The sequence below is a fragment of the Calliopsis andreniformis genome, chromosome 3 (genome assembly GCF_051401765.1).
Source record: "Calliopsis andreniformis isolate RMS-2024a chromosome 3, iyCalAndr_principal, whole genome shotgun sequence".
NCBI lineage: Eukaryota > Metazoa > Arthropoda > Insecta > Hymenoptera > Andrenidae > Calliopsis > Calliopsis andreniformis.
Window position 1 is genome coordinate 15,076,243 of NC_135064.1, and position 260,639 is coordinate 15,336,881.

The following is a 260,639-nucleotide window of genomic DNA, read 5'->3' on the forward strand; positions in this document are numbered from 1 at the left end:
ACCCCACCCCAGACGTCCGTGTCCGTCGGATCGTATTTTGCGCCGAGATTTAGCGTTTACCCTCGTCGTTTTTTAGCGCGTGGCACATAGACCGACGCGCAATGCACACGTACGCGGTGAACGAACAAAAGCGCTTTTTAAAACAAATTTATTGCCGTGCACTGGGGGTCGCCGCGAACACGACGGTTACTGGCCGCCATACCCCGCGCTGTGCTCACCCTGATGCTACCCTCGTCGACCCACGGACCCCCCTCTTGTCGCCCGCGTCCCCTATTTCGCGACGTTACCCCAGAGGCGCAGTCTGGACATTTACGAGTATGTCCCGGTGCATTTTTAAACCCGTTTCGCCTGTGCAACGGAAACATTGGCCCCGTCGCTGTCAACGAACGAGTATAATCCAGACGGGAGTACATAGCATAATCGAGGGGGCAAATTTTTTGGCTGGCGCGAAGAGCGAAAAACTGAGTGCCGCGAGGTGAAATGCGAATTCTAGCTATTCGTTGGGCTGACAAAAAATTTCAACGATAGGAGGGTGCTTGAACTCTGTGGCGTCCTGTTAAGTAACAGCTATAGGGGTTAAAGTTAGGGCTGGAAAGATAAGCATTGTAGCGGTGGAGACATAGGCTATATACTTATGGAGATATAAGCTTTGTCTCTTTGGAAACCTTCGATGCAGAAGCTTCAAGGATAATAGTGTACTGCTGTGTTATAATATAGATAAATCGTGAGATGAAGAATAGATGCACGGATTAGGGCAAAGTAGATGTGTATCTTTTCTGTATGATTAATTGACGAGTAGTTAAGTAAAGATAGAATGCAGTGCTTCTTAGAAGGTTGATCGAAATTCCAATAGAGGAGATGGATTAATCGTTGCTCAAGTTATGCGCATAGATACGCTACTGGCTATCATTAATCCCTCCCCTCGATCTACTTTAGATGCTATATGTTACCTCTACTTCTCATAATTCTGAATTCAATTATCCTCATGACAGCATTAGTTTCAAGCGTGATAAATTATCATGTTAGCGTGATTACAATACCTGTCCGGTGATTCTTTCGTCGCTGATAATGTACTCGCCTCGAAAGGATGAACGAAGCTTAGGACCCAACCACTTCTGTCTTCAATCAACGCAAGATTAACTGCAGCACCTGAAAGCGATACCGAGAATAGTTACTGTTCCATTTTGCGATTCAATTACGTTCAGTACAGTTTCGAGTTCAGATTTACTCGTGCTTCTATTCATTTGTACTTAACTAATATTAGCTTTTGGTTGTACGTTACAATTGTAGATTGAGAAACAAAGTGTTCCTTCGGCTGAAGCAAGTGACCGTACCTGTGACAACATTTAATTTAGCTTTCCTGTTGGGATCAAGAGAAATCAGACTCTAGAATCAACTACTGAGGAATGGTACAATTTAGTTCCAAAGTACTAATTGAGAGAGGCAATTAAGCCTCTATTTCGAAGCATTTAGGGTTCAAGCACTTCCTAAAAGCAATCAGGCCTAGTGTGTATAATCGTTAACGCATTGCCGACGGCTGTTACTTATCGTCTATCAAAGTAAGCATTGCGAACTTAGTCGCGAATGCATCTTACAGATGTCAAAGCATGCACTCTCTCTTAACGTACACTGATAGTTTTTTCTCTTCCTCCTACCAACGTACAACGAAATGCTAATAGAAGAAGCTCACAAAACATTGACCCTACTTAGCTTTCTTTCTCATTTATAAATAACTCTGTATCTCATTAATTCTCATAAAAAATACGACAAATACGTAAGTATACCTATTAACCATCATTAATAGCTTTGACATTCATAATAGACATTCAGTATTAGATTCATATGTATATATACAGTGTGTTTGATAACATGTGGGACCCACTTCGGGAGTTGATTAGATGCTAAAAAATAAGGAAAAAAGATCATATAAATACATGTCTCATCTGTCTTCGTTTACAAGAAATAATGAATATCCTGTTCTCGTAAAATTCTCCACACAGTGCAGTGTGTCGCATTTTCTGTTCTTGCCATTCTTTGAGTACTGTCTTCATTATCCCTTTCAACATGATGGAAGACCCGCTCGTCAAATCTAGTATCTCCCTTAATCGATCTACCAGTGCTTGAACTTCCTTTCTGGAAGCAGCCAGTTTCTCCTAGACATTCGTGTATTCTTTAAAATGTTTTCTTACTTGGTATACGTGGATTAGGAAAATATTCCGAGTATAAACGTCTTGTTTCACTTGCATCCCACATAAACTGCTTACGAACTATACCAAATTGTTTCCTTATTTTTTACGTAGAATCACCCCCTGGCCGGTTGTACTAGTATTTTCCACCCACCCTGTATTTCCAAAAATTTTTCCCCGCGAAATTGATTCATAAGAACCACCATTCGCATACTGCAGCTAGATCGTTTACAGCAGTCATTTTCGTTCGTTACACGGCCATTTAGTAAACGTTTTCAGGCCGTTTCCCCGGCACGAAGCAGCCACGTTCCCAAGCTTGCAGCGACGCGACGTCGCGAGCAGCAGCAGTGAAAAATGCACTCGTGCTCGTCATCGTGCACGAACGCTCGTTACCCGTACATCTAGCCTCGTCTGGGAGAAGCCGCAAGCACAAATTGCGGAAGCGGTAGACACGCTTGCAGGCTTCAGGCGGACGCTCCGTGCGAGCTCACCTTCCGGTCGACTGGACTCTCGTTTGTACCAGCCAGCAACAGTGCGCGAATAAAGGACACGTATATATACGATGGCCCGTCTTTGTGTACACGCCGGAATACGTGGATTCTAACTGTCGCTCTGGGCACGAAGGAAAAGGGGTATTAGACGTGGCTCGGCCTCACCCTTCTGTCGTCGTCTATCCCCCCCTCGCCCCGATTGTCCGCGCAAGCAACGGGCACGAGAATTAGAGCGTGAACATATCGTCTGTCTTGAGACTCCGGGACGCTGATGAGCGGACGCGGACGTGGAATAAAGCATAAGCGGACGAAGCCAGGGAACCGCCTGAAAACTGGCGGAAAACGAGCAGCACCAGGAAACCGTCGCGATTCCAACAACAGCCGCAGCAACAACGACGACCAAACGGGACTTGATTAAAGTAACTTCGACCGTCGCAGTTCCATCGATCGCGAAGTTTGCCGCTTTGATTATGAGCCTCTGTGTTTGTATTCGCGGGAGCCAGACGCGTGTCCCGATGGACAAACGAGATGATCCGAAAGTAGACGAAACGAACCGTGATACACGTCGGGGTAGCCGAGTTCCGCTGCTTTTCCGTGACTTTAAATTTCGCCCGCGTCCGCCGCAACCACCGAGATAATACCTCCTCGCCAGCGTGAAAATCCAGGGAGAACGGACGAGGGAATTAGAGCGCGAGCGTGCTGCGAAGCTTCCGGGGCGAAAAATTGGAGAGCGACCCGAAGAAGGTGGATAGATAACGGAGGAAGGGAGTCGTCTGCGAGATGGAATTAATGACGCAATTTTTGTAAGATGTGCCATCAAAGGAGTCTGGTGATCGTTGCGTCGGGAGATTCCAGCGAGCTGCTGCACCTAGAGCATTTCTCGAGCACCGATGAACGAGCGACCACGCGGCGATTAATCTGACCGTAGAGGATGGGACGTTAACGTTTCTGCGTGATGACATACTGCCACGGAACGAAAACAAGGGAAAAAAGGGGGACGTGAAAGACGAGTGTTCTGAATATAAGGTTTGCATTTCGACGTGGGAACGTCTCTGCAAGAGTGTTCTAAATTTCTGGGAAGCAGCTCGTCGATGAAAAAGAAGGGAACAAAGCGACGTTATGCATGCATATTGTTGAGAAATATTTCTGATCCTCCAGTTCGCTCCTCTTTTACTCTCGATACCATAGATGCAGAGAACTGGAGTGAAAACGCTCCGCTTGGTTGTATGGCCCAGTGCCTCGCGAAAGGGAACTGAGGAGTAGGACGGAGACTAAGGAGTAGGTGTGGTGGCGGAGTAATCTAGGTAGTCCGAAGCGAACTCGGATCGGTGGAAAACGAAGAAACCCCTGGAGAATTCTGAAATTGGTCGTTGCAAAAATATCCTTCGTAGAGGATATTTCACGTAGGATTTCAGAACGACCAGTTCGATTATGAAGTAGTATCGATATTGTTCCACGATGGAAGAAGCGGTCGACTCTGCGGTATTATGGATCTTGTTTCGTAGAATTTTCTAAGAAAGTAGCTTGTTTAAAAAGTAAATAGACTGGCAATACAGAAGAGCTTTAGGTTTTATGTGAAGGAATACTCAACTGACGTGATTTCTCTTTTTATACATTGTTTTATGTGTGTCATAAGTAAACGCTAAAATATTCCATTAGGATTTCCTGAAGACCCTGATTTGTTTTCAAAAGGTATAATAAGTAACAGCAAAAAAATTAATTTTAATAGGATTATACTCCACCTATTACAGAAGAAAGACTAATAAGTTAATAGAAAGTTCATAGAATATAAGAAAGACTATAAAAATAAAGTAAATGTAAAATTATCTACAATGTAATCTTCATGTCTTAGCATATCTGGTACTGAATCCTTACGGTACAATAAACTCTATTTATACAAGTGAGAAAATCCATAGCCACAATGTACCTATGCAAATGTGAGTGCGAAATAAGGGTGAGAAAATCTGTTCTTTTTATAAAAGAAAATCGAAGTTGGGAAACGACAGTGCCTCTATTTTCCCGATAGAATTTCAGTCCACGAGTGTTCATTTAACGATACATTTCTATTACGAAATCCGAAGGTGAGCAGGAACTTCGTTTATGCGCTACAGATAGCTGCTCTTCTGTTATAGCGACATATCCGAACGCGAAGAAATTGGAACGAACAGCTGCTCCATATTGTTCGGTGCAAAGTATCGACGAAGTGCAGAACAAAAGGACGAAAAGCGGAATGACGAAAGAACGTGGCTTGCTTGTACAGAGTAGGACAGAAAAGAGAGCATAGAGGAATGTAAGGCGAAGTCTGTACGAAAAGGAAAGAATTTTCGTCGGTACGTGCCACGCACGCATCCATCCATCATCAGCTGACAACTTGCCTAGTCTAACCTGCCACTTCTCCATCTTCTCGCGTTTAAATTATCTCTACATGCTTTTCGACCACAGACCTCATTTTCTCTTTCATTATTTCATGATTTTTATTTCACGTCATATTTGCCGGATAGATTGAAATTCATTCATAGAATCTGTGCTACAGAAAAAGAGAGAACTAAAACTTTCAGACATTTTTTTGGATTCAGAAGAGGCACTGGATTTTAGTGAGCATAATTTTCTGCCCTAATAGGCTTGATTAGGAAACATGGCGGTGCAGTAGGCTACCGTTAGTAATTAAATTACGTTAATTAGCGGAATTTCATTGCTTCGAAGTAATAGAAGGATAGAACGCACCCCACTACGATACTTTTATGCCTGAAAGCAGGAAGGGACATAGCTCGTAAATATGGCTTACGGGCTCAAAATGTAAAATAATGAGACGTCTCTGTTAATATTTATAAGCGCGCATATGCTTGCCGAGGCCATTTTCCGGATAAATGGATATAAATGTAAGAGGGGACCTGGACGTTTCAAGGTTGCCTTCTTAAACATCGGATGTTACAAAGTAGGGAGAATACGGTGACTCATGCAATTATAAATCACGTTTAATAAGAACGGGAAAGACAAACAACTAAATAACTAAACTGTTCAACTTTTTAATCACCTTTCATGGATGATGTAATATCCATGATGCAATAATAATCTCGCTGATACGTATATTTACTTTACTCGTTGCTAGTATTTCAGTCAGAGAGAGAATAAAACACATATAACAGACGTTCCTTTGCGAAATAAAAGGAAGTAATAAGCGTATTTTGTAATAAGCAAAGAACGTAGAACCCGTCCTTTTTTACACGGTCGTACAAATGGTAGAACCTTTTACTCTTATTGGGCGTGTTTCAAACAGATTGCTCTCGTCTCGAACGGAATTAAACGATGAAACGAGAAGATGCTGCTTGCAAACCACGCTGTACCCAATACAATCTCATCCGTTTGATTCGTGGTTATTAAAAATGTAATTTCACCTTATAATTAAACGCCATTCTCAGGGATTCCCGCTACGCGAATTTTCGATTTACTTTATCAGGCCATTTCCTTGGAAGTATATCAGCAACTCTGTGGCGTTTAATTCATTTTCTACTTCCCCCGTATATCGTCGGCCCCTGTGAAGTGGGCGCAGATTATTCCGGTTGTTTCAATTAAAAGGGACCCTCTTTTACATACGAAACACTTGCGTTCCTACTTAATTGCATTCTTTCCGCGGCCGTACATCTATCATTCCAGCCACGCTTTCGCCGTGGATCGCGAAAAAAACCCCGGAACCTTGAATAGCGCAGGCTTCAAGCGTGAAAAAGAGAGCAATTGGCGAGATTGTTTGTATATACGCCAGCGATCGGCGTTCTCTGCAGTGCAAGTTCGCCCCGGACAAATAGGGTAGAATGATGGATATGATAAGCTGTCCAGATAGCGGACGAGGGTTGTTTTCAATACATCAGCCCTGGTTAACCTTCCGGGATCCACTCGAGAGGACTCTATGAAAAAGGTATAGGCGAAAGAAATGAAGATGCGCAACGAGAAAATCGTATCCCTGACTCAATGGCGAGATTCGAATCAGAGGTTTAATTAGAACCGAAACTGAACCATTGAACATATGAGGATTATCTATATACTCTATAAGCTATTAATAGCTGTAAGTAGAAAATTATAGGAAGAAGTAATGTGAGAAAGTTAACAAAAGAAGCTGATGAAAGTAAAATTTCAATGCTATATGTCTGATGTGTGATGAGGTATTACTACTGTATATAGGTTTCACCAGTGATACAGTTGTACTACTCCAGAACGTCTGACTTGTTACGCAGGTTACTACTTACTGTCGTCTGACTACCTGAAAGATCATTCAACTTAACTTTTTACGTTCAAAACCAGATAAAATAATAAAGAGACGATCTGAGATAAATATTTTGTTCATAATAAGAGGACTTGTGTATCACTGGTGTCATCTAGTCTAGCTCTCTGTTATACAATGAAATCTAGAAACGATGTAACTTCACGAAAGAGAGACCAAGTAAAATTCGTCATGCGACTATCCACTTTTACATCGAAAAATAAAAAGACATTTTATCTTGCAGCGATCTACGTAAAACGTGATTACTTCCCAGATTGGGTCACTTAGAGAGGATCTCACTGGTAATTTACCAGACGAGCAACTTGATTAATCAAGGCCTGTTGATTAGAGGCCTTACGGAAAACTCAAGTCCGCAATTACACGTTCACGTTCACGTTCCTCGCCTTTCTGTTTGATTAACGTTGTACTTTCTTCCTTCGTTTCCCCTTTATTCTTTTATTCCCACGGTAACCTCCTCCTATCCCTGCACACAATCGCGCACAGGACACACGCACGGCGAGAATTGAATTTGTGACCGCGAGAGCGCGACGAGGTTTCCTAGCTAGGGGACTCGCGATATTCGCGCCAATTCACTGAAAGTACACGGAAAAGGAACGTGATCGAAATTCGATAACTCGCAGCTCCCTTCGTACCGCGGCCTCTCTGCTCCACTTTGCTCTCTCGGCTCTCGCCTCTCTTAAAGAACCCTCGCGAAAGTGGAACGATCAGCGTTTACAGCACAAACGATCTTTAATTAAACACTTTAAAGAATTATCTTTAGCTACTGTGCAATACTCAGTTATCTTCTTCAGCGTTCGCTTACTTCTTAATGCAATCAACTTAATTCGGAGGAAGATAACAAACACACAGACAGATCGTTGCGCCACTGGTTTCGCAAAGTATTTAAAACGCTCGCGAAGTTGGAATCTTGGAACTAAAAGAGTGAGGCGAGCGACAAGTGCAGAAATTTACTGGAATTCGTAGCAGAGATAGTTTAATATAAAAGTTTGACTAACCCAATTGAGTTCAGTAACGGAGTTGGAAGATTTCTAAGGTTCACCTTCTTTTAGTAGTTTACGCTTCGCATTAAGCCGTCAATTATAATTTTCTCTCTAAAAGATTATTTAGAATCTATAGATAGAGGTAAATACTGATAAATTTTTTAGCTTTGATCCTGAAGCATCGCTTCTATCAAACTGTTTGTTTGATAGAATGAGTGTTTCAAATATGAATGTTTCAGAGGACCCTAAAATTTCATTATCGATTACGATGCTAACCTCGCCACTGCGTGAATTAAAATTCCAAACGCAACGAGATTCATACATCTAGAACGTTCGCGTTGTGGCACCATGCATTTTTCTCGGTCCGTAAGAAGAGTTCTCGCACGAATAGAACACGTATGTAAATTCTGTCAGATGTACGCATACTCGTCGCGAACCGCAACGAACAACCAAAGACAATGCATCGCATCAGCCGTCTAGGAGAATTTCCACTATTCTCTCGACTTTATTCCCATCTCTTTCTCATTGCCTTTTCCTTTACAGTTCGCACTCTACGCCGTTGCACCTCTGAAGGATCCGTTGTCGGAAGACAGATACGTCAAGAGGAAAGTCAGAATCTTATTTCCCGAGATACTCCTTTTCCAAGCCTTTTCTTCCCGCTCTCGCCTCTCGCCTCACTTCTGCCCTCCTCTACCACCGGACGTAGCTTTCCTATTTCACCTCACTGGCGATGGAATAGCGTATCAAAACTATGAGACGGCGGAGGTGGAAAGAGGGTTGTAGCGTGACAGTCTTTGCGGTGCAGGATCACGTGGGACGAGGATACCAGACGTCTCATGAGAATCCCGTTTTCGAAATACGAGAAAGAATCGTTTCTCATCCTTTAAGAGCGGACGAAAAGGAAAGGTAACAGAAAGTACCTCCATTTAAGGTCCATTACGATTAAACTGAGCGGAATTGATACAGAGAAGACCAGGGATGCTCGATAAAATTTGTTGGGTGTTTTTGTATTCGATGACTCAAAAAGTGTGCTTCACACACTGAAGTACACACACAATTTTGCTTAGAATATAGCTACCGACAGTTTGTATTGTAGTTAATGCATGGAATAGTGAAGTGTAAAGGATTGTCAATTTTATAATAGTAGCGTTTAAAAAATCCTTAAAAAACGATTTCATTCTCGCGGAGGATTTAATTAAGCGAAATATCCGGGTTTTCATAGCAAGGTAAGTGTATTAAGGAAAATTATGTCCCTCGGTTGTGGCGCGTAAAACTGTTTTAAGTAAGCCGGCTCGTATTAAAAAATACCGTCTATTTCTTTCGGCTCGCTCGCAGAAGACGTCGTAAACGTAATTTAATTTTCTCGTAGAACTCTAGCACCGGCGTAAAATCGAAATTGTGTACGTAGTTTCGAGCTACCATTCGTTATTTTTATTTCATAATTAAAAACCATAATTTCGAGACCGCGAGCGCGACACTTACCATTTACTGTATTCAATGTCTTGAAATTTTAATAGCACGTACGAATCTCGTTACGCATCATTAGTTTTAAAAAATAGTAGTAGTATACAAGAAAAATAATAAAATTTTAATGAAATTTACTTTCTTCGGATACACCTCATTACGACCAAAAACATCTACGCAATAGGTAGATAGCAGTTACCGTTTTAGATGTTTAAGAATCATAATTGAAAGCATGCTAAGTTTATGAATTATAAATATTGATAAAATGATTAGAAAAGTCGCAAAATAAATAACAGCGACTTCTTTGTGCTACTTAACTTTGCCACGTTTCCATAAAAAGACATCTTCCTCGCGATTAAAGCATCCTAATGAAACTTTTTACGCAGTTTCATCGTTTACTTAACATTTTAATGGGTTATACTAAGGCCCCGTGTTATAAACCTTTTAATGGAACGTTGTTTCTACAGCTAAATTATTTAAACCCAACGACCAACAGTATCATTTCTGTCTGATAAAAACATTATTAATTTTACACAAGACTTTCTCAAGATCTCTATATTTTCCATTTTAAATATCCCTTGATCGTTAATTGGCAATTAATAAAGCCATTATTTACAGTAGCTCGTTAAACAATGAGTTTATTTTATTTGCCCTATATACTCTAATTAACGATAATTAATTTCCAATCGACACTGAAATGTAGTTATCATACCCGTCAGTTCCATTCACCTGTAAATTCACTTGAATTCTGTCTCGTAATTGCAATACTTCTCACATCATAATTAACTTATAATTCGAGAATCAAATACAATAAAACGTGTAACTTAGGTCGTTTTGCCTTACAACCACAGAATTAAGCCTTCCTTAAATGAAAGGATTACCGCTACACTTCACATTTAATCAGTAAAATCGTATCGCTTGAAATTAATTTTCTGAAAATCCCTAAATACTGATCTGAACAGTTTCACAACCATTTTCCTCTCTAGCAATAAGTAGCAATTTTATCACCGTGAATCGTCGAAATATAACCGGACTCTATAATTTATCGTTCGTTTACCGTGCAGTTTCGAAGTTCGTCGACTCGTCAGGAGCCACCGAACGGTCTCCGCAAACTGAACGACGCTCGATCATTGAATAAATCATTGAGGCTAATTAATAGACCGAATTTACGGTACGACGGATCCCACCGCCAACACGTGACACATTTCACGAAGTCCCTCCCACAGGCAAGATGCTGCACGTATCTGATCACGCATTAATCCAGGGCAAGCCGCGAGATCGGCAGCAATTCGGCAACTTAATTAAACCAATTAATATTACGAGCAGACGGAACGAGGCCCAATCACTATTAGGCAAACGTTCCCGATATCTCAGAACCAACGTGGCCGCAAATTTGCTGAGTTATCGTGACCCGATTGCATCAAGTGCTACTTGCACTTATGCACTAACCTACATTCAGGTGTGTATACATTAGGGAACAACGGAACAGGTCATGCGATTTCATTTAGGACATTTATTTTATAGAGTATAACAGGACTATGCACGAAATCAATGTTCACAGAAACAGAGCTGTTTACTTATTTCACATATTATAAGCTACAGAATTTAAAAATTAAATACATTAAAAAATTTAATTCAATTACACACTTTTAAATTTAAACATTTTTAAATCTGTGACTTTAAAAGTTTGAAAAATTAGTTATGGTTCGTGCCACGGAAATCAGACAGAAGCGATAGCCACAGATATCTATAAACCACATTGAAAATCATAAGAATTATCGAATATCACTGTAATTTCATTCTCTCCACTCTAAATTCTTCGTATTATCTGATAAGCTGCGTTTCTAAATTTTTCTTCTGCCAACACCATAGTTTCAAAATGAACACGTTGAGGGTGGTACAGTCGCGTTTCAGCCAGCTCCAACAACCGAGCCACAATTATCGAGAAGCATTCCGTCGAAGCACTATCGACCCGCAAAGTGTCGGTACCGGTCACAGGATTTTTCTCTGGAATGGATCAAACGAGCGAGCAGCAACGAATCCGAAGCGGATTTAATTGCTCGGAGTTCGTGTCGTTCGACAATTGCCACTGCACGGACGAGATAACATCCTCTCGTTTTAATTATTCCCTGGAAACGTTTCGTTCGAGTAACAGCATGCACTCGTGAAACCGCTAATAAATTGATAATAACGCGGTCCATGGCGAAGCGTTTACAGTCAAGGTTATATATCTTAGTATCGTTTTTCGACGACTTTCCTTTCCCTCACCTCGAACGGGATTAGAGATGGAACAAGTGTTGCATCCGAAACAGTCCTAGATCGTTATGACCATCATATCGAACCGTGTATACTTTAATAGATTTTGGCAGCCGAGTTATCGGTTTGGCGAAGTACGACTAAGCGATTGATTAACTTCCCCTGACTCGGGCGGAACATTTAGCAGAGCAATTCATTTCCCCGCCGCCAATTATCGAGTCTTCCGAAGCATAATTCGACACGAGTTCTTGTGTGAACCACGAGCAAGCAAAGCCCTTCCCTAATTCATCGAAAACTAGAACTTGCCTATGGGTGAGGTCTATTGTAATCCTATAGAAGCTTAAGTCAACGAACAGTAGCTTCAGACACGTTATGAACAGACGAATGTAATCTAGCGTTGGTCACGAAAATTCAATGTTTTCTACATACAGTGTCTATATACGTTTAATTCTGAGGATATTAGTTAATATTAAAAATCAAATATTATTCTGTGCAAGCAACACCAATGTATGAATATGATTTCTCATGAAATATTACTATTTCACACCTCTTCGAGAAATGCTGAATGTCCACCGTCGGATATTGATGAAAATGAAGCCACACTAAATTGCAGGCGTCAAGCTAAACAGAAATAAATGAACATCATACGTTGAATATATGACATTTGGAAAGGATGAAAATTCAATTCGGTTGATTACGATCGCGTATCGACAGTCAGTTATTTAAAACTTGAATGCAGAGCGATAAAACGAACTCTGAAAAAGAAAACTGATTGATTCAAGAATGTTTTGCAATTTCGTCTGTTTGGCATGCTCAAGTCGGCAATTCGGCAACCGCCGATTAATAAATATCCGCTTGTAATTAATTGGATTGCAATCAGTCAGGACGTACGTGCGTTATTAAATTTTCACCGAGGCGCACGTCGTGCACCGTCGTGGAATCGTTCTGCCGCAATTTCGTTGGGCGTTTGTACGCTTAATAATTCACCAGCCTTGACGTCGTATTAATGTATTTCTTTCATGCTGCTGTACAAGCTATAATTGCACGAGCAGCGTAACAGGCAGTAGTACAAACACAAAGAGTACAATGCGCGGGAGAAAATGTTGCGAGCAACGTTTCAGCTAAGTTTCTGTTCGAAATTTACTCTATTAAGTCTGCAAAATGGCTCAGGAATAGTCAAACTACTGGCGAATCTGAGTCAACTATTTACCACATTAATATTGTATTTTACGTTAACATAGAATTTTATCTGTGATAGTATACATAAATTAAGATTAAATCAATGGACATAAATGGAACATTCATGAAGCATAAATGAAAAATTCAAATAGGGTACTAAAGAAATGCAGAAATTATTAAAATTAAAGACCGTTAGAAACTGAAATGTTCGAATAATTAAAAATGTGAAAATTTAAACTAGGTCCTGTACTAATTCGAAAAACTTCACTTTGTCCTTTCTGAAACCGTAGTAATATCACTGTTTTTCATATTAATGTCTACCCTTTGTCCTCCATTTCTATTTTCATCAATTCTCTGCTTCTTGCAACATAAAAATTTGACCTTAATAATAGTACAATGATTTGATTAAGTGTACACCTAAAACCTCCCTCCGTGGTGCTTTAAAAAGAGAGTGAAACGTAGAAACTTCATGACGGAAAGCTTCTTAATCAGTGCCACCCTTTGGTAACTCTATTAGCGAATAACTTAGCCGAATGACCCATCCATGGCGAAATTGCTTCACAAGGCCGCGGTAATCACAGCCCCAGCTGATGACTGCGGTCGGGCACATAAAATATATTTTACCCCCTTTACAACAGGGGAGAAAAGATGGAGAACCCGAAGCACAGGGAAGGGAGAGGAAGGGTCCGTGACCCCACCCTTCTAATTTGATGTTGCGTGTTATTAAAGGGTCATTAAAACTCCGTGCATCTACTAATTACCCGCACGCAGTCTCTACGCGGTACGGTTTAATCAATATTCGGCTTTGTTGCGTCCAAGCGAAGGAGAGCGTGAATGATATTCGTTTCCCGGGGCCTTCTAGCGTGGTCGCGCTGTAAATGAGAATTTCTCGTTCACCGTTGCACAACCAGGCGAAACAAATGGAGAAAATGTGGCGAACGAGCGCGGACAGGAGAAAAAAGGCGAAACTCAGTGAGGACGGTGAAAAAGGACCACACGTGAATTTTTGCAATTCCAATGTCGTCGACGTCGCTTGGAATGACGAGCACGGTAACACGACGTTTTCAACGTGCTCTCTATTCTTCTCGCGTGTCTGTGTTCTAATCGACCAGTCTTAAACTGCCCTGGACTGGTTAAACGACGTGAAGAATGTCTCGAATATCACTTTCATGGTTTATTAAATGAATTACTTGCACCAGTTAATGAGTACTTATATCTATGATGGTTTTTATAAATGGAATTTAGTTCTGATTATGAATGAAATTTAACTTTCACGTACATTATATGATTCACAATATTTGAAGTATTTGCTAAGTGTGCAAAACTGGAGGTTAATTAAATATCTGGTATCGATATTAAAAAAAATTTTTTATTACGTATTTGAAGCTCTTCCGATGTAAAAAGTAACGATCAAAATTTCAATTAAAGAGTGGCGAAGGTAACAATAGCGATTTGCCGATAAGATAAATTGAGGTTCTCGAATAGTTACAAACTTTAAATAGGTTCAAGCGAGGGGGAAAGGGAAAACGTGTAAAATGGAAGTGGAATAAGTTTAGAAACCAATAAAGGAGCTAATAGTAGAGGGTCGATAAAAATCGCAGTAAATTAACTTCTGCTTGAAACTTTTCCATCGACCAATGGACAAAAGATATTAAAACCAACCATCTTGCTGAAGGAATTTTTCAATCTAGTATTGTTTCTCGATAAACCTCAAATTCTCTTCATTCAGAATATATTTCATCAGCAGACTTCATTGAAGTCAAAAAGATGAAAAAATTCAGTTCAATTAACACGTTGCGAGTAATTTAGTCCATACAACGTATGCTCGCCGATTTCCAGATGAGACAAAGATATAGGTATTAATAAGCACTTACACGACTCAGTAAATAAATTAACACAGAAGATACGCGAAAGATGAAGTTGCTTCATTCTCGTAATTTCCATATATCTTTCACCGATAAACGTCGATCCATCAACAGAACGAGTCACGAGCCTTTGACGAATGAAACCGAAGCTTCCTTTATGTGGGCCAATGAAAGGGACGGTTAGTATTTGGAGGAAAGTCGATAAGTTCGATAAGTCTCACGGCATCGGACGTGCTTTACGAAACCTTAGCACGCAATCATAAGCTCTTGCTTTTTCCTCCCTGAGCCTCTGTCCTGCCCTCGTCTGGGCGCGCTCGAGAGCCAAACTTTTATGAGGTTCGATCGGGCAAGCCCAATCGGCGCGCCGTTTGATTTAGCACCGTTCCATTTATGCAGGTAGCAGAGCACCGCGGCTCCGATCGATGTGTCTCGACGTCGGCCGTGGACAACAAGCTTAATTTGAATTTTAAGATCTAAATAAACATAGTCTGGAGCTATAGGGACATTCGTTATACAAAACTTTTTGGAGCATCCTTCTGGCTTGGATTTAGCTACTTTACCAAATATGTATAGGAAGTGTCTTCAATGTATGTACATGAAAAAATATATACGTATATATTCTACGAATAGTTAACTTTAACTGAGTAACTATAATTTATGTAGTTACAGATAATTGCTAAAAAACGAATCTTTTTCCAGAATGTATCAGTCAATCAGTGTAACATCAGTAATGCATTCGCAGTATAGTGAAAGTACTCAACGTTGAATAGACATCTAGGGAACAACTCACTGATTAGTCAGACAAAGTATCCAGAAAATTAATGAGAATTATTAGGTTGTCTACTTAACTAATATTCGCAAGTCTAGTACAGAGGACACATTCCTACACAAGATGCAATGAATTACAGGAATACGTAAACCGTAATATTCCATTTCTATAGTTCTTGCGAAGTACAATGAGAAACAGGCGAGTAAAAATTCTGCTACGCGTAATAATGCCATTAGTCAGAGAGAAAAGTGATTGCAGATACATCTTCTCAGCTTGCGTAACGGAAAGGAAACATTTAAAGGAGCGCAATCCTCTGATTAACGTCTACCATTTCGTAGGGAAATGTCGTCATGAAGGCGAACGATAAAGTTTCCCGAAAACACCGAGATGTAATTTCGACGGGAATCTCGTGATTTCTCATTATTCAGTATAACGATGCGCATTAAATGTGGCAGATAAACTCGTAAAACAGCATTTTCGAGAACGTTTCAATATCTTTGGCGCCGTAAAATGCCCTTTCGAGCCTATAACTGTCTATCGAAAGCATTTATGTTAATACTATGATCTTCCCAGTTGTGACGTGAACCAATTCGATCATCAGGAGCTTCATTCGCGCCAAACCTTCATCGTGCACGAAAGGTCCAAATTGTTCGCGTGTTTGCACGAAACGCAACTGAACCGGGGCAAATCGATTTCAATTCTTTCGCGTCGGCTCATATATTGCGTTTCACGATGACTGACGAAATTACGTTGGTTCAGGTTAGGATTAAATTTGGTAAACTTCTGGAACGTAACAGCGGCGTGAAAATGGGTAGAGGAAATATAAACCAGAGATAAATGATGTTGTTTGGTCCGTGATTACCTATAGCTAAAGACAATATTAAATTCAAGTAAACAAAAAACTGATATACAAACATTTTTGTAACTGTTTCAGGATTTATAAAATGCTATTATTTCCGTTAGCAATGAATAAACGTCATACAGTGGATAAGTAAAATATCAAATTCTGTGGTGAACGAACATGAAATATGGCGATTTGAAACGTAGCCTCAGAGAATTGGTTTTTTAATATCCAGTATACTGGTTAGCTCGATGGCCCGATGTGATTAAATTACATTCAGCAAATCAATAATGTGGCATGTATTATGCATTATGTCTTGATGTTATATATATTGGTTGATTTCATTTTGTTTGGTTGACCCAAATAAAATGTGTAATAGCATATTTCGTTCAGGAATTACCGTTCATGATCAGAAATTTTGGTAGATAAAAGTACATAGTCGAAATAACAAAATCAATAACAGCTCTCCTGAACGCACCAGACTGAGAATACGCAAACATTCGAAACACTGAAAAATTCACGAGTTGGTCATGAGCACGTCGCGGTGTTGTTTAGACGCTTTGTTGCTCACGCATTGTTTGCGACGAGCAATCGCAAGTTTAACCACGAAAACGCTCTGTACACAGTCGAACAGTTGAAAATAGCACACACGATGAGCACGCCTAAAATATCCATCCATAAAGCCCGCCAACAATTCTCGTGATTACATTTACCCGATCATCGCTTTCAGGGAAATCACGTATAAACTATTGCATCGCGCCGCTCCCCACGCGGTTTAAATTATTTCGCCATGTTGCGATTCAACGTGGCGCAACGTTTTCCCCTCTGTCTCGACTATTTTTCCCTCGAGTCTGGAACAGATTTCAGGATGGGAGCTGATGATTGTACTGGTTAATCCACCAGTAATGGGAATGGCGGGAGAATCGACTGGTAACTGGCATACTGTCAATATGCATTGTGTGAACATGAACTCACTGAGAACAGATTTTACATCCAACAAATAAATAGAAGCTAGTGTAAAAACAACGGGAAAAACAAATGCATACATATAAAAAATTAGCCAGGCACAAATATTTGCAGAATAGCTACGAAACACTCTATATTTTTTTCCATTAACGTTTACCCGTCGATCACACAGAAGAACTATTTGTGCTCCACTCCCCCGTCCTCCATCTTCGAAAATCTATCAACGGAGATAGCGGTACTCGAGTACGTCCAATTTGAAGCATCGATCCTCTTTCCCGCCGAACAGCAGACAGCGAGGCAGACGCGATAAGCCCATTTCTCGGTGGACGAACGGAAATAGGAAAATGGGGAGAGTAACAAAAAGGAGTGAGGATGAAACAGCGCGAAGCGGGAAGAGAAGGCTCATCATTAAATTCAAATATTCGCCGGCGTGCAGAGTAGGCCGACTGGCGGAAGCTTGGATGCAGCTGCTCGTCGAGAATTAACTTCGTCCTCTGAAGTGTTATCGAGCGTCGCGTGCACCACGCCATCTCGAAAAGCGAAGCTTCCCGAGGTTTTTATCTGTAGTAGTAGAAAGTTGCGGCGATGATGATGGCGGTAGCGGCGGGGTTGGTGGCGTTGGTGGAGTTGGTGGTGGTAGTGGCGGTGGTGGTGGTGACTGGGATGGTGGTGGAAGCTGATATCGGCGGTGAATGCTGGTGCTGGCGGCGTTGGAATTTTCCTTGCTTCCATCACCGTGGGAAAAAGCAAAGAGCAAAAGCAAACAGGGACAGTCTACCGCCCCCCCCCCCCCCCCCCCCCCCCTCGTCGTAGCCTATCTGTCCCCTCACGTTCCCCTAGAACGCTCAGTTCGCCTCTCCTTCCTGTTTTCCCGCCCCTGGCGCATCGGAATCTGTGCCAATGGATGCTGCCGGGTCTCGCTGGTCTTATTCTCCCAGAACGGGCGGAAAATGTGAAAAATTCCTATTAAGGGATTCCAATAGGGTTCCGCGGGCGCCGGGCACATAAAACATAATATTATTTCCGGAAACCGGCGGCGCGAGAATTCAATTTAACCACATGCCGCACAATATAATGCTTCTCCTTCATCCATCGGCGCACACCTACCTTTTTCGTACAGTCCTCGGCGTACGCCTACCCTTGAAATCTCTAGCGCCCACCGTATGGCAATCAGACTCGCCTCGGGACGATAGAGTCACGATGGAACGAGCTGGTCCAGGAGAAATCGTTTCGCTTTTAATCCAGGAAGGATTCAATCGCTCCGAACGCGAACGCTACTAGAGCAGAGGGCCGTTTAATGCCAACCGAGCCTCTCGATTGCTCTTCCACTCCCTTTCCCTCCTCAACGCTGTAATTGCCCAACCCCCCATTCTCTTTCCTGCACTCTAGAATTTCCTGGTGTTAGCTGTCCGTCGAGCTTCAGCCAGAAAGCCTGTTCACTGTGGGTTCGCTGCACTGCGGGACTCTGATATCCGGCGCAGCCGTTCTCACCGTTGCATACGTGTACCGTTACCTTTAACGAACATGACGTTCACTCAGAGCTGCTGCTGGATTTGACGTTTAGCGACCAAACGGCTACCATCTGTGGTCCCTGTGGTATTCCAGCGCACAGATACCTCTCGATGCTGCAGTTTCACCAGTGAATCCTGTTACCGTTGCTTTACGATGAATTAATATCGTCAGAGAAATTCGGACCCAGTATAAATGCCATTTTCGCAATATATCGCTGTTTCTTGGCATGGCTCCAGCAATCTTCAAATTAAAGGAGATATTATTATGCCAGGTCCACACTGCAGAGTACTGTTTATGAACAAATCCATACTGTTTACGAACAAAAACAGCAGCGTGTCCAGATTGAAATTCGTCAACAGCTTTTTAATAGTTGTAGGTTGTGAGCTTGGAAACATACCCTTTGATATGCCACAGTGTTCGCTGTTCGCTGAGGAGCTCGCTATTTACTGTTCGCGAACAATATGAAAATTAAATTTCCTAGAAATTGTCTGTTCGCATTCTGTTCTTGGTGTTTCCAGACAAATCGAGTAGGGTGATAAAAAGTTTGCGAACAGTGTTCTAGTATAAACCCAGCTTTACAAAATGCATGTGAACGGAAAGGTGTGTCCCCACCAGCGAACAGTTCACAAGCACTGTTGGTAAACTTTTCATCACTGTTACTCGACTTTGCGATGATTGCATTGCAACTTATTTGGGATTTGCTGACGTAATTCCAAGGAACAATGAGACGATGGAATCCCGTATAACTTTAACAACGTATGGTTGTCGGTATCGTAACGCTTCGTAAATTTTGACGCTGGACCATAGTTTGAAACAGCTTAACTGCGCGAAGGCCGCATTATGTATTATTTACGTATTTCCAGAGTGGAGGCCGATGAAGTAACTGCAAGTTCGAGAGCTGGTCCAGCGCACCACTGGGAATCGAAGCCATTAACCTTGCTCCGAGGCGACCCTGTGGCTTACGCATCACTAAATAATTCTAGGGCATAACTAAGAACCTCGTGGATCGGCGTCGGGGTTATCGAGACGAGGATCTTCGAGGCGTCCTGCAAGGGAGTCCTTTTGACGATATTGTCGCACCCTCGCCGCTAATCTTTCATTTTACCGTCCCATTTGCTCGGGCAATTCATACCGTGCGAAAAGGACGAATTCGACGAAAGTTCTAAGGGAACGACGGAAGAGGTTTCCTAAAAGTGCCTCATAATTTTCTCTGGTACCTTTTACTTATATTTTATGTAGAGTGTTAATACTGCCAACTTTTATTTATCTCTTCGAATTTAATATTGTAACTAAACTTTTTGAAATTTTATAACTACCGAGAATAGCACATCAATTAATATTACTGTGAAACATGATTATATTTCTAACATTAATATCTATAGGTACGTTTAGTCATATGCAAGCTATTATTATATTTTATAAAATCATTTTTCGTCCCACAAATAATTTTTGAAAATTATCTTCAAACATACCTACCATTAAACAAATTTGTACTCGTCTCTGCCAACATGTTAAATTCGAAAGGACATGCATTTTATATTCTTACTATCTCTATTACTCTAGTTTCAAGCACATGTTTATGTTGGATAAGACGAGCGCAAACAAACAAATATTTAATTTTTCACTTATCCCTGCTTCAGGCCATTAAAAACCCCTTCACTTGCATTCTTCCCTCTTATCGGATAAATCTTGAGCTCGTGCAGAAGCGTAAGATTGTCTGCAGCCAGTATGCAGGCCAAGTGCCAAGGCGACCGTGATTCGGGACGGGGAGCACAAAGAAAAACAAAACTACCCCCGAGGTAAATGTATACAGGCGGACGGGGTAACGATGTATCAGGACGGAAGACGTATTCGAGTCTATTATTTTCAGCGGAGTACTCATTCCTTTCTCCTTTCTCTTTGCACTGGGCTTCCTGGTTTTTGTCCTCTGGAATCAGCGCACTTCCTTCTGATTTGATTTCCTCAGTTTGCAGCTTCTCATCATTCTCGCGATGCTTATTCGTTCTTGCTTATTGCCTTTGTTACTTCTCCCCGTAAGTTGTAGTTTAGGATAACTCGTTTTCTCTTGACATAACAAACAAGTTAAATAGCATCACTGATTTCCAGGACTCTGTCTCTTTGTAAAAGGAAGCTCTTCAGGTCGATGCTTTTCATTACTCTTTATTATATGTACGTGCAGTGAACGATTCGTGAGTAATTTAAGGGTAAACAGAGCAAATTATTATGTCTTACGATATCCGTATTTGGTTTGGTTTATGAGCACATAGTTCACAGAAACTATGAAGACAGTTGTGAATTGGCAATTTTCATGTAATACGGCGTACTTGTCTAAATTCCTACCCTTCGTATTAACAAGCTACAATAAGCAGCAAAGTTTAATACGCTAAGAAAACTTGGGGAACTGCTTGATATAAGATTCCTAGGTCAAGTGGCCGATAAATGGTGCGAACGTGGCAAAAGTTATAATGAAGTTTTTAAATTTTGTTACACGCGTATTAACTTTTCGGATCGAGTGAGCCACCGCGCGAACGTTAACTAAATCGATATACTGTGTCCCCTTCGTGAGGAAGGGGGCTATCTTAAGCTGCAAAGTTCACTTCAATTACTGTACTATAGGCTAAAATGTAATCCACTACGGGACAGAAGAATACTTCTCCATAGAAAGTTGAGAAGTGAAGGGGTAGATAAAAACGAAAAATTATAGACATTAAAATACCTCAGAATTATCTTTCTGGGCGTAGTAAGTAATTTAAACTAAGTAACGACGTGGAAAAAGAGACGATGTCTTTTAATTTTTCACGAGCGCCATTAAACGTTTCTACCCATTGAATGTCCGACACTTGGAGCGAACAGAAAAACGTTAGTAACGTGAAATATTTCTGTGAACTCTTTACGCTAACTTCTCGCGAATTCCCCATGAATACTTGTATGAATATCTTAAATCTGCATTTTCACGTAGAGTATGTTTTAAATCTTCTTTAGTGCGATGTATTCAGACACACCTTTCATAGGGAACAAAATAGTCCTTTTGTACTCTTACCGGTAGTCATTTCGCTCTTCACTTTCAAGTGAATATCCTTTATACAGCGTTTCAACATATAGCATCGGTATGAGGGGCCAGTGATATCCAACAAACGTATGAACAGAATTGCTGTCAACGTTTACGGGTAGTTTTATTGCACACCCAACACTGTCCTTTGAGCTTCCTGCCGAAAGTGAATCTCCAAAATGCATTCGTTTGGTTTTATATAAATAGAAACATAAAGTTAGACAATTTTTTATTCTAATTTAAATAAAAACAATTTTCATATACGCTTTATGTAAATCGCGTTCTATAACCTTATTTAGCTTATAGGAATTATACGGTATAGGACTATTGACCAGCAATTTCATTGCCTCGTTCGCAGCTAGGGGAATTAATCCCTCCACTGATACTGAGGACGGAGTATGGAGTCCAATTCTCACGTGCGCTCGATTGTGAATATCGATAGTAGTTTAAACCTATTACCTGATTTATGCAAATGTCTAGCTAATTCGTTGTGCTCAAACACGGGGTCAAAGGTAATCCCTAATAATTGGTTGAAACAAATGGAAATAATTACTGCCTGTACTGCCCAATAGCTGATAATTAAATGTAAAACATTGAGATCGACTGGAATGAAGAATCTATAATTTATTTAAATAACTAGGAAATGTACCTATGTACTGTATTAAATATTTTCACATATAAAAATATTAAATGGATCTTTAATAAAGAATCCGTTATATAAAAACATATGTAAGATCACGTCAGTTTTATCGTTTATATCAAGATTAATAGTCACAGGCAAACACGCTCGTACGTATCCAGCACGTACAGTAGCCATTTCGATAAAAGTAGTCGAAGGGAAACCGCGAGGACATGGGACATTAGCAACAATGACCAAAGGATACGTTGGTCGGAAGATCGTTCAGTGACCACGTCCTCTTACCCTTCGGCCAGATTTGGCGAGGAAAGTAGATCCATAAGATTGTCCGAAGCAGCTTTTACTTGGTCAGAAGGGAATATCGAGTTCCGATAAAAGGAAATCGTGCTTTAAGAATCATTCGCCTCAATGTAAACGATTCGAACTTTTTCCTGCGGTAGCCCATGAACGCGGTACCACCCAAGTTTTTCTGAAATTCTGTTTCCAATTTCTCCGAACAATGTAATTGTATAATTTGTCATACTACAAGTTGATTATATTACAAGGAACACTATTATTAAGCCACTATATCTGAAATTCTCTTCGAGAATAAATCCAATCCTTTTCGATGCGATGTTTCACTTGAAGGTTCAATAAAAATTTAAATGCAATAACTAATGGGATTCGTGAATGTAACGATTTCAACAAGTGAAATAAGTCAGGATTTGGGCCGCGCGTGGAGTACGCTGGCCACCCACTGCTTTTGGACTCCGTCTCCACCCTTTCGTGTTTTACAATTACGGTAGTTTTATGAGTTCCAGCCGCACCCGTTCCCAGTAGACTTCTGCCAACTTGTGATTGCGCAAGTTTCTGGTTTATGAGCGCGGACCGCCGGGCTTATCTCTCAGCGATTCTCCTTTTGCAGTGATTGCACCTGTATGCACAGTTATTATTTACGCAAATCCGAATTCGCGTTAAAAAGTTATAATAGTTCTCTATTTTCTCTCGAGCACTTATTTAATTAAGCATAATTAACAAATCCTGACCCAAGTTATAAAACTTCAGAATTCACCACGATTTACAACATTCTTCTGTAGGTAATTTTTCTACTTAACTTAAGGCAAGATTAAGGTAAATATCCCAATACTTAAACGTTTAAGACGTCAAGGGTCACCCAGTATTAAATGACTTAAAATTGTATGTCGAGATACTTTAATTCTGAAGCCCCAGAAATTGAGAATACTATTTTATAACACTAGTTTTTATTTTTAATTAGGTTATCTAATACATTAGAATTGAAGCCTAAAAATGAATAAAATTAACAGTAATATTTAAGTAATGGGACATTTACCTTAGGTTACTTTTTCAAACACGTGTCTCGTAACCTCTTTTATTCCCTTCTTCGCCCGTAAATCTTCAGCTAAGCAACCACCGATGAAGATACTTCACAAGTCCAGCAAAGTAAAAGTTATATTTCGGTTTATTATCCGTGAACCTTTGATTGCGTATATTCACAATAGGCGTTCCTCCTGCGGAACGATCGTTAGCAACCGATTTCCCCACGCGGCGTAAAGAAATTGCGTCCCGCGTATTTCACGCGCCCTACCGGAAGTCGCTGGTGAACGTGACAAGCAGCTTTGTGCTGCCTACCACCGAATCTTTCGGTGCCTGGCGACAAATTACTCCGGGCGTCGATCGCGCGTTCTTTGTTCCACGATGATCCCAACGTCGGCCAGCACTAACGAAGCGGTAGCATAATGAGGTGTGACACGAGAAGGTGGTAGGCAGTCGCTCGAGAGAAGGAGAAAGGGACGGTGGAGGGCTGCTTCAGACACCCCAGCTACGCAGCAGACGTCTGATGGGGTTCGACGGTAGTGAGCTCGCGGATTTCCATTCTGCCGCACCCCCGGCATGGCGAGGCCACAACAAGGCAAAACATACCGGGCGACGTGTACTCACATGCTCACCTACACCCGCCGCCACGTAAACAAGATTGTGCATTCGTATACACGCCAGCAGCGATGGGTCTTCGATGCACAGCACGCAAGCCGCGGATCAAATTAGTCTCTCGAACGTCTGCTGCTGCTTTCGCTCAAATAGCTATACAGGGTGTTTCCAAACATGTGGGACACTTTTGGAGGATAGATTCTACGTATCTAGACAGTGAAAACAGTTCATATGAATATATGTCCAGAAATGCTTAGTTGTTCAGTATTGAGAAAGTTAAGTATTAAGAAATTTTGTCTAATATAAAGACAAAGCCAAAACAAAAGCTTCGGGGCTTAGAATTATTTAAGAAGATCAAATATATTAGAAAAGTTACTTTTCGATATCCTGAAAAGTTTATATAATTTTTAATTTATTTAATTATTTTTAATTAAACTATTTAGAATTGTATGCCTAATCAGGCACAGTTCAAATTTGTTTGACTTTGAAAGCAGCATCGAATACGAAGATTTTAGTTTCTACTGGATGTCTGATCACAGGCGTGGGTTATTCTACTTATAGCGCGTCTGGCTATGGTCAAGGATCGCCTTATTCATCTTAACAATGAGTAAATCCCATCTAGTATGTATGACATGTTTGCAGTCAGACAAAGATATTTCATTCGTAGTTGGATAATGTAATATACGAATTCTCGGACGTGTGAATATGGAGATGTTGCTTCATAATAAAGCAGCATTACAGTCTTTGTTGTGAAAAGCCTAGGTACTATGAAACCTTCCTCTTAAAAAAATGAATAGCACGAATTTATCTTCACGCACACCGTTGTAATTAAAACATGCAAATCATGTTCCTTCTGGAATTAAAATTTAAATGCAGAAAGTAATTTCTTCATTAAATTTTCTGTTTAAACTATGCGTTACATACTTTCCCTGTAATTTGTACTTCTACTTCTTAAGTTTCTCAAAAGTTGCACTGACAGAAATACGTCGATATTTAAACTACTTGAAAAGTGCCACTTGCATTCGCTGACATAGAAGGCTGCTATAATTTCACGATTTCGTAAACTTTAAGCATTTTCGAAGCATTTGCGGAAAGGCTTTGACTGACGATTTACTTCAAGCTACAATCTCCGCGTGGCTTTGTGATTCGAATACGGTAACCAATTCTAAACAGCTTGTTCGCACATAGTAACGACAAACCAGAAGCTTGACGACGCCCACATGCCCGCACACTGCACAGGAAACACGTGGGGAAACCCCACGCGGCCGAAACTACTTCACACGGCACGGCTTTACCACACTCTGCATCGATACCTTTCGATAACATCAACCTTCCGCCACCCTCGGCGTTAGTCGCCGGTGCCACTTGTCTCCGACCCCTTTTGTCGCAAATCCTTTATCCCTCTGTCACGGCCCTGCTGATAAGAATGGCTGATACGTGATCGATGGCGACCGTTTGGAAGAACGTTTAATTAAACGGAAGAAAATCTAGATCGAGACTAAATGTAAATTGCTCGGAACCAATTTTACCCCGTCTTTCAATGACGACTGTTCGAAAAATAAACGAATAGTGTAAGATTGGAAAAGAAATTACAGTGAACTTGCTATAAGATAAGATATTAATAGATATTAATCTATTAAATAAATTACCTTGTGTTATCTACACTCTATATTAAGAATCTTTAATGCAGTATAACAATTACAAAATTTTATATTTTATACTGCTGCATAAGAGAAAGTAATCGTTTTGATTAAATAAAGAAATCGAAGATCGACAATTTTATTTTTAAGGTAGAACTTCAAATGTCCTAATTTTTCGTGATACTCAGTAGTTTCGCAAAGGTGTAGAATAATGCAGAGACGAAATGCTCTTCATTAGTCACGGTTCAACGACTCATCTTACGATCTCTCGCGACAGAATGAATTCCGAATGTACAGGTAAGGAATCCAAAGAAACGACGCAAGTCGTTGTGCCAAAGCGATTCGCGGGAACGTCGAAACGGTAGACAAGTTTTACGAGGAGTAGGCGAGCGTCGCCGATCGGATTGAGAGTTAAACAAGGAACTCGCCCTTCCATGCCATCGAACGCGGAAAGCGAAGAAGCTGCGAACATTTTCTCGTCAGACGAAATTACCGTCGCTTCTCGGAGTTCTTCGATTTGCGTTATCCCAGACGTAGCTGCAGGCACCTGAGACAAGGGTGCGTCTCAAGAAAATGCAGAGGTGGCTTTTCAGTCTGCCGTCTTCTAATGTAACCTACACAACGACGCGCTGTAAACCGATTCGATGTTTGCGTCAATCGCGTTGCTCGCGCGAACCCCCAGGACGAACAAACGCGAGAAACGTGTTCCTCGAACGCTCGTGTTGTTCGCGTTCGCAGAACGCAATTTCCTTACTGTTCCTTGGAGAAATATTCGTCACTTTTGCTTACGTGAAAAACAAAATGCAACCACTTCGACGAGGTTTGAAAATTAATTTCGACAGTGGACTGCGAAAGTTAAGTATTCCTTAATAATAAATCATGTTTAAGTTTCTCCATAAATAATGAAATGCTTAGGTATATCCACCAAGGTATCAATTATAGCAGAATCTCAATTACTTGAGTATCGTTTTAAGAAGATTGTTCAGTGAAGTATAATTTTTAATTAAAAATTATCCTGAATGGCTACTTTATCATATTATTTATTAAAATAGTAAGATAGGTAAATTTCATAGCATTTTGTAATAAAAGAAGAGGTAAAAGCTGTTTGAACATTAGATAGGAGGCAAACTTGTCCTACCAAGCGAACGTTTGTTTCAAACTGTCTAGCAAATCAGGATTCAACGTTTCCAGTGACAAATGTTTTTCAAAACGATCTGGCAAGAGAACGTATGTCAAAGTTCAAGGACGCGGAATGGAAGTGTCTGCCAACTCCATTTAGGAATCGGAAAAGCCTGACAACAGTGACAACTTATATTTAAAGCTTGTCTGGCTTTTCTAGGTCCTGAAATATACTTTTTAGTCGGGCACAGTATAAATGCTAAAAGAGTCCAAATTAGTCGATCATTCAAATTTTTCTTTTTGCTATAGTTGGTTAAATTTCACTGAAAAAAAATGATATCGTGTTCATACTATTACTTTTCAATCTCTTTTGCGAGATAAACGAATACATGGTAAAAAAAGGCCGAGCAGACGCGATTAATAAAAGTGGAAAGCTATTGCGACTGGACGGGTATACGCGAAATCCAATCCTTCCGGTTTACCACGTTTCCACGTGGTGCAAAACAAGGACTTTGAATTGTAGGTTTCACGAGGGCAGCTGAGCGTGACAAGAGCGGGAGTTTGCATTTGTCCCAAAAACGTGGACGCTCGTAGAGCGAATTGTCTATCGTTCGCTAGTAAAATTGACGACATTACATCTCCTAAAATCAAACCAGCGAAGCTTTTCACGAGCAGCCAAAAGTAATTAAAAGCTTCGATAGGAGAAATCAATGACAAGCACGAAATTTAGAAGAATGACCATTTCACGAATGCCTCTTGGTCAGTCTATTATGATGGTCAACTGTCCCTGTGTAGGCATCGTAACAAATATTTTTAATTTAACTCTTAAATCGATTGTGAGGAAACAAGTCAATTCGTATTCCAGAAAAACGCTGCCTAAATGGACTTTTTAGTTTTTCTTTTTAATTCTTTTCTAGAACTTAACCAGGACAGACTAATTAGCTACTAACGAAAAGATACAAAGTAATTTTTTAGCCATGCTTTTGAAACCAAGAACTTGGAACTGTGCGCTCGAACACGTTAATTTCTCCTCTCGTCTCGCAATTACACGCTGAAAATTAGAAATATTCGCGTTCCGTCGGCGGCATTTGCGTTTATAATTTACTTATGTATCGTGTAACACCCGAAAGCAGGAACCCCTAAGGCTTTACTTTTGTTTCCGCGCGCGACCGTGTGTTAATTAAAAACTTCCGACCATCTGAACTTCCCCCTCCTCATTTTCGGCATCTCTTCGTTGTTACTTTACGAAACACCGAGGTGACATTTATAAATCGCTGATTTTCATTCATCGACTGATATAGAGGCGACAGGGGTAGTGATTTCGCTCCGCTCTCCGAGTGGCGAGCCTAGTAATCAGACACTTTAATTAACGCACCTTTTCCCACTGGCATGGTGTTTTATCCCTCTGAAATGCCAATAGCTTTTGATTTCGAGTTGACTGGCTACACTACCAATAACGTCTGGCTGCTACTAAATCGATCACACATATTAACATCTATTGAGTGTTATTTCCTCACACGTCGAAAGCACATCTATTCTGTTATAGCACTAACGAACATTGCTACACTATTTCGACTAATCAAGCACCACCTATAAACTTTCAATGATCTATTAAAATCGTGCGTATGTTTCACTAAATTAATAAGTAATTTTCAGCGCAATGAGCTTTGAGCATTATATTGACGTACGTATTCTAAATCCAGTGACAGGATATGTTTGAGTGAGTAATTTTAGAAAATAGTAATTCCTTACAACTCAGAGGGAGAAATATTCCGCTTAATTTAATTTAAATGAATTACATTTCATTTTGCTTATTAACCTAAGTACGTTTTTCGATAACCATTTTATTGTATAACAGCTATCTCGTAATAATTATTTCAGTGTGCGAGTACACATGGAATCTGAAATGAGAGAAATGCTCGAACTACATTGCAGGCCAACAGGTGCTACATGTCAGAGCTAGGAGAGCTAATTTTTAAAGCTGTTCGCGCAATAAATTTCGCATTACGAGTCTCGTTATGATGGTTGACGATGTCGAGCCGTTACGAGCAGCTTTCGAGACAACACGTTGCGTTGGAGACATTCTACAGGTAGATAGACTTTTTTACGCGACACATGTCGGCTATAACCCGGAGAACGATGACATTACGATAACACAGGTTCTCAAACAGTACTTCAATATATGTTTCCAACGAATGATCGATCATTGTCGACGATTATCTATCTTCTCTCTTTGTAGTAAATAGTGTAAGACGGTATACTAAAATAATCGGAAAATTTAAACACGTATTTAACATTTTCAATTCGAATTTAAAAGTTACGAATATTTCAATGACCAATAGTCTTAAAAAATAAAACGACTTGTTTTAATGAATTTTTTCAAACATTGCTTACAGATAAGTACATTGTCATTTTAGGAAAAAAATTTATTTAAATTTGTCAGGTAGTTTATAGTATGATCCTAGGATATTTCAAATAGAAACGAATTACAGTGTCTAGCTTTTCGTTTTCATCCTTGTGTCCATTACACGGCTGCCAATGAAGGCAGCTGACACTGGCCCGGAGAGTATTATCTAGCGCCGCGTTATTACCTAACTTCAAATTAGTACATAATTAGTAGTTATGGGCCGGTGATATTAAACTGCAATCTACTTGGCGAAGTAAATTCGTTGCTGCTGGCCGCGAGCTATTTAAACGTGATCACATAATTACGGGTACACAACGGTTGAAATTGAGTCGTTAAACAACACGCTTGCCTCAATCGCCATCCATAGACGGAAATTATAAAATTAAGAACGCTTCAACGACTACTTTAACCATTACTACAAAGAGGTTTACCTCATTTATACTAATCCTCGATTGAATACAATGAAGACCAGTAAGCTGATATACTTTTCACAGTAATTAATCCATGAATTCACTTTAAAATAATTATTTAAGTAAACTTCATTCAACATATACATTTTTATTTAATCGTAAAGCGTAGTTAATCTCTGAACTTTCTAATCTCTCCTAAGTGATTCGTGCACTTGAAAGAAATCGGTTTCCTTCATTGAAATTCGTACTAAAATCGGAGCAACCAGCCGGCTCTTCGAATTTCTCGCCTTAAATACCTGTCTGGTCAAACACATTAAGGCAACCGTTCCGAGAACACTATTCAAACTATGGTATTTGAACACGCCCGCCAATAATGAAAGCATTCAGCGCGATTGCTGTATCAAAAGTCGGTCATCAGGGCCAATGTACCGCGGAGTAGGCAAATACGAATATCCATTCAACAGCAGCGGCCAGCTCAATCGTAACCAAGACTCGGTAGACTAGCAGGAATCGATACTCCTTGTTCACGTGGGCCAGCTATGCTGAGTTACGATGTCTGATCCCGAAGGTCGTTTCACCCTTAACCTTTCTCTTCCACTTTCCACCCTCCTATCCTCTTCCTCTATCTCTGTCTCCCTTTCTCGCTCTTCCCTCGGCAATTCCTTCGCTGCTATTCCTAGGAATGATAGCCGCAGAGGATCCGGGTCGCGCGTAAATTTCCGGAATCTTAGCTGATTTATTGCCGTTTGAAATATAGGTTGCTGGTGGAAAAGATGCTAGTTTGTTAGACGTCGAGGTCGTGACACAGTTTACTTTTAACTTCCAGCATCGTTGTTGCGAGCCTGTCTGTTTTCAAACGTTGAACAGATCCATCTTCCGGTACGTTTCGTAGAAAGTTTCATCGTGAGGGATTTGCATCTGTGTTTGGCTTGAAATATTAGGAGGATAAACAAGTTATCCTTGTCGGGCTTTAATTGAACTATTTTATGAGTTGTACAAACACTGCTTGCGTAAATTCACTGTTTTTATTTTCATTAATGCATTTTCTTGAAAAATTGTTTTCGGTATCGGATACTGAAAAGCATGTTTCATCAGTCTGCTTTGAATCCTAATTTAGTATGATTCTAGATATCTTTCTTCTGTACTCCATATTTCAAAACTGTAAAAATATAGTTATATTCGAAACTTCTGACGTTCGTTATTACACATCTGGGACACAATTTTCTTTTTTATCGGCATCAATAGTGTTGCACTGTTATATACAATCAGAGTTGATTGTTCGAATAATACTTGTACATATATACATCGATATCAAAAGAGCAGCTGGTTCTACACAAGATGTGCTTGTGTTTTTGCAAGGGGTTGGACCTTGTGCCCCAGAGGGATGCTGTAGCTGTAAAGGGAAGTCTAGGAGGCGTAGACCTAGCTAAGGATTTGTTACGCAAACATCATCGTGACGGAACGATAATAAATCGTACCGTGTTGACTTTCGCCACCATGAACGAATCCTATTCCGTGAAACCCCTGCTTCTGTTTTCACGCTGCCAGGAAACAGATTTCCGGATTCCAGATAAAGCTTTCCAACAATGCTCGACCCACATTTTCGGATTACTTTTTCTCTCGCGTTTCAATATTTGTGTTTTTTCAACAAGGATTTTTTACCCTCGCCTTTTTCGGCATTCTAGTTTTAAAATTCGTTCACGCGTTTCCTGCCACGATAATAAAAACTTCGATATCATTTTCGTACAAGGAGGAACCTGGATTTTTAATCAAAATATTTCAGAATGTCACTAACGTAAGCAAAATTAAAATTAGCGCAAGGTAAAAGAATTCCTTCCATTATATCACTTTCTCCCTGGCATTACTCTGCTCCTATCCAGTTAATTAAAATGAATAAGAAAAGCTTACAACAATGCCAAAGGACTTAAGGAACAGACCGATTCCACTTCTAGGTACGTCCTTCTCAATCATTTCACAATCCAATTACGTTGCCACAAATTAGTAGGTAATTGAATTCTGTTCCGAAACAGCCTCTACAGGGAACTAGAAAACTAGCTTATTATGCGAACATCGATCTTTCACTTTCTGACTCTGACAGATTTCTAGTCAAAACGGGATGATTAAATGCCAAGAACGTGTCACGAGGGACGACGTTTCATCCGGCGAATTCGACTTTCGACAGTGACACTAATCGAGCCCGAGGAGCGAAAAGTTTGTCGTCAACGAGATACGGAACCGGTCGGTCTTACGTAAAAACGGAAATTTTCGAGGGCGCGGCTATGGACGCAGTCCACGCACGTATTCCATCAAGAGCTCAAGCCGGAAGTGAAGGCGTGGGGGATTCAAGGTGGGACTCTGGAACGCTCCACTTTACAATCGGATGTGCCACTAGACTGAGATGAATGTATTCTCACTTGAATAAACCCCTATTCCGGTCATCGAAGGGGGGACCTATGTCACTGTACTTGTCCTTATCGTGCTAGATCGACCCCCCTCAATAACGTTAAGGATTTGCCTGCGTAACCAGACCTGCAAGTATTGATTCAACCTGCTTAAGAAGGGATTTCGACGAACACTGGGAAACTGCATCTATTTTTGGTAAGATAAACCTATTTTCGTAATACCAAAGGGTGTCTACAATATGCGAGGGAGTACGTTTGTGAAAATGTGATCTGAATTTTAGTGCGTTGAATTTTTGAGTAATTCCTGGAAGTTTCGTTGGTAAATATAACAGTAAAATTGATATTTTTTAGACTTTAATATATTACGCTATATTTCATTATGATGTGATTCCAAAGTTTTTTTAGTTTGTTTAACTGAAGGATAGGTATAATATAGATACAAATAATTTTATATTATAGCCAGATTGATACAATATTTAAATTTGAAAAATTCTAATAAATATTAATTTGTTTATCAGATCGGAAAAATATAAATTTGCTCCATTCTAGAAATTTTCCAATTATTTTTTTAGTGCCATTTCAAATAACGCTGCTATCGTATTGTAAAATATTAATTTAAAGAAGGAATTACGTCGTATTAAACTCTTATTAATATGTATAAATAATATTCTATATTTATCATTACTCGATCTAAATATTGAGGAGAGTTGCCAAATTTGAACCATTAAACTATTTGTTATTCTAGGTTAGTAAGGCCAACCTAGAATAAGATAAGACCACCTACGTAAGTGGTGCAAAGGCTAATTTGTTACGATATATGCAAACAATCAAAATAACAATTAAAGTGCATGTTCATTATGCATATAGTGTATGAATATTAATTCAAGATAGCAATGAAAAATGTTAATACAATTAAAATCGCGTTAATGTCACACTGCAAATTGCTCTTCGCTTTAACTAGTAGCACAAAAAAGTTTGCAGAAGAAGCTTCCTGACAAGTGGAATACGACACAATAGGTGTCTTGTAATCACCTTTCTGTATCGACAGGAACAAGTAAAGCATTGACTCGACCTACTCTCGACCTAAAGGGAGGCTTGGCAGCTCCCAATCGACCTGTGACTTTGATTGATCACCGGCAACAACACCGACATACGTATTCAAGCAATTAAATCCCTATAATTCTCTCCACCTATCAACAACGTTGCTTCTACTCGACCGTAGCGTGAGTTAGAAACAATACACATAATGAAACATTCATTTGAAAAATTCGTGAAAGCAGTCGCGTCGACAGCCTGACGAAAGTATATCTGCGTCAGAGATAAAACAACCGAAGGTGTGATCAGCTCGGTTGCAATCCCATTGTAAAACCGTCCGTGGTGATACACAATCCTGGACAAGGCGTGATTTATTTAGTTATCATCGCGTACGTTATCATGCATTCGTCAGGCGGTAAAAAATACAGGTGAACGTCTCACTCCAGCACTCCTCCGAGTATTAATTAAACTATGCGGACACGTTGACGCGTAATTAATTTTCGTATATAAATTGCCCCGTGTCCGTTCACGGATGGAGCGCCACATCAATTCATCCTGGATCGTGCACGTACTATCGACTCTAAAGAAATGTAAAGTAATGCATACAAGATAACGTCGCGGCGAGCCGGTTAACATTTCGTTATTCTATGCACGCCATGTCGCGTTAAGCATAGTATTTTGCACGAGTTGGCGTGTTTCCTTACCGATAGCGTATATAACATCTCGACTTATTAGATCCCCCGCGATCGATAGCGGTTACAATTCAAACCCGTGAATACAAAGCACCTTGCTCGCGGTTGATTACCATTAAACGGTGTCTCGTTAGCCCTCGATCGATACTGTACGGGGGAAAAAAAATATTCAATCACGTCCGTTCGCGATAAACCGCGAGCAGTTCCATTGATAACCATCGGGACGCGATCATAATCCTGGAAACCCGTTGTCGAACTGCAGTTATCGTTTCCCGTGATCGAAAGAGATGACTCCCGATATATTCCATTCGCCGGGCCGACAATGTCACATTCTTCTCTGCGGCACAAGAGAAACTGCCGTTGCAGCGGCCGACCATTTTCCTTATTCATCTGGCAACAGAACATTTCTCATGTACCGCAGCCTGCAACTACACGACCCCGACGATCGGGAAGTCAATAGAGAACAATGCAGTCTCGTTTTTCTCGGGATTTCGCAGCGTGATGCACTCTTTCTTATCGTTACTGCCCCTCCCTGCGATAGAAACGTTTTTCCCCTTGGATTACCTACGGAAGAACGGTGCAGTAGCACGTGACAGACGACACGAGTGTATTAATCATTAGATTCCATTCCACGACACTGTTGTGTAATATTGTTCCCTCTCTCCCCTGAATCGCTGTATAACCGAGTTTCGTAGATATAACACTTCACAAGTATCGTATATCATATTCAATGGTTGAACTTGTTTCAACAGGGACACGGTTACAGGAAAAGTGTGTCACGGTTTTTTCAGGATCAATTTTATGGGTTAAAGAAATGGAAGAAGAATTATATACTAGGAGGGTTTAAAGATGGATGATGTTTTCATAGTAGAGTATCCACTCCACAGTTGGAAATATATTGAGGAAAAATTATTGTAGATATAAAGATATTACTTCGATATCTAAAAATAGTTTGAAACTTTTGATAATATAAAAATAATAAAAATCGGTTCTCTAGAAAATACAGTTGGGAAAATTACACATGTCTAAATAGATAAAAAATACAGATTTAATAAAATTTTAAGAATATCTTCTCTTACATTCTTTTTAAATTCCCATTAATCATATTTAATACTTATCTCTTTAAAGTTTATGTATACAACAGTCCTAGAATTAAAAGCTGAAAGTATTTTATTTCGTGAAAGATCTTTTTTCCTATCGCTAACCGCACCATGAATTCGAACAATAATTCTGACACAATCCGAATATCTTTCCTACCTCGCCAAAGAACGCTTCCGTAGTCACTGCAATCGAGCCAAGAAGAAACGTACACAGTTCACGACATCCCTCCCTATCAGAAAGCAAGACAGCTCTAAGGGCGACAGTTCCATCGCAAACCTCATTACAAGAAGAAACATAAGAAAGAGGGATTTATTCCCGGATAGGTTGACTAGCATCATTCGCGCGTTCATCTGCTTAGGATTGAGATGTTTGTCTTGCATCTGACGCTGCGTCTTACTTGCCGAAGATAGGAAGCCGCTAGGAGCACTCGAGCGGAGGTTTGCCAGGTCTGAGCTGCATGTGACGTCTAACGCAACGCCAATAACTCACCTAGTGCACACCGACCTCCGAAGAGGGAACTTGCTCCTTCTATCACGGAGTTGGCCCCCTCCCTCTCTGGCGCTCCCGTTTTCCCACCCCTCCGTGCCTCCCACGCCAGCAACTCCCCACCCGTCAGCTCGAGGCTCCTTCGGTATAACCCTAGGCACCGTCAAGTTTGCGAAGGGATGAACGAGAAATTACAGGCAGGTTTGGTTAAATTCCTTCTTCGACCATCTCTTCCACCCTTTCGTTTCCTCCCGTTTCTCTCCGTCGTGCTCTCTGTATCCGTCTTATTGCGCCCCGTTTCTCTTTCATCTCTCGCCCCTAAGATACTCAGAGTTCATTCCCAACGGGATCGGTAATTACTGCCGAACGAGTCCTGACTCCGATCATTAATTTACCTCCAATTTCGGAGGTGATACTTCACCGTCGCATCCACGGTCTAGAGAAACGGTATCCCTCGATAAGCGGATCGGGATGAAAAAAAATATGAGTGACCGGGGCCAGCCTGGGTCAAGATTACCCCTTATCGGTTCACGGAAGGAGCGTCTCGTACGTAATGCTGTCCGACTGTCGCGTTGGTTTCCTCGATTTTCAAAGGAAATGGAATATGCGATGATGGGACCGGTTGCAGTGCACATGAGAATATCGATGAGACACCGCTTTCGATATTTTCGTATAGGAAAGCGGAATAACGAGATCAGTGGCTTTAATTTAAAGTCAGTAGATCGACCTCATTTCCTGCGAATCGCGCGCGCATTATCCTTCGGAGGACTAATAGTAAAATCCTTTCTTTAACGCGCAAAGGGTACCATGGTAAAAGCATTTACGCGAAACGGGAATTTTAGATAAAGGATTTAGGTCAATGGTGAAATAGCTATGATTTTTATAAAAGTTATACAATAACCTTTCCTTTGAAAATTCAGCGAGTTAACAAGAGCACATGTATTTTTATATGGATCTCATGAAGACATGTGTATATTCGTTATTTCTCTGAACTTTTATACACTGAAATATGTAGCGATATGTTCTAAGTAAGCTTCGTAAACAGAAATCACCCACTTGCTAATTCATTCCTTATTTTACCACAGAATATGAAATAATAATAGTAGCGTCCAAAAATGTAGGAAAAGAAGCTTTTCCTTCGTTCTCTTGCACGACAAATCATCTTAAGTGAGGACTCTTAAAAATGGAGGGCACACGATCGAGACAAAAAGACCTCCCACCTTTTGACCATCCTCTCTGAGGTGTACTGTTTAAGCAGGTCAAAGGAGTCTTCTTCATTTTCCTTCCTGAACTCCTTTTTCTTGTGCTTGAGCTGCACGCCCGTCGATCTCCCAAGTAATGACCAGTTCCACCCGTGTACTCTCGTAGACGAGCAAAGTTTCTTTCTTCGTCCTGAATTCCCGAGCGAAAAATACAAAGAGAAAATATCCTAGCGCGCCTCGCGGCCTGGCTCTATCCTACCCGTGCCGTTGCCTCCCTGCGAAATAACTCGTCGAAGAAAAAGGAAACATCGTGAAACTTGGACGACTAATGCACCGGAAAATATACATTTAACGGTGAGTAAGAACCAACTGCGACGCGTTCAGCGTCTTTTCGTGCTGCACAATAATCCTGGAGCTGAGAATTTTTGCATTTCTCAAATCGATGAAAGAACATTATTCCTCGTCATTAGTGAGAAATATGTAATTATAAATTACTATAATCTTGCAATATTTGTCATTAACATTAAAATTTAGCAGAAGATTAAACAGCAAAAAAGGAGATGAAGATACTGAACTGAGAAATTATGTAAAAAATAAAAGAAGTTACAAACTTCGTTATATCTCGTAAATTAATAGTAATTGTTATTAACAATTCCCGCAGCGGAAATTGTTCCTAAAATAATTACTTTTCTAAAACAAAGCAGCAATTTGTTAAATATTGTCTCCTTTGAGAATATGATTCCCCCATTTTTTGTCCTGACGGTCAGGTATAAATTGTCGGCGCAACTCACAATTTCGTCAGTCGCTCCTCAGCGTTCGATCAGGTCGGATCATTCTTACGATCTCCTGGTCGTTGTCTGGGGGTAGTGTCACCTCCCCTGACCAGCTATTCCACTGATCATCCCCATCCTTGGTCAGTCTTACCTTTGGTCACCCCCACCCTTGGTCAGTCTTACCACTGGTCACCCCCACCCTTGGTCAGTTTTACCACTGATCATCCCCACCCTTGACCAACCTTCACACTGGTCGCCACTACCCTTGATCAGCCTTTCCACTGATCATCTTCACCCTTGATCAGTCTTTCCACTGGTCACCCTCACCCTTGACTAGTCTCCCCACTGGTTACCCCTATCCCTACTAAGGCCTCCCACTATATCACCTCCATCCCTAACCAGCCTTAAGTTCTATTCCTGTTCAAGCTTCGGAGTAATAATTTTAACCTATTCGTTCGGTATTCTAATCACCTATTCATCTCAAGAGAGTCGCGTTAAAATGAAAAGTGGTAGTAGGTGCTCTACGAGTATATCGTGCTGTTCACTTTATACGTTCAAGTGAAAGAGATTTCCATGAAATTCTGAGCAAATTGTGGGTAAGCATTCCGTAATGCTGGTATATAAAGTACGAAGAGAATTGGTTTAAGAGTGTTAAAAGTACTGTAGAGGTAGCAAGTAGTATAGGCATACCATATCGACGACACGCGCTGAATATGTATTATGTAGATATGAAACTGTAATTTTCAATTGTTTCAATGCAGAAGTAGATTATTGTCGTTACCAAAAAAGTGATTAATGTGATAATATTAAAGGTAATAACATTTGAATGTTCTCAATCAACATTGAAGTTAAATATGAATTTTTGGAAGAGTTTAGTACAATGCTCCTCAAATTTTGTTTATAATCAAAGCTAACTGTTAAAATATATTTTGAATAAATCAAATTTGCATTAACGAAATTTGTGACATGCTTACACGATTGTATCGTTAACAAATTGTAACAATCGGTGATAATTACCTGTCAGTCTGTTAATGTAAATGCTCCGTCTGTAAATCCACGTTATAGAGATTACGCATCACGGGAATCGTACGCGCGATATTTTTCGTTGGTTTTTACGTATATGCAGCAGATGCTCGCTTCTCGATGCCGTGATTATTCATGTGCAAACATTGAAGCCCGTTCGCCGAAGTAGAAAGCGCTTTATTTCATCCGGCTGGTCGTCGCTTGTATCGAGTTAATCTCATTGCGACTGAAAATCACCAGACGATACAAAGTGGAAAGAGAGGAACTAATATGTGTTTACATGTACGAGGGTACAAATGAGGATAAAAACAATAAACTTCAGAAGATAAAGTTTTCATTAATACATAATCACATTTCTCTTTTCGACTGATTACTTCCATTTGACGCTAGAAGTGACAAATACGGATATGAATACAACTGAAAAGGACGATTCAAAATTGGCTTTCATAGAAAACTTGTACCATTCCGAAAAATGTGAATAAAATAAAAATAATATTTCCTTAATTTAAAAAAATGAGTGTTTAAAAATTTCCTAAATCCATATCAAGTAATCGAAAGACGTTGCAAGTATTCTACGAACAGCATGTAATGAAAATGGAAAAGGAAGTACATAATCGAGCAAAGTATAAAACAGTAATGTAAATCCGTAATTCTGTCGCAAAATAAACGCTACGAGCTCCATTACGGAAATATAAAAGTTAGTAGCGGGGATACGAACGAAGGACGACCAACGAAGAGAGTAGAAAAATGGTAAAGGAGGCGAGAGCTTAATTCTCTTCGGTTCTTGCCCTAAAGCGGCGACCTACTTTCTTCACAGGAGGCATCAAAGATTTTTAAACGAGCTTCACACATTTTCTCGCGCGAGGACGAAGCACAAATTGTTAACTCGTTGTAAAGTGGAGCACTTTCATTTCCTTTTTCTCCCTGTCCCCCTGTCTTTTACTCGATCTACGTACGGCGTTACGTTAATCTACGTTATCTGTATACTATATCTCCTTTCATTAAAAGGAAAAAAGCTGAAACAGCGTATTACTGTAGAATCTCACGAACGAGCAAGTACTTTTTTTCAACGGAATCTAAGTTGAATCATGATAGTACCTGTAAATGTTTCGTAAAGAGAAGAGTCATTTCACACATTCTGTGTACTTGATCGTTTATTAATGATTGCATTAAAATTGAAAGAGATTTCTGTTAGTAAAAGTAAAGATCCTGGAAGTTCATTTACAAGATTAAATATTTAAACGAGTTTCGAAATATATATTCTTCAAAGGTCAATCAATCATACTATGCTCACAGAACATAAAGCTATCTGTGTGTGACTTGCAAGTTGATTTTAAAAGATCATCATCGCAATTAAAAAGGAAACGTTGTCTTATCGCAGACAGCAGAAGATATAGAACGTTTGGTCTGGGTTAACCGGAGATATTAAGAGCGTAGGGTGATAGAAGAAAATCCAGCTTTGTGTTAGAGGCGAGGATCGAGGTCATTTTATCTGACCACGCCTTTCCACTTCCTGAATTGTTTCCTCGTTAGGTTACAACCCTCTAATCGTTATATCTTCATCTCTTTTCTCCTTGAATCATACTTAAGGCCAGATCAATTCGCTAAATTAGATACGGTTTCATACTGATGTATTAGTATGCAACCAATAGCTAGCTTTCAATACATGTATACTACAACTAAATGTAGGTATAGTATAGGTACTTAACAATTCATGTATATGTAAAATATAAACCATCATAAAAAGTGGAAACCCCAATTTCCTTTCAACCTCAAATTATGCACTAAGCCTACACTTGCTTCTCCCTAGTCTCAAGCTGTACTTCAGCTCCCCTTTGCCATCACATATATTCCTTCTGCATCAAAAGGTATAAAACATAAATCGAACAGAAATGTAAGTCTTACTGCCTTATTTCTATTAATGATTAAAGGAAATACGTTGGACATAATTTTCTATTCGTAAGAAGTTCTCGATATCCATCGACCTGTCACAAGCATCGGAAATGTGGTTTAGCCGCAGAAAGCTGTATTATTTTTCATGAGAAAACTCTACGAAGAGTCCAACTAACGTCAGACAGAATATTGAGACATCGTTGAACAGGTTTAATCATACGCGCCAGCAGACAAAGGATTTCACTCAGGGCCCTTTGATCATGAACATTGAGCCCTTAAATCATCGTGGAGATACATGGATAGGGAGGAGTCGCTGTAAGTCTTCCTACGTCCTGTCCCATCTCTGTAGTAACACGAATCGTCGATAAAACTGAATTAGTAACAGCGAGGGAAAAATGGATGTATTTAATTTAATCAATCGTTCCTTATAACGAACGTAATAAATCAGAGAAATAACATGCTCTGTAACTGAAACGATTGGAAATGTTGATTTTCTATAATCGATGCGTTGGTATAAAAACCTTTTTAAGTGAATCGAAGGATCGTGTAAAATAAGAAATCAAGTAAATATTTAACCGCTCAATATCGAAGGAAATAATTGAACTTTAATAAATTTTAAAATTGTACCAACTGGAACTTCATGATCACTAAACATTAATTAAAGGTAAATTCACAGTATAAAATAAGATACCATGAAATGATATAATGAAACTGACATCATAGGAATTAGAGATAAGTACACACCAGATTAAAACCTGAATCTCTTAAATCTGTATTATTCGACAGTAGAATAGGATTCTCATTCAGGAGCGCGAATTTATGATCGGACTGAGAATCGATAGTCGCCATTGATCAGGCAGAGCCATTACAGAGTTTTATATCCCATAACAAAATCTATCACGAGTTAGACGAGGAATGAGCCTCGAAGGGAGTTAAACCGTTTAGGGGACTGCACGCAGGGAAGACTGATAAAAAAATAAAAAGGCCAGTCTGCGCAAGGGCGTACTTTCCGATCGAATCGACACTGATCGTCTTGAATTACCGTTTTAATCTCGAGTTATAGCGATCCATGGAAGCCATTCGCCTATATATCCGAAAGGATCTCGAGGTACCCCGGAAGAAGGTGGAAGTGGCGATCGTTGTATTAAGGGCTACATTTGCCCCCCAGCTATTGAGAAGAATCGTAGAACATAACAATAGAGTCGAGTGAAAGATTAATCCGTGAAGGCTTTGAGATAAAACTTCTCGAACATCGAAGTAGAAAAGTTCCCTCGTAACCGACGTATAAGTAACATAGTTTTTGTTTTATGAACGTGTCAGTTATACATACTCACATGGTAATCGAACATTGGTTATCAACAAATCGATGAGACTAAAGGCGAATTTAAACTTATCAGTTTGGATGATCATCATGAATGATTCATCCACAGTGAAAAGTGTAAGGGTTGTTTTCATCAGTATTTCATCCAAAGTGAGCAATGAAAGTGAACAGTGAAAGAAGTAGAGACTCGCTCTACTTTTGATGTAACAAATGGATGATCATCCATAGTGAACCTGCAGTGATAAACGTAATATTTTGCGATATTCTTTTATAAGGGATACAGTTATTCAATTCTGACACTCAATATTCCACTCATCAATATGTCGAAAACTAATCAAGTGAATTCAACCACTGCACTGGTGTATGTACGCCAGCTTTCATCTTTCATTTTCACTCTGGATGAATTATCAACGATGACCACCCAAAGTGAAAAGTCTAAATTTACCTTAAGTAAACATCAGCTGAGATAGAAAAGTATCACTCTTACAAACAGACAGACACACTCCCTTATATCTTGCATACAAATACAAGCAGTCCAAAAATGTCATCCAAACTTGTACATATTATGCACCTATGAGGTAGAACAAGGGGCACGCTATTTCTTGAAAATAAAACGAGCTAGATTATCGTGTCGGTATCTCAAGAACCGTGTCAAGGCGGAAGAAGCCGAAGCATCTGACATTAATGTGTGATACAGCGGTCCATTGAAAAGATTCAGTGCTATTTCAGAACAGAACGAAAATCAAAGGGAAAAGAAAGGGGAGACTATCGCGATTAGAAGTACCGAAGTCAAAATCGATACGAATCGGACTTGCAGGCCCGAAGAAGCTGCAGCGGCGGGATTCGCTAAAACCGAGCGAAACGAGAGGGGAAGCAGCAGGAGCGGGATACGCGGGATATTCCCTTGAGTTAGACACAGCGAAATACGATAACATCTTAACTGCTTTTGCTCCACGCACTAGCTCGTCCAGCCCTACCGCTGGGCCGGTCAATCTCCAAAAGAAATTGTTGCCCCACAATGAAATTGTCTCTTGACCCCTTTCAACCTATTTACGCAAGGAAAACTACTAACGAACTGAAATTTATTACTGATAGAATTAAGGGTGGATCTGTGTGGCTTTCGTGATAAACTGTGAATGAAATTGTTAACCAAGCTTAGATGACAGTACTGTGGCTAAAATAGTCCATTCTAGAAAGTTTTTTATTGATGATAATATGACTTGTCACATAACAATTAATGCTTGGTAAATTATGGTACTGTTACTATTATTAAAAAATATCACGTTAAACTAGATTTATTGTTAGTTTCTTTGGAACTTGGTAGGGAGGAAAATTTGAACACAGAGTATAGATTCGCTATGACATTTGAATTTCCCATTTATTTTGGCCCATGCTTATGGGGCTGCTACAGGTGGAGGGTGAAGAGCAATCCATGAATTCTCTTCCAGCTGTATGACGAAATTTCCATTAAATAATTTGCAATACCGTATTGCTAACATAGTGTACTTTTACAAAAACAGAAAAAATTTAAATCCTATATGCACTGAAAATAAAAAAAAAGAACTAAATACCTACTTAAAAGTGAGTATGAAGAGGTACAAATTTTTCTAACAATTCTCTGCTGTCTCATGAACATTGTATTACGCTACAACGAGTAAGTCTAACGAAAACTGCAGGGACACCGTCTCTAAATAATTTAGCAGCGCTCGTGTTGCGAGGTTTCAATTACCATGACTGTCGATTCAGCGAAGGTGCAACACGTACTCGACCGACTTAAAAGGACGATCCAGACCGAACCCATTCTTTCTCGGCAACGTTTCCCCGACAGTATTTCTACAGTAGAAGGAAGAAGCAAGGAAACGAGTAGAGCGATAGCAACGAACGTGTATCAGGACCGTCACGTAGAGCTCTGTCACGGAAGCTCGTCATCCAAAGGGGCCAGAGACGCAAAGAGAGAAAAGAAATGTGGATGGCAAAAAAGAAGGAATTTAGCACGAAACATCTACCTCGGTATCAGGCTGTGTGTATCCTCCTTCTCAGTGATGCAGGATTGTCAAACGCAGGGGAAAGGGTTGGCACGTTTTTCGTGAGAGACAGTCCACGTGCGCCGCGACTTCCGGTAACAGCGCCGGGAAATAGAAGAGACTCGCTCGGATATCCGGTTGAACGAGAAACCGGGTAGCATCTCACAGATCACGAGATACACGAATTGGCTCGCTTTTATCTGGACGCGAAAGGAACGAAGCTACAAGAGTGAAAAATGGGAAGGAAATCTACTTGGAAAGGAAGGCTACGTTGCAACACATAATCAGTTTTATTTGATAACGCTGGTGCGTAGGAAATTAACGAATATTTTTTATTTGACTGTAGAGGAAACGTCTGAGAATGAAAGTGAAGGATGTGTTTCAGTTCTGATGATGAATTAGTACCGCGCGTTATTTCTTCCTTTCAGGATAGACTTCAGGAAGGCAGAAGATGAAATAAAAAAGTCTCTCATAATTATTGCACTGGAAACTATTTGAAATGAAGAGTAATTAGTATTTTTTAAGTAACAATGTCCATTTAAGTCTTATATTCTGAAAATTTAAGTTCGAAGGAAATTCTATTATTTCCTGGCGTGCTTTCCTTGAGTATTTTACTTTGCGCGTTCGTTTCTTTTTATGTTGTGTATTGTTTCTAACACAGGAAAAAGGTGAAATAACGCAACAGCTTTCCCAGCGAAACAAGATTTATTATATAATAGATTGAGATTTACGAATCTCAAGAAAGCGAGTTAATGCAGGTAATCCGTATTCCTCGAATAACCCTTCTTCACCTCTCCCAAAGAAAATAAAGGAATCAACCGTACGGATGGAAAAGAAATGGCACTAAATCACTCGTATCTATCTAACGTGGAGAAAAGGGATTTCGCCAGAGACAAAAAAATGTTCATAAAAAACTACCCTCCGTTATCTACCCAGAATTGGCATTCTCGAAGACAAACTTTGCTGCTCATTTTCGCATCTAGTACAAAGATTTTTCTTCGTTACATTTTTTCACGGCAAGAAGAATCTAGATATTATTACGACGTTTATTAAATTACAATATCGACCCCTTGTCAGATACACGCGAAATTCAGAAAATTCACAGTTAGTCTTTAATTAAATTTTAAATGAAAATGGAATTTTATCCTTTTATTTAAAACAAGACCATTCATTATATCTAGGCAAGAAAATGTTAACAAAGTATGCAGCGTTTAACAACAATACTAAAGAAAACAAAAATGCTTGAAGCAACCCCCTGCGCTGCCCTTGGCGAACTTCAATCATTTATTAATCTAAGGGTTCCTCGGAACGTTTCCAGGCAAGATTCATGGCGCGAGAAGGTAAACTCTCAAAGGAAATACCGTGAAGAAGTGCGAAGCTACTCGGGTAAAACTGTCGGGTGGAAAAGTATCAATGCAGTCACGTAACGCGTTGCAGCGGAAGCCCGCGCTTCCGCCGGATACGAAATGGCAGTGAAGGGGGAAAAATGGCAAGAAAGGGGAAAGAAGTAGCGTCGACGACGCATTCCGTACGCAACGCTCCTCTGTCGCTGTAGTCGTTCCTTCTGAAAGTTTCATGAGGTTCACGCCGATCGGGGGACGCTTTTTATTCGCACGGAACACTTTGCATTTTTACGACAGGAGCAAGGTTATGTGTAGGGTCCTTCGCCGAGACCTTTGAGGTCTCCATACGTGTTACGAGGAGCTCAACGCGAACATCTTCCGTGTCAATATTCCCTGATGGTATGCCCAGTGGACATATTCTGGAAACGAAGCCCGAAGTGCGTCGAGGCAATAAACGAAATTAAATGAAAATTCGGATGACACTGTAGGAGAAAGAAAGAAGGGATCGCTAATATCTACTTGACAATCTCACTAGAATTCCATTACGAAAATTAATAGAACATGTGACTGTTTAGGTGGAACTATGTTCAGATAATAGACGTTCGATAATAACCGCTTAACTTTTCTTTCATGTTTCTTATTACACATAACTTTGATTCTCAATAAGAATTTGTAGAAGAAATTTTGCTACATTTAAACGTTGTATAAAACCATATTTCAGGAACATTCCGGGAAAGAAACCACAATTTCGCCCGGTCTGCTCTTTCACCAGACGCAAGTTAAATTTCAATTTTCCGTGGAACTTGGGAAAGCCAAGTTTGAAGATAACTAACTTTCCTCGCAGTTTTTCTATTACCAATATCTATATTATGAAGGGAGGTAGTTGAATACTTAATAAAACCTCGAAATCCTCTTCGCAGCTCTTCTTTAATCTTTAATCTATTCGCCGACGGTACAGCGAGCCGCGGTTTTCCCTGTATTCCTGGAATTCTTCCAATCTCACCGGAATATTTTGCTCCTTTTCACCGCTTCTAACTAACTTTATTCCACGGCCTTAGCTCCTCATCGACCTTGAGTACCCGGAATCCCATTCTTATCCGGGAAATTCGTATTCCATAAGAAGCAGTTGGCTTTCTTCCTCCCTCTTCGAACTCGTTCGTGCTACCCGCTCGCTTCGCAATCTCCAACGGGGGGGGGGGAGGTGAAAGGGGGAGGAAGGGCGAAGGGAACGACGAAACTTGCGATAAGTCGATCCGTCAGGTGCGACTCGAAAAGAAAGCTTTCAATGGAAACGTCTTTGGCTAAGAACACAGATTCCCCGTACCTCCCGGGGATCGACGAACTTTTCGCAACGCGAAGATCGAGGCATCCCTCTCCGAGCAACTTCGCGGAACTCGTTTCCCTTCCAACAGTCACGCGCAAACACGAAGAATCCGAGGACACCCGGAGAGTTCTCGGTCTACGCCGCGGACAGAGACAGTCCTTCGAATGTAGACGATCCTTGACAAGGATTTCGCATTTTGGCGGCCACCTCGTCAGGAAACTCTCGATGTTTGCGATACATAAATTATGCAGACCCTATCGCGAGAATTGGAGATCTCTCTTGACGAAGTTCGTTGATGGAGTTCGAGGGAGACGATATTACTGCTCGTTGAATCCCTTGGAAGACAATTTTTCGGAGGATATTGGCAAAAAGACGGAGTCGGGGATTTAAGGTCAAAGAATATTTGTGCAAGATGACAGCGAATTTCTGATACGCGAAAAGCAACTTTTTGAGTAAACATAAGTCTAGGGAATGAGTTTTTTTATGAGAAGACTCGTTGTATGAAAAACTTCGTTTCTTAGGTTAGATAGTGAGACAGAAAAGCTACTATTATGTCTACAGAATATTTATTTAACTTTTAAAATAATAAGACCAAAAATGACAAATAATATGGTCCACGCCCTTTTTGGGCTACACTCCATTACATTATGAGTATAACTACATTAATATTTCTCGATTTGTAATTAGAATATGACAAAGCATATTTTAAATTCACGGTCGCAATAATATTCTTATAAAAGATTTGCTATACTGTTCCAAACTATCTATTCGTACCTGATACTTTGAATTCACCCTCATCCTTTCTGCAGCTGTAGAAGCAATTCTTCGCGTTACAAAGGAACGTTTCTAGCCAGAGGGAAGAGAGCAATCAAATAAGTCCGTGAATTTCAGGTGCGAATATGCAGGGGGAAAGCAGTCACGACGAGAGTCGAAAAGATGATGGTGCAAGAAGAAATGGAAGAGGGAGAATCTACATCGATTCTATGAAGAAGGTGCATCAATATATCTTGAACTCCAAGGTGTTTTCCTTCTGGTATAAACGGCTTCTTCTATGTGAATCGCGTATAACTTCGGAAAGCCCCGTAAAATTCTGAAAAATTTATCACTCGCTACCTTCGTAACGCACGACGCGTCTCTGCCGCAATACCTTTTGCCCCGACCAAAACTCTTTGAGAAACGAAACGAACGTTGCATATTTAAGGGCTCGATCATCTCTCTGGTCTACGTGAATTCTGACACAACGATGAAAAAACTGTGCACGTCAATTTTTAAATAGGCTAAGTAACTTCTCTGGAGACCGTCGAAACTGACGGTGAAAGAAAGCACAACGGAACACTGAATAATATAAACATCCTGTTGCCTTCAAAAGCATTACTTAACAATAACATAAAAATATATGCTTATACGTTGAAGAATCTGTTGGCATATGAATGCCTTCAAAATGTGGTAGATTAAAATCTAACGAGTTCAAAAATTAATAATCCTCAAATTCATTTTTGGTATAAAACTTACTATACCAGGAAGAATTAAAATATTTCAAAACAAAATCTATGTATGTGTCTTCAAAACTAGTTTAAAGCCAAGAAAACATTCTTTCGCAAAAATTGTCTTAAAAAAATAACGTGCATAAAAATTGCTGTAAATTCTGAAACTTCTCAATAAAAAGCATAGGAATGAAGAAAAAATCATTCCTTTAATATCCTAATAACCATTACAGAGAGCAATTGTATTCCTCTAATTAAAAGAGTCGCAACATTGACGTTCATTCAAGACCTCCACTTGTATCTTGAATTCCCCAGTGATCATTGTTTACCAACGATTTGCATCGTTGACGACTATTTGCTTCTAATTACCGGTATGCCATGCACGAAATATCCATTGAAACCGCCAGGCTATCTCGTGCAACGATTCACTTGGAATCGGCTATAGAGCACAACAGTCCTCCCATTCGAATACCATGCACGCACGAGGGATGATACCATGGCTACGTCGAAAACAATAAAGATGCCATGCTCCACGAAGGGTGTACAGGAGGAAGAGTAGGTGTGGGTAGGGGATGCCTGCCGGCATTCGTAATTCCGATGACGCGATAATGCTGACCACCCTGCCAGCCGAAACAATTTATAAGTCCCTATCTAGACGGGTCACTTTAAATTATGAAGCTCTTTATTACGGCGGCACGACGGAAGACGCTAAACGCGTTGAGTCGTTGTTGCGAAACCTATCCTCTCTCACCCCCAACGCCGCTTTTCACCTTGCTTACGTAAGCGAATTTCAGGTATCGCATAAGCGGGAACCTGGAAATTAATTACACAACAGACGCTAATATTGTACATACTCGTTGGTAGTCGAAATTAAATTATCGAATATCGAGTGAATACTGATTTGAGTCATTTATGAAAAGCGTGTTCAAATTTTTCAGGGTGAACATTCACTTATTAATATTATAATATTGGTCATTTTTATTCGCAGAATCTTTTTGCACGAGGAAAGAATTTGTTTGAAAAATAAATTTACGAGATCTAGTACTTGATATAATGTTAAAATTAGGTAAAACAGCGGATTATGTAATAAAAGAATAGAGAAAATATGAATGTGAAAAGTATTTAAAAATTCAATGTAATAATGATGGGTGATATTTCAAACGATTTTACAATGCTATATTATAGACATATCATTGCATAAAACCGATGTGATTTATTTTAATTTCCATTAATCGGATTATCATTTATTTCTAGCTACTTCCAAATTTTTATGAAATTTTATTTCATTTAGAAATTACTCAATGCTAACCGAATGTAAACTAATTTTTCAGTGTATATTGCATGTCCTAGAAGCTGTGACGGAATTAATTATCATTTACACGGCAACGAAATAGTATCTTGTTAATTTAAATAATAAACTGTTATTACCAGCACTGTTTTCACCCACACGTGGAGCGATTGGAAACATTTACGTGCGTAATAATTTTGTTGCGTACATAATATAATATGCACATTCCAGTATAAATTTGTACGAATATCAACAGATATATTAACAATATAACTACTCACGGTATCAATTGAAATTATGGTACCTATATTACAGTCGACCATTACAAATGTTAATCAATTTATCCATAAATGTACGTTTAAATAAATTAAATTTATTCAAACCTCTCATAAAGAAAATTAAAATCTTTAAAAATCCTCAAGAAATAAACTTTAACTATTTTAAAAAATTCTGAATTTAAATCTTATAGAAATTATTAATAAAGTTAATGATATTTTCTCATTTTTTAAAACCATTACTTTCCTATCGTAAATGATTTTATTTCATCGAACAAGAAGAAATTAAACAGGTTCATGCAAATTCAAAAATTTTTGCGATCTCACACACCAGAAACGACCTTGCCAATTAAGTGGATCAATTATACGTGTCTACAGCTTGTGCAATCATCAACGAAGAGTCGTTACTCCGTTAAAGCCTAATAATTACCCGCCAATATATTCGCGAGACGGGCGACACGAAGGAACGCCTATAATTCACGATTCATTAATGAAAATTGAATTTCGCGTAACGATGCCGACAAAAACGGTTCGTTCTCGCCCCCGAGCAACACTCTGCAACGTTCATGGATTCGTCCATTATCCGAATTTCAATTAGTCGGCCTCCCCTCGTGTGCGGAGGCACGATAATGACACTACCTGCATGACCCGAAGCTATGAAAAATAACATGGCTATGCGTGTTGTCGAAAAACGAACGCTTTACGCAGCTTGAGGTTCGTGAATATTCGGCGGGAAAAAATATTTCGCGAAATTGCACCCGTTTAATTAATTGAAAATATAATTGCGGCCAAAGAGAAAGAGGCGTCGGGAGGCACAGGAAACGAACCGTTGTCTGCGGTTCGCTTTCATGTGGTATCGAAAATCCATTGTGTTCGAGCGTGATACAGAACGCGCAAACAGTTCGTTTGAATCTCTCGTGTCGGCATAACCAAGAGAGCTTTGGATAATGTCCTTGCTGAATGTTATTGACAAACGTAGGATTTCTGAACGAGTAATTTTCTTTACAAAATGTATCAAATATTGTACAATTTTTACCTTATTTTATGTGAATATCAATTATCTATATTAAATTCAACTTTAGTCAAATTGAATCATGAGGTACTACATAAAATACAAAATTTCATGAAATTAAGAATTATTCTACTGCTAATCGATTAAAATTATTTGCTTTATCACATCAAAGTATATTTTATGTTACTAGCTTTCTTGTGTATTTTACATTTATCTCTCTCAATGAAATTTATATATACACTCGATCAGGTTAGTCATCGGAAATTCTATAATTTATAACATACTTGCTAATTATGATTCAAGTCAAAAATCACTTGCCAATGTGTTAAACAATTGTACAACATTTATACAAGTTGCAAAGTTATATCTTTACTTGAAGAATACAAATATAATTAATCTGAACTAAAACAATAAAATCATTCCAGTTACGAAGCATCGCTTGCAACAGATAAACGCTAGAACAATATTTCACTTACCTTTAACAGGATAAACAGCGTTATGGTTATGGTACAATGATCCGTGTAATCCTTTCTCGTTCTCCTAATCTCCGAAATTTTCCTGACAGTTTCGTATTATTCGCAAAGTTTCATCAATTCACACACAGTTTCGTATATTGCATCCGAGTCAATCAGTTCCACCAGTTAAATCAACAAATCACCGCTGTAATATTTAACGAATTTCACAACGAATTACATCATACGCCATTACTGCTTTATAAACGATTACTTATCTACTTCTGAATCTCTATGGTATATATTGTCAATCCTTATACTATAAGTTCTCTACATTAATCCTGATTTTGAATTCATACCTGATAGCACACGTTTGAACAGTATCAGAATCACGTTTCGCAATAATAGAATATTCCATTTATCCACGCATTTCAGAGAAATTTCAACACTTTTAATCACATTTTCGCGGGAGAACGCTATTTAAGCGTCTCGTGCTGAGTGATTCACCAGCGCCGACACGGTCGGTGTTCGATTTTAGAAGTTAGTTGTAACATTCGCGCCAAAATATGAATTGCTTAATTCGTCTAAACGGGAACCTGTATTAACACGCACAACACCACACATAAAACGAATGACAACGAGAGATCGGTACGAAGACGATGGAATCGAGACTGGGTAACGTTGATTCCAGTCACCGAATTTTCCGAACGAATCACGAGAGATGCAAAACATCCGCACGCTTCCCGACGACTGGTAGAGCGGCCGAGCGTCTACTGCTATTTGGCCGCGGCAGTGCGCATGCGACATAAACAAACCGTAAAGGACGCTTCGGCTGCAAAGTGGGAAGTATGTGTGTTCAGTGCACATCCAATAACGACATAATCGCAGAAGGTGATAAATATGTGCGTACGATCAAAGCGCATGTTGTGTTAATCGATGAAACGAGCACTGAAAGTGACATTTGACTCCCGTTCGGTGTAAAAACTAGATCATCGGAAAATCACGATGGTACTGACGGAAAAATGGATGGGGCGTTAAATTGTTTCAAAGATTTCAAAGTTTGCCTTCACTCTGGACACGTTCATCTTCTTGTGTAAAGGTATGGAATCTTTTATAGACTTATATTGACATTAACCCTTTCGTTATTGTTGGCGAATATTGATGTTTCTTAATTTGGCTTCGTGCGGTATATGTATTAAAATGTACTATAGCAAAAGGGTTAACCTTAACGATATATACTCTGTGTATAAGTATTTGAGGACTTTTATGTTATTAAAATATGTAAAATACACCAAGGTATATTCTGTAATATAGTTTTGATTATAAATTTCATGATTATAAATTTCATGATTATAAATTTGTATGAGATTTAAAAATACCGATGAGAATAGCATTTAATATTACATAGTATAAATAAGAAAGTGTAAGTATTTCGTACATTTCCAATAATGTGAGTGCCCAAATACTAATGCACAGTAGTGGATTAGTAATATTTTTGTGACAGTGTTTCACCATATTTTCTATTGCTCCTCTCGTATTGTAAGAATCATTTCAAGTATATTAAAGGCCAAAGTGTCTATGTGATATAAGTTTTCTCATATAAAGGTGGTCAGTGAATATTCTTTATTGGGTCAAGGCAAGTATAACTCCGAAATGTTTTACGAAATTTTTACTGAATTTGTACGATGTTACAAAACGTTCATTTTTATAATTAGCAATATGTGAATGTACAGTAAAGTACAGCTTTTAAAACATAACAAAATTTTCGAAACTCTCTCTGTCATATTGCCATATTTACAGTCGAATGAGTTTTAAACCGAGAATAGCCACATTCTTTTCTGTTCAGATATTTTCCTAACGTTTTACCGTCAATTTACTTTCTCGATCTTGTCTTCGTCGTTTCTTTCTATTTCTACCCTACCATTTTCCTTCAATTTTTCAACTTAAATGTCTTCCCTTAAATCCCGCTTGGCATTTTCATTTCTCCTTTCATCAAAGTACGTTTCAAGCCAGCAAGTGTCAAAGCCTTTGTCAAGAAAGGCTATATCTTGGAACGACATAAATCCGAAATAATTTAGCTAGCAAGCGTCTGGTATCGCACGACTGTTTAACAGTCTCGTAAAAGATGGGCGGCGTGAATAATAATACGTAGTTCGTTCTGAGATTGACCATTAAGTTTTACATCATTACGTGACACGTAAGGATTCGCCGTCTATTTTTAATGTAAACGAATAAAATGTTACGCTTGTAGACTTTTTCATGTTTCACTGAATCACGGTTATAGCACGAGAAAGATTGCGCGAAAAATGTGATGAAAGATTCAGTTGCATTTGCCCAGCTTTTCATTACGCTTACAGGTTCATGTTTCCCCAATCGATCGGAAATATAATACTGAACAAATTTTTTATTTGAAAAATTCCGAATATTATAGCAAAAGAATTGAAAATTTCTCTGAAGGGAAGTCGCCTTTTAACAATGTATCGTACTTGCTAGATCGAATAATACATGAAAGGGTAGCTGAGTATCTCCGATGTATAAACGAACAAAACTTCTGCTCGCCCACTCGATAGCAATCTTCCATAGAATTTCATTTATATTTCAAGCGCGAACTAAACAATTCATTCCTTGGAGTTTCAAAGGGGAAACGAAAGAAAGGATCGCGAACAATGTTGAATATTCTGTAAAATCTCCACAACATTCTCTAGCGCGTTCTCGTTTCATAACTCGCGTATTTCGGAATCTCTATGAGATTACTAGAATATTTTGAGCAGAAGAAAGTTTTTTTGAGGTGAGTGGGTTGTGTATGATAAAAGGAGGTGGCGTTAAAAAAATAAATCGTTTTCGGGGATAGGCAATTTTTCTATGGCACACTGCGATATGTTTCGTTGGCACGCTGATCTATTTGCCGTTATCTGACTTTATTTATTAGGCACTATTATAATTCGTACGATTGCTTATCGTTCGGTTCGTTACCGTACTGGAAAACATAATTCAGTCAGCTATCTCGTTCGTTCTCGCGTCCAGCAACGCTTTCCCTCTGCCACCGTTTTGCGTTAAATGGAATTCAGTCTGTATACCATGCCCTGGGCTAACCTGCCTGCTACGATGAGCTTTATCGTGCCAACATAGCTGTAATAGGGGCATAGCGTGATAGATGAATCATCGCAGTTGTTACCTCGTTGTTCTTAGCTCGCACGCACTCGCACGACCATCGATCTCTCCTGTTTCTCGAAAATGCCAATCACTGTGCAATGTGTCGGCGAAAGGTCTGATAGGGATATGAAAATATGTACCCAGTAAATTAAACTTTTATTATGTAGTAGTAAGGGAATAAATTTTGAATATTGCACCTAACAATATATATTTAGTCATAATCGATTAAAAAATAATATCGCTGTTAATGTATAAATATTGTTAGTGTTTGAATAAAATGTTAGATTTCCCATGTTCAACGCTTCGATTTATAGTAACTTCTAAATATTTTTGTGAGACTGAGGAAAGTAATAATTTTTTATAGAGCTAACATACTTTTTAAGATTAGAAATCTTATGTATAGATAATTTAATAGCATTTTCATAATCTCTATAGATTTTAGTCACGTTTCATTTTGAATAAGTAGATATTAATTAGCACGAATTCTAGTTAATTTCTAATTTCATATTTCATTGTATCGACATGGAGATGACGAGCATTTTAATCGAATCCGCTAAATGAACGTCCATAGGTCTGCAAACAAACGTATGATCATCCAATTTATATATTCCATCTCGGATTTACGTAATTAAATATCGATTCGTTAGCCGATGATTGGTCTCTTAACAAATACGTACCATGAAATTGCTATTTCTCTGCAACAAAATGAAATAGATGTCGGAATACTTCTGATACCGAGAAAAGAGAAAAGTATCCTCGTACAAAAAGTAAACACGAGACTTTCGCGAAAAAACAATAGGACGTCCATGATCGTTTGTTATCCATTTCAGCTGGATTGTATTCTGCAGCTGGTGGTGAAGTCTTGTTTTCCATCGATGCACAAAGATAGACAGAATAAAAAATAAAAGACCCTGTACTAATTACTGAATAAATCAGCTTGTCCAAATACTTGAGGTGTTTAAATATTAGAAAATTCAAATCGAGTAAAGCTTATTTTCTCAAACAATATACACGGTGATCCTGGTATTTCAACTAACTTAATTAAAAGAGGGATGAGTAGGATAGAAGATTAGAGATTTTCGAGCTCTATAACATTTTCTTCTATATTTTTTAATGCTATCATTGTTTTAATTGAATACATATTACACAGTATAGAAGCAAAGGCTATGAACGGTTCAATTGATGGTTTAGCTTACTATTAGCAGCTTTTTTCGATGTATGCTTGGACATTTCTATATAATACTGATTTCTGTCACACGCATGCAACCAGCAAAGCTAGACCATGTGTACGTTGTTAAAATCGTTAGCGGTGCAAATTAACTGAATTATTTGGTTACATCGGGAAACGGTGGTGGTGTCTTCATTGAATTACAACTTAGGCGGATCCAAGCGGCATATACACGCGGAGTTTACGACAGCCGGATTAGCATGCAAATTCGATGCATTGAATTTCATAGTTTCGACAGCTGTAACAACCGAATAGATTCGTTGTGACGTGCCGAGGTCGTCGACAACGTCGTAGTCATCGCCATTCTCCTACCACCGTCTGTTCCTGATAAGCGAATTGTTTAGTCGACGCAGACTTGCCGCTAAGCAAGGGATTAATCCAATTTAGCCGCGATACCAACGTTGAGTTTGCCTCGTATCTTCTGGCAAAAGCGAGAATTTATCAAAGACGCGACGGAGGAACTGTAACTTTCGACTTCACCGCGATTCCGATTTAATGACATCGCGGAATGCCGAAGCAAATCGCTTGTGCAAGAAAGCGTGGAACAGAATCAAGCAATCATTATTAGAATACCTCTGTCCTTCATTAATCACAATATTAATCAAGTTCACTTCATTAAATTCGAAATTTTAATTTCAATTCCAATTTTTGTGAGTATAGACTATTGATTTACTGTAGACTATTGAAATACTATTGATTTCTCGTAAGAATGCAAAATTATATTATAATTAAACTTCTATTGCAAAATTTCTGTCATGGATACTGCAAATATTATTTATCCTACCAATAGTAAGAATCACAAGTAGATATCCAGGTTTCAAGCTAAAGTTCTTCATTAGATCAATAAAGCATACTTTTTAAAGAGACTTAAATTTAATAAAATAAAATAAAAGCTCTTAAAAAGGAGTAGGGGAATAAGTGAAGCAAACAATCAATGTCGCTTTATAGCTCTAGGCCGGATCATAACGTTAGCATCTGTAACCAGAAGTTCAGACACCATACCCCAACGTTCTGCGTGTAACCGTGTGAAAATTGATATCACCCACAAGAAACTTCGGTATCTTACACGCGTTCAACTAGGTGTATGCATGTTCCTTGTGGCAGACCCGTCAGAATAATCGTTTCTAAGCAGGTATTATCGGTGCCATGACGGCGCTGGCATGTTGCAATTTTTTCTTTCCCTGCAGCTTAACGTGCTTGCGATCTTCACACGCTCACGAGCACGTATCTTTCCCATAGATCTTCGACGTTCTCGTTGCATTATCGCGTGATGGAAATTATGCTTACCCTGCTACTCGAAGAGTCAGATATACGATCGTCGCTATTGTGAGGAATAAGAACACGTAGCTTCTTAACCGAATTTATATTTTAATCTTCTTATCGCTAGACTAGCCTCAGCCGGAAAATACAAGAAGTTATAGGGTAGAGAAAAATGTTAGTCTTTTATATTCAGGTTTCCAGAAGGAAATTTTTTATTTTGTCTCTTCTATTAAAAATTGTCTAATTTCTAATATGCAAATATTAAATTTTTAAGCAAATGTACCTACTAATATGTCAAATTTTAAATATTCAAATTTTTGTTTATTTCAAGTACTGGATTTCAATTTATAGAATTAAAGAATTTAATTAACTGAGTTGTCTCCTCAAGAAGTGTTGTCACAGACATCTTTTTCTTAAAGAGTATCCCCCATAAACGACAGAATCTTTAATACCTCTTAAATCCTCCAATTCTACTTAGTACAATTCAGATAAAATCTCTGTGATAAAAATCTGTGATCCCATTTCCAGCAACCTCGGAATATTATTAAACCATATTCGTCGACAAATCCACAAGTTTCAAAACCGAAAAACTCAGGTGGAAGCTAAGCGATTTCCGCTTCTTGTATCGCAAGAAACCATCACGAGTCTAGGAACGACTCGTGACCGCAAATGAGGGTGCAAGAAATCAGACAGGGTGTTTTTGTACCGTGAAACAAAAAGCACGGTACGTCGCGAGAACGTCTTCGTGCAATCCTCACTCCGAATCTTCGAGCAAAACGCTATCTACGCGTGTCTGTCGAGGAATATACCGGCATGTATCGTCGTTCTCGGAGGTTTTTCTAAAAGGCGTGGTGAAGCGACATAAGAGGCTTAAGAACACGGTACGTAACGGTAAACGGGTTAAAGCTCGCGGTGCGAGCCGACTTTCGCGGTGGCAGCGAACTCACCTCACGTTCTCGTGGCACGAGCACCACCCTTAGCATGCAAGCGTTGCAAGCATTTGAGGAAGAGGAGGAGGGCCACGAGTCGGTCGTATATTTTGCTAGCGCCAGCTTTCGTGCCGTTACGTTACCCCATTCGTGCTCGGCCGTGGTTGCGAAGCTGGATAGCTAGCGGTTCCACAGAAAATAGCTCCTTGCCTGTCTCTGACCGGACGGAATGCACACGAGCTGCTCTTCTTATCCAACCTGCAATCTATTCGAGCTGGCCCACTTTCTTACACGTCCTCCGCTATCCCCCCATTTCTCTCTTTATCTTTGTTTCCAGCCTTGCTCCGCGAGCTCCTCGGTGTTCGCCGTTATTTCCACCGCGTTTGTATTTTACTTTATTTTACGGTCTCCAGGGGCCGCGGAGCTTCTCTTGGAACAAATAGCTCCAGATTAGTGCGTTTCCCATTATTCGATTGCAAAGAATGTGGGAAAGCCAACAGATGGAACTAGTAATTACTTTAATGGAAGATCACTTGTTGAGAACTGTGGTATTGGGCTGATAGAGTTATCTGTTTCATCTGATAAGTAAGGAGATACATCTGTTTTGCCTTTCCCGTTTCTGCCGCTCAACCCCCGAGGCTGAGTGGTGTTTGTGCAATAACGAAGCTACGTAGATTGCATCGAGCGTGACTTCTGAAAGAAATGAGAGTGAGAGGTGAATAGCTGTCGGTAAACACGTTTTTTGTCCCGAAGGACAAAGAATAACTCTTCCTGCTTGAAATGCAAACTTTAATGGACCTTCGAAGAGAAAGAAAGACAGAAGTGGGGAAGTATCGATGTTGTTTCTCGATATTGTAAGAAAAGAATAGGAATGCACAATTGCAACGGGAAGGAATAAATTCGACAAAACGATTCCGTTTCCATTCCAACATATCCGTAGAAATATCTACTTTATCGTTGCACGTGCTTCTATAAAAATTTTCTTACGACTGTTCTCTTGAATAGTTTAGAATCTCAGACTAGTTGTTCTGCACGTAAGTTACACTTTTGTCGCAGATAATTTTGTTCAGAGTGGTCCAGTTACTTCTTTTATATTGTTTTATATAGTAGTCTTAGACTCCTTTCTTCTACGAACATGAACAACGATAACTGTCATGAAACATCGTAGATTGTTTGATAACTGAGAATCTTAATAGCAATGTAAAAAATGAGATAAGTGAAAGTATGCCTTACGGAACACGGTACAAAATTTTAGCGTAAAGAATATCTAACTCACGTGTAATTTTATGTATTATTTTAGAGCGCATCAAAATTCTAACGGCCTGTAAATTCTTATCGTATACGCGGGGTACCTTCTTATCAGAGATACCATTTATTCACGCTGGCCCACTTCCTACTCTCGCCTCTCTTCCCATTGTCTTGATGTAGCGCCATGTTATATTTAAGCGATCCTATACCTATCTTCATGTTACTTTCGCATAGTTTTTACGATGTAGGGTACGTACAAATGATGGAATGTAAACGATATCCTCAAAGTTGAGGGTGTGAATGAATTATATACATATTATATTATCGTAATTGCTCTAGCAAATGCATCTTCAATGTCACGACGCAGTTTATTTGTAGTTAAAAGCAAAAAAGGTGGAACAGATGGACAGAAACGTTAATGGAAGTAATATGTTGCTGCAAATATTAAGTTTATAAACATGCCACAAGTCCAGTGGCCTTGTACCAGTCAAAATGCACAGAAGTAACATTCTGCTGGCTGAAGATGCAATTTATTTTTGCTGGTCTACTTCTTCCTCCATTTTCTCATGCTTCTCTGCCTGTTGGAAGTAGTTCCGTGAAGTTTTCTTCTCTCATCATGCTACGTTCTCGCACTTCGTTTTTCACACCTGTCATACTTAAATGGTACATTCTGTTTAAATTTCAGAGAAACAAGGTAGAATTTGCATGAGAAAAAATTATGGTATACAAAATTGAAAGTAAAGTTGAACATTATTTTAATTTTATGAATAAAAGATTTCTTTTTAAACAATGAAAAATTAAAGGAACACCTGCAAGTATAGTGGTAACGCAATATCTGCACGAAATTTAAAAAATGATGTGATTATGAAAAACTAGGGGAAAAGCGAATTATGTTTTACTTCAGTCTATTTTTCGCGTTGCTCTTTATCTTTTTTCGTCCGTTCTTCTATTTCACTGCTATATATGTGTATATTTTTACGTTTGCAGTTTCAACCCTCCGCAAAGTTTGCATATTCCTTTTGCATCCCACGTAACGCCAAATCGAATTTAACGAAGCAATGCATACTACATGAAATGTAATTTTCAGGTAAACTAGTAGGAAAAGTTCTGTTGAAACACAGACATGATTTTAATGTGTAACATATGTAGGTATGTATGTTACATAAACAGTAATTTCATCACCTATTCGCACGTGATACAATTAGTAATTATCCACAAAATTATACTCTTTTTTATAATTATTTTTATTCTGCTTATTTATAACTTTTTCATGCTCCGAAAGATTATGTCACGAACGAAAATGGATTATTTCCATAAAAAAAAAACCTGTAGTTTTTGCGTAAAGCCATAAAACTTCCGCGTCGCAGCGAAGATCGTTCGTTTTTCTTGTCAAATTTAAGTCTCCCAGAAATATTACGAGACGGGATAAACGAAAGGAAGACGATCAAAGTCGTGTCTGTTAAGTTTCACGATGGAGTCAATTAAAAGTTCTAGAGACTTGGAACTTTTTTGCCGCGCATACGAATCCTTGTCGGCGTAGCACACAGGAATTTTTCACTCTGCCGGATATTACGGTTATGCTTGTGCTTATGAACGAAGGAATCCGTGTCAACGCAGGTAGAAAAGTGTTAGTAGCGTCACCGCTAGAAGTTTCGTATCTTGAAGGGTTGAGGGACGTTTCCAGAACTTTTAACGAAATGTACATAAAAGGGTAGTTAGTAAAATCTACCATTACTATACTGCTTCTACGTGATGCAACAAATGTCAAACATGAAACGAAAAATAATTATGAGTTCACATAATTACACTAGAGAGAGTAACTATAACAGTTCCTTTCAACTTTTACAGAGACGACAACACGGGAGTTTGAAATTGGTCGTCACCTTATTTTCCGATCCGACCACAGCGCCCCACACCCTCGCAGATTTGTTCAACCGGCGCCTTCCTGCGTACAGCCACCAGCTGGGAGTTTCATCGAGACGGGAAATGCAGTTGCAGATACAGGAAAGACAGATCTATGAGAGGACACGGATACTCGGTTTCCAGGCGAGCACAGGGACCGTCGAATGGGTAAGTGTACCAAAACGAAACATCCGACGAATTTAATAATTTTCCCATCCACGCGCGCATTCGTGCCTGCTTTTGCCCCATTCCCTGGTCCTCGCCACCTTTCGCCTAGCAAAACGAGCACCATAACGCGAAAATTGCAATATGCTCTGCCAGTCTTTATTAAGTTCCTCGCAATCTGGCGATGTGGAATACACACGAGCGCTGGTAACGCGACCGTCTCTGGTAACCACGATCATCGGCGTCGTTGAGTAGAAATTTCCAGCCGAAAACAACACGATACGACAGGGCCACGCTGTGTCTGCCACGCGGACCCTTTAGCTACAAGAGCCTCGGTACATTCTGAGTGCGTTAGGTAAAGGTAAACGCGTAAGCGCTCACATCCAACAGCGTACGCGACTAAGCTACGAGTTTATGGTGCTCGAGGATCAGCAGCACCACTCGTCAGATGTATCAAGCGCGGCAATCTCATTACCTGCCCTTCTGAGTGTATAATAAGCGGAGAGTCGATTCATTAAAATCGTCGCTTTATGATGATTATTCGCCGCCGGTCGAAAAGTGCCCAGCTTCGAATGAGCCCCGTTAAACGAGGCGAATTATTCTCGTCGTCGTGCCGTCAATTATGCAACGGAGCACTACAGCTGAAGATTTCGAGGCTTTGTGAGGGCGACGGTTATTAGAGGACAGAATAATGAGAACGAACGTGTCGCTGCTGGTATTTAGCGCCTCGTTTTGCTGGCTTTTAGTTAATCTCACGTGCATGTTATCCTTTTTAGCACGAATGCGACGTTAATGTCAGGTGAAAATTATTGATGGAGTATTAGGTGGAATAATACGTTTCTTCCTTGAGGTTCTAATGATTACTTTAATGAAAGTGGGTAAATTTAGGCATATAAATATATTAGATAAAAAAAGAGTATCTTTGTGACTACCTAAAAGAGTGAAATTGGCAACTTTAGCGATTACATTAGCGAGGAATATTTATTTGGCAAGTCATAAATTACGTTTACAAAGGCCGAAATTGATATTATTGGTACATATTATGTAACAAAGAGCTTCGTCGCCTAATTATATAACGATCCCGATTATACAGCTTTTAGTACCACTTTATTCTTCGCTCGACATCGATAGCATTAACCATGTCCGCCAATATCATATAACTAATTATGCAGGTCGATTCCATTATTTAAATCCTAAAAACGCAATCGGACTAATGAGCATACAGAAACCGCTTTCCATTTTGGCGCATTGTTCAATTATGTATCCGTTTTTCGGGTAGCCGTCCGATACAATAATGGAAGTGGACAATTTCCTCTCCGTGATACACCCTGGTACCTACACCCGCGCATCTGCGTATGCATACGTTGCCTTCCAGGTAAAGTCCTTAATTAAAGCTTTCCCTAGTGGGCGAAATCGCTCAAGAGTCGGATTAATTCTGCGAAATCCCCATTAAACTTAAAATGAATTTCCATCGGCTTCTGGATGCTCGACGGACATATGGGATGGATACTTGTGCACATATACTTTTGTATAGGGTGCTTCTAGTAAAATAACAGTTAGGATTAGTTCTGAAGATTGGAGATCTTGAAAGAAAATTTTATGTGAAAGGATATGTTTCCAACGTAAGGAATGGATCTCCATGCGAGGGATTGCATTTTAGAATTGGTTATATTCAGGGTATTATCTGTTCGCGTTTTTCTTTTAATATTAACGTAAAGGGACTTAGGGACTATATATAGCGAAATTATAGAAATGCTAGACGTTTTTAGAAAGAGTTTTAGAAATTTAAAAAACTTGAATATTCCTGTGTTTGAAAGTTTCACATTTTAAAAACTTGAATATTTGAAAGTTTGAACTTTAAGAAATTAGAGAATATATAAATACTTGAAAGATTGAAATTTAAAAAATTTGAATATTTGAAAATTTGAAATTTATAAAACTTAAATTTTTGAACATTTAAAAGTTTAAAAATTTGAAAATTTGAAAATTTGAAAATTTGAAAATTTGAAAATTTGAAAATTTAAAAATTTGAAAATTTGAAAATTTAAAAATTTGAAGTTTTGAAAATTTAAAAATTTGAAGTTTTGAAAATTTAAAAATTTGAAGTTTTGAAATTTTGAAAGTTTGAGGTTTTGAGAGTATCAAGTATTTAAAGTTCATATTACTTGAAGATTTTAAAATTTTTAAATAATAAATGTGTATAATAATTGTGTTTGAGAAATAAGGGCTGAGAATTCACGGAATATATTAAGCTATTTGGGTTGGGTCGATTAGGCGGAGTAGATATTGATCATACTATAAAACCTGTGTAAACATACTTTCTTTTTAACTTCTCCAAAAGGGACGTAGATATTACATATTCTTCATACATATAAACACTTTAACCGCTCATCCTCAAGTTTTGCAATTAACTGCATGGGTCACTTTTTAAGACCCACCCTGTACACAAGGGTTCATCTATATCTATATGTAAATACACCCACAAGGTATAGCTATTAGATTCCCCTCCACAGTGCCATGTTTGTGCCTATACATACCTTCTAACCGAAAGCCCTAAATAAAACCATGGATATCTGTATGCAGCGAGCGTTGCTACTGTCGTACGCGCTGATTGCTGTGTCCTGCTACGGTCGCATTGCTCTTGGGGGGTGAAAGGGGATCCACGGGGAACGAGCACCGAACGGAGGGCTCGCGGATGGACCCACTGTTTTCGGGGGAACGGTTTGTATGTTCCTGCCAGCCGTTTGGGGGTGGCTTGCAAACAAACCGCGTTCTGTTATTTGATTCTGTCCACCCAGCGCCATTTCATGACCTCGCACGAACTCTTCCAAGCCAAATGTGCTGACCGCGGACGTGCAGCCCACGCCTATTTCGCGTCGATTCGCGAACGTCCCCAATGAAATGGATCAAGGGAGCCAGTTAATCTTAATTAGTCATCGACTTCTAAAACCTTCGTGTCTATTCTTCGTAACATCTCATGTTTACTTGGCATTTTTGCTTAACTATTTTCTATGTCGCAGTTATTACCTCGTGGATGGAATTTGCAACTTGAACAGAGGAATGGAAGCTTGAATTAACAATAACGCTTGCACGTCTAAGAATGTCGTAGAATTTAATATACACGAGTGCCACGCTCTAATCGTAAAACCAGGCATTAAAGCAGCGCGGTACAAAATTGTGCCTTTCATGGCCACTGGTATAAATTTTATATTTTTGCGCACCATCGTAAAAGCTGGGTAAAGTTCTATTTTGTATCAGTTATGTAAATTTCTTTTTATACACATCGTAAATTCCTTCAGATTTTACTTGTCCGTTTTGTCAGATTTTACTTCATTAGTTCACTAAATAGTGTTTCGTCTATAATTTTTATACGCTAGTTATTTCAATTTCACAAAATTTTCGTTATTGTAGTAGCCATCTGTAGTCATTTGCTTTAACAAGAATATTGAATTTAAGATTTCCCTTCTCTAAATTTTTATCACATTTAATTGGTTGCACGAACGAGTCACGTAATTACTTCGTATCAGATTTACTGAAATAAAAAGCACGAAATCAAATCGTCTTGCTGCAAACGATGCATTCCTCGCTGCTATGACTCGATAGCAACGCAAGCAGTCTCTGGTGGAAAGCTGACTGCAATCTCATCTATCTTCAGACGGTATGCGAGTTGTGCCTAGGGCTAATAAGGTGTTATTAATGTCGTCACGCCACAGCCATCTAACTGCCTCCTAACTTTGCAAACTATTCTCACCCGACGGGCTGCTGCTAGTCGGCATATTCCTACTACATTTGGTTGATTCCTGAGGCACCCCGAGCCTCTCAACCCTTCGGTTACCTCCTCGTTGTCTTATCAGAAGGGATGATAGAGACACGAGAGCCACCAACTTTATATAAATTAAAGTCAGAACAAACTTTTAAGGTACACATAGTTTTAAGTTTGTTTCTATGTCATTTATCAAAGAATTTATATACGACATGTTTTTAAATCTATTATGGAAGTGATTTGAAATTCTAAAGATTAATAATGGAGAAATAATTGGTTAAGATTAGTTTTAAAAGTGAAATCTTTCAAGATATTAATCAATGTGTCAAAATGAAAGTAACTGGAGCAGCAATTATTCGGTTAAGACATTGTTGAGTTGTACGTACTTTGTCAGCAAAATCGATATAAGAAGTGGCAAGTGGATTCTACAAACCTTTACCTTCTACAAGCACTTTTCCCTTTGACGCAACTGCGAGTGGCGTATCGCTAGGTGCGTTTACAAGGAGGAACACTTTAAGTAACTCGATAACTGGTTGCACTTGACAGATGAAGAGACTCATTCCTTTCGCCTTTACCCTCCCTCTTGAAAGGCGAACTTAAGTCCCAAGAATAAGAAACTTTCGAGATGTTACTTTGAATCGTTTCTGGCTTTCTTCCGCATACAGAACCCCTTTCATGATCCACCTCACAAGTACTGTTTCGGAACTTCCATGCTTAATTGCTACTTTACATTCGGAAGAGACACACTCCTGGTTAAAATAGCTGTTAGTAAATGTTAAAAAATTTTTCACTGTAAGAAAGGAAAAAGCGAAACTGTGACAGTGAAACATATTTAAGAAGACAAGAAAAATGTAAGAAGTGCTTTAAACATTTCAATTTATTGCAGAAATTATATAATAGGAGATAGCGGAAAGAAATTGCGGTTACTACAAAAATTTGCTCTACGATATTAATCCGCGAGGAATGTTGGAAAGTTAACGAAGGCGAACGATGGTGTTTCGTGGGCTAAAAGTTTTTTAATTAGAAAAGTATCCCCGACACGCACCGGCCTAATTAGTAAGGTTGCAAAATTCAAGGCGGTACGACGTGCCACGTCAAGTGACCTTAATTAAAGAGTTCGGACACCATGTCGGGAAACTCGTCGCGTGCTTGGCACCCTTTCCCTCTTTGACCGCTGTTATTGCTGCTCTTTCTTCCACGGGGACATAAGTCGTCGAGTAAATTCCTTTTTACGACACCATCCTCGATTTTCTTCGAATAGGGGAAGGATGTAGTGCTCTCTCAGGCGATTCCGCTTTCTTGCGTTCTTCGTTTCTCACGACCGGCGTAAAAATGCTTCTACACGCTTTCGTCCTCACGGTCCTAGTGAAACGTTGATTCCCAGCTGGAGATATAGCACCTGAAACAACGTTGACGAATTATTACATATCAGGTAATATGATCTTATTCCTTCAAGAAGTAATGCTTCTGTACAATGTATCAGCATGTCATCAGGACCTCGTGATATATAGCTATCTAATATTTGACTGAATGATTATATTCATATAATCACAGTAACAATCTATTAAAAAGCCTCTATTTCTGTCTTTGTGAATTCAGTTGATGTATAATCGATATTCTGTTAATTTACGCGTGAACCATGTCTAATTTTAAACTGTTCTCAATCCCAGAAGACTCGAGCGAATTTATAGTATCCAAACGATTTTGAAAGTCTTTCTTCCTTATCGATCGAGTCTAAGAATGTCTGAACGGATTTAAAAGCGTTCGTAATCGAAATGATTGGTTTCCTAATACACGTGTTCAAAGTAACATTACTTCCCCAGTCAAAAAACAATTGAAACAAATTAATATGGATCACATGTTTAGCTCTTAAGACCCACCATTCGGAGTTCACGGAAGTACACGTGTAATCCAGGCTAGTTCAATTTCAAAGAACAATCTCGAGTCAATGTCTCCGCGGAAGGATCGCAATGCTTCGAGTTGACCGAGCATTGTGGCCAATTAAACGGGAAACAGTTGAGGGGAGTCTTTCTTCGCGAAGTAACCGCTGGGCCACCTTCGTCCATGATTCTGAAATGGACTTCCGACGGGGTCCCCCAGCAATACTGTACAACCCGCTCGTAAAATACATCTCTGGAGCTTGCTCGTCGGTGGAATCCAAACGGCGCATTTGCGCAATGGGACGTGCAACCAGTGTACGAAGTGTGCCTCGCTCCTGTATACAGGCACCCGAGCTGGTCGACAAGAAGCGAGAGATCCATAGAGAGGCAAAGGTTCCTGCGGTGTGCAGGCTGTGCCGCGTGCGCGCGTTCCATTTATAGGATTGCATGAAAAATTCCGCACGCATATTCCGCGATGTTTCGCTTCCTTCTGCTGGCCCAGCCTTGTTATCGTCGGTCGACCGTCTCTAAACCGATTGCTCGCACGCATTCAAACGTGTGCACGTCTACACGTCCACGTGCCCGTATCTGAGGAAACCACTTGGGAGAAGGTACGCCTGCGAGTCGCATCATACAGTTAAATCGTACAAGGAAACGCAAAGTTTAAATTTCAATTCCTTACCGTTTCCTTTGAAGTGTGATACGAAGGGTGAAATGCGTCTCCTTCATCGGGAAATTCTTACATCTCGGAGTATTTCATTTTCTAAATGTAAACATTATAGGAGGCAGAGAATTTGAAGTAGAAGAGGTTTGATGTCTTCATAGACACGCTGTTATGCTACGTCTGCATTGGGCAACTTTTAGTTGGACAACTGAGTTGTTAAACCTGACATTGGATTTCATGGACAATATAATATACAGAGTGGTCAGTTTAACTGGAAACCCTCTAAGGCTGCGGTTACACTGGATGCGTTTTCTGATGAACAATGTTCTGACGACTATGTCTGAACTTGTCTGGCTCATACGATAAATAGTTCGGACATGTTTGTCAGAACACGCGTGTATTGTAACCGCAGCCAAATAAGTGTTGGCAGCACTTACAATGCTACATCATTTTCAATAAATGCTGCCAACACTCGGAAGATTCCCAGTTAAACTGATCACTCTCTAATTCGTTAAAGTTTCTATTTACACCGCCGGTTACAACTAAGTTAATGGATGCGATAACACGTAGTAAATGCAACTAAATACACAACTACAGGTATAGATAAGTCTGAGTTTGATCTGAGAGTTAGAGTTGAATGTAGTATAGTCTAATATTATGTCTAAAAGAAGAAAGTGAAAAGAGGAGTGACTAACAATGTTTATCGATGATGCAAGGCTAACAGAACGCTGGTCATCCAATACTGAAGTTGATCGAAGTTGTTCGTGCAAACCCAATATCAGCGAAGTTAAAACGACAATTTTGATCGACTTCGGGTTAATCACCTGGGTTGTCTGACCAAAAGTTTCCTAATGTAAACGTAGCTTAACAGACCTGTTTTTTTAAGAGTGTTTTCATTCGTCAGGTTTAGATATGTAAAGAGTTTGTATTTATTTGAAAGGATCTGCATATGATTCGTAGTCAATGATTTCCTATTTCTTTGTTTCTACCCTTCGTACGTGCCGGCCCCTATCAACCTCTCTATATTCCATCAAGCTTGATTTCACGCGCAAGTGCCCTAACTTCCTTCCCTTTGGTAACATCCAACCAATTTAGTCATACAAATAGCATCGCCACAGCACCCGCGCCGTTTGATCAAACGGACCATTAAGTGAAATAATGAAGGTAATATCGTCACGGGATAAACGACGAATCGATATGCTTCTTGTGCTACAGAAGCGATCAACATTACCATACTTTTAGTCATTCATGTAACCTGCATCATCTGCATAGTTGCTTTTAACCATTTTCCGAGAAATTGAAATAATCTGGATTAAATTAAGGCAACAGGCTGTTTAGTGCACCGTAATAACATGTATGTTATATGCTTTGTAATATCATATTACAAGGACGTTAATCTGCATTAAAATATCCTGTTAATAAATTATGTTTCGGATTAAAATCTCATCGTTAAACGATGTATGATTTATCGCATACATTATATCGATTTACAAATTTATTCGTAACATAAAATATGGAAAAATTGGGCTTTCCTCCCTGAAAAACATTTAGCTCGAGTGTTCCATAAAAAAAGGAAAATAGAAACAGTTTGCACGCATTTTGCTAACATACTTATCGAGTTATGAACAAATTGGCCGCAATCAAACTAGATTGCAGGTAGCCCATCAGTTTTTGCGAACCTGCTGGCTATTCGGTACGCTCGTTTACGTCTATAGGAATGTGGCTGACATAAAATGTCGATAGTGTCACTTTGGTATACCCGGTGAATGGACTGCACACAAGCGAGCTGCAATCCACGCATCTCATGGATCCAGCGATCCGCGAATCCCTTTGTACCTGATTGATAGATGAAGGCTACGCAAATAGGTTGGTAATGTTGTCGCTACGCACCACACTGCACTTGAAAGTGCTATTTCAATTTCATAGCCACACCGTTGGCGTTCAAATTGATCGTCCAATCCTATATTTAAAGTACTTTGATCGACCTGCTCGCTTATCGTTATGAGCACTATGAAGATTTCACAGTATTACTATCATCATTGGTTACCATTGGTAATACAAATATAAATGCACTAGAGTGATCTCGAAACACATTTTTGCAAAGTCAAGTACTAAAATCTGAAAGAATATCATACAGACTAAATTTCTAAAATTGATAAGAGTTGCATGGACTGTTTAAAATGGCACTTCAATAAATCTACAGTCCATAAAACTGGTTAACAGATATCTAACCTTGTCGCAGAGTATGCGTGCGTTTAAGTCGAAAGGAGAAACGATGAAATCGTACCAGGATTTATGTATAATGGTTTCTCCATACATGTGTAGAGTCGTATTGGGAGACCGCATGCTGCATTATGCTCTCTCATTGTTTCGTTCCACTCCCTCGGTCGTACTCTACGAATAATCCTCAACAACATAACCCCATTAATAATCGCCATAAATATTCATTCATCCGGTGATTTACGAGTTCACCGGGGGCACATGCATGATAACGCGGTTGTTCTTCCAAAAAATTGTTAATATCGCCTTCGCGTACTGTCGCCGTCCCTGCTACTCTGAATAGCCAATACATTATGCTTTTCAGAAAGGAACGCGAAGCAGAGTGGAACTTTATAAGAAGCTTGTACACCCTCGCTTTATTTTATACACCTCGATTAGCGGCATTCCTTCTTTTTAATAACCGCCTCTGCATAATAAGCCCTTTCAAGCATCTGAACGCGATGTTCGGTTATAATATCTATTATGAGCTCTCAGCCAACCCTGTAACGTCCTGAGAGTCGTTAAAGGCTTGCTTGTATCTTAATTACATCTGACGTTAATAACTTTATAGTTATTAATATAATGTTTCAGGAATATGGCCTTTGACTTCGAACGTGAAGCTAATCATTTTGCATATTCTTCTTTCGTGCAACTAACTTTTATTTAATGCTGCACTTTAAAAGCATTCCACGGGCTTATGATAATATATATCCCGTAGATCCAGACCACAGTCAGGTGAATTATGGTAGGATATCATTATTCATGATCCAGAAACCAAACGTTGTAAAATAGGATCAACGTAATAGCTGTTACCAGTCAGTAACGCGAAATTCTCGTTATAACTTCGATGTGAGTCGCCTCGTGTCAAGTTAATGAGATTATTTTAATCCATGCTTCCGCGATGCCATCTAATTCGAGTGTGCACAGCGATGATTTTTGTCGCGTTGAGGAACAAAGTAAATGAATTGCGGTAGGCGATGGTAAATGACAATCGAAATAATGCAGTGGAATTTTATACGTTGGTAATTTAGGAATGTTCGGTAAATTTGTAGCTATCAACAAAATCGGAGTGACACTTTCGCGACTACTGCCGCGTCGTTCTGCGTCCCGGAATTTCGTGTATTTGCGCTGACCACCATCTATCAAACGTGAACAAAGCGGCCTGTGAATTGTTCGATCCAGGAAATTTTTGGACCGTGGCTGACCTGGGCACAGCTCGTTATTCTTCCTCCCCTTCGTACACGGCAGTATTGTTATTAATGTCATTCGTGTATTCGTTGCCGACCTCTATGTAAATTACCGCCATGGATCATCGTTATCCAAAAATCAGATAGTCAACTTCGGTTCTATCTAATTGCAAACTAGCAGCGACGGTGTAACATCGATGGATCGCCGCGTGCGATATGAGGTCGAAATTCGAACGACAGCTGCGAAGTATCGCCATTTGAACTGTTTATATCCTCTGGGAACTTAAAAACGAAATTACACTGACATAGCGCAAGGAATCTAATTGGACTCGTATGGGTTGCTGCTCCAATATCGAATGTGAAATTTACGTCTTCATAATTAAAAAACTGCGAGATGCAAAATGGGTATACATACCTTTCGAATTCCAAAGTAAATATTGTCAATTTTCCCAGAGCCCTCGATCCATTACAAGTGATTTTCAAAAAATTTAGGACCTGACACACTTCACTCGCGACATTAATTCCAGCGGTACACAAGCAGTTGACCAATACTCTCGCAGACGAGATCTCATTTCGCGGCACGATCGGGGAGAAATTTATCCGAGGGCGGCGAAGAATAAATTGCACAGGCGAAACGTACACGGACAATTTTTCCGAGATCGATGCGGGATGGGAACGAGCGTGTACGGCGTTACCGTTATATGTAACACCGTATTAAACGTGTCAGCTCGCACCGTGGCGGGTGGTTCGGGGAAGAGTTTAAAAATGGTGGGCGTAAGGCGGATCAAAAAGAAGTCCATAACTCGAAATATCTGGGCGGGGGCGTAACGGAAATTTAAAGCCACTTCGTAGCCGCGAAGGTGTCGCCGTATATTTTAAATTTTATCGTGGCCACGGCCGAATATATACGGCAGGGCCATCAGGCAGACACGCGGAAAAATTGTTCCGGCTTTGACAGCGTCCCGACGTCCCGCCGGCCGCTAAAAAATTTCCACAGATATACTCTTGATTCCTGGAAAATTGTGGAACTGTAAATCGTGCTCGGTGAGGGAGCTAAACCGATCTGGGAACAGTGCAAACGCCCCGTTAAAGTTATCAGTTTATACAATTATTCTATATGATAGATTCAGCTATTTCGCCTTTCGGTTGCTTTGTTAATCGTAAAACGAGTTAACGAGTTAGCAAAGAATAGAAAGCGATTGAAATTATCGTAATTTCCGTGGTTAGATCCTATCATAGTGCTGTTCGCCTAAGTGGCCAGAAGATCTCGATGCGAAGATTGTGCGGGAAGACAGATAATCTGTGGCGCCCTTCGTTAACCCAGTATGTCGTAATAGGAAGCTTCAAGTAATGAGACCCTAAGTACCGTTATTCGATAGGTTAGAACGTCGTCCACCCCATAGAGGTTGTTAGCATGCGGTATCGTCTGATTATAGTTATTCAGCGCAACAAGGTATTCTCGTGTTTCACACTTGTTTTCCCTCTGTAATGATATTTACGTGAAAGTTTCGAAAAATGATGGGAAGGGTACGGTGACTTTCGAGAGTACAATAGATTAGGTATAAGGGAGCTAAAGGAGAAAAGAAAGCACGTTATCGATTTAATGGCAACATCGCACACATGTCGCAACGAGACAGGTCGTTCGAAATTAATTACACAGCCAGAGGCGATTTTCCTCAGGCCGCTAATAGAGGAAAAGGAAGAGGATTGGCAATTTGACGCGACGAAAGCGCCAGGATTCCTTTCTTTTCGGCTTCCTTTGAAGAAAGACGCACGACCAACTCCTTTAACGGTTGCCCTAACAGGTGATTCCGCCTCCTCCAAGGATTCAATCCCTTTCAACCGTGCTAAAGCTCATTTCCGCTGAATCCTTCTCTCCTTCACCATCCCCCTTTATGGTGCTTTCAGAAATCCGTTGCCGCAACTTTTATTAATTATATAACGATGAAACCAGTGCTAAAATCCGAAACAATGCAAGAAGAAGCGCCATTATCCCGTCTGGTGAATGGTTAATGGCAACGCCTTATCTTAAGAGGATCAAGCAGTATTTCTCGCGGTACAATTCCTCTTCAATATTAGATGGAATCGAAAGTATATAGTTTACGAAGTTGTTAGTTCATGTTGTAGTTTAATTTAGTTTGTTGGAAGCTGGTCGTCACTTGCTGATGTTGCAAGACGCCTCACATGAACAACTTCGTTGATTACAGTGTAACTGCTTGCGACACGTTTGGGTCTATACTCCATCTGTAATTATAAGTCTTAAACGGCAGTTCTAATATGCAAATCCTAAAGTAATCTCGAAGTAGGAACTAAGACGGATATTTTGCTAAGTATTGAATCTTCTACGTTTATACCGATCAATGTTACTCCAAACTTTGGTGCTTACCCAACTCATATATTTCCAATTTATACGAACCCTCGAGCTTTTCGTACTTTGAAATATAATTCTATTGAATTTTCTTCAATAGGGAAGAAGAAAACCAGTGCTAGTTGAGTATCGGAGTAAGGCCCACTGCAGACAGGCGTTTTTTTGCCGCAGTATGTTGTAGCAATAAGGACAATTTCCAATGTTTAATTGTGGGGAAACAATGAAAATCATGCAAACGCGAAAACTTGGTGGCACGTTTGCAACAAGTTGTAGCGGCTAATTCACGCAAAACGGCGAAAATTGAGAATTGTCCTTGTCGCTAGAAGGCGCTGAGGCAAGTAATGCTCGTTTGTAGCGTGCCTAAGTTAGCTAATCCTCTTTAAATAGTGCTACTGCTGCTGCAATATGCCGATTTCTGACACTGCAACACCTTTGTGGTGAGCTAGACATTCATTTCTATCAGTGTCGTAAACAAGAACATCACCTACTGTATAATACACTATTTAAAGAGGATTAGTCAACTTACCCCATTAGTCAACTAGCCTTGGTCTCCCCTAAGAAATACCTACTTCACATAAGCCTTGTATCACACAGACTTGCTCAATTTACTCTCGAAACTGCATCCACGTACCATATCAATATCTCAATTCACCCATTCCAGTGACGACACATCTGCTAGCTAATAATTTGATTGTATTGCATCTAAGAGCTTCATACCTCTTCAATCGTTAGGTGAGTAATTGCAACCCCCAACTTAGTTACTCACACGTAACTCTCTCCCCCGATACTTATCGTATCGCGGAGCTCATGAAGTACTTACAGTTCCACAACGTCGGTCGTTTTCCCAGCGTGTACTCGTGTTGAGACGCGTCGATGCACTCCACGACACGGACAGACCAAATTCAAAGATGGCGAGCCTCCTCAGACGAGGCTCGGAGAAAATTTCCGAGAAGGAAAAGGGCCCGGGGTAAAAAAGACTCGTTGGCAACCGAAAGAGAAGCCCTGCACGATGCCCTTGATGAGGGTGTGAATAAGTATGTCTCAAGTGGCTGGAGTGGCTGCGCTATCAGTCCGGCTTAGCGCCGTGGACGAAAATTAATCTCGCGTGTCTGTACCGCTTCCTCGCGTGTGTGCGTACACGCACACAACTACTATCGTCGCAGTGATATGCATCGCGGTGCATAAACGGTTTCGACGAGGCGGAAAACCGCTGTCGAAATTATGTGGAACGTTAGTAACGGGATTAATAGTGCATAGTTTATGGTGACATTAATGAATGACTAAATTGAAGAAAAATTCGAATTCAAAAGTATGTACCTTTTCCACTAAATGTTAATAGTTATACGTTACAATAAATTCATATTGCTTTTAGTTTTCCAACATAATACATTTGTTTAAAGTTAATTAAAGTAGTCTAGAGAAAAAGAGATTAGAGTTTAATAAATTTTAGATTGTTTTGAATTAACAGATTTTAGATGTAGATAAAATAATTTTTTTTTTTTTTTTTTTTTTTTAAATGCGTTGCGCGCTTTTTAGATTAACTGGCACGTTTTGCACGACAGAACTAGCGTAACGAAAGTCGATAGGAGCGTTTAAACGAAGTCGATAAATTTGCCTGTGAAAGCGATGCAAAGGAAGTGAATTTTAGAGGCTTGTAAGGCACGAAACCTGTTACAACCTTAAATAAGGGGTAATTATTTCTCGCTAGATGCCACCGTCAAGTAGTACAAACCCGTGATCTACAAGCCAGTGGACAGATCCAGGATCCCATTACACGGCGGGCCTCTAATTGTCCTCGCAATTCAAATGGACTGATGTACGTACCCTAAAATAGGAGTACACGACGTGAAATTGATTAACTGGTTCAGACAACGTACGTCCTACCACGCTAAAAGCTACGCAGCGTAGCTTCGTGTTTTGCATTAACGTTCATCAATGCACTATCGCCTACTTTGAATATTTATAAAATCGTCAATGGATCGTTGAGGAAATTCTAAAATATTTCAGGCCAAATCTCATGGGTTTCCTTCTAACAGAAATTTGGGTTAAAATGTTTGCCTAAAACAGGAATCACTGGAGATGCTACTTCAATGAGAACACTTTCCGAAGCTGCAATGGAATGTTAATATTTAATTAAAGGCAAATAACTGTGCAACGAATACACGATTGCTACTTCTCCGCAAAGCTACGTTCGATAAAACAGAATTGATTGAAAACTGGAGTCCCTATTTGTCATGGATGTATATTTAACTCGAAACATAAATGGATATTCTCTGTGTAAAGTTTTATTTCCTACGAATTTCGATGCAACGATTTTTTCGTTGAAATTGTACATTTCATTTGAATAACACTTCCAGAGGGGCAGTACGCGTTTCAAATTTTTTACAGTTGGCAATTACCGCGAACTTTATATCCTGCTGAGAGCGCGTCGAACAAAATTCCACATGCACGCAGAACGATACGTTGGAGCTTATAACTCTGGGATAATCTGATCGATTTAGTGGATATCCGTTAAAGCGGTTTCTAATTCAAACTTCGATCAGCACATTTCAGGATTACGTTTTCTGGCATCTTCCAGAAATGAAATATTCGTAGATTCGATTTTGCTACGGCAACGGAGATTCACTCGATACCGAGATGTATATTCTTGCTGAGCGTTGTAAAGGCGACGTAAACGGAGCAGAAAGCTGGTGTCAACATGACGCGAGAGGAAAATCATGGGTCCATGTTGATTTAGGACTGGCAGACGACAAGCAACCGAGAAAGTAGGCTAACCCTTGCCAGACACGTGTTATAAGATCAATATTTTTTATTCCGATAGCCTGCAATGTTTTTCTATACAACAAGGGGTTAACTGTTCAACCGTGAAAAGGGAGACGTTAGGGGTTGCATAGCGAAACGGCCAAATTTTTTACATAAATACGACTGATTAAGAAAAAGACTGATTATTAAGGACCATCAAAAGTTTAAAAAGTTCTGGTGTATTTCGATACACAACTTTTATTCACTGTTAGAAGACACAAATAGTAAAAAAATGTTGCCCTTATATTTTGTTCCATCTCAGTATGCCTTATGTATAGTCGTTAACTTGAGCATCCGTTTGTAATTTTTATTAAGTTACTTTACGATCTAAATTAGTCACAAGTGTGGAAGCGATAGCAGCCGTGCCTTGCCTTATCTAGCATTGTCGAAGCTGCAGTCAACGATAAATTCGAGAAAAAGCAGCGTGGCAAGTCGAGATCCAACCCCAAGTAATATTACATTTTTAATAAAGAGTGGCGGTCGCGGATCAGTCGATGGAAAAAGGAAACTGCAACAGCGGAAGCTGCTTCTTTGCATTTTTCAATTTCCAACCGCTGCTCCAAGCTGCTTTATCGTCGACCACGGAAAGCTTTTTTATGGGGACAATCGCTGAGAAACATCTGCGGCCCAGGTCACTGCGGCAGGATTCTGAGGATTTATACAAGAAAACGAGATTTAATTCATCCCACGTTTAAGTAGCACACAGAAATAGATGTCATTCTCGTCGATATGAGATGTCGTCCTCGTCGATCAATAACGTTATTCCCGATGGAGGTCGTACGCGCGTTCAATTCGAGATAAAGCTCACCAGGAATGTAATTCGAAATTGGTTCGATCGAGCCAGCGTAAATGTCGCGGGTAATTTTCATCTGCGCGTAACTGGACTTTTATTCAATCTGCGGAACAATTCAGGCGTAAAATTCAGGGAAAAAAGGGATACGATTAAATAAATTCATGACTGGACGAATGAGTGTCGAAAGGCATTCAACAATCGAAGGCACAATTACACGAACGACTAATTATGTTCCATGGTGAAAGTAAATATTAGGACATTTCTACCCCACGCTCTGAAGCGTAAACGAACATTCCTACGGCTCGAATTAATTAATTCGCCGCTAAGAAGGTTCATTATCGTGGAACAATCGGCCCGTCTCAGACGTCTCGCGCAGACCTGCGATGCATTAAGCAATTTGGTTACACTCGTCTCGGAGGAATCGTGGAACGAGTTCCTCGAGGACCCTTTCGCCGGGAAAGAGGGTCGAGTCCCTTGCGCTCCTTGTGCCTGTGTACGTTGTGCAACGAGGAGATTGTCAAAATTTCGCTGGGGTGACAGGTACAAAAGGGGAGGCCAAAGTTACGAGAGAAAAGGATGGTACCAGCCAGCCGGTGCTCGAGCTTCTGCTGGGCCTCGGAATCTTTACACCCTGGTACAAAGAGGGTCCACGGTTTGGGAGGTTTAAACCTGCTGCTGGCATTTAATGGCGTCTGTAAGTTATACCTCCGAGGGAAAGAGAGAGCTAAGGGGCGAAGGCACGTAACCTACGGACGGCTGAGATCGAGAAGTGGAAACGGGAGAAGAGGGTCGAGTGGATGTGAGTTGTAAAGATAGACGACGAGAATAAGAGGAAGGAAAAAGGAGAAACTGGGGAAGGGGGCGAAGGAAGGAAGAAGGAGGAAGGGCTGCGAGGAAGAGAGTCGGGAGGAAGAGACACAGTTGGCAGCTCCCACACAAATTACCTAAGAAAGCGCTTCTTCAAGTATCAGTTAGGGTTTAGTTCTCAATCTCTCGACTGCGCCCGCGGTCTTCTGCAAGAGGAGGATAAATTTTGTTACCCGTCAAGTTAAATCTTCTGGTCGAACCGCATAAGGCCTGAAAGACTTGCCACGTTCCATTATCGATTGTTTTCGCTCTCTGTTCGAATCGTGACCTCGAACTTTGACGGAAGCTAGACTGCTCTGATCGAATTATGGAGAAAAGAGGGGTCCGACTTTTGTGGTTGATTCTCTCGTTAAGGCGGTTGACCGTGTTCCTTCGTGGCGTTAAGGAACAAATTGTGTTTCGTTAAGCCTTTTAGTGGAGACTGAGAGGGTAGTTCATTTGAAGCCTAAACTAGGAGGTATAGAAGAATTTGAACAGACTCGAACAAATGGAATGACTTAGGTGATCCTAAGAGAGGTTATGCAAGTTAGAATGATTTACAGTAATTTGGAAAAATTAACTTAAAAATAAAAGCGAATTAATAGTCACAGGAAAAGGAAGTTTGAGAATAACTATCACTGAATTTTTGGGTTTAGCAAACACATCCAATACATAAGTACTTTCTTTATAGTCACAAAAATAAAAAAGAATGACGACAGTCGTGAATCTTCAGAATGTTATTATCACATCATTAATACGTAACTTTATCCCCTTCAATTTGCATTCATTTTCTTGCGATATCGATACCTTTTCGAATAAAACGATTCTACATCTGCTGTATCGTTTTCAATGATCTATTCAGTTCATTGAATTCTCAAGCGCTTTTCTACAGCATCCCAAGTGACACGTCCGCTCCGAATTGGGACCTTGCACTCGGAAGAAACCCACTGATCAGTGGGATAAAAGACGTCCAAGTAAACAGGAAGAGAGTGCTTTTGTGCTACTGTATAAAAGCATGTTACTGTTCCTTCCTCTGCATTCGAAGGTGCACAAAGCATGAAGATTACTAGTTTTATTTCGATATAATACCAGGTATGAGAGCCATGCGAGTTTTCGAACTCCCAAAGGCACAGGATTGTACTTTCCAAGTATGACCAGCTAGGCTTTGAACCTTTACCTATTCCTTTACAAATACAACTGAAAGGATATCAGGCAATCCCAAAAGTATCGAGTAAACGACTGCTCCCAGTATTTTTTTCAAGAATTCTTGTATATGCTACTAATCACAATACATACTTAATATATTATAGTACAAAATGACGATACAGTACCTAAATAAAATTTCTTATAATAATCTATTTAAGTTTACTGAAAGGTATTGTAGAATATTGTATACTACAAAATCGAGATTTCTATCAAAATCTGAAGAATGGACTCATATAGGACAAAATTGAATCTAGGAATTCCTCAAGATAAGCAACACTTTCGGAACCCTTACGCTGTAAAGAATTCCTAACGTGATCTTTACAAAATGGTACGTACAATTGTTCTGAATAACCTCTCGACTAATTCAATAAAGAAAAAACCCATACTTTCGCTGCGTAAACCCAGCCCCCTTCAATGGCTAGACGTATCTGGATAGGTAAGCCACGCTTTACCGAATGAGAAGGGCAAAATTCGACGAACTCGAAAGCACGTAATAAAACCAATAACTGGCTTGCCGGGTCCATCCAACTAGGGGTCACTTTCGATCCACCCACGACGATTCCCTGAATTTCTCTTGGCGCTGCCATTTGGTTTTATCGTTCCCGTGCTTTAAGCTCATCTAGTAAGTGCTTGGCCGGCTCGCATGGGACGTCAAAAACGTCGATCGAGCCTTTCATTCGGTTCGATCAACGGAACCCCGGCACGACGCAGCCAGCCGTCAGCTTCGAGTTCACGACAAAAGGACGGAAAAGGCCGTGAAAGGGAAGGGACAGGAGGAAGAGGGACCTGACTTCCGGTCTACGCTCTCTCCCCTACACCTGCCACGTCTCTGCTTTCTCGGCTAAAGCACGGCGGACTCCTTTTGTTCTCGAATTCCCTGATTTTCGAAACTCACTATTTAGCTGGAAACTGCACGGAAATCAGTCGCCAAACAATCTTTGATGGCGTTGCGTTACCAATTCCCAGCGAAAACACAACTTGCGAAACACTTGGAAGAGAAAATTCGAACGCTTCTGTGTTAATATTGATTTATTCCATACGTGATTTTAAATTGCACATGCTACGTAAATGTAGCATATTATAATTATTTTGAGTAAATATGTAGACTGTTATAGAGAGACATTGAGAACAATTGTACGTTTTTTTATAAATATATAAATGTATAATAATACAAGGTATTGGAAAAATAGTGATTCTACATAAAAGGAGTTGAAAATAAGGCATAAAAGATTTTGATAGAACTTCGATTTCTAAAAAATTGACTTTGAATTTTAACCGAGTATGCATGCATAGAGGTACACATAGTTGCACTTGGGGAGAATGCTTCTACTTCACAGTAGATAAAGTCAGTGGTCAGACTGTAAGAGTTCCTCTTACCCTGGTTCTCTTCAAGTACCTAAAACTGCCCCTATACACGTACGAGGTCCAAATTCAAAACTGCATTTTCCCAGAAATTGCATTCTCTATTTTCAACTTACTTCACCATCTAAAATTACCATTTTTTCTATTTGGGTTTTTTCCCAAAGTAGATCTCTTTTGCATTTCTATTCACCTATTACCCCTTTCCCAGACCTGAAACCTTATTCTTCTCCTCTCTTATTTATATTTTTAATGACTCCCTTCATACAATTCGAGGACGTCATTTTATCTTTCTTTATCACGTTCAACGACTCACGCCCATGCATTCAAATGCAAAGGGAAGGGACAGGTGAAGGAGGAATAATTCCCTTCAACGAGTACGGCAATGCTGATGATTCTTAAAATAATTATCCATGAAAAAGGGAGACGCGATTATTAAATTATCAAACCTCTACGAAGGAATGCAATTAACGCGTCAATACGATAATTACCGAGGCTACGAGGTTCACACGTCCTCGACTGGCTTTCCAGGGGCTCGGAAATCAAGGAAACGTGAGCCTTGAAGCGCGGCCGGCTGCTCTGCTTGCAAGCGCCATGTGAGTGCCGAAATAAAATAAAAAAGGCAGCGGCAACGCGTCGAAGCCCACGTCATCGGCGCGTCTGCGGCGAGACCACGTTCCAGCAAACACGTTAATCATTTCCGACAGGCGACCGAACGAGAGAACGGCATGTCGTCGCATTAGCACCCGTAATTAAATTAAAAAATTTAAATAACACCCGACGTCGAGGCTCGAGGATCCGCCCTCTTACGAGCACCTTCCATCATTCAGCCGCATCGGTCCTCCTGTTTTTTTTTTTTTTTTTTTCGTCAGGGGGGCGCAACCCTCCTCGGCCATGGCTCGTTTCAACGACCGGACCGCTCGAAAAGAGAAGGACGTAATCATTTCGCCAGCGTTTGCTGAACCGGCGGGACCGTCGGAAAAGGGGTAATGCACTTCAGAGAAAGAGAGATATGTAAGGAGTTCCTTCGTGTTCTTCAAAGTAATGAAGCAGATATGCAAAACTACTTAGGACGTCTCGTTTGGCCCGACTCTTCCTCTTATTTCCACGGACCGTCCCACTGTGCCCCCCTCTCCATCTCGTTTTATTTCCATGCTTCCCCTCGTCATCCTTCTGCTCACCGTCTGATCGTCTTGCCTCTCGTTCCTTTTCCTCCGGGTACAAAACGCCTCGACCCGACTTTTCGTTCCGCCAGTCGCTCTGGATAGAATAAAAGAGGCGTAATGCCTCGCTATTTGCATATTAAATTTGCCCCTTCATCCGTACGGCTCTATTCAAATGATTATTCTTCATCGTTCGCTTTGGCGGAGAGCGTGGCCGGGCTCGCGGAAAGCGCGAACGCTGTTGCCCCTCCGGAAAGCTTCAGCGAGAAACATTTCAATCTGCTCCATCTCCGACACCTCGGCCTCTCATCAAGTAATTGCACGGAAAAGCAAAATTTCACGTCCGATTTACGTCGAAAATTCGCAATAAAGCGAGAATCTCGACGAAGTATCTCTTATCTGCCTCGACGCTCTTGCGCGGAGGTGCGTGATTTAGCTGGCAGTTGCATTTTCGCGCAAGGGCTTTTCTGTTGCTCTGAAGATTGTAGAGATAAAGTAATAAGAATTTCTTTCTGTAGACTTTTGTGAAACGGCAGAGGTTAGAAATTTCTTGGTGAATCGATTTTCAACTTTTAATGTACTTGTTGTGGCACACCCTCTACGACTATCGAATCAATAGACATCCTAAACTGTTGATTTATCAGAATTCTAGAACATCAATACTACACGATCAAACATTGGTATAAAGCAGATATCCAATAACGAGAGTCGTGTATGTACGTACATGCTATCGAATGAAGTGTAAAGGCGATGCATCTATTCAAAATCGAGGATTCATCTATTAAGATACATGTTATGAACCATTCCATTATGCTAATTAATATACAATGTTTGATTAGTATCAGTCAATCAGCATTAATAACACTTCTCAGTATTCAATAATTACCTCTGAATCGAATTTCAGAACAGACATCAGCAATATGGTTAAACACAAAACTTTATCAAACTCAGTTGCAAGTTTAGAAACAATGGAAACGCATTACCGTTTAAAAGGGTTACGAGCGAGTCAACCTGCTTCACTGAAACCTAATATAAAGTACAAGAGAGATTTATGCAAATCGTTGTTACTCAGTATGAAGGTGGCGATTTACGAACAAAGGCAGTCCAGAATGTAGGTTAACGATAGTAGTATTAGACCGCGCGAGTCAGACGTAGTATCCAGTTAATCTCCAACCATTGACCCCGCGTCCCATGTACGCAGCATATTTACATATGATCACGTGTTATTAAATACGGTATGTAAATGGGCTCAGTAAACAAGTTTCACTGGCTCGCTTGTAATTAGCCCCGTTCGTCTGCTTCCGTTTCACTCGTTTTATACATCGACGCGTTCGAATTACCGTACGGTTCTCGTGACAGAACACGCCTAGAAACTGGTGTTAGTAAACGGCGGGAAAACTGGTAGAGAAAAGAGGGAAACTTCGCATCGGCGATGTTAAGGCGTTTCAGTCTTCGTGCCGTCGCGTAATATGAGAAGATCACGCGATAAAGTTACAGTCCTTTCTTCGTTATCGTTGCCGCTGAGGACGACGACGATGTGGTTGTTGTCAAAAGCCTCTACCCTCTTCGACGATAGTAGAAAAACTGAGGAAGATGGGGTTGCGACGCGTTATAGCGAACGTGCACAGTCTCCATGGCGACACAATAAGACCTGAAGCTATAATAGAGTCCTGAAAATCCTATAGATGCAGGAGAAATAACCGCCCAGCTGCCTAAATATGTATTTATGCTTCCTGTTTACCGTGTCGATTTTCTGACCCGCTGAAACTTCATTTATACCTAATTAGAGTAATATACAGGGTGATCAGTTTAACTGGAAACCCTCTAACGAGTGTCGACAGTCTTGCAATGCTACAGCATTTACAATAAATGCTGCTAACACTCGGAGGATTTCCAGTTATACTGATTACCCTGTACATGTATCAGCCTTTGGTTAGAGGTTCCTGGGTCACCTAAATTAGAGAACATAGAAACACTATCTAACAAATTGAACGATTTCGAATGGTAACAAGTTAAATCGAGTTCGAACAAATCACAGCACTTTGAAGAGGGTTAGGAAGGTATCTCTGAGAGAAGATTACTTGCCAACTTAAAAACAGTCTAAATTAGCACGGATTAGAAATATCTCAGACCCAGATACCGCGATGGTAATCAAGATTTAATACTGATTAAGCTACAAGCCATAGTAGAATAAGCTTAAATCATTCATCACATAAAATATCCACAGTGCAGATTCGGTGCTATCTTCGCAAAACATAGTGGTCTGCGCATAAAATACAATGTGAATTAATCAAGTGGTCACAGACAACGAGGACGGAATATACGACTGTCGAATCGTTCGAGGTCAAAGTCTCGGTTACTGTTTTATTGTCGGAACGTTTTTGTAGATTGAAATAACTAAAGCTTCCGCGGGTGTTTGGAAATCCGAGAACAGGACAAGAAGCATCGATATAAATTTCTAGAAGCGTGCGCAACTACCACGTCCTCGTAATCCTGTTCTACGATCCTGTGCAATACCTTCTCCTTAGCGTGGACAAGAAAACCAGTTGAAATGTACGAGTCGACCACCCTGGTGCAATCTATGAAATGTAACAGTCGCGACCAGTATTAAATTTCAGCGGATTTTATTTGTCAACGAGAATACTACAAAGTCGACGCTCGCAGTAACGAGCAGAATTGTTGCGTAACATTTTCACACGTTAATTATTATTACAAATTAATTTACATCCTTCGTACGTTTTTACACACTCGTGCGCCCTTTGTGTATCTATATCCGTCACATCACTAGATGAAAATCAGTTTAATAAATCATTTGCTGAAAGGATCGAGTCCGATTTATTAAAAATATACGAGCTTTAAAGTGCATGCATAGCAATTGGAGGACCGCCAAATTATATTCAAATTACCCTCAGGAAATTGTCGAATCGTTATAGCCTTCTGAATGCCAAACCAGGAAATCACCATACACTAATTGAATGTACGCGATAGATCTGTGTCAACTGTTTTTCATCCCAAAAGTATAACGAATATTCTTCCCAACGTACCTTTTAAAGCTGTGCTATTTTTCAACCATTTTTCATTTAACGATTATGTACCTGAGGGCCAGACTAATCCAAATCCTCTTTTATTATTTTTCAAGAAAGCCAAAAAACAAATGCGATTACCCATTTCTTAACATAGTATTCAAAGTAGTTTATACTATTAAATTTCTTTAATTTATAACTTAACTTAACTAAATACCTGTTATTCTAATGAAATAAAAAAAAGCAGTATGATCCTGTAAAAAACTCAATTTTGAAAAAATGCACTTTGGTTAGTCTGGCTCTCAGGTACAGAATTATAATAACCTTAATTCTGACGTTCAATCACTTTTTATGATTAATTAATGTTATATTAATTAAAATCTGACTCGTGACATTAGATTGCAGAGTCACAAAGCGCGTTAATCAGAAACTGAAATCAAAGGATCGTGGTTGAATTAGTGACTCTGGTAAGGTGCACGGCAGGAAAGGGAGCAAAGGTCTACATATCGAGAAAACCGTAATATGTACTAGCGAGCACGCGTCTCTTGTCCCTCAGATAAAATCTGACCGGTTCCGGCAGGCACCCGGTTTTCCGGGGAGTCCAACACATCGATCACGTGCACGCCTAATAGCAGCACGTGTTGGTGATTACGCTCGAGGGACTGTGGCTAGATCGGGTCTAGGTAATTGCCTGAGCATCGAGCTCCCACCAGCCTGCCTTCGATCTCCATCCAGCGTACCAGCAAGCCCCCATACACACCAGAATCCCCGCATGTACGACCATCGATGGGTATAGCCTCACTACGTACGCGATTGATTGGTTAACATGTCTGGCTAGCCTCCAGTCTGGCCTTGATTATCTATCTCTCTACCCTGTCTGCAGCTTACTCACCTCAGTCCACTTTCTCGTGCCCGACCGCTTGCTCCTCTTGCCCCGCCACACGCCGAAAACCACCCGTATCATTCAAATTGGAGTATTAAACCCTCTCCTTCCGTCGGAGCGCCCCTTTCCTAAAAACTGTCCTACCAAGGTACGATGAAAATCGCGCATTTTATCGTCGCACCGCGTAATTGAACTAGCTCACTGCACCCGACGAGGAGTTCCTCTCCTTCATTCTATTCGAGCTCGATTCTTTCCTTTTCTATCAATTTACCGAGCTCCTGCCTTCTGCCATTGTGGCGTTCGTCACTTTTGTGTCTACTTTGAAAGGGGGAAGTCTGGGAAATTCGTAATCTTGTTTTAGGATTACGTTTCCGTAATCCTGGTCTGCTTCCAGCATCTTCGCTTCATTATGCACGATGTTGACAGATGTGATTATTATTTGCCGAACATTGGCTCCTTGTTTAGCTGTGTAACGAGAGTTATTGCTACTGCATGTCAAAACGTATACAGAATGCATTTCCAATTGAATACAAAGTCAAAGTGATGTATGCGAATACGTCGGTATTGTACTCTAATGCTATTCAAATTGAGAGAATAGAATGAAAAGAGACAAGAGGGAAGAGAAATTTGTATCACTGAAGCTACCTACATACTACCTTCAGATGCAATAGCATTGGATGCAAGAACAGCATGCAAATCCATGAAGAATCCATCTCTAGATGAGAACTTGTAGAAACAGGGATCGATGGAAAAGCTATTCCAGCAGTAGACCTCCGCGATCTTCGCTGGAACAAAATGAAAGAATACCAACTTGGATTTGCTTTGTATCTTCCCCACTCGTCTCCATCATCTGAACATGTTCTGCACCAACAAACTCTCCTCAGTCGGCTTCGAAAACAGTATTTATTTGAGCGCACACCTGGCGACGATAAGCAAAATATATTTGCGCAGAGTTCTGTGCACCTGCCGACGTGTTAGTGCTAAAAAACGTTGTGAAAGGTAACTGAAAACGGCACGCAGGGCCCCCTGGTGTCTTTCACAAAAGAAAGAGGCGCGACATCCCCTTCCAGCTCTAACGTGTCTCTCGCCCCCTTACGAGACGCGTTTTATTTTCGGCCTCGCAAAGGGAAGCATTTTTGCACGCAGTCTGAACACGTAGCCTAGGGTAGGTAGGCGGGTAGGTGTAGGTGTCTATTAAAGCACAAGAGTGACATAATACTCGCCACTTAAAAAGGGTTGCCGTGTGACCAGACAGCTAGAGGGGTGTCTCGTGTCTCAAGAGCCCCACTCTAGGGTGTACCATCCACATCCCCCCCGAGGTCTTCCCTTATCCGCTGCGTTAAGACAAATGCGTGCCCTTAAGCGCACGCATACATATGCATGTGTTACCTGCTTGTACTGCCGCTCCTCTACCTGATTCGATACCCTGAAACATGATGGGGAATCGATCGGCGGTTGATTTAATCGAATGACTCCGCTTAACCAGGGAATCACACTGACATTGATGGCTATTGGTCGGGGTCTTTCGAAACTTTTCTTGTTAAGCTGGCAAGCTTTAAATTCATGAGAAAAAAGATTAATTTTCAAAATATAGTAACACGTCTATATGCAGCCAGGTAATTACTGCTTTTAATTCATTCACATTTTAGTTTGAATTGAGTCAGATTTTTCATGTAATTTAGTACAGCGTAATAATTTAATTTGAGTTCTAATTATTTCTGTGTAATTTTATATTGTGATCAATAATTCTTCATGTACCATAAACTTTTCTAGTCAAAAGGAGATTGGTTTTGTTATATAATTGAGAAATATTGCGTGTATTACATACTTACTAAAATATTGTATTTTGCGTTTAAATCAGTTCTTCAAAAAATGGAAGTACAATAGTTTATGCTATAGAATGTTCATTTTTAAAAATCAATATGTAATATTATTAAAGAATAAAGTAATAATAACGAGGTAATATACGGAATATAACGCAGAGCAACCTTATTTTTCAAGAACTCTTCAAACACTTCTTGTAATCGCCTCTCACCGGCCAGAGACCTCTTTGCTTCTTTATCTTAAAATTCGCGTTTCCTCGAGTACCGATCTCTCACAGACTTGCACCTACACTTTGACGCTTTCTTAAGAATAAACTGCTACTTGAGACCCTAAAATCTTGGACTAAATCCCTCTCGACGTCTCATCAAATCGTTAGTCGCAAAATCCACAGAACTATAGCACCCCATACACATCGTTATTCTCATTCCCTAACTTAACGTAGAAGTCTCGCACCAAAAATCTTGTTTCCACGAGTATCGCATTACCCCAGGGCTGTAATCTTGAAATAAAAATCCCCAACGACTTTTAATTTCGCTTGCTGTTGATTATACCTGAACAGGTTAAATTACACATTAAGTATGGAAGAAAAGTAAGCAAAGGTTCTCGCATTTCTGATGCAGAACTTCCGCGGGATCTGCACCTGTAGGATGAAATTTAGTCGGCTTCCGGTGGCTCCCCGTCCTCTCGAGACGTTTCATTTCGCGGATGAAAAGCACCCGCGGATTACCTTTACAAAATACGCGGGGATTCTGCGTTCTCGCGGTGGCGGCTTGATCCCCCGTCCAGGAACGTGGAATACAATTTCATGCCTCGCTTTTTGAAGAAAGAGCACGGTAACCCCTTTGCTAGACAGAGCCACGGAGACACGCGAACGAGGAAAGGAGAAAGAATCAAAAGGGGACGTCTACTTCTTTCTGCGATGCCTGACCCTCCCTCGAAACCTAACCAACCCCACGCATCAGTTAGGCTACGCTGAAAACGCACTGTCGGATAGATTCACAAATACAGGGTGTCGCGAGACATTCGAGACAGTCTTCGACCACTTTCACCCTGTCGTTTCGAATCATGAACGAAGCGCACAGTAGCACAGGTCAACGCTTTGGGAGACACCCTATACGCGAGGGAATAGACAGAATGGATGCTCGCGACGAAGGCAGACGGAAAAGGGCGCGTCAGAAATTCCACAAAATTTAAACCTCCAGACATCCATCACTATATGCGACAGCCACCCCTTTCCCTATCGACACGCCGGACTATACCGTGCTTTTCAAAGCTCCCATCCTGTATTTCAACAGCAGCAGGGTGTGATCTGTCATTTGATTTTGCGTGAAAAAAATAACACCCCTGGGTAGGTTAGTATTTTCGAGCGCGAAAATATGAAATTTTAAATACCTTTGATCCACTGGGGGGATTATCTCGCATGACGCTTTTGCATGATGAATTACTGTCTCGTGTGACTTTTTAAGCCATTACAATCTTGTAAACATTACTGTTTACTTTCTATGAATCACTTTCAGGCGATCAATTAAATAAAGTTTCTTCTTTTCATATTTGCTCAGCATTCACGGTTTTAAATGCTTCTCTCTTTCGGTCCCCTGAAATGGAACACTTCAAATAGAAGGCTGCGCAGGAACATGACGGCACCGTCGAATTAAATCCGAAAAGCCGTAAATTATAATCCAGCCGGTTCCTCTGCATCCGCAGAGAATAACGCTTTTTATCATCGGATTATCCCGCGGTAAACAACGCAACATTATAACAGACATGAAAAATACACCTTTCCCTTGTTCGGCGATTCCGCAAGGGCGGTGCTCTTGGTTACAATGAAATATTCAGTATTGTTCGTCGACGGAACAACGGAACACAACAGGCCTCTCGTTGTCGATGTAAATTTTTTAAGCGGCCCGCTCATGTGCACCGTGCATCGGCTAGTTTAATTAGAAGCGAACGCCGCTATTATTTCCCCGCTCATCGACGCTCGCGGAACGGTAAACGTTTCGCCGCGAAACGTTTAAATCCTTTTAATGATTTATTTCCTCTTCCAATTCGCCACAACGCACCGCTGCTGTGCACCGCGGCTGTCTCCCTCGTGGTGCTCTGTTCAGCGAGAAATTGCGGCGACGTAACATCGGGGAATTCATTGTGAAAGAAAGTATGAGGTAGGAAAGAATACAGTTGCACGCAGAGACCGTGGAGAACCGGTGTACCGGAAATGCCCGAAAAGAAACGTAGTGATGTTCTTTCCTGTAGCGTCAGGCGCCAGCCTCTTTGTAACAGAGAAGTAAAACTGTTAACTTCTACTTTGTAGTACTGATTAGTTGGCTAACGAAAAGAATAAGAATAGTTCTGCAAAGTGTATAAAGTAGTTTTAATTTAAATGAAGATTCGTTACAAAGAGTTCTGTTAGTTTAAGAGGTGGGAAAATTAAAGTATTCTTGATTCTAAGAACTCGGTTCTTACATAATATAAACCTTAACTTCTATTTTTGGCCAAGTGCTTTGAACAAATAAATAATATTTTCATAATTGGACGAATTCCGTGAAACACAGAAATTTTTAAGTAAATAAAGTATGACTTCGTCGAGCTCGGTGTACCGAAAGGCAGGTAATTTTTTCGCAGCGTTTTTACGTTATACTGGCAGTAGCCACGAAACAACATCCACTATTTATCCTTAGTTCTTTATTCAGTAAATATAACAGCATCGTCACACTCGTCGATTTTCAATTCGACCACGTGGATCGTTCGCGTGTAACACGCCTGAATATTAATTACATTTGGAGAGACGGTAATTTGTATGGTAATTCAAGGATTTTTGGAGTACAAAATAACGCATTCACATCACGCGTACCTCGCGCCGCACGCCAGCTGGCCTGCGCGATGTTCGCAATATTTGCCAAATATTCATAGAATTCTTCTTTTAACTCGCGTAGCGGATAGACATTGAAAATATTTACTGAACGTGCTACAAAAATATGGAATGTTCTTCGGGTGCAACGCGCTTGTTTTCAGTGTCCCCCGTCGTTCCGCGGAATATTCCGTGGCGCTCGTGTGCGTGGGCACAGCGAGCGTAAAAATACACCGGCGATAACTGCGCCACGCGATAACAGTCGCGAATGTTTCCCGACCTCTCATAACCAAACTTTTGGCCCCCCTCGATCCGGCAATGACAACTAACCCCGACAAATTCCAAATTTTACCAGTATCAAAGTAAACGGGACATCCTCCGCCGTTCAGACACTTTCAATCCTCTACAATGTGACTCGACCGTCCGTAAAACCTTCAAACATATCGAACCCAAACGAATAACCATTATTTTCTCATACTTTTCCAATCGCGTATCACGATCTTTTCCAGGTGAGTTTTCCATACAGTTTTCCCACGTATTCTGCAGAGATTTCTAGACCCAATGCTTCATTTTTTACGTTACGCTCTTGGTGCATTTGTATTCGTTACGGAATATGGAATAGAAACAAGTTTGCAGCAATTATACCAAACGAGAATTTTACGCTCGAGTCTATCAATACTCGCTCAGAAATAGAGTATCAAAAGGAAACTTTTATTTATTCTGCACTTTTCACTAACGCGAGACCTACGAATTTATCTCGTTTCCGCTATTCCCAAGAGTGTTACCTCTAAACAAGAATTCGATTCAATCTACCTACTCGACTAGAAGTTCAACTCTATATTTCACGCACATAGCGCTTTAAACGTTTCCATAGCATGATATTCCCTACGCTAGAAGCGCGAATATGTCTATCCTGACTAAGAGGCTTCATTGACAAACGGTGCGCTCGTAATCAGAGCCAGTGCCCTCTGACTGGAGCACTCGTCCTCGGTCGTCCTTAATTAATTTGTCCCGAAGATTATCGGCCATTCGCGCGCGCCCTTTGCCCTGTTCGATAATAACAGTAATGGCATTGTGATCGGCCAGCCGTTCGACAATCGCCCAGCAGCTCGAAATAACCGTGCACATTGACTCCGCAGCGGAGCGCCGTTCAATGGATTCCGAGGGAACCGATAATGCCAGACAGCGCGATCGCTCGGAAGAATCGTTGGTGTCTGCTCGAAAAGCGCAACGCGAGGAGAGCGTGGACGAGGGCACTTGGAGGAAGTCGAACGAGTCGTTAGAAAGCGCCGACCCTCGCGATTCCGTGGGAAGCTGGCCGCGTCGTGGCGAGCATCAAAAGGCCAGCAAGCAAAGTGGAAATTACGCGGAAACATGTGAACACCAAAGGGGTGGAGACCGCCTGGGAAACTTTTCCGACGGGAACACGGTGAATTTCAACGACGAGAACGTTTCGGAACACGGGAACCGCGATCCACAAGGCGATAACTTCGGACCCGAGAACGACGGGACGGTGTTCGACGCGAATTTGAATAATAACCTGCACGGGAATTGCAAAAGCGGCATCAACATCAGCGTGATCTCGCAACGGGAGCTTTTAGGCGAGAAGAAGCTCTCGATCGAGCCGAAGTATAACGTTTCGTTCAAAAGCTGCTACGATAGGTGAATATTCTGCTTTGAAACGGTTGAAACGCGAATGTCAGAGTAATACAGCAACGAGATAAAGGAACACTAATTGGGCGTGGAAAGTATCTTTCTGTTCCTCGAATCTGCCTGTGATTGAATACGTGTTTCGGGGGATAGGGAGAATGGGAATGTTTGAAAAATATGAGAATTTTGAGCGCCGGGATTGAAACTCTCGTAAACCTTTGACGATGAGACTTCATGTTTTTTAGGATATGTTTCCAACGTTCTTCTGTGTTCAAAAGGTGTACGGATTTTAGAAGAGAATTCGGGGAACAGGGTGATTCTTTTTATTGCACAGTAATGCATTGCTGAATTTTTATATGGCACGTAATGACGGATGAATATTGTATACAAGATCTTTGAAAATGTGTTTTTAGCTTAGAATTTCGTACAACTCTGTTCATAAAATTTACGTTTTTGAAGATAGAATTTTTTCAAATATGCATTTTCGAACAGAGTAACACAATTGATACATATTTTAGTATAAACCAAATGTGGGCCAAAAAGCGAAAGAAACGTACAAATCCTGACTGTCCAGTAGCAGTGTCCTTTGCCATGAAAAATGATAGAAAAAAAAGATCTACAAGTAAAGAAAAGTGGAGGTATTATCATATTTGCTAATACCATCGAATCTATTATAATTCCATAGTCTTAGATAATAGATGTTTCCATCAAATTTAGGTGCAAAGGAAAAGAACAGTGCGATAACCCTTCAAATTTTCGTTGCACTTTCGAAAGTTGCTGCGGTAATTGCGGATCTTATATCATGGAAATTCCCCAAAATGACTGTGGCGTGTATCAAAATTGGCAAAACATGGACTTTGAAACCTCGAACTTGTGTTTCGATGAGTGCAGTTGCACACGCAAAATGAAATTGTACTCCTCGAATCTCAGCGCAACATCGATCCCATGTCCTGAGCAGTCCTGCGTGACTTGCGTTGAAAGCAGAAAATGTTGCCCTTCAGAGGAACCAAAGTCCGATTACTATGTCACCGACTGCCATGCGCCCAGCAAACAGTGTTTACAAAGGGTGCACTTTACAAAGCCGGATCGCTGCACCAATCACTCGTCATGTTCCTTCTGTTCGAGGAAATGCACACCATCAAAGGCTAGTTTGTTCGTTGAAATCGCAGAGAGTGTAGCCAACGTGTGCGACTTGAGATCACAGAAGTCTGGGTATGCGATCCAATCCTGCGAGTCGATGGACTCGCTTGAAGGTAGATCGAGGCAGAAAGAATGTTCAGCTGTGAGGAGGAACAAGTCAGACTTGTTCAGAAGCCGATCCAAGTCGAGGAAGCATGGTGATAAATCCAGGAAATGCAGTCCCCATTGTAAATATCGAACAGGTGCTATGGGGCGTAGTTATTCCGATCGAATCTCATGTATGGAAGTCTGCATTGACGATGATGTGATCGAACAGAAGATTTGTGAACCGATGGATCCTTGCAATCAAAGGCTAAATGTTGTGAGATCAAATGCAAGTGTTCGATCCAAACGAGAATGCAGGTAATGTGCATTCTGCGATGAACAGAATTAGATCAGAATCTCTATTTTCTGTAATTGTAGAATCTTATTTGTCGAATATTATGGGATTTGAATTATTTTTGCAACAAGTTTATATGTATATTTATTTATATCTCTATAAGCAATTTCTAATGAATAAATCAAATCTTGTAGATCACAAACTGGAAGTGATCTATGTATCCACAAAACAGCAGATTGCGATCAACAATGTGAACCGAGCGAGAGATCCATGTGGGACAATATTCGAAAGGAAAAGATTTGGGCACAAGTACAGGATACGTATAGAAATTTAGTAAAAGCGGCAACGACCAGTTTCTGTCACATAGTAAAGCAAACTTCTAAATTGAAACGTTCGAAGAAATGTGCAGAAAATCCGCCCGCTTGTTCGCCAGACTGTAAAGAAATCGATCCATGCTCGAATCTAAGCAATCAAACCGACTGCTTAGGACAAGTGACGTGTTGGGAAGAAGTCGTATTGGAAGAACCAAAGAACTGTGAAACGCATTGTTGTCAAAATGCCTGTTACTCGTTTAATGAGAGCTCGAACCTCTGTGGATTACCTGAATGTCAAAAATGTATGTACCACAGTGGATTGCCACGTTAAATTAACCCCTAATAATATAAAATAAACTCATCTCATCTCATTCGCTAAGTTCAAATTTTTCCGTCGCTACAACCAATGTTCAAAGCTCGATGGAAACGTTGCTTTTTGGTTGTCCCTAATTTCGTATAAAATCGTCGGAATTCAGAAAAATAGGAGGTTTTCATTTTCAGACGATTACTGTAGCCACTATAGCCACCCTCGTGATGGAGATCCTCCTAAAAGAGGACTCCTTAAGAGCGTTCAGCGTTCCAAGCACAAGATACGCCAAAGGGGCGGTAGCGATGGGAATTCCAATACCCCGATCCAAAGACGAAAACCGTCTCAACCGTCGATCAGACGTACTCCAAATTCGGCCCAGCAATCGAGCACATCGACCAATCGTGGAAATAATAACCCTAGAAGCCAAGATAAATCGAGGCAATTAGCGGTTCAGAGTGCTCCAAAAGGTCAACAAATTAAGCCCGTGGAGAATCCTGACGAGGAACCAAAACAGACGACTACATACGTTGACATGATCGTCCAGACCAGTGCCGTTCACGCTGACGCGGATGCCTCGTGCACTCCTTACCTCGCAGAGACCGTGTCGGTTCGAAGAATAAGAGCGATAAAACGTGTTGCAACGTTCGCGGAACCAATCACGGACGGTGGTCGAACCAGCGCGATGGAAGTTCCATCCGTTCAGGAATCATACTCTGCAATGCAACCTCTTGCAAGTTCGAGTCCCAGAGCCTCGAAATCAGAGGCTGTACAGCAAGCAGCGAAACCTGCAGAGAGTGTGGGATCCAAAAAGACTATGTTGCCGGTAACTGACAAGGAAATTCAGTGCGAGATTGTCAAAGACCAAGGAATAATATGTGGCGATAAAGATTCTAAAGTACCCAGCAAAGCTGATAGCTTGTGTTTCTGCTCACCGCTAGAGACAGCAACTGCATCTGGAGAAAAATCTCAGACAGTGGCTGAAGTAAGTTTACCAGATACTTCCGCAGATGTAACTGCATCTGATTTCGAAGCTTCAGTCACAACGGACACTGCAACCGAAGACAAAACTGTGGAAGATACTTCCGCGACACAAACTGGTGAGCAGGATGTTACAAAGGATAGTACCCCTACGGTGATCGAAGTAACAGATGATGAAGCTAAGTCAAAAGTAGATACAACTGACGCCAGAGGAGCTGAGGAGTCTATCCCAGTCGTCGAACTAGCTGATGACACCGCAGCAGACAAGCCTGAGGAGAGAAGTGCATTGACACCTGTACCGCAGGAAAGAGATCTCACGAAGGTGGATCCATGCAAAGGGCCGATCGAGTGCAGTCGAGAGTTCGAGGGTGGACGAAACTACGTGAGCGTGGATATGCAAACGTCGAGCACGATCCTAACGCAGATCTTATCCGAGTTTCAAATCGGGAACAAGAAACGGCAAATACTGATGAGCATAAAATTGCAAACGACTTTGGACGGTGGTAACGGGGCGGAGGAACTTCCGACAGGACCGAGCGAAAAAGGAGTAGAAGTATAAACGGCCAGCTTACATCTTGCTTCCTTTGTAACCAATCAACAGACGAGTTCTGCTGAATATTCATCCGAGCACGGTTACATCGGAGGCAGGAATGGAAATTAATGGTCAAGTGAAGCGAAACGATGAAATTGAATATTCCGTGCAGGCCTCGAGTACGCCGAAGCAGACGCCGAAGCAGGTGCCAAGGCAAACACCGAAGCAGTCGTCGAAGCCATCGCTGACACGCGACACTGTGCCGCCCAATGGTAATAAACGGAAAAAACGGTCAAGCATCAGCAAGCCTATGTATCCCAAAGTAAGGAAACCGAAGGAAGATATGGGCAACGGTGTGTGTATGAACAGTGAGTGTCTGAATGGTTCCATCACTACCGCTAGAGATTTGAAACAGCAGAGAAGGATCAGGAGAGAGACCGAGGACGAGTCTATTGAATCTGCAAACGGACGTACGCTAAGATTATGCATACACACGTTCGATTTTTACTATTTGTGTGATCTTATTTAAAGATGCTGCCAAATGGCCCCTTCTTTCAGGTGTGATATTTGAACCTTGCGTTGGTCCTTGCGGTAGGAAGAGACCTCGACATTTGGATTAATGGTAAGGGACATTATGCAAAATGTACAATTTTTATCGTTGATAAGTATCATATATTACTATCATATGTGTAGAGCTAACAGAACTGATGATATGAACCAATCATAAGTTTTTCTTACTACCAATGCATTTGTGTTGAAACGTAAGATATTTTTTGACCGATTTACATACTAGGTACTTTTTTTTTTACTAATTGTAAGTAGTCGTGTTATTATTTGAACACTATATTCATTATCAATATATTGAACTAACTTCACACCATGTAAATGACAATTTTTCATAACCTTTGAACGTGGAATTCATAGCATACCCTCTAAATTATAAGTGAAATTCTTTTCGAAATCTAAACTTGCATTCGTATACTGAGAGATTGAAAGAAACTTAAATATTGTCATATCTAAAAATATTTCAAATAAATATTAATATCAAGAACATGGAACAATGGTTACCTAACAACTACAACGAAGAACACTCTGACAGATAACATATAACGTTCATCATAAAAGGAGAAGATGTCATTCAAAATCTCGAGTTTTTCAATTAAGCAATAACGTATCTTTTTCCCCAACTGAAGTATATTTCATGAAGAGGATTCCATAATATAAATCACAATGACCGAGAACTCAGTTACTCCTACCACCGACTACGATGAAAACGAAAACTTGAAGAACAAGACAGAGGCTGAAGCTACAATAAAATCTGAAGTGGAATACAGTCAGGAAGCGGGTCAGACGGACACTGCTAAGACACAAGACACAGGAACCGAAGCTCGCACCGAGACTGACAACGTGCACGTAAGTGCCGAAGTATATTCAGCTACTGATCTCCCTGAAGCGTACGAAACAGCAAAGGCATCGCCTCCGAAACCAGGCAAAGTAGTTGTAGAGCAATACGATGACCAATATGTGGTTCTTCAGGCATCTAGAAGCAAAGGTGTAAACACCACGGAAGAAAGTGACGTCGCCGACTCATGTTTCATGTTAAAGTGCATTTTTCCCCCTATCAAAATTAAAAAAAGGCAGAAGTCCACTGAACAGTCGGGACAGGAGGAGAACAATGGTGGTGAAACGGAAAGCATCGAGGTGTCACGCGAACTGACGCTGTTTCGATGTAAGCCGGACAGAGTCATCGACGCGAAAGGCAATCTGCTGAAATGCAAAGAGTCGTGTCCGAATTTGGTTATAAATCGAACATCACAGACCGGCGGAACAGTGATTGGGCGCACAGCGAAACCGGAAGAGCAGGGTGACCACAGGCAAATAACCATGTCGACCTCGATGATGGTGATGGAAGAGGTTAGAGGAAAACCAATTGCGAAAAGCGCGGGGACTCAGGCCAAATCCATAAAATCTTACACCCAGGTAGATTTGGGAACTATAGAGGAGCAGACGGAGCAGGAAGAACAGGAGCCGAAGGTTCCATCACCAACGCAGAAGGACGAAGAAGTAGAAACCGATGAGACGATCTGCGTAAATAACGCAAAGGAATATGAGGCTAAAATGGAGGCTTTAAAGCAGGCCGAAACAACTCCGCAAGAGGATATACAAGAACCTGTAAAGCAGGATGTAGAAAAGGATATAAAAGAGGACCCAGGAAAGGATACAAAAAAAGATATGAAGAAGGATAGAAAAAAGAAGACAGAAAGAAAGGTAAAAACTCCAAAAGCAAAGCCCACCATCACGAAGGTAAATAAAACAGTTGACCGGCCAAGAAGAGACGAACAGGCGACTGAGTCGTCTCAAAACGTCGCTGTTGATACATTGAACAGAGAAGAAGTTCGAGGAAAGAAACCTACTGGGAGCTCGAGAAGACCGTCTATGTACAGATTCGAATCAGGAACAATAATATCGGACCAATCAGTTACTTGGATAGATTCGTCGAAGAAACGAAAATACCAGCCAGACATTTCCTGTCGGACCACCGAGTGCTTCTGCTCGACCCCGAGGACGAGCGAAAGCTTGGTCTGCTGGACAAAAATGGTTCAACCAACAAGGAGCAGCCGTATGGTGCAGTGCGAGGCAATTACAAGGGTCGCATGCCATTCGACGAGCAATCAAACAATTTGTGACGAATCGTTCAACTATTACAACCCATGTAATCGTTGCTTCAGCTACAGTTCTCGTCCTTACAACAACGAAGCGGCAAGGTGGAGGGAGCAGAATGAATTTCGGCCAGCAGACTATTGGTCGTCCAGGAGTAATCCATCTTTCGGCTCGTCTCAAGCGTCGTTTATGCGCCATCAACTCGGCGGGATAAATAATACTCAGGGGTACTCGATGCCTGGAGCATCGTTTGAGAATTGTACACCGAGTCGATCGAATCGTAACGGTTTGTATAATCAGTACTATATAAACTACAACAAACCTGACGGTACGATTGGAAGATACTGCTGGTGCAACAGTGGATGCAATCATCGAAACACAAATACTGTATATTGCACTTCGAGGACTCAGATAGTATATCGTATGCCACAAATGTCATATTATAGCTTCAGAGCCTGGTACTGAAGGAGAGTATCCCTTTCCTATGACATCAGAATTAAGCTGTAAGAATTGTAACCTTCCCTCTGAAATTTATTTTATGGCGCAACTCTTCCTACTATGTATTAAAAAACAAGTATAACGTGCGAAGATAACTGGGAAAATCAAACTATAACTAGTGAAATAATTTTCACACTTAAACTAAACCGTCTGCATTGCATACTGTATTTTGCAAGAAGTACAAAAACATGTAAATTTGAAGAATTGGAAATTTAGTAACTGAGTGCCATTAATAAGGTTAGATCCCTAACTGCAGGGTAACTTTTAACGTCGCGATACGAAAATAAATTTTAATTCCACGCCAGACGAGTTTCAAAGTTGGGCTAAACAAATTTCTTCCCCCAGGGGATGTCGCGGCGTCATAAGTGGTCCTGCTGGTGGTCAGCACTATGAGGAAGGAAAGAACGCAGAAGTTTGTTGCAAAGTTTGTCGGCTACCAACGTACCAGAAACTCGGGGGGAGCGTCCGCTCGAAGCTAGGACTTGTGTACGACGTGTAATTACTGTCTGGAGGCCTGTTGTCGTGTCGTCGAGTATAATAAAAATTCTAGAGAAAATACAATTATCGTGCCGTATTACCGGCCTTAACAAGGCATTTTAAAACTGCACCCAGTACGTATGCATAAAACCGTGGAAATTGCTAGGAATTCAAAGAGAATTTTATAATTTTAACTAAGATACAGGTTAATCACCAACAGCTTGAGATTTCACTGTACTCTAGTTGCAATTATTTATATTAGATCAAACAGTATCATTAACCACAATTTTTTTATGTTATTTTCTGGAGGAAATTTGCGAGAGTAAATGTTTATCTATGAACGAGATGGTGTCAAAAGTCTTTTTGACACCATCATTTAATATTGAATTTCTTACTGAAACGATTTGTTGGTACGGCTAGTAAAAAATGGAAACATCTATAAAATCTTTCGGGAATCCAGTCAGTGACACAAATTCGATAGAAGTCCCAGTAATAAAGCAAACTTCACAAAATATAAAATACTTGAATGTTCCTTGACAACAGGTCTTAAGAGAGCATTCCGGTATCATGAATGGCTTTCGTGGTCAACTATCCTCGAGATGAAAACTTCTATGAAGTTCGCCACGAAATACCTTGGTCTCCCAGCTACCGGAAACCCAACTCGACTGTCTTGGCTGGACCAAAGAGGTGCACGATGCACTGTTGAAATACGTGCTGCTTCCTCCTCGAATACCATAATTCTTCCACAAAATGTACCTCTTGAAAGAAAAAAGACCGACAAGAAAAAGGCAAGTACAATACTACAGATCAAACGACAAGCCTCTTCGAGTATTATTCTGAAGTAGAAAAATGAAAAAATAACTGAAGAGATAAAAAAAGCATTGGGAAGCTTGTAAAACGATGGTTTCTTAAGAAAGTTTTAGACTCTTGGGGGAGGAATCTCAACGGTTCAATTCAAGAATATTTCGTGGCCGAGAGAACATCCCTTGACGAGCGAGCTTAAGGGAAGATCCTGGTACCTTAAGTGGCTTTAATGGTCAGTGTCCATTGAGACGAAAATTTCGTGGAAGTTCGGCTCGAAGTTCGCTAGAAGCCGACGTGCAAGACACGCAACCTCGCAGCGTCCTGAGTGGCAAGTATCGCCCAGGACACGTGAGTAATCTCGAAGAACATGTGGTTCCTATGCGGTGCCGTCGTCGGAGTACTTCGACGCCAAGTTGAAGCTACGTTCGATGTTACGGACCCGCAGAGACGCGATACGATTTGCAAATTTCAAACTCGCGACGACAAAGTGAATAAACGTTTGGGAGAAGGAGACGAGAGCGCGACGCTCGAGGATCTCGAAGTCCATTAAGGAGAAGTTTACTAAATTAGAAATTCCACGGACCGTTGGTAGATTACTCTATGCACTGTGATGAATTAAAGAACGTGCTGCTTAAGGAATTGCGGAAGTATTAAGAAATTTTAATTATTTGAGAATATCGAACTAATTTTTGTTTCAAAGGAGGTCTCTTGATCAAGAAAGGAACTCTGCAGATTTAAAAATGCAACGCGCTTCAAACTTCTGCACTCTGTAACTTTGCGTATACATATTTACATTCAAACAGAAATTGAATTCGATCCATTTATTCTCCATTTCATTCAAGAGTGAATTAAAATTTATAAACGGGTAACAGTAAAAATATGTTAAATTGATTTAGTTGCAAAATTAGATTGTACAGCATTTCCCAATTTTTGTAAGTAGACAAATTTCTTTCTGAAACGCGTTAACAAATCTAATTTCTGTAACGCTAAAATAATAGGAAAATAAATGCAGTTAATTAAATAACAAAACAGTTATAAATTATTAATGAATTTGTATTGACACTTTCTAACTGAATAAGGTAAATTTATTAATAATTTATTACAATAAATAGAGGCGTAGCTGTTATTTAAATGACACGTGATACATAGAATATTTACTGTAAAAGCAGTAGCAAGCGAACAATCTCTCGATTCAATATTTAATATTATAATGAGATCAGACTAATTTCCTCGTTTAATCAAAATGGCTATGCTATAGACGGAGTGCGTAGCGTTTCAATATATTTTATTAACATCGATTATAATTTCATCTGAATCGAAAATATAAATAGGATCAGTTCAGTATTTTAACCATGAAACTTTTAAGTTATTTAAACAATACACCATGTCGACCAAGGAGAGTACTCTGTGTTTCGAAGTTATCCTCTCTGGAATTCATTAAAAGTCGGAATCCCAATCTGAACGAAGATCAAATATTGTCGAGATTGAGGGATCAAGGAAGAGATTCACAAGGAATTCTCAATGAGCATCAATTGCAGATTGCATGCGAGCAAAAGTTGGCGGAAGTTCTCAAGAAACTCGACATTAGTTTCCACGTCACGAAAAGGTATCATAACGAAGCATTATTTGCATTGTACAAAAATGGTAGCAATACTAGTAACAGTGGATACAGAAAATACCTACGAGATACTCAGAATTTTATTCAAGTGAGAAAGTACTTATAACGAAATAATGAAATAACAGAATTTGTTCCTTATTTCTAGATGATCTGAATGTGACTACATTCATGACAACTCGAGTCAAATTACGTACGATAAAGCCTTGTTCAGATTAGTCAAATTACTTGTATTCAAACCACTTGTAATCAAGTAATCTAACTAATCTGAATGTGTCTGGACAAAATAGAAACTTGAAATCACCTAAAACAGCACGTTCACATTGGTCAAATTACCCTAAATCACTTCTAATTTAAATTTATCCCTAGAGTAACCAATCTTAGAAAAATATCCGAAAAGGCAATAGTGATAAAAATAAATAACTACATATTTATAAAAATGTAATTTCTCATTTAGAATGGGAGATGCAATAAAATATGTGAAGTGGGCGGACCTGGTGATCCCAATCGGCGGCGATGGTACATTTCTCCTCGCAACAAAATTAATTACGGACAACACAAAGCCAGTGTTCGGTATCAACCCGAGTGTCCCAACTAGAAGTAACATTTTTACTCTTCCGCCGAAGTACACCACGAATATCGAGAGCATATTTGAAAAACTCCATTCAGGAGACTACACGTTATTGATGCGGAGTCGCATACGTACAGTAATGAATGGGGAGGGACTTTACAAACGACCTTTTCACATACACGAGAAGAGCCGTACACAAGGAGAGAGAAGAGCCGAGTGGGTGCATTATAGAAAAGTTATTCTCTCTGATCTAAGCTTGTTCTTCCCGGTCGGAAATCAATATGTGCATTTTTATTCAGAAATCCGTGATATGCGATGCATGTAGAAAAATACGGTCGAGACTCTTATTCTCCTCTTTTCTTCCTTAACAGTCTACACTCCTCTCAAAAACACGCATTTCAATCTCTATCATTCTTCTCATAAGAGTACATATCGAGAGTGAAGGTTCTTTTTTTCATTCGACCTGGTCCCAGTTTCTAGACGATTAAAAAGTACTAGACACACATTTTTTTAGGTTTGTGTAATAAACCGCGATTCAGAAGAAACTAAAATATCTCTTCAGAGTTCATCAATTGAAATATGCATGTAGTCTTTTTATAATTAGTTTGAAACCAGTCATCAAATTGAAAAGTAGTTTAGACGAAAGTTATTCAGTTTCAAATGTTAGATCACATTGTCACTGGAAAACTTTTAGAGTGCTTTTTCTCCCCTTTTCGAAATGGAAAAAGTTAGACGAGGTTGCAGCAATTTTTAATTAGAACGAATTTTAAGGGACGTTTCAGCAGGAGAAATAAAACGGCTGGACATATCTGTAAATTAACGTTAGGTTACAAAATTATATAATTTTCCTGCATACGATGTAAAGCACGCTTATTTGTTCATTTTTTCTCGACAATTATTCATCTCGAAAGTTCCTTCAGCATTAGAGTTCACATTCTCCCGGCGGTTTTACCAGAAATTACTTCCGTGACGAAGTATCTCGCCAAGAACGACTCGTTTAGGAAAGTTCTTTTGCTGGGCAATCTATTCTCTTAAGTTTTTAAGTAAGCTACGCGTATCGCTGATTCTGCGTTTTCATAAAGACCCTAATACGTCTTCATTTCGCGGCTGGCCCTCTCCGCGAAGTCGTTCCAAGTTACGTGCCCGTTACACATTACATGTTACAACTTTGGCAGTTATAACTTGCAAATTACAATATCCGCGTAGTTGCGCAAAGAACTTGCGCGAAGAACACGGAACTTCTGAACCTTGTACGAAATCGGATTGCTATCCCGTAAAAGTGAAACATTAGAGGGGCATTATACGAAATTAGTTGAAATTTGCAGAGCTCTTGTACGATCGACGGAGAGAAAAATGGCGGACTCTCTTCAACCTCGTCAAAGAGTTTTGCCCTGGTTAGCTCTGAACGAAGTTAAGTTTCCTTTGTCGTTCAAACTGTTCATTCGCGTTTCAAAACCGATACAGACTGGGACACAATCGCTGGAAACACATGACGGCAACAATAATCACATACTTCTATGTATAATACACTAAACTGCTAATTCCTCGTTTATAGCTCAGAAAGTATGTATAAAGCGCCGTATGCATAGTCAAAAGAGACAACCATATGTAGAGATTCCTATACATATATACATAGTACCTATGCACGTACACAGTCTATGTAATATAGAAGTATTATATTAAACTCTGTGCTCTTTTGTCCCTTTTCATGGCCCATGCACTTTAGTATATACACCAAGTTCGTACATAAAAATTGGGATGCCTCACAGACAGAAGCTAGTAGTCTAGTATATTATATACAAGTCTGTGACACTATGGGTGTGAACACACTATTATTACTTCACGTGAGCTCACGCTATATACTATAGCAAATTTGTTTCATATTATAGCAAAATAGGTCTAAAGCAACGGAAAAACCTCAATTTAAGAATTTCCACACAAATTATGAATTTGCTGTAGTATGTGACGTGAGTTCAGGTGACGCAATAATAGTATGTTCTCACTCTAATCGTTCTTTTTGTATTTAATGAATAAGAAGACAGTAGACGCATAAAATTTCTAGCGATTGTATCCCAGTCGTACCAGGCTTCAGAATAACTAACAGTCTCCTACTATTATGTATTCAGATTTTCATGGGCGAATTTTTGGCAGCAAGACCTATATCGTTGATCGTACAAGTCGAAGGCCAACGGGAATATAGGTTTCGATCTTCGGGTATATGTATTTGCACAGGATCAGGTTCTCAATCCTGGTACAGATCTATCAATGTTCAATCCACTGATACTGTTCAGAGAATCGTTGAAATGGCCACAGGCAAGAAGCTGAGCTCAGAAGATGCCAAGGAATTATTGTACAAATACCATCAGAAACTCTTATATACTCCAGGTAGCTAGAACAAGGAACCTTCTTATTAGCTGAGACCGAGAAAGTAAAATGCGACGAAGAAGAATCAAACTCTTTGTTTCATCAATCGATACTTGCGATGAATTGTGTCTTCGATATTTTGCAGACGATTTACGAATGATATACATAATACGTGAGATATATTATAATTCGCATGAAAACGAGCTTAACGACTGTCCAGAGAGACAAGTGTGCAGCCAAGTCACTGTTAAGTCACGGGGCTTTGATGCTGGTCTGATCATAGACGGAAGTATCTCCTTACCTTTTAACGATGGCACGCTTGCTTCGTTTGAAATCAGGCCCGAATATTCTCTTAGAAATATTGTTCTACCATAGTATTTAGATACATAGTATACATAACATAATAAACTGCGTTTTAAAAAATATTTGTTCGATGTGAAAATATTCTTTAATTGTTAATAACAGTTTCTTTGTAATTTACTCTTTATAGAACAATGAACAAAGATTATAAGTTAAATTAAAAGAGAACAATACGTTTTGCTATCTTTTCTTCAAGTTATAATATGTATATTGAAAAAATAATTTCTAAAAAGTAGATGGAGATCAATAATAATATACTATATTTACATACATTTGAGGAAACAAAGCCTAAGCGTAAATGATATACCACTGAATTATATATATTTCCCAATCGACGTTCATATTATCGCAATTTTTGTATTTGTTTGTTGTTCATCTGCCAAATGGTACAATCTTTCTTTCATAAAAGGTGAAAGAACACGGAAAAATCTTTTTTCAGAATCTCCTAATTCTACTACTTACACAATATCCCGATTTCTTATTTAATAATACAGGAAGCATAGGGAACCACATAAAATAATCGCACAGTATTTCTTCCGAAAATGAAGGTCGGGTCCAGAGACCAAAGATGAGGGTGGGTGACTCATTCTGTGGCCGTGAGAAGCCTGCCCTTCTCTAGAGTAAGGTAGAGGGTGGAATACCTTTTCAGCTCCGCCTTCCGTTTCCTTGCAAGGAGGCCAGCCACAGGTCCAGACTTCCATTAACCCCGTAATTTTGGTTTCGGCTGAACCACAAACGCAACGATCTTCGAGATCAGGTGCTCATACACGGCGGTTGTGTTGAACATGCAGAACGTGAATGAACATGGAGAAATACTTAAACATTCTGAAGTTTATATAGGGTGGTTCGCCCGTAATGGTAATCGACTGGATGTTTCACAGTGTAAAGTTTATGGCCCGAAATAATGGCACGTCGCTGCAGTAAATACATGTACCGCTATCATGTTGGGATTAAATATGTTCGGTAATAAATTCTAGCGTGTTAGGCCATACATAGGATATTAAACTACGTGCAAGATAAAAATAGCATAATGTAGAATAAATATCTTTTTAAATGCTGTCGAGAAATTTTTGATACTTATTATTTAATTGAGAAATACATTTGTTATGCTTTGTTCGTTGCTTTAGGGTGTTTTTCTTGTATCTTATTAAAAAATAATTACTTTCATTCGAAATTTTGTTTATCAGTAATAAAAGGAGAATATATTACTAACTAAAAGGACACCCTATATATACGCATTATGGAGCAGATCCTCCTCTAGCTAAGTGCGCTGTTTTCGTACTCCTCAGAGCGCAAATTGTAGGTGCTTGAGACACAGGATACTAAGCAAAGCACTCACTACCGACATTTTCGGGCCAGGCACGTAAACCAGCTGTTGTAAAAGAGTTGGAAAGGTGTAAAAGTGCGCTGTTTATAGGTTCAGACGAAATGTGTCGAAAACTTTAGTGTTATTGAAACCGAAGGCCAGATACCAACGTCTTTAAATTTTTTTCAACCGAAGTTTCAAGAAAGCCAGCTTTCCATAAAAATATAATACCATGGAAATTTTCTTCAATGTAAATCCCCAGTTACTAAACTAATATTAAATTACACGTTACAGTACTATATTAAATTAATTTGAATTAAAAGTTAAATCCTAAATATAGTCACTATGAAATGATAATTTTGAAATAAAAATGTAATATGCCTTTCTAAAATGAGAAAATTAGAAAATATAGAAAATTTATATTTAAGTTATATTCAAGACAATTAATAATCATAATAAATGTGAACAATCCTGGGAAATCGAACATATACGAGTATCATTTAGATCAAGTCCTAATGATTTCAAGGGAGAATCGTTAGTTTTAGTTTATTAAGATCGGTAGTGGTACCCCAATCAAGCGACCACAAGACCAAGAACCTGGTCTCATTAATCTTTACGAAAGATCCAATCTGTAAGAACAATGGAGATCCGCCCCAGATGATCTCATCGAGGACAAACAAACGTACGGCCGACTAAGAACTACGGACGACATCAGCCAACCCTTTGTACTTCGTAATTGAAACTGGCTGTCTTCTCAGCAAAAGTTTTGAACACTTCCAACCCTCTAAAGATTAGAGGAGAAAACGAACCGGAAAATTCTATAATAAACGAAGTTTTATGGAATGCAGATGCTCGAACAATATTTCTTCTTAATGTACGACGTTTAAATAATTCTATATTAAATGTGCATATAACATGCACAATCAAAAGTAAACTACATGTTACAGAGGATGTTAAAAAAAGAATACGAGACTTTAAGAGCTTGTAGTACATGTCAGTAGGAATAAAAAAACACCTCAGAGCCAGACTAACTAGGTACACCTTTTTAAAATAAAGTTTTTTACAGGATTTTATTCTTTTCATTTTATTAGAATAATAGGAATTTAGTTAAATTGCGTTATAAGTGAAAGAGATTTAATGGTATAAGGTACATAAAATACTATGTTAAGAAATGAGTAATCGCATTTGTTTTTCAACTCTTCTGAAGAATAACAAAAAAGAACTTTAATTACGTTGGCTCTCAGGTACAGAATTAACTTCTATGTTTCTTCTTTATGCAATTATATTCTCTATATGTTGAAAAACAAAGCAGCGGAAAATCAATATTGCGTTAGTATAGCGGAAGGGGAACTATTTTAACACGAATTGAAGAAATTAGCAGGGCAAACAAGAAGCTGTAGAAACTCGGAACACGATTTTCCTACAGTTTGAATGTATATTTAATTGGGATATCGTGTAATATAATATCCAAAGTTTGATCAAGAGAGAATGAGAAAATGGTTTTAAAGTGCACTCGTTCATCGCGCCTCCCCCGTTGCATTCCTGTACCACATTAATGAGGTAGTATCGTACCTCGGGCATTTCCAGAACTTTCTGGAAACTCTAATAACTGAAACGGAATTTAATAAAGCACGGCGCGAACGGCGTAATTGACATTTCGCATTCTATTTGCGCACGTCGCCCGAACATTCGGCCTGAATGAGCCATGCCCTCGAGTACAGAGAAATTCAGTCCCTCCGTGCGTCTCTTCTGTTCCTGCCGGCCAGATTCAACAAGGTGAATAAAAAAGGCCCGATGGTCCGCGATATTCCCAGGTAGAGAGGTATTCGATGCAACTTTAAGAGAATACCGAGTTTACGTAAACATTATTTGAAAACATCATAGAGGTACGCTACCTCTATATCGCCGAGGTTTCTAAGAGAAAGCTCTGTCTCTCAGTTAACTTTTCCACCGAAAAGAGACGTTCGAGGTAGTTAATGGGTGTTCGAAACCACATAAATTCTTCAATGATAACCGTCGTGCCCGTTTCCTCTTATCCGAAGATTTACTTCCTTCCCTGGCGGGGCTGGTAATAGTGGTTCGCGAAATTTATTTGCGGATTCGTGGTGAAACGTTAATTCGAAAAGGTCGGAAGGGTGCTGGAGGATCGTTGAACGAGAGACGGCTGGGATAAAACGAGAACGGGCGAAACGAGCAAGAAGAGAAAGAAGAATGAACAGTGGGAGGCGGGGGAGGAGGATCGGTGGAAACAAAGAATCGCGATGAGAAGGGAGCGGGAAAAACGCAAGGGAACGACGAGGATTTCGCTAATGTCATTTTTTCAGGGCAATGGAAATTCTTTCCTCTTTAACGTTTTAAGCCACCCGCGTGTCTCTGTAATCCGATTCACTCTTGTCCTGTTTCTTCCTGCGGAGGCTGCTTCAGTTTGCACAAAAATTTGATGGATACTGTGACTTGGGGATAAAGCGAAATTGGAGCCGACGCTGTCGGCGGGAAACAAAGCCATGAGCGAATCTCGACACTTTTGGTACACGCAACCTTCTTCTCTTACAATCTGTCAGTAAAGGGATAAATGGTCAAGTGTTTCATTATGACAGAAAATCCTGTTCGTGTGAATGGTAGAGTTTTAAGTGAAATTTCGTGCACCTTTCTATTTCACAATACCGACGTAGCCTAGAAAATCCTGTACTAAATGTTTTTCAAATTCTGTTCGAGCAAAGGTCAAGAAATCTCGTACAATTACAAAATTCAATATTGACTCCTTTCCATTTAGGCTTCCATTGGTAACCCCAAAAATACATTATAAAAATTAAGAACTGTGTTAAAGCACCTGTAATTTACTCGAATATCATTTTTCAAACATGTGACACAAAACAAAAATGTGGCACGTTTTTACCAGCCATCTGTCAGTTCTACGAACCGATCTAGTTCTAGTAGAAAGTGTCGCAGGAGACAAGATAATGCGAAAGCGGAAAGAACGTCGACGGATTGTGGCCAGCCGGAGACAAGTGGAAATGTAAAATGGCAATACTTCAAATTCATTTGCGTGACAATCTCCGGTTCCTTCCGCTCGATGAAGCGTCTCCGCTGCGATAAAATCACAAGTTCGTCTGGTCCGAAACGAGAGGGGCGAAACTAATACGAGCAACCCCAGACGAGGAGGAATCGAACGCGAGAGGTATGTACAAAGTATATCGGACAAAGAGGGAAAAAGAGAAGGGGGCGAGGGTAGAATCACGTGAAGGGAGACGAGAGAGGACCACCCTTGGTCTTTTTCGGTCGCTCCGTGGTGCGTTCTGCTCCGACGATTTGCCCTCAAAATTCATTGGGCGCGGCAAAAGGGAAATGAGCCTCGGCTCTCTTTCGTTTACCTCCAATCGTACGTCTTTTTGCTTCCCCTCGTAATAGTTATCTTCTTGGATACCTCTGTTCACGCTGGAACGAGCTCACTTCGATAAGTTATCGCGTAATTATGAAGGCTGCAAGATATGGAACGCGGTGAAATGCTTGTTACAACTGTATCTCATCTGCAAAGGATCTGCAAGAACCTGATTGCAAAATTCTCTCATCCAGGGTGCATTAGTTTCTTGCTCTTCTTCTTGCTAGAAGAATGTAATTTAACTCTTGCAACCTTCCTGCGAATTCGAATATTTGAATAACTACGGACAAAATGTTGAATGATTGCATGGTTAAAAACAGTAAAGAAGTCAGGTTTACTTTGTAAAGGCTCTTTTTGTTATCGATGCCTTTTGTTTCGCATCGATGGCGTCGTTCACCGATCAGACGCCCATCGTCTTGTCCTTAAACGTTCTCTGTGCTACGCCCCGCTGTTCTTCTACCCCCAACCTTTCACTCTTTCCAATTCTATGCGTATCTCCCTCGCGCCATCATTTGTTTCCCGTTTTCCTCCTTTTCGCCCAATTTCCTGTCCCTTTTCCATCCCTTCCGCGTGCCCTCCCCTCTTATCCGTTTCTCCTTCATCCGCCGACTCTCCTTTTGTTTTTGTTTCCACCCGCGCTGCTCGTTTCTTCCTCCAACCCTCTTCTCGGTCGCTCTCCCATTCACAGGTACCTCTGCACCCCCGTTGCAGCCTTGTGTCGCGCCCCTCGTTCACGATCGATGCACCCGCTTCTGCATTCGCAGACTTGCTTCGTCGAAGGATGTTTAATGCTCCTATTCGTACCTTGTAACTTTGCGTGGCTCCCATGTGCAAGGGATTAGAATATACGTACATGTACATATCCAACATATAGAATCGTTTAATGTGAGAGTTATTACGATGAGAACGGTAGAATAATTATTATTAAATTAATGAAATATAATATAGCTTAACTAGTATAGCATAAAACTGTGACGATTATTGATTAGATCTAGAATTTCGATAGTGAGAAATGAATTAAATAGAATTAAAATAATCGGTCGAAGTTACCGCATATACCTACATGTGATGACTGTTATACTATATTTGATACATTATACTTGTTACGAATTTTTTACAAGAATCGAATAAAGTTCCAATCAACACGCATAACAATTAATCTACCATAACATATATTCGTCAAAATACGAAATACGAAACGTAATCAATCAACATTTTGTCAGATATATATCTGATTGATGATTGACGTCAAACCTAGAACATGATCCTTCATTCCTGCCCCATACATACATGAGGCACCATCTGCCAAACCAATTTGCAAATTCAGGGGCCGACAAACATCGATGGAGACGACAAATCGAACGGGATTGAAAATCACAATAAGACCAACAGAAGTAGCGCTATTCTTCGTCGGTGAACAGGGGTTAAGGGGTAGACCACTTTGTTTTGCTGTCTTATGGAAGCGAGAGGAAATTCGGTTTACAGCGCAAGTCATCGAGCAAGAGAAATGGAACTCGTGCAACGATTTTTTTCAGAAGTCGAAGCAACGGTGACTGGATTTCTAAGGAATTCAAGAAACTGAAATTCGACTTTCAACCTCGACTCAAGTACACCTTTTACTTCGACGCTTCAAGAGATTAATTACCGACATTTTGACAAATGACCGCCATTGTTCTTCAAATTGCTACAATTCAATTTCTCATAAAGTCCTACATAACTTTCAAGTATCAAACTTTGCTCTCATTCCCGAATTTTCAAACCAATTACCACGTACAAATAGCTCGAAGCGTATCTAAATTTTGCTATGTATAAAGTAAACGAGAGTAACATTTAAATGTTCCCGAGAAATCAATTTATAAGCAGTTAACATCCCCTTGCCTTTTCTCGCGTCTTGAAATAACTGGATTCGTTTCAAGTCGCGGTATCAAAAGTTCTGCCAGTTTCACGGGGTACAATAATATTATCAGTGAGCTAAGTCACCTTCCAGGGCGCAGAATTCCCTTTAAAAGGTTTCAAAGGATAAGGATATAAAAGAGGTGCTGCTTGAAAAGTGTGACTCACGAGGGGGTGGTTAAGTTATCAGCTTTTTAGATACTATTCTTACTAAGAATATTATTATTTGTTCCATGATCTACATATCCCCTCTATCCCTGTTCAAATTAGAAATTAGTCACATACGAATACTGTTAACAAATAGAATCTCTTACGTAACTTTGCCTTCCTAATGGAATAGCGTAATGAGATAGAGGGCATTCAGATTCATCATATTCTGCTGGTGGTCATACAGGGTGAACAATTTATTTGGAAACCCCCCGAGTGTTGGCTGCATTTATTACTACAATAAACAGTAAACACTACTGTTAGCATTGTAAGTACTGCCAACACTCATTAGGTTTGCAGATAAACTAATCACCCTATATATCGTGTAACAATATTCGTACTAACTCAATTTCCAATTCTTGGATTGAAACATGTCTGTGGATAATTTAACTTAAACTGAGAAGCACTAAATTTTCTAATTCTTATAATAGAATCATAGTGATCCTATTCTACTATACTATAATACTAATACTATATTAGTTAAGAACCAAACTCCAAACTTTAACTCACACAGCAGTATTTAATTTACACTCTCACCCCTAAATTATTAATTGCTTCTTCCGTATCATCCTCCATGCATTTCCTTACCTTTCACAAATAAAATCGCAATTTTCTTCCCGACGACCCACCTGATCTCCACTTCCGTGAGAAGCATAATTAAAACACATCTTTTGCGGTGACAAAGGCTGACCTACCTCAATATACCTCGTTACACAACGTCGCAACAAAGCGAGCCAATTTATAGCAACTAGCGTCTCGCTCGGCTGACATCCACTCCAGCACCTACATACATAAATATTATATTCCCCGATAATACCGGGCGCTATAAAACTCAGCATTAATCACCGAACAAGAAATACCACCCTCTGGCCGGCGTAGACACAAAACGACCACTTATCCAGGCGGGGAGAGGAGTGGGCCACTGGCTTTCTCCGTTTCGAAGCCCGCGGCTGTTCCGCAACCTCGTAAATCGCAAGACGGAAGCCGAACGAGAAAAGGGGGATAAAAAGCTGGGTGTACGGTGGCGGTGAAAGATAGACAGCGAGGAACAAATAAATGGGAAGCTAAGAGTGGGAAGAGCGAGGGAGACAGAGCGGAAAAGTGGCGGAAAGGGGGGGGAAGGAGAAGGTGTGGGGGTGTGCAGAGGGGGTGAAGTACCTGGAGCTCTTTCAAAAACAGAAAGAAAAGGGGCGGGAGGGGGCCGGAAGTAAGTTAACGGAGAAGACAGCGAGGTGGTCCCTGGAAAGAGGAAAGAGAATGGATGGAGCGGTGACCGAGAGGGGGAAGGGGCACGACGCAGAGGGAGAAAGTGGAACTCGAACGGGGAGAGAGAAGGAAAGCGCGATGGACCCCTCTTTTAAAACGTTCCCTGCGGTGAAATAAATTGGCGTCGGCGTGTTTACACGTTGAGGGCGGTAGGTAAAATTCCTGAAGTGTAGCAAAGCTGGCCAGAAAAGGTGAATGGAGAACCGGAAAAAGGGGTAGAAGCCGACGGTGTCGACGGGCGCTAGCTGGGTAGTACAAACAAGGTGAGCTGTTTAATTAATGATCGGGCTAATTAAAAGCCCAAAGAAGGATATTTCAAATATCACCCCCTGGAAACCGCATCCCCTTTATCAACCACTTGTTTCTGCCTCTGTATTTAAGGTAATAGATAAATGGACGTGTGGAGAAAATATTATGATAATAGAATTAAAAGTGTTTCGCTTATTAATTCCTACGTTATCTTCCTCAGTTTACGACTGATAATTAATGCGGGAGTCTGAGGTTACTCGTTATCTCCTCTTCAGACTCGTTAAATTAATTACGGTATTGTTTGAGAATGTGCTTTAAAAATATGAACACAGCGGTACCATCCACATTTTTATTTTTAACATGTATTACACGTTTCTATGCAACAACGAGAAACGGATACAGAAACTTTTCATCGCGAAACAGAATTATTATTAACTTTCATAAAACTTTGATAAAACACATGAACCGAATTATTGCGGTTAAAAGTAAAGTAAATAAATTCGTGTTAAATAACGAAACAAATTGCACATTGTAACTTACAATCAGTAATTTGTTTTAGTAAGAATAAATAAATTACGAAGTTCACGTTCATTTATACTTCTACGTCTCAAAGGTATTCAAGGAAGTCAGAAGGTAGATTGATTAAAAAATTGTAGACGGTAAATACGGTTTGTAGTTTAATTTATCGAGAACTCGACAAAATCGTAGCTAATTCCTATGGGAAAACACGATTGCTTCAAACTCCAAATAAAAACGTTTTCATTGTAACAGTTTTGCGTCGCGTATAACGTGACTCCTGTATAAATAACAGGTGTTGCTCATTCAGATCGACTTCGGATAAAGCCGATACCAAAAGTATTCATTACAAAGAGCATAAAAACGTTTCGAAGCTATCCTGCTAATTTTGTGACTGATCAAACACAGCACTCTCGCATTTCACCAATGCTGTTAATAAAGTAAAAAGTATATCCGCTGCATATACAATTGAATTCCGATACGAGTTTTCCAATATTGGCAAATAACTAATGACATTACGAACTTCTCATATTTAAAAATACTTAAAAATATAAATATCATAATTTAAAATGTAAACCTAGAATTGGAAGATTATGAAATTTTCAATAAATAAAGATACATGGATATTTCAAACGGAATAAACTGAATCGTATTTTCTTCTCAGTAAAAAACATAATCTCTCGAAATATGATTCAGTTCTGCGCATCGACAACGATAGGAGACAAATTTTCTATACAAAAACCTAGTTTAATAAAATATAACCGTGTTTAATTGATTCGAGTATGATTAATATTTTTCTTGATCTTTTATCGATGCTGTGCAAATTCACAAAGAGAGGTAGATTATACAAGTTGTTTACACGGTGACGTAAACGGAACGAATCCAATCTCGGAAGTAACCAGTAGAGGTGAACACGGTGTATGAGTGATAATCACATGTGCTGTCCTTGATTGGACTGACACTGACGATTCCTCGAAGATACCATCGCCCGTCCATTTCGAAGCAGAGGCCACCGCCACTGTCCCCTTCACAGAGACTAGAACCTAGTAGATGAAAACGTTTATTACGAAAAATAAAGAAAGTCATTCGTAAGATAAAATCCAACTGATGACAGAGTATCATCGCAAAAAACGAACAAAATCTCTTAACTAAGTTGGAACAAACGGTGCAGATTTACTATAAAAAAAGAAAAAGGATAAACTGCACTGATAACCTTATAACGTCATTGCGCTATTGCACCATCGTTACCGGAAGTTCCTTATTATTTTCTATATGAATTACTGTCGATCCTTGGAAACTGTCAAGGAAAAAATAAATTCTACATAAGTGCGGGATGGTAGAAATTACATAGCATTTATCTTTGCCTAATAGAAATTGTAGTGTAAATATTACGAGATAAAAAACATGAATTTTTCTTGTTAATAGCAATTTTCACAGAAACTGTGACATTCATTCCAGCTATTACGCAAGACACATTTATCATTCTACATACTATCAATTATTTTGACGTTCGATCTGACTCACCGTTCAATCGACCAGCACAGAATTTGTCAGGCGTGATGTATCCCCGAAAATCATTGGGCACATCAGATATGCACTGACCGTAAGGTACAAACGGCATGTTGATCTCCTGCAGGGTCACGCTAGGCTCGCCCACGATCGTCTTACCCCATCCCACCGACTGTAATTAAAAATACCTCGATAATTAAATGGATCGAGGAGAAAAACGAAACACGACCCAGACAAATTAGTTTTAGAAGATAAAACATCGCCAGGCAACTGGCACGAATTAATTGTGGAAACATAATCCGACGTGACTTAATTAGTCAGTTGAAACCAGTGGCGAAAAGGAAGGGAGCTAAAAAGCCCGGAAGTACGTCGTCAAGAAAGAACGTTGCAGCAACGTTACAGCAAGCTCGTTGCGCGGGGATGAAATTAATCAAAATATAGTCAGCATGCCCGACTGCTCTGTATCTTTAATTAATACAATCCGTGGCCTTACCTTCCCACTTTGGCCCACTTGCAGCTGCTTCCTCTCGTAGACGTTGTCCCAGTCTATGCAGATCGGTCGTACCATCGCGGTTAACTCGACCGGGGTGGCCAATTTGATCAGGGCTATGTCTTGCGCGAAATTCGCCCTGGCACCCATATACCTCTCTGGCAACAGGATCTCAGCCACCGACGACTTCTGCACGTAATTTTCTTCGGCGTTCCAATCGCGATAGTGCTTCCCTGCTGCCACGTAGAACCGCGATTTATCGTGGGCTTTATTGTACACCTCGTCGTAGAAACAGTGGGCGGCTATTGGAAATACCTCTTATACATCTTCTGCTCGTAATTACGGATTGTAGAAGATTTGAATTAGGTTATCTGATAAATTCGTAGTCTTCCATTATATATCAGACGTAAATTGATAACAGGATATGCAAGGGGTGTGAAACATAATAATTATTATATGTTATTGGCTAGAGTAATTCTACTACTTCATTTTAACTCTGGTGTGCACATTGGGATTCCCTGGTTTTTTCGAAACTTAGTTATTTAAAACTTTGAGCATACACTTTTTTGCAGAATATATGTATATCGACGTAAGAATGTGCAACAAGGGGAACTTGAAAGGGTTTTGCGATATTTTCATAAGAACACAAAAAATGAATGCAAGGAAATTTACAAATGAGTACACGGGTACCTAATTGTACACACAGAGGATTAAAAACCCTCATGAATTATCTAGATGACCTATTTATAATTCAAAATAAATTGCATATGTTATGAAATATCTTGAACGGTGAATGTAGAATGCAGAAATAAAATCGTAGTACTTTCGTAAATATCAAGTAACATTCGAAATAAACTAACAAATGAATTCCTTCAGCCAAAATTACCTGATACAACGATACTGTTGCTTATGAGAGAGCCTCCGCAAATTTGCTCATACTCGTTCTCTCCTTTCTTATTGTAAATTCCGACGTGCCACGGAAATATCCCAACTTTGGCCTCGAACCCATTCACGACTAGCGTGTTACCTTGTGAAACAGGTATCCCACAATCTAGCGAAGTAGAATGAATTAAATTAGGGACACGATTGTGTTAATCGTATTTAAAGCATACAAAATTCACGTTTTTTAATGAAACGAAAAAATATATTTCTAACCTGGGAGACAACGAAAGATTCTTCGATCCCATAGGCCATCTTGAAGGCAAGTAATTTTGCGATATCCTGGGTCATTCGTAACAGGTAATTTATAGTCCGATTTGCATGACAAAGTCGCTTCTGTTCCTGGTCTAATTTGTTCAGTACAAGGCACTTCATTTCCCTGATAGGTGCATAGAATATTCACCGTACTACTCGTTAATGCAGGACACGTTCCTGATAAAATAACATTTGAAATAAAATACTGAAAGAGTAGGACATTATTTTTACCGTAACAAACTTCAACAAATGTCTACATGGTGATTACCTATCTAGGCAAATAATTTTTTGCTTAAGGCATCTAGAATGATTTACCAAAATATTTCATTGAATCGACTCACTGAAACACAAAGGCTGGTTGAGCCACGTTTCGTTGATGCAAACGGAAATACTAGTTCCGCTCAAAATGTAATTGTCCCGACAGGTGTACGTCAGAATGCTGTTCTCGGGGACTTTGTCTCCAGGTCGCTTGGAACAAGGTTTACCGCAACCACCTAGTACATAACTTCCACCTTCAGGTTGTTCGGGAAGGGCGCAGCCAGCTTCGTTTCCTGGTTTTCTGTCACGTCCAGTGCGAATAATTAATAATGCCATAATTAAACGTAAATAAATAAGGGAATAATTGAATTCGATATGACCCTAGCTGCTTTTTTAGAATTTCATTCAAGTTTGCGATACATAGAGGCACGATGGGGTTGGAACTCACTCGTACTAATTACTCGACAAGTATCTCCAAAATTAGCAATTTTCTAAACGCGAGTCATTCATTTATATATTTTATCTACTTTGTTCTTTTGCTTACTTTTTAGTTCCTTTTATAGAGAATTAACTTACGTGTTGCAGTTGTATTCGTCGCTCGAATCGTAACAATCGAATTTGTTGTCGCACTTCATCGACCTCTGCAAACATTCGCCGCTTCCACAACGAAACTCGTTTTTCCTGTTTTTTAAAATAACAACAAACGTTGATTACGTGTTTGGAGACGCTGTGTGCAAGGCGTTTCTTGATTGCCGCATTTCATTCGCGCCAGCCGAGGCAGAAATGAAACGATTTCGTCAGGGAATTTGTTTTAAATGAACCTTTGACTTTCTAACTTGTTTCCCCTGTTTCTAAAATACATCCAAAGTTTACGTACAATTTATATCGTTTTACAACTTTGCTGGCTATCTCAAATTTGCGCGTACTGGCTGAAGCGTATCAAATTCAAGAGTATGTCACATATCTCTAATTGTAATGTGAAATTATTGCTTTCGAATTAAAAAATAAATGAGCACTCGCTTCCACTGTCATTTTCCAAGAGAAGTGGAATTCTTTAGATTATGTTTCGATCAACAACCTCTCTCGATCGTGTTTGATACTTTTACTGCGATAAGTACTTGTATAATAATATCGCATTGCCACCTCGATTGCTTTGAGTGGGAACGCGTTCTCTGAACGACAGTTGTGCACCAGATATCGCATCGTATTTAATCACTCAGTAACACTGTATATGGACTATCCATTAAAATTACAAGCCGCATTAATCGCTTTGCAGCGAAAATGTATCTAATACAAGGATTATTATCAACGATGAGTTTATACCAACAAATTAGATAATTCACGATATCGATGACTAATGCATTTATAGGATTAGTTGAACCTGATCGACTGAAATTTTATGTTTTCATCAATCACTGTTGTCTATTCAATTACTAATTAATAACAGCTCTTCGAATTACTCAAATTCGATGATTTTATTTGATTAAAATTATACTGATCTTGACAGTGTAACAAAATCTGACACTATAGACACACATTTCCCATTCCCATTCAAAAATTCATAATACATTACCTGCATTTCTTTGGTTGTTCGTCTGTACTCGGAACTTCCGTTTCGTCGACGTCTATCCTGTCTACCACTGGTTTCATCCCACCATTACCTGGTTTACCCCCAGGAGGTTTTTCATCTTCATAATCTATATTCGGTTTCCATGGACCTTTTCCTGGTTTTCCACTCCATCCTGGTGGACCACCGCCAGCTAATCCTGGAGGAACACCTCCACTTAAACCTGGAGGGACACCACCTGGAGGACCTCTCCTGCCTTGTACTGCAGATTTACCCCATCCACGACCAGAAGATGCGTCACCAGCCGAGCGTGCCCATGCAGCGTTTCTTTTCAGACGAACACTGTCCTCATTGGCCACTAACAAGGTGGGAAATATAGCAATAGGACAATGAATTCTTAGATGCTATCGCGGGAATGTTATTGTGTCGTTCCGCAGTGCAATTGGTTCTGTCACGCAAGTACTGTTTAGCGGAAAAAATATGAATTACGAGGAAATAGGAGGCAATTAATATGTACGGAGTTAAATGGTGATTGATGAATGCAACTTTGAATGCTACAAGTTAGATATTATTTCATATATATATACAGGGTGTTCGACAACTTGTGTCAGAAATTTTGGGAAATAATTCTGCAGGTTAATATAGGAGAACAATCAAGAATGAGGAAATTGCGCTAGGGACTTCTTTTTAGACTTATTAATTGTTCCAAAAACGTCTAAAATTTGTGTGAAATGTGTCTGACTTTGAACTTATTCTATTTTCGACGTGCATTAGTTCAGGCAGCGGAGTCAGTAGAATGAGTCCTGAGTCAGACACATTTTGGGTTTTTTCTCAATAACTATTGACTCCGAAATGAAGCTTGAAACACAATTTCATACTTCTTCATTTTCGTCTTATTTCAGCGTGTAGAATCACCCCTTAAAATTTCTGACACCTGTTGTCGAATATCCTGTATACACATGTACCTATACAGGGCGCCCATGCTGAATCAGGCCAACTAAATATCTCTTCTCTTTTTAAGGGCATGAAAATCATCCATGTTATAATTTGAATGGTTTCAAAGAAAAAATATCATGGAAGAACAATCTTTTGTGTAGAATCATTTTATTTGTTTTCTAAAATTTCGAATTATTAAAAACTGGAGGTATTTAGGTGGCCTGCTTCAGCCAGGATATCATGTATATACTCATGTTTTACATATATACAATTGATATTGTATTTCAAAATATATGTACCATTTTTTCAGTAACAAAAATGCATTAGAACACTTAAAATCGTCCCACAAATTTACTATCCCTTCTTATAAATTTGTTTCAATTCAAAACGTAATAAATAAATTGAAATCTTCCAAATTTTCGAATTTCTTGCAATTTTATCCAGACTTTAACACCTACATGTGTGGAAACGCAATAGTTAGAAAACATTCGAAGAAAAATAAACTAGCTACATCACAGAGGAGACATATTTTGAGGGAACAGCAAGATTCACTACCCTTCGACCTCCAGACGATCAAACTTCCAAACAGATCCCATTAACGAGCGATCCCGTTCATTCGAAAGCCGAACACGTCGCGAACTCGGAAGTCGCGTCCCTGCACCTCGTAACTTCGCGCGCGAGTCCTATGTCTTTTTTCTCCGTTCCTCTATGGAAGGTCGACCATAAAAATCGGGGTCATTATGAAGGCTACTCACGCGACGCCACTAAAACCACCAACCAGAGTGCCAGAGAAAACGCAACGCGTGCATTCATAACTGCGCTATTGCCGTGACACCATAGTGATCACCCACTGTTGATAGTCGACGAATAACTGACTGCAACGAGGCAATAGCTGGTCCTCTGGCTCGTCGTCGAGCTCGGGGAATGCTCGCCGATAACCCGGGGCTACAACTCAACGAGGACGCCAAAACGACCAAGATGGACAACAAGAAACCGGTTAGATTGGAGTCACGATTGATACTTAAAAAAACAATGTAAGGAATGTGTATCGATGCTCGAAGATTACTTCCACCTAAACTGTATAATCACCGTTAAATTATGCCAGTTTAATATCCGGAGGAGAGTATGTGACCGATGAAAGCATGGAGTGGTAGAAAAGGAGTTGGAAGTACGAAAATGCGCGGCCTCGAGTATATCTGCATGTATTGACAACTAAAGTACGTTATCATTAACATGATAAATATGCAAAGGCAGTGAGTGTTAATTGTGTCAGCAGCCTACAACTTTTACATTGACCTACATTGTAATAATGTGATGTATTTCTCTGAAGATAATTAAAAATTAAATAAAGACTGCATACCATTAGCAGCTCTATACAGATTCTTGGAACTTTGATAAAACTCGTTCCAAACATCGTCAATTCGTTATACTATACTTAAAACACACTTCTCAAAACAAGGAAATTAAAAATGATGTCATCAGCAACTTTTTATTAAATTGTTGGACAAAACTACGTCAAACTGACTCCGTGTTACGACTTCCACAGAAGTTATTAATATTGAGTGAAATTGAAGATGATACTGAATCTGTTGCGCAAGACAGATTGCAACTAGGAGCAACGCAATTACGCGAATTCGTATCGTAGGTGTATTATGTAAATACCAGTACTAATAACTACTGGCTGTGGCAGCGTCATTTGTAAAGATGCTATACACTAGATATACTATGAGGAAAAAAGATAGCTCTAGACTTTATCTTACGATCAGCTTACTAAATTAGAAGTTAATATATTCCATTGGGATTTACCAAATTTAATCACTATGAAGGTTATCAAGCAGGTTGATCATTAGCTAGGTTTCAAGAAATGTATGGTAACAATTTTAAAAAGAAACAGAGTGAACTCGACATCACGTACAGTTTCAGCGTTTCCTAAAAACGGAGTAACAGTTTTACTCTGGTTTTGATGGACGCAGAACCGCTGTTGTCAGGTTAAAATTACAATTTCACCGAGCATTTAAAAACTGAATTGAATGCCGCCGCGATACGATTCAAAAAACAAACGAAAATTATATTCTGTGTCACGGGACGACTGAAAAACTGCGTGAAACATTTAAAACGTCTGGAATAATAGGAATTATTCGTGACAACAGAGTTTACTTCGTTTTTAGCGTTCGTCGTTGCGGAATTTTTAAAAATGAACGTAACATTGCAAAAACACGAAGCGAAACATATATACAAAGTCCCGGAAGGGCTTCGAGAACTTTGCACTGACATTTCACGTGAGGTAAACGCGTGCAATTAGCGTAGTTTGTAGTTATTGCAGTTTAAGGGTTATTTCTTATCACGAACGAAAGATTAAAGTGTTCCTTGTGAAAAGGAACACTTTTCTTCGAACACTTATTTCACAAATTATTCTCTTTAAACACGATAGGAATCAAGTCGAAAAATTTGTGTAACGTGTTCTGAATTTATCAAAAGAAACCTTTATGAAAATCTTTTTAAATATATCATCAACTGGGTCGCTCATTTGCCAAACCAGTTAACTCTACCTTAACAATTAAGCGCTTTAGAACTAAAATTTTAAAAAATTCAGAAAGTAAAGTCACTCCCTTTGACCTGTAAACGACTCAGCTATTATCACGTAACCACACAATAATAAATAACTCCAATACAATAACATCTGCCATAAAGTTACTATTATATTTTTCAACTCTACAAGTGATTATACTAACAATGACCCGTTACTTCTCTAACTAAAAACAGGTTCTCCGTTCCCAGCCTACAGACATATACGCTTTCATCGCAGAATACGTGGACACGCTGTTGATCACACGCGAGAACACGAAAAGTACATTTCCCTCAGGGTCTTGGAGGATTTTATCATTTCTTTTATTTTCAACCAAACACTCAAACAAACATATACTATCGTTCTAGTCGCGGTGAAGGTCGTAAACAACATTTTGCTTGGAAGCCAAGCCATTCTGTCCATACTTTACCGAGCGGGCTTTAGTTTAGAGCAGATCGCCGTCGCAGCCCCGCGGATCCAAGTAAATTTTATTATCGCGTGCTAGATGCTTATCGACGCTTACATGGTACGTTTCGCCTGCTTTTTTCCCTCGCAGAGAGCATTCCGCGACTACCTGGACAAAGTTGATATACAACCCGTGGAGGTATGCGGAGGTAAAAAATTAAAGATTGAATCCTAAAATATTATCCTTGAATAGTGTTGTTCTTCGAAAGCTTCTGCTTTGACATACGAAGACTCGGGAAAATTATGTAGTAGAGTTAGGAGGATTATTAAACTGCGGATTTTTATGCATTTATGGAAATTTGATATATGTAAAAAATTACAGGATACCTATACTATTCAAAAATATTGAAAATATAAGAATTAGAGTTGAAGTTATAGTATTAGAAGTTGAAGCAACTTTTTGTTTAGGTTTCACTTCTTTAACAGTGTTCATAAAAACATGAAATTACATACTTAAAAATTCGTAGTCTGATGATTATACATCATTATCTGCAAATTATATAGAAATTGATTGAAATGTGTTATCTAATATATAGATGACACTTATGATGAAGAGTCCAAGATATCGATAAGAAGTATCTTAGAGTCAACAGGGGCAACGCGTGAGGATGCTGAACGCGCTGCCACAGTGATCCAAGTCAGTGTTGACGAAATTAACTACAGTGACTCAACACGATGCGTGACCGAACACTTTACTCTATTATCAGCTCAGATTTTCATTTTCTCTATCTTCTGAATGAAAATTAGGCTGCGTTTCGTGGTCATTATGAAAGGATGGCTGTACACGAAGCTCAGGGTAAAGTTCAGTGGCAGAGAGCACTTACAAATACGATGGATATTCTGAGAAAGGCTGGTGCCACGCAAGCGGAAATTTCCAAAGCTGCTAAACATATAAAAGTACAATTCTCTTATTCGAGAACGATGTTGTTAACAAAAAACTAAATCTATCGTTATTTTACATAGTTTGCTTATCGTGGTTATTACACCAGAAGAAATCGGAGGATAGACATTCGTAAGATCGTAATTGTCTGCGACTAAACAGATTTTATATCAATTCTTTGAGGCTGAAGAAATTCAGTGATCTCGATTTCCTTAGCGGAAGAGGAAGAAGAGTCCGAGAAAGATGAACGTATATTGGAGCCTGCGGAAGCTATCCAAGCAGTTGCTTGGATGGATGTGATGTACGAAGACTCTGGACTACCATTACACAAGGCCCACGAGGCTGCTACAGTTATTCAAGTAGAGTTTAGCATGTATAAATGTTTTTAAAGCGTACTCAAACAATTCAGAAGGAACTCAATCCCTTGTTAAGAGAACTAAATACAGACTTAGGCACTTCTGTTAATATATCTGTGTGTCTACAATTTGGTTACAATTAGGAATGCAGTAATTTGTGAAGTAGGATTGATAAAAAGAAGATATTTGTATGAATCTTAATTTCTTAAAATTAGAAAATATTAATAATACCAAAAATAAGGGTTTCATCTTCCTATCTTCACATTGACGCCACTTTTGTTTCAATTTAAAGAGAGCTTTCAGGAAATATCGCGAAAAGAGAGCAAGTTACACCATGCAGCGATTAGAGTCAACGAAATCGATGGTCGTAGAGGCTATCGTCGACACTTTGCGGCAAAGAGTTTTTGATAAAGTAACGTCGCGTAAAGATATTCCCCAAGAGTATGGTACTCAAGAGGAGATGGTGGCCACCAGCACGAAGCTTCAGCTAGCTTTCAAGGAACATTTGAGAGTGTCACGTATATCGCAGGAAGGTATAACAAAACAATTCAGCGATCCCCACGAGTTCAGATTTTGTAACTTAAATCAGAGCGTAAAGAATGCACGAACCACGTTAAAAAATTCACTGAGCTCGTCTGGAAAGACAAGTCATCAATTGAAACTTTAACAAGACAGACAGTAAATTTTGATTAGCTTTCTTGGAACCTGGCAAAGTGGTCCACGAGGAATTCGAGGAGGAAGGAAGCGAGGAAGGCGAAGGTGAAGGAAGCTTCACTTTAAATTTTCTCCGAAATACCGGATGAAATATTCACAATGAAAAATAAGCACGAAGTTGTTAAATTAAAATTGATCGCAGAACTGAGCCCAACGTCTGAATACCTGCCACGGGAATCAGAAGCGAAATCTGAAATAGAATACACGGAGGAACAGTTGACGGAAGCGGAAACGGATGAGCAACGTGCATCAGAAGCTGAAATTACGTCGGAGCATTTGCCTACGAGTCCCGAACCACAATCAGAGCCTGAGACCGAATACCCCGAGGAATTAGAAGCTGAGGAAGACGCTGAAGGTAAGGGGGGGCAGGGAAAAGGAAAGAATTAATAATGACCACGGAGGGGAATTTATTTCACGCGCAGTGCGCAAATCAATTAATAACGAAACCGTCGCAGGCCAAGAGGCGACAGAAGTCGAGGGATGGAAGCAGGAAGAGGAGATAGAAGAGCAGGAAGAGGAGATAGAAGAGCAGGAAGAGCCAAATGTTGCCCAAGAGACTGGTACCGCGGGCGACGCGGTGGAATGATATAAATGCCCTCGTTTATTAACTTTATTAAAGCAATATACTTCCAAAATAAGTGTATTAACTTTATTAGCGTAATATACTTTAAAAAATAAGCCTTTTGAAGAGCGGCAACGCGTGAGGCTCCCGCAGCCGAGTAAAAAAATGCTTTACATGTTTCCTCCTCTTTGCGAGCGTCACGTCAGACTGCGAAACTTGGATTGAAAATTCACGCTTTCAAAATTTTATGATTTTAATAAAAGTTCCACAAGTGTAAAACAATTTTTATTTACATGACAGACAAAGTGTTCGAAAATTTATGTTTCCTCCGCCTTTGAAATATTTCTCAAGCTAACTCTTGTCACTTTTAATACGTTTTAATTTGTTTTATAACATTCAAAGACAAAGTTCAGAAAAAGTATAGATTACAAAAAAAGGGAATACGTAATAAACGTACGTACTAAAAGACAGTACAAATACAAGAACTTAGTAAGAATTAGTCTCGTCGGATCTAAAACGTGTGTCTCCAAGGTGTACCTTTCGTCGAACAACAAGCGCCAGTCTTCACTAAACGAGACCTCAGATTCTTGAACTGACTACAGTCGTTCTCCCTGAAGATCTGTCCGCAACCGCGTCTACACGATTTACCTATCGACGAGCGATTGTCTCGATGCCAACAGCTGTCGTCCAAATATTTGTCTCGTTTCGTGTTAACAGTATCCTCCATTTGACAACTCATTTCCGAAGCGCACGACTTGCTGCACTCGTCCTTAGCTCTCTCGTCAGAAAAGTCAGCAGCACCGGAATATTTTTTGTGCTTGCACTTCTTGCTGGCCTTATACTTCTCCACTAAAATGCACAGGGAATCCTTGTGATTAATCATGCCTATAGAATCGTCATACTCCTCGTCATTCTGCTCTTGAACAGTTGATATCTTCTCCGAATCCTTCAGGCAACAGTCGTGGTTGCATAATGAATCGTTCCCAACGTGACCTTGCTTACAGGGACATTTTTGCCCTGTGGAGTTCGATGAGCAGAGATAAGTGTCCGAAGACAGACGTGGCTTCTCCTTTGAAGAGCACCTGGTGAAAAAGTTTCGGTTAGAATTACTAGAATTCAGTTTCCTTTTTAAATATTAATTACACATCGCACAAATCTATGTCTAAGCATTCAATTAGCTCAAAATAAGCTTCAAAAGTTAAATACTCTCAAAATATCCTGTACTAGAACTTCTAGCTCAAACCTGTGGTAATCTTCGCGGTAACAATGATGACAGCAGTTATGAGGATGGAAGCAGCGGTGACGACTTTGGGAACGACAGTAATCTCGATGAGGTCGCAATAGGTCGAAGGTGGAGTGCTTCTCGCAATGAAAATCGCAATTGTGGAGGATGCTAGGCGACGAGTTGTCCTTTTGCGAGCCGAAGAAGTTTAGCTTCGATCTAGAGCCCCGATGATCGGACTTGCACTCCTTTTCCCCGGCGTTGCAGACGTGTTCCTCCGTATTGCAGTCTAAACGAGGCGAAGTTATCGCGATAATTCATTCATGAGTCTCGTGACCGAAGAACGCGAAGAATCTCAACTTACTCCGTTTCTCAGACGAGCCGCTGTCTTTAACATTATCTACTTGATCGTGGGCTCTGTCGTACAGAAGATTAACGGAATCCAATTTGGCCGAAGTTTCCCTCGGACTTCGTCTTTGTAAATGGGAGTATGAAGTACGGCAACGACTAGAATGTCTGGACTCCGTTATAAAACTTTTCATCGTTTTTCCCTCACAACTGAAATTGAAAGAGGCAGAAAGTTTTAGAGGGACTATCGACTGGTAATATTTTCTATTATAAATGTGGCAGGCGGTATATAAAATTTTTTAAACATGTTGGAGTCCTTCCAGGAAAAGCGCATAAAATTGGGATGTCACAAAAAATCATATGTTTACTAAACTGTAAACCTGTTGTACCTCTCATTAACATACACCTATCTTCTTAATTGACTTGCAATTGGTAATTCCGACATTTTGGAGGTATAACTATGTTAAGAAAGTAGAAGAGTTTCAATGACTGGTTATTGAATGTTCTTAGTACTTTAATTCTGAGTATCGTTCTTTTACGACTAATTTGTTATTGGAAAGGAATTATTATGATTCATTGAAGTTACACACTCTAGAGAAACTTCTACTGAGATGATTTACATTTGTGAGAAGGAAAGATCATTCTTATTCATTCAGTAAGTGGGATTGGCTCACAGAAACCAAGAGAATATCGTACTTTTCTAGTTGCTCAGACTTGGTCGGGTCGCCTTTCCTCGCGATCTCATTGCATTCTTTGCTTGGAACGATATCAAGCGTATCCCCCGCGCTGCACTGATCCCTCGTCTTGAAAGTGCTCATCGGTTCATTAGCTTTTGCAGCCTCGTTGCGTTTACGACAGCAACTGCAGATTATTGGTTTCTGAAGTAAGTTTTCCTTCGTCGAACCACTTTCCCCGCACTCGTCGCTCCATACCAACTTGCCCTCGACACGATTCGATCTTACGTTCGTGCATTTCCTCGTGGAAAACTGAACGTCCTCTTGATCGTTCGCTTCTTCGTTCACTGAGACGCTTTCCGCCTAGTTCGAAATGTATTTGAAAAATTACATTGTAGGTAATTGTAATCAAGAAATCTTAAAATTAACTGAGAAAAGTGTACAAACTGAACTATAATTCATAGTACAGCTAAGAGAAGGTGATTCTCTGATTGAAAAATACTTGAAATGATAGAAGTTTCATGTTCAAGAAGAATAACTTTGACATTGATTGGCCGATGAAGATGGTACAATTTACACGTAAAAGTATTCATAAACATTGTTCAGAGTATTAGAAAAACGCTTACCTTATCGTACTTCTCCGGCTCCTCAGGATTATCATAGAGACCGTAATTTTTTGGAAACTTACGTCGAGCGCGTCGAAAAGCTATCGCAGCTGCCACCAGCTGATGCGAAGAGGATGGGCAAACCTGAGACATCGCTAAAAGATCCTTCGGACAGATCCAATCATCCCTCTGACTTTGTCAAATTCGATACGACATTCGTGATGGTTGAAGTTTCGACGCCGAAAGGATGATTAAATAATGAAGTGAGCTACGTTCTACGTAACTAATTCATGAAATGATAGTACATAATTGATTAATAATAAGAGGCTAATTTGATTCACTATGGTTAAATGAATAAAGATTACTGCAAATTTAAAATGAGTTCAATTTCTTTTTTTTTTCGAATAATGATACTTCAGCAGAGAATCTTGGCGTCCTGCTTTAATTAGACGGTGTAATACGTTGAAATAATTATATCGTTTTATGGTACTCGATCCTGTTGTGCCTTTTATCCCATATCGTTCGCCCTATATAATGAAAAGCAATTCCGCGAGCATATACAGCTTCATCGGATTTGCATTACACAGAATTTCGTCTGGCATGAAAACCTAAGCCAATACTCGATCACCGCACGTACTGTGTTGGAACGTTTAACGACTTTAATTAGGGGGATGGGCGATCGGTAACAAAAACAGGACCGTTTTAACAACGTCTGCCAACTGAAATCGATACGAGGAGTGAATACACGTTTGGCGAAGGAACAATAATCATCGATAAAGGGGGATCATTATGAAACAGTTTTCTTGAGCTCAGAAGGATCTTAGATAATTGTGAAGACTATGAACCTTTGTAGACGTATATTTAGTGTAGAAAAAATAGAATAAATATAAACTCTATAATAGATAATTACTAGAGTGGATTCTCGTTCTCGATATTTTCATTAATACGGAAATTACTGGAACATATTAACCAACCTCTATAGAAATTAATTGATTTCTTTTAATGTTTCAGGAAATTATACGTCTAATTTAATTATCGAGGTATTTTGTACTATTTGATGATTAAAACATTTATATAAAAAGGGTTTTATTCCTATTAATATATAAAAGATAGGAAATATTGAGACAAGTTTGTGACGCTTAAATTAATTTATTCAAAAAATTGTAGTCCATCGGAAAATATATTTCTATAACTAAATCATAAAAATGATCACTTAACCCAAGGTAAAAGACTTCGTACATCAGTTAAAATTCAATGAATTCGACCTGTGACGTTTGTTCCTGTTAACGCTAGAATATACTGCACCGAAAATGTACAAAATCCCGTGTGAAGGCGCTGAAAATGTTGCTGACCCTGTTCATTGAATCACAAAACTCCAGATATTGTACTGTATCGGTAACTAATATTTCGCTTTGTTTACAAAGCTAGTCCACAAATGGATGGTGACAAAGTTATGTGCAGAAGGAGTCCTAAAATGTTGATAACGCTTCATAGAATCGTTTATAACGATTTATTCACGTTTCCATACAAAATCGCATACACCGCATGTATATTGTCTACGTACATATCATACGACAAGGCATGGCGTCAACAACATGGAACAGACGTCATACCAGAAGAACTTCGAGAGAGGCTAGTTACATATGATACTATAGATACAAAAGAATTACACTCCTAGTTCCTCTTGCATTGTATGTGTGTGCGTGAATACTAAAAGCATTCCCTGAAACTATGCAATTCAAATATTCTCTTATTCGCTACATCTGCACCCGCATCGCACCGATAATAGTCTTCGATTAGCAAACCATGGTCGTCGCCATGATTTGACACAATGATGTAAATTAGATTCATAATTGAATCTTATTTCGTCGCTAGGCCACGCTATGCGCTCGTAACGTGGTATTTATAAATTCATTGACTATCGTCCGCTAGCTAAAGCTTAAACACGTTTACTATAAATAATCTTTACTGTATACACACTTTTTACAGAACAGCATCTTGCAGCGACACATTCTTAACGAATAATTAAATTATAGTCAACTATGTTTCGCAAGGAACAATCGAATCGTCGATAACATAATGCAATACCATCCGCTTATGTCGATCATGCCCTTTGACACTATCTACGGGAGAACGAAGCGTAGATAAAACGGCGTGAAATCGGACGGACTGCATCAGCCATCTTTAAGGTACTAGCGTAAGAACTTCATGCGTGTATTTAATTCATCCATGGTGGACAGGAAGTCGGTGGCTGATATGTCTGAGAGATTGGCACCTGATAATGCTGCACGGTCTGAGGTGGATGCTGCGGTCGCTGCTGGTGATGCGGCGGCGGCGGCGGTGGTGGATTGCAAATGGATTGCATCAACGGATGTGAATTGTAAGGAGGGGGTTTTGTCGTATACGGCGGCATTTGATTGTACTCGACATTCAACGGGTGCTCCATAATCGCGTTTTGAACGGGCGAACGATTACCTTCAACATGGCCTGAATAATTACGGAAACATTCAGTCATTATATCACACGTCCAACACCAAGCGAGGCATGAAAGTTAGAAATATGAGCGGAGATTGTGAATTAGTTAGAAATTATTTCGAAAGACCAGAATCACATGCTCGAACTTTCAAGACTCAATAAACCAACTCAATCTTTTCAAGAATTTCTTTGAAAATTATTTACAAGAAAAAATACATATATGTGATTTAAACTTTAAATATTCTAGTCGTAACTCTTTAAATTACATTTACAAATTCATATATCTAAATCTAAATTATAAATATTGTCATCGATCGGATCGTTGTTTTTTGTGAATACCTCTTGGTCTAATTTGAGGTGGTGGCATATTAGTTGGAGGTAATGTAGGACACACTCCTTGATGCTCTCCATCCCTTGGCATCGGCGGTGGTCTGCCCCATGGAACTCTAACGTGATGAGCTTGCCATGGCGCCTGCGGTGGAAGCGGAGGAGGCAAAGGTGGACCACCTCCAGGATGAACAGTCACCGAGTCCCCTACTGGAGTCTGTTCATTCCCTAGTACAGAAATATTCGCACGAAGTTGCATAATGGTTAATAGAAAACAATGAAAACTATACCGTAACAAATGTTAAATAGGTATACCTGAACTTATGCCTGCAGTTTTTTGATCCATGCTTCGCTTTTCACCTAAATAATGGAAATTCATCAAATGAAAAGAACTGCATAGAACGATACGGAAAGTCTATGTATAAAATGTGTTTTAAATATGGATTAAATATGGCAAATAACGTACTGAAATATTGTAGAGCAATTGATAAGTTATGGAATTTCGTTAGTTATAAAACTTTTTGCAAATCCAATTAACATACTGCTTGCATTTGCTCGAAATAATATCGCGTTAATTAATCATTACATTAATATAACACATGTTATATTACTCCTACTAAACAATTCTGAGTAACAATATTTCACGCCATTAACCATTTCCGACTAAAAAAGATTATTATAAATACTATAGTAGCTGAAAACAGATTACGTAAAAATATATGTATAGTATCATTTTGGATTCCCTCGTTACCGTTCCACGTAGAACTCGTTTATTTCACACATTTCAGCAGGCTTATAATCTGTAAAACAGAACTCATCATTAACGATTATTTTCTACAAGATTTGTGTTATTGGTGAATCATCCATGAAAACGTCCGCGAATTAGCTGTAAAAGAAGACATAAATAATGAAACGAATTGCACGTAGATGTCCAGCAAAATTCAATAAATTTCTGTAAGTCTTATTCATACAGGAACAGCTACATTCAATGATTTATGAGCTAATAATAATTAATATTAATATGATAATATGTGCCGCTACTCCGTGAATTCACATGCTCTGCTTCAAAAGTTTGATCTGAAGACAATAAAATCCTAAAATTTGGAATTGTTAAACATAAAATGTTAAAACGTATAATGTATTTCAACATAAGATGAACGATAATAATTATAGTTAATAGTGGTTAAAAGTAATCACTGAAATATAAAATCACTTTGTCGTACAGAGATCTGAAAACACATACATTTTAAAGAAAACCAATATTATGAAGAAGCATTCAAATTAAGATGCTCAAGTCAACTATCAGAACTATATAATATAATATAGCAAAAGTTCAATTCTAAATAATAATAAATAAAGTTAAATCGAAAGCAATCTATGCAGTAATATCATAAACCTTGTAGATATTCTTGATGTCCATCTGCAAAGTATATGAATGAGTACACGAAAGAAGCAGATTGCTAGGATGTATCAATTAAGAGCGAGACTCATATTGTTTAGCGAAAATATATATTTACAGTAAGTAATATACTACAAAGCTAAGAGTATTAAGAACCAATGCTAGATACCCATCTGAAATGAATATACAGATATATCAGTGACTTGTAGACACAAAAGGAAACTCTTAGATTAAAACATTTAAAAACAAGAAAATTTTCAAAAGGTATCTAGCACTCTTTCATTTTGAATACTCTTAGTTACAGACCTGGATGTGGAGGTGGCATAAGCAGCTTGTTTCGATCTCCATGAGGTAGGCCCGTAGCTGTTGGTGATGGACCATGTAACACTTGCTGCTGCCGATCACCTTCTCTGCTTAAACAGTTCAGTTTCCAATTATTAGCACAAAATTGGTTATTATAGATAAACATTTCAAAATTTAAGCAAATATCACCTGATGCCTGCCATGGATATTTCTGAAATGTTAAAAGTACCTGGTGTTTCCAGGTTACAGTTAATAATACGACATTTTACACGAAAAATGAGTACTTGTATTATAACTTAATACCACAGAATATCATAATGCTAAACATCTATCCAATTGTTTTGCATCTATTCTGTAATACAATTGTTTCAATTGTTTCATAATTTAATTTAGCTGCAACATTATAGCTAGCAAGAAAATTACGAATTATATTTAATATCTAATTTAGTATATTCATAACTAAATAAAATTAAAAGCATATCACTTTTTTTATTGCGTTTATAAAAAAAAGCTTCATAATCAGGACAACAAGTAAGCCTTCTCTAAATGTAATATTCTGTGAGAAAAGCTAATTATATTCACAATCAATTACTTTAAGCACTTTGCTAGTTTGTTCATATACATATATTTATATAAGTTTATATAAATTATTTATCATAATTATATAAATATACATATAGTTTTTATAGACTCAATTTTGCTCTAAGAAGACCTGTTACTTAAAGATAATTTGATTGTGGATATATAAAAATCTTGTTACCAAGTTATAGCTTAGTAACACTAAATCACTGTTCCTTACTCTATAGCATTAAATGTTTTTAATATTTATGATTATTATTCTATGAGTAAGAAACAATTTAAATTTACTAAAACTTTGAACACTTGAATCCATTCCCTTCCTATATTTTGACTTTGGTACATCTTGATCAAAGCAGGTTTCTGAAAGAAATTTAATGTATTGGAGTGCACGTATTTAAGCACATCATAGTACAGAGTAGATTGCACGAAAATCTTGATATCTATATACTGCTAAAGCAATCTCTAATTACGTATAAAATTGTTTTTATAAAAGTTACAGAAAACTGCAGTAATATTAGTACTAGTAGATCAAATATTTTGAAACAATAAAGAAATTAAAATTGTGTATTCATCAGAATTTTAACATTATATATGTTTCAGTTTTGAATCTAATAATTATACCAATATAAATTTACTATTAAAAATAAGCGCGTCTTATTTTATATTTTAAATAGTTTAAATAGTTGTATATAATTTTTAAGCAATTGAAATCCTTTAAACCTGCTTTATCCACGCACTGAATTTTAATTTTTCTATTTATTCTAAATAATCGCTCTTTATAAGTATAAAGATTTATATAATTATAACTATTATAACTATAAGTACACAATCTAATGAAAACGTTAAAACTGTCTTACTTACCCTGTTCCATGACGTTGAGCAGGTAAGGGACCACATTGGTATGGTGACGTTTCCTATTATTTATAGGAACAAACATATTTGAATCCTCAGTACATAACATAACCGTAACCATTTTTATTCATACAACACTACATTCAAGAACTTACTGAGTTCGTTTCAACATCTGAAAATCTCCTTTTTACACCATGTGATTTTTGTTCTGGTGAATCAGGTTTTTGATCAAACTGCTGAGGTGATTGCTGAACTGTATAGTGTACTTGTGGCGGTGGTATATGACCATTCTGATACTGCATATGCTGAGCATGGTACTGTATCTGTGCCTGAACTTGTGGTGGAGGTACATTATGTAGAGGTATATTCGCTGATGGCATCTGAACCTATGTAAAATTAAAATTTTTACACTTTAGTTAACATAAATCTCAGGACGTAAATCTCGGCGAATGTAATTTGTTATGTTACCTGTAGTTGACCCTGAGACTGCAACATTTGTTGTGGTTGTTGTGCTTGATACAACCATGGAGCATTTTGCGGTGGAGGTGCTTGGGTCGGTGGAGGGATACTAGTAAGAACGTTCATAGAATTCGACATTTGAGCAGCAGATGGTGGTGGCACAATTTGCGGGGGTGGAACTGGCTGAGGTTGAGGCCCTTGGTCTCCCAATGGTCCTTCTTGCTGATGTTGAACTTCACCTCCAGGGGGAAGAGGATGTTGTTGAGGATGTTGAGGCGACTGAGCGTTAGGGACTAAAAAAGTTTGTGTAGATGGTGGAGGTACTTGTAAATGAAACTGAGGTGTATGACCTTCGAACTGTGGAGGTAACATATGCTGTGCCATAGGCTGAGACTGTTCGTGATTTTGCAACTGTGGCGGTACAATATGTTCCCCAGGTTGTAACACAAACTGTGTCTGTGATTGTGAAACCGGTGCTTGCACTTGTTGATACTGTATTTGATAAGTCTGAGGTACAGGTGGTGGTGGTTGATTTGGAGGAAAATTTGGCGGCGGGAAATGAAGATGTAACAATGGCGGAGGTGGTTGCTGTGTTATATTAATTGGAGCTGCTGGAGGTGGTTGTTGTAAGTTTACATTGACAGCTTCGATTATCCCTTGTGGTGGTGTAGATGACCTTTGTACATTTGGTTGCGTATAAACGTAGGAAACCGCACCACTAACTGGCGCACTGCTACTCGTTATAAAGTTTTGTTGAGCTGGACTCTGCGGCGGTGGCTGACTCATGACATACATTTGAGCTACAGGTTGTGGGGATGATTGTGATCCAGGTTGAATCCCTTGAATTTGTAGTGGTTGTCCAGGATGAATTTGATATTGCACTTGGCTTACTGTTGATGGAGGACCAATTAATTGCACTTGTCCAACTGGTGGAGGTGGCATAAATGTTTGTATTTCCTTAAAGAAAGTATCGAATTATAATCAAGTTAATTTAAATAGATAATTTATTATATACATATTATCTATGGATAATATTACCTGAGCTTGTGGTGGTGGTACTAAAGGTCCAGAATGAGGAGGAATGTGTACTCCAGGTGGAGGAACCGTTATACCAGAGCCTGGTGCACCAGCTACTGTAGCAGTGAGAATTGTTGCTGGTAATGTTACTACACTACTTTGTGGATGTTGTATGATGTCTGTTAAACAAAAACGATTTACAACAATTATAAACATAACTTTCAACAACCATGGTGTGTTAATGTATGTGCTCTACCTTGATGTTGTATAGTAACAACATTAGGCTGTCCCAAAGTACCAATGTTCATAGTCTGAAATTGTGCTGCAAAAAATAAACATGATAGTGGACAAGTGTGTAATAACATTAATTGATTATATAATACATGCATAGTACATACTTTGTTGTATTTGCGACTGTTCTATCACTTGCTGTGATTGTACTGGTGGTGGTTGCTGCTGTATGTATGATTGCAACTCAGATTGCATTGTTTGAATTAAATTAATTGCTAACTGTTTTGCATTCTGCAATGCTTCTGGTTTTGGATGCCTATGCAAAACATACAGTATTGTGTAATTATAGAATAAAAATTATTATTAAGAAAAGAATATATAGATGATCGTACTCTATATACAAATGTAGTGGCTCTGGTGATTCAGCTCCTAAAACTGGATCAATGAATTGTGATCCTCTACCTCTTAAAGTTACATTTGCTCCAGTTTCACCTCTGATATACAGTAAGTTTGCTCCAGCAGCTCCTATAATTCTACCTCTCAAGTCAAACCCTTCTGGAGCATTTTCTATCCCAACACAAATTTTTTCCTATAAAAATCATATACATTTTAATAAATTAATCTGTATATCTAAGATACAGACATTATATATATCTTGGGTAAAAATATTACATACCACCGATGTAACTCCGGAATGTAAACTCATAAGAGGAGGTGGTGCATTAGTAAATCTACTTGGCCTATTCAAAGAACTTTGGTGTTCTGTTTTAATAATTTCATTAATCTTTTGTATAGCCACTAAAAAGGAAAAATAAATCAATTTAATATACTTTCAATAAATATTACTTGGAACAAAATAAAAAAAACATACAATCTACATTATGTTTCGTATGCCCTTGTATGTAAAGATACAAAGAACGTTCATTAGGACAACGTATCTTTTCTTGTTCTGTCATGAAACGTCCACGTGTTGAAACAGTAGCACCTATATAATATGCATTAAATAAACAACTGTACAATAAAGATGGACTACATTTAAAGCATGATTAAATATTACAAACTACAATAATCTACCTGAATAAGAATTGATTTCATCTTGTATGTAACCTTTTGTAAGTAATGTGCGGGCACTAGGAGGTATTTCATTAATTTCAAACTCTGATGTATATGTTTCCCCATTTTTAAATGTGGTATTGGAAGCAGTTAACTGTTTTTTTAATGAAAAAATGCATTAGTTGAAAAATCGTTTGTAACAATATTACGCTATTATGCGGATGTACCTTATTATTAGAGTCTGAACCCCTTAATTTTCCTTTAGCCATGGAGTTGAAATATGTACAACTTTATGAAGTATGTTTTTTCTCATAACGATAACATATGCACAATCCGCACCATGTCAATATTTTTCCTCTGTAATGGAAAAGTTAAACGAATGATTGTAACATCTCTGTTACAACAATAGAATTTTTGGTCATTCGTAGAGCTAGTATACGATATCAATGTGAGGTTATGACTTCTAGCAATAAATTTCCAACTAAGCATCATTAAATAGTACTGTCATACATACTCGATCGTTTAATAAAAACTAAACGTAAGCCACAATTTCATGTTGAAGGAAAGTTTGAAAGCTTTACTACCGAAGTTCAAAGTAATCTCGTAAAAATATTAACCGATACTACAAATCACTCCGTTCTTTTAGTATCATGACTATATGAGACGCTATGACAGTGACAGACTTGCGCGTACCGCAGTGAAGGCTAACATTAGCCATACTCACTAATTTTATATAAAATGATAGCAATATGTTATTCCACTATTAAAGAACTAATTTTAATTATTTTGTTTATTTCCTTTTACTATGTTGTATTCGTGTTATTATTCTACTTTTATATCATGTGTATAAAATTATTGCTGATATAAAATTTAATAAATATGATAAATTATTAATCTTACAGATTTATTACTATTGGTAGAAATGCTTTATCATATTCAAAAAAAATATATAAAATATAAACAGATATACGTTGAAAGGATAAAAGAAAACGAATATTTCATATTTTAATTAATAAATGGTTAATTTTTTATTTTATTATTCCATATTTAGGTATGCATTTTGGTGTTATATAATTCATTTACACTATAAAGAATTGCGTGCTATTGATAAAAATATCGCTTTGATGCACATTCTTTTTCATTGTGCAAATATAAATTAATCACATTTGACTAGTTTGCGCAACTGATCAGTACAGGGGACAATAAACTTAAAAAATTTTTTATACTTAATACTATAACGCAAAAATTCGTTAATTTTTCGTAGTACATATATACTGTGCTCATATCTGACATATTTACATAGATATTGTGAAAATAAACAAACAAATGAAATTTTGGAAAATTTAAACGTTATATTTATTGCTAATTTTCTAAAATATATTTAGTAAGTCTCAGGCTCTACTATACTATTTTATGCAGTGTTAATTAAGTATGAGTACAAAGTTTAGTTTTATAATTATTATGTATGTATATTTGTCAGACAAAAAATGAACAAAAACATTTTGCAAATAATAATAAAAATCCACGATTTTTGTCGTTAAAATTGGTACTGCTACATGTGTACATTTACCACTCATAAACATGTTTGAAGAGTTAGAAAAATAGATTGTCTTCAGTTGTAAAGATATTGATATTTGTAATTTTCATAATGTATGGGTACCTTCTTCAAATTTGTTAAAATTTATTTACCATCAAAACCCTTAACCAATTGTTGGTTGATTCAGAGTTTAACAGGAAATTAAGTTTTACCTAATTTTGAAGGAACCAATAAATGAAGAAATAAATATACTTCAGCCTTGACTATACGTTAACAGCACAAATCAGTCTCTTTTCCCACTAAGGCCTTCTTAATATTTATTAGTTTCGTGTTTTCAATATTCCTGATTAATTATAAAACATTCAATATTTTCTCTTTGATTCACAGCATGAACGGAGCTCGAGAAGCTTGTTAAGATGCTCGTAGTTCATTCAATTGAAATTCACTTGATAAAATATACATATAATTGACAAAGAAACTGACTTATAAAACATTTTATACAATTCGATTTAATATAATAGATTTTAAAAAACAGTGAAGCTGATAAAAGGAATGTAATTATTATGTACATGAGTTATTAAGTGTAAAATATAAGCTCAGGTATTTGGCCTTCATCAACAGATGTTCCATTATTATCTCCAGCCTCGATACTAAATTCAAATTTAACTTTTCCATTTCCTGTTTCATTATCCACCGTTACAGTTTTCAGACCCTTAGTTCCAAAATGAGAATAAGGACCCTAAAATAATCATAATATCGTGATCACATTCAGTACACAAAAACTTTAAAATATCAAGCTGTTATTATATGAACCTTAAACGTTGCTGAAGCAGTGTAAATTGTATTTGGTAGTATTTCTGCTAACTCCTTGAACATCAAACGATAAGTATATTTTGAACCATCGCAACTAAAACTTGTTGAATTTGAAGCAATCACTTCTCCAGAAGCAGTATGTATTAATTCTATTAGTACTTCATAAATTGCTGGACCTTGCATGCTGCCATAAACTCCATAACCAATGAGAAATATACGTCTATCGACAACAAATCTGGAAAAGAAAGAGAAACCATTATTGATATTAAAAAAGATGTTATAAATATAACATCAATGTATTTTAAAAATTACCTTATACGATCGCTTGTTCCAGTATACCCCCATCGACTTTTAGTATGTTGAAACCTGCATACAGTTTGTTCTTTGCCAGTCATACAACAACGAGGCATTGTTTGAAATCCAATAACTGGTTTTGGATTCAATATAAAATACGAGAATAAGGATATGACCTAAAATATATGCAAAATATTTTTTATATAAAACATGTAATGTATGAAACATGTAATATATGTATAATTATAATACTAACTTCTGAATAGCTCAGGAGTCCAGATTGTGCTGGGCCGGCAGTAAATTCTTCTTTTGACATTAAAGGAAAACGAATTAATGAAAAAGCACTTCCTAAAACCATGCGTTGATTTTCTGCAGTCACTGGTAGTTGATGCCTTGTACATTCTGCTTCTGACCACCTATTTTGAGTAAATATACAAATATAAACCTGTACAAGGAAGATGATTGAGTATGGTATATTGAAGTACCTTAGAACAGCTTGAAAGATCTTAGATTCTCTAACACGAAGAGTATCTCTTTCTAGAACAATCTTCAATGTATCAATATCAATATCTGTGAATCCATCTGCATTCAATGCTTCAGTGGTAAATCTATCTATAGTATCCAAACACACAGAAGCCAATTGAGGCTCATCGAAAAGACGTGCTTGTGTTAAAAGTAAGAAAGCATTGTCACTGGTTAAGTTACTCTTCAAATAATCCACACAGTGCTTCTCTAAAGCAGACACTGCATATTTCTTAGCTGTATACAATGTCGTCATCACAGTCTCAGGGTCTATTTGTATTTCATCAGTATATAAAAAAAGAAGTACTGCTAAGAAAGCAGCAGGTTCTACATCAGGTACTTCTATTTCTGAAGAAGCAGTAGCAAGCGTTCCGTTAAACATTGCATCAAAAACAGCACTTCCAGAAGATAGGACTAGCTTATGAGCTGGTATACGTTGTTTTTGTGCTCCTCTCCCTACTATAAAACTCACATCTGATAATATCTCGTTATTAAAAAGAAAGACAATTCGTTCTCGCATTGTGGCTTTTGTACCCTGCCAATTATATGCAACTGTTGCCTGATTATTTATAGAGGTATTTTCTAAGGCAGCGCTATTCTGAGGTCTTCCTTCTAAATGGAGCGTGTTTGCTGCATTTGTTGGAGGCCTACTGAAATGTTGATGTTAACATAATTATTATAAAATTCTTTGGAAGTATAATGAAAACTCATGCCTATAACTTGATTTAATGAAAAATTTGTACGATATACATTGTATAGTCTCTGCATATACTTACTTATCCCCATTTGAAACCGAAGGCTCTCCATTTCTAGATGATGGTGACTGATCCTCATCCCCAACAAAATGAAGAGCACGTCTTACACGCGAAAAGGTTACACTGCCAATAGTCTGGGAATTGCGTACAAGTTCCGGGGATAACTCTCCAAGTACAGCATTATTTACACTCTGCTGAGGATCATCGCCATCATCCTGATTCAATCGTAAATGTTGTAACCTTCCTACAACATTCGGCACACCGCTCGACGAAGCCTCCGAAGACATTTTTACGCACGAAACGTAATATTTCTCGACGTATTGCCCCGTTTCATTTAATTACTGCGTGTCGCGTCAAGAAAAAAGGTACGAACGTTCTCATCAATTCATTCGCCTCGTTGTGCTCACTTAGCTGTTTACCCGCACAAATATTATATTACTATTTTCAATGTAGTGCTAAATTGTATTGAACAGATATGACACGAATGTCATCATACGAAAGTAATCCCTTTGCCTGTTCTTTCGCAGGCGCGAACCATCACAAAACCATAAACACGTGCCCCTGCGAAAGGCACCTGGTTACAATTTAGTATTCCAAACTAAATTACGCCCTTCCCAGGGACTCCATGCATAGTAACTGTATGCACACACATATATGTATTTTACAGTGATGTGATAGAATATTTATGTAGTTGTACCACCGACTAGATAATAATAGACATAACATCCTATGTATTTTTCTGTCCCTCATTTTTGGGGTGCTAGCACCCCATTATCATGTTAGTGTCACCGCCAATATTACCGGCGAAGTCTCAAAGCAGATTACAACGCTACGAGTTTTCGGAATTACAATTAAAATGGAGAGAGTAGTTCGGACAATTGAAAAAATACTTCATTGGCTAAAGAGTTACATAGTTATAGTCCTACTGCCATTTTTATTTCATTTATACGTTCTTAGTAAATTGCAAAAATAGTAGATTATAATATTTTTATACAATGCAAATTTACGGCAAGGAGTTTTTGTAGTGATTTCATAATTCATATAACAGTAGTCAGTAACAATACATTCATGATTTCATTTACCCTATTAAAACCGTATTACCATTCTTGTGTCACGCTCAACGTTAGCGACTGTACGTAAAATAAGAATACAGCGCCAAGAGCGGTAAGAATTAAAATCATAATATCGAAATTAAATACAGGATATGTTGATACGTTAATAACAAATGACAAAGTTGACATAAAAACTAAAATTTCTATTTTTCTCTTTATTATAACACCCTACCTAATTACCCTTACATCTAATACAAAATGCATAGCCATTGGCATGGGCAGAGCTACCCCAGATCTCACCATGAGGAGGTTGCTGTGCGGAAATCCACAGGGAGATAGAGGGAAACAAAGTTCCATCGATCGCCCTTTATAAAAATTTGATAGTCTAAATTTATAGGGCGGGGTATATAAAAAATGGGAGGAAACAGGAAATAGGGACAACAAAAGAAATAAATTTAAAATTTGAGCAGAAACTCAATTTTTGACTATTAAACAAGATGATTACTGATCAGCGGCCAACTGCCCATTGATCAGGGGAGTCCAGTGGTCTAGGGTGGTCTGAGGCCTAGGGTGGTTCGAGGTCCAAGGGGGTCCAAGGCCCAGGAGTTCCTCCACGATCCCGAGGAGGATCCGCATCCACTGGAGGACCCGCAGCGAATGAGAGATTGGAGCTCCTGAAGGCGTATTTATACTGTCTCCAGGAATGAGAATCCAGTGATTGGTTCTCATTCTTCTGATCACTCTCTGTGGAGTCTTCGGAAGATGCGAATGGTCCTGGCGATTCTCCGGAGGAACTTTATGTACTATCCTGGACTACTATGGACTACCTTGGACCACTCTGATTAGTGAATTGTTTGACCATTATTGGTCAGATGTCCTTAACGTAAGTATTAGTTTAAATTATAGATTTTAAGATTTTCGTGAAGCTAGATCGATAGTCCTTTTACTTCATTTATTTCCTTGTGGATCCCCGTGGAATGTGTACTATCTACCTTTAAAGTTCTTAATCAATTTTTTTTACCACCTTCACTAAGCGATTCGTATTCGTTACTGGAACTTACTTTTTACGTACTTCTTGGTATTTATCACGTATATTTCAGGGTGGGACAAGATACATGCAGAGTAGGAGCAATATTGATCAGGATAGTACAAGTGTCCCAGGGGCCAGGTTGGTCCAGGACACAGGTCTTAAACCGTAGGAAATATAATGTAGTCTTTCAACATATGTTCGGCGAAATAAAACTTAGAAATAACGTTTTATAACAATTGTATTAATATCGTTTATGTACAATGTTTACATGGCAGCGCAGAGAAAAAAATCTGCGAGCCCGATCGTAGTTATTATACATGAGTGTTATCGAGTCGAAACCATTTATGTGCTAAAATAATAATACAGCAACTGCAATGATAGAAAATAAAATATATATTTATTATGGAAGTTCTTATCAATCAAACGTGCGACGTAATCTACTATAGTACATTCATAAATATTTTAAAGTGAACTAATTCTATCAGTGTGTACATGTGACTACTATGATTTCTGTTAAGTACAATATTGTTAAACGCGTATAATCCTGAACGACGATATTATCACTTACAGCTAGTACACTTACATTAATATAACGTACATTTAAAAAATATGTTTATACTAACATTTAGGCACGTGTTAATATGTACAAAACGGGGAACAAGTTGTTAATAACTGTTAGGAAACGATAAAAGCTTTATGTTTATGCACTATGTGTTAAATTAATGTACAGTTTGGTACAAATAGGGCGCAAAGTTGCTCTTGTATAAAAATACCCACTCGTATATGAAATAATCTTATAAATATTCTAGGTTACACAAACTTCTATTTGAATCTTCAATATACTTAGATTTATCGTTATTTGTCATGGTTACTAATTAACACAACAGCTTCTCTGTTGTATTCACTAATATTCTTAATCAGTGCTTTAAAAGAACAATTATAATGACGTTAGCTAAATACTAATTTGCGTCGTTAAATAAATTTAAGTAGCATTCTGTTCGACCCTAGTTATCGGTATACAACGATTTTCTACGCAGATCTATAAAACACAATACACTACGCTATATTAATGATAAACTACATAAAATCTATAATTTCCTTCTTACAATTACAGTGAACTAATAATATAAGCGCAACTTTGTATTGTACAGATAAAAGTGTATGATAAAAACTGGCCGCGGAAAGTGATGTATTGCCTAAATATTAAATGCACACTTAATCGAGACATTCATCTATTGCTAAAAAGTAAATGAATTTTTTTAGTAGATGTATTATCTAATATTACTTATCGAAAGCAAACCAAATAATCGCCTGACATAAATTTTCACATGTTGATAGTGACAATTAAAAAACGAACGCGGTTACAACCCTTGGCATTAGTTTTCTCACAAATAGTAATATCAGTCTGTCCACATTCATCCAAAGGAGATTCCACTGACTTCGTTATACTAACTAAACCTGATTTGATCCAATGTTAGACCTTAATAAACCTAAGCGGAATACAATTCGGCAGAACCTCCCCTTTGAAATCTTAATCGCTAACTCTTTACGTCTACCCTCTGAAGCTAACAATATATTAATAATAAATACGCTGTTAAAACTGTTGTAAAGTATTAGTACAAAACGCTCTAACTATTCGAAAAGGCACTTTCTACTCTGCAACGAGTACTCCTACGCGACACAAAAAACGCAATTTCTGTGAGAGGAGTACCCATCTATTGGTAACGTTTTTGTCACGTATGATCCGATAATCGAATCTATTTCAACATGTATGTATATGACCAGACTCTGCGCCATTTTCAGACGCGTACACGATTCAGATCAGGTTCGTAATAATCGCTGGACGCAAACATCTCTTCGGTGGTTGTATTTCACGGAATTTCGAGGTAGAATCCACCCTGGCTTCCCTGAGCCATAGATCTCACGCCTCTGGGTCCAACTCTTGGTCCCTCAACTTGCACTTCTTGCACTTCTTCTTCTTCTTCGGTCTCGGCATCACCTCGCAGCTACAGCCGCTTCGCACCCTTATGTAGTCCAACGTCCACATTGAGCCACCCTCTGTGTTTCCAGTGAACGTCAGTCGTTCCCTGTGGTGCCTTTTGTGTTCCGCTTTACTGCCCTTCTGAAAAGTGTATTTTTCATTGATTCAATAATTGTACATTGAGATTTAAGTAAGCAGACATATTAGTACACTATTTCTCATTTAAATCCTGAGTATCTAATCTTGGAGTACTCCACAGTAAGAGATATTCAAACATTGAGTTTTCACCTTGAAAATACTCAACACAATGGACTCCAAATTATCAGAATCCCCAATCACCTCTAATACCGTTCTTCCATATTTTGAACCTCAAATTAACCCAGAAACCAGTTCACAGATTCTTGGATAAAAATCGAAGTCCCTCAAACTTTCAAAATCAAGATTACCATCAGCTTTCACGAGTCCCAGTGATGGAACTCTACCTACTCCGAAGATTCAATGCCTCACAACCGATACGAAGCCTATCTAATCTTGGGTGGAATCTTCTAAACCCAGCAAGGGAACTTGTCGAGAAGAAGCTCATTACGCGAAAAGTCGACACGAGCCGCAAGTAGGAGGCTAATGAAAGCTGTAGCGCTAAGCCAAGTCATTTACGATTCCGTACCTTCAATCCAGAATTTTCAATGATAGCGTAAGTGTACGAGAACTTCTGCACACATCTGGACTGGTTACTGAACTTCCGGTCGATGAACCTGCACGGCTTGTCGAGGACGTCTGGCCTGCAGGAGTACTCGAAGAACCTCTGGGCATTCTGGCCATCTCGATAGAGCTGGACGTACATGTCGTCCCGATTTCGACCGCCGACCGGTTCCACCATTTCCAATACCGTAGGGCAGCAATCGACTGGAAGGCCGTCCTCGCCTCCTTCCTGTCGCAGAATCATGTTCATCTCGCGATAAGTCATCCGCTTGGTCGTGTCTTCCAAAGTTTGCGTCCTGGAAAGTTCAATCGAGAGTTCAGAATGATCGTTCCGTGGGGATCGTTGAAATTTCGCTGAACGAACGTCGCGTCGAGGGGGAGAGGCTCTAGGAATTGGCTCTCCGGCAATTCGAGGCCAATTAGAGGCGGGACCAGGCCCTCAAGAAAGAGAAATAACATTCCACTCGTGTCAGTGACGTAGCGGCTCGTGTCTAAACTGCGAGCGATAGAATGCAGTTTCACGTGGATGGAAAACAAGAACCGTCTCGCGAAACCATACTTCGGCTAATCCAGTATTCTGAGAGTGAACAGTTTGCGCGAGTCATTAATAATAATTAAGTCTGTTTGACGGAGGTAATAAATAATGGGACAAGTGGTCCAACGCGCTGTTGCGCAGACAGACACGGGTTCTCTGATTGAAAATTAAGATTCAGTTTCACTCAAAATACATATGTCGCGACAGACTCGATAAATTTGCAACTGTGTGAAGGTTGAATAGCATTGAGGAATTCTCTTGGGAACCTGCTTTCTGTTCGAGATAGGGTAACGATACTCTTTGTTGAATAGATTTTCTATGCGTTCATGTGAATGTGATAATACAAAGAGTAGTGAAAAGATTAGAAAAATTGAATGCTTACCAGCGAGAGATGTGTCCTCTGAAAGGGTGTTCCCTGGTCTTACGAGAGGAGAAGGATAAAGTCAGGTTGTTGGCGGCAGCAAGCCGCGGGCACAGGACTGCGGTCAGCCAAACCACCTGTAAGAGAAAAGAAAATAATGCATAAGAAGTATTTAATAATTTGTTGTATACTGCGCTGAAAGTACTGTGCTCCGCTGCCAACAAGTCTCCTGGGACCAATTAAATCTGCATTTCTGCCAGGAGACTTCCTGTCAGAGAAGTACTATAGTTAATTTAGTAATTTTGTGAAATCATAGATGAGGATAGAAACATACCCTTGTCTTTGAAAAACAAAATATCATATAATATCGTCTTTTATTTTAGATTTTGATTCAAAACAGTAGAACTTTTTAACGCGGGAATAAATAAACGATTTAAGAAATAAACGATAATCGTAGAAAGTAATAGTTACGTAATTTTTGGAGACCACGCGTGCTACATCTACTTCATAATACTGCATACAAGAAACATACATTCTAAATTTCTATTGTAAGTAATCTGCAATTAATCACAAGGTAAGACTTTTTTCTCGCTTTGTAATTAAGAGATAGATTGCGAAAATTCCAAAAAATTTCGTAGGGCAAGGTGACCGCATTTTTTAGAGGCTCGTAAGGGCGACTCAAGATCGCCTCCGTGAGAAAGTACCGGCGATACCGGATCGGTATTAACGTGCAATAAACCACTGTGTTAGTCACGCATCGGCCTTTGCGCGGCAAGTGCACCACGAGAGCACGAGCACACGCGTACGCGTTTACGGAGGTGAAAACATTAATTCGGCTTATAATTTTTATGCAAAATATGCCTCGCGGCGTTCTCTTCCCTTGCTCCTCGACACTCACCTTTCCCTTTCTCCTCTACACACTTTCGACTTAATTGCAGAATATATCTTGTCGCCAGAAATTAGAGACTAGCTAACACGATTCTGACTTGTAATCAACCATTTAATTCAATTTTCGTTCCCACTAAACAGAAAAAGAAAAGACAGAGCCTCTGTTGCTTAACAGATTCCCTTCACACTCCAACACCCAAGTTGAACCATTACATAACGATCAATTAAGCGTCTAACATCGACATATCAGAAGGAGGACAAGAAAATCAGCCAGAAGTGGAAGTCTTTTAAAAGATCGAAACCACGTTCATAATCACCCGATATCATCTTCGATCAAGTTTCATTGGCTCTTCGAGATTGAGTTATCCCGTGCTTGTCGTTGCTTCGTGAAAACAAGTAAAAATTAGAATTTTAAAAGCGCGATAAGAGATTCACGACAGAAGAAAGGAGATGACGAAAATAGCGAGGCGCGAGAGTTATAGAAATGGGACAACAAGAGATGGTAGACACTCCTGTCGCTTAATTAAGCCATCGTTGGTCGGGGTGAGCAGTTAACTAACTGGCGCCTCCCGTACGAGGAACTGGGGCCCTCGACGTTCAGATTAAACGGATATTCACGCAGAACAGGCCACACACCGAGATTTCCTCGGATCCTTATCGGTCTGTTGCCACATCAACAGGGCGGGCTGCCCGAGGCAGCGCGATTTTAATCGATCCCTGGTACAGGGACGCGTCATACGCAGCATTACGCCGACTTAATGATATTTTATCGTCGATTGACCACTGAAACATGGGAACCGGGTTTGCGTAGGTACCCGTCGGCAAACGGTACTTCGTAAATCTCATTGGAGACGTTTTCGATTCCGCGTGGGAGCAGGAATTTGAGATACAGCGGGAGCTCGTTGAAATTACGAGGAACGATTGCGCGGGGCAGCGTTTCAATTCGTTGAATTATTTCTGCAGGACGCTTACCAGCTTGGGCGACTTGTAGGAAGGTTTGAAGGAATTAAGGGTATAAGTTTTTGTATTTACGTGTGCATGTGCTATATGGAAATTTTGTGCTTTAATATGGTGACACGGAGCGGTATATTCTTTCTTTAAATAATGGCTCTGTTAAGAAATGATACTGCGTGTGCTGAAATAAATGTGGCTCGTGCGGTAGTAAGTTTGGTTTTATGAGTGAGAATGTCTGTCTGCGAGGCTTGTAATTGTTTGGAGTAACCTTTTGAGTGGAAATATATGGGATGAAAGTTGAAGCAATTTTTAATTTTTATTTGATGTTAATGCAGCTTTTAATGTAGTCAGAGAAGTATTGTTAAGTTTACTGCAGTCTATCTTTGATATTTTCCAAAAAGGATCAACTCGGAAAGGCACGACGCACTTTAAGTTCCATTGCATGGGATCTGTGGTGCCCCACTGGACTGAAACGCGCTAATTAGCGTCTCGAATTCGTTGCAACGACGTCTTCCGTCTGATAATGAAACGACCAAGTCAGTCGGTATGCGGGCTGTATTCTAGAAAGTTGAAATTAACTGGTCGTTGGTTTGCTGATGCCCATAATTCATCGCGAAATACTTCACCAACAGTTTTATAATACTTAGCGCATGTCTACGAGGGTTGGATGCGCGATAATCACTTCAGACTCTCGCGATTTTCGATCATTGACAGCCCTGATTAGTTCGCACGATTATTATCAAGCAAACGGACAACGATTTACCGACTCAAGAACGCAAAAGAGAACCGTGAAGTACGACGCTTAAATTGCAAACTCGTTTCGATTGGCGACGACGAAACAGCGTTTCGACAAGAAGAAAAATAAAGTTCGATCAGTCGTAAGTCACGGACCTCGAATCGAATGCAGACAAGGTTTTCGGAGAAGGGGGGATTTATCGCGTACTTTGAAATTAACCCCGAAATGCAGGGGCTCTGAGTTGATACTCGAGGTTCGATGAACTCTTGCCATAAAATTCAGAGGGTTCATTCGTTCATGCTTTATTGTGCTTTTGATTACAATTGTGTGGGGAGTTATTCGAGGTGACTTCCGTGTATATATTTTGTGAATTGAATGAATGTTTTATATTATTTGAAAAAACTAGTTTAACTTTGAATAAGTAATTACACATGTAGAATATTAGAAGGAGAAAATCTATTAACCCTTAGAGATAATAGTTACTATGTAGATACTTATTGCTAGCTAAAAGTCCTACAGACTATAAACCATAATCATCAGATGCCATTATGTGAACATTTTATCATCCCACAAAAGATTAAGCCACCCCTCAGGAAAGAAGAAACCTTGAGCTCCGAACTCTGTATATAAATAGTTATCCACAGTAAATATCAACAAATAAAAATGTTCAAATTTATATATCCAACAAGACGACATACTCAGTGCATCGAGAACCTCAGTTACACTCTCGATATGCCCTGGTACCCTCGCGCGGGGTGGACCGATAACATTCAAAGAGGCAGAGCACTGATATCGAAAAGTGTCGCTTATCGATGCGCTTGTTTATGTCTGTCCACGCGTGTCTGCAGACTGGAGGACGTGTGGGATCCGTCTTTTTGTGCGCTGGATTACCAGCACCCCAAAATCACTACGCACGCCCGCGGTCGCTGGATTATCTCCCTCGTGACGCTGGTTTATGCGTTCCAGGTGTCTGTTCAGGGTGTAACGCTTCAAAGAGGGTGTGTCCTCCGCGCGTCTTCGCGCGAACCTCGCTTGGGGAACTCGAGCGAGAGGTGCACAACGGCGTAACGTAACGTGAAGTGATCTGTGCTTAACGGGCCATTAAGCTGAAGCATGTTGGAAGAGCCGATGCTGAGTTAGTGTAATCCGAGACAGGGTGTAACGTGAGTCCTTGATAACAGGGCAATTGAATGTAAACTCTGTACTCCATTAAACTTTTTTATCATATGGAACCTTCGTGCTCCGTACTGCTTGTATCCGGCTCGAAGGTCTCGAAGCGAAGTCGAGGCGATTCGAATAGTGTGGGGTATGTACAGGATGGCTCAAAATTGGAGATCAATCTCCAATGGGGAATGGTACGACACGAGTAGTATTATCAACTGCTATTAACGTAGAAATGTAAAAATGATATAGATTGGCTTTCGTTCTACATAGAATGCAATTCCTAATTCCACATTTGCGTATTTCAAACTTCATATCTAAAACATAAAACAAGTCTTTTGGTTGCGTGTGTAGAGACACATAACAGTGATTAGGTGCTTATGGATTTCTGTTCAACTTCGTTTTAATCAAGCACACACAATCCTAAATACCTTCAAATGTCAGCTTAGCTGGCTAACTGATAGTTAGTGTCTTGACCAATTTCTACAAGATTACATTATAGACTTGCACTCGCTAGGTTCTAATCCTTGTAGCAGAAATCTCAGACTCAATTTATTGACTTCCTAAGCTCTCTTGTCAGACTCTCCCAACCAATTGAATCATTCATCTGGAGATTATCTCAATATCAAAATGATCATTGCCTACAATGTTTTGCTGCCTACATCCTTGGCACCCTTTCGTGATCGCATCGTCGGTACCGGGATTACAAATTTTCAGGTCAGAGAATGGAATTGCTGGATGATGAATTGCACGATTATCATACAATATGATACGAGCGTCGATCGGAATAATGGAACGGTATACGGCAGTATTTCCGATTTTACTGCGCCTTACTGAACCGGAGGCGGTAGTTATGAACGCACACCATGGACATTCTCCGCCACCATTGGTCGTGATTCTTTTTTTTTAACGTCGCGTAGTGTGCCGCGATTGGACAGACCGCTGGCAATAATTTATTGGTCTCCAACGAGCCTTCAGTTTCTCGGGCGTTGAAACTGTGCCGCTATATGGCAAATAACTAGACACGCGTGCAACCCGATAGCCGTGTAGTAATAAGCCTATCGGAGTCGTAACATGGCACCGTGATTTGAATATCGGCGTCCACAGAGCGGCTCTTTCGAAATGTGCATAAAAATGTTACGCAATCCTCACTGTCTGGCGTCGTCATGGGATGATCGGGGAACGTGAGAAAATTCTGACGTGTCTAATCTCTCTGTTACTTCGCGTTATTTTTATCGACGAATATCTGAATTCACATTATTCCTTACATATTCTTGTGAATGATGCAATTTTTCTTTATAAGTCATTAAAATTGATGAGAGCCCCAATAGACAGGATGGAGCTAACTTGATTCACTCGAGAAGCAGAATATTTAATTGCATGATTATTCTAATCTCTCTTCTTCACAATAAGATTCGAATTCTGATTATTGTTACTCTGATAAGATGGTGTGCAATTAATTACTATATCGTACGAAACTATTAACAACCGTTGTCGACGAGAGCTTCGATATTACTGGTTAAACAAGCCAGCTTTCCATAATCGCTGCATTTATTCTTCGTAAGCGGGTAATCGTGACAAGACAGAAATGGCGCCATGGCGAGTAACTGAAATGTCAGTGACAGGACTTCTTATTAACCTTTGACCGCGATCGCCGGTCACAGATAACGGCGATGAACCGCCGACAAGTCTCGAATTGCTGTTTTCCTCAGTTGCGGGTTTGCCTCTTTGGAAAAGAAGCCATCGATTAAACGTGGGATCCGTAGTAGCATTTATGAGCCGAACTTTCTCTCGTTGAATGTGCATATATTAAAACGAAGCCTGGACCACGTAACGAGGAAAAAATTAAAAGTTTAAATTAAAAGTAATAAGAGCGTACGTGGACGCGAGAGTAATTTACATGGTAATAATGAGAAATTCGTGAAGGAAGAGAAGCATACATGTATAAGTTGAAAGCGAGACTATTTTAATATATCCAATAGTATTTTTTATATTTATGGTGTAGGATTGTACGGTAGAATAATAGTAGGTACTTTCTATACTATCTAATTATGCTGAAATATATTAAGACCTTACTAGATACTCAATCACGTTTGAAGCTTCAAGAATCTTGACGTCTATTGCACTATTGATAATACATGATAAAGTGTTGAGCACAATAGTATCCATCAGTGTAGTGCTCTATAGAACTATTGTCATGGTTAGTGGTTTATAGAATAAACTTGCAGTAGAATTCAAGATAAAGTTTGTATTTGTCCAGTGTCATTGTACTGCTCTCATGCTTTTCGTTGCACAAGTACAGAGTGCAGAAGCACATTCTGTCATACTGCAAAGTCTCAAACATTACACTCTATGATTCTGTCACGCTTTAGTAACATGTCTATAGACCTTTCTTTCCATTATTCTCGACACTATTGTAATTGACTAACAAATTATACAATATCTCAAACTAATTTCAATATAAGGAACAACCCCAATTAATCTTGGAGCCCATTAATACATCACGTGTCTCATCACAATACTCACAGGGTTTCACGCTACTCTGTATCTCAATTCAATAAAAGTTAATATTTTAATTTTGTTGATAAAACTGTACTACTTGCACTTCAAATATATCTGTATATGTTCAGTGCTAACGCAGACACATACAACTACACCGTAATTTCAAGATAGAAATTGGTCAGTCCACGAGCTTCCCCGTGGAAAAAGCAAATAAGGTCCACAGCGCGTGACAAACGGCAACTATCGAGAGAGGCTTGCTAGCGACAGAGAACAAGAAGCAACGACAGATCCTCTATGAGCGCTACCGAGTGGCTAGCGCGATGCACGGACCTCCATGGTCTTGTTTAGACAGCGAATGCTTCGCCGTCTGTTGTGATTGACGTGTATAAATATTTAGTTAGTCGCCTCGCTGTTTCGTACTCGCCGCGTGCACGCGTGAATCGTGCGTACAGCGGGCTGTAAAGTCCTCCATGGTTCGAAGGAGGGACATGCGTGAGACCGCAGGACTCTTATACTCCTCAACGAGACAAATTAACGCCGCACATCTTGCGCTACATGTGAACCTATGCAAGTGGCCTGGGACCACGTTTCTCGTGGCTCTGTTGAGTCACGAAGGATGCTCGTGTGTTAACTCTCAAGAAATTAACTTAAAAGTTTCCTTTGGGAACATCGTGTAGATAAAAAAGGTCGTGGTTGAGATTTTTAGAGAGATTTCAATGTTAAACAGAATTCACGAGTCCCTTCGTATTAAGCAGTCTTTTCCTTGAAGGCCCTGTAGTGGACACTATAGCAGAGGCAAAATTCACCCACGAAACTCTAAATCACCGGAAGGCAGGAAACAAAGCGATCACGAGTCACGCGACTGGACCAACCCTCTTTTATTCCCAGCTACGATTCGTAATATATTATTTTAAAATTGTTTTAAATTACAGGCTCGATCGCTGCGATGCATCCCGACGATAATAGAAGGCGTCCCATTCGTTCAGATATCGTTGCGTTTACGAAACGGACGTGGGCTTCTCTTTTTGCGTCGATGGATGCACGTGGATGGTAAATTCTTGTATGAATACCAAACAAAAAAAAAAAAGAAGGATTAATCGCAAAACCCACGTAACAAATTCTTGTGTGTCATAACAAATAGTATATTGAAACAAAATTTAATATTTACCCGTGCTAAAAGTAGTCCCTCTCAGATAAACCGAAAACCAGGAGAAAAATATTTCTAGTTTCCTCCCACAGACATTTGATCTTTCATCTTATTTTCACCCTGGAATTCTTTTTCCTCCTGTTGCCCAAGGATCTTTCTTCGGCTCTCAGGCAATAATTAATTAAATATAAACTTGCAACGCCTGTCTACGATCATCTACCCATTCATCGATCCCTATTTTCGTAGCGAGGCATTTCCTAGCAGGCCGCCAATTAACTCTTCTAATTTTCTTTAAACCAGTTTCCTTAAACCAGTTTCATTATGCGTCCGCTGGCAAGCGTCGATTATCAAGATTGTTAAGATCACCGCCATAGGGAAAGTTCCGCGCGAATAATAACCACCGTAATCGCTTCATTTCGCAGCTTCCCACGGAATCGTTCGCAGCTGAACGATTCGCTCGTCATCGTCGCGGATCACGAGGAGCTCGCGTGGGCGAATGATTCAGGGCCGAGGAGGCAGGTCGGTTGCTTTGAAATCGATGCACCACGCTGGACACTCGATTCCCAATAGCATCGAGGAATATTTCAATCGTACACGCCTCGACGATCCTCTCTCTCAGATCTTTTTATACGTAGGTATTGTTCGATTCATCGATCCACGCGTGGCTCCCCTTTGACGCGACGTTTAGCGTGTCATTATCGGGACACGCGATCGTTTAGTCGTGAATTTATTCTCAGACAGTCAATTAATTAGTCGATCACTGTCATTAGAGGGTAAATTACATGGCTGGGTAACGAAGAAATTACACCATGTATTTAACCGCGTTATCGCAACTTACTTGCAACGCCGTATCGAATTTAACACGTGGAGGTATTTTTTGTGCCTTTTTGTGGCGAACTGGGTTGGGACACGATCGATGCATACGCAAAATTATTCTGATGTAGGTAATGCAGTATATAGCGAGAGTCGCTATCGAGACTTACGTGTTACTGTTAAGATAATGGTTTGTAGTGAAAAAATCATGGTGATGTTAATAAGTTGTATTCTTGTTTAAAGCCTTTGACGACAGGCTCCGTATCTCGTACAAGAGATAAATCATCTGATATTTATTTCTGAATTAATTATTATTTTATTTAATTCTTCCGTTATTTTGAAAATGATAAGTGTAATGCAGATGTTTATACAAATTCTTATTTTCATAAATGCTTACAATTAAAGAACCAGAAGAAAAGCACCGCACTATCCAAATACTATAAGCTATATTTAACTTTCAATATTTTGTATATTTTTGCATATTATACCTACGAATTCTACATATATATTATATCTATCTATCTATTATAGATACCTACATATTATATACATATAAAACTCCAACCCCTAAACAAAGAAAACCTAAGTAAATCGATACTCGTCGCTTTGACTGCTACCTTGTACCAAGAGCTAGCAATTCTTATCATCGCGCAATGGCGACAAGATGTTCCTCGTGGCTGAGACACCGTACGACTCCAAGACTTTTAATCGGCGACAAAATAATCGCGGATCTCGATAATGATATACGGGGAGCCGGCTGGGAATGAAATATAGCGGTTGACATAATTTATTGCGCGATCAGGGGAATCTGCGATTTTTCCCTCGGAGCAGCATAAACCTAGAAAATTATCAGACTGTCATCGAGACCTGGGGATGCACGTATAACGGTAGCGGGTAGATGCAGCAGCGACAGGCTGTCGTCTGACGTCGCGTTAAGCGAATTATTTATTGGAACTATTGGCGCCGAGAAGACGATTAGCATAGTAATGGCCACGGTTTTCCTGGTCGTCGTTCATGCGACGAGGCTGCATGTCGTCCCTCTGCTCGCCCCGCTAATCTGCTATTATTAAATTATTCGTGAACCGCGCTAACGACGATCATCCTTTATCAATACCATCGGGGACAGTAACGCCTTCGCGGTATTAATCGACGGTGGAGCATTCATACGTCGGCACGCAACGTTGCGATAAAACTGGTATGCGATGATATCGGCTGTTAACGCCAGACCGTGGATACTGACGTACGCTTCCGGTCAGAAATCGATCCCGAGCGACTCGGCCGCGATCGTTATAGCGGTACAGAATAATTATTCGAGGTGTGAAAAGGGAAGCTTTAAACGCCAATTATCTTGGAGATGTTACGATTAATCGGGGGAAGGATTCGTTTATTTCTTGGCTACATGCATGGATCAATCGAGGATATCGTTATGGTTCTGATCGGAAAAAGCTTCGCTGCGAGGAAATCTTACAAGCATTGATACGGATCTGTAATAAATACTTCTCGGTTTTTTAACAACTTGTTGGCTCGATGATAGTGGCTTCCTTGATTAAGAATGTTATCTTGATATTTCCTAGGAAATTAGTTTATGATAGGAAAATTATTTTAATTGCATCCGACTAATAAGCAACAAGCTTAAGGGGGGACTCTTGTGTAACAGGTTGTCAAAAGGTTTGTCAAAAGTAAAAACGAAGGAAAATAGAAACATTCTTCAAAATGTGTAGAAATATCTTCTCGATTTCCACGAATTAAAAATGTAATATAAATCTCCAGTTGCAAAAGGGTAAACCCAATTTCTTCACAACTCGATAATCGCTATGTTCAATAAAATCCTTCCAATTCGTGTACAGATAAAACCTCGAGTTCCTACGTCACCCATCCCACGGTACTTTCCCTGATGAGCAATGATTTATGTATAAGCTTAACGTGGAATCCCTCCATTGTTCCCCATTCTGATAATAAGCCTCTTTGAGGCACCTCTGCGTGTTGGACAGCCGTAAGTAAAGCACCAGCTAGGCGAGTTTTAGGAACAGTCAATCGGAATCTGTGCTAATCTAGCGCCAATTGTCGCGATATGCTCGTATCGTGCGATATTATGATCTACGTCGTCGCACGCGAATCGCCTTGGAAACCTCGCAGTGAAAGGCTGGATTTATTAATTTCCACCGGGGGTAATCGATCTTCGGCGGAAAAATGATTGCGTTCCCGATATTCTCGCAACGCCGCCGTTGTAACCGTGTCATTAACGGCTTTCGAATCTAGGGAGCAGTCTAACGTGTCTCGGATGAAATAGTATCGTTCCCTAATCGTTAAATCTCTGAACTCTTAGTCGGTGAGTAATAAAAAAAGAATATATCTGAACGTTCTCGTAACTCGACTCGGCGGCCATGCTGCGCAAAACCGAGACGCTACTTTTTATTTTAGAAAGGTGTCTCGGTTATGGAAATCGCATTGTGGGGAAATATTCGCGGAAAAATCTGGCGAAAATGACGCGACGTTTCGTAATGCGATGTAAAATATTTATTTTATATAGTCACTGTTGGATATAATTGAGTTTGCATACTTCGGGCATAAAGGAAGGACGGTGAAGTTACTTTATGAGCAAAAGAAGGTATTAAAGGAACGACCATAAATCCTCCATCAATCCAGCATATCTATGGTCGTGTATTTATGCAGTCGTTTCTGTCAGATTATTTCCCAATACCGGTAAAAGAATCATTAAAGCTTTCGCTGCGGCGGCCACGAAAGAACGCGTGGGAAGAAAATTTTCGTCATTAGAAATCTAACCGTGAGTTAGCCCAACCGCAGACATCGTGACTGAAAATTGTAATCAAACACGATGAAGACGCCCAACCGTGCAACCAACAAGAAGAGGGGTACGAAAAACGATGAAAAAATCGAAAAGGAAACATTTATCGAGGATCCCGAAAGAAATTTAAAATTCGCGGGTAAATTCATACTCTTTTCAGAGAAACATAAATATTTTGTCATCTCACCAACATTATTAACACTACATCGAGAACACGCTTTTCTTCAATAACATTTCTACGCAAAAAATTCGCTTTATTCAAGAGTAAATTTCTTGGATCTCAATTAACATTTTCACGTTACTCAATAAAATTACGTGTATCTCGCTGTCAACGCAGGGTTATTTCTCGCCATATTTAGTGCATATTAATTAATGCCTTTATGTTGAATTCCAATGTGAATTTTTGATTTGAATCAACTGGTCTGTTCCATTCAACTTGCCAAGAAATGCTTGAGGTTCGAACTTACCGCGACGAGGGTGCTGAGAGCTTCAATTCGCATAGTAGCTGGCCAGGCCAGCGTGTAGGCCGTAGGTTGCAAGCTGCTGGACCGATCGTGTGCGTCGATCCTCGATTGGTCGTCGATCTTCCGTATTCGATTTCACTGGATCCGAAGCGTGTCCGGCAGGCGATCCGATTCTCCCGGTTCTACGTCGATTTCTCGCGATCCGTTGCTCCGATCCGGTGACATGGCTCCTACGCCGATCTGTCAACAACAGGCGTTCCTTATTGCAACACTCGGTCCAAGTGACTAATCTAACACCTTAACTAATGATCAACAGGGAAACTATTGTTCTGTCGAAACTTTTCTCGGAAACTTAATACGGTTCAAACGCAGACTCAGTTCCGCAACTCGACTCGTTTTGTAATATGAAGTTTAAGAGTGGAGTGTCGACCGATAAGTCGCGAAACACAGCTGAACTCGAACACCGAGACTGTCAATGGTCCCTGTATCGTTTGCAATTTACGGTAACGAGTTTATGGGTTGGTCTCAATTATTCGATTGCTTTTATTAGCAGGACGGCGCTTACTATCGGGGTGGAGAGACGACACGATCGTCGCGGCACGTTGCGCTAGACTGGATCGATCTCAGAGATCCGCCGATAAAAGTAACGAAAGCTGACTTAAACGCCGGCGTTTCGGTTAAAAAAAGACTAGTACGTTTCGTCAGACGATAGCGTCGCGAACCGATATCTTATCTTGACTCGTTTCCGATAGGCACCAATTACGTTCGCGTGCGCCACGCACTGACCTACCGAAGCGGAGCGTTTGCCCTCGAATGGGGCAGGTGTACATCCTTCCTAAGATAAATCTGACTCACGCTTCCTAATCTATTCGTGTCATTCGGTAGTGCAGAAAATATTATGCTTTTGTCTGGATGATGCACCATTTTTGAATAGGTACGTAAAGATCTTCTCAAAGCTTATAGAATGATTATAATGAGACTGTATTACAGACGCTTAAGGTACATGCCCAAGTAAGGGAACAATTTAAAAATATCTGTCCCGATGCTTGAATGTTATTCGAGTATCTGAATATTCTATTTTATGATACCTTCTTTGTTCTGTAGGTATTGTTTTTTTATTAGATGCACAAGAATCTAAGCTTAAAATTAAATAAAATTAGCGTTAGTGTCCAAATTTATGTCCATGGTCGGCTACTGGGATATTTACTTTAAATGGTTCAAAGTACAATTCAATATGAATCAAGTATTAAAGTTCAATAGCTTATGCCAGAGGGGATTTTCTGCAAAAAAGGAACAGAATTTCCTCGTATCGTAGATACAAGTGCTTCCTGCTATTAATTCTAAGAATTGCGAGCTATTTTGATATTATCGTGTTAGAACGAATCTATATAAAGTTTCTAGTACTCGAGAAGCTTTAGAAACGGGATTGATAACTTGAAAAGAAATTCTCTTCCTCTCCAAAGTAAATAAAATAAATTCCTCAAATATAGCAATAGACCAAAGACGATAAAGTATGAACGACACATATTAGAATATGTAATTTCTGTATAGCATCAATTTGAACATAAACAAGTACCTACGCATATCCTAGACCTTACTTCCTTATTTTGAATACATTATCAGAGGGTTAAATTGTAATACTTGTCAAAAAGTGAATCCAGATCACCGAGCGTGAAACTAAAAGAAGATTCTCAGAGATAAGACAACAAAAATGCTCTAATCCGTACGAAAGCTGACAAGCTTCTAATTCAAACTGGATCAGCGTGTAACAGATCGTTTTCTGGTATCTTAAACACAGGGGGCAACGTCGGAAGGAACGCAAGAACGATTTCTCATGTCGGTACATCATAAAACTAAGTGGCAGCTGTTGGCATGGAGATCGGGTAAGTATCAATCCGCGCCCACGGTTTCTTCAATTCGCTGCAATTGACAGGCATATAGCATGGCGGATATCACTCGGCCTGTACGTCGCCGCTCCCAGTATCATTCGTTATATGAGTTAATGACTCTCGAGAAATCATCGATTGGTCCGTCCTGAAACCGCGACGCCTCTCACACCGTATAAACACGCCTTCTCACGTAATGTAATGGACGAGAGTTACATATCGAGCGGGAAACGGTAAGTCGCGGGTTCGAAAGAACGAACGCAAACGCCTTTGGAGCGGGAACGATAATTCTCTATGGCTTCTATGAGCCTGCAGTCGACTAACTTGATTCTGATCACGAAAATACCGATGGGTCAGGAATTTGATCAATATATGGGAAAATATTTATATTTTACTCGGATAAGAATTAGGATAATAATTAGATTTTACTAGGATGCCTGAATAGGAGCGAGAAAAGAGTCAAACGAGTTGATTGCACCTGTATGAGGAGTTAGAGATATTTCTGGAGTAATGACAACGAAAGAGATAACATCTGATTTTAAAATGATACCAGTGGATTTTACTCAATAAATAACTGTATTAATCTTCTGTCTCTATATTGTAATGAATGTAATAATTTTGCAATAAAGAAACTGAAGAGAGAGATTTATATCCGTGGAACCAGTTCGGCTTCATGATAAAAAGCTAGTTTGACATTTAAAAATCAAAGGAAAAGGACAATTAAGTATTTCAATTCATAAATCATGGAAAACCTTCGGAAATGATCACACCGGTTTATCAATTCATTATTGACATTAATAATCCTGGATAGTCAAGCAAATGGTTTCATGGAAGAAAAATTGTGATTGATAAATGATGGAATTTACGCTCACTTTTATTCGTACCGTAATTGGCAACTTGTCAAGTATAATTACACTTTAACTAAACTTCGATTTTCTACTTTTACGTGCTATTGAACAAGATAGGTAGGGAGAAACAGATTTCCACGGTTTTCAAATCTCATCATGAACTGATCTCAGCTGGAAATGCCAACTGCTTTGCATCGTAACTGCGCGCCGTGTTTCTTTGCAATCGTAAAGCTCATTCCATGCAAATCGCTTTGATCCGATTGCATCCACTTTTAAACAGAGATCCACGAACTTTCTCACCGTCTTCATCGAACTTTTTCATAGTGAACCGTGAGTTAGAAGGATGATTGATGTCTCTATAACGAATCTGAGTTAATGGATAAGAATGTTTATGCTAAGGCACTTGGGTATCTAGGTAGAGTTGCTCTTCTGCAGTGTGGGATCCTGACATCCCTAAGTCTGATGACGAGGCTCATCTTTTACATTTCAAATTTTCAAATATTTGAATTTTTGAATACTTACCCAAATTTTTAAGTATTTATTTGAATTTTCAAATATCTACTTGAATTTTCAAATACTGTTTCGAATTTTCGAATACTCAAATTTTCAAATACCTATCAACTTAAATTTTCCAGTACCTACTCGAACTTTTGAATATTCGAATTTTCAAATATGTACTCGAATTTTAAAATACACGAATTTCCGAATACTCAAATTTTCAACATTCCAATTCTTATGTATTCAAATATTCAAATACAAATTTCTTATTTTTCAAGCAATTGACTAATCATGATCAAACGACGTAACATCGAAGACGTTTCCTATCTGCTCGCTTGCCTCAAGTAGCAAATTACGCGTAATGAATCACGTCGAATCGTCTTCGGAAACTGGTCGAAGTTCAGTAGGATCGGAACTCGAGTGGGCGTGCCACGCGGATGGACAAAAACGGCTACCGACGTAATCGTAAGCGGATTAAGAATATAATTTCGGCTTATCGCGGCGACGTGGAAAGGTATCGATGCCTGTTTGCAGTGAGTCAGCTGGCTGCTGCCGGTAGGAATTCGTCGATAGCGCGCGGTACGCAGGCACATTCGGTGACAGACACTTTGGAATCCCTTATCGTGCCTTTTCCTAGACCGATGATCGAGTTGTTCTCGATGGGGGGGCCCAGGCGGTTCTCGCTTTCTGACGTTTCGCCGTGGCATGCGTTATCGTGGCTTATCAACGATACCCACTGCCGTGGAATGTCGTTCGCGCGTTTCTTCGCGATATCCGCCGCTGAACACCTTGCCCTGCCCCACGAAAACTGGGAACACGTGTTCCTGGATCAAGAATGATGGACGACTCCGAAGGCACTTGGGTTAATGCGTTCACTGCCGCCATAAAATCGCGCGCAAATTCTGTTTAGTGGGTCACAGGTACATTGTGTCCGGTTTAATGCATTGACTGTCACATCGCTTTCCTATGTCTGACAGTTTTATTTATCGTGGTTAACAATGATACTGATCTACTGGATTACACACGATAAAACGATACTTTCTTGAGCAGGTTACTAGACGAAAGAAACTGAGTTGAAAATAGATTCAGTTGAAATTAAAATTATTGTGCATGACTTGAGAGAATTTTTATAGAATATTGTGGCTGAAGTATTAAGTTGGACAGGGAGACATAGAATTATTGGCATGCCTGTAAGACTTTTTCAACATTGTTTCGAAATTTTCTAAGCAGGTTTTGAAGAATCGTTATTTTCTAACTGCTTGCTTGAACGTTCTTTAACATACCTTTAGTGAAAATTATTAAGCATTCTTTCAATACAGTATTTCGTGTCCTATTACTTTATCTCTCGACATTTCAAAGCTTAAGCTTTCCAACTAATTTTTATGATACTGTAGAAGGGAAATTGCATAATTTTTGGTGTCCACGAAACAACCACGTCACAAAAGAATCTTTTTCCTTTTCTATCGAGAGATTTATGAACTGGAATCCGAGGAATGTCGTTGCACAAACAGGTTCGTCGAAATTCATCACCAGGAAAGTAACGCAAGAAATAATTCATCGGCAAAGATAAAAGGGGAGTTCACCATCGCAGAACATTTCGTCATAAACATGATGCAGGCAGGAAGCGAGCTTTCGGTAGAAAGTGAAACCAATCGTGAAACCGTATCATAGTTTCGCGCGAAAAATCGCCACCTACGATTGAAAATCCGGAAACTTTCTCCTCCGCGACGGGAGGGCAACCCTTTTGTATAATGCACTCCGAGCACAGTTTTCTACGAGCAATAATAATATATTCCTCTTGCTTTCTGACCTATCAATAAATAGTTTACCCTGTTTGAAAAATGTTTATCACTTTACAGGACGATCGTTGTTGCCAGTCGTGATTATCGCAATTTACGAGAGCGCTATGGAAATCGCGTCGACCGAATTGTTCTCGTAAAACATGGAAAGTTGCAAAACGCACACGCAACATGACGCTTTAATTGAAATGTTATTTATATGTAATGGACAAGTTACAACGTAATATTGCACCGTGTGGATTCGACTTGAATACAAATGGTTCGCTATTATCGTACGTTATCAGGGGGCCACAAATATCGATCGGCGAACATTGCGGATCGATCGATCTATCGACGTAGCTCGGTCGACGGATAGAAAGGCTGCAGTTAAATTGCGCGATTTAAACTTGTATCTACCAGAAACTTCAACGTTTTACGAGTTTCCTTTGCGGTGTAGCGTAAATTGCGTCTGGTAAGTAATAACGCTAATCCTAATCGCGGTTTTCCTTTTTTGTTAAACATATCCCCGATGATATTTAATGTTGCACGATTACCAGGTTTTAGATGTACAATAATGATCGTTATTATCATCATTACACGTATGAATGAAACAAGGTCTGCAGCGACGTGGCGGTGCTACGTGTGGTCACAGATCATTGATCGATCAAGATAATTTGGCCTGACAGACAAGGAGAAATAATCTGCGAGCAACAACATTGTACACGTACAATCGACTAATCGTAATTATGCAACGTGACTGGCGAAACGAGAATGTTATATGGAAATTCGAGAACATTTCTGCGTGGATTCGATAACTAAACTGACGCGAGGCCCGCAGCATGCTTTTACTTCCAGGAGCCTCGCTCTGCAAAACAAGTAGGTAATATTTGTTGGAATAGCCTTCGTGAGATTGAAAAGTAATATAAGACATGTAGCCCTCGTAAACTTCCGTTTGACCATTATCGATAGTTAAGCTCTACTGAATCGTAGATTTAATCAAATTCTTTATCACACTTTCGCGAACTTTGGATTCAACGAAAGCTGCAGGTGGTTAATTAACGACAAAGTAGTGGCCATATGAATATCTACTGATCAACTGTAATGTAATTAAAGTAGTAAGAAATATTACAAAATACGATACGTCAATTATCAGTGGACTTTACTAGCGATAGTGGTTTACTAGTGATTTATCACTAATTATTAGAAAGTTATCTGACAGATCCTGTTCCGATTTTTACACAACACGGAAATGACACACGATTCAGTAAATTACACGATGACTCGTGAGTTAGAGAATGTATCGCACAGTAAATGGAAGTACAATGTAATATTTATTATCGCAAAGTTTCGATAAATCGTAAAACTGGCACAGCTACGATATTTCGCGGTAATGAAACTGAACTTTACTTTGAATCACTTGCTAGCAGTGGTTACCTCGCTTCTGATAAGATCGATGGCCATTGCTCACATTCTTTCTAAATGATAGCGCCGGCGCTTCGTAATCAAAGAATGTCGGAATCATCACCTACTTTTACTTTGAATTGTTTTATATTTTATTGGTTTAGGTTTACCTTACTTACCTTATTTAACGCAAATTTAGCTTATTTAACACACATTTATTTATTTCAATGTTCAAGCTTAATTTGAAATTCTGCATTATAAACACTATAAATTGTAAATATAATTACTAGTGATTTCAATCTTAATCAAACAATCGCAAAATCGATGCGTTAATGAGTCAGTGCTCCTTAATAGGATAAATTCGCTCTGGCAGTAGGTATAAAATGCATTTTCCGATAGCGACTAATGTACATTGGCTAACATTCTCTGAAGTAAAAAAGAAACAAACCACTGGTCTTGCCTGACAAGAGCAATATGTAAATGTAAAATAGCAAATGCAAGATCTGGTTTCAAATTACGATAAAGAGTGAGAAAAAAGATGGGATGAGAGTGTCTGTTACAATATATGCACATTACACCCTCTATACAGGATGATACAACTTTACAGGGTGGTTGAACTTTCATTTTACATCAGTTTTAAAATATTAAAGATAATCGTCAAAAATACATCTAGCAATTTCACTCAAAGGAATTTGTTTTATTGATATAAATAGAATTCGAAAGTCTGTAGAAGAAATTTGTAATTTTCAAATCGAATATTTGCATCTTTTTTTCTCTTCATTACATACGTTCTTCGACAGAATTCAAAATGGCAAATATGCTGACTAATTGAAGCCCACAGAGTAGAATCGTCAGAAGAATGTCTACTGGCGTCTCGTGACGTTTTTACGGTTCTCTTGACGTTGTAATCGCCTCTGGTTAGACGGTGCGTCTTAATGACGCTGCAACCGATCATTCGCTTCGGCGCTTGCGGTTCTGTAACGAGGAAACGTCGTAGAACAAATAGCCTACGACGATTACCATCGACTTTACGCTCCGAACTGTTCCCTCGAGGTTTGCACGCTTATACGTTCACGCAAGAACTTCACTCGAGGAGACGAAGTTTGATTCATAGTTTCGCCTTTCCATCAGGACAGGCCACAATTTCGCTCTATTGGTGAATGATCGATAACGACAAACTAATTTCGCAAATCTCAAAGCTAGAAGCCCTCCAATTTATCATATGTTCCCAGAACAGTGACGAATGCACCATTGTATATATGCAATCACGAAATCCGCAAAGACCTCAAAACTATGTCAGTAAAAGAAGAACTAACAGGTCTAAGTGACAGGTACAAAACGAGATTAGATAATCATTCCAGCGACATACCCAAAGAATTATGTACATAACCACCCTGCTCAGAAGATTGCACAGGAAGCATCCTGAAGACCTGTTATCACACGAAAAATAGATAATGCCCATGTAGATGCTTTTCTACTGAAAAAGCATGTATCTACGTGTTAAATTCACCCAAATCTAATCTTACAGAATACAGAATGTCCTAATGGGACAAATGGCAAAATGTGGAGTTGTTAACCATCCGTGAGCACACTTGATTTTCGTATCTTTCGTAGGCACACTAGGTTCATTTTGTCCGCGACTATTTTTTTACCCTTCTAGAAGCTTTCAAAGAATTTTCTTAGAAGCTTTTAAAAAATGTTACAAAATTCTGAGATACTTATTGAAGTCTCTATTTTAATATACCATCGCTACTTCAGTTAAATGTTTGTAGGATAAATGAGGAAACATAAAGATTCATAAATTTGCAAAAAAATTCGGAACTCACTGTGAACAAAATGGATCCAGTGAGCCCAAGGGGGTAACAAAAAGAAATTTCGAGAATGAACTCGAGCCAGAATGTTTCCTCCTCATCATTCCTCGCGGACTAATCACAGAGAAAGAAGGGTCCAATCGCCGTGCACTAACGAGGAACTAGTCGAAAAGATTTTTCTAACGGGTCCGGACGTCTTGCAAATAGGCTAAAAGTATTTATCAGGAGCCGATAAATACGAACGAGGGGACGGCATTTAAATTATTCGATAAACGCTTCGCTTTCTTCGTCTGGCCCTAGCCGCCTTCCTCCGTCTTTCTCCCTTTTTTTAATACACCAATCCGATTTGGTGTAATTTACATAAAATAACGATTAATGCGCGAGCAAGAGATCGGTAAGACGAGCCGAACCTGATTCGCTGTAAATATAAAGTCCGGTGCGCGCGCTGGCCCTCGAGGGGACATTGATGCTCGGAACGAAGGGAGTACCGAGAAGTAACATTACTCCCCTTCTTGTAAATTATGTCGTAACACCTGGACGCTCGGACACTCGAAGAAGTTGTCCCATTACCAACCATGTGCTGACTTCTTTTACTGCTCCTGTACACTCGGAGAAACAGTAATATACACATGGTGTCTCGCGGTTTATAGGACGCCCGCGATCTGTCTATTTCTGGGCCATGGCTTTTTGCCGAGGAGACTGACAACCCGCATAGAGAACTCGATAAATGGCGTATAAAAAGATATAAATTGTTTTTTCTTTAATCTCGTCGTGGTGTCGAGAGTGTTGAAACTTGATCTGTTGAATTGATCTGCAATAAAAAGTTGTGAGAGAAAGATTGGATTCGCAAGTGCAGGGAAATATTTTAAGGGTGGAATGTATACGATAGAACAAGTATTTTAGAGTAGAGCTTCTAATCTTACTCTTCTAATCTAATATTATTCCATGTAATAGGTTCAGCTACTATGTGCAGGTAATAAACTTTACTGTAGAGGATCTTCACATATAAACGACACTGTCCTAGGTTGCATCACATAACAGCGTTTGGATAATCGTCCCACTGTACTTGAAAATGCAAGAATGCTTTTGCATACAATACGAGTTTTATCAGGCCACTGGAAGTATATATGTACTCGACAAAACTCAAGTCATCTAGGTCGCAAATAGAGTTTTCCTTGAACCTTCATAGTCAAGAAATAGCTATCATTTACAATACAATACTCTGTAATTTCGTAATATTTAATTTCCCACAAACTTCAACCAAGGAGGAGTTAAATCCCAGTGAAAACAGGATTAAAGCATTGAGTTCCTATGATTAATTAAGCACGTAACATTCTTTTTGGAAGAAAGTGAAAACGCGCAGGTGGAACGGAGATTACATCCAGATCGTTAATCGTGCCACAGATTTTTGCGAGTGCACGATTCCAGCAGTAAGGGTCAAGTGTTCTCTACATTTAATCAAGCGTATAAGAACCAGTAGGTAACTGTTTGACAACTACCGGGTGTAAAACGCCCACGAACAGCTGTTAAGCAGCAGCAGCGTGTTCCGAAGCTAATCGTCAAATCCGTTAGACGTCTCTTATCAATTCTAACTTACCTACATGACCAGACGATCCTCGCATACTTCAGGGTAATGACTTCCTTCACTGTCGTCATCTTATGAATTGTACGCCATTTTCGCGATACATTCCAGAAAATTTTGTCGAGTTTTCAGACTTTCGCAACTAGAATTGTGAAGGTACCATGTATTTGCAAACTTTAGTTTGTATCGCCAGGGCTAGGGAGCTCCAATACAGAAACCACCTGTTATCGGGAAGTTCTTGTATATAGTATGTATATCTGTGCTTAATGATGTCACAACGAAGTCTCAATGAGGTCTCTTTCTGTCGAGTTTTCGGAGATGACCGTGACCATGTCCTCATAGTCATCACATTTTTTTATGTAATGAATTGGTAGATATTATTATAGTAAAATATAGTATGTTATGATTCCAAACTATTTTACCACTCAATTTTATTTACAAATATTAATCCTTTAAAATAAAACATAGAACACTTAAAATAATAAAATTCTGTTAGCTAAAGTGTGAACAACCCCTCTATTTTGATGTGATCCCAACAAGATACTGAAAATAATGATCGTAAAGTGTAATTATCTCCCACCAGCAAAAATCAAATTTATGATGCATGACCAACGAGTGGATGGAAGCAGTTACACCGAATCACGTATTATAACAAGAAAAATGTTCCACAAGAATCCGACGGGGGTGAGCATGAGCATGAACTCATTCATGACATCGGCTATGAATGGTCCATGAGAAGACAGCGTGGTGGCTGGCGCATCCATGATTGAAGCCTGGCGAGGACTGGTTCCAAAACCAGTCGCCAATTAAAGCGACACTGATGGACACGATGGGTCGCGTTTATTGCGCATTAGGTCATTCTAATATTTTTTCGCGAGAGAAAACCTGAAATTCGTGTTCCTCGCTACGTTTTCGTTCCTGTGAACCAGATGACGACCTCAATCTTTTGAGTGGCGCCACGTTTCGTCATGGTGGAACAGTTTTAACTTCTTTCGAGGGTAAAAATGCATCAAACGGTAGTTTCACCGCGAAATGGCATAATAATCAAAATAAGGTAAACGCTAGTCTCGCAGCGACTGAGGCATTACGAAATTAATTAAAATTGAAAGCGAATAGGCGGCGTCTCGCTTGCGAGGACATTTATTCAGTCCCTTCGTCTAGACGATTATCTAGTCGGACATGCGTGTAAAAGAGCTTTCAGGCGGATACATGATTTTCCAATATTCACTCGTTTGTATAAATTGATTAAATAAGTGGACGAACTGGTTAAAGCGTCTCGCGTAGTATACGATCCAACCGGGCAATTTCAACATTTTACGCTCGCGCCACCCAGAAAATGATTAATTAATTGAAACGTAATACAGTCGGGCGTCGCGGGCATAAGCAATCAGTTGGGGAACACTTACTGGAGTTAATAAGTGTAACCGTAGTTACCAGGAGTAATTGAAAACTAATTAGAGCAGAGTGATTTATTCCACAGATCAAAAATTCAAATGAAAAGTTGCTGCGGCAGTGCTACGATTTAGAAACTGCAATAAAGAAGTCGAAGCAAAGTTGAAATAGTTTTTTGTTGCAATTCTACTTAGAGTTTCCTTGAGAAATAGGTGTCACACCAGTTTTAATTTAAAGTGCTTCAAACTGGGCAATCACAATTTTCTAAAGAGTAACTTGCATCACAAGAATCGCAAAACTCGGAAAACAATATTGAAAATTATGGCAACGAAAGTGGAACAAATATCGTGGGGTACTTATATGAAGTTCGAACTCGAATAACGCGTAAAGTGTATAAACGTCACAGACATAAATTCTTCAATATTTTTCGCTTCTTTCTTATCCCATGTTACAAAATAAATACATTACTACATATATCTGGCATTGAAACCAATCTTACACAGGCCACGTGTAAAGGGTTAAACTGCAATTCCTTTATCTTCCACCTAACAATTTCGCCCACATCAGACATATCGTCACGATTTGACGTAAAACGCCTCTCAGGAAACTCCATTTCATCTTTCTCGGTATTCTGGAGCAGAAGAAACCCGCAGCACCCTTGCGTCAAGCGAGCGCATGAATCATTCGGCTGCAATTCGCTTTCCTGTTGCAAGCTGTAACGCAAAATCAGCGAGAGATCCGCTAGCGTGTTTGTGCGGGTGGGTAGCCCAGCGGGGAAAGAAACGCATCTCAATGCGAGTTTTCGCCCACGTCGGCACACATTTGTGCTTCCCTGCAACATTCATGAACGAGCGCGAGCACACGCTCGCGTTAATGTCTCACTCCTACACGAAAGTGACACGGTGAATAACCGAATGAATTGCCTTCATTACCGCGACATACGTGGCGCCGCGTATAGTAGAAATCGAGGTAGCGACGATCTAATTCAGATAAAAGTGTCAATTTTTAATCATCTCTTGCCAACTCTCTTATAGAAGATATACGACCATGAGGCGTGACTAACACGGAATGATCAGTGTACTTCACCAGCTTCTAGATAGTAAATCTCTACGTAATAATAAAGCCTTGTCGGACAGTGACAGTCGCATTTCACGGCGATAGTTACCTGAAATTGCAGGATCTGAGAAATGAAGGGTTCCGTGTGCTGGAGTGTCAGAAAGATGACAGAGAGCAAAGGGGTCGCAATGTGTCTATTGCAAAGCTACACGTAAAGTGGCTTTCTGAATCTAGAATTTGATTATAACTCTGACAGGATTCACTTTGTGACTCGTGTTCATTAAACATGACTCATTGTCGGTCTAAACATAAATGGTGACCTCCTTTCCAGTCTGAAGTTACTAACTTCAGACTTTTGCTACCTTGCTACCAAGTACTCTAAATCTGATTAAAGACTGAAACTTAAATTTAGAAGCCTTGCGCTTGTACCATATCGCATAACGATGTCAATATAAATGCAGACAGTCAGACAGTTATAAATTCAGTAATAAATAATTTCCTAGGGTTTGTCACACTCCACCTCAGTAGGTAACGATGGATTAAGACCCTGCATAAATTACATATCATACATTGTAGTCTGAAGTCGAGGCTCAACTTGGCTGTTGTTAGAACTAACCCACTCATCTAATTCGGAATGCCTATTTAGAGCACCTCGGTGAGTCAGAATCGACCCAGCCACCAACTTCCTCGTTTCACGAGGGTTAATAACGAGCTACTAGGACAATGGCTATCCAGGTGGATAATTAATTAACCGGAATTCGAGCTGTAACTGACCGATGATTTGTGAGTTTATCAGGTATCAGGCGACTTCTGCTACATTTCAAATGGAAATTACCAGCGCTCGCTTCGAGCGACGCGGATACAATAGGCTCGCGTTCGACGCGAATTTATTAAGTAGGTACGAGGCAAATACGCCGCAAACGAGGCGACGACAGCGGTAGCTAGTGTACCAGCTGCTCGTATCGATGACTAAGTGCGAACCGTGGTTTAACACCTTATCATTGGGCGATTGTGCTCTGAATACATGATTTCGAATTGGAACGATTCAATCAGTCATGGCTCACCCGCACCTTTCTGCATAATGTTCGGGATGTCTTGGTTCGTTTTTATGGAAGTTACACAGAATTGTACCTAGCTACGCCTTGATCATGAAATGAATCGGTGAGTTGTACGACAGTACAAGTCCAAAAATCATATTCTGAGATATTTGATCTCAACTTGTAGTTCTGTGCAGTTTACATATCTGGACTCTAGAGTTAGTGTATATTAAATCTACTTGCTTTCTGTGTGATTTAATACACTTTGGCTTTGAGGTCCAGATATAGTTTCAAGAGTATTTGAAAATAGCTAATTTTGAGCTTGTAGGTACTGCTCTTCAACTCACCAATTCAAATGAATTCTTGGAAGTAGAACTAAATGGCGTGTTTCTGCCTCAATGTAGATAAGGAAAACAAGAATTGACACCAATGTTGTATGAAGAAAATTATTTACATATCTACATACTGTTCTTTAGCTTTAATAGAATGTCAATCCTAAGAAACGTACATATATCTGTGACTTGGAAAAAAATTATTTAGCAAATAACTGAACAATATGCCTTGAAAAGTTGGAGAATGATTGGAGGAAGAAATGAGAGTGAATGTTCACATCGCAAGAAAGTAAAGAATTGTATCTTGGCATCCGTGAAAGTTTGAGCATTTCGCAAATACATAATACCTTCAACCACTGAAAATCGAGGGAAGAATATATTTTAGCGACAAGAGCGTAAATCTCTGAACCGCGAAACTGACAAAAAGCAACGCCCACGACTTGTTAAGTCACCACAGGGAAAACCACAAAGAGAATGCTTTTACAGTCCCTCAAATACTTTTCTCCTGACATGTTACCAACCACATAGTTGAGAACAAACCTGGATGAGCAAAATTTCATTTTGCAATAACTGCAACAACATGTACTATATTCTTCATAATTTGTGCAAAAGGTAGATGGAATAAAAGGTGGATAGACAGACGAAAGAACCTTTTTCAGTGAAAGGGGAGAATATTTCTTATTGCACATGGAAAACAGTCATATTACAAATTTCCTCTGAGGATTAACGCAACATTCAAAGTCGTTTAGTAATCTCACAGTGGCTGCTGTTTATCGTTACACACCGACGATTGCGCCACGACGAAAAGGAGAAGTCGACTCGCGGGATTACACGAATTTGCATACGCTTTTAATCGTCCTTTACGACCGATTATCGTCTAACATGCTACCGATGCATTCGAAATGAAGGGAAGGGGTGCCACATTGGTCGACTGAACCGCGAGTTCCCGAACCGATTGTCATTAGTTCACGGTGGTCCCGCGGAATAAAAAGGTGCACGGGGAACGAGGGTTCATGTTCCCGCGTGGTGTTTCCTTCGTCGATCCCGACATATTAGCATAAACGCAGCCGTTAAATCCGGATTCAAGGTTAACGGCACGTGAAACTCGGCCACCAGCAACGACGGCAGGTAGCCACACCGAAAAAGAGAGGAAAGAAGCAAACGACAGGAAGAAAGTTGGGAGAAGTCTGATCTGTTGGGCTGACTTTCTTGAATTTTACTTTTTCAAGATTTAAACGAAGGAATCGAATAGGAGGAGTAGATGAGGAGTTTTAATCAATTTTGACTTCACTGGGTTTAAAGTTTAGCTTGAATTTAAAGGATGAGAATTGTTATCCAAAGTTTTGAATCTCTTTTTTTTAATTTTGTCAAATAAAGACGAAAAACGCACAAACAAAACTGTCTATCATGGAGTTCAAAAACGCTGTCTTGGAGCAAACACGACTGTTTTCCCTTTCGGAGATTCTTGCCAGTGAAAATTTTCGGTGTCCCAGAGTGGGCTAACATTGAAAGTTTGTTCGTTCCTCGAAGTGTCTTCTTCACACCAAATGTCCAACCGTAGGTCTGTTAACGCTGGGGAGTCCTATATGTAGGTTCATTTACATTACTATAGCGGCATCGATGTCAACGTCTCGGTAAACTTCAAAGTTCAAACAGGGAATGTTTCGGTTATAGCCCTCGATGACACACGTATTTCTTTTTTTTTTTCTACATTGCCACCCAATTCCCACGATCCTGTTTCATGATTGGAACGTCGATCCTAGGATCGATTCTACAGAAATATCTCTATTTGAATAACAATCAATGTAGATAGGATATAAATGTTCATTCTACGGTAGCAGGACAGGTGTAAAAATAATTGTATGCTTTTCTGAGAAATTAACGTTATTGTTTCGTGATATCAGGAAATATGGGACAAAAATTTATTTCTATATTATGACAAATAGAATGTATCGGTGAATTGTAAACTGTAATAAATTAGTGATATAGAATTCATTTGATAATGGAGACGTCTTTTTTGGACAGACTCTAATTATAATAGTAATAATAATAGTAATATCTTTCTTGAAATCGTAATTTCTGAATAAAACGATTGATCAAATTTTCCTATAAATTGTAAATGTAGTATAGAGTGAAATGCAACGCATCGCAAGCCTGGAATTATATCTGGCGAGGTTTCGTATTGCAATTTCACATCACCGAAGAAATATTCGGTCTAAACACACGTTTGAAACGCGAGTTCGTTCATCGCCTTCGGCACGCGCCGAACAAGATGGATCGTACCGTGAGCGGCACGAACGTTCGAAACGAGGGAAAAAAGAGGACTGTATAAAAGGAACACGAGTCAAGCAAAATGATGTATCCATCCGTAGTCGATCATCGACAGCAATTTACGTGTTCATCTCGCAAAAATGACACGACCGAAAAATAGATAAATGCAGCCATTTGTCGATGGACATCTTGTTATCCTTTATGGTTTAACGTTGGCCATAATGCTTTTATTATTTGATTATTTCTTTATTATAATTTGCTTTCCATTCTTGATCATTTATTTAATAAAACTCAGTTTAAATTTCATTTTAGCCACTTGATGGTTTGGAATTTCAGAGTCAATCATGCTACTACTAATTTATTACTCTATTTTATACCAAACATTCAGTAGTTACAATTTGCATTACAGTACTACCACGTATTAGAATTTTTTCTACTAATCCTAGAATTAGAAAAAATGTTCTCTTGAATTAAATACACGAACTGTTTAACATGTATTCTACTGCAATAATTCGTAAGTACCTTTTGCTATCAAATACAATTACAACACACACACATCTAACTGGCAACACATTACATATATTTTAAAAAAGGAAACAAGGTCAACCAACGCGATGGCAAAGTGTTAACTATCCACGAGTTGAAAGCCACTTTACGATCGCTAGCTATCTAAGTACCTGCCCTCTAAAAAGAGGAGAAAAAATAAGAAGCTCTTCGCTTATCGTCGATAAATCCGCAATCCTTGTCGCTCGATAATTAATCTAAATCCCCGTCAATTAACGCGGCGTAACGATCTCGACCAAGGATCTACGAATCGCGACTGTCCGCGTATTGCGTACAATCGATCGTCGCCGAGATTATAAGTCTCTTCGCGAACAGCCTTGAAAGCACTGCGACGATTTTAAGATTTCCGGTCGCCCGAAGACGTCAGATTCACCGATAGGATCTCGAAGGCGAGTGATCTAGGATTGTCAGCGAGACACATCGTTCCCGATGCGATCTATCGCAGACAAGATACGTTACTCGCTGTTGCCGCAGAGCAGACCACGAAAATGGGCGCAGCAGCTAGCCTCCAGTCAACAAGGCCTCCTGGTTCCGCCATAGTTACGAGTTACGGGCAACGAAGGCACGTTACTCACGTCGATAGAGTCACAATGCTCGGGACACAGAGGGGAGTCGTTGATTTCGACTTTTTAGACAAGAACCAGGGAACAGGGTCGGGTCGTTTCCGTGGAGCGGCTGGATTTCTTATCCGGTGAACTCTGCCAGGAACAACGACTCATTGTTCGCCAGGAACAGGGATACTGACGTAACAGGGGCTCAACGGTGGTTTCGCGTTGCGAAAATAACGCCAAGTGTGGGACGAATGAATGAAACGTTTCGCAATCTCGGGGGAGAAATGCCTGGACCAGGGACTGGCCTCTCGTGTCACTTTGCTTGGTCATTTGGAACCGTGTCACTGGTTGGACTAACTGTTCTTGTGGTTGTTGGTCTCTTAATAGCTCTGAGGTTTGAGTAATAGTTGGGTGATTCGAGAGGAAGTGGTTCGGTTAATTGTGGTACATTAAGACACCAAAGTTTGGATCGCTTTGCTAATTAGGACGATAAGAGTTTCCTCGCTAAACCAATAAATTTAAAGTGGATATACAATTATCTAAATGGTAAAATAGCTGTTAATCTGAAGTAGAGAAACCCCTGACATACACTATGACTTCACTAGAAACTGGTATCTACAAATTTTAAACTTCTGATTAGCTTATTAGGGTATATTATGGTAAAATAAAGTCTATGAACACATGATTAAACGTAGCTATTAACTGATATTTTAAAAGAATTTGTATTAAATTCTGTTCACATGAATTGAGTGATTAAATCTCTTGCTCCCATTTATGATATAGAAAAAAAAAAAATAAAAAGCAGCAACAGCTTCATGTCGAAAGCAGCCACTGAACAATCATTAAGAAAAAAAAAAACACGAATGCCACTGAACTGCCTTCACCTGTAATCCCAAGCGGCTTCAGACAACTCGACAATTTGCCAACAAGCAGCACGAGCAGATCAATGGAACATTGTATCAACGCAAATCACTTTTATACAACACCGAATAGGATTGTCAACAAGTTTAACAAAGACATAAGAAGCTAGTTCCAGCCGCCGCACATACCCACACGCATTGTCTCTATGCAGAAACATGGCTCGCGTTATACCTACATAGAAACGCCTTCGCGCATAATGAACAAACGTGTTAAGCTTTTTCGCTGGAGCCACGATGCCATTCGCTAGACACCGATTTTTCATTCCAAATGCAAATCGCCCGCGATCCACTCGAGCAGACCAATTAAATTACAATTTCATGGACCAACGAGCCGCAAAGCGGTGCCCATCGCTTTACCACTCGGTACCCAAACCAGGCGCGCTGCGGCTTCAAAGTAGAATGGACGAAGAATCATGGGAGTCCTGACGCTGTCCGCGGCGTCGCCGTTTTCACGGGTTGCATCAGAGCGCGCCCTTAATCCCATTACGAGTAAGTAATGGCCCTCGTACGTGGCTCGAGAACCGTAAAAATGTTGTGTCAGATGGTATCTGGCCGGTTGTCGTTTGGTAATTTACCACGCGTCCGTTTCGGGTAACGCTGGCTAGAGGTCACGCCGCTTTTACGCCCGACCTGCGTTAATTCCAGCTTCCGAAGGAGCGTCCTCGCGGCGCGCGTCAGATCCGAGAGGGGCGAAAAGGGAGCAGGGGAGGAGGTCGTGTATTTATAGGTCATTCGGATTTTACGGGCCTCGAAGGGAGCCGAGGAGTAATAGTTCCGTTTAGTTGGAGCGCGTCGATAACGATCGGAATTTCGCGGCGAGACACAGACTGTGGCCGATCTAGGTAATTACATGCGATGGAATCTGGTATGCGCGAACAGTTTAACGGTATATAGTCAATTGGTGCAAATAGCTGCTTAACGAAATTGCTCGTGTTGCGTGGCTATAATCGTGGTATAGTTTTTGAAGCGTGGATCTGTTGTGCAATCATCGATGAATAAATTTGAGAACGTCGCGACGGATATTAGGGGGCGCAACCGGAAGAAATCGACTGCTGTCTCTGGTGTCATTTGAATTCGATTTTTTGAAGCGATGGTAACGCGTAAATGTAATCGACCATGTCTCGATACCTGGACACTAACGTTAAGTTTATTGTTTTGAACTTAAAGTGTAATAAAAGAGCAGTATACTATTGATAAAAAACAAACAATATTATTATGTCATAAAATAGTAAGTACCTATACATATTCAGTTACTGAATAAGTGTCGAGATATGCTTTTTTCAGATGGCCACTTACTGGGACATTTGACATTTTAAGTGTTCGGGTATTAGGACATTTACCTTAATGGAGGACAATAAAATAGGATACGACTCCTTTATTTACACCAGAAGCTTGCTTTCAGTTTAACTTAAATGTAATAAATAAAATAATATAATGAATAATAAAGTGTAAGTACTTGCGTGTCATTAAAACTGTAATCACGATTTTTACACTCTTTTAATTTACTACTGCTAACAAGCTCTTGTATGTATGTAGTTATGAACATTTTTAACGATACGTATCTTGTTAAAAAGAAATATAAATTAGAACGCGACAAAGTAAATCCTCGCCTTGTTAGTAGAGAAAACGAATATGAAAGAGATCCTGCTATGATGATCCGCATTGCGCGATGCAGAGATACCGCTCGGCGAGATCGCGTTACAATGAAAGTCATAAAAGGTATGCAAGCTACCAGCAGTGTCGTAAACCGAGAAACACAAAGCACTAAATCTGATTTCCCATAAAATTTCAGCTTCGTCACTTTAACGGTGCGGGGGTCGTCAGCTTTTTCAATAACATCTAACTCTGAATCTGTCAAGCCTTAAAAAACGCTAGACAATCCGTGACAAGGATTGACGCGTTGAATTAGATATCAAGCTTGACTATGGTCCAGTCGAAATTTGTAGCTCTCACTCTGGCCCATCGAGGTGACGCGAATTAATGTCATTTCTGTGATTTATAAAACATGGAATAGCAATCGTCCCCCAGGCTGACATAAGGGAGCGACAAGTTCAGTGAATATGGTCAACGACGCGAGGAGCATCGGTCGTTAGGTGTTTCGCGAGACGATTAAACCGACATCATCCACCGCCCTCTCATTATCCCTACCCTCTTCTCGTATATCCCTAGACCTTCACTCTGCCCTCTCCTTGCGTCCTCGTCCCTGTTGCTTGCATAATGCATAAACGGGGTGAAAACACGAGGAAGCTGTAACGGTGTAACGTCATTACGCAGTAAAGAGGCCGCAAATTTGCAAGAGGCCGCGTCGATGGAATACCAACGAGTCTGAAGCTCGTGGAATCTCGTCCGCCAGGACCGTAATCTCTCCACTGCCTCAATTCCGACCGATCGTCGTGAAAAAAAGGTGCGAACAAAGTTCGGAGGACCTCTCTGGCAATTTATTCTTCGCTCAGTTTGGTTTGGTAATGGGAAACCAGCCGATGGGTAATTTAATCGTGGATTATGTGATGGAATCAAGACAGGGGGTTCGCTCGAAATTCGCCCTTTTCGATTTAAGTGGATTAAGTTCCATGCCTATCTGCGGATTGCATTTTTGTTGCAAAAGGTCCAGGGAGGATGGAGTTGTATAGAACTTGTTGAAGGTAGCGGAGAAATTGTCAGGCTCATTAAAAAATATTAGTGGCGTATTACGAATGTTTATGGGGACAGGGGCTCTGGCGGTAGCGTGCACGGCGGAGTCACTTTCCCAGGTGGAATAGTTTACGAGTCCCTCGAGCCCTGTTTAATATGCATGGAAACGTGCTCGAATAGTCGTATACTTTAACTACGTGCTCCTTATTATCCATTGTTGTAAGAGTATACTGTAACAAGTAAATGACTCTGCAAATTATTATTTAAGTAATTGGGAAATCGACAAGTGGAATAATGTTCCTCGCAGTAGCGAAGGGGAATGATGATTGCTGAAACGGTTGCAAGATCTATCCAGTAACCACATAATAGAAGATCACTCAGATTTTATTACACCCAATGTAGCTAATTATATCTTACCTCGAAGAAAATGTTACTATGCGTTCAACTAAGATTAATTAAGCGAGTTAAATGAGCCGTTGCGCAAGGTAAATTTACTCGAAGATCTACTATTTCATCTGTGATACGGTTGCAAGCCCCCTGGGACTTGTTTAACATGCATGGAAACGTACTAATAGGACACACGTGCCATTTATTTCTGACGGTTGCAGTGTAATAATAATAATCGTCCAATTTTATTGGATACAGATGTAGCGCGGTACAAGTGCGGATTAGAACCGCTAACTACGGGAACCAAATGTCTTTTTTCCATTAAATATAGTAAACAGTGTGCAAAAGAGTCGTACGTATAACAAAGTTGCAAAATATTTTCTGTTTCTGAGATATGGTTATTAGCAAGACACTATTTCGACTGTAATTGCCGAAAATAATTTACCTGGACTCAGTTCATTATTAATGAATATGGGATCGATTGATACTCAAGTTCAATTCACTTTATCTTGCTTTTCAAGATACTCTATAAAGATCACGCTTCAAATAGAGGAATATATTAACCTACCATTAAAACAAGTTACAAGTACCCGAAAAAGAACTTAAAATATGCTTAAACCAAAAAGTAACATCAAAGTACTTTCGTGGAAGCACCCAGCAAAATTCGTTGCTCAAAATCCATTTGTTAGTCCTCTGACACTCGACTCTTTTTACCACTTTCGGTATCACCTATACCGTCTACTTCCCCATTCTTTTTGCAACTTGTTTGCTGTATTCAAGAAACACTTAAGGTGCAATTTCTTTCAACTGTCATTTTTATCGCAGGTTCACGCCCCTGTGGACGCGACAGTCGCATAAAAGCCATGTCAGGATGTGATCAGCGCCGGCTACCATGGAATCCTAACAAAGTTAGTGGAACCCCCTCAGTAAGCAGGAGTCAGCTGCCGCGGCTGGATGACAAATCGTTGGTTGGCCGACCTGACAGCTAACATCCATTGGCCGTTTTACAACTTGATAAATCGCGTCGGTACACGGGGGAGCTTTGCGTTCCGAGAACGGGCCGCGTGTGCATTAAGCGTGCACTTCGTCGTTGCCCCTGTGTATCTGCTGTGCCTTTTTTTTCGATCAAGACCGGAACGATGATTCCATTCTCGAAACATTTGTCACTTCAACAGTACGGCTACTTTAAGAACTATCAATGAAATAATTAAAGAATCACCTGCTCCATTGCACCCGTCAAATAGTAATTTATCTAGTAGCATAGAAATTAATGGATCGAGCTTCCAAATTTGGTTCTCACAACTGAGAGTTAATATGAGTGATTTGAAATGTACAAGGTGAGGTACGAAAGTAGAACTAGTTCTATAAATCTCTGTAAGCAATGATTTTAGAAAAAACTTAAGTGGCTTGAATGTTATATGGTTCGAAATCTTTCCAAATCATTAATTTTTGTACTGAAATAAAATTCGTTTTTATAGTGAGTATTTTATATAGAATTCAATTATAAATTCTTTTTTAGGGGGATAGTAGAAACTGTATTGAATGCTACCACCGACAAAAAGTTTTCGATCAGGCGCAACAATACAAAGTTAGTTAAAAATGTAGTTTTTGAAAATGTAAAATACTACCATACCAAACCCATCTAATATTTCTATATGTTTTATATTCATACGATAGTATTTTAGATTTCAAAAATTACAGTATTTTTGAATAGCTTCATATTGTTGGGTCTGATCGAAAACTTTTTGCCAGAGGTAGTAGATGAACTCATTTAAGAATTGAAAATCAATTTCATAATCTTGAAAATGAGTATGGTTTTCAGAGTAAGTAACAATTGAAACAGTCCAAGGTTAACAAACAAGCAGCCAGAGAATGCACATTCTAATTGCGTGTATTCTGTTCAGATTGTTATCGAATCATCCACACGATGCTATCGGTGATATTATCCCACGGTCTCTAATAGATTACCGTGTCATTATGTGTTCCAGCGATCGCTCCAGTTACGGGAAAACCACTTTTAACGTAATAAGTCGAGTCACCGTGGCATTATTTATTATTATTTACGATTACGACGAGAGAAATTTAATCGACGGAACCAGTTCTATAATTCAGAAAAGGAGAATTCTTTAGTGAATAATTGCGCAAGGGGACGAACAGTAATTAAGATTGGAATTAATTACGATCGCATTAATCGTGTAGTGTCGACGTGACCATGCGATAATGTCTAGCAACAAAATGTTAAGAAATTATTTGCGAATGAGGCGTCGCAAAAAACGGAGGATTCTGGCATATGTTTTCTGCATTCTTCGAATAACTCAAGTGCATGCATCAAAATGTATCAAGCTATATATGAAAAATATTTTGCCATTTCTAAACTACTGGATTCAATGGAGTTAATTTTCAAATTTAAACTGCACATTTTCAAATAAACATTTTCAAATATTCAAATATTCAAATATACAAATATTCAAATATTCAAATATTTTCAAAACATTTTTATTTGTCCCAATATCTAACTTATATTAAATTTGTATCTTTGATCTAACACTCTCGCCCACGTTCATAGCACATGACTTCGCGTTTTTACTGCGATTTCTTATTCGAAGCGAATGGAATGCGAGATAATGATATAGTAACTGACAGACGTCTAGGATTAACCTAAAATCGGGGACAAATTTTCATAAATATTACTGAGTGTAGTACGTCGGCAGGATTAAGCTAAACAGGGGGATGATAAATGCGCTGAGTATTTGCCAATGTAAAGGAGCCGCTCCTTAAAAATTATTTCGCTCTACTTACATCGTTTACGTTCTCCTATGGTACATTACTATGAAATTCTCAATCCATAATAATATTTCAAAAGACAAATGTATACTATGTGTATACAAATGTATACAAATGTATACTAATTATAAATAGTAATAATTCGATCTAAATAGCTGATTTAATTAATACCTTGGACAGGAAGCCAAGTTGTTATTAATATTACTACTGACAATAAAAAACCTATCGAAATTAACACTTTATCAGTAACTACAAAAAATAGATAGCATTCATATTCCACAGTATGTAATCGCTTCAAAAAGTTCCCATCCAGCCACTTTATGTAGTATTACAACACAGTTGCAGCGAAATTATTGGCACCCAATTTCCAGGTGCATATTACATTCATACTGGGTTATCGCATAATTCTCAGACACCATTAACCTAGCACAGATAAGAAAAGTGGAAGCGGAATTGAATCAAAGATTGTATCTTACCCACGAATTCGTAATACGGGGGCTGAATCAGAGCAACGAGTCGAAGGTACTTACGCTAATGTAGCCCCGTACCTCTGAAAACATTTTAGCAACGTGCTCTATCGTATCACTGGCTTCTAGTCTGTTTTGCGATAAACGAATCAGGCCGATATTAGCCAATCCTTAACGAACGGTCCTTTCTCCTGATTTACGATTTCAGCAAACTGTCACGAGCAAAAAGTTTATTGAACATGCTCATAAACGCCGCTGAATTTCTCATCTATTACAATATCCACGCAAACACTCGCTGCAATCTCATTACTGTTGGAACAGCGTAACGGGACCATTCTCGCGATACTAAATTGTAACTAATTATAGCATAAGTGTTCACAGGCGGAAGTGTTTCTGTGGAAAAATGAGATTAGAAAATCGAACAACTCCTTTGCTGTTCACGAAATTTTATAATGAACCCCACGTGAAAATGAATGGGGACTCTGGCGTGTAAATACTAATTAAATCGATAAGGCAATCCTCTAAGGCGACGGAATATCGCTGATACGGTGAAACTAGTACCAGGGAGAAAGTTACAGTTTCATTCAACTCTTTCAACGTCGTCAGGCGAATCGATTGTACGTTTTCGGTTTTAGATAAGGACAGCGAGCCTCTCGACTAAGTTACTAAATGGCAATTAAGTAACGGCGCAACATGCATCGCTACACCGACGCTGTCATACTTGTCAGACGGCGCCACCTTAAAATGTCAAGACCTAACGCCGCGTAAATGAAGAACGCTAATGCGGATTGACGGCTGGGTGAACCGGATTCGATTGAAACGTTGCTTGTCCCTGAAGACACTCGCCTGCAATATTTTTCCATAGCAGTTAAATGAAAGGAACAATGTCTCCAGAAGAACGTTATACTGGTTGATAACGCGACTATTTTTTCGCCTGCTCGTTAAGAAAAAATAAAAATACAAGTGACACAGTTATCCAAGATTTAAATAATCTCGCGATGCTGACACACCAGTCGAAGCAATCCTTAGGCCGCGTCCAGAGTGTCCAGACAGGCTCGCCCCGAACGAGAATAGACCTGAAAACACCCTAAAGCTGGATATACACTAACGAACAGTTCACAAATGGTTCACAAACTTTTTATCATCCTTATTCGATTTTTTCGTGAACAGTAAAAATAGTATATGAACAGATATGCAAACAGACAATTTCTTAAGTCAACTCGTATCAATGATTACCTACATTATATTAATTCTAGATGCCTGCAGGGCGAGCCTGTCTGAACGCGGCCTTAGCTCCACCACGACTTCGACGATCAAAGGAATACTGTTTACCAGGGAAGCAATAATTTCTCTCATCAAGCTCAATTTTCATTCAGGCCATCAAGCATCCCTTCGTGGAAACATTCGCAGCCACAGTGTCGCAACACAAGGGACGCGATATATCACCGCGGAACCACCTCGGAATCTTGGGATCCTGTTAAGTGACGAACATTAATACGGATCACTGGAAGCACGGGTCGAGTTCGAACCCTGTGTATACGTCACGTGTCGCAGGATATATTTGCGTCGGTGCACTGGGCCCTGACTGCTGGCAATGCATTACAGCTGGCTTATCGAGCAGTGACAGTCGAAGTAAATCAATGTGAAAGACAGGGGTGCCGGCTAATAATAAGAATCGTTTCTGCGACCACTGTGTCGTTCTTGTCATGACTAACGTTGCGGACCATAAAGGCCTTACGCCGCCACAGTCTTCCCTCTAATCGACCCTCCCACCCACGAGCTTTCTCTGCTAATATACAACTCCTAAGCAGGCTTATGAGCCTGCGGTTTATATCGTCCCAATATGTCTTCACTACGGTTCGGAAAATCGCTGAAATTACGTGGTAGGACTCTTTGCGAATCGGAGGATCATTTGAGATGGGGTTTTAATTCATTGCTAATCGCTGGGGTATGTCTGAATCAGTATTTTGAAGAGCTTGTAATAGAAATAGCTCTTGTCAAATTTTAGGATTTTTGTTAGTAAGAATACATTCTAGTGATAGGAAACGAGATTCACAACATAATGGACTCCTTTTCATAAAAAATGCAACATGTGTACTGTGACGAATATTAATTAATTGAACCAGAGTTAAATGATTCATAAATGGAAAAGGTGTATTTTTTAAATATGATGCTGAAAGTGTCAAAGTATTGAGATTGATGATATGTACTTAAAAAAATTACTAAATAATTTTAATACTATGTTCTATTGATTAGTGGATACCTCTACCTTTGAACCCTAATAGTTATGAAGCTAAGAATAGAAGTTGAGAATAAAATTTGCGCTCTTCGTACCGTATTAGTTATGAAGCTAAAAATAGGACATTGAAAATAAAATTTGCGCTGCGTTCTTGAACAAAAACTGTAGTTACGTCGTGTGTATTCTGTGTGACTAAACTTTCTAAAATAGAAATTTAAAACATAAAAAATCTCTTCACTCATTGTAATAACATTCATGTGCGCTCGCTCAGGAACTTTTACAACTTGCTAAAGAAACAGCTTACGTGTCAAAGAAATTTATGACAAAGTATCTCGGTTCGATTCGCGTTTCGTCTTTACGATGGATTTGATAACTCAATGAAAATCTTCTAGCGCGTAATCTTTAAAATCCCCCCTGTACACGTCCAGCGCATTTTATTACAACGAACATAAAAAAGCAAAGAAATAACAGAATCGCGATTGTAAAGACAGAGAAAAAGGTGCGTTTAGGGCTCGTTAAAACGGAAACCAGTAACGCGTGGGTTCGAGCGTCACTTAAATAGTCGAAGAGACTTACTCTTTCTTAGAAAGGTGGTGTCATACCATGAAATAAATCGTCGTGGTATCGTGAAGGGTTTTGTCAGTGCTAGACCTGAAGTAACGTTGACCCCCCAAACATCGATACGCTGTGGATTCCTATTGGATGAAAAGGAGCGACAATTTTAATGACGAAAACCTGCTAACAGCCACCTCACGATGACGCTCTATTTTATCTGACACACCCGCCAAGGCTCGACATATGTAGATATTACACTTCCGTTGGCTGACAGTCGCTCTTATGTTAGATAAAGAGTCCCACGTCGAAGATTATGCTATACTTAAACGTCACAGCAAGTACTCTTGCCTATCGATGACGTGCGTCATCGCCACCTACGAATCGCCTGATTCATGGTAAACCAGGAAAAAAAATAAGGGGAACGTCAGTGATCTGTAGAACGTCACTCGACCGCAGTGTTTCACTAATATTTATACCCACCCCCGCGCTCGAAGAATGTTATTTTCTCAAGCGTGGGTGAGGGTGTGCGCAATTAATTTTGGAATTGCCCTTCGGTTGATTGACACTCACGGTCATGTGTTCTCAGGTGACGTAAGTACGCTTACTTAAATTTTAGTTCAACTAGATATCTCAAATATCTCTTGTGAACTTCAGTCGAAGCTTATCTCGATTCTGAGCCTTGCATTCCCAGTAGTAATGGTCAATATTTTTATATCCAGACACGTTGAAAGCTATATTTACAATAGATGGATTTTATCCTAAGATTATTAGACCAGCTTTCCACGACGAAAATAGGATTCCTGACACTCGATAATTACGAGGAGTCCTCAGCATCAGGTTATTTATCCTTCTCACGTTTAATAGCCAGACAAGAATTCAATCTCGCTCAGAGAGCCAACAACGCGCTACCTGCTATCTTCCCAAGCTCCATGGCTGGTTTCAAGTAGCCGTGATTCGGCCAGTTTTACAGGGATAAATCCCAGCGCACCCCGATCGTCACGAGGATCCTCGTGACGCGCAACAAGATACAGAAACAAAAGATCGGCCTCTACCCTAAGCAAACGAATGCCTTTGTGAAGGGTGCGAGTCAAACACGAGCTGGATCTCCATCTTTCGAGTGGCGCTAGCCGGTGGTTGTGAACGATTCTCACAGCAATTATGTAGAGTTTAAAGAGCACGAAAGACAAGCCAGCCAAACGGATCCTGTGGATGAGGAACATCACAACGAATATTTGCTTTAAGCGTCTGACGAGTGTTTCGAGCTGTGAACCTGAGCTTTCTTCTTAGATCTTCGAATACGACGCAATTGTGCATTTTAGGGAGAAGTTTGGGTAACTTTTGGGAATGTTCTTTGCAAACATTGGGAAGTGTTTACTAATTGTATAGAAACTTTATCTGGAATCGAACTTGTTACGAAGTGAAGTCAGAATCAGAAGAATCGTAATCTCCTCGTGAACTATCGCGTGGCAACCTGGATTTGACATTAAGCCAGGCAAGCATCCTCCTTAGAGAGATAGTTGAGGACTCCTTAATGAAATGGGATACCCCGAGCGCGGTATTAAAGGAACCGTTCGCGATACGAGGTGGTTTTACGAACGAGCTCACCTCCGTTCGTGTCTTTATGGTTCACGTTTATCGAAGCGCCGCGATAACGACAGAGAGACGTAGCCGACAAGACTGCATGTACGACTCATTATGGCCGATTTATAATTAAAATTTGTAAAAAAAGTAGAATCTTCTCCAACTGGATACTGAGAAACGTTAAATTGAGATTTATGAACATTTGAAAGAAATTCGGTTAATTACACTTAAAAGTAGGTACATACTCTTAATAACCAGAAGTAAGATTTCATGGGGACAATATTTTTATAACATATGATGTATGACATTATCAGGTAGAAAAACCGAAAAAAGGAGTTCGTGTTGAAAGCCTGGTTTTCGTATGCAAGATGTTGTCTTGTGTTGCCTCAGTGACCTACTTCTCAAACTGGACGACCTATATCATCGTGGGAATAGGAAGACACATCACTACAAAGGAAAGTTCCAAATTCATTTTTCTTTAAATCACAAATAGCCTACTTAATAATTGTCTATTGCAATCTACTTTGCTACAGGATTAAAGGTAGAAACAATTATTCTGAACCAGGATATCCACTCGTCTTTAGAAAGACATTCAGAGGAAACTAAAAACCAGTAGCACAATGAAAACCTACTGTGAGCCACATTCAAGGTGGTTAACCTTTATCCTCTTAAGAATTCATGTCGACATAAGTTTCATAAAAGAGCAAGTGACAGGATTCATGTAAAACCCTCTGTTAAATCACGTTACCACGATGAGAACAATACAGTAATAACTTTCTACCATCATTTTCTGGGCCCAACAGGGCTATAAACTCCAAATATTCAGTGACCTAAAAACAGTGCGATTCAAGGAGGTAGGTAACGCGGATGTCAAGGATCTCGTAATGTGAAAGAGAATCCACGACAGTGCATTTCCTAAGTATAAACCGCTTAAACAGAAGTGTCAAACTGTTACGGTAGCCAAGTAACGTAAATCCAGGCTGAATGCGCTTTAAACGAAGGCGTTTATAATATTGTCAAACGTTAGCGTCACGGGGACCTGCGGAAACAAGTAAGTAGCCATATACAACAGTGCACACGTGAATGCACACGAATGTCGTAACCCCTTAGCACATCTTAACGTGTCTGCCACGATATTTTAAGTAGCTGTCAAGGCTTACGATATTTTGTTCACGTGGTGCATTAACTTTTACGTTTAACGAGGATCACTTTTATATTCGAAAGAGACTTTCGCGTGAACAGAGTTGAAGTTTATAGCGTGTATCAGGGGAACATTCGCGATAAATGTCACGGTTTATGTTTGCAAAGTTTCGTGCTCCGATTCCACTGTTCACAGCGGATTTTGAAAAGTTCTATGCAAGAAGCTGAATAGGAAGGAGAAAAGCCAGGGAAGTATTAAAGCTGATGGTAGTCATTCGGTTGACAAAAGGGGAATAGGTCAACGATTAAAATAGATTTATGGTAGACATAAATTTGGTTTGTAGAAGATTGGCAAGACTGTTATGAAAGGAAGGAATTGTTGCTAAAAAGAAAGTCTCTAAATTACGTTCATAAAACTTAGTTCTATAGGAAGGTTTGAATGCTGCAACAACTAAATTACAAGAAGAATTATGCTCCTGACAAAAAGTAGCAACGCGGTCGTAAAGTCACTGTTAATTTTATGGGAAACATACTAATTACTTCCATCAAAGTCGGGAAGCCACGATGGACTGAAGTGAAAAACAAGAAAACCTAAAGGAATGAGAAGACGCAAGGAAGATGGCTGGGTGATTAAAACAAGCAAGCAAACCGACACACGAAACACTGACAGTTCTGACAGTCGACAGGATTGTGGGCGGCGAGAAGCGTGAACCCCTTCTGATGCAATGGAAATTCGCGAGAAAATAAAATAACTGCCTCCCCCTTTAGCCCGCCCTTTGTATCTGCCGAGGAGAAGCGTCCCTAATTGATCCCATTTCGTGTCACGCCACGATTCGCCGCCACGTTCGAGCTGCTTCTCGGGATGCTTTATCTTCATGGTAAACAGACGTCGTTTAAAAACTAGTAGAAAGCCTTGGAACTTTCCTTTTTAAAAAATATGTAAAGCTTTCCCCCACGAAAACGCTTATAAGACGAACTACTCTTAAAAAATATAGAAGTCTTTCCAATCTTTATTTGCTTATGCATTGATGCTACTCTTTTTAGTTTGCCAAAACAAGGAAAACAGGAATAAGATTTGTATGACTGCATTCTAATCATAAAATTATAGAAAAAACTGGAAATTATTATGTATTTAGAACCTATATAACTTTATATTATTATAACAAGAATATTGTTGATGTAAAGAAATTCTTGTGTGAAATATTCTTCATGCAAAACCGGATTAACAAATATGTTCGAAGTTCTTAAGAAGCAGATATTACTACAAATTATATACAAAATCGAAAAAAGATACAAAAATGGTTCAGGGAACCGTAGGTGTGCCTTTTAATTAAGGGTGCAGATAAAAAATAGATGGGATCGAGTAAAAGATGAAATAATGATACCATCATTTCTAAGAAAATAACTAACGTAGGTAACAAAAAATATGGAAGACCTATTTTTATAATCTAGTTAAAAGATTAAAAGGTAAAAGAACTATTAATTAATCTTCCCAGTATTATTTGACTGATATTTGGAAAAAATGGCAGGGATGAATAGAAACCCAAAAATTGAAACAACTTTCTACGTGGCGCCGCCCCAACACGCGGCTCCACATCGTCGTGCCAAGACTTTCTTGGAATCGCAAGCACAGTCAGTGCAACTAGCTTTGATCGTAGATCACGTGACTGTTTTGATTTGCAGTGCAATTGAAGTCGCGACTCTAGTCTAAGGTTGTGACACATAAATTATTACGATGTATTTGCCAGTTCTAAACGTAAATTTACGTAGTGTGCAAATGTCGGAACCAGCAAACAGTATATGGAAGCCATTGACAATAAAAGCCCTTGCATAGAATTGCATATTGCAACAGCCTCGAATCAAGTATACTGAAATAGCGTTTATTCACAGAAAAAGGCTTCAGTAATGGGTAAAAGAACCTTCGACCTTTCATCACTCGTTCTGGACTCGATTTCATTAAGAGAATTTATAAATCCTTCGAACTTGTGTGAGGCTTAACTCCTGAAAATGTATGTTAAGCCTAACATACATAGTCGACGCATTCACGCGTGAGTCCAAAACGACATGCAGCCGTCACACATGTGAACCATTGGATAAAATGTTAACGATTTTCAAATGCTTACCCTTAATTTGCCTACTAATTAATAGCCACATTGCCTCCTAATGTCTCTGATCTCGACGATGGACAAATACTCGAATACTTCACGCTACTTTCCCTGTCACGATGAAAAATTCCGCACATTCGTCAAAAACTGCTTCCGTGATAACGTGTTCACAGCTTTTAAATAAACCTTGTCGTCGAATCACCGTTACTCACTCCCCTTACGAAACACATATGAAGTTCTTAGTCATCGGTTCATCTGCTTATAGCCGAAACAAGACATCGAGCAAGGAACTCCATCAAACTTTCAGCAACAAACCTTTAACATCGTTCCTTCAATTTGAACAGGCTTGATGTTACAGCGACCAGTTATAATCCTCTTTACCTTGATTTACTGGAAAACTGTCTCCCTAGGGACGGGGATGATACGTGGAGTCAGTGAAAAGATAAATCAACCTCTCGGATTTGAGACTTTACAGTTACAAGCAGACGGCTTTCCTCTGCTGCACTCGGAGACAAGTACGAAACCATGTGTCAGTCGCTCGGCCATGAAAGAAATGTGGCGCTTATGGGGATTACGGATCCACAGTGCGCTCGCATGTAAATCAGTCGACGTGCACGGAAAAAACGAAAGGGAGGAAGGCTGAATGCAAAGCACACTCTCCTTGCACTTATTTTCAAATCCACGGGGTCGTACCGCGCAAGTTCTTGAGCGGTTCCTCAAACAGGGGAACATGTGGATGCACTAGGACGCGTGGCGGGAAATTGCTTTCGTACCCGACTATTCATTGCGTAACAGGTCATATATTAACAAAATGGGCATTTACGCGTTACCACACACTGCGAGAAAAAATTATACTGTAATTCTTTGCTACATTAGTTTAGAATATTTATCACAGGTAAGTGGAATTTGTAAGTTGCGACAAGATTGACGCAATGAAGGTGAAATTATGGAGAACTTAATATTCCAATTTTCTAGCAGTCTTCAAAGTTGTGTATACTGAAAATTAGTGCATTTTTAAACACAAAATAGAGCCATTAGGGGTTTTTGATTATTTTTCTGATTTTAGGATGTATAGATATAGTATTTCTTAAATATCTTGACAGCTTTCTTACTCTTCAAAGCTTATGTTACGGAACTTTCAAATAGTCTTTTATGAACTCTGGAGTAATAAAAAAAATGTTCAATGAAATCCAACGATATTATTCACTAAAATATGATTGTCAGTGGTGAACTTACAATGAACTCCAAGCAAGAATTGCTTAACATTCTATAATAACGCTGCACTTAATATTTTTCGTCGTCTATAAACTGTGGAGTATATTATGGTCATAAAAACGCTCGAATGCAGATCAGATGTTCTCTTTTCTCTTATCTTACGATCGAAGCGTATGAATTGGTGTTTAAGAACGTTTTACTGTTTCTTCGAGCGGAAAAATGTATGCATTTCGGAGGGGAAAAGAGTATTACGTAAAGAGAGTACATAAGAGCAGTAGATTAAAATGTACCGTATTATGAAACTGAAGCACAAAAAGGTACATTTAATTTTGTATCAATCTCCAGTCAATATACTAATTGAAATACAAGTCACAGATTTCATAATGCATTTCAATCAGCTACTGATACGTGTAAGTATATTAAATAAAAAATGTTATAACTTCATAAATTGAAATAACATTCTCCACACAACTTCATAAATAACAGTGGCTAAAATCGTAGATAGCAATTAACGAAATTAATTCACCCCATCCACCTGCTCATAAGCATTCGAATGATGTCACATGTTGAGAAAAATACAGGTTTCTTTGCAATGACTGATGTATATTCCTTGCAATTATTTCATTTTCTAGTACATCTTAAAATTAAATATATAATAATTACAGTAATTGTATCCTTAGCAGTAACTAATGCTTAATCTAAGCAATAAATATCGATTGCTACCAGTAAATCTATAATTTTCCACACTTGTAAAATTGTTCAAATACTTATGAGCGGTACTGTATCTATTACAATGAATAAGTCATCAACCCCTGATGATACAAAACGTTATAAGCCCACCTTGTCGTTGCACAAATTCGTTGACATTCATGGAAACCGACGATTTGTACTTGTGTCAGGGAAACCAGCGTGGAACTTCGACATATTCCCATTGGAAGGTAGACAGCTATACACGTGGTCGACACGAGGGTGCTGACCCCTCGCAACAGGGTGCACAGCAGGGTGTCGTTACTTCACGTCTTTACCGCGCTCTATGTTTCCGAGCCGATGGATTCAGTTTCCTAGGTAGTGTTCAAAGCGGGGTAGGTCGATCGAGGTTGTATGTCAACGCACCACGAAGGACGACTTCTTTGAAGCGTCCCGCTCGTTTATAAATCTCTCTTCTTCCCGTGAGCGCGGTTGCTGACTGTCGCGTGCTCCTATTGCTTTTATGTACATATATCGCGGTGGGTCTATAGAACGAAGCATTTTTTAATATTGTCTGATGAACGAGTTGTTACAAACAACTATGTAAGTATTATTTAACCTTCCATGAACGTACTGGGTCCATTTTGTCCATGGCGAATTAATGATGGTACATTAAAATAAAAATTCCAATAAGTGGACAAAATGGATCGAATGTGCCTATAAAGTATAATCACTATAAAAGTATGTATCGTTTCCTTAGACCAGAGATGTTCAAGTAGCTATATAGAATTTATATAGATAAATATCTATTCTCTAAGAAAGAACCGTGTCATGTTTTGTCTTTCACTCCTTCGTGTGTAGCGTTTTCTAAATTCAACTGGATAAGCTAGAAGTTTATCGAAGCTTAAACTTCATATATTACCATAAGTGACCGTAATCTCTGCGTAAAGCTGCGAAATTTACAAAACTCGTACACTCGAAGCGCTGGAACCGGGTTTTACGTTTCTGGTGCTATTAAATTGCATGCTTAACCAATGGCAATGCAAGGGTATTTGCATACTCTGTTAGTGGCATTCCAACTAAAGTTGCAGACACGTTAGTTAGATCTAACATTACTGTAAAAATTTTCGAAATTAACTGCATCACGAGTTAATTTGCATCTGTTTAGGATTTTTTATTTTAAACGCATTATTTGTGGACAATCATGTTCACATTACTCAAAATTTTTCATATTGAAGCAGAATTTGAGGTACTCGATAAAAAATTAAATCTTTTTTCAACTTTTTTTTGCTGCTTGCAGAATAACGTTTCACTATGGACTTGATTCTTCCACAATAAGAAGCTGCCACAAATAATTAAACGGTAGATTTAATTAATGATACTGTTTTCAACTGATCTTTTTTAATTTCCTTAAAGAAAGTCCACGTTTCCTTCATAATTCGAAAACAGGAACACCATTTATGGAAATGTGGAATTGTCAAACCTGTTGGACGTTTGGTAATCGGTTCCCAGAAGGAATTAAACATTATAACCAATCAATAACGCCAATTTATTTCCCTTCCCTTTCATGGCTGATCTGTCCTTGTTGACAGCTCGTTTTACGTTTGGCTATTGAGCTCAAGAACATTCCTTGTAAAGCTCGTAAGTTCCCATGCTGATTCCATCATTCCGTCTCAACGCGCTAGTGAATGATATCAAGGAAAGAGACGACCTCAGTTAATGACTACTTTATTCTTGCCGTGTACTGCTCGTTTTGTATTGCGTACTTTCATGCATTTATAGTTTATTAACCTAATTAAAGAATATATAAATTTTAAAGAAAAAGAGGAAGAGTTAGAAAAAACAGTAAAAAATAAGTAGATATGTGCATAGTTGAATAATGTCTTTTCTGTCATCGAGTTAAGCAGAAATTTAAATTCCTTCAGATAATTTATTACCGAGCTACTACTTAAACTATGCGAAACTTGCAATTTTCCTTAAACGATAGCCTTCGTATCTAGGAAAGATAGCAGTTTTCTCGAAACACTTTCGTGTTAATCATAGACGCGGCTCGAACACAGGAAACGATAACTGCAAAAAAGGTAAGAAATAAGAATTCTTTTCGCAGAATTAATAACGCGAGCCAAGGAAGCTGTATCATTACTACTGTTTACAAGTCTGGTGAAAATAGTGTTCAAAAGATCATTTCTATCTTAAAGCTACACAGTTCTACTGCAGATTCACACATTTCAAACGATGAAGAACTCTCTAAACTTCATTCCAATTTTTTTCAAACAACTTCACTACACTAACCAAAGATGCAAGATTCTCAGAAATAGGTTGTTGCAACATCGACACATAAACATCAGAACAGTGTCAGCGGGACACTTAAACTGCAGTAAAAGAATGCCACATCCTGTCAGTGGCAATATCCGATGCTCAACAACATAGTTGCACCATTTTAAAAGAGTAACTTTCCAACCCTGGATAAAGTACACCGTAAAACAGTCGACTACTTGATGGAAGTACTAAGCGTATCCAAGTGTGACCGTTTCACGCGGTATTTCTGGCGCCATTAAAATGGTCAGCCTAGTCAATAGCCGTTCGCCTGGTCTGCCGCGTGTTTGCACGACAAGTTAGCGAAATTCCTCGCGAGGGAACGCGCGTCACCGCCCTATCCCGTTTACATTTCGCGTCTGCACCGACGTATTGGCCAATCCCGTGTACCTTTCCTCGACCTGCTCCTTTTTAATCGATCAATCCACCGCGAACCAATCCGACGTGGCTCGACCGCGCGGTTCGGGGCGCGAAATTGATTAATACCGCAACAGACACCGATTCGCTTTCGATTTCGAATTGGTCATGTCCTAGACGGACCCCCTGAAGAGACTTCTAGGAACACGGTTTCGATTGAGATTCGATCTCGTTTAGAATATCCAGTCTTGTTTGATGTCTAGGCTGTTATTGGGAATGGGTCACTGAAGGATATGGTTGATAAGTTAATTTTAGCACAAGCTCTGGGTTAGTTAACTCTCAGGAGTAAGAGAAATGTTGAAAAGTCGCGGTGGTATCGGTGATTATAAAATAGAACAGTAGCAAAGACATAGATAGGTACTTTTTATATTGAAATTAGGAAAATTGAAAAGAAGACACATGGGGACTGTCTATACCTTAAGATTGTTACAGCAAGTGTGAAGCAAAACTGAGGGAAATACAGTATTCACTCGCTATAAACTATAAACACGTTGGCATCTTTACTATTACTTGGAGTCACTGTCCTATTTTTTCTTGGTTTCATTTCTGACAATATAGATGTACCTACACAGGTCGTAAAAGCATTTACTGGCATCAAAAGCATGTATCTATTCTAGTAATAAATTGTGAAACTAGACAAAGTGAATCAGGACTATATGTACCCCTTTGGCTTCGATAACCCGATTGCAGAGGATCAAACTGAATCCAATAACAATTACCATATTCTCCACATTCTAAAATCAGAACAAGAAAATCTTACTTTCGCTTAAGTATATCACAAGAGCCTAACTCACTTCACGTCAGTTCGACTTATATTGTTAGATCGAAGACATACTGCAAAGACCGATATGTATTACATTATTACAACCTAATCAATTTGATCACCTCGCAATTTTCATTTTACGACTCCAATCAGAATCAGCCCGTATCCCCACGTTTGTAAGAACCATGGAGCGACAAATAAACAGTGAATAAAATTTTCGCAAAAGCCAATAGTGTAGGCACCAGATCTGATGCCACATCCGTAACGAAGCATACTTCAAGAAGAATTATGCCAGTCATAAACGTATGTACGTTCGTTGGGGTTACGAGCGAGATTGTAATTTTTCCGCGGCGACATCGATGCGGATACGATCGGCGATAGAAGCCCGTGGCAGTTCGCCGCGAATTACCGCTGATTTCTCGTTGATCTATGACTCTGGGACTTTTTTCCAGCTGCTTTCCGCGCGTTCCCTCCGCGAGTTTCCAGCCTGGCCACCAATTACTCCGCAGTTTCTTGTCGAACGCAAATGAGTTATATGTAGGAGTTATCGAATCCGAGTACGCGGCAGACAAGAGTAGAATTATGACGTGCCATGACGCCCGAGGTGGCCCAGATTTTCCCTGCTATTGTTACGACTCTTCGTGTCGCCGTAGGAAAGGGCGTGGAACGCGTGATAAAACTTGGTATTTCGATCGGCGGATATTGGTAACGTGGCGATTTACAAGGGGCAACGCTCGCCTACGATCGCCCGTTCGATGGTGAATAAAAGTACGGGGAACAATTTTGAGTTTGCAAAAAGCCAGGGCGATACGGGAAGGGAATAAAGTAATAAACTCGGTGCGTTTCGTTTTACGCCGCTCTTTTTGATCCCGTTCGCAACAATCAACGATCCGCGACATTATCGCGCGGCCATGCGTATCCGCGTGCTTTCCTGGGCCTTTATTAAGAAAGAAACGCGTATTACGGGCCGCGGAATGCATGCAAATGAGGACCGTGGCAAGGTGAGTGCACGCGTTTATTATTGACTCGCGATTCCTGAGGCGGCCGAACGTGGACGAGGAGTCGAGGGAATCCTCCGTAATCCGTATTTATCAATCGTAAACGTCCCAACTTCCACGAATTTCGTCGTCGAATGTATCCCTGGCTACCTTTCGGTCCTTCCGCGATCAGACTGAAATCGTCGCACGCGTAATCGCGCTTTTACTTTAAAGGGATCGTTAATTATCATTTTCGGTGAAATAAAGTCGTTCAAAGAAACTCCATAACTTTATGTTTTTGAGAACGTGCTTATCTTTATCTAGATGGACGAGGAAAAATTCTGCTGATATTAATTAAGAAATCTCATTATTGGAGCCGTAATATGGTACAGAAGGGACATAAAAATGAAGTTTTACATTATTGGCAATGGTAATGGTGGTATGACAGAAATATTAAATATAAAAAGTGATGGAGAAGATTGTTCTCTTAGAAAGTGGAAACACAAGTTTCTGGGGAAATTAGTAGGCAAATCTACTTGTCAAGCTTCACGCAAGATTTATCAGACATCCTAACGCACCATCTACTTTTAATATGAAAGAATGACTGGATAGAAAAATATATAAGCTGCAAAGTCGCACAAGCAAGTTTACTTTGAATATTTCATTCACAGATATAAAAAGAAAACAGAAAATCTGATTATCATCGTGATATCTAGTCCTAGATACAGCATTGGTAAAAGAAATATTCTTATTCACGTGACCAACACGATTCCAGCTAGGGTGATATCTTTACGCAAGACCATAATCCTATTTAAAGATATTCCAATCCACTAATAATTAATACTGTTTACAATTTTAAAAGATACACACGTAAGTTGTAATATCATCCATCCTCTAATCTCAGATCGAAAAATAGAGAATGAAAATTCTTCGTAGTCAGATTCCAGACGACAAGCAATTTGCTTTACAAGAATCATGGCGTATTACTGTCGCCGCGGTGCAATTAAGTTTGTCTAATCTTAACACGTAGATCAACGTTGCGACTCAGTGTTCCATTGGCATTCGCCACTAGACGGAAACGAAAAATGCCCCCGCCTATCGGTGAAGATTTAATCCGAATAGGAAGTCCGTGATCATTTTTTTCCACACGTCGAGGAACGTCAACCTCGGTCGATCTCGTTCCACCACTCGTTATATTCCACAATTTGTCTTTCGAGCAGCCTCGCGGCTGGCGTGATTGCTTCCTCGGATTAAGCAGCATGACTGGTCGGATTTTCCCTCATGGAATTCGAGCGACATACCAACGACAACAGCTCCTTGATCTTTTCGAGTTCATCTAGGATCATCTCGATCTCGTCACTCGTCATTTCGAAATTAGAGCGTGTTTCCATCTAGAAACGTATTGAGAATCAAATTTGCAGCAGGAGTTTTAAAATATACAAGTAGGAGTGATAATTAGGAATTAGTTCCATTTTACCAATACTGAATTTTAGAATTTCTGACACAAACTTCAAAATGATCCTTTTAGGCGGGAGATACAAACATATAGACTGAATAAACTAATTTATTATAACATCAAAAATAATTACAAATACAACGGAACAATTGCCTATTATAAGAAGGTGTATTAACTGAATGTAAAAATTTAAAAAATTCTAGTCCAAGAGGGAGATAAAATCTATGTAAAATCTGAATTATATAAGATACATTTCTTATTTTTTTGGTTTCCTTTGCAATAAAACTATGAAACTATAGATATATATATATAACACAGTGTGATTCATATGGAAGGAAATCTAAAGATCGAAGCATCGTTTGTCAATGAAGGAAAACCAACCATGTTAAACACATGTTTGCTTCTATTTCCAGGAGAAACTTGTAAACCAAGGGTGGTCCTACCGCAAACACGTTTCCACAATGTGAGGATTGGACAGATAATTTACTGGTCACGATACACCTATTTCCAGGGACACGTCCCGTCGGAAGGTTGTCTGTTGGACTTGTGCACTCACGTTTTCACACGACACGCACGATTTGTAGCGTTTGACGGAAAATATCTATCCATTTTCAAAATTAGACTTTCTATACTGCGTAGACAATTATGGGAGCATTAGTTGTACTAATAATTCTGTATCAGACACTTTAAAATTTGTTCTGATTGTATCTACTTTCAAGATGATAATTTTCAATCTTACGATCTTTTAGATACTTAAATAAACATATGTACAGCCCATTGGCAGCTACAAAGTAACAAGTGCTTCCAACTTTTAGCAACTTAATGAAATTTGATGTAAATTTCCACATTTTTTTAAAAGTAACTTATTAATGGAATGAATTGCAACGAGAACATACAGGTCGAATTCAGGAAAATCAAGTATATAAAGATTACAAGACCAAAGGGCCCGAAGGCGCCACGTCTGTTCGGCGCCTCCTTTCATCCACCCGAGGAATTTATCGTAGCGTCACAATAAGATACAGAATTTATTGGCACCGAGTGAACACTTTTCTCCCTTTAGTTCACTTTTAAAATTCGGGATTGTACTGGAACACCGTATCTCGATTCGACAAGCATTCAATTTGTACCCTAGACCGTGAATCTACTCGGTCGGGTCGTTTGAATACGAAATTTATCTTCTGTCCGTGGATAATGTTGAAACCAAGTGGAATGAAGCTACTTTATGGTATGAAAAGCTAACTTGAGTCGCTTCTAACGAAGACACAGAATTAATTGGTACAATCGACGGGGTATCCAAAAGATGAATGCAAGAGGAAGAGAAATCGTGCATAAAACTCTACGTATGTTACTCTTAAGAATCGTCAAGTTTCTGCTCCATTTTACAGAGACATGACAGCTGACACCTTGAAGCATTAAATGTCATTCCGTGGAATTGAGAATTCGGATCAGGACATTTATTTCATATTTAATATGATATCACGTCGAAAATATTAAACGACAGGAAATGCAAGGACGAACGGATCGTCCCTGGTAATTTTATTTTATTACTACTTTCTCTCTGATCTTGTGAAATTTAAAAATATGTAGGTATACACATATACAAATCTGGAACAAGCTTTGATACCTCTTTCACCAACAGTACACTAAATTTGTCGAGCTACTAACAAATTTATTCCATATCAAATACACTTAATACCAAACCACGTTAACACTCTACCGTGAGATAAATTGAAATTTCCCAAGTCCACACAGAACACCATTAATTCTCTCTCAGTACAACCATACACAAATCTATGGGTAACTAAATTCGCTAGATTCACGTCTCCATCAGGCAGCATTTTTACATGTTAATCGATCTGGAAGACGTTTCATTTTCCTCGCTATCAATCCTCCTCATCTCCCCTATCAATTAACATACTTATTGCTTCGTCTACCACGTTACATCTGTGTATACGCGGCGCGCCCTATCAGAAGCGAATGCGGTTACACGGCCAGGGAACACGAGGAACACGTTTCTCGATCCTCGAATCCGCGACGAATGACAGAGATGGTAACGAGGAGCGCTGGTCCTGGACCACAAAAACATAATCCCAAGATCGTTATGACACGCGCAGCTGACTCTGCGTGCACGATACGTGGTGGACCAATAGTATTACCAAAAGCAGCGGACATATAACGAAGAGGAACTGTCCTCCGCGAGGACTACCGAGGCGAGAAGACAAGAGCTTACGCGTCTGGAGTAATTCACCTGTCGGATTATCGCTAAGGAATCGCGTCTCAATTACTACACTGTCAACTTCCCTGACGCCACGGCCAGACGAAGTCTTATCGGTGAGAGTCGCTGCTGGCATACATAGGAGAAACTGTAATAATCGAACACGTTTTTCTCGCCGACAATTATCGCGCGATAAGGGGTGACAGTGAACAGAATCGATCGATGAGTCGAGCAATCGGATACCGTCGTTTGAGTATTTTAATCCTGGTAACCTTAGGTCTGTCAAACGCGTCGTGGCTGAATGGGATTATGCAGAAACGGTTGTCAAAGGTATCGGTTTCGTTCGGTTCTGGTTGAGGATAATTATGTGGAGTTGAGAGTAACTGTTTGCAAGTGTCGAAGTGGGATGGTATTACAACAGTGGCTATTGAAAGTGCAGCACTTTAAAAATATCAATGCTTTTGGTTCAATCGTCACATGAGAAGTATGTAATCGTCTGTATTACTTCTTACTGACGATCTAATTTCTTTTTTTACTTGAAATTTTAATTTCTATAACAATTTAGATATGTTTAGGTATCACGTTTATAATAACTTTCATATTTAACAAGTATGTAGTACCTAGTTTTAGCGAGTGTTGCAATTTTATAGGCTACTACAAATTTTTATTTTTAATTCTGTAGCAGTTGAAATAATTTTTATTCAGTTCACGCACATTTTTCCTTCAGCATGAAGAGTACATATCTTACAAGATACATATGTACTCGAAACGTCCAATTCGATCTGCAACACTCGCCTGCACCAACCGTGTTTGAGGTGGTATCGTGGAGCCAGCGACGTATAAATACTCGTGCACGTATGCACGTCTTTTCAAATGATTTATGCTTTATGTGGCACGACCCGCGCGACGTTTATACCTGACCCAAGGGCTGTAGACAAAATATCAGCAATGAACAGATGATACTCCGAACCCATTGTTCGACTCGTGGAAACCGAAGCTGATAACTGTGTACACTCCGTGGTCACGCTGTCGCAGACGTACCAGCATAGCCTCGATAACGGTGATTTCATTGAATATAATTTATTCTTGGAATACCGTAGCAACAAACTCCAGTATCTCCAAGATAACTGAATAATTCTAGTTAATCTGTTAATCAACGAAGACGAACTAACTTCTCATACTAAATTTTTCTTTGCATTCAGGCGTTTCTTTGTATTCAACAAATAGAACTCATTTGTCGAGAAAATTTTTCGAAAATTTAGAAATATAATAATATCCTCCACTAGAAGAATCAAGTCTCATAATAAATAATAATAAGAAAGTAAATAAAACTAAGAAAAGCACGCAACAAGAACCATTTCATGCACAAATAAAATAATTCGACTAATCAATAATGTAGTCCAATATCAAGGTAACAAGCAAATCAAGTCAAAGACAAATGAGCAAAACGATTTGACCTGTCGTCAAAACTTTCACCAGTATCATTCAAGACTTCCTGAAAACCAACAAGAACTTCATCCATTCTAAACCCAGCCCCAAGCATAATCAAACAACGCTCTCTCGTAAATTGACAATTCCCCTAGGCTGTATCCCCGCAATCCTTCACCAGCGCGCGTCTCGTAACCAGGAATTGAAACGCGACAATTAGTCACGGCTACCCGCAATTATTCGCCCCAGCTATCAGAGAGAGAAGAACTCGCGTAATAATTAACCAAGTATCGGTCAATAAATCGGTCGGGCTTCGACTCGCCAAGGGGCAACCGTGCGGCGAGAGCCGGAAGAGCGACGCGGTTGATTTAACGTCAGGAGGAAAATCGCGGCGGCGGCACTGCGCTGGAATTATGCATGGTAACCGCGTTGTTTGCACAGACTTCTATATAATATATGCACTAGACTGCTAACTCCTGTCCTTAAGGTGTGCGTGAGGCCTACCATCTTGTATGTACTACTTATGTACTTACGACTTTAGTGTACATATAGACTAAGGGTGCGAACACATTAGTGTCACGTCACGTGAACTCACGTTACTAAAGCAAATCCATAGTGTGAGTCGAGATTCTTCTCCTGTTCTAGAACTATTTTGCTATAATATGAAACAAATTTAGTACATGCAATATTCGAGTGACGTGATAATAGTGTGTTACGTTCCCTTCTGTTAGCATTCTAAGTGCCGCCAACACTTATTGGAGTATTAGAAGGTTTCCAGTTAACACATTCGATAACCGATAACCCACTCATTGGGTCAAAGGATAGCTATCCTCATTAGCCAAGGACACACATGTGAGTCATTTTTGTGCTGAAAAGACTGTAGCCAGCTGAGGACAGTCTTGCTAAAATACATTGGTCCCAAGTGTGTTAAACTGATTACCCTCTACGTAGATAGATACACATTTTTCCAGATGCTACCTTACTAGCCCTCTACAGTACATAAGTACAAGTTGGGACGCCTTACTCACAGAAATTAGCAGCCTAGTGTATCATATAGACGTCTGCGGTTGTTTGTCTACCGCGATCGAAGGATAAATACGGTCTCCGAACCACCTCTCGATCTCCCTCAGCCCGCGCCGCTATAAAATTACTCGTGCAAATCGAGCGGCGGCAGTCGTTTATTGGCCCCGATATCGTTGTCCCATGACAGACGGCCACCGACATTGGCGCCGATTGGCAGCAGTGAAAAAAATCTAATTGCTAGTACCTGCTGCTGCAGCGTATACCTTTCCCGCTCGCGATTGTCTCTCCTAAACATCGGGGCGTTCATTATCGGCCAATGGTCGCCGCGGCGACTCGCAGCGAAAGAATTCCTGAACCAACTGTCCCGTGTTCAAACCAGAGACACTGATTCCATGTGACATGCGGTACGATCGCTTTGTTAACGCTGTCCACGCGGTGAGCGAGCAGGCTATTTAATTCGAGGGCATTGAAACGCGCAGATCAGTTTCTAATCCTTGCTGATAGTGACTCGCTTCATCGGGTTTAACGATGTACCAGAACCGGAACGATCGTTGTATACACAGGTTAGCCTTTGTTGCACGCTCGTTCTGCTTTTACCGCGATTTTTTCGAGGTCCCTGGTTTTGTGGTGGTGAGCCTATGGAGTATGAAATTATGGTCCTGCTTGTGTTGGTATTTATCTATTTCTACTTGCGACCAGCTGCGGTGTAAGGTTGTTTGTTATTCGGAGTCATGGAACAATGTTGATTTGATTGAAGCAAGGATAAGGGTTTATCGAATATGAAATCTAGTCTGTCAGAGTGCTCCAAAATGCTGACTTCCATGTTACGTAGAGAACTGATATGCATATCTGGACACCAGAAGCAAAGTGAATAAGTCGCACAGAAAATAAGTGAACACTGGTTTTAGAGTCCAGATATTTGACTGAAGGGTAAATAGACTGAATTATTCAAAAATTAATTATACAGGGTGTTCCATAACATGTACCACCATTTCGGGAGTTAATTATATGCTTAAAAGCGGTAGAAAAAAGTCATATAAACGTACAACCAACTCCCGAAGTGGGTCCCATATATAATGAAACACCCTGTATATACGTATAACCCAACACCTAACAAAAACTATGAAACATACCCTTGAATCTCTGCACTCGTATCTCCCTCCAGAAAACAGACATGCAGTTATAAAAAAAGCAAGAGCAGAAATACAACATCCATCATACCTTAAAACCAGGATTATTCCAAATCTCCTCTACTCCAAAGGATTCTATACTCATACCACTCCATTCGCGGAAGAAGCTCGAGGACCCTGAAAATTGCAGGCCCGATGGTATCCTTGACAAGGACCACGCGGTTAAACGAGGAGATTCACACGCGAATTCACGCGCACGGGAGGCAGGAACAATGGAATGCGTTGTTCACAAACCGCGGGCCACTAATCGCGTCAAAACACGCGTTAAGGATCATCCTGGCCGACAGCCGACAAACGTGGATCCAGGACGGACGATCGCAGGAACAAAACCGGACAGACAAACGTGGTGGAGAGAAACCATGTTGATGCCTGCCGGCTTTGGATCAGGTTGAGTGAGTTGTTTCGAGTTCAGCCTTCCCCCGGCGCACACGGCCGTCTCTACGTGTCTACTTGTGTAAGATAATGCTGGCTACTCCGGATATCCTTCCAGCGAGCCTCTCCTCCGAGACCCATCACTTCGATACATTGAAATCCTGCCTGAGCTTTTCTAGCCGTCCAGTTCGTCGTGTTCAATAGAGGAAGAGGAAGGAATAGGCAATAGGGTAGATATACGAAGCACCAAGGCTTTTATTTATACACGATACCAACATCTTGAACAATGGATAGAAATTAGGTAGGTATTAGGGAGATTATAATACTTTCCTGCAGCCTGCAGCAACTGTGGTTATTTATTGATGTATTTTTGCTTTATGGACTTTTTGAGGGACTCCAATAGATACTTTTGTATGTGCATATTGAATTGAAGTTTATCTGCATGTGTATATTGAAGTAGAGTTTATCTTGTTTTTTAATTTTGAAAACAATGAAGAAGGTAACTTATTTCGTAATAATTATAGACTTAAATATTAATGGGATTTTAAGATATATGTATTGGGTTTTAAAGTGAGATATAGAAAGGACTTGGGTGAATCTTAGGTATAGAAATTATTTCAGGGTGTCAAGTTATTAACCCTTCATATTGTAACAAGCAAACTAAAAACATATAGCTGTTCTATTAATAGCATCGTAAAATGAAATAAGTGTAAATCTCTAAAAGTCGTACTTTAATAAAATAGGATAATGAGATGCCTTAAAAGTGGGACACTCTTTAAAGGACACCTCACAGCACACCCCACAACACATCCCCTGACGTCTGGCACATTTGTCCTTGCATCTCGTCCCAGATTCGTACTTCGTATAATTTATTTGAACAAATTCGCTGACTGATATACGTTTATGCCACAGTAGAGTATTCGGCATTGAATAAATTCATAAGCCGTGGCACGAAAATGAAGGGTTGGACGTTCGTTAAAGGCATTACGCTTGTCGCAACGTTACAAATGAGCATCACTCGTATCGTAATCACATCGTATAACTTTCTCCGCGCCTATTGTCCCTTCCAACTTCTGTCTTTACGATCCGCCAAGACGTGTCGCACGGACGCGATTATTATTACGCTCCTGTCAGGGCCGAGTCATTTATCGTCAAGACTCAGTACCTGAAGCCGCCATTAGTACTCCATTATAATCTCGGTACATCCCATTACACCGGGATTTCTACTGCAGGCTACGTATAGTGTCTACCAGTGGATTTATGTAGGAGATTATGACTGTTTATTGGAAGAATGTGGCACGTTTAACGTTATTTGCATAAACGAGCTTTGTGCAGATTGGAAAGGTTTCTGTGTGCCAAAAAAAGGAAATTTTTTAGAAATACTTCTTTTCACTTATTGCACGTGATTTATGCAAATCCTGTAGTGTTTTTTCTAATTGGGGTTGAGTTTACTTCTATAGTTTAGTATTTAAATATTGCGTAAGTACTTGTACACTCGATTATTCTATATGGTACTAGAATTTGAACTATTTAAATTTGCATAGATATTCGACTATTCAAACGAATTACTGAAACCCACAAAAAAATTCAAACATTAGAATACAGAAATATTGATCCACTAAAAATTCACTGAAAATTCGATAAAGAAATACGTTCTCGAAATGGTTGCATAATGATAAGCACTTAAGCTCTGTATTTAAATACAAGGCCTAATTGGTTCGCTGCACGGCGTCAAAATCGCTTCTGTTAACGACGCGGCTGGATGGAAAATTATTTACGGTTCGCAGGCACGGTCTGCGTCCAGAGGACCACTTTCGCTGGCCAAATGCAGCGAGGACCCGATAACTCATTCACGAAACGTATCCTTTGGGCTTGTTGCGATCGAGATTTACGAGGGACAAGGACTCGGACGAAGAACTGCCACCGTGAGTCTCTGATACGCCTCGTGGATCGCCAACCGAGCGGAAATAAACGTCTCGTAAACCTGCTCGGCTCTTAAGAAACCGCTATTTTTTTCCCCTCTTTTCGTCGATCCACAACGCAAATGTGACCAACGTCGGGAAACCCCGCGGAACATCCACAGAAACCAGCTTCCAGTCATTTCATGGTCTGACTATGAGAATGGCTAATGATGTCCTCAAGGTACCTAATAGAGCAGAGTCTTTTGTACTCTTTGATGACTAATACAGAGACAAAGATATTCAGATAAGAAAACTATCAAGTTATCAAACAATCACGTTTCTGATATTACATTTCATTTATTGAAATAGAAATTAGCAAAATTAATAATTTTGTATATTTAACACGTTCCGTGGAGGGATGAAACTAACGCACCATCTAAAAATTGCTAGTGTACCAAAAACAGTACCCATGACACGAAATGTGTTAAAGAGTCCAAATCCCTTTGCCTGCAATTCTTTGAAAGAGTAAAACTACCATAAAAAATAGTGACATATAGTGTGGTAATTATTGAAAATAAAAAATGATCACCTGTCCTCTGTTATGAGAACTTGAAACGACTAAGAAATTGTTTCAAGAATGACGACATTCTCTAGAAAGTCCATCGACGATGATCGAAGGAAAGCTCAAGACTTGAGCCAGTGTTTATGCATATCAGGATACCAGTTGAATGGCAGTATTTGCACAGAACCACAGTTTGAAATATAAGAACTCAAGATACACCTGAAGCGATTCAGAAGGTACCAATCTTTGCAACGGTGAACTGGCTGCATAAATTGGTGATCAATAATTACAACATGAATCTGAATCAATTTCATTTTTGCAATTTCAATGTTATGGTAGATAGTTAAGGAAGCTACTTATTGAATCCAAGGAAACTTGAAATGAAAGGCTTACTAAATAGCTATACCTACACACGTTGCTAGAGGACCATGATTTTACAAATTAATCATCGAAAATTGAAAGAATATTACTTTCTTTATATTTACCCAATATCATTTACTAAAATTAATTTACAAATTTAAAAACAAAATTTTTTTAATCCTGTAGGTACCTCGTAAATCCTGAGCTATGTAAAATTAGCCCTCATTAACAACGATGATAATCAAACATTTAATCTCATACTAAAATTAAAAAGCTCATTTCTAAAAGGCTCATCGTCTATTAAACAGCCAATGACACGAAACAAATACCTATAAAGAAACCAAAACGGTGGACACTACATCGATTCATGGGAACTGTAACAAGTCCACCGTGAATTGAAAATCTACTCGCGTTAAATAACCGCTGTCCTTCGAGCAACTTTTAACATGGAACATCATCGTCCAGGACGGTGAATGCAGCCGAACTACGAGGCTCTATACCGCGCACAGAATATCAAATCAGCCGACAGACTGACGATTAGGAATTTCGATCACGCAACGCATCCTCCGTCGGCTACTTGTCCACCGCTGATGTCCGATATCTTCGGAGACGCATTATGAATGCCCTGAGACGGCGATACTAGATCCAGTCCGTCTTTTGGCTCGATATCGAACACGTACACCGGCAACAAATTACCAAGGTTCTCGTTTCAGGCGACGATGTGTACGCCTTGGAGTGACTGCGCCCTCGTGCTGTAACTCAGATAGCCATCTGTTCTTCGATCGTATACAGCAGGGTGTATGCACATAGATCTGCCTCCATCTACCTTCGGGGGATGGATTCTAGCGATGGGAATTCGATACGCTCTACCGAGTCACGATAGCACTTAATTATCCTACAATCGTTAAGTACTGAAGAACTGCGATATATAGATACCTACCAGTATGTTGTGTTGGATGATCGCTAGGTTCGTGCAAGCGTGCTGATGTTTTTAGTTTTTAATTGTGGCTGATGGTCATTCAAAGTGGAGTTGCGTTTTAAATTTATGTATAGTTAGCTAGTTATTTGTTAGGTCTATGTCGTGGTAAGAGAAAGCTTAATTCTTATATATAGAGTTAGTATGTATTACTTTATGAAGAAAGCTGTACAACTTTATAAATAGCAGAGTCCAGAAACAACGATATGTAGCTAATGGAAATTAGTATAGCAGAATCTTGATTAATTGATATCTGGAGTAGGTACCCTTCTGATGGCTAACATTATTATTTTCAATACGCTACTATGACGTCATGACTCAAGTTTCAGTCGATATTCTACTGTATACTCTTACTGTTGTTACATTTAATAGGTATGTTTCACCGTGAATGAAAAATACTAAGATCAACTGAGACCTGTTTAATCCAGGTTCAGTTGTCGATTTTATCCATTCATAACAATTAAATTTTGCTGAAGGTAGGGCAAGAACGAATATTCGTTCGCTTGGTCCAAGTCTAAACGCATTATCAGATGTTTTCAGTTTTCCAATATTTCTGTCTTAGAACGCACTATTGATTTAACCGATTTCTAGCACGTCGTTCTTCCGCTCATTCCACTCGTCCCCATTGCTAAACAAGAGCTGGATGACTCGTTAGAATCCACCTTACCGCGGGGATTCTGCACAGACACATCATATGACGACGCTGGCTCGCCAGCACGAAGCGCGTAACCGCTTTTCAATATGCATTTACACGAGACGAGATAATATCGGGGCGTTTATAACAGCCCTGACCAGTCGGCAGCGTGCTGTATCTTTACTGCGCTCGCAAAGTTTCAGGTACCTCCGACACGGACGCTAACGAATGGAGAGCTACCTCCGACTTTTCTTTTCTCGCATCGCGATAGGCGTCCCTCATCTTGTCGCTGGCACACGCCACCTTCGTGTATACGGGGTGTAGAAGAAGTACTGACTATTTTCATAGAAATCCCCATTTCTAGGAAAAGACTGACAATCCTTCTTTTACTTAAAAAATGAAAAATTCAGAAACAAGAATATGTTATAGAAAATACTTATACAGGCTGATCAGTTTAACTGCGAACTTTCTACTTGTGTTGGCAGCACTTATAATACTAATAGCATTTAGAATAAATGTTGCCAACACTCTGAGGGTTTCTAGTTAAACTGATCATCCTGTGTTAGGAAAAACCTAGGAAAAGGTAAAGAGACCTTATTCTACCTACAAAATTAAAAATTTAAGAGCAACCATTCTAGATCATTCTAAAAAACCCATTTCTTACAAAAGGTAGTTCAAACCCCAGCAAACTAAATTGCACAGAGTTCCTTTTAAAATCTCTCTTCAACTTTCAATTTGTGGGCCAATTAGAAAATCGAATACCTAACATTATTCAAATGAAGGTAACTCAAAAACAAATCGAAACCCTTGCGTATCTCAGAAAATCCCCCAGTGACGACTATTTAAAAAGGAAACTCAGAGGCTCCAAATATTTGACCACGAGACAGAACGTGCAGTAAGCGTCATTCGTGATTCCTCAAAGTGGCAGAGCTCCATTCGCGGTCGATGGCAGAGTGACAATAGCTTTAGCGACGACGTGCATTAAGATAATAATTGACTGTACAAACTGCGGAGCATCGAATGGCTCGCCACCGTCGTTTATCGGTGGACAGTTTCCCACAGTTCGATCCTCGAAGAGAGCTCGATAATTGTACTAATGCGACCTGTTTGCCGACTTCGTCTCCTAAGGACGTCAAGGTACCGCTTTGATGGATCCAGCGATCCAAGTCACAGGGTGAGAAAGAATTGGCCCTTTCTACCGATACCCAAGAGAGAGTACAAAAAGAACCGATGTGCTTTTAATTAAGATAAAAAGAAAATGAGGCGTCAAAATGATGCACCTTCGACGTTGCCTTTCTTTTCCTTTAGCTTCGTATCTTTATCTGCTGTTGCTGGTCGCTGTGGGAATTTCCCACAATATGATCCCCCGAACGAACCCGATAACTATACTAATTCGGTGCTGTTTGGGAGATTTGTTGTCTCAGAGGTTCAGGTACCCTCGAGAGAGGACCTCGAGAGAGATTAAGAGACACAAGGCATACCGAAACGTTAGAAATTACTATAGGCTTTGACTTCGTCTATGTATTACGTATGGCCGTAAAATGTGATTGTCGTAAGGAGGTCTTTTAACGCCGGCTTGTTAAGAAGCAACGAGTTAGCTCTGTTGACACGACACTTATCACGACCGAAATTCTGTTAAATGGTTCTAATTTTAGTAGACATATTGTTTTATTGCTTCGGTAAACAGGTGTGCGCTTTCTCAGAGCAGCGATGAAGACTTCCTGATAGTGTATATAGTTCATAATTAATAATTAGCTAGCATTCACGTGACCAATTTAAGCAGAAATGAGATTATCGCTGATAAGATTTCAAATAAGTGATCTATGATTTTTAGAAGTTAGCAGCAATTATTTTAAGATTTGTTAAGTAACAATCAGCTATATTAAATTGCTAGATTAAGAATGTCGAACAGAGTGGGCAGTCACGCTTCAAATGAAGTACACATTGTTTATAGCAATGAAATGTGGTCGTATTAATGAGTCATAAGTTTGTATAATGAATTCTGGCGCCAGCATTAATTTGCAGCTAATCGGGCCACAGTCTTTTGAACCGCATTTCTCGTTGCCGTAAAAATCTGAGCGGTCATAAAGCACTGGAATTCAGGTTTCATTGCTGCATATGCGAATCAATGCATTCAATCAATGTAGACAGTAAATAACACTGTTAATTTCGATTTTTACCGCGACAGGTGCGATCCTTTTTACGATTCTTGAACCTTCACGAAATTTGAAATAAGAGAAGACTAAACAGATCATGTATCTTATAGAAAGGTGTTAGACAATTACTAAATAAACAAAAGGTATCATTATATACTTGTAATACTTTCGTATGATTAAACGATGTAAATAAAATGCATAAAAAGGTAGGTACAAGTGGAACAGTATATTATCATTTAATTATCGAATTATAAAGGTGCTCGAACAAATCCGCAAACTGTCGTAAATCATTTGCAAACGATATTTTCGCACTCGCTCGAATCGTAAAGTATCTTTAACGACCATTACCCTTTCGCGATCGTAATGGTCAACGAATAAATATGGTCGTATGAATATCATCGGTACAAAGGCAAAAGTTGCCCAGAGGCGTCGGTGTCGAAGACTCGTTTATCTAATAAACGTTCGTAAATCAGACCAGGACGCTATTACATTGGGCTAAAAGCTTTCCAATGGCCCGGTTGATTGGACCCCAAGATAGGAACGAAACAATTGATTCGTTCAATTAGTAATCTGACATACGACCTTAACGATCGAGTTGAGAGCCAGGCCTTTTCGAGGACGCCGCTTGGCTTGTCCAATCTTTTAATTTGATTATTTGTTCGTGCCTATCTTTATTGATTGCTATTCGTTACAGTGCTTGAACTGTGCGGGGAGGGAAAAATACATGACATTCTTTGGCCGACGTACATGCTCGAGGTTCTTCGAACCGCCGATATTTTCGAGCTCATACAAACAGTGGAAGTTAGGGCAGACTACTATCGTGCGCCAGTTATTGTTAGTATCGAATACAGAGAAGACCAAACTTAGTCTGAGAAATACAGCCCTATCGCGTAGTCGTTGGGTCGCGTCGGCCCCACTGAAGAATTTATTTTCAGTCGTTGTGAGACGACTTGGCGGAAAATTGTGAGTGAAGTGTTCGTTTGTAAGGAAATCTTACACAGAATGTGTTGTATACATATAACTATACCGAGAGATTCACAAGTGAAACGTTCACTTTTTAAATGAATCTGCTAGTTTGCAGAATTGGTCAAGCTGAATGTCAATATTGACTTTTAGGAGCATATGGATAATAATTCGCGAAATATTTACAGCTAAAGTTGATTTGTGTGTTTTATCTTCTTGCAAAACTTGAATATTTGAAAATTTAAAAATTTTTAAATTTGAAAATTTGAAAATTTGAAAATTTGAAAGTTTAAAAATTTGAAATTTTGAAAATTTGAAAATTTAAATATTTAAAAATTCAAGAACATGTATATTTAAATATTTCAGTAGTTGAAAGTCTGAAAATTCTTCAAGATAGGCATGACAAGTGGAAAATCCACAAATTTGACAGGCAAGTCGTACTGTGGTAAACATGAAAACCATGCATAGGTAATATTATAGTAAAAAATTATCTACGCATTTTAAAGACATATTTCTATAAATTCCCTTTACGTACGTGAGTACTCGACGACAGATACCATGTTATGCAATTTTATAGCGAACGGAATTTTTTTCCTTCAAGAGCTTCATAAGGAAATTAAAAATATTCGGTCCTTCAACTTTGTTCCCTAACATTAGCATATTGATATAAAAAATAACTGTTCACATTCGCAGGGAACGGTCGTGTTTGAAGATTCCCTACGGAAATTTGTCAAGATTTCTCTCAGTCCTAAATCTAAATCGCCAACGCCTTAACACCGCACTGAAAGTCAAATAAATCGTTGGCCCTTTCTCGTCTGTCCACGCGAGCGGAGACCACGAAGAGAAATCGAATGCCGTCACGAGAGAAGCGCTCTTGAACGAGTGTTCCGTACGTTCGACATTGTCCTTGAAGGAAAAAACAGCCTGAATATTGCCTCGAAATTCATGGAGTTCAATCATTTCGATAGCATGTAGGTACTACCATGCAATGTAAATTAGGACTCGAAACGAGTGACGATCATACTTGGATAGTTAATTAAAAGTTGACATTGCGCAAGTATTTGACATGTTACCGAGAGTTTAAGTATACATTTGATAAAGATTTAAGTAGTTTGTATACGAAATTGAATTGAAATATTAAAATATAGAATGGAGTTTATAAATATCTTGCGTTATCGTAACATGTATGATTGACTCTATATTAAAGTCCCAATTTTATCAGTCAGCTGTAAATATTATGCAGCAACTAAAGTTTATTAGAATTGCGTCGAATAATGTTCGTGCGAATGTATTCAGACAGTGTTATCTAGACAGAACAATCTCGTCTGAGGTAACTAACTGCTCTGATTATGAACGTTAAAAGTATTTAAACGTTTGTTCACAGAAAGTGTCACGTTAATAACACATATATTTGCATACCGATTTAAAACTTCAACAAGTATATAGTACACAGTGTTTATGAACCACAAATACAAAGTTCTACTAATAAAATATTTAGATTTTGAGGATACAATTCACTGAATTGCACAAGGAATGTTAATAAATCCCAAATTACATACCTTCTTCTGTCAAAACTCTAAAATCACACGGAACTTTCATATAGATTCGTAGAAAACGATATTATGATTAAAATAATCGATTCAGAAAGAGCATCGCGTAAATTTGGCAGGTGCATCCACAGAGTTGAACTCGTTCACCTCACAACGAAGATCAGCCCGCCTCGGGTGAAAGTCTGCGTATTTTACCATTACTCTTTCACGAAGGCCAAAATTACGGACAGTGTGAATCAAATGAGCCGATAATATAGGAACACACATAGCTTCGAGCCAAGGGATTCGGTGACTTATTGCAGCGATGCCAATCGAGCTGCACCATGTGTAGGTGGTCCTACGAATTGCGCTAAAGTACAGGGATCAAAAATAGTGGAGAAATTCTCTGGCCTCTGAATTCTCCAAATATTCACTTTCTAATCCTTAGTCATCGTGACTAAATAAAATGCTAAAATATAAAATCATAACATGATTTATTAATTTAAAAAAATTGTCACTGTGGGGTGAAAAATGAATATCATAACTTGGTATTTGCAGAGATATTTGAAATGTTTATTAAACTGCAAAATCACGCTCGATTTTCACGCACATAGAGTGGCACAGCGACAAGTTTAGCTTACAGGTGAATTCACCTGTTCATAGTTCAGTATTAAATACGGAGAAACAGGAACTGGATAAGCGCGCGACCCGTATCTACTAATTACGCGTCTATCAAGCATCGTACATATGTTTAATTGACGCTGCTCGCATCAAGGATACGCGCCAATGAGGAATTACACCGATTACAAAAATTAGTCTTACCGTGCATGGCTAATGAACTCCCCCGGTCAATTTCCTGATTTGCATAGTCGACACGCATCGCGTCCTGTTGAATTTGTGCCGAGTAATCGGTGATTGAGGTCCTTGGACGACTCATCAAAACGGAACCCCGATATCAATAAGCAGCAATAATAAATACTTATTTACGCTCTCTGTCAGCTGAACTCGTTTACATGGAAAACATACCTTGCTTGAGAAGAGCAAACGTTGAATCTAACGTAGGGATTTACATTCTACGAAGAAGTTCTAATATAGGGATTTAAATTTCGTGGATAAGTTACCATAATTATTCAAACAGAAGAGGAATATGATTGTTACCTATATTAAAACTCTCCCAACTTTTAACCCTTTTACTGTTAAATGTGTGGGAAAAAACAGAAAAGATTGGCTTGGCAATTTTCACTACACCTTTGATTAGAAGTTGGACACTAAAAGGGTTAATAAAGAATAGGTGTGGAAGCGATGTGATTAATAACGTGGTGAATAATGGGATAAGAAAAGACAAAATGTGAACCTATAAAAAAATATAATAGTGTTTCCTTGTTATAGACTGTCGATGTCCTGACAAATTTATAGTGAAAAGAAAATTTCTAAAGTCAGCTTAACATATTCTCTATTCTGTCCCTTTCCTTTTCGTCTTTCAAACAAATTAGCCGAGAATTTCAATCTTTTCCATAAGATACAACTTGACATAAGAAACCTTCGTAAACTGAACCGTGACATAATAGCCCCCTTTCGTAGATGAAAATGACAGCGAATATAAATAAGTGTTCCACGATCGGCAGGATGAACGCTGTGCTCGCTATCAATCGCACGGGTCCAGACGTTTGCATAAAACGGCAGTAATTTCTGCTTGTCGGAACACACCGCAGCGCGCGAGCATTAAACGAGGCGTGCCAAAACATCATATTGTACCGCGGCCGTAGTGAATCGTATTTACGATGCGTTGCTTAACGTTTCGATTACTTCGATCGTGAAATTGCAGCTAATTGACCTCCAGCTTTTCCCGCGATACGCGAAAAACGGCTGCAGCTAATAGTTTATTTACGAGCGTAATTTCACGCGTCTTGTGATTCAAGTGCAATTATCTGTCGATATAAATTTTAACGCGGCATTCACTCGATCATATTTATAAAATGGCTTATTTGATACGCATACTGTGATAATACGTGATATTAATTATTGTATAGATAGTAATGTAGTTATAACTAATTAATTAACGTGATGAGTGTGTTCATAATTGGTGAATTATTATGGAACGAGAGGGTGTAAGATTTAAAAGGGAAGTAACAGTAAATCTGTTGTAATCGTTGAAATAATTGAATCGATGAGTTGAAGAACAGTGAAAGTCCAACATTAACCATTTTGAAATAATCTCGAAACTGTATCTGTACCCCAGAGTCAAAGTGTATTAAATTACTCAGAAAACAAGTGGATTTAATATACTCTGGCTCTGAGATCCAAATACAAATATGTAAAATGCACAGAACTGCATGCTGGGAATAAATATCACAAAACGTTGTTTTTAGACTTATACTGTACTTCAACTCACAGATTCAATTTTCTTCTGTTAATAAATAAGGAATAATGGAAACTTTATGTTCCAGTTATTTTTGTATATTCCATATTTATTATCTATCAAACTGCTTTCACTTCTTCTTATCCATTTTCTTCCACATTTCTGCCTCTATCGTTTACCAACGATCATAGTACAGTTTGCCCTCCGCGGGGTGTTATTTAATACTTGAAAAATTGCCTGCATAATCAGCGGTAACTAGTTGCGCCAGGAGGCAGAACACAACAAGCACTATCAGCCACGCTGTGGTAATAGCATCACCGTTTAAGGTCGAAGCTCGTAAACTTACCATGAACGTCTTTATATCTGTAGTTGTAAGGCAAAATGACTTCAGTCACATGTTTTTATTTTCGAGACATTGACATCTACAGTTTCCAACTTCAACTCTGTTTTATGGTCTTATGTCTTCTTCAATCCTTATTTTTAAATGAAGTTCTTTTAATGCCCTTTCTTCTTTCTGAAAATGTAAATTCTATCTGTAGATCTCAAATAAAGCCTTAACTCGACATTTTTTTTTAATGTAACATACATAGGTCGCTTTGCCTTACAGCCACAGATATAATCGTTCTCGAGCAGACGTACTATTCAATGAGGAAACTCAATAAAAGTCTAAGATCAAAAACGAGAATCAACGAAAGAAGGTTTCTGGTTGTTTCTCAGAGTTAACTCTAAGTGACGATGCTTAGAAATTATTCAGAGGATTAGTGCGAAGGCAGTAAACCGGTACTTGAAGTTCCTTAGTGTCGATATTCCATTAGTTATTCTCCTTAACGCTAAGTGTGAAATCTTTCAAACTATACTTTCTTTATGTATAGTTAATGTGTTAATCAAACACAACGAAAAAAAATCGACCAAAATCGTACTATCATTTACAATGATTATTTGAATTATCATGATGAGTGGCCCGCCAATTTATTCAATTCGTCAAGTTCCAATTCAAAACTTTTACGATAAAAATACAGAATATATTTCAACCAATTACACAGTCCTAAACTCTTCATAATTAATATTCAATTATCTCAAATATAATTACATATGCAGCTTTCACAATAAGTTCTGACGTATTTATGTCCTCTACATGGACTCAACACTTTCCTACGTACAGCAGTTAATTTTCGAATTCAAATTGATTCCCGACGTCGACAGGCCCGCTAACAAATTCATTACGCGAACGTGTTGGCGTTTGCACCTCCGAGAATTGAAATACGACGAAGGTTAAAGCCACTGCGTAAGCTGGCGCAAGGTAGCCGCGTGTCAATGGCATGGCAAAGCGTCGAAGCGTTGCAGCCGAGGAATCCTTCTTTCGCAGTTTACTTTCAAACGACATCCGCAGCGTGCATCGACTTCCGCGTGTCGCGCCGCCAATGGAAATTCAAATTTATTTAAAAGCCAGCTTCGGCAACCGTGACAGCCAAACGAAGTCCATGAACGTCGATTGAAAGTGGCGAAACGCAGCCCCGCCAGGTAAACGCGACGCGTGGACATTTCGCGAGGCACCTCGCCTGCATTCTTCAGCAAGGAAATCCATTATCAATCAAAAACGATTTTCTTTTCCGCGTAATACGGTTTCTCAGAGAATTTTTAAGTAAGGGTTATTTTTTTTGTTAGAAGGATTTTCTAAAGTTTTCTTGCTTACACCTTTCACTCCTGTCTTTGACGAGACAAAACCGAATTATTGGTTGAGGCAACCTAAAATGACCTGAAGAATATTTTTAGCGAGTAATAACGTGTTTAGTGTATTTGGGTTAGAAGACACTGTGGTGAAAAACAAATTATAAGAAAAGTGAAAGAGTGCAAACTGCAGACTACTATATTTTTCTTACATAAATTTACCTGGGTTTATATGCATATTATTTGAGGCAGGAAAAATTGCAGAATATGTTTCGTATATAGATATGTAAGTCTATCCGAAGAAATTTAAAATGCTGCGTTTTATCGTTTTTTAATAGAATTATTTCCATGGAATACAACTTCACGAAGTATTTGAGACAAGTCAGTTTCATATCCAAAAAGTAAAAATTTCCTTATTAGTATTTGGATGTTCATAACAGTCGTTCGAGATAACTCCAAATCTCAGAGAGTACAAACGCTCATCTTTTCTACGACAAAAGTTTATAAAACATTCATACCACACAAATCATCAAAGATAAGACTATCGAGGTACATATTCCAAAAAAGAACATGTATCCAAGGCGCGACTTAGAAAGGCAATTACACAGTCCGCGCGCGTGTTTGTTTAATGCAATTTTAAAACTTTTATGGCCGCTGGTGTTTGATCTCGATGCAAAAAAATTTCCACGCCATGGAAGGATATTAGCATTCTTGAGATAGAATTTGTTCACTATGGCTGCGTAAACGGTCCTTAATTATTATAGTCGATTAGGGAATAGAATGCTTATATTTTTCAGTAAAATCGGCGATAAATGGTTACGATCTCGGTGATCGGTTCGCGTAACGAGAAAAACAGCGATCTATGGTACATGCTTGTTATTGAGTTGCTCAAGAGAAATAGCTTTATTTTAGAAAAATACCGCAACGATCGTTCAGCCACCAGAAGGCGCGTTAATTGCACGTATTGAAATCGACACTGTGAACTCGATCTACGTGTCCAGCCAATTAATTACTAGCGTTCAATTATATTCGTCGCAGCGACTAATCGCGCATAAACCACCAGTTATAGGCTCGAACTAAGAAAAATAAAAATCATACCTCGTCTATTCCAATGTGTTTCGAAACAAGTCTTACAATTAACACCTATGTGATGACTTTTATATCATTTGATTTTTCTAAAACGAATTGTATCGTAAAATGACATCGATACAGCGTACTTAAACAGTACGATCTATTAACTTGTAGCAACCATTATGAAATACTTATAGAAATGTCAGTATATATATATAATAGTGTTTCTGAAAAAATGAGTAAACTGGATAAATTAGTAAATATTTTATAATTTGTGGCAGGAATTATGAAGCAACCTTAGGAAAAATTTAATAGAAACAGCATTCTATAAAGTCTTCGTACGTGATTTTAACACAGATTCCACGAACACCAACAGTCGCGCCTCGAATTCCCGAAATGACTTTTTTTCGAGGGGCACGCATACGAATCGTAAAGAGAAAGTGTCCACAAACGGAATCGTAATGACTAAAGTGTATGTCATTCGGGTCTCTAAGCATCAAGCACTCGTGTCATCGAGTGCTTCTTCGACGTCGTTCACCAATATGGTGCTCTGTCGCTTTTGTAATCTCAACAAACACCGTATACGGTTCCAAAAGCTGCAGATATATAAAAATACATATTTCGCATATTTGTAAGTTTTACGATATTTCCTTGTACATATAAACTCAATTTTTCTCGTTCTATGTAACCTCAGCTAAATAAATGCCAAATTTACATTGGTGGTATGTCTCCAAAAACACACAATAAATACCTGAAATTATTTAGATATTGTGTTTCGATAATAGTTGTGTTTATAAAGTAAATTAGCTTCTCATTTCTTTAAAATAATTTTTGGATACTACTGCATGTTTTAGACTTAAAAAAATCCTTGTGAAATTTTTACGCCGAGGGTAGTACATATTGCCCACATCATTCTTTCTATCCTGCAACGTATGGTTCATCTCATTCATCAAGCAAGGCGCCAACCACATTTTTCGCAAGTATATTTTTTCGGAATGTTTTTCAAAGCGCGCTTAATTAACTTGTCAAAGCGTGTCCCACTAATTATTACAAGCTCGCGCGAATTCGCTCAATTTGTTAGAAACCCAGTTTCCTAATTGGACTCGTTTTGTCGCCAATTTCGAGAAGTAGAAAAACATCTCTCGCGGGTTTGGTGAACTCAACTCCAATCCAGTTTTACTAAACCACTGTTCACAGATTTAAAAATTATGATTTATAGCCTCGATCAATGCTAAACCACGAGACAACAAATCTCACATATCTCAAAACATATAGCTCTGCAGCTAATTAACAATATGAAAAAGTTAAAAACAAAAAATTGGAAGAACTGTCTATTTATCAGACTTAATTATTTCATACCTCGAGACACATTCCATTTAGTCGAATATTTAAAACCAACACAATTTTCACACTTCTATTATAAGTATACTACTACTAAATACTACTAAATTATGTTATAGATATACTACTAAATTCTAAATTAAAATGACCCAATGTTGAAAAGAATCCTACCACTCAGAGCAAACAAGAAATTCCCACCTGTCCTTACGAAAACCCATTAGAAGCGCCATAATCCTATGTAATAATCCCCACCTGTCCTCTCAAATTGCCTGACTTCAATTGTCACGCGCTAACACTCCACTAATCTTTATTTTAGGCAATAAAAAACGCTTCTGAAGACCTCGATCACAAAAGTCCCGTCATATTTCGGCTCATGAAGTTCCTGGAAGCGTTCGATTCGCCGCCTGAGAACGAGAGAGGAGCCACGTATCGCTGTTACGCGCGGCATTCGGTTCATTCCGCGCGGTCTAGCGTGGCGCGCGAAGCTCACGGTTGTCGGCTTAACGCGTTCAGGCCGATAAGCAGCCGCGACCAAACGGCGGGAATTTCGCGACGCGCACGACGCGACGCCTGGCCAAACTGTCACGCCGAGTTCGCGCATCACCGACGCATGACTAATTAATCCCGACAGTTACAAAGGCTATTTCCGTCGATCGTCGGCTGATCGACTTACCGATGCCCGCAATTATCGGTGGGTCGCGAGCGCGCTCACCTACGCGCAACCGAGGGGAAAAGTCGAGCGTATCGAGGCAGCTCGACGGGATACGATCGGGAATAGAGGCGGTGTGGGTATCGAGCTGCTCGATCCACCTCGCCGCGGCTAATTTATCTCGTTAATTGCAGCTGTAATCGACCAATCCCAGGGTATCGTCGCGCTGGATCGGTTCTGTCATTGGGCCGACGCAGACACGGTTAACGGTAGACGAACAGGTACCGTAACGTCGCTCTACCGACACGAAAACTTTCGATAAAATGGCGAATCTGACGGCGCCGATCTTATTAATCGCTCCTTTTATTCGTTGCTGCTGGCAGCGCCGATGAAATTGAACGGTTACGCGTGTTCCTTTAATGCGATCAACTTGACCACAGTTTGCCTCGTCCTTTAATTAAGTGTCATTCGTGATGATACTTAGAGGAGTCAGGTGGTCGATGCGTTCGTTTATGAGCTGATAATTATATCTGCCTTTTCTGGGGCGTTTCGAAACATGGCAGATTCTGGACTTATTAACCGGGAGATTTTATTTTATTAATTCGATATTGTATGCAGTTGGGTGCATTTTGTTTGGAGCGATTGTGTATTGGGATATTATTATTGTCATACACGGAAAGAAGTATTAAGTTGAAGTAATTGAAGTCTATTGTAGATTGTATTTATTTTTTTTATTCAACTAGCACTTTGAACATAAAAGTATGAATGCAAATGGCTATAGATGTATGCAGGAAAAAGAATAAGAAAAAAAAGTAAAAGTCGAGACAGTTCATCAACTGGAGTTATAAATCAAGAGGGCTGATTGTCAACACTTAGAGATCGTGCCAGAGAATACACTATACCTTACGACCTTGAATGAGGAAGTTTAAATGCTACAATTTTTTAAATTTTACATATTGAAATATAACAAGCTTTTACGTAGGTACCATTCTACAGTAATAAAATAGTATCACAAAAGTAATGTCTTTTAACGAACTTAAGAAATGTAGGAGCATAAGAAGTTACCGTTATCGATTGCAAAAAGGTCATTACCTCAGAATTACGCGACAGCTCTCCGTTATCTCTAGAGTTATCGATGCACTCGAGTTACGTGATTAAAAAGAATTAACTCGATAATTTTCCGCGGTAGAAACAATCGAGCGAAAATGTCGAAACACTAAGTCATAGATACCACCCAGCGCTCTCAACCTCCAATGATAAACGATATTTCCGGAATTACGGAAATAGCGCAGATATTGCGAGAAAGGATTATTCGACGTCTCGAGAGGCGATTGATAGGACTCTGCCTATGAGTTGCTTAGATAAGATCAGGATTATGGATGAAAACATCGCTCGAATGGATTCGATTCGAGTTTACAAGATGAAACGAGAACCTTTTACCCACGGCAAAACAGCGAAATACCGAGAAACACATTATCGGCCAACTCTTTATCGAACATTCCGCAGATAAGGCGACCCCTCTATTGGTTCTTTGCAGCACCAATGTATGTAGATTTTAACACGAGCGTTTTACAGCAACACAGGTGTGTCGAACATCCCCTATTTAAACAAAACCTTATCGACCGTGAAAATGTCGATAAAGAAACAAGATTATGCTAAACGAGGGGTAATACTTCTTGTTTCACTGTATGGTAAATCTATTACATCATCGATTACTCTTTTGAAGTACTCTTTTGAATTAGTATTCAGAAAAAGGAATCTTAAATTAATTCTCTAATTTAATAATGTTAACTGTTCATAAAACTCAGAAATAAAGAGTAATTTAAAAAACGGTAGCAATAATTGTGACCTCCGTAAACAGAACAAAGTCAAAACAAGCATATTGAAAAGAAAATGGCCAATTTACTTCAAATGAAGCTTAGGAGGTCTTGGAGAAGCCCTTATCGCGTTAGGGAACGGACTGTGGTAATAGTCCTTGGAGATCAAATCACCCCATAGGATTTGTAATTATAAAAGCTAAAATAAATAGATATAAAACAAGTATCTTATAAACATAACTATAGAGCTTTCCAGTGGCTTCAAACAAACCACAATAAATTCAAACAAACACACTACCATATCAAAACCAGTTCAAAATCAAATTACATAAAAAACCATAAAGAATGTTTCCTCACCTCATGATCCTCCCGCACAGACTACACCCCCAGTCTCCCAGAAATCGTACACTCGTAACGATTTCTCGTTCACTAGATCGATATAACCCGCGTCTGACCACCGTCGCGGATAACAGCGCGCCAGGTACCGCGCGGCACTGCGCGCGAAAAGCTCGAGTAGCGTGAAACAGAGGTCCCAGTCTCGAGCAGCCGTAAATCAAATTTTTCTAAACGAACCGCGACAAACGAAAGTCGAGGCGGCAGGGGGGCAGGAAGGCAGGCGGTGAGACGTCACCCGGCGTGAGTTCAAAGCAGCCCTTTCGCGCGAAACCGCTCGGCCGTCGTAAAGCCAGGACGCGTCCGAAAATAGGTGTTATTTGGACGACGACAGCTAGTGGGCAGAGTCTCATTCTCGTTTTCTTTCCCGCTCGCGACTCGCGTGGATCTCTTCTCGAGACCTCTCTCGTGAAAAGGGATCGTAGGGGTCGCGGGGCGAGGGTTGAAGGGGCCGCTGGCCAGGCTCTGCTACGTTTCAAATGTCCCGGGCTCCTCGGGCGCATTCCTGTATAAACACGAACGGAAATACACACTCATCCACCGGTGGCATCGGGCTCCATTCAGAGAGCGCGTGGTTAGCTTCATTCACAGCTACCCCCACCCCTCGACACTCTGTCTCTGCGCGGTCTCTGTTTAACCACCGCGTACCAGACGCGGGCGAGCGTGGCTAAACAACCGCCGCGCTTACTTAGATCATTCGAAATTAGATGGACAGTCCTGAGGGTGCCCGTCGCTGGGTCTGCCCGCCGCTGGCGGAAGTTGACTGCGAAAACGATAAACGCTGGCCTACAGGACCACAGACGATCTCGATCGATCGCCGCGGGGTTCCCCTGTTCGTTCAACCTGCTGCTACCGAGAAGCGTGACTAATGTCGTCCGTTGGCAGGATTTATAATTACAACTTGAGAGCTCGACGGCGATCGTTGCGGCAAATCGGGTGGTCATTGTTGAGTGTAGGTGGGTGGGTAGGAAGATAAGGAACATTGCGTCAACTGGATCAGAAAATGAGGATTGAAATATTGTTCAATGGGAGGGCGTCGAAGGGCTTTACTGTAAGAGGAAGTCTGTATCTATTTCTTTGTATTATCTTATTAAAATTGCCTCATGCGTGTTATCTTCTTGAATGATTTGTAAATTTAACCCTTAACTACTACAGCTATTAAAACTTACTTCTTACAAACTGCTAATGTTTATTGCATTACTATGAACATAAAAGTGGCAAATAAAATATCAAAATCAATTGTTTTTTATAGACCTGTAAGTCATGCAGGAAGGGAAATGGATATCAATAAGTAATTAACAGCGGTTTCACAAACCGATAATGGTAGTCAAGGAGTAAGACTTCGAAAATTTGAAAACGCTATAGATTTGAAAATTTGAAAATTTAAAGACGTTACAGGTTTGAAATTTTGAAAATCTGTAAATGTTAGAGATTTTTAAATTTGGAAACGTGAAATATTTGAAAATGTTAAAGATTTGGCAACTTGAAAATTCGAAATAAATTTGTGGAGTAACAGAATGAACTTTTTGACATGAAATGAAATCTCGCAAGGCATGGATGTACCCTAGGTGAATGTATGTATACTCTGTGCGGCGTCTGGTCTGATACCGATGAGCGCCACTTCAAACGGCTACGAAAGTAAACTGCACAGAGCTTTGCAAGTTTCAGTACATACTAGATTGGATCCCCTACGATCACTCCCAGCTTTGAACTTTACACACAAGCATGTCTTGAACGATTGATAATCCATGCTGTGAAACTAGTTATATAGCTAGAATAAATGGATAACGAACCGTTAAATGAATTATCGTTAGCCATTTAATACACCGTAGGACATTTAGTTGGTCGAGGACCATGGGGCCCAACGATGCGCGTGCTAATCGAGCCTGAACCTCGTTCTCGCATTTAAATAGCAAATTTGAGGAGGCACGGTCGGGCAAAGAAGAAATAATCGTTTATATAAATACACACTAAATAGTGAAGCACTTTACGTAATACTTCCTAACGAGTGCTTACTTACATCGTGTGTTCAAGGTTCGAAACTGTCGAATATAGTCATGGTATGTTCGTCCGACTGTAGAATCTCCATAACATAATCGTGATCCCCTTGGAAACGTCTTACAACCTAGACACTCAAGTATTTGCAAATATTTGTAAATAACTGTGCAAACACTTTTTTCGCGCGTAAAATAACTGACGTTTCTTAAAAGGAAATTTGACTTCGTCACGACTGGTAAGGAGAACTAATATACTTGTGTACTATCTTAAGCCGGGTACACGCATATTTAATTCAACGCGTACTCACAAATATAACAAAATTCACACGTATGGACATGTTACAAGAAATGCTTCATTCACGCAAATCATATTCTCGATCAATCGAAATCGAAACTCGATCTTTCAATTAAAATAAAATTTCTTAGACACGATAACAATTTCAATAAAATTGTTTAACTTTCTCAAATTATCAATTGAAAGAAATAGAACCAAATCAATTTTGTATCACAAAATAGAGAAATAACTGTCACAACGGTCAAGTGTCCACAGAGACGTAAAACCACTCAGGTAGTCTAGCTCTAACATAGATCAAGTGGAAGACATGAAATTGTGTGCGCACGAAGAGAGCGTAATTGCAGGATTACACGTCTCTTTTAGATATAACAAAACGTACGACACGAAGGTCCATTCTAACACGCGTTTATGCGACTGAAACCATCGCCGCGACAAAAAGGTTCACCCTCCTTTCACAGAGCCGTCGATTACCGCGTTGTCCACATTAGCATTGCTCACCGAACCTCGACGTCTAGACGAGCGCTTGTCGGATGCGCACTTCATTGAGCCCCCTGGTATATACTCGCACTCGACGCTTGTCTTTCGTAAGCGTCGTGCAAGTGGCCAACACGAGCAAAAAGACGAAAGCACGTCCCGTCGATCGAGGTGGATACGCCTGTGCGCAGGGTGCACTGGGCCTTGTCCGCGCTGCGGACCTCTTGTCCATAAAACTTCTAGTAAAATTACAGCTTCATAAACTAGTAATATATGGCACCAGTTCCTCGCTCAGCGCCGTTAATTAATTAGCGAGAGTAGCGAGGTCTTTGTACCTGGTGACGGACCAACGACTGATATCGATGCTGAGCACCTTGGAAAGGAGAAAGGTCCAGATTTCGAAAGCTTGTTTGAGAAAGGAGATAAATCTTGGTGAGATTGCATTGTTAAAGTGGTACTATAATTCTCTCGACACAAGGCACAATGATGTATCATATTTTCGAAAGATGAATTGGCATCGTAAGTGAAATCTACGAAATAGAATTTTTATTCGATCATAGTCCGATTTAGGTGCAGGAACGAAGAGCTATAGAAGAGATATAGAATATTGTGTGATAGACTGTGTGAAAAAAAAAAAGAAGAAACATTGAAGCATCTTGAGAGAAGGTTTAATAAAAGTACAATACCAAAAGGCAAGTACCTAATAAAAAACAGTATTACAATGACCACTAGGATTTGTATCCTTCACAAAAAGAGACTCAATAAACTAACTTATTCTTCTAAAAAGAACGAGAGTTGTAATACGATACAAAATTAAGACTCAAAATTTGGAACCTCAACATCTCGAAAGTACAATTACGTGATTTATGGTACTTCGCCTTGCAACCAACTTATGTATGTATATCATATAATATAAATTCAATTATATCCCTCAATAAAATTGCTGTTGCCTTCGCCGACACAATTTTTCTCCTAGCAAATAAATTCCCAAATCGGGCTGTTCTTACGATGCAGCACGAGTGCAGGTTCCCGTAATAAATCGCGGTCGCGCGAGGAAGCCGCGCCATGCAATCAAGCAGCGATGCATCTGCAATCTGAAGACTCGCACGTACGCGTACGTGGTGCATCCATCGCATCGGACAGGACCGAGGACCGCCGAAATTACAGCTATTATCGCGATAAAGGTGAGAACCAGTCGCTGTTTGCTTAACCCGATCGAAAATCAACCGAGGGGTCGTGCGCATGATCTCCCTCGCAATGGAGAAAGGAAGGGAAAAGAGGATCGAGAGAGAGAGAGTGGGACAGGCGGTCCAATAAAAGGGAAAACAAAATACGGCTGCTCACCCCAAAAATGGGCGGGATTTGACGTTTAACCCGCGAGTTAACTGGGCGTGTCTCAAGTGAAACGGTAAGACTGCGATTTACACTCTCACGTTTCACGCTCGCTCCTCGATCTACCATTTACGATCACCGATCCCCTTTATTCGGTGTGTGCACGCGGATTTATTGTTTCTCCTGTCGATATTAACGAACGATCATGATCGGTCGAAGGCTTGCGCGCGCGAACACCGTTTTGACTGGTTCGTGCGCACGTGCAGTGTAGCTCGACTGCGTTGCAATTTGTTCCAGCGTTTGTATCGACAGGGGCAAGTGAACGAATACTGAAACTATATCGATTCTGAGTCTTTGAATTATTTGTGAAAGAGAACCTCAAATCTGAGGATAACACACTGACCCTGAAATTTTGATTGTCAATTAGTAGGCATTAAAAGGGCGAGACGTTTCTTAATTGTATGTAAAATTTCGTTTCGCCCCTTCAGGGATACTTGCATACATATGTGCGTTTTCTTTTGTTCTTCATTCGAATATTGAGGGCAGGGACTTAATTAGTAAGTGTAATAAGAGACGGTGACACGAAACCTGTTGTAGTTCCAAAGCACAGATAAATAGAGTAGAGAGGATAATTTCTTAATGATCTGAGACAGTTAATTACTTTCGTTCAGGCCATAATCTGAATCGTTTAACGATAAAGGTCTAAGTTGAGATTATCGCGTTTCGTTTCGGTGACTTCCCAAGACTTCTATATAAATTTGTTTTCCATCCAGCTTTTCCACTCAATTTAGTTTCCACCTAAATCACGGCCCCCTAATGCGTTCCCCCCTGCGTACTATCGTAGATTTCGCAAGAGTAACGATTGAATACCTTTGGATACATTTAAAGTACTTATAGACTGCTAACGTCACTCTTATCGCGTATGTTAATTCATGGTAATTTCGCTGCGTGGCAGCATCGTAAGTGGAGTAATGGTTAATCAACAAAGCGTCACGCGAGTGTTTGTGCTTCGTGAAAGGACACCGGTGCCGTGGTAAATAATCGTAGAAAATTTTCAACTCGTTCAGAAATTCACACCAAGCTATCTCGTGATCGTAAATCATTGAAGGATCACCTCAAGAGAGGATCAAAATTAGAAACTTACTATTATAACGAAACCTAATTCAAATTATGTATCAGGGATAAGCACTTTGCGATAAAAAAATCATTTGTACTAAGTAGTTTTTGTAGAACACAAACGAGAGCTTAAAATTTAGATGAATTAAAATAAATATCTCTTAACGAAGTATATAAGAAATATCTTATTCGTGTATCAGCAAAGCGTGAATAGATTTGTATACTTTTTCCCGAATAGGATATAAAAAGTGTACGTAAAATAGGTCAATCTGTATTCAGATATGAATGTAAAAATTGTGTACTAATAAAACAGAAATTCGTATTTCATATTCGAAACAGAATCACTTAAACGTTTTAATAATTCAAACCGGAAATCTAACTGCTGAATCATTTAGTTCGTGGTAAACGAAAAAATGGTATTCTATTTATTAAATGTGGTTTGAACAAAATTATAAAATGATCGATTGAATTCTTAGTGATCTGTAAAAATAATTTATTATGCAATACGATATAATTATGCGAAATACAAATTCGCCGAAACTTGTGGAGTCAACGAACGGGCTTTACATCGTGCCCAGAATTCTTAATCCATGTCTGTGCATACGAACGAATATTTTGTCTACAACGGAAACTACAATTAATGAATGAGGATTATTCGTTTGCAAAAAAAGTGATAAAATTATAAATATGATCGCGTTTGAATTTTAAAGACAATAGATTACATAATAAGCACATCAGTTAGTTTTTATTCAAATTTTAATCATTTGATATTTTTTTAAAAAATATACTAAGGTTAAGATAAACTGAAAATTATTTTTAAGGCTTCTTCATTAATTCAAATTTCGAACCACTATAAGAAATGAAAGGAGGAAAAGCATTCGGCTAATAAATAAATAAATTTCTGGAATTTTAAACATTCGTTATACCGTTGTCCATTGCCAGTTTATATTCTATGATTTCACATAAAATAGAAAAGAAATGGAAATTAAAGTGAAACTAGAAAGAATTTAATATAATCCACGAACTTACATAATTAAGCACTAGAATGTAAATCTCGACTCACATTTGAGGTTCACTCAAGAATACATATTAAATTTCATCAAGCACAGAAACTGTTGACTATATTTTCCTAATCTCGAGGGACATTACGAAATACGTGGTTAAAGCATGCTGTAATAACGGTTACTTACCAAAACGAGCGCCAAACGAATTTCCGCAGATAGCATTCGTGAGATGTTTCGTCACTAAAAGGCTCAGACGTTATCCTTTAACCCCAGGCACGAGCTCGTTCGCTGCTTTCTTACAACAATCTTCAAAGACGTATTCTCCAACAATTCTTCACTAAACTATTTCACTATTCATTCACCGTTCATCTATCTTTCATATTAATCGATTGAGTCACGCTCGAAAAGGGCATCAAACCAATGTAGCAATAATTACGATGATTAGGTTTAATTTAGAAACTCGCAGGTTCAGTTGTCAGACTCGAAGCATCCTCGAGAGCAATCTCTCAGGGACAACCGACGTTTCACATTCACGATGTCCAAAATCTCAAGTAATTGCACTCTGGACACGTGCCTGTTCACTTTCGAGATCTAGGTAAACGGATCCCTCGGTAGAACACCGAGTAACGGTACCCGATGTTTCCTATTTTCACTGACAGCTGTGCGACAGTGTCACAAGAATTCCTCCGCTTGTCGGCAGATACGGTATTCCACAATTTATTCAGGGGCGTGTTTCGCTTCGTAACACGTTTCCAGTCACTTCGATCCTTAACAGGAAGCATCCCCGACAGATCCACTCCACAATTTTCGCGCTGCTACTTTCCCCTCAGTTCGTCCTGTAAAGGTCGATCGTCGTTCTTTCAATCCTTGGAAAAGATCAATGAACCATTTTCACTTTCACCGAGAATCTTCAAGTAACTCCCATCAAATGTTAATTGCCATGAACCCTAATTTTAAATGTCAATAATTCTTCAGATCTTTACTAGTCACGTAAACATCCCCGACCGTGGCCCAGAACCCAAAGCCGATCCAGTTTCGAACTTCTTCGGAAATGCGCGCAAACTCGGCAAATAGCGACGATCACGAAACAGTGTTCCTCGAACGACGAGAATCGTAAAAGGGACAGCGACGATCACACGTGCGTGCACCTTGCTCGCCCGCAGGATGATTCTCGCGTCGTGAGGACGCGTCACGTAGATGAGAAACGCATCTCGTGGCACGCAGAGGCGTTGGCGTCGACCACCGAACGAATTTCACGAATAAACGACGCCTGGAGCGGTTACTCTGGCTTCGAATCGTTTCTTCAACGACGGAAAAGGAAAGGGACGGATGGATAGCAGGAGCAAGCGGGAAAGAGAAGAAAAAGGAAAAGGAGAGGGATAGAACCGTGACTGAAGGCAAAGCGTGGAAAGAATATGCAAGAACAGGGGAGGCCCAAGGAATCGGCGGATTATCCGCAAGTGTAAACGCGTAACCGCTGCACGCTTCTCAGTGGCCGTTGCTCCGTGGAGGCGCGAGACGCATAATTTGTACGCATTACTGCCAAGATATATGACGTTCCAAGACGCTAACGACGACGACTATACGTTACTTCCTTCCGATTCAGCGCCTGGAAGCTTGCCCCCCAGCGCCAGTGGAATTCCCCGCAGAGGGCTCTCCTGCCTCCTGGATTCTCCTGTAATTTTCGTTTCTCGAGATCGATCGCAATCTGATCTCGTCGGCGTGGTTTCTCGGCCTCGCGTTATCTCAGTAGGCTGTCCGAGCACTGCTGATAATAACGATTGTTTTATACGACTCGACCGAGTAGACGAGTCATTTGAACGATGCGAGGGAATGATCGATCGTTATGGTTCAGGATTTGATCGCTTCACAGAAATTCCTTGAACCTTAGTTCTAGTCTAGTCCTAGTTCTAGTCCTAGTTTTGGACCTAGTTCTTCTCAATTTTTTCGAGGTGATAGCTTGAAGATCTCTGAAGATGTAAGATTCCAAACAAGGGTACGTCAATAGCGAAGGTTTTTCTTCTTATATTTGATTCTTTCCCAAAACGTTTGGTATCTGCCAACGTGACTTGCGAGCAAGAGGATTTCGATGGTTAGTATATTTCTCTGTGTCGAAGGATGGAATAATCGTTTGGCGATTACGCAATAAGTACACGTCGATCGCGTGGTTGTTTCGAATCTAATTATGTCGGTAACGCCGTTGCAGGTCTGAAGAAAGACGTCAAGAGTGGCGCCACCGCGATCTTTTCATTTCCTTCCCCGCGAGAAATCACCTATCGTCGGTTGTAGCGCGCAACGACTGTCTCCGTCCGTCTACGTAACCATTCCAGACGATTTTCTCGCTACGCGGCTCCCGCGACGAAGCGCACCAGGTTGACGCAAAATCCATGCGAAACCGATCGACGTCGACTCACTCGCGCGTTCGACCCCCCTTCCCGTGGAAAAAAACGCTGGCGAAGATTTCCAATCGTCCGAGCTGGCACGTGTTCGATAACGGAAACTCCGTGGAAAAACATAAAAGAACTCGCGAACAATTCGACTCCCGAGGCATGAAAATAACGGAAGAATTACGTTTATCGACACGATACAGATCGCGGTACACACATGCTTCGATAACGGTTTATCTCCTTCTGTGTAAAGCGTTTAGTTGAGGTTCAACTCGAGCCGTACACTTTCAACATGCGCGCGACGTCAAAGTCCCCTGGGAGCGAGAAATCCCCAAAATTCTTTATTCCCCAGGAATATTCACTTTTACTGCCTGCTGAAGAACTGTGCCGCGAACTTCACTTGCAACGATTTCGATTCACTCGTCTCCGCACAGTCTTCGATTTTTATCGTCCACTCGTGTGATTCAATCCTCGTTATCATATTTTCCTGGCTAAACTCTATGAACTGTCGGCACTGAACAATTTCTCGTCTCTTCACTTTTCGATTACTCGAATTATAAATATTAGTAAACGTCGAAGTTTCGGGGGCACAGTTTTGGCAACGAAGGCGTTTCAAATATTGCGCCTCGATTCTCGAGGATATCCAGGATAATCGATCCTCCGATTATCGTTTGAACAGGTCTACTCGCGCGTGACACCACAGTCGCTGGAGGTCGTCGAAAACGAACGAAGCGGAGCGTTGGTATCGTCTCCGCTGAGCCGAGGCGGGCGCTCGCGTGGAAATCAAGAGTAACACTGACTCGATGGTCGAGTTGTGGAGCGATAGGTGGACCGCACGTACGAGTTGGTCCTCCCGCGTGCGAAGCGTGGCAAGTTCGGGGTGCGTGTGCGCTAGTTGCAACGCGTGCGATGCTCGCTGTGGGATCGTCGTTCGAAACGGCGGCAAAAATGTGCGCGTTTCGTTCGATATTTTCGAGAATCACGAACCCAGGATCCTTCGCCTGGCTCTCAACGCAATTATGCTGCACCGGTTCAGTAACTCGCGAGAATTTCAGATCAATTAAGCTGGATGCAGTTTCACCGATGTCGCCTCTGTCCTTGCACTCCTCGGTCGAAACGATTCTATCGAAAAGGGAACTCCCTATGTCAGCAACAACGAAGAGTCTGTGCTTCGCGAGTCTCTTTAGATGCGATTCGGAACTACCGAGCAAAGTTTTCCCTTTTTCATCGACGATACTCTTCGAACGAGCATTAATGTTCGTCGGGAACCGTGTGAGGTTCGCGATAGTCTCTCTAGCTGCGTCTCTTTCTATCTTCTGAACGTCGCGAAAGGTGATAGAAAGGTGTCTCGATCGTCGATCATCGATCGAAAAACTGGAAGCGCACGTTCGTTCCCCAGTTTTCCCAGATTGCTCTCTCCTGTGCGATTCGATACGGTGGAAAGTGTCCTCGAAAGGTCCGCCGACGGTACGGTTTCGCGCTGGGTCGACGATCAGTTTGGCGTTGACGAGGAGGTCGGAGCGACGCATGGCCATACGGGACACCGTGAGGGCCGAAGATCGCCACAGACTGCTCCGACCGAGAGCAGCGAGGCTTCTCCGCAACGGCGGAACCGTGTGTGCTGGTGCTGCCTGCTGCTTCTCCGCCACGGCACGGCCACCGGAGCTCCTCACCACCACGTAGAACCCCAAATCCTGCGTAACGCACGCCCCCACTCCCCCTCGAACGTTTCCCCACCAGCTCGCTTCTCTATCCAGCATCCCCGATACCAGGAGATCGCCTGTCACGCGATCGACCGATTCTGTGTTTTAGATATGCTACTTTTTATGGTGAGATTTCATTACATAAGGAGTCTGCGTTTTTAGACTGTGATTTAGCGTGTTCCATTTGGTAGTGTTCCAATTCTGATCGCGTAGTTGTCTGTACTCCATGTGGAGATATCCCCACTAGAGACATGGTGGGGATAGGAACGAGACTATAGCGCGTAGAGGGCATTCAGATAATATAGAGATACTGATCTTTGTTTGAAAGTGTTTGGAGTGACTTCTTTAACTCGTGTGGGAAGATCAGGTCGGGTGTTTGGACTCATATTTAAGTTAAGACGATTTTGTTGGTAATTTGGTTGATATAGAGTCGTAATTGTGCCTCTTTTACCTTGGACTTTGCTCTGCAATTGTGTTTCACTTTCATATTTCATGAAAGAAGAATAAATGAGAACTATGGATTAACTTCGGAGTATCTCTCATTTTCTATAAGTTCGTTCTTTAAAATATGCCGCGAGATAATATCGAATAAAAATTGTAGTATATTTGCTACTACTAGAATCTTATCTCATACACCTCTTAATCGTGTCAGTAGAACCATAGTTGGAGGCGTGAACTGTAAACGTAATTAAACACAGGAGTACGACATGCGATAATTGTTCGAATCTTATCGGAGTTGATATTTTATCAATCTGAAAATTTATATTTTCTCACACAAGCACTATCACCGATTCTTTTACTCCGTTTCAGACTTCACAGAGTAGAATTGAATGTTTCATGATAGCGAGCACTTCATCTAATTAATTACACGGTTTAGAGTACTCGAGTTTTACGAACAAGCGAATGAATGACTCCTCTTTGTTTACAACTTCCATTTATGGTATGCGATATTTTAGCACTAAAAGCACTGTTCGCTGGTCGACCGTATCGTGTCTCCCTTGCACGGAACCAGGGTTCGACGGGTTCTGTTCGAGATGCACCTGGAATGATGCATAACGCGGGGTCCATGCATAAAACATCCCCACTTCGTCGGTGCGAAGCGACGTCAGACCAATCTCCGGCCACGCGAACAGGCTTAAACTACTTATTTCTTCGCAAGCCGCTTATCTCAATCTTGGAACCGATCGCGGAGTTCGATGCACCGACCGCGAAGATACTGGTCGCTCCACAGAGAGTGCCGCTCTAAAAATAACGCGAAAAAGTTTTATCGCAAAATCACGCGAATTACCGGATTCCATCTGATTGCCACGAAATCGTCCCTACTTTGGCTTTTGTAAATACTTTTCGTATCACGAAACACGCATGCTATTAATTAATCAATTTTTTATTTTTATACTGAATTTATCAGAATTATAGATGTACAGTTAATTGGATGGTAACAAGGCAAACAATTCTGCATTGGACTTGCATGCAAAATTCTGTTTCCTGTGGTACGCATTGTTCATAAAACGTGTATGTAATATTATATTTATGATGTGTACAAAGTGTTGTGGGTGTTCATAAATTTCTAAGGTCTTAATTAAAATTAATGGTGTAATTATTATCCTTATAGTATTTTGCAATAAACGGAAAACTGTTATTTACAGTGTTGGGAAGTTATCCCTTCGTTAGGGGTAGTCACAAAAATCCTTTCTATAATATCTACAGAAGTTCTTAACCATAAGAGTTTTCCAAAAAATTAATAAAAAATAAATTTGTGGTGCAAATGATACAAAAGTCGCAACTCACAGTAAGGATAGCACTATGTACTTAATTTCTATTATCTATTGATAGTCTTGAAAAACCATCATTTTCCTTGCGTACTATTCAGCTCGATCTAACATCGTGTTTGCATAAAAGTCATCATACGTAGCTAGAGATGACCTGAATGAATCATGGATGCTTGGAAGGCATCCAGTCTTGGGACATTCGGGTTTTAACGACGATGCAAGTTGATGTAAAGGAAGCATAGTAAAGAGTAACAAAATGAGCCATAAAATATGACGAACCTCGGAGGCTTAACCCTTTATGCACGATGCAATTCATCTTGCCAACTATTACGGGGTCCTTATCTCATCTTTCGAACTCGTTTAAGACCCGTTTCGGCACCTCAGTTCTCCCGGTTGCATCCGCTTCAATTATCCGCGCTCTCGTTCCAAGAATGAACGCTGAATCCACCCTAGAATTTACGCCACCTGTAAATTTCATTCTTTAGCGGTGGTGGACGAAGATGGGAAGCTTTAAGTCGCGGAACTGAACAGAACCGCCGTGTTATCTCGCCGAAGATTTAATGCCGATATAAAGGAAGAAATGAGACAGCTTCAGTCGGTACTTACATTGGGATTAGACCATCGACTGGAGTACTTCTTTCGGTCCGCTCAATCTTCGGAGATAATACTCTTAAGGATTGATCTGGTTGGATTTACGGCGCGAGATTATGATTTTTTTGTTATGCTTAAATGCTATCCGAGGCGGCAGAAAGTTTATTAGATCAATGTTGCTGTATATCCAGTCCATTGACGGTTTTTTGTTCCCCTGGAGAAAAGTATGATAAATGTTACTGCAAAATTTATGATTCGACAACTTGTCGGATTTAGAATTTATGGGTAGATTAATTTAGTATTTTTCCTAAATACATCAATGGCATTTGCATGCACTTTGAGAAAATGTATGCTTTTATTACTTAACTGTATTTGCCCCCAATTTTATCTCGCGATCATAACTATTTGTAATTTATGAAACTCGTCATACTATTTTGTAGTCTATTCTGACGTGAGCTCATAAAGTGTCCTGTTTTACAAGGAGAAGACTTCGCTTCTAAAATACTGTACGTAGAATCGTTGACTTTACTGCTAAGATTAAGAGTATTTAAACTATAGCCATAAAAGACGTCAAAAATTCTAAAATTTATCGAAATCATGCTGAAGTATGAAACATCTAAAAATACTTATTATGTCATTTATCTTTGTACGAGCGATGATTGATTGCAAGTACTTGAGATACAGGTAGGTACATATAGCCTTTTAGTAATGGCTTATGGTCGCAGAGGAAAGGAGCATCGATGAGAATGCAAGATTCCTGGTCACAAGTGGCACGATAACCAAAGATACAAGCGTGCAGATCGATAAACTATCTGAAAGTCAGATCGCTCACGGTCGATGTCGATGAAAGTGTACGTAAACAGAACGACGAACGTATACGTCGCAAGATAATCGACTGAAGAGAAACGATACGGCTTATAAATAAACGGCGCCATTGTTCCAGGCAATTATTGAACTCATTTTACATTTGCACGCGATCACTTGACGCCACTGTGTCGCTTCGTGACACGTTCGCGTCGTACGCGATACGCTCGGGTAATCTGACAATGAGTATTGATTCCTGTCTAATCGAATCAGATCTGATACATCCGCGATTAAAAAACGTTGAGGTATCAGGAAAATGAAACGAACAATTTTGCCAAAGGTACAGACGATATTATTTAAAATAAGATTCTAACGAGATCAGAATGCTAGGTTTTGAAACAATGCGCCTAACTCGAGGCTGAATTAAGGTTTTAGGAGACCTGAAACTAGGCAAGGGAGGAGCAGGCAGAGAGAGGAGGGTGGGTGGATGCTATTATAGTGAAATCTGTCTTATTTTTTAAGAAGATTTTATACAGGATAATTATTTTCAATTTTTGAGCCAAAGTAAACTCAAAAGCTTCACAGTAAATATGACTTTTGAAGTAAGCTGTTAATTAAATTTATTTTAGTATATAAAAAATGAGTTCCTTTACAGGTTGAAGTTCGAGGCTATAGCCTCCCTAACCTCCCTCGCCCCCTTCTTAATTCAAGCTTGATCTAACTCGAAGACATTATTTATTTGATAATATGAAGAAAGATAATATTTTTAAAAAGTAAATCTTACATACAACAAAAATTTGTCACTCATTTTTACAGCTTTGATAGTTCTAGCTAGTATTTTAGCAAAAAGTTGCTCTTGTAACGAAACGCACTTGTTTCTCGAGAACACCAACGCGACAGCTCGATTATAAATTCGACACACGAAATCGTCGGCACGCTTCGCACCTCAATCGCTGTAACTCGATAATAATCTGGTGATTCTGCACGCAAACGCGATATCAAACTTATATCTCATACGTGCGTGCGCTACTAAATATACGAAACTATCAATATAGCGCTACCATTAATATTCTCGCCGATGTGTAATTATCCATGCTAGTTGCTTGAAAGTACTCGTGTCGATGTCAAAGATCGATCTATGGAAATGTTCGAGAATTCACTACATCAAGGTATTTATAGACCCCCATGTTTTTATTGAATCAACATATTACAAATAGTAGGTATTAAATTTTTAAAATGTACAAGGTGATCAGTTGAACTGGAAACCCTCTAATGAGTGTTGGCAGAATTTACAATAGCATGTACAACATGTACTACCAACACTCGAAAGGTTCCGACTTAAACTAATCACCCTGTATATGATACCAAAAAATATCAAAAGTATACATACTTTCAAGTATACATACTTGAAATCTCATAATAAACATTTAAATATATATATACCCTAAATTGCAAGTGCACAGACTATCTGTTGACTTTTACTACTTGTTGCTCTGCTTCAAACATACGAGTCTCTCCTAATTGAACATACTTCATCCATTTTTTAAATACATATCATACGCCTACTTTAACCTTTCTCTGTTACCTCTTTGCAGAGTATCTACTTTAAAACGGAACTACCTAGTGAAGTGAAATCACCCTGAGTGCTACTACACGTGCCTTCGGCAGTAATTCGCGGCAAAACGACAAGTAATTCAAGTACTCTAGTACTTAAAGGCACGCCTTTAACGCACAGCGATACAACCGAGCAAGTGACTTTATTAATTATTGCCGATCGCGACTAAGAAATATGCGTACACGTTCACGGTGTAAATTAACGCGTCGGGGTCGCTGCAAAACACGGTGCATCGCACCTCCTACTTCCACTGAGACTGCAAATTAAAATCGGAGATGATAGCCTCGAATACAAGGTTCCACTTACAGCGCGAATGTCGATTGCTCACAGTGAGAACTAAATGTATGCAAATATCATAATCATGGTACCTGCCATTTAAAAAGGGCGCGTCTAAAACTTGAGAATAGATGACTTTGTTTCTATTCTAGATTGCTCTATATGCAAAAAAATATTAGACTGAAGTTATTGGAGTTTCTTGTAGAATTTAGAAAAGTACTCTAACAGGCCTGATTCTAATAGAATTAGTAAGAGTTGACTTTGTACTGCAAAGTTTGTCTATAACAGATCCTGCAAAAGTCTACGCTGGCGGTGACTCTTTGTATCTGATTTTAAGAAAAGATTTACTGGCGTTCCATAAAAATTAGCCTCCTGTGATTCGTTGCAATTTTGTTGTCCCTTGATTGATGAGGGGATATTTGCTGTGGACACTGCTCCAAGTTTGAGGATTTTCAGAAGGCATACTCCAAGTGTTAAATAATAAAACAATTAAGGAACTCGAAAAGGTCGGTTGAGGTCGATTTTTCCCACATTTGAGGGACTGTGACAATGTTCTATCAATTTAGTAGGATTCTACAGGATGGTTTTACAATATTGAGTATAAAAAAGATGACAAAATAATTAAGAAAGAAAATTTGGATTTAAAGTTATACGACAGTCATTAACAAACTTTCATTAAAAAAGCCGAAAAACTTGTAGGGACGAGAATAAATTTATACGATTACAAAGGTACTTTGTTGCTGTAACTCGCAAAGCCTGGAGTCACGACGATTTCCTTGGTTCCCGATGGAAACGATGATGAGAGTCGAAGCTAATTCGCGAAACGGTGTCGGAGGCATCCTAGAGCCCCAGCTCCGAGGCAGAGTCACGCCCTCCTCGTTACCCAAGGCTTCTCCCCTTTCCCTTTTCGCGATAATATCTCGGCAAATACCGAGCTGAGGAACCCTTTAGCTTCAGCCAGGCTGCCGCCTGCACGCGTAATGCCCTAAAATTAAACAGCCCAAGGCGCCAGGGGCGACCTGGGCTTCGTGTTGCCCTGAATCAAGCTAGGTTGCATAGAAAGAATCAGAGGGTTTCCTGCACCATTTACATAAGCAGAGATTGACACATAATTTCAAAGCTGGTACATATATTAATTTTTCTATTCTGTGAATTGGTTGAGTTCACAGAGTTATTCTGTTTGTAATTGGGTGAAATGTGGAGCAGATCAGAGTAACTCGATGCAGATGTAGAGAATATTGAAATTGACTAGTATAAAAACTGTCAAAGCAAATTAATGCGGGTCACAAATGACACAGACATCGCTTTCGCGATAGTAGAACATTGGAATTTTGCTTCGTCTCTTTTAGCAATCTATTCTGCTGCCATAAACCGATACGTAACTCGTTTCACCTGTCAGATTCACTAGTCAAGCATCTAAAACATGTCAGATAGAAATAGAAACAGCAATATAGTTGGGATATTGTACGCTCTTTCGTCTGTCTACGAAGATGAATTCTGTCTTGCTATTCCAAGTGAAGTATCACTCACTACGAGGAGTAAATTCCTTCTGTTATGGTTATGAGATTTTCTAAAACGGTCTCCACTCTTAATGCTTTCTACACGAGTTTTTTGAAGTTCTTATTGCTATCACTCAATAATACTGTAAATGCAAAATTAATGGTACCGTAATATTATGCAAATATATAATAATATTATCCCTGTACGTCGTAAGTGTTTTGTATTGTGTACAAAAAGATTTAGCGATTTGAACGTTTATAGGATATTGAGATTGAAATTACGATTATTTTAAATGTAAATAGCGTCCTTTATTACCAACACGATCGTTTGCAGTTTATCACGACGCCATTTTTATTGAACTAACGGAAGTTAATATCGATCGTATATTGTACAATTACCGGTTACCTAGTTGCTTCGTAACGACGACGATCAAACGCACCAGTATAATTATTAATTAATTCCTGATATATGTTGATTACGAATCAGCCTCGACTATTTCACGGTAGATCCACGTACAGGGTAAAACACGACGTGTTGCTATGAAGCTCGCGTGTCGAATAGTGATAGGACTTGCTTGCAGATTTTCAAACAAATAATTAAAACAGCTGAAAGAACTTTAAAATTCTGTTAAAAAATTAGAAAATTTAAATATTTAATAATTTGGAAATTTTTAAATTTGAAAATCTTTGAAATTTTGAATACTCGAATAATTGAAAATTCGATTATTTAAATTCGATAATCTAATCATATTTTTAAACATTACGAAGACATTACGAAATTTCAATCGTAATAGTCTTACAAAACGACCCTCAACACCTCGAGTTTCGCTCCTTGAACGAAGACGTTTCGAGTCGGTTCGAGTCCCATCGCTAGCGCCGACGTCACGTAGAAAATCCTCTTGTGGTTCATGGACGCCCACTTAATAGCACGTTGGTCGGAACGGTGACAGATTATTAGCCGAGCCATCTGCTAATGCGGATCTTCCACGGCGTTAGAGCAACCCCCGAGAGACTATCATTGGTCCCAACTGAAAATTTACACCTGAACCTTTCAGATAGCATCGCCGACTCGCTGTCGTCGGCTTGATACCTGAACCGAGCTCACCGTCAACCGTTTCTCCTTTTCCCCTGGCATTGCTGCCGCGCGAACGGAAGGGTTTTTGGTTTCGAATTTATAGCACGGCCCTCTTTCTGGTTCGTGTGCTTCCCGTGGGCGTGAGAGGAAAGTCCAACGATGGAAGAAACGAACAGTAGCGAAACGCGGGGAGCGACGAAGAGAGAGAAGTTTATTGGGCAATTTACCGTAGAAAGTAAACAGTAATAAAATGTTTGTTTTAGCGGGGACACGATGGAAATAATTGGATTTGTTTGCTCGGCACCAGTCGAGCTGCTTTCTCTTCGGAAAAATTTGTTCCATCGCACGTGTCAATTTGTCACTGGTTTTATTTGACCGCCGTGTCTAACTGTTCCTGAACGCTTGTTACTGCCCTTCTCCTTCTTTTTCCGTTCAGATAATCGTAATGCATGTTGACGTTATTACTCAACCTGATGTAGCACGACTCCTATTACTTTATGAAGAAGTAATGAGAAGACGGAAGTTTTGAGCACCAAAATATTGTACGTGATTTTCTCTTTTGAATGACGTTCTGCAAGGACTCTTATTACAGAATATTTGAATATTGAGAGTTCAAATACACTAAAATTTCAGTCTATAAATATTGAATAATTAATAAGAACCATTTCTTCATGTGAAAGAAGGTTGTCTATTTAAATTTCTGTCCTTGGTTGTATATCTACAATAAAATTTTGGGAATTGTTCTACCCAACAATTCTCACATTAATTAGCATCTTACTTTGATAATTAAGGTTCTATTGTAAATCTATACAAATCCTCGATATAATCGTAAAAGTTCCGCAATCTTACGACTCGCTGTTTAACGATCTCTAGGGCAATTATTAGAAACGTCAGGAACCATTTCGTCGAACCGAAATCCGCAAGCGAGGACAGAAAAAATGAAAATCAACGGACAAGGCGTCGTGAAATACGACCGTTTGACGCGTTGAGGAACAAGAATCGATGGGTCCCAATACTCGAAGGGCGCAGGCTGCGTGAGGTCCTCAGGGTCCGACGTATGTATTTGCAGGGATAATGACTTACCGGAACAAACCATGGGCGATAAATCAGAGTCATTAGGGAATTGGCCGCGCCTTTCACGATTCCCAGTCGCTTCTTGCGCCCGTCACGAGATTTACGCTGCTCGTAAAAATCTGTATCGTCCTACTGTGGCTTCTTCTCGCCTCGAAGACGAGGTCAGGCCCTCTCCTCCGCATAATGTGAATTACGAAGGCCAATCAGGAAGATATGTCTTCTTCTCGTTCGCTTTCGGCGGAGATTTTAAAAGGGTGTCTTCGCCTACGTTTCCTTTGACAGGGTGGTCGCATGGTTTTATAGTCGAGGCTTGTAATGGGACTCCAAGTAGAAAGGATCTCCAGACGTTTAGTATTTGCTATAACTTTGGCACGTTTTGCGTTTGTGCTTCGCTTCAGAGCTGATAGATTGCGAAAGACGGTTGTGAATGCTATTCAACCGGAAATTGTGTGTGTAAGAAACTTTGTTACAAGAGGTGGTCTTATTTCCTGTTGAAATAAAAAAGTTAGAGTAGTTAGATACGATTTAGGTAGAAAGTTAGGTAAAGTTAGGTAGAATTTTACCAAATGTTTAATAGCTTGCAAATAATTAACGAAGCCCTAAACACACTATCGTCATTCTTGATTTTCTTCTAATTTTGACCTCTAGAATCCTACTTAAAAATTTCTCCCACCTATAACTGAGCACCTAACCCAGACCTATATTTTCAACAAAGAGAAAAAGAACATAATCATTTCCCTGTAGAATTGTAGGTATCAATGTAGGTACCAATTGATTACGTCAGAAGACACTAGTCCAAGAGAGCAACTCTCCAAATTAACTGGTAGATCACCCAACGCAAAATTAATAATTTCATCACGATTTCCCAGATGTCATAAAATCCTACGAGAAGAGCGATTCGCGCATCTCATTTGACCAACGCTCGTGCCAATAAAAAGCGCGTAAAAAAATGTAAGTTGATGCAGCAAGAATGCATGGGGACGTTCAACGCGTTACGCATAATTCTAGTGTAGACGAGCGTTGGCGAACAGCGTTGAATGGAAAATCGAGAAACCGAGGTCCTCGATCTGCCCGTTTTCCCTGTGCAGGAATATGAACGTTGCGTCAGGATGCTGACCAGGATAACGAGAAACCTTTACGACGCAGGAATACCGTCAGTTTATGTCTTGCAAAACATTTTTTAATTTTCTTCCTTTTATTGCGAACACACGGACTAGCAGCTTCGCGGAAGTATAGCTGGAAAGTATGCGTTCATCAGGGACTAAACGTTGTCAACTTAAAAATGGGTAGACAAAAAACAAATATTGTTGAGTCATAAAATATTCCACGATTCTTCGTCCTTCGTTCGTTCCAGAAGGATGGCAAGATTAAATCCACGATCGAATCACTTTATCGCGATGGTAAAATCGAAGCTTGTGTAAAATGTCATCAAATTCGCGATTTTATAGATAGAATTTGAAATTCCTTGCAATCGATGGATATTAGGTAATAAATCGTGACAGCGAATATTCCAAAGCACGAAATAGAGTAAACAAAATCTGGTTTCCCAGTATTTGCTCAAAGGATGGAAGATTATTAAAATACTAAATTCAATAGTTTCAAGATCAGAACAAGTTCTTTGATGTGTTATACGCTTTCGTGTTGCGCCTTCTTACTACAATATATTTCGAATAATATATCTATAGAATTGGGTATCGCTGTGAAATATATTTTAAATACTCCCCAATTCATGTCATGACAAACATAATAAAAAAGACTAAAATTACAATCTTTCCACACTATATGTATCCAAAGTCTAACCATATCGAGCACGGTCAAAAATAAATGACCAACCTCAAACACTCCATAAAAGCATGCTGTTGGTATTGTAACTACGCACACCAGAAACCACTGTGCATTTAAAATAGTGCATTAACCATGAAACCCCAAAGAAAAACAAGAGTGAAATGTTAGACTGGCGAAGGCGCAAGATGCACCGATGCACTCGTCCAGACGTCATGTCACGAGCGACGAATGGCCAGACAGGTGACGATCCCCCAAGATCCTGACGTCGTCGTGGAAAGCTCGTAGATCGGCGAGGCACGTGAATGCGATGGCCGGTGCGTGGCACGAATAATGCATTTAAAAAGCGTTATTTATCGACGGATCCGTGGTGACAGTGAAACACGCCACCGATACTCGCGCTGCACGCCGTGGTATTAACATTAAGATTCTCATCGTACGATACAACAGGCTGGACCGTGGAAGAAGGAAACCGACTTTTCGAGCGGGACGGCTGTCAGACAACCGAAGACGCACAGCCTCTGCTCGTTTGCCGCTGGTCCGTGCTCCAGCAACGATTACCGGATGGCAATCGAACGAGCGAGAAAATCGAGCGGCAAGACCGCGAGAGACCAGCCGAGGGAGCTCTATAATCCTTCTAATCTCTCCAATCAGGGGACGGGGGTATTCGTTACACGCGTGGCACGTACTACTAATTTATGCCCGTGCCTCGAAAGTAAATACGACGGAAAGCACCGCGCCGAATGGGGAACGTCCGAGCCCCCGAGCCACCGGTATCGTGAGAAAAATTTCGAGTTCTGAAAAAGTCTCGATCTTAGACCATATGTACTACTAGACACGGCCTTTGTATAGCGCGTGTATAGGGAATTCAGGGATCGAGTGAAGCAAAGGTAACGTGGAAAGTGTGACGTTACGTGTGGGCAAAAGACGATTCAAAATGGTTGACATAGTATTAACTTACATTATAAATTGTTAAACATGGTTCAAGCATGCTGTGTTCAAGATTGCTACAATCAGAAGTAAATAATTTTCCTCGAAAAATTTGTGTACTGTTCGTATTTTATTACTTGTTTAAGCTAAAATAAGTTTTAAGAAAGTAATTAGTCAGACACCTTTTACAGAATATTATCAATATCTCAATATCACATTCAAATAAATTTTGCACGATTATAATCCCTAAAATATGTTATAATGGGCACTATTTAAAATTGATTGAGAAAACTGTAAACCCTATCACCAAACTTTCGTTTCCCTCGATCCGGAAGTAGCCAAGGTATCATCTCGACAGATGTCATTCACGCTTTACTGCCAGGGTTAAGGGCTTTTCGTCTCATCCCTTCAGAACACAGAAGCGAGCGAACCGCGAACGCAACACAGAAACGAACAGACTAGAGCGTTCTCCCTTGGTCATAAAAATAAAATCGTGGATGAAGAAGTCTTCCTAGTTCGCCGGGCCGGAAGCGGCTGGCACCAGCGAAAGTGATTCAAACCGCCACAGTCAGGACTAATTGAGAAATGGAACAAATCGGATCCACCGGATGAATAATTGTTTACACGAGTCCGGGGAGGGCGTTTAGCGTGTCGGACGTGTTCTGCGCAGTGTATCCATCGCGCCTACTCATCCGTATCCCCTAGGATGAGAGATGGGGCCGTGTTTCGTGCACCGAGATGCCCGATAGCCTTCTTGGGCGAGCTCCGCGCCAGAGTATCATTTCCTGCGGACCGAAGCGGCGATGACTCGAATACAAGAAACGCGAGAACGGTTTATGACTGATTGGACTAGGGATGTTCACGTATCGATACAGTGAGTTCGTAGGACTGAGGTAGCTGCGACCGAATGTTTGGTAGAGGAGCTTATGATATTGGAGATATTTAATAATACTATTATGCAGATACCTACCATATTATCTGTGATATCATTCAACATTGTCTAATCTACTTTCTAAATTCTAGTAACATTGAAGTTCTGACATACAAATAGATATATACTCAGGTACATTAGCAGCAGGTTTGTGGCTAACAAAAGGACATATATTAACACTACCAGAACATTAAATTGTCGTATCTCGTACTAGATATACGATAAGATATCCCATACAGGACGTGTAGGTATACTTCACCTCGTCTATTTGTTTCAATAATTAATGACACAACCTACCCTGTAACATATTAGGACTTGAAGGGACTTGAAAGGCACCGTGAAACTGTGGCATAGTGAATTTTCATGGGTTATCCCTTGGTCAAGCATGAAGGTGCAAAGATGAGCCGTGGGATCGGCTACCAATTACGAACTCCCATGAAATAGCCGAGTCGAACGTGCATCCACATAAGTTTACACAATACCGGCACGGTGGTCGTAACCATAAAACGTCTCCCCTTTCCATGTTAGTACATCATCTGTGGTACATCCTAATCGTGAAAGAAGCAATAATAAAAGATTCTGTTGCCGAGTCATTTAATGGTCCCTGGGTACAAATGAGTCTTTTGTAGGACCGTCTTCGAAAGGAAGGAAAAGAGTAATAAATGAAGAAGGACCATGAAGCAGAATAATCATAAAACAATTTATCGATTTAAATTATCCTTATTTGAATAATCCTTTAATTATCAAGGTTTTAGGTCAGAAAGATAAAATTACATGCTAAAACTACAAAAAAGGATAGAATTCACTAATTCGGTAAAGACAAGTGTAATTCTAAAGATACTTGCTACCCTGGAGCAGTAAAATTATTTCATTGATAGCCCAAGGAGAAATTATAAAAAATTTTAACTCACAAGTTTCTTAAAGTTATGAAGTCAAAAGTGTCCACGAAGCATAGAGGACGCTGGACTCAGTCTAAAATCAAATAGCAATTTGTCCCAAATTCGAGTTAAGCACACTTTCATTCCATACCTTCCTTCTCGTCTGCCACGTGTTTTCTCCACGTTTAAGAGTGGTCAATACCAATACAAGCGTGTGTATAAATGCATCTACAGGACACACGCGTGTAAAAACTGTCACGTCGAGGCACCGAGGAACGTAGCTCGTCTCTTCGAGATCGACACAGGGAAGACGACGCTGCGCACACCGACGTTCCTTCACTTTAACGTGATTGAGAGCCTCTTGTACTGACACTGCCGTTGTCGAGCGTAAACTCATCGTCAGTGGTAATATTAGCAGCGTTAACAGTTAGTTGAGTACGATTTGTCACGACCGCAGAATCGCGTGTCTCACGTACCATCTGCGTTTGAAGGATTCTTTCGATCCAGAAACTACAAGTAGACATTTTTGCCTACTTTTTACGCGCGTAATAAATTGAATTACAAACGAGACTTTTTCTTTTTACTAAATTAGTCTCTGTCCAGCTTAGACTCGCTACTCGTCATTAAAATCGAGTTTATAAAACATAGAAAACTTACAAAATTAAAAGAAAATGGAGCAAAACAATTTTGCAAATGGAGGTAAGCTTCTGCTCAAGCAAAAGAGTTTTAAACATTAAGTAAACATGAAATAAGAAACTCATCCCTCCGGTACATAATACCTGTTCATTCATAAAAACATAATGTAGATACATTGTTATCAATACGCTATGCTTCACCCACGCGAATCAGTCTCCCTTGATCTGCATTTGAAAACGCAAAGTCAAAGTGCCTCTCGAGAGAAGTGGAATCAGATACGGTCTGCACCCCTGGTAAGCTAATAAACGAGCATTTTTACATCGCCGAAAACAATGTTTCATGTTTAATACATCGCCGCCATTTAATCAGACGCAACGACGATTTTCAGCGTTGTTTCGTGGGCGAGACTATTTCAGGTGTCGGTGGCGGGCGTCGGTCGACGTTGGCGGCGCACAAACAAGCGAATCTGCCCGATCGACACGATCTTTTATGTTCGTTTGCCGCGGATCATCCGTGCTCGTACACCTACTCGTTTCAAGAAATTTGATCGGCTCTGGTAGATCCCGTCTAATCCGTTTAAACCGTTGCCAGTCGGCCACGGGCTTGCTTCGTAGCCAACGTCGCATTAAGAGGAGGCACCGGACCGTTTTTGATGCCGAAGAACACACAACGGACACGAAGCACGCCTGAGAACACAAATAAGGCTACTAAACCGTGCTACCAGGAACCAGGCCTAAGAACCGAACGCTTCATGAGCGTGTATTTGGCTCCCTGCAACGGAGAACCGACTTAAGATCTTCACGCTCCTGTGGAACAGTAGACGCATCACCGATCCTGGATGATCGATGAGATTAATGTTTTAAAGAGGATGATATAGATGGAAGATAAATTTTGGAAGAAGTAATGAGCATAGCGAATCGAGAGTAAGCGATGGTGCATTAGGAATAATTTGGTATTACCCTTTTACCACCATCCTCCGTTTAATTTTGAAATAGATTACGAGCACTGAAGATATTTTTCATTTTATTTTTGAACTAACAGCTTGTACAGGTATCACGTTAGAACGATTTTATAATTTCTTTCATAATCACGCTACATTGACGTATCATCGTCTATCAGCGGCGTTTTATCTGCGTTTAAGTAGCTCGTTTATTCCACTTAATTTCGTATCGACGACAGGACGTCATCGATGGCAGGGATTTGACCGATCTGATCGGATCGCGGCATGGCCAACGAGAGCGTCTGATGTTCATCCGATAATAGTCAAGATCGAACGTCATTCCTGAAAGGTCGAATACGTAATGACGTCTCCACGAGAGGACGTCGAGGATGTAGCATCCAAGGAGGCAGGTGGATGTTTGACATTCCTGTCGTGATCGTCGGTTTTAGCGCCTGTGATTTTTAATTGTCGAGAAATCAAACACGGAGAGTCCATAAAACGAGAGAAGAATAAAGCTTGCCACGGGGAAAGAAAGAACAACGTGGTAACAATGAAGAGGACGAAGTACGAACTCTCTGGAAGAGGCGTGTAAATTCTAAAGATTTAATTTACGTATCGTAAAATTGAAATTCAGTATCGGAAGCATGGAGGATGGGGACAGCGATAGGAATGCTCGTAAAAGATACATCTCCGCGAATTTATGACGTGTTCCCTTATCTGTACTCTCTTGACTGGATTTTAAAGGGACAAATTGGGGATATCAATACCGATTACCGATTTTATTTCATCATTAGATTGATAGTTATGAAACCGAAGACTAGGATATTCATTAAATCTTTACGAGTTTTACTCCACAATGACGGGATATTGAATTTGTTAAGAGGTTGGCTTTTTGAGACACCCGATACATAATCGTATATGGCATAGTAATGAAATTTTTTCGGACGAGACGTCGAGTGAAAAGCGATAGCAGTGAAAGTCGGCGTGGGCCCTATCAATGGGGTTCTAGTAAATTCTGATTGGACCCTATTGTGATAAGGAGTAACATCGAAATTTAATTAAATGTCTGGATTGATAGATTTACTCTTTTAGAAAGAGTTTCAAGTTTGAGTTGAGATTGGACCGTTACGTTCCTTTGCTCGTCCTACCTTTAAGAATATCGGATGAAGTTCCTGGAAATGAAGAAATCAAAATTAATCAGCTTCAACAAATTCTCAAAAGGTGCTCTAATGAAAATATACTAATGGAATAGTCTATGAAAATATATTAATGCAGTATTTTCATTATGATTGCCAGAATTTTGCCAATATGCGCACAGTGATTTCAATTTTAAATCATTTTCCCATTTGTTTTACAGTATTCTCCTTCGACTAATCCCCTGTAAAAACTCTTGTTAATATCATTCCTAATCACATAAATAATATTCTCACACACGTACATGTACAAGATACGACCATCGAAGTGTTAGGTAATACCTTTAATTCATTAACTTCTGTCACGTGTTACAGTAGTCTAGGAAATGATTTACATCCTGAATCTATCGGTGAGATCTGAAGGAACATTCGAACTGCGTATTTCGGTGGACCAGTGGTCATTGGTCACCATAAAATAATATTGTCCGAGCGAATGCCTGACCACACCTCGGAACCGAACAAACTATTTTAAGTCAACCGTCCAGTCTCTTTATTTATTTATGAGAGCACTGCTTTTATGATTTCGCCGATGGATGTTATTGTAAGAACCTTCTTGCATGGTACGACAAACGATTAGAAAAACGGAAGACGATACCGGTTTTGTCACCATGCCCCCTTCACTAGCACTTTTGAGAAATTTTATTGGTATCTACGTGAAAAGTACAACTTCGTTACCAAGAAATAATTCGCTAAAAAGTTAAAATTTACTTCTTTACTTTTTCAACGCTATTCTGTCACAAAAATATATTTCTTACAAGAAAGCATTATCAAAATAAAAGCCCTACACATCCCTTCAATCATTAACGATAACAATTCTGCCCAGTATGGTGTTTTACATCGTAAGAATTACGTCTCTAAGTGGTTACTATGTATCACACGATGCAACGATAAATCAGTACTGTTGATCGACCACTGCACGGGGTATTTCATGCGCAGAGTTAATATTAATAACGTCAGAGGTGTTCCACTCGCGTGTACGTTCCTCACGATGTTCCTCGCATCGTACGAACAGTGGAATTGCGCAGTCGAGCAAGAAACAGGACAATTGATTTTAAATCAGGCGCGCCACGAATCTTCACGCTTGAAATTCAAGACGATCGATCAATCGCACGGAACCACTGTTATTTAGCTGTTGTATATACAAAGATACAAGGAGGCACATTATCGCCGAGTGTGCCATTCAAAGCTCCCACAAGAAAAGATTCGTTAGAAAGACACGAATGATCCCAAACAGGCGAATTGCAATTGTGATTCGTAGCACGCGCGCCTCGTATTTCGACCACCGTGTTGTCTGTTTCCTCAGTAAACACGGGTACAATATTGCGTGTGGTCGAAAACATTTTTTCGCTCGCGAAACGCCTGATGAATCCGCCGTTGGTCCCAAAGGGTCCTCTAAAGCGATTCTTCGAATCGACCACAAGCGTGTCGCACCGATGCCTACGCAATCCTTATGAACTGTATTCGTACCTACGCGCACGTGCGTATTGTCCGGAAGCTTGATGGATATATTATTTAACAGAGTGTTGTGTTTAGATTAGGCATTGTCACCGTAATTGATATTGTGTGCGAGAACGGATGGGAGAAATTCTGGCAGTAGAATTATGTAATAGAGAATTGATTACTTGGTCATTGTGTAGAATGTACAATACACTGATAGAGTTATAGATAGTACTACAACGCTATTGAAAACTTTAAAATCGATTTTCTCGAAAATGAAACTTTGACTGAAAAAATGTTATACTAATTTTTCTTCTTATTTTTTCACGTAAAATCACCTCCTATCCGCTTATACTACGATCTTTCGTATATAAGAAAATCCGCAGAAGTTAATACATTGTTCTTGTAGATAATATTGACACCCTGTTGCAAACCATGATAGAGACAAATATGAACTTCAGACGTGCTCATATTTCAGTTCAATAAAAACTTGTAACTACTTAGAACATTAACATAAGTAGTATGAAACTATTCTTACTCGTAGTCCTCCCGTAGACGCCGGTAGTCAAGACAAACGATCATAAGTCGATCGACGTTCCATTAACACGAAATTTTCGGGTTTATGTTCTCTGAAGTTAGAATAAACACGGTCGGCAGGTATCAAAGGGCTGGCCGCCGAAAAGATTGGCTGCGGCTCGTTCGACGAACGGCAGAAATCTGCAAGCTCATGCCCTTGAAAATCCTTTCTTGCCGCGTAACTTGAGTGTGTTCCTGTACCTTCACTCGCGCGCAACTTGTTCGCCGCTTCTGTTGTTGTAGCACATTTTGTCCGTGGCAAACAACACCCCGCGTGGTTTGCCTGGTAATTGCTGGAAACACCAGCCGAGTATTTACAGTGTCATCGAGGTGCGGTCACACCTTGCCGCCACTTCGAAGGCTCGTTTTCTTCACCTGGGACCACACGGTTGAACACCTCCCTAAGGGTTGGTAAACTATTCGAAATCCTTCCAAAAAGCCATTAGTTATCACCGAGTACTGTTGCTTTACAATCGTAGAGATATGATTTCTAATAGAAAATTATTATATTTACAAACATCAGAGTTTATAGGTTGAATGCAACAGAGAAATTAATTTTTTAAATAATTTATTTTGGAAACTGATTTTCTTTTGTAAAGAAGATTCTTCGATTAATTTTTATATTTTAAAATTGGTCCATAGGAAACAGAAATTACTAGTAATTATTCATTCAAATGGTAGCAAGCTTTAGGTGCTGCCACCTGGCGATAATTCGTAAAAGATACAAGTGAAACTGATGGCAAATAAAAATTGAAAAAGTTTATTCTGCAACACTTATACTTTATTCGTTGAAAGAAATGTTGAGTAATATAAAAATATAAAATGTAGATTTATTTAAAGTCAAGTAATTTATATTTACAAGGTTTTCATTTGAACATCTGCTTACTGTAACAATTATGGATAATAGAACATTCTATACATTTTTTTACTATTAGCGATTTTCTACAAGCGGAAGATGATTATTTTGTAATTTGGTACTATGTTAAAATCATGTAGGAGAAATAAATATGCCATGATTTGAAAAATGCACATGTATGATATACTAAATTTAACTAATTCACTTCCATTTCTTGTACTTCTTGTTCTTCGTCAGACTGTTGCATTTTCTCTTCTTGTTCTGCTGCTGCTTCCAATTGCTTCCGTTGTTTGAGTCCAGCCGCAGGTGATCTTATGAGAGCCAAGTCACGTTGAACTTCTTTAACATCTCTTTCCTTTTCTAATTCACGTCCTTTCCGTAACCTCTGCATTATGTGCAGATTTTGTCTCCTCTGTCTAATGGTTTCTACTTTCTTCATAGCTTCAATCGTTTTATTCCATAATTGTCTATTGTATTTGACAGGAATGTTCCTCCTCTTTTCAAATTCGAATGATGGATCTATTGTCAATTCTTTGCCAACAGTCTTCCTGTATGCTTTCGTCCATTTCACCTTCCTTGGATTCTTCTTCTTCTTGAAGGCAGCGTGACATTTTGAGCGACAAAATTTGAATATCTGGTATGACAAATGTTATATGTATTGTACGTATGTAACATACATCATGGTTGTGTGAACATAAATTTAATCCTTCAGTGTAGATTACTTCTTCAAAAACAATCATGTACTTAAAGGTTTAATAAGAAACAAGGTATTTTCTAAACATATACATAACCTAACAGTGATTATAAACACGAGTTTACTATTTCTACATTATATTATTTTTGTATGGACAATTATACATCATTTAAGTTATAATTTTTTCAATAAAATGCTTACCTTACAATCATTTCTTACGAATTGAATTCCGTGTCCCGGATAAATACGGGATGAACAAAAATAACACGTTTCTATACGCATATTGCACGAGGTTATGAAAACCCAGAGTACAATTGGAAATCCGGCATTACATAGGGTTAAGGCCTAAGGCAGTAATCGATAATCATATCGCTAGCGGAGTATGTCAAAATATTGACATCTTAATTTTAAAAAATATATATATTTTAACATTTAATAGTTAATAAAGTAAACAATTATTGACTATAACATTTAATTTTAACCAGAAAGTAGTAAAAATAATATGAGATAATTTTTAATCTTGACTCCAACATTTTATATGTACCAAATTAGTATTATGTTTCATACAAGAACAAAATAAACATTCAAATAGTTTTTAAGTCTATAAAAATATTCATTTTGTTTTTAAAATTTAATTTAATATTATTTATTTCATAATACATATCATGTATTCGTGATAAAAAAAATGAAACAAAAAAGCTATAAAGAATACAATCATTTGTTTAATGCTTTCAAGGTAAGTACATCAATAATGCATAACAATTGCGTTTAAGTTGTGGAAGGTTGTGAATTGTCCAATTATACACTTTGCGCACCATTCTTGTGTGACATCCATTGCTTTATATAAACCTGTATGGTAGCGCCACCTGCCAGTGTAACTCCTCGAATTTTAGTCAGTGTTGGAGAGGTTCGCTTCGTTCATTCTTACTTACGTAGATAGTTCGTAAAAATGAACGTGGTAACGAAATCGACGAACCTGTCGCCAGTAATTTTAAAATCGACGACAGCCGTCGTTTCAAATGGATTATGGCCAGCAGCTGGAACCGGTAATGTTCCCAGAGCAAAAACTGTACTTAAGCCTGCCGTCACCCGAATGGTCAATCAAAGTCTATCTGAAAATCTTTTTTCCGGAGCTCTTCGTGTAAGCTCAGGGATTACAGGTTCGAATGCTTTTCTTAAATATTATTTCGTCGATTTTCTAATGTTACTTTAACAAAATCACGTTTGATTTGTTCCGATTATATAATCATATCCTGTACACACAGACTACTGTATTATCAATTGAGCTACTGTCTAATTGGAAAAGTTCAGATTCATTTTTTTTTGTTATCAAGTTTTGAATCAGTACAAAAAACATCAAACTATTTGGCTGACGAGCATGTCTTATTTAAAATAGAGAACAATATTTTCATTGAGTTGTATTGTTGCAGCTGGCACGCAAACGTTACAAAGGCGGTTAGCTCACAGTGATGTACACTGGCCAGATTTTACTGATTATAGAAAAGAAAGTACAAAAAATCCAGAGATTAAAGCTAAGGAGACTGCGAGTGACAGAAAAGCATTTTCTTATGTCTTGGCAGCTGGTAAGTAAATATTGTTACCTTTATTTATATGTTTTTCGAGATCCTCAAATTGTAAGTACTTTCTTTTATATAGCTAGCGGAGTTGGTGCTGTGTATGGGGCTAAAGCACTTGTACACAGCGTGGTAAGCACTATGAGTGCATCAGCAGATGTATTGGCTATGGCAAAGATTGAGGTGAAACTCGATAATATTCCTGAAGGAAAGAGCGTTGTCTTCAAATGGCGTGGCAAGCCTCTGTTTGTTCGACACAGGCAAATATTTACTTATACATTGCTTTTTTCTTATATTGCATATGATTAAGCCAATTTTAATATCTATATTGTAATTACAATAGGGTAGAAAGCGAAATTCAAAAGGAAGCAGCAGTTGATATATCAACTCTTCGAGATCCACAACTAGATACAGATCGTGTAAAGAAACCGGAGTGGTTAATCGTGTTGGGTGTATGCACACATTTAGGTTGTGTGCCAATTGCTAATGCTGGTGAATTTGGTGGTTATTATTGCCCTTGCCATGGCTCTCACTACGATGCCAGTGGAAGGATTAGGAAAGGACCAGCACCTCTGAACTTGGAGGTTCCTCCACATGAATTTGTGGATGATACTACACTAGTTGTTGGTTAATATGTTGATAAATGTAGTCAAATGATAAAACTATTTAAACAGAAAATTTAATCCAATTTCAATAAAAACTCACTTTTGTTTAAATTCTCAGCTGTAAAGAAAATGTATTTTCTATGTTCTAAATTATCGAGATAAAGTATTACCGAAACGGTGGAGCTAGAGAAATAAAAAATGAAGCTTAACCGAAATGAAGTTAATTTATTTAATTTTCTTTCTCTGCATGTAAGTTACCATTTAACGAACAATGCTTATGTAGTAATTTGCCCAACGCTCTGGGCGAATATAGCAAAATAAAGAATGAAAAATCAAGCAGAAAATGTTATATATCCACTAATGAGTATCTATGTACAATAAAATATCATAATTACACAACATTAGTTATAACATTAGACGTGTTAGAAACTGCGTCGTAGAATATAAAGAGGTATGATATATATTTCGCAGTGTGAAAGCATATACTTCCATAAATATATACGTGCATAAGTAGTTCTGGCGGAAGTATCTTCCCGCTTCCGTCAGACGGCGCCACCTATCTTAAACCAAATTTTTCGTTTTCGATGCATGACAAGGGCGTCTATGAGACCAATTCTCTGTTTTCAGTCGCCTTCGCTGCTGGCAGCGTACGGACGGAGTTGAAAGTTTTTCGCGGAAATCGGTTCTCTTTCTTGTATTGTCACTACTTCATCACCACTGTACATACAATGATACGAAAATCCCCGACCCTGTAACGAGTGATTTTTGTGATCTGACATTCGAAAGCAAGAACAGAAACGTACTGTCGAAAATGAATTTTCTCCGTGCGTGGTACCGGCGTTTAGCGGCATGTCGCGAAAGGGTTAGAATCAACTAGTATTTCACGCGAAAAATCGAGGTGACATATAAACAATTTCGAAACAGAAGAGTACGAAAAGAGAGCGGGAAACGAATGCGAGGAAAACCGACTTTCGTAAGTTTTACATTTTTCTGTCCTTACGTGTCCGTGATGCAAGCTGATTATACGAATAATTCTGTAAACGCACAAACGTACTTTATATACGACTCAAATTGGGGTGTCAAATTGAAGTATTAAAACGCCAAGCAACAAATTTCGTGGCGCCGCGTTTTGTAATATACAAATTTGTCTTTAGTGTTTTTTTGAAATATTTCAGCTTCTTTTAGTTGCATTCATAGCAAAATAAAAAAGTAATACATGTGGAGAATCGATAACAACATCTACGAAAACAAATCATTTATTGTAATAAATGAAATCTTTTATTAATAGACACTTATTTAGTATTACATTTAAGCCTTTTTCTTTTGTCTTGAATATTCTGCAACGTAGCTACACAACTGCTATCGAGTACCTTACGCGTGTATTTCGTTACAGAATCTCCGTTCCACGAATTGACCCTTAAAGCAGCATAAGAAATAATTGTTTTCGTAACCTTAGCAGGTATTTGTTTGTGTATCTGCATGTTTAGTTCCATCGGTACCAATGACTTTCTTACATTCGAACCGTACTTTGCATTCTGTTAACGGCCGGAGCACAGTTTTTGCCATACTGTTGGCGTGCCTTTCGATTCATGTAAACAAAGGCTCCGATAGTAATTGCTCGACTCACAGGCATCACGTCGGTCCTGCATAGCGGAAGTAGACAGTCCTCGACGTGTCCTTACGTACTTTCGTGTGTACATTCTTTTCTTGTCGGTGACAATAATCGAAACTAGCGATCGTTCGGTTCGAGCAAAAGTCTCTTTGGTTCGACGCTCGGTACGAGGATTTATTAATTACGTCAGGAGTTCGCTGTGTTCTCTTAGGTAACGATACGCGTAAATAATGAATATTGCATGAAATTAACGTGTACTTATCGCATAATTCATGTTTTATTACAATTTCTTATATACTTTGCGTCAGTCTTCTCATTGCATTTAAACGATCCTAACGATTTACATTGTTATGTAGTCACTATGTCACATTTTCTGCGAGTGAATCATAAGGTTCATATTGTATGTTAAGTCTGTGTGAATTAGAATTGGACAATTTTACTTAGAGCATAAGTATTCATAGTTACTCTGGCGCTCAAATTCAGATTTCAGTTGTTCTTCATTGAGAGGGATTTAAAAATTTTTAAAGTCCAAAAATTTATATATATATATATATTTTTTTTCTACATTAAACTACAGCGATAGACAGAAGAATATATCAAAATATTACAAAAAGGCACTATGATATACCAATATAATCTAAAATATCTAGTATGTGTATCGAAATTACTAAAACTACTCACATCTTCAAATCTCAATTTTAAGTTACATTAATTTTAAATCAATATGTTTCGTGATAATAGTCAATTTTAGGTTTTCGCTAAGAAAACTATGAAAAATTGTTTGAAAAATGAGAATTATGTTCAATAACAAAAAAATCATAATTATATCAAATTCTTTCCAATTTTAATTCTCTTTTCTTCCACTTTATCTCATTTTCAAATTACGCTATATGCTTCTCCATTCAATGAAAGTTCCACTAGCGATAGACATCATTGGCTATCGATGACCCACGTGACACTGAACGTGTCACTGCATTTAAATGAAGCTAACAATTTTTCGATCTCTCCATTAGTAGTTCCTAGTTCCTACACATAATCCTCTGCCCCGAAAGGACGCCATTTCAGTTACAACCCAGTTAATTACCCTCCAAATAACTGGTGGGTTCCGGTTGGAGTAAAGCTAACAAAGTTGCCCGTGTTCTCTCTGTACATTTTGTTATTCAGGGTTTGAAGAGCAAGGAAGACAGAGTGCGTGTCTTCTATGTCGATCAGGTTTATTGTTGGCAAAGCCGATGGGCTACCCTCCAGGATTTTGAATACACACGGCGCCGTTGCCGAGCAATGTTGCAAGTGCAAAGCCGCGGGCCCAGTAAGCTTTCTGAACGCGAGCTTCCCCTCACTCTCCCCCTCTCGCTGCGTATCTCTATCCCTCCCAGGTTTTTTTCTCTATGTGCCTCTGCGTCAGCTACGATGAAACGACGCGCCGGCATTCTAATTCTTTATGCAGCCGGCTAAGGAAATTCACAGTAGGAATGCACGGAAGGGAGGTTGCAAAATCCAGTTCCCCCTCCTGCCTTTCTGTTTTTTTTTCCTCTTCTTTTCTCTGACGAGAGGCTGTTCCGTGGCCTGCATTCACGGGGACGCACTTGGCTGACGCGCGTGTGTGTGCACGCACGACGAGCCACGTGTTCCGTGTACGCACACGCCAGGGAAAGCGCGCGAGTGCGTGAGTGCGTGAGCGGGAGCGCGCGCGCGCGTAGCCTCTGCTTCCGAAAGTGAGTGGGACACGCGAGCCTTCACGCTGAAGGAGAATCAATAGATGTGCGTTGCATCTTGCCCCTCTTGTCCCCCTTTTAGGCTGCCCCCCCGCGCACCACCCTTCCGCCACCGACTCGACCTTCGCACGAGTGTGCCACGCCGCACGATGCCCGCGCTTCTCCGCGCCCAAAGCATCCCCTTTTCTTCACCGCTCGTGATTCTGTTTAAGGTGCAACCGAAACACTGCCTCGCTCCTGCTTTCTGGGAGACTTCGTCTTTTGTTGAGATTTTTTTCGTCGTTTATCGAGATTTTTGGTTTCAGGGGATGATTGAGTCGGGAAACGCCCTTTATATATGTGTTTTTAGAAAAAGTCTAGGGCCAGGGAAATATGAGATAGATTAGTGTCATTCTGGATGCTTTTAATTTAGGTGGTGTTTTGTGATGCTGGTTTTCATATCGTTATTTAGAAGTAGTGTGCTGAGAAATGTATGTTAGGGACCATAAGTTTAAAATTAGTTGTTAGTATTTATTAATGTTTAATGTTAATGTATAAAGTATTTTCAATAATATTTTTACGTTTCTTATATCAGTACAATGGAATGTATTTGTACAATTGTTTACTGTTACTTAAGTTGCGTGTTGAACAAGATAACTTCCAAATTTTTTACTGTGAGCGTTTGTATAAAATAAATGGAGATTAGTGCCTATTGCCTATATAGCATTTTAGTGCTAGTTTGGATTAGATTGATACTACAGGAGTATATTCACTTCTTAGCGCAATAAAAAGTTATTCAGAATAAAAAATTGAGGCTTAGAATATTTTCAGAAATACTATTTACTTCTAAATTTTTTATTTGGATGAGGTGTTTTACGGTTTTGAACAATTTTTCTGCAATCAGTGGAGCTATAAATTTATATGATTTCAGACTTTCGATCGATCTTACGTTTCTCGTTTACATTTTACTACCCTTATTTATATCAAGTGGTGACCTTATCGAGCAGAAACTTGGCCCGTAAATCACGATACAAAGGTGGATAAATAGCGATTATCTACGAAGTAGAGTACGCTTTGTATATTTATGTCTAGTGCTGAATGCCCCATTCCACTGATTAGACAGAAATACTTATATGAGTGATAGTCAGCTTCTCTACTGAATTATTTATGTAAATCGTTGCTGTATCATGTTTCTCTTACCATATTCCTCATTTTTCGTTCAATTTATAAATTAATAGTCTTTATATTACACTTGCAATGGGTAATTGGTTCATCTACTGTAATCATCGTAATTTCTCTTATACGTTAAAATTATTTATCAATAAACACATAGGTAGTAAACACGCAAAAGCATCTATAGAAATTAACTAGAAGTAAATGATTTACCCATATCGGTTACTCCGTTCCTCGCCTCTTGTTGCAGTTCCGTGCGTCCCAAAATGCATAACAATACACGCACCGAAGTATTCTCGTATTTATTGATCTATCTGCCTGCGTTTGTCTATATATCGTAACCATCAAGTTTTTGGAGGGTTGCACAGGGTGCAACTCGGGTTTACACACAGAAGCCAGCAACAGGGTTACCGCGCTTCAACCCTCGGCAGCCTCCTAGATCAAACTAGTTTGAAAGCAGTTTGAATAGTTCCACGTAGGCATTCTCCTTCGATCGTCGAAACGATAAACCCCTAAACCTTCGCAATATCTCGTACGATAACTTTCTAATTCACCAACATACGAAAATAAAACCGTCAGCCCCCGAAATCTACGTCCATCGACCCAAGCGTCAGGAACTTGAAAGTCACAAGCCCAAAAGTTGTTGCATGCTCGTAGGCAAGGGCGGCGTTCGTCGTCGAAATCATAGCAAAGTCGCGAAAAGACGGCGATAGCAGGCCGGGGTGATCGCAGTCGTGCGTCGCGTGGGCGAGTTTTGGGGGCTGGAAGGAAGCTTTGGCGCGGTGGAGGGGAGAGAAAGGGAGGCACAGGTGAAAGTGAAGCGAAGGTGGTCGAGTTAGAGCGGTGTTTGGGAGGGTGAAAGGAGGTTAATGATTAGTTCTTCCGAGGTCGGGGGCTGTTGCCGGGTGCAGGTTGCCTGGCTCCCTTCAGACCGCCCCCCCTCCTCCCCATCCGCCCCCCACCGCCCCCCAAGGACACGTCACCCCTCCCTCCCCGATTCCCTCCCGCTTTTTCGCCCTTCAATCCCCTCCGTACTCACCGATTCTGCCAACCTCCAAAATTTCAGACCCTACCGCCGACGCAGCTACGCATACCGGGGGGAGGAGGGGGTGTGAGAGAGCTTGCAAGGTTGTTCTCCCCTCCATCGTGTCGCTGCTACCTTCAGGAACGTACCTAGCTCGCGCGGAATTTCCCGACGGTTCAACCTGCTGCCCCTCGTGAAATTCTATATCGAACGATGCGTTCTGCGGGTTCCTCCTCGTTTTTCTGCGAAAAATTCCCTAGGGAGTGTTGGAAAGTATAGGGTGCACGGTATGCGAAACGTTGCTTTAATTATCAAGCGATCCCAGTTATGCGGGGTAGAGCGAAGGGGGACCACGATGGCGCGCATCGAATTTCATTTTAAATCATTCGCCAAATTTTATTCATTACATTCAGTGCATTGTTTCGAGGTCGACCTCTGATTCGCGAAATTTCGCGACTGTGTTAGACTAATTTTGCGAGCGATGTTTGTTGTTTTGATGTGGGCGTATCTTCATCTTCTTTGAGTTCGTTTGAACTTCTATCACTCTTCAAATATTTGTTGTTTTGTTGATAACTTGTTTCATAGATGTGAGTAATGATTGAAAATAAAACAGAGCAGTCTTATATTAAGTAAATTGACCAACCCTTTAAATACAGTTTTATAGTATAAATGGAACATTGATTAGAAATCAATATTAAATACGTATTTTAGTTTTTGTTTTATAAAGTTATCGTGCCAGATGATTTTTCATTCACTTTTCTTTGTCGTGAATATAGCGGAAACGTGTCCCCAACGACAGTTGTAATTAATATGTTGACGCCAGAAGCTGTCGACCCGTAAACGCACGCGGTATCACCTGCTTAATCTGACTAACAGATCGCATTTGGAGCTCGCATCTCGTGCACCCGTTGTTCTCAGTGAACGACTGAAAAATAGCTACGATCGTATCTTCGTCTCATCTGAATACATTAAGCGCATTGAGCAGATTTCGAACGCTGTTCTAGTTGAACGCTGTATGCAAACATCCCCGGAGCTCGTAAAATTTCACCTCTTGAATCAATGGTGCTTTCTAACGTATCTACCCTCAGTTTCTCCTCGAAGTCTCTACCGGAGCAATCGAATTAGTTCCCTCGTACATACAGTAGTGTTCATCGTTATTTGCTCAAGCACTTGTCTTGTCTGGTCTCAAAGGGGTAGCACATCTTTTGAAGAAATTTTTTTATATTTAATCCAAGTTAGTGGATAAAAGCATTAGAAATGTAGTTAAAATGTAAATGAGATGAGGATTTATTTACAAGTTTGCTTTCTATAAGAAAGTATTATTATTTGACAATTAATTGTTTGAAGTAATTTGTGACAAAAAAAGACTTTGAATTTGTAGTGTTTAATGAAATAGAATTATTTTCTCCAAGATTACATTCCATCG

The 260,639-nt window shown here is 39.6% G+C and overlaps 9 protein-coding genes, 1 long non-coding RNA gene and 1 pseudogene across 16 annotated transcripts; 5 read left to right on the forward strand and 6 right to left on the reverse strand.

Moving 5' to 3' along the window:
- The first annotated feature begins 60,900 nt into the window (after positions 1-60,900).
- Positions 60,901-179,350, forward strand: LOC143177512 (uncharacterized). Its single transcript, XR_013001579.1, has 2 exons — positions 60,901-60,991; positions 179,184-179,350. It is a non-coding gene; the product is annotated as an uncharacterized LOC143177512 (long non-coding RNA).
- LOC143188688 (NAD kinase 2, mitochondrial) lies at positions 100,949-104,521 on the forward strand. Its single transcript, XM_076393086.1, has 8 exons — positions 100,949-101,252; positions 101,360-101,429; positions 101,466-101,527; positions 101,596-101,611; positions 101,669-101,998; positions 103,108-103,192; positions 103,909-104,167; positions 104,292-104,521. Exons 1-8 carry the CDS (start codon positions 100,949-100,951, stop codon positions 104,519-104,521), a joined length of 1,356 nt encoding a protein of 451 aa, XP_076249201.1.
- LOC143188737 (modular serine protease-like) lies at positions 113,471-120,110 on the reverse strand. The gene is made up of 9 exons (XM_076393161.1): positions 120,032-120,110; positions 118,347-118,698; positions 117,350-117,454; positions 116,857-117,074; positions 116,477-116,692; positions 116,208-116,372; positions 115,325-115,623; positions 114,847-115,003; positions 113,471-114,365 (listed from the first exon to the last, which is right to left on the reverse strand). Exons 1-9 carry the CDS (start codon positions 120,087-120,089, stop codon positions 114,178-114,180), a joined length of 1,758 nt encoding a protein of 585 aa, XP_076249276.1. The 5' UTR covers positions 120,090-120,110; the 3' UTR covers positions 113,471-114,177.
- Positions 121,471-123,874, forward strand: LOC143188689 (uncharacterized; annotated as a pseudogene).
- Positions 123,637-125,231, forward strand: LOC143177071 (uncharacterized). The gene is made up of 4 exons (XM_076374844.1): positions 123,637-124,076; positions 124,237-124,302; positions 124,400-124,612; positions 124,713-125,231. Exons 1-4 carry the CDS (start codon positions 123,878-123,880, stop codon positions 124,841-124,843), a joined length of 609 nt encoding a protein of 202 aa, XP_076230959.1. The 5' UTR covers positions 123,637-123,877; the 3' UTR covers positions 124,844-125,231.
- LOC143177448 (uncharacterized) lies at positions 125,331-127,911 on the reverse strand. The gene is made up of 5 exons (XM_076375346.1): positions 127,690-127,911; positions 127,086-127,426; positions 126,406-126,599; positions 126,063-126,330; positions 125,331-125,901 (listed from the first exon to the last, which is right to left on the reverse strand). The coding sequence occupies exons 1-5, from the start codon at positions 127,819-127,821 to the stop codon at positions 125,331-125,333; spliced, it is 1,506 nt and encodes a 501-aa protein (XP_076231461.1). The 5' UTR covers positions 127,822-127,911.
- Positions 129,164-136,984, reverse strand: LOC143177143 (uncharacterized). 6 transcript variants are annotated; one of them, XM_076374946.1, is made up of 16 exons: positions 136,878-136,984; positions 136,591-136,720; positions 136,385-136,517; positions 136,182-136,295; positions 135,987-136,108; positions 135,703-135,899; positions 135,478-135,626; positions 135,336-135,401; positions 135,101-135,258; positions 134,072-135,019; positions 133,759-133,989; positions 133,613-133,665; positions 132,176-132,279; positions 130,786-130,830; positions 130,483-130,698; positions 129,164-130,155 (listed from the first exon to the last, which is right to left on the reverse strand). In XM_076374946.1, the coding sequence occupies exons 2-16, from the start codon at positions 136,630-136,632 to the stop codon at positions 129,887-129,889; spliced, it is 2,847 nt and encodes a 948-aa protein (XP_076231061.1). In that variant the 5' UTR covers positions 136,633-136,720; positions 136,878-136,984; the 3' UTR covers positions 129,164-129,886. The 6 variants fall into 6 exon arrangements, with proteins under 6 accessions (XP_076231061.1, XP_076231060.1, XP_076231064.1 ...); XM_076374945.1 differs by having other exon boundaries at positions 132,176-132,282; XM_076374949.1 differs by lacking the exon at positions 130,786-130,830.
- Positions 138,021-140,933, reverse strand: LOC143177410 (BTB/POZ domain-containing protein 1). The gene is given in 7 exon segments (XM_076375296.1): positions 138,021-138,639; positions 138,714-138,948; positions 139,026-139,183; positions 139,264-139,423; positions 139,493-140,179; positions 140,306-140,582; positions 140,585-140,933. Coding segments are annotated over 7 exon segments (1,713 nt in total). The 5' UTR covers positions 140,619-140,933; the 3' UTR covers positions 138,021-138,477.
- On the reverse strand, positions 144,288-147,157 carry LOC143188700 (uncharacterized). The gene is made up of 9 exons (XM_076393103.1): positions 147,090-147,157; positions 146,965-147,010; positions 146,841-146,908; positions 146,514-146,778; positions 146,414-146,455; positions 146,277-146,313; positions 145,964-146,171; positions 145,012-145,342; positions 144,288-144,485 (listed from the first exon to the last, which is right to left on the reverse strand). The coding sequence occupies exons 1-9, from the start codon at positions 147,155-147,157 to the stop codon at positions 144,288-144,290; spliced, it is 1,263 nt and encodes a 420-aa protein (XP_076249218.1).
- Positions 179,351-250,732: 71,382 nt separating the features above from the next.
- On the reverse strand, positions 250,733-251,852 carry Rpl24-like (ribosomal protein L24-like). Its single transcript, XM_076393609.1, has 2 exons — positions 251,733-251,852; positions 250,733-251,471 (listed from the first exon to the last, which is right to left on the reverse strand). The coding sequence occupies exons 1-2, from the start codon at positions 251,811-251,813 to the stop codon at positions 251,034-251,036; spliced, it is 519 nt and encodes a 172-aa protein (XP_076249724.1). The 5' UTR covers positions 251,814-251,852; the 3' UTR covers positions 250,733-251,033.
- A 553-nt stretch (positions 251,853-252,405) lies between these two features.
- Positions 252,406-254,046, forward strand: Rfesp (Rieske iron-sulfur protein). Of its 2 annotated transcripts, none has more exons than XM_076374867.1 (4): positions 252,406-252,691; positions 252,962-253,114; positions 253,188-253,365; positions 253,449-254,046. In XM_076374867.1, exons 1-4 carry the CDS (start codon positions 252,481-252,483, stop codon positions 253,735-253,737), a joined length of 831 nt encoding a protein of 276 aa, XP_076230982.1. In that variant the 5' UTR covers positions 252,406-252,480; the 3' UTR covers positions 253,738-254,046. The 2 variants fall into 2 exon arrangements, with proteins under 2 accessions (XP_076230982.1, XP_076230983.1); XM_076374868.1 differs by having other exon boundaries at positions 252,408-252,577.
- Positions 254,047-260,639: the final 6,593 nt, after the last annotated feature.

What these genes read in the sequence shown, in the direction of transcription:
- LOC143188688 (XM_076393086.1), top strand. Translation starts at nt 100,949, where the DNA reads ATGAAACTTTTAAGTTATTTAAACAATACACCATGTCGACCAAGGAGA. An exon ending in CCTGGTTAGCTCTGAACGAA is followed by an intron (nt 103,193 to 103,908) that starts GTTAAGTTTCCT and finishes TTATGTATTCAG; the next exon opens with ATTTTCATGGGCGAATTTTT. An exon ending in GAAACTCTTATATACTCCAG is followed by an intron (nt 104,168 to 104,291) that starts GTAGCTAGAACA and finishes GATATTTTGCAG; the next exon opens with ACGATTTACGAATGATATAC.
- LOC143188737 (XM_076393161.1), bottom strand. Translation starts at nt 120,089, where the DNA reads ATGAATGCACGCGTTGCGTTTTCTCTGGCACTCTGGTTGGTGGTTTTA. An exon ending in GAACAACCAAAGAAATGCAG is followed by an intron (nt 117,455 to 118,346) that starts GTAATGTATTAT and finishes TTTAAAAAACAG; the next exon opens with GAAAAACGAGTTTCGTTGTG. An exon ending in AAGTGGGCCAAAGTGGGAAG is followed by an intron (nt 115,004 to 115,324) that starts GTAAGGCCACGG and finishes TTTTAATTACAG; the next exon opens with TCGGTGGGATGGGGTAAGAC.
- LOC143177071 (XM_076374844.1), top strand. Translation starts at nt 123,878, where the DNA reads ATGCAGCGATTAGAGTCAACGAAATCGATGGTCGTAGAGGCTATCGTC. An exon ending in GTCACGTATATCGCAGGAAG is followed by an intron (nt 124,077 to 124,236) that starts GTATAACAAAAC and finishes AATTTTGATTAG; the next exon opens with CTTTCTTGGAACCTGGCAAA. An exon ending in AGGAAGCGAGGAAGGCGAAG is followed by an intron (nt 124,303 to 124,399) that starts GTGAAGGAAGCT and finishes AATTGATCGCAG; the next exon opens with AACTGAGCCCAACGTCTGAA.
- LOC143177448 (XM_076375346.1), bottom strand. Translation starts at nt 127,821, where the DNA reads ATGTCTCAGGTTTGCCCATCCTCTTCGCATCAGCTGGTGGCAGCTGCG. An exon ending in AGCCGGAGAAGTACGATAAG is followed by an intron (nt 127,427 to 127,689) that starts GTAAGCGTTTTT and finishes ATTTCGAACTAG; the next exon opens with GCGGAAAGCGTCTCAGTGAA. An exon ending in TACCGCGAAGATTACCACAG is followed by an intron (nt 125,902 to 126,062) that starts GTTTGAGCTAGA and finishes CTTTTTCACCAG; the next exon opens with GTGCTCTTCAAAGGAGAAGC.
- LOC143177143 (XM_076374945.1), bottom strand. Translation starts at nt 136,632, where the DNA reads ATGGCTAAAGGAAAATTAAGGGGTTCAGACTCTAATAATAAG. An exon ending in TGTTACTATACAACATCAAG is followed by an intron (nt 135,259 to 135,335) that starts GTAGAGCACATA and finishes TTTGTTTAACAG; the next exon opens with ACATCATACAACATCCACAA. An exon ending in ACCTCAAATTAGACCAAGAG is followed by an intron (nt 130,156 to 130,482) that starts GTATTCACAAAA and finishes GTAATTATTCAG; the next exon opens with GCCATGTTGAAGGTAATCGT.
- LOC143188700 (XM_076393103.1), bottom strand. Translation starts at nt 147,157, where the DNA reads ATGATATCGGGTGATTATGAACGTGGTTTCGATCTTTTAAAAGACTTC. An exon ending in GCGTGGTCTCCAAAAATTAC is followed by an intron (nt 146,314 to 146,413) that starts GTAACTATTACT and finishes CTAAAATAAAAG; the next exon opens with ACGATATTATATGATATTTT. An exon ending in AGAGGACACATCTCTCGCTG is followed by an intron (nt 145,343 to 145,963) that starts GTAAGCATTCAA and finishes TGAACTTTCCAG; the next exon opens with GACGCAAACTTTGGAAGACA.
- Rpl24-like (XM_076393609.1), bottom strand. Translation starts at nt 251,813, where the DNA reads ATGCGTATAGAAACGTGTTATTTTTGTTCATCCCGTATTTATCCGGGA. An exon ending in TCGTAAGAAATGATTGTAAG is followed by an intron (nt 251,472 to 251,732) that starts GTAAGCATTTTA and finishes TTGTCATACCAG; the next exon opens with ATATTCAAATTTTGTCGCTC.
- Rfesp (XM_076374867.1), top strand. Translation starts at nt 252,481, where the DNA reads ATGAACGTGGTAACGAAATCGACGAACCTGTCGCCAGTAATTTTAAAA. An exon ending in TGTAAGCTCAGGGATTACAG is followed by an intron (nt 252,692 to 252,961) that starts GTTCGAATGCTT and finishes GTATTGTTGCAG; the next exon opens with CTGGCACGCAAACGTTACAA. An exon ending in CCTCTGTTTGTTCGACACAG is followed by an intron (nt 253,366 to 253,448) that starts GCAAATATTTAC and finishes TAATTACAATAG; the next exon opens with GGTAGAAAGCGAAATTCAAA.